Source organism: Petromyzon marinus, chromosome 23 (genome assembly GCF_048934315.1).
Source record: "Petromyzon marinus isolate PM22_M1 ecotype Great Lakes invasive population chromosome 23, UKy_Petmar_22M1.pri1.0, whole genome shotgun sequence".
Lineage (NCBI taxonomy): Eukaryota > Metazoa > Chordata > Hyperoartia > Petromyzontiformes > Petromyzontidae > Petromyzon > Petromyzon marinus.
The window spans coordinates 9,113,721-9,402,078 of record NC_133689.1 but is presented as its reverse complement, the minus strand read 5'-3'; positions in this window follow the sequence as shown (position 1 = coordinate 9,402,078).

The window sequence follows — 288,358 nt, the reverse complement described above, 5'->3', positions numbered from 1 at the left end:
GTCGCGAGGGGGGGAGAGTCGGAGAACGGGGGGTCACAGGACAATGGGGAGGCGGGGGGCAGTCTCCCCAACACACGTATGGGTCTTGAGCCATGACGGGCAAGTCAGGAGATGGTCTGGCAAAAGTAAGAGAAGTGGCACACACTGACAAATTCACGCACTGCAGTAAACACTGTCAGGCTCCAGCAATCGAAGACATTGCCTCACAACCTTGAGGTCGTTTTAGATCGGGCAGTGAAGGTGGTCATTTCCGTCAAAGCATGAAGACTTAATTCGCAATCGTTTTCTGTTGCAACGGAATTGGGAGCGACCGTGAAAGGTGTCTGTATACTGACGTGAGATGGCTTTCTCGTGGAACTTTTTTCATAGTGACTTTTAATTTGAGTTTCATGACGTTTCATGGATGTCTTCATGAACTGAATGATAGTCTACAAGGCCTGAAAACAAACCCTTTTAACGTTTATGACAGCAAAAATACAATTTATCTGCTGCTGGTGGTTGAGATATAATTTTAAATTAATGATATGCAATCTCTCAGAGGAAAGGTGATAGCGTGGGGAAGCCGTAAACAAGCTCTAGCTAGATTGTTGCATGCAAAACACACACAAAAAACAGCCTGAGGACTCCGAGGCTTTTCTTGGAAAGCCATCACAATCATCACCAATAGTAGCAGCAACAGAAGCAACATCATCATTAGCAGAAAACAGTGATAGTAGCAACAATATGATGGTCTTCATCGTCATCATGAAAATCATCATCAACCGGGCGGTGACATGACATAGAGGAAGTGCGTTCATCCACTTGTTGCAAAGGTTCACGGTTTGAATCCAGCGGCTGCGTTAATTATTATCACTGCGGTTGTAATAATTATTATTAATAATAATTAATATTACGATTATAATCGTAGCATATGTGGCGTATTTTTCGTATGTATGTTGAACTTCTTCCACACTGCACTGTTGATGCTAAAGATGCCGTGGTATCATTCAGAAGAGGACGCCATTTTTGCTGGTGTCATGGTCCAAACATGCTGAATTAGAGAAGTATCCACAAGTTGTGAATTGTACATATCAATCATTGCCCTCTTCTTCAGTTCAGTTCAATTTATTTTGAAGTACCCTGTGAGCTAAGAAGCTCTTGAATCGGGTTTAACCAACAAAAGCATCAGTTCCCTGGCAGACATAACGTGCATAACAGGTCACAAGAAAACATAGAAATAAAAATGAATACATAATAAAGAAAAAATGGCAACAAATTACATAATGTAGTGTATATTAAACAATTATCTTTTAAATATTTCACTAAAGAGAGGATCATGATTAAATAACATATTGCAAATAAGGCATAAAAACGGCAATGGTAAGTTTCCCTGAGAAACACCACATTTCAAGTTACAGTAATAATTACAAAAATCACGATATTGTACTGAGGAAAATAATAAAGAGGAATATCACAGGCCACTCTTGCATATGAGACTTAATCATAGCCTCCTGAGTTCTCACCTGGTTAAAACAAAGTAATCGTACGACTTCACAATCTTCATCACCTATTTATCTTTGTATGTTCCTTGCCCTGTTTTAAACGATAAAGGTGCTCTGAATTGGGTGCAAATGTTACACGAAATATATGTGGATCGTAGGTGGCAAACACGCACTTAGAGTGGAATGAGCCACCACGCCTCGTCACCTCTCCCCACACAAGCCATACGCCTGAAGTGTAATTGGTGCGATTCCTCCCTGACCTCGCAACTGCTGAATGAGAAGTGGCAGAATAGGTATTTTAACACAAAAGCAACCCCTCCACAAACGAAACATGGTGCAAAGTTTAATATCGCCCAAAATGGGGTTGAAATAATGTCCAAAAGAGGTATATCGAATTCAAAAGCAACGCAGCCTATCATCCCCCCTCCCCAGGGTTGATGAAGAGTGTACTGCGTCACTGTATTGGAAGCAAATAATGATCCTTGTCTGTAGAGCTTGGTTATGCAGTTGTCATTGCTTTAAAAGACCATGCAGCACACTGCTTAACTGTTAATATTCCGTTAATTTAAATGTGTTCAAGCTTACCGCGATTAAACAAATACTACAAGGTGCATTGACCCATGAATGCACATTATTAGGTAGGTAGATTACAGGGTATATGTCTTCAGGAATGAAACAGGTCCCTTGCCAGTGGTGATTTTCATTACATCCGTCCGATTTGCCATTTTAAATACACGGTGTTGTCACTGCAAAAAGCACTCACTCAGTTTCATTGCTGATTGTCATCATTTCTACTTCATACATCATGGGGGATTTTCAATACGTGGTACTTGGCGAAATCTGGTCTGAGCTCATGGGTGCCGTGGTGGCGAGATGTTATATCCCTCGCCTCGTATGTAAGGACTTGTATGGGTTCAATCCCGACCTTGACGCCTGTATATTTGGAGTTCGCGTGTTCTCTCCCCATGGTGGCCACATGTATTTATCTCTGAGTCCTCCGGTTTTTCTCTCTACATTTAAAAACATGCTTTTAAATTATTTGACTGCAACTATACATTCACACGTCTGATGACATAAGCCACATCCATCAGCTATCACGTGTAGCCAAGTCACCTCTAAAACATAGTCAAAAGCTTAGAGGGATTTACTTGCTTTAATTAATAATAAAGCTTCAAATAGTTCATGGGCGAGAGCAGAAATTGGTACCAACAAAGGAAGCAGAACTGAAGTAGCACCGATATATATTGCTAGTAAGATGTATGTTGAACTTTTTTTGCACCATATACGTAGCCAACCGTGCTCATCGGAGATAACCCACACATTTAACATGGTTATCACGCATGTATGCTGATATTTTTTCGCACCGTACGTAACCAACCGCGTTACATAAAGACGTTGGAAACCTGACATCGGGCGGTGCAGACAAGCGAGACATCTGTTCTGGACCAATGGACTTGATGTCCTCTCTTACAGAATCTCACAGCCTGGCTTCAGGTCTTGCCTCCTGGCCGCTGGCGTCTGGGGGCCACTCCAACGGTTGCCCCCTCGGGGGCCCTGCCCCCCTTCGTCAGTCCTCACACGTGCCCCACCGATCGCAACTGCCCTTTCCTGATCGCAAAACGACGGCACTTTCTTTCCACGTTTTAACTTAAATGTACAAGTTTATTATCCCATCCTGCCATTGCATGCCTCGTATCCTGTGTGCGCGTCTATATTCAAAGACCAGCAATAGCATTTTAGCACTATATAGTGTACGTTTTATAGTATTGTAGCGGAGGGAGTGGTGGTGTGGTAGTTACCCAGTAAATATGACCCGTTGGGATAACGTTGGACCAACTTTGGTCCAGGGGTCCCAGCCACATGCCAAATATTAGGCCGATGGTGCACATGTACGAGGTAGCACACCTCACACTGAAGCTCGTGATCTGAGTTTGATAGCCGGCCATGGTTAACATGAAGTGGCAAGCGATATTTAAACTGGGCCTAGGCACTATATTCACCAACCCTCCGATTAGCACGGTTGGCTACGTAGACTGCGAAAGAAGTTCAACATACATACATCCCACGCTAACCACCTTGGTGAATTATGGTCAAACAACTCCCATGACCGACATAACACAAAGGCCTTCATTCAGCAGTGGACTGACAAATAGGCTTTACATATAAAATGATAAATATTGCAGCCTCCACAGTCATGGCTTTACAATCAAGTACTTTGTGAGAGTTTTATGCTTTTGTAATGTTCCCTAAGAAAGTGAGAGGGATTTTTTGTTTCTTTGAAACAAAGTTTTTGCGATTCATTTATAACACTTTGCCAAGAATTACCACTGAGATGCAACATTTTACTTTAAAATGAATTTCTTGTTGTGGCAGTCACAATTTGCACATTGGGATTGATAGCACACATGAAATTCACATTACTGAAAGTTAGGTGTAGATATGTTTTCAACTCTTTATAGATCAGCAACAAAGAAACCTTTACCTTGCATATATTCTAGTAAAATTATATTATGACTGCTATGTAATTGCGAGAAATCTTGCAAATATGAGTTATGACGGTGGGGGCATTACATCCCACTTTCATCAATGCTGTCCACAGGGTCTTCAACACTCACGTCACAGTAGATGCCTTTCTTTTGCTAATGTTCTGCAACGTAACTGGAGAAATGCAGCATTGAAAATGAAGAGGCATTACAATTTGTCGACATTCATTGCGCTCACATCTATGGGCGGTGGTGGCACACGCCTACAATCCCGCACTGTCGAGGCACCGAGGGGTTGGTGGACCGCGCACAGTTGTTGTGAAGCTACCTTCCAGTGGACGTCGAGCTACTATTACACCCTGGCTTTCCAGGACCCAATACAGCACGAGGCCGACTCCACCTGTTGTGTCTGCATGGGACAGTGGGTTTTTATTCTCTCACATGCTAGGGGGTTTTCTCTAGGTGGACGCTCACTAGCCAATGGCGCCTTACTAGTAGACCGCAAAGCTTGGACATTTTTTTAGCGCCGGCTCATCGCGTGCCTCTGAGGTGTTCTGTCTCTTAGAGAGTAAGGGAATACTCTGCCCATTACAAGTTAAAATGTTATATCCAATATATACTGTATAGTTTGTATGTGTTCGCAAAATGTGGGATATATACGTATACCGTACAGAGCAACGGCCTGAATTGTAATTCAGTAAAGATATGACATATGATTAATTATTAGGTATGTAATTAGGCACACATTATCTAGCCACAATCAATTATTACATTCAGGATACCTGCATGAAATCGTGCACATCAGAAATTATCTCTCTAAACTTTTAAAATGTTACCAGGTAAGGCCCACTGACCTATATAGCCTTTTTCAAAAGCGATCTGGCCACAAATTATAGCTCAACGAAGTGACTTATCACGTATAAACTTATAGCAGCCAAATACTATACAGGCGTCAAAATCAGAGTCGAACCCACGACCTCCTGCATACCAGGCGAGGTAGTTAACATCTCGCCACCGCAGCTCCCATCTAATTTGTATTAAGTGTGTTGTCCTTCCCCCTGCACCTCCCATTAGCACGGTTGGCTATGTATGGTGCAAAATAATTTCAACATACATACGGAGTGGCTTATCATGTGGACATGTATAGCAGTCAAATCATCGAAAAGCTGCAACTGCACAAACTTTCCAGAATAAATAAACAATAAATGGTGTAGCTCTCTCCTGTGTTTTCCAGTTGTCTATCGTGCTCCTGAAGAAGCTCCCAGCATATGGAGTGAACCGTCAGAAAAAAATTACATACAACACGCAGTACAGCCTATAGAGCCTGAAAACACATTGACGAGATATACCATCAGGATTTGAAGCTTTTGTGACTGCAGGAATCCATACTCTCTGGTTCTTTCGGTAAAGTCACGTAGTTAGAAATAAAATAAAACAAATCACGACGTTTCGATTGCAACACAAGCGACCTTCATCAGGTGGCACCGATACAGCAGGACAACCGCTGACATAGGGGTTGACCTGCTGTATCGGTGCCACCTGATGAAGGTCGCTTGTGTTGCAATCGAAACGTCGTGATTTGTTTTATTTTATTTCTAACTACGTGACTTTACCGAAAGAACGAAAGAGTAGAGATATACCATGCAGTATAACCGGGAATATGTACACATTAGTATTACCGAAAGAACGAAAGAGTAGAGATATACCATGCAGTATAACCGGGAATATGTACACATTAGTATAAACAGTACAAACGAGATGGCAAATATGAGACAAAAAATAACACTGTTCTACAATTTATTTAGACGTCGTCTGCTTCACAGATTAAATGTGCTGTTTATTATGGATTTTGATGTGCTGAACTCAAATATAACAATTAAAACAACTGATTGGCTACTGTTCCCAAGATATTTAAGTTTTTACATTTTACGTCTATGTATATTGTGTATATAGTAGAGTTTTACTTATAATTTTTTAAACCTAGGACCTTTCATGTGTTTATAGTTGATTTACATGATAACATGTCACCTGTCCTGTCCATGTAACACTTATATAAATACATTTAATTATGAAACAAAAAGCAAAAAACGATTATCTATATATAAGTACATAGTTTAGTCCTGATTTAGTGTCTACTTAGCACTTTTTGGCTTGTCTCTTGTATTCATTAAATGGAGCATCTCTTGTCACTGTCCAGCAATAGCCTGAAAGCATCGATGGGCTCCATTTGCCCTGATAGCGTTTTTCCATTGTTGCAATGTCCTGATGAAATCGCTTGCCGTGCTTGTCGCTCACTGCTCCGCAGTTCGGTGGGAAAAATTTAGATGAGAGTGGAAAAAAAGTATCTTTAGTGACATCTTGCAACCAAGACTTTTGTATTCCTTGAGGAGTTTTTCCATCAACTCCCTGTAGTTGTCTGCCTTATTGTTTCCGATGAAATTTGTTGCCACTAACTGGAAGACGTTCCATGCCGTCTTTTCCTTGCCACGCACTGCACTGTCAAATGCATCATCTAGAAGAAGTTCACGAATCTGAGGATCAACAGGACACCTTCCTTCATCTTAGCTTCCCTTAACCTTGGAAATTTTTCAGGGAGGTACTTGAAAGCTCCTTGTGTTTTTCCATGGCATTGAAAACGTTCTTCATCAGACCCAGCTTGATGTGGAAGGGTGGTAACAAAATCTTCCTTCATTCAACAAGTGGTGGATGCTGAACACTTGATGTAGTGGGAATTTCTTGCACGACTATCCCATTCGCAGAGAAAACAGCAGTACTTTGTGTATCCAGTCTGCAGACCAAGCAAGAGAGCAACAACCTTAAAATCGCCACAAAGCTACCACTGATGTTGGTCATAGTTTATGCACCTCCAAAGTTGTTTCATGTTGTCATAGGTTTCCTTCATTTGAACTGCATGAACAACTGGAATTGATGGCAAAAAATTGCCATTATGCAGCTGAACAGTTTTAAGACTCATCTTCGATTAATAAATTAACAGGCTCCACTCTTTCTGATTGAGAGGGGGTCAAATGCTTATTTCCCTCATTAAAATGCAAATAAATTTATAACATTTTTGACATGCGTTTTTCTGGATTTTGTTGTTGTTATTCTGTCTCTCACTGTTCAAATAAACCTACCATTAAAATTATAGACTGATAATTTCTTTGTCAGTGGGCAAACGTACAACATCAGCAGGGGATCAAATACTTTTTTCCCTCACTGTAACTCACTTATCCTAAGCCATTCCCAAGTCAAGGGTCGTATATACTACCCAGTAGCATATCTTGAAAACTAGAGCCAATCAACAATTTTCAGCATCATTTTGATTCTCAGTGACCCAGAAGTAGTAAAGTTGGACTACATTTATTTCGGAAGCATTTTGGCTGTAGATCAGTGTAATCAATTACAGTCGACCTCCAGTGATCCGTGGTTCAGTTATCCGAACATTCGGTTATTTGGTATTGGCTGAGCACGGATCATTCTTCCAGTTAACCGGAAAGAGAACTTCAGTTATCTGAGTTTATCTGGGGCCGAACCCCGGATATCTACCATGGATAATTGGATACGTAATGGCCCCCATAATACCCTCAACAACCCGAGTGCTACTATGTTGCATTGAATCGTTACACGCCTATGATCAAATTATCCCGAACGGATGCGATATCATCATATTGTGAAATCTCAGTCGATTTGAGCCTGTTTAATACTCGGATGAACGACTGCGAGAATTTTCCAGGTGTTGGAGATGTAGGGCTAGAGATGGCAGTGCTGAATGCCACCATGTGCGCGTTATGTGCGTTTTCCTCCGGGCTCTCTGGGTTTCTTCCCATACAAAGCCAATCATTCATGGGGTACGGACAAATAAAGTGATGCAGAACCCTCGTAAAAGATTCTAGAGACTCAGTGAGACTTTTCTTCGTCAGTAACTGGTATTATTGTTGATGCAATCATAATACATTTCAGATATTTATCACAGGTGCTGACAGGTCATGCTGCGGTTACAGCACTTTCTCAAGCAAGATATAGCGAGGTCATATTATATAATTTTCTGGAGTCTACAAAATATGAAATTAGTACAATACCAAGTTGTGAAAATGTTAAAATGTTTGTCTGAGAAACCGTTTTCCACCGTAAGAATGTGAAATGTCCATCATCAGTTTAGGGTCAACAATAAAGGAACACTATTCCATGCTGATTTGAAAATGGAGACCGAGTTTTGACTTAAAATCAAACCTCGATTGCAACCCAGTGTGATTTAAATGGGATTGCAATGTGATTGCAGTGTGATTGCAGTATGATTGCAGTGTGATTGCAGAGTCATTGTGACACATTCATGAAGCCATGTCTGAAAAAACCCCCAGCATTATTCACAAATAAAATTGAGATATGCATAGTATTTGAACGTAAAATATAACGTGATGTTTTACTAACGATACCATGTGCCATGGAATATATTACATTTATTTACATACTTTACATGAGCTATTACCATAACTACAATTTAGCTAATTAGGCTATGAATGTCTACTTTTTTATATTTTTAAGTCAGCATTCATAAGTATTAAATGTGCATGCCTGTAACTTTTTTTTAAAAGATGTAAACTATAAGTTTGCATAATTGTACATAAAATCGGATGCATTAACGCTGCATGTGAATTAGGCAATAAAGCTCCGCACATTTCTCGTGTGCTGATTGAAATATGCATTCGTTTCACCACAAAGTGTTTGCTATGTCATAATAAGGCACGTTACATTGGTATTCTAATACCAATTACCATGTAAGGTGTCAAGGTGGATAACGTGATTATGTTTGCAATGACAGAGTGCCGAGGCAGCCCCGCCGCGATGTTCAAACCAACAACTCATGATTTCATTTGAGATAAAACTAGTCTGCAATAATACAAATAATAAAAACTCGTAAATAACATCGGCGCCTTCATTTTACGTCATGCAATGGAATGGTACACAAATCTCCGCCATGGTGGTGAGATGTTAACCACCTCGCCTGATATACAGGAGGTCGTAGATCCGATCCCGACCCTGACGCCTGCCGTATATTTGGAGTTTGCATGTTCTGCCCCATTGTCGCGTGGATTTTTCTTGGGGTCCTTTGGTTTATCCCTCGACATTTAGAAACATGCGTATAGAGTATTTGAGTGATATAAATATCCATGTGATAAGACACTTCGTTGAGATATAATTTGTTGCTTCTGAAAAAAAGCTATATAGCTCAGTGGGACTTGCCTAGTAAAATAAAAAAAATAGTTTGAAAGTTTAGTTTATCTGTAATGGTTCGATAGAATCGCAGACACTCTCGTAGAGAGGCAGCACTATTTATTAACACAATTGTTAACACACTACACATAAGGTGGTGACCACCAACCTAACCACACTAACACTCGACACTCTGGTAAAAACTGTCGTGGCCAAGCCAGGAGGACTACTGCTTGGCCACGACGACTTGAGGCTTCTCTTCACTTCTTTATGAGGCGTCTTCATCCCGGACCCGAGCAGCCCCGCAACGTGGTGTGGGGCCCCCTTATATGCGCCTCAGCATGGCCAGTCTCTTAATGTTCGACGGCTTGTGCACCAGATCTTATTTATTCACGATGTACTTACAAAAAATTCCGCAGACTACCTACTGGATCTCCTCTCTGTTTCAAAGAACAAATTTGACCTCAGGTCTTCGCTCATTTACCAGCTTCACATTCCCTATTGCCGTACAAAAACTGGAGGAAGAGCTTTTGCTATTGATGCCCCCAGGGTCTGGAATGCTATTGGCAATAAACTGCAACTTGAATCACTACCTATGAGATCTTCACTCAAAACTGCTCTAGAGGAGTTGTACAACCCTAGCTACCACTGCTATTCAATGGCCTAAATTATGGCCCTAGATTTTGGTGTTATAATTTATTTACATAGTTTATTGTAAAAAATTCGGTCACAGTGCCTATGATCACTGTTACATTGCATTTATGGCTTTTATTTTGGTGATTTCGAAAAGTTTTTTTGTTTTGGCCATGTTTTTGTTTATTGTAGTACGGAGTTAGACTGATGGCCTTAATCTTAGTTGTCTTGTGGTTGTTGTTGTTGTTTGACTTGCATCCCACTGGGATTTTTGCACACAGCGTTGGTGTACGGTGCTATTTCAGGAATATTTTGATATTTTTTTTCCTGTATTTTCTGTTTGCACAGTCACAAAATCACTTTAAGATGTTTTCTTGTTCATGTTTTTTGTTGTTGCGGTTGCACCCGATTCAAGAGCCAAATGGCTCACAGGGCTATACCAAATAAATGAACTATGAACTATCAATATGGTGGCTCAGGAGGGTCGTGCGACCAAGATCAAATTTACCCCGGCTGAAAACATCCCCAAATTCAACTATCAATGCACGTAACACGGACCTCTGAGCGCCAGACAGGTCCCAATTCTCAGAGCAAAGTGCATCCGCCCACCCGTCATCGTCCGTATGCGCGTACCCCGCGTTATGCGAAACTTCAACGCCCCTATCACATCACCCTGAACCGCCGCAACCAATGTGTGAGCGAGCACTGTGCCCGCCTGAATGATCGACGCGTCGGGCCCCACATTTAACATCTGAATAAAGGGCTGCCGATCCCTTGACAATAGCGTCTGCGCTCCCACAAGTGCCATTCCCCGGGCCGCTTTGTTAGACGGTGCAAATATGATCCCCCCCGTGGTGGCCTCACGATCGAGCGGCTTACGCAACTGCAGGTGGACGAGCATCTGCTCACCTGGGGGAATCGTGACCATGTCGGTAAAAAGCACCTGTACAGACGCACCGACCTTGTTCAATTTAGCGGGTGATGATAAAAACACAATCCGCCTGCCAGAGGGTAATTCAAAACACCCTCGGTCTGTGAAGATTTTGAGGGACATCTTCCCAAAAAAGCCAATCCACCACAAACACGGCACCACTAAAAACTCCGAAACCAAAATGGGCCCTTCTAATCTAATGTTCCCAATGGACACCTCCGCCACCATTCCCAGTGCACCCCCGTTAGCAGCGAAGTAGGGGACGGAAATGGGATGCAAGGAATGGCAATGCACTGGCAAGATATTGAATATTAACTCAGAAATCATGGTGGCGGAAGCGCCAGTGTAAATAAGGATTCGCACATCTATGCCCTGTATGGTGCCGATGACCGGCGCAGCACCCGACACTCCAAGGCGACGTGTCCTGTTTGCCCGCAATTGTAGCAGACGACGTGACTGGAGCCCGGATGAGGGAAGTTTCTATGAGTCCGGTAGCGTCTTCTTTTCCACTCCACAGTGCATCCCCGTCCTTCGCCATCGTCAACGGCAGCAGAAATTGGGGTGGGCTCGTCCTCCTCTGACCCCTAGCGTGCATCTACAGGTGCAGCACATGCCACAAGCTCCATGCGTCTCTTCAAGCCGAGGTGAGACTGTATACAGCTTGCGAACATGAGGGATGTCGGATCATCCTGCTCCGAGGCAGTTGGAGCGACATTCAATTATTTCGCCAGCCCCAACAGTCTGTCCAACACTAAAGAATCGATGCCCGCCGCCTCCATCTTCGGGAACACCGCCTGAGCCAGGGACAAAAGAGCGCTTCTGAAGGCGAGGGGCATCTCGGTTTCCCCCCGCCGTCATTCCACGAACCTGTTTCGAACACTGGACGGCGGGTCGTAAACAGCGGCCATCTCCTTGAACGCCAGTGACAGCGTGGACTGCCGCGCTGGCGGGATGGCATAAAAAGCCGCCAAAGCATCGTCATCAAGAGCGGTGGGGAGTGCCTTCAGAGTCTCTTACTCCGTCCACCCCGCCAAAGTACAGCTCGCGGAGAAGCGGCGTTTAAATGCCTCCAAATCCCCCCCAGCCGCCATGAATTTGCGCACAAACGGGAGCCGGCGATGCAGCGCAGGGACGTCCTGCAGCACGGCTGGTGGGTGGGGGGAAATGGCGGCCTCCCCGCTGCGGGTTCCCGCAAAAATGGTTGCCGCTCGATTAGGCGGTGTGGCGGGAGATTCGCGTGCTCGGACGGCGGCAGCAACAACGCCGTCGCCACGTGACTCCGGCCCAATCTCATCCATCGACGACTCCCTTACGTCGAGCTTGGCGACCATCTCTGCCGCGGCGCCCAGCAACTCGGCAAGGCGAATGCTGACGGCTCGACGATCCACGGACAGCACTGCTCCGCTGGCGGCGAAGCCTCGGCGAAAGACCCAAAGAGTATGAATTCCTGCAGTCACGAAAGCTTTAAGTCAAGAATAAGTTAATTATTTAATTTTGATTTGAAGCTCTCGTGACTGCAGGAATCCATACTCTTTGCTTATTTCGGTAAAGCCACGTAGGTAGAAAAATGAAACAAAATAAAAAAAAAATATTTCACGATGTTTCTATTGCAACACAAGCGGTCGTCCTCAGGTGGAAAAAAATATCCAGCAGTGGAACTGCTGAACCAGCGAGAGAGCTGTTACAACAAGTTTATATATGTAGCAATGCGCAAGTAAGTGGGGTCTGAGCTGGAAAGGAATTATATCCATAGACGCAAGCACATCAGTTGTGTTAATGGGGGAGATTAGGGAGAGATTAGGGAGGGAGATTAGCATGAAAGAGCTTCCATCACCGCATAAGAGTATTATCGCAGCATATGCGCACAACAGCAGTGTTAATGAGAGATCACCATGAGAGTGCAATCCAAAGTACATGTGAGCATGAGAGTGCAACACAAAGGGCATGTGAGCATGAGAGTGCAATCCAAAGGACATGTTAGCATGAGAGTGCAATCCAAATGACATGTGAGAGATCTAAGAGAGAGGCACAGAGAGAGAGACACAGAGAGTCAGAAATAACAGCTGACATAGACAGGTAGGATGGAAACATTACAGTCAGTGAATACTTTACCTGGTTAATAACGTCCTTCTAATCATTGCTCAGTTTGTACCCATCTTCTCGGTTGAAGGTTTGTCTGTGTTTATATATCTGGATGGCTTCATTAGCAAATCTCTGAAGGTAGCCGGTGGGTTTGCAGAGTACCTTCTTCTTGGGAAAATCAATTTCGTGTGAGCCCACAGCATTAAAACAATGATCAGCAATGGCAGAGGTATTGGTCCTGCCGTATTTCAGATCTGCCTTGTTTTAACCCACGCGGTCCGAGACATGTCGTTTCGTTTCCCCAATGTAACTGCTGCCACAACCACAACTCAGTTTTTAGACACCAGGGTATTGCAGGTCAGGAATCACATCCTTTACAGATGGGATCAAATCACGGATTTTGTGTACTGTGTTGAAACTAAACTGGATCTTGTGTTTGTATCCCCCTGTTCTGCATGCATTTCCTCTGGGTTCTTCAGTTACCTCCCATAGCTAAACAACAGCAGCAAATCCATACAATGTAAACTGGTATATATTGGACAGACATCGCAATGCAGATAAATTACCTGCAAATTCCTCAATTACAATTGCACGTGGCAACACTGCCTCCCCCCTGACTGTGAACACTTTGCTTGAAAAGAGTCTTGAGACTCAGTGAGGCTTTCTTGGGTAAACAAGCATCGTCATATTATATTCTTAGTTCTTTCGGTAAAGTCACGTTGAAGGGAAACAACAACGTGACTTTACCGAAAGAACTAAGAATATGAATTACTGCAGTCACGAAAGCTTTAAATCAAAATTTCATCGTCATATTGTTGTTAATTATAGTTATTCATCCCAGAAGCAACTGATGGTTTAGACATTCGTTTAAGTAGGGTCTTGTGTCAAAGCGTTTTTCCCAAAAATTGTTATCGTTTATCTGCATGTGCAAGAAAACCAGACAGACTTGAGACAACCCATGCACGTGGCACATGGTAAGGCAATAAAGCTGCACGGTGATGAATTCACAACATTTTGCTGGACTGCAAATTTCGGTTGTCTCCTTGCAATCCAGGGGATGTGGAAGTTTCACTCGTGTGTGTGTGTGATTAACGAATCCTTCCCTCGAAAGCACTGGGTTAAAGTTGTGCATCGCCAAACCTTGCTCCCTTCAGCTGGTGTTTTATGATACTGTCTCTTTCGTGCTTCATGGTTCAATGTTGCTTTCTAACCAATATTATTTGTGAATTAGCATTAATAAAAGTTACGTATTTTGCTTTCAAGCTCCCATTTGCTTTTTGTGAAATCTTCAATCACTTGTGTTTTGTGGAGTGATTTATATATATTTTTTACAAATGGTTTGTAAAGTTGAGTAATATATCTTTTGCTTGACATCTTAATCCTTTTTCGTCTAACTCCTTTTCTTCATCGTGTTTTTTTGGCGTTTCTTCTTAAGGCTTGCTTTCTGTCAATTTTGTTCTGCCCCAAACTTTCAGTGCACTTCCCATTCGAATGTGGTTGTATCATTATTCACGGTGGTGACATTCACTTCATCATTTTACTTTTCTATGGATTACAGTCAGGCAAGAATCAATCTACATTCGCCTCCCACCTCCTCAAATACATTTTTAAATTAGGAAAATGTTTATATCGATGTATAATCAACACATTCGTCAACACCTTAAAAGGAAACATAATAGGTAACGTTTTGGGCAATGACCCTTCTTCATAGCACATAATTTATTGGCCATATGAACACGCAAATGGAATCTCGCACCAGCCTGTCATCGTTTCCCGTGTTGAATTTCCCAATAGAGACATTTCTGACATTGTGGGGTTTCTCCGATATTTCAAATAAACTTCAAATTACCTCATTTTGTGCTCCTCCCCTTATCATTTTAAACACTCGTTATTTTTTTAAAAATAGTTGTCCACCAGGTCGCGTCAAGCTGCAAAGTCTCATAAACATTATCATAAATTCCTCACTCCAATGCCTAATTTAACCATTACTGGTAATTCCCTAATTTTGCATTTAGTCACCCATTATGTCAAAGTGAGTTTTTCCCCAGTTTAAAATTGGTAAATTTATTTAGTTAACATTTTCTCTGCTTCCTCCTCGTGGGTGTATATTTGAATAACTTTTAGCTTATAGTGCATTGAGAGCTTTAATGCTTGCTCGAAAACTCGAATCTAATGCACTCTTGAACCGTGAAATTGCATGGTTGAATCCCACTCCAAGGTCCATGATTATCGGTCATTGGATCTGTTTGGCCATACTTAAAGCAAAGTTGCAAAACCTGTTCATTAAATGGTTTACATAAAAATGAAACCCTGTCCCTCAATTGCTGAATTATGATTGAATGTGTTTTTACAGGAATTACTTGGGGAGGCTATTCTAACTCGCCCTAGCCAGGGTGCGAGTTCCGACCACTGGCCCACTGGACCCGGCCCTTACAAGGACGTCGGGCCAGGGGTTCCCAGGGTCTCACCACTGAGCCGCACAGGGTCCCGGCCCTGATAAGGACAGCGGGCTTAGGGGTCTCAGGGTCCTATCGAGCTGGTCTTCGGCTTCTGTCTTCGACTGGTCCCCAGCCTGTAGAGATGTCCGCCTTTATCCACCTCCCGACCGAGGGGCGAGGTCCCGGGGGATCCTAGGACACCCCGCAGCCCCCACCCGTTGGAAGGGGCCCCGGGGAATCCCAGGACACCCCACAGCCCCCTCCCCCCGGGAAGGGCCTCGGGGGATCCCAGGGCACTCCACAGCCCATTTACGCCCCTACACATTGGTAAGGAAATCATTGGGGACATATCAGAAACTATATAGGCTCATCAACTACATGCGCCAGCCAGATATTAAGAAATATCTATCAATCAGACACTGTAAAAGACCAATGGATGCAATTACCATCATGCTTAGCATGTGTAGACAATGAAACTGACTGACTCAGTTGCAATTGATGTGGTAATTTTCATGATGACTCGATTGGATATATATAAAGCCACAATTAAATGGAGACATCTTTAACAGCATATTTGCTGATGACATAATCACGTTAGCAACCAATGAGAACGAACTCCAGAAGGCGAATGAAGAACTTAGCAAACAGTTAAAAGGTTGGGCTCAAGGTAGATAGAGTATGAGCAAAGCAAAAGTCACGCGCAACAACTTTGTTCGACAAAATGGATGGATGCAACTGGGAAACAACTCGCCATGTATATTGAGAATCCGTGTGATGAAAGCAGTGAACAAGATCATGATTGAGAGATTTAGAAAAACTGAATTTTAAAATGAAAAGTAACGTAATCATGTGCCAAATTAAGGAAGTGTATCATCAGTTTATGTCTCCCGCTTTGACATATGAGTCAGAAAAAAACAGACCTTGACGAACACAGTTTAACAGAAACTGAAAAGTCTCCAATTAAGTGTGGAACGATGCATGCCTGAAATGACACCGAGTCACATTGAACAGGTCCACATTACAGACATCATCCCAGTCAACATTGAACGTTAGGCCAATGTTTGTCCAATAATTCCAACCACAAAGGATGGATGTTTATTGGGTTATTGATGGTTAAGAAAAGTAAGTGGCGTTTGGTAGAACACATTTTGGAATGAATTATGGCCGATGGACAAGATTGCTGATTGTGTGTCAGCCAAAGGAGATAATTTATTTGAGAGGAAAACCATCACTAAGAGAGAGTGAGGTGTTCATGTGCAGGAATGTGATGAATTATTGCATGGATGGACTATCATGGATGTGACAGCATAGGGAGGGCTTCATCCAGCAGTGGATAGACACTGGCTGAGAATGATTAATTGATACGCAGTGAACCAATATCTACAGAGCATGGAAGACGAGAGTCTAGTGTCGAAAAAATGATACCTGTTTCAGTGAAGCAAGAGTTTGTCTTGTCATTTAATTTTTCAGGACTATTCCCTGACAATATTTGATTAATTGTCAACCAATGGAAGAGTTATTGAACAGTGCGTATTTGCATTGTAGTATGGCTTATGTGATGGCAACATTGTTGCATAAGTGGTTAATAAAAACAAATGCAAACGTCATATCCATGCACCTTAGATTGTGAATACAGTCAATGTGAACGTTCCATTTATTTCCATTTATTTAGTATAGCCCTGTGAGCCATTCGGCTCTTGAATCGGGTGCAACCGCAACAAACAAAATACAAAAACATGAACAAGAAAACATCTTAAAGTGATTATGTGACTGTGCAAACAGAAAATCCAGGAAAAAAACATCAAAATATTCCTGAAATAGCACCGTACACCAATGCTGTGTGCAAAAATCCCGGTGGGATGCAAGTCAAACAACAACAAAAACAACCACAAGACAACTAAGATTTAGGCCATCATTCTAACTCCGTACTACAATAAACAAAAACATGGCCAAACCAAAAAAAGTTTTCGAAATCACCAAAATAAAAGCCATAAATTCAATGTAACAGTGATCATAAGGACTGTGACCGAATTATTAACAATGAACTACGTAAATAAATTATAACACCAAACCCTAGAGCCATATTTTAGGCCACTGAATAGCAGTGGCAGCTAGGGGTGTACAACTCCTCTAGAGCAGTTTTGAGTGAAGATCTCATAGGTAGTGATTCAAGTTGCAGTTTATTGGCAATAGCATTCCAGACCCTGGGGGCATCAATAGCAAAGGCCCTTCCTCCGGTTTTTGTATGGCAATAAGGAATGTGAAGCTGGTAAATGAGCGAGACCTGAGGTCAAATTTGTTCTTTGAAACAGAGAGGAGATCCAGTAGGTAGTCTGCGGATTTTTTTTGTAAGCACATCGTGAATAAATAAGATCTGGTGCACAAGCCGTCGAACATTAAGAGATGTTAAGTTTGACCCAATGTAGAGATCACAGTGGTGAGTCCTATATGGGCAGTTCAATGCAAATCTTAAGGCCGAGTGATAGATGGAATCAAGCTTCTTCAGTACAGTACTTGGGGCTGATTTATACACGATGTCACAGTAGTCAAGTAGAGGCAGTATGGTAGCTTTTATCAATTCCAAACGGAACATTGGGGGGAAGCAGTGCTTCTGTCGATAGAGAAAACCAATTTTTATTTTAGTCTTTTTACCAATATATAAAAAAAATCAGTTTTGAATCCAGGATGACCCCAAGATACTTATAGATCTTGACTTGCTCTATTTGATTATTCAAGGAATGTAATTGGGGAAAATCACTTCCTGCTTTAGTCCCGGTGAGAAGCATAGCACCTTGGTTTTGGAGGTATTCAGGACTAGTTTAAGAGCAACTAGCTGATGTTGTAGTTTGTTGAAATCACCTTGGAGCTTAGCAATCACGTCATCCGGAGAGCGGCCAGCAGTAATCAGTATCGTGTCATCTGCAAAAAGATTTACCCCGGAATGATCCAGGTCAGTGCCCAAGTCATTGACATACAGAGAGAACGTGTAGGCCCTGAAACAACTGTTTTATATATAGCCAACAAAAAGAAAACCCATGTAGAATTAAAAAGAAAGAAGAGCAAATGAGTGCGGTGACCATGGTTGTCCATATTTGCAATTGTAGATTTATCCATTGCAGCGAAAATCCAAACAGGTAGTTCATCCCCTGATTTCAAATGTCACTGCTCAAAAGCACCAACCCTGAAGCATCTCTTTGCCACGTAATAGTGGTGCTACAACCGCAGAGCAACTCCGCAAGCGCCGCGACTCCCTCTCCGGCCCCTGCACTGAACACACACCCACATGCAGCACACACACACATAGTGTCCTGGTGGGGGATTGCCTGGCACATCGGATTTTAATCCGAAGGGCCCCTGGAGGGGAAGTCCCATGGTTTCCCGGTGCCAGGAGATTGATTGACCCTCACAGGACAGGTTACATTGTGGTGCACCTAAAATTGGCTTAAAATTGTATGGGCGCAGCCAGAAAAGATTCACGGCCAACCGCCATGAGTTACTTACATTGGGGGGGGGGGCTGTGGGTGGAATATTAAGCAAGAAGAGCGTAAGGTCAGGAGAATCACCACACCACTGCCCCCCCCCCATCTCGGCCCCCATACTGAATACACACTCACGGGTTGTGTGTCCGCCAGCCGGGCGCCCTTCCAGACAATGGGCAACGAGGGACAATGGGTGGCCGGCGCCGCTGCCGCGGCACTCAAGCAAAGACGCGGTAACAAGGGGGTGGTAACCACAGGTAGAACACAATTGGTCGCGCGGGACAAACGCCATCCCCGCCCTTTGAAATGAGGGGATTAGGCCACGGTAGAGAAGAAAAAGGCACAAGGGCACAGTTTAGCGCACCCTGGGCCTTTGAAGTTTAAGGAATAAAAAGAGTGGCCCAGGGCGATTTTCGGTCTCTTTGTCTTCAACCTCTGGGCCGTCAAGACCCTGCCGTCCTGCCTCCTCGAGCCGCTTACAGCATCCGTGCGATGCCAGCGAGTGCTGCTATGGGGCAGTGATAGGTAAAGGTCTCTCTCGTCCTTTTCCCTCTGACTCTCACAGCGTCCGTACGACGCCGTGGGCACAGCTTCGAGGTACGTGGTAGGACGTTTGAGTGACTGGGTTCGTAGGTAGAGTTAGGCTAGGCTCTTCTCGCAGAACATTTCCTCCGGGCAGTGCAGGGTTTTGCGCCGTGAATAAACGTTAGCACAGAGTATTGGGTGCAGTGTGATTTGCGTGTGTGTGGAGCAGCTGCGTGGTCGGACAAACAGCGAGGGCAGAGCTGCAGCACGAGCGCTCCTTAAATTAATCGCCTGCAGGTGCGCGCGTGGTTGCTCCCGCTGCTGTCGTGTTGGTCATAGTGCGTGCGCGGGTCAGGAAATAAACCGCCCGGCAGAAGCGTGCGTGTTCACGCAGCCGTTTTAGAGCGCTTCTTATTGCGGGTGCGGGGCAGCGCACAACCACCTGCCAGCACGCGCATGTTTACGCAGTCGCTGCAGTGTTAGCTGTGGAGGCTTGCGTGTGTTGCAGTAAAATTGCCAGTAGAGGCGCACGCGTTCGCGCAGCTGCTGTAGCATTAGCGTTGGTGTGTGTGCATGTGTGGAATAACCCCGCGCGGTGGTGAGCCTGCGATCTAGCGAACGCGGGGGGCGATCACTTGTTCGACGGGGGCCTGGGTGGGGGGGGGGCGATCGACGCAGTGGAGTAGGGAGTGGAGGAGGGAGTGGAGGGGGCGGACGTCGCATCCCACCTGCCTGGCGAGAGCGGTGGGGGGGGGGGGTTGTCGGCCCTTACATAATCAATGACCGATGATGATAGGATGCACGAGGCATTTAATGAGAGGTCATGGAAGGGCAAAACTAACAGAAGGGAGTTATTAATAATTAAATATTCGGTAAAAAAATAACGACAATCAAAACACATCTCCACTGCTATAATTAGTAACCTTTTCTCGTCTAACTTGTTAAGCCGCTCAAAGGCCATAAGCCAGCCGTGTAACAAAGGGTATCATGTGTTATGTATGTCGGTATCCTACGTACATAGTGGAGCATCATTATCAATTAATAACTGTTCATCTTTAATCCTTAATGAGTGATTAAAATATACTGCATAGTGTGTAGTATATACATCTTAGAGGAATACAATATTTCGTCATCTTTTTTATATACAGTATGTAATATTCACTTATATCTTTGTTTATAGAGCACAAACATTGACAAGGCATGAAAGACCCAGTGCAGAAAATCTCTGAATTGAATCTTCCACAAAGCTCATGGTCCACCTTAAACCGCATCGCACAAACCATGGCAGATGCGGATAGTCCCTTTTGCACAAATGTAAAATTCTCCAGTGTGCGATTGTTGTCACCCAGAACAGACCGTGAAACATATGACGCAATGCCTGATCCACAAATATGAAGGAGACATAACAGCAATGATACATTCCGCTGCTCTTGACGCGGTTAGCTGGCTTGACCACCTGTAAGTGAAATTTTAGTCATTGCTCTGGATCTACATTAGCCATATGAGTGGGGTGGGACGCAGTGGTGGAGGCCAAGTGGAAAACAGGGCTTTGAATACTGAGATTGGTAGCCTTCAGGCCAGTGGTGGAAATTCCACATTCTTATTCTGTCGCTGAGTTCATTATCTCTAGAAGAGAACCATCGCTCTCTTACATTACAGTTGTGCTCATTTTATTAACCGCAAAGCAATGATAGGCCGAGTCAAACTCTGACTAAAGATGTGAACCACAGTGCCACTTAAGACAAATAACAAAGTCATAATAACCTCCGTTCACTACTAAGCAGTGATGTCTCGGCCTCGCTCTGTGCTGCATTAAACCTCTATCCAAGTAGTTAACCTCGCATTCAATAAATCTTCAGAGCCAGGGTGAACATCCAACTCCAACGTATTTAATGAATAGAATGAGTTAAAACTGATGGAAAAACACAGCACAGAATAAAGCATATGCTAATACTTGCACTATAAATACAATTAATGAACACCGCAGCATCATAACATTGTATTAGATAACATGAAACTCAACAATAGGTTCTGGACGGACCAGGCAACTATATTAACACTGAATAGCTATACAAGAGAATAAGCTATGTTGAATAAGGTCACTTTGTGTAATCACCATACTACTGCCTAAATGTACAGCGCTGCACATAACACTGAACTGTGGATGAGATACTTCTTCATCCTTGCTCTCAAGATCACATTAAAGTTACATGGGCACAAGTCTGGCTCTACTTATCCAACTACAAATAGCATTCACGATAATTCAAGTGGCAGGCTTTGTTGTTAACTAAGCTTCATATTTATCATAACAATTTAACAGCTTTATAATGGCATTTACAGCATTTTAACGGCAATCATAACATTATGACAGCATTCCCAGCATTATAATAACATAAACGAACTTACAGACAATGCTTCTTAAAGTCTCACAATAAACAGATGCACCCGTCTTCACTGAGACGCTAATTGTGCCTCCATTGTGTATTCTTTGTAATGGCTGACACACCTGCCTTGCCTCGTGGCCTCAAGACCCTTATCTTGTAACTTCCTGGTCACGTGACCAAACTCAACACCATCATATCAGGAAGTTACTGTGTAAACACACCCCCATATCTGCTGTGGGGCAGAACAGGCAATAACATCACCACGACATTTGTGCCAGGCTCGGTGCACTTTGAGGACATGCAAACTGTCAAATTCTCGCTGACAAAATGTCACAGATCAGATACAGGTGCTATAGGTTGACTCACTCAGATAATTGGCAGATGCCCAAAGACAATTATCCCCTGTATATCCTGAACACACTGTTGTGGTATTAAAGTACTATTAGCGAGCACTGATGAAGGCAGATGCACCAATATATTAACACATACACTTATAGAGATGTAATTGAAATTCACAGCATACGCTTCTGCTGTTGGATGATACTATTATGAGAGTAATTATATAAAACATCTACTGAAAAAAAGAATACAAAGTTAGAAATTTGAATACTTTTTCAATCCACTGCTTAATGAAGGCCTCCACATGCCATGCCAGTCATGGCGGTTGTTTTGCCATATTTCACCATGCTGGTTTGTGGGGGTTGGTATAAAGGGGGACTAAACACCAAATTCAGAATCAGAATCTTCATTTATCCTGGAGAAATCCGATGAGCGATTAATCTCTTTTTCACATGTTCAGTACAATAGTAAGTTCAGTAATCACTCACCGCTGATTTTTGTCGTGACTGGGCATTAAACTCAAATCGCCAGGTTCATAGCAGACTGCGCTGACCACTGCACCACTGTTCCACCCCTATATTTATATAGCAGTGGTTCTTAACCTGGGGTGCACGGCTCCCTGGGATTATGAGACACCCCAGATTTTTTTCGAAGGTAAATCATAAAAAAACGCAAATTTAGCATGTGAACGTAAGCACAACTACTTTGTTTCAAGAAACCTATTAATGTATTAAAAAATATTTAAGAACCACTGCTCTATAGCATCAATATATATCCGTATACTAAACTTGTTGGAACGTCTTCTCTCGCATTGATGTGTATTGAGTAACGACTGTAAATCAAAGATTAGGTTGTGAATCCAGTGTGTACCATTCGTGCGACGTGCTCCGCTGTTTGTTGTGGTGTACCGCAGTCGCATTTGTGGCCATTATTTTATTTTCACAATGGTGGAGAAGGCATATGGACGTTGAACTTCTTTCGCACCGCACGTAACCAACCGTGCTCATCAGAGGTGCGGATTGCACCTGCTGTGGCTGGTGCGGACACGATGGATGTAAGGCAGCCCAATGCTTGCAGTGCTTTCGGCCTCCTGATGGCTGGGTGGCAGTGGAGAGATCCTCAACGAGGAGCTTATTTGCAATGATATTTTGTGTCCTGCTAGTTGTTCCACCGCCAGTCTACGATGCTGCCTGGCATGCGGTTGCGTTTCTGCCACGTTCTGGAAAGGCTTTCTCGAAAACCAGGCACTTTGTTAGACGGTTGTTGAGGTCTGCGTGGCGTTGGTAGCTAACGCATTCCAATGTTCTTGCTGCTTGATGGCTTAGGCGTGCTGGTATGATATGGGAGAGTGCAACTAACCATGACTGTGGAGTTGATTTTAGCGCCAGTTACAATTCCCCATAGCTGCATTCAGCGAGACTAACTGGGGAGCAGTGCTCAGCTATGGAGTACACCGATTATCACGGCTGGCTACGTAATAATATAATAACTAGTGGTAAGTACCCGGAGTTGCCCGGGCGAAAAAGGCAGACACAAATGGACTTACACGCAGACATCGACCCACAGACGTAGAAACACATGCACTTACATGCACACACACACATACAGTGAGGGGAAAAAGTATTTGATCCCCTGCTGATTTTGTATGTTTGCCCACAGACAAAAAAATGGTGAGTCTATAATTTTAATGGTAGGGTTATTTGAACAGTGAGAGACAGAATAACAACAACAAAATCCAGAAAAACGCATGTCAAAATTTTTATAAATTTATTTGCATTTTAATGAGGGAAATAAGTATTTGACCCCTCTGCAAAACATGACTTAGTACTTAGTGGCAAAACCCTTGTTGGCAATCACAGAGGTCAGACGTTTCTTGTAGTTGGCCACCAGGTTTGCACACATCTCAGGAGGGATTTTGTCCCACTGCTCTTTGCAGATCTTCTCCAAGTCATTAAGGTTTCGAGGCTGACGTTTGGCAACTCGAACCTTCAGCTCCCTCCACATATTTTCTATGGGATAAAGGTCTGGAGACTGGCTAGGCCACTCCAGGACATTATTGTGCTTCTTCTTGAGCCACTCCTATGTTGCCTTGGCCGTGTGTTTTGGGTCATTGTCATGCTGGAATACCCATCCACGACCCATTTTCAATGCCCTGGCTGAGGGAAGGAGGTTCTCACCAAAGATTTGACGGTACATGGCCCCGTCCATTGTCCCTTTGATGCGGTGAAGTTGTCCTGTCCCCTTATCAGAAAAACACCCCCAAAGCATAATGTTTCCACCTCCATGTTTGACGGTGGGGATGATGTTCTTGGGGTCATAGGCAGCATTCCTCCTCCTCCAAACACGGCGAGTTGAGTTGATGCCAAACAGCTCCATTTTGGCCTCATCTGACCACAACACTTTCACCCAGTTGTCCTCTGAATCATTCAGATGTTCATTGGCAAACTTCAGACGGGCATGTATATGTGCTTTCTTGAGCAGGGGGACTTTGCGGGCGCTGCAGGATTTCAGTCCTTCACGGCGTAGTGTGTTACCAATGGTTTTCTTGGTGACTATGGTCCCAGCTGCCTTGAGATTATTGACAACATCCTCACGTGTAGTTCTGGGCTGATTCCTCACCGTTCTCATGATCATTGCAACTCCACGAGGTGATATCTTGCATCGAGCCCCAGGCCGAGGGAGATTGACAGTTCTTTTATGTTTCTTCCATTTGCGAATAATCGCAGCAACTGTTGTCACCTTCTCACCAAGCTGCTTGTCAATGGTCTTGTAGCCCATTCCAGTCTTGTGTAGGTCTACAATCTTGTCCCTGACATCCTTGGAGAGCTCTTTGGTCTTGGCCATGGTGGAGAGTTTGGAATCTGATTGATTGATTGCTTCTGTGGACAGGTGTCTTTTATACAGGTAACAAGCTGAGATTAGGAGCACTCCCTTTAAGAGTGTGCTCCTAATCTCAGCTTGTTACCTATATAAAAGACACCTGGGAGCCAGAAATCTTTCTGATTGAGAGGGGGTCAAATACTTATTTCCCTCATTAAAATGTAAATCAATTTATAACATTTTTGACATGCGTTTTCTGGATTTTTTTCGTTGTTATTCTCTCTCACTGTTAAAATAAACCTACTATAAAAATTATAGACTGATCATTTATTTGTCAGTGGGCAAACGTACAAAATCAGCAAGGAGTCAAATACTTTTTTTTCCCTCACTGTATTTGATTTGCTTTACTCATTTCAATGAAGCTCCGTTAAAATTGTTAGTAATTAATCAATTTTGGATTGAATTGTTATTGGGTTGTAGTGCAATAACCCTGAAGTGAAAGGTTTTAGTTAAGCCAACGAAGAACCTGGTTATTCTCCAGAGATTCAGAGACAATGTTAACAATTCTAATTGTGTCGCTAATTAAACGACGGAGCATCATTTTGTTTGGTTGTACATTTGGATGATGTATCATACATAATCAATGCATTGCAGTCACACCTCTCTGATTACACCATGTGCTAGTGTTTTCCATTAGGAGCGCACGCATGTGTGTGTGCATCAGGCTCAGTGAGAAACTGATTTACCATCACTTTTAAGTTAATGCAGTGGAACTTTCCCAGAACGGGCATGAATGACCCATATTGTTGTGCGATGTTAGCAATGGTTGACTTGGAAAATGAAACATTACATGAAACGTTTATATTAATTGCATTGAAATATGCTGCTTTTCAGAATGACTTGAAAAGACAAAAGATATCTGCCTAAATAAGCAACAGGTATAGGGTGTCACTTATAACTAATATATTGATGGCCCTGAGTCAGGAGTGAAAATTTCACATTCGAATGGCTGAGGCCAGTCTATCTTTAGGATGCTGACTTTTATGGTTCTAATTTTATCGACCCTGAAGGGGTGATGCGCTGAGCTGAGCTCTAACCATGATTGAGATATGCAACCTAATGGGTGTAAGTTGAGTTTCCTAACTATAGTGCATCTCAATTGTCTCTCAGCTGATGTTATATCTATACAGGTGTAGTGACATAGAATGAGTCACTGGAACGCGTACTGCTGGGGACCGGTAGAGAGTGGGATTATGGGTAGCAGCCGGGTCTGCTAGTGGGACATGTGGGAAAAGCCTGGAGCATTCTGGGAGAATCTAAAAGGGGGTGTGACCAAGGGCGGAGCCTGGCCACGCTGCGAAGGATCAAAGGCGAGCTCCGACTCACAGTTGGGGCTGCTGTGGTCTGGAGTGGAACTCGTCGTGTTGCCGTCGTCATGGTCTTCACCTCTTTGAGCTGTGGGTCAGGAAGCATGTTGGCTGTCCTGACCCGGTGTGTATTTATCTCCTATGCCTGTGAAGGCGGGAATAAGTGAGAGAGAGTGCCTCCTACTAGTGTCTCTGAATTAGCACACTGCATTTGGTGTCAGGAGTGTTAACAATTTTTTTATATATGTAGTGTTCGATTTCACTCAAACAACTTCTGTCTTTCTCCGAACACCGCTTTATTTACAACTCTCAGCATGTCCTCCACATTCCACAGTATCCTGGTCACCACGGCTCGCTCGCCGTGCTTCACTCGACTCGCTCGCCACCTTTGTCTCTCCACTCCCCACGATTACTTCGCTTACTCCACTGCTAACTTCTTCGTCTCCGCTCTCTGCTATCACCGTCACTGTGTTCTCTCCACTGCTAACTACTTCGTCTTTGTTCACCGCTATCACCGTCACTATGCTCACTCCACTGCTAACTGCTTCATCTCTGTTCACCGCTATCACCGTCACTATGCTCACTCCACTGCTAACTGCTTCATCTCTGTTCACCGCTATCACTATGCTCACTCCACTGCTGGCTATTCTCGTCTTCAGCTCTGCTATCGCTACGCTCTCTCCATTGCGGGCTATTCTCGTCTTCAGCTCCGCTATCGCTACGCTCTCTCCAAGCTCTCCACTCTTCAATTCCCCGCTGTTGACTCCAACTTCAATTCCCCTGCTGTTCACTCCAAGCTCCCCAACTTCAACCACCTCCGTCTCCAAGCTCTTCAAACTCCAACTCTCCCGCTCCAATTGCTGACCCACCAATTTATCCCCGCTCTCATTACGCCCCAAAGAATTAGTCCGCGCCCCAACGGCACTCCGCGTGACCTACACCTGTTTATCCTCCAGACCTTTAGGCGCCACTCTAGCCTTGGCAACAGCTCCAACCAATCACAGCCATCCACGGCTCTCCCAGCTTAATTGCCCTAACATAACCTGCACTGTATTCGCGTTCACTACAGGCTGACTCAAGATAACCCGTACTGTCTGTGTGATCATGTAATCACGCTGTTTGTACAACGCACCTTCCCACTCCACTACATATATAGCGTAGAGTTGATTGGAATTTTCTTTTTTTTCTCTCTTTTCAAATCCTTGTGTGGGGGAAATAGGCTATGTCGAAATCCGCGAAGAGGAAGGCTCCTACCGTCATGTTCTCGGGCGAAGAGGGCGACGGCGATGAGTGTTCCTGGGCAGCTCTGGCAGCCGTGACCCCGGTGGAAGGTCCCAAGAGGCAATCCTGGCGGGACTGCGTACAGGGGATGACGACCCCACACTGCCGCCAGCCGAAGAAAGGGCTGCGGGCACGCAGTGCATGCCTCGCGGAGCTGCTCTCCATTATGGCAGCGCTGGTGAGGAAGCTGGGGATGGATGAACCAGGGGAAGAGGCTGCAGCTCTGAGGCAGCGAGCGGGTGGCTCTGCTGTCACCGCCGACCAAGGGCGGGAAGCGGCTAAGCTCCAGCTCGCGCAAGAGACCGCCATTTCACCGGCTGGGTGCGGCGTGCCACGCTCGGCCACCATTTTTTTTCTATTGGGTGGGAATCAGGTCCTGCCAAATTCAACCTGCCACTGACAACTCATCCGGGGGCACCTTCCCTCGTGCAGAGGCTACCATTTATCAAGGGGTTTTCGGCTGCGGGGGGTGATTGGACGGCCTTCCGGCGGCATTTCGCTGCCACTTGCGAGCTCGCGGGGTGGTCTGACAGAAAGGTGCTGCATGCTCTTCCCACCACGCTAGACGACGATGCCTTGGTGGCATTTTTTTCCATTCCCCCAGCAGATAGGGCAACACTTCAACAAGCATATGCCCAGATGGCGCCAATTTTTGACCCGCGGTCCAACGCACGGCGGAAGTTCGTGATAAGGAGTCCGGGGGAGACCGAGACACCCCTTGCCTTCTGATGGCTCAGGCTGCGTACTCAAAGATGGAGCAGGCGGAAATGGATTCTCTAGTGCTGGATAAATTGTTGGCGCTGGTACAGGAGATGAACTTTTTTTGCCGGCCATGGAGGAAGACGACCTATCTTCGATTCAGGTAGCCCAATGCATCGAGGCCCACTGTAACCTGCGACGGTGTGCCGGTGTGGCGGCCTGGGCTGGCTTCCCGGGAGAAGAGGGTGACCAGGAGCCCTGAGTGCCTTCTCGTGCCTGTGCATCGAGTAGTTGGAGCCTGCGCGGGAGATTCGGCGTGGGACGACAATGGGAACAGCGGGGGGGGGGGGGGGGGGGGGAGGGGGTAGAGATCTTCCCTCCACCATGGTGGGGCCCCATTACTTGCTTCAAATGTGGCCTACCGGGCCACATCTCCAGGCCCATATTAGGGGCCGGCGACGATGACCCATTCTACGATGGTTTGGTTCAGATGATCGCCCCTACTTGTTGTTCAGTTGCTGTATATTTTGGGGGCTGGGTTGTTGGCATGCGTTGCGGATGTTGTTTTACGTGGGTATTGTTGTGTTCATTGTCCCGCTACGCGACATATGGAGTTCACCAGGGGTGGGGGGTGTCCATTTGGAGGACGTCACCTGCTCATGAATTTTAATGAGGGGGGCTGGTCGATGTGGAGTGACCAGCGTTAAGGACAGACATTCCAGAGTGATTATAGTAGGTATGGGAACATTTAAACTTCACACAGAATGGCACCCGAGTCAGAAATCGATCCCGGGCCCTGCTTGCTTTGAGGCGCGAGCATTATCACCTTGGCCACCTTGCCACCCTTTGCACAGTTCGGATACACAACACCGTGACTCCATAATTCCAAAGGTCAAACGATTCTGTTAAGGGAGTGGTATTCCTTTATAGGAATCACGAGAAAATGTTGGGCTAGGCGTTGTGTGAACCACTCATGTAATAATAATGATTGATATGCTTTTTCTAATCATATTACATGGCATGCGCTCAATCTGGTTAGATCTCAGAAGCTCATCAGACTTGAGCCTGAATAGTGCTTGGATGGGTGACCACCTTGCTCAAACAAAGGGCTGGGTTTTTTTTCCTTCTGCGGTCGTGTGCCTTTCCTCCCCTTCTAGTCCAGCACACACTGACCAGCCTCGTAAAGTATGTTCAAAGAACCCCCATCATGTAAGAACAATTTGCCACGGTGCGGGAAGGCCCACTTTCGGCTTTGTATTGACAAAATTGCAGTACGTGCAGAAATTCACCTCGGTTACGAGCAACATATAAACAGAGCGACCATCGCGTCTGGATTTTGAATCCTCAAAGTGCCTTCGTTCCAGCTTACAATAACTATTAAAGGCCTTCTCTATTTTAATGTATTCATTATTCTTATTTATGTATCATGCATTTGCAGCAATCCATATGGGAAGCATCTGCCAAGCACTGTTCATCGCTAAGCTAGTGCTTTTAAGCATAAGACCCGTAGGGATTTGTAAAGAATATATGCATTCAATTGCATGTGCTCAATTGAGATTAATAATACATGACCTCATTAGGTGAAAGAAATACAAGTAGATGGCATATGAGGATGCGCAATGCTGTATTGGTTTTCTCGTATCAGTTGACAGTTATGAAATGTTGAGAGCATGCTAAAAATCAATAGGCAGCTAGAGCGCTGTTAAGTTCAGTTCCTGGTTGGTAGTTAACAGCCTATTGCCCCTCAGAGGGTTGATGGAACTAGAACCATTGTAGTGGATTTCAAAAGGAGTTTTGATCTGGAGAATCTGGCCAAGGCATAGCATTGTGGGATTTTTTTTTCCTTTGGCTCACTTGAATATGGTGACACTTTGCCTTATAGACGCTTAGATCAGCAAAAATGCAGATTATAGTTGCTCAAATTTCACCTTATGCAATATACCGTACGTTAAACAATAGTTTTTATATTACGGCTCAATCAAATAATTAAAACTTTTCAAAATAATAACAGTGGTTAAACTTTACCTTTTTGGAAACTGAATACACCTATTCAGACAGTTGCAATACTTGTTTTTAAAGGCCAGGATAACAATGCACCCAGAAGGCTAATAATTTGCATCATTTTGGAGAATATAAGTGACATATACTCAGTAGACAATGTGCCTCCATTCTCTATCTGTCTCTCCACATGAAAGTAAAAAGGTTTTTCTTCACATCATAGTTTAATGTATTATTTAAATAACTAGGTTGTTGGGGGGCGCCTATGTTGGGGGGTGCCTGCTGCGGCCCGCAACGGACTGGTCAAGTAAATCCTTACGATCCACTCGCACAGCCTGTGGTGGGCCTTCATTCAGCAGTGGATTTAAGCACCAAAAAAACTACAGTTATGATGTAATGAGAACTGTGTGTATATGTCCGTACGTAATAGATGTGTGTGTAGTGCACGTGTGTTTTACCGTCAAAAGTATTATTGAAAAGTATTATTGTAGAGTACTGTAAAAAGAACACGAACGGCTTTGCTTTATTTATAGATTTGAAGCTTTCGTGACTGCAAGGGTCCATACTCTTTGGTTCTATTCGGTAAAGTCACGTAGGTAAAAAATAAAACAACAAAAATCACGACGTTTCGGCCACAACACAAGTGGCCTTCATCAGGTGAAGGGGACCGTACTGTCACGAGGACAGCGTTGGAGTGAAGACAGTCCAGCCCAGGTCGCGTCCTTTTAAGCTGTGTGGGAGGAAACAAAATGCTTTGACAAAGGAATTAGCATAAAATTACCGAAAAGCACAAGAGGACCGGCACGGAGGGGGGGAGGGGGTGTGAAGTGGAACGTAGAGGACCGGCACGGGGGGTGGGGGGGGGGGGAGTTTACAAATGTAGGTGTGAAGTGAAATAAGCTTCTATGTGATATAGCAAACTTTCATAAATGTAGGTGTGAAGTGAAATAAGCTTCTATGTAATATACCAAACTTTCATAGAAGCTTATTTCACTTTACACCTACATTTGTAAACTCCCCCCCCCCCCCCCCCGTGCCGGTTCTCTACGTTCCACTTCACACCCCCTCCCCCCCCTCCGTGCCGGTTCTCTTGTGCTTTTCGGTCATTTTATGCTAATTCCTTTGTCAAAGCGTTTTGTTTCCTCCCACACAGCTTAAAAGGACGCGACCTGGGCTGGACTGTCTTCACTCCAACGCTGTCCTCGTGACAGTACGGTCCCCTTCACCTGATGAAGGCCACTTGTGTTGTGGCCGAAACGTCGTGATTTTTGTTGTTTTATTTTTTACCTACGTGACTTTACCGAATAGAACCAAAGAGTATGGCTTTGCTTTACTTGAGGACTTTCAATAAGTCCAATAAGAGCGGCTTTACGCGGCTTTAACTTAAAACTTTCACTCTACATACCTTTTTTGACGATCCCACGATGTAACTTTAATGTGAATGAATGAAAATGTATTTAAACTTTAGTTGTGATATTTACATTCACTTCTAAGAGCTATGACTTATTAATCACTGAAAGAACTGTGAGGATTATTTGCAAGGACTTGTCTAAAGGGGTCTTAGGAAATGGTGGGGGGTCTCCCTCCCCCTCAGTCCCCACCCCTGTCGGCCCCTGAGCGTGTTGGCAGATCCGCTGCCCACAGCACCTTATTATGGTGCAATATCACCTGGGGGGCGTACATGTTTGTGAGGGGCGCGCCTCTGATTGGCTGCTTGCTCGCGGTCACATGACATGTGAGGGACGCTGACCCCCGGCTCCTCACTCGTGTGAGAGCCGCTGCTCCCTTCTTCCTCGTCCGGGCGAGGGCTGCTGCTCCCCGACTCCTCTCCTCGCGCCATGGCCCATGGAATCCGTGACCCCACCCCCTCCATATCCTCCCTGTGAGGCATAACACGGGGCTGGCACTCGGCCACCTGAAATTAATCCCTCGCCTCCACCCGTCCCCTCCCCGTGCACACGCAGTCACTCAAATCCAGCGTCGACGCTCTCACGGTGCCGCGCACCAATCGTACGCACGGAACGGGGGGGTCAGGAGTCAAAGGGCAGTGACGTCACTCGCACGCGCGTTGCCATCCAAAGTGCGTAATGGAGGTGATTTTAAGGGTGGTGGGGCGGGTATTCGGGATTGGTTTTAAAACGAGTATTGCTGTAAACTGGAGAATTAAAGAAATGCTTTAATCGTCCTCCGGCTCCTCTGCGTAATGACGAATACTGGCGAAATGATTCGCGTGCAAACTCAGCACAACGACGAAGGAACGTCGGCGAGATTTGGGCGTAGTAGGCAGAATTCGTGCGCAATAACTGGCGACGGGATTCACGCACCAAACTCGGCACAATGGCGGATGAATGTCAGCCGGATTCGCACGCAAAACCCGGGTACAACGATGGAGGAACGTCAGCCAGATTCGCACACGAAACCCGGGTACAACGACGGAGGAGCGTTGGCCGGATTCGCACACAATGGTTGCCCCAATATAGTTATTTGCGCTCCAATCTCCGTGTTACGACGAGCGGACTCACGCCACCATGCGTTCTCCCCACACTCGCAGAAACCACATGAGACTGTTATTGATCACTAACGGTTTATTCTCGGTGAGTCTGAGGCTAAATATTACGTAGCCCGGAGCCAATATTAGTAGGATAACTAACCTATTTCCGGCGGTCTAAAACCCAATCCGCCCCGCCTATTTTGAATTACTCTCTCAAGGAATTCTCACACTGGTCTCTATCTCTCTCTCCTGTACTCACGGTTCGACTCGTATGGAGCTCCTGGGGCGAATCCTGGCTGTACTGCGACTCGACTCATGGACGTTCGAGTGGCTGGAAAGTCGACGACCCCGATTGCTGGCTTAAGGAGAACACGAACTGAACATCATGCCCTCCTCTCCCATTTTATCCTCCTCTACATCAAAGAACCCCTTGGCTAATCCGGCGGCATTCACGGCCAATCAGATCAATGCACCCGCACCGGTGCTCTCAGCGACGTCCATTTCTCCCTTTACACATCAAAGGGGCCGCCGCTGGGCTGCTGCATTGGCAGATCTTTATCCAATTCAGGTGCCTACCCGGCTGATTCTGCCTCCTGTGTGCTCTAGCCCATCGTTCGTGGCCCCGTCCCCACCTACCTGCCGTGCTGTGTGTTTCTTAACCGCGGTGACTGAGTAGCCTCGTCGTGACCATGTAATTTCATGTCAATTCACGGTGCCACAGTGCCATTTAACCTAGGGGAAGCCTCGGCCAATTCCCTGGCCCCAGGAAACCGTGGAGAATGTTTCCACGAGGAGGGCTCCTGGGTGAAAACCTGGAGGCCAGGTGACTTCCCCCTGAGGTCCTACGTGGGTGTGTGTGTGTGTGTGTTCATGTAGGGGTGGTAGTCCGGCAAAACAACCCCCTACCTCCTCGTGGTGCTGGGCAGGCAACTCTGTCGTGGACAGTGCTGTGGGGGGAGGTCCAAATTCGATTGGCTCCTCCCCTCATGGCATCTGTGTCCACCACTGGGGCTAAACAGGGGCTCTGGGCGGGTGCGAGGGGCTGGTAACCCCTCCACCTTCAATGTATTACCACTAAACCGCGAATTAAGTATATAACTAATAAGCTTGTGCCGGAGGCCCCGGGGGGCCAGGCGTCTATGTCGTCTCCTGGCCAAACCCCAATTGGCGGAGCCAGGAGATTGAATATCTACCATCGGGGCTCCTCCAGAAACAACGAAAAACCACTACGGGTGGCCACGTGGAATGTTCGAACGCTCACTGCAGAGGAGAGGCTGCCACTCCTCTGTCGGGAGCTGGACCGGTACCGCCTGGATCTATGTGGCATTCAGGAGGTCCAGTGGACCGCTTCTGGCTCCTACCACCATGAGGGGTGGACAGTTCTCTACTCGGGGCAGCAGACTGCCAAACAACAGGGTGTGGCTCTTCTTTTGAACAAAAGAATAAAGGGGGCGTGGGAGCGTGGCGGTGAGGTGTGGGAAGCTGTAACCCCCAGGCTACTTTGGGTTCGCATTCCCATCAACTGGAGGCGAGGAATGGTGGTGGTGGTGGTTACTTATGCCCCCACCGAAGATGAACATCCGTGGAGGGATGCAGGCAAAGCCGATGAGTCAGATGCCTTCTATGACCTCGTGTCACAGGTGCTGGCTAAAGCGGCCCCTCGGGATAGAGTCATCATGTTGGGTGACTTCAATGCCCGAGTTGGTCATGAGGCTGGCACCTGGTCTGGAGTGATTGGAGGGCATGGGCCAGATCAGCTCAATAACAACGGTAGGAGGCTGCTAGATTTTGTGCAGCCCATGGGCTTGTAATTACCAACACGCTGTTCCGGCATCGGCGCATCCACACAACATCATGGATGCATGCCGGGTCCAAGCAAGAACATCTGCTAGACTACATAGTGACGGACCAGCGGATGCGAGCCCATGTCCTTGACACCAGGACCTACCGTGGAGCTGATCTGCCCTCTGACCATCGACTAGTCATCTGTAAGATGCGCCTGCCATTCTTCCACTCCGGTGGTGGGTGTACACCCAGGACCCCATTCAAACCTAAAGTGGCCTGGTCTCAGTTATCTGATGAAAGTTGCCAGCGAGAATTTCATCATCGCTTGCGGCTGGGATTGGCAGCGTCCTCGACTCCTCCTGATGTCGAGGGTAAATGGGCGAGGTTTAGGACTGTGACTCATGCAGCTGCAATGGCTGCTTTGGGTACGTGGTCCAGACCTTCCCAGAGACCCTGGCTGACAGAGGAGGTGTTCAGGATGGTTGAGAAAAAGCATAATCAAAAAAGTAATCTGCAGGGCCACACCTATTACCATCATTAGGGGAAAAACGGTGATCCAATCTCCAACCCCCAGGAACAGGTTTGCAGATTTGCTGAGCATTTCTGTGAGGTCCTGGGGGAGGGAAAATCCCTCAGCCAGGAAAACATCGTGGCACAAAGTGAGGATGACCCTGCTGAGGCTGCGGTGCCTCAAATATTGGAAGAAGTCACCCCCTGTGAGTGGCTGGCTGAGGTGCCATCTGTTGAGGAAGTACTGAAGGCGATCCGGAGTCTGAGACCAGGAAAGGCAGCAGGCAGAGATGAGCTCCCAAGCGAAATGCTGAGGGAGGGTGGCGTTTGTGTACAGACTGCCCTATATGACATCATAACAACAGTCTGGACCACTGGACCGGTTCCGCAGGATTGGAAGGATGCCCTGGTGGTCCCCCTTTTTAAGAAGGGGGACCGTACAGACTGTAACAACTACAGGGGCATCTCACTTCTCAGTGTGCTGGGAAAGGTCCTGGCAAGAATTATTCAACATTGCCTTGCCAGGCACGCTGAGGAGAGGCTTGCGGAGGCCCAATGCAGTTTCAGAAAAAGGGCGGTCCTGCACAGATGCCATATTTTCTGTCCGTCTGCTACAGCAGAGGTGTAGGGAATTCCAACAAGACCTACATCTCTGCTTTATTGACCTAGTAAAGGCCTATGATACCATCAGTAGGCCTGGGCTCTGGGTTGTTCTCCGTGCTTTTGGAGTACCTGACCCTCTGCTCATGATCATTAAGGACCTTCATGATGGTGAGCGGGCCAGGGTAAAACTACGTGGCTGGGAGTCAGAGCCATTCCCTGTACACCTTGGGGTGCGACAGGGATGTCCTCTGGCTCCCACATTATTTAACATCTATTTTGACCACGTAGTTCGTGACGCCTTCAATAGCTGTACCGGGGGAATCTCCATATGGTACAGATATAATGGGAGGCTGATCGATGCCCGGGTGCGGTCAAGGGATGGCTCCCTATTGCTCAACCACGTTATGTATGCTGATGATTTGGTAATAGTTGCTCATTCAGAGGAGGAGTTGGAGACGCTGCTGCTGAGACTGGAGCGTGCCACTAAGAGGTGGGACCTTACCATCAGCCCCACCAAAACTAAGCACCTGCCTGGGTATTTTGTACCATCGCACACTCCACCCCCACAACTCCCAATCGGTGATGGGTCAGTTGTGGAGAGAGTGGAGAGTTTTCCATACCTGGGCAGTGTGCTTATGACCGGCTCCAGTTTAACAGCAGAGGTCTCACTCCGAATCAGTCGAGCGGCAATATCTTATCATCGGTTGCGTAACGCTGTGTGGAAGCTACCTGGTCTGTCGCTCCGCACTAAGCTTCAGGTCTTCTTGGCCACGGTCATTCCCTCCCATCTCTACGCTTGCAAAACGTGGACCCCCCTAATGAAACATCTTTGCCGGTTAGAAACATTTAGGCTGGCCTGCCTACGATCCATCCTGGGTTTAACCAGACTGGATTGTGTGAGGAGCTCACAAATCCTTGAAAGATCTTGGCAAGGTCCCATCGGTGAGCTCCTCCGGTGGGCAAGGCTGCGATGGCTGGGTCATGTAGCCCGCATGCCAGCCACCGCATGCCGAAACAGCTTTTGTGATGTGGTACAGGAGGACGTGGAGCTGAGTGGACTTGCCGATGACTGGTACCAGCAGTGTCAAGATCGGCCTCTGTGGTGGAGGCTCATGAAGGACGCTACTGGGCAGTTGGAGGTAGTCGCCCTCCAACAACAACTGAGGGCGGAGGAGCGACGCTCACAACAACGAGCGGAGCGCCAGGTGGCTGAAGCACAGCGGGTTGGCACAGTAGGGGGCACAGGTGGTGCATCAGCCAGTCATCTCTGTCAGTCGACCCGTGGCACCTGGGTTTGCCCCGTGACCTCCTGCTAGCCGGCGTTCGACACTTCACGTGGCTTCAGGGTGCACATAGCCTGGCACAAGCGTCGTGGTGACGTCACCGCCACTTAGTGGCGAATAGCGGTTGTTGTTGTTGTAGGGGTGGTGATGGAAAAGCAGCATCGGTCAGCCTGCTTTGTTGTGGTGGCATCACAGGCGCTGCACCGATAGAGCGGCTTCGCCGCTGTGGCATCACAGACGCACTTCAACCAATCCGTGCCGCGTTAATCACACAATGACAGAGTCACAGAGTCACAGAATGACAAAATGACAGACCTGGGTGTTTATATATCTATTTATGTCCTTGTTTGGCAGTGCTGAAGCAAGCCTGGAATCTAAGATTATCCAGGTGAGGGTCGGCAGATATATACACCTCCACGTTTTCGGATGTTGCAACATTGTACGATGCAGTTGGATAAATGAAACTGCAATATACAAACTCAATATAACTATTATTCATAATAGTTAAGGATGATTTTTATTAATTTTTTCATGATTTTTTTCAAAGTGAATTGGCCTCCTAATAAGTGTGTAACACAGCATCCGAACCTGAAAATACAAACATTCACCTCAACAACACAAGCCATTGGAATGTCTCTTTGTTTGTTTTATAGGGTTACTTAAAGAATGCAAATTAGTAGCCAATAGTTTAATCCATAGCACATCAGTGAACTCGGTAATTACAGTACACTATTGAACTTGTATCTGGCAAAGAGAAGGTTTACACATGTCATGTAAAAAAATAAATCTCTTTCAAGATACATGAGTTTACTTTCAGAGACCTTAAACTCTACTGGAATAAATTGCAGTGTTCTGCTATGGCATTTGGACGTATTTGCAGATAGGGGAATTCAATCGTTGTATTTGACCAGCCATTTCATGTATGCTGACCGTGGTATTAAATAAGTGGGTGTGACATTCAAACTAAATACAATGGCTGGCCAATTAAGATGAACGAATTATACATAGATCATGTTCTTGAGATGTGCATGTATTGAACACTTTTAGCAGAACATATATATTTACAGTCCTTTGCCAATCTACTGCTGGATGAAAGCTGTAAAGGTTTGTGTGACTTACTGGTCATACTAACACGGTTGGCTATGTATGGTGTGAACAAAGTTCAACATAGTCCAGGAATCCGTTGCCACTGACATTAGCCATGGTCAGGAATCAAATTCGTCTTACCAGGTTCTCAACACAGTGCTCTTCCCACACTACTGCTTTTCTATGCAAATACTTAAACATAGATAAACGTAGTGTCAAGTCCGAAAAGCCAAATCCTCAACAACCCACTTATATTTGCACTCATTCAATTACATCAATTTTCAAATATGTCTTTTAGGTTTAAAAACCAGACCAAAGCTTGGCCGATGCATGTGAAATTGCAAGATCTGTATTATTTCATTCTTGACTTTAAAGACACTTTTCGGTAATAGCATAGAAATGTAGAGATGAATAGTGAATGAATTTCAGAATGTTTATGCTAGAATACAATAAGATGAGCTTTGTGCAGCTATACTCTTTGGTTCTATTCGTTAAAGTCACGTAGGTAAAAAATAAAATAACAAAAATCACGACTGTCATGAGGACAGCGTTGGAGTGAAAACAGCCAAGCCCACGGAAGGGACCGTGCTGTCCTCATGACAGCACGGTCCCTTCACCTGACGAAGGCCACTTGTGTTGTGGCCGAAACGTCGTGATTTTTGTTATTTTATTTTTTACCTACGTGACTTTACCGAATAGAACCAAAGAGTATGGATCCTTGCAGTCACGAAAGCTTCAAATCTAGAATTTGTGCAGCTAGTTAATATATTTTGTATCAAATTTAACACGGAAAGGTTTGTCCCAACAAAACCAAGATCTGGGGTGGTGCTTATCTGTGTCAGTGGCCCTGTGGCATTAGGAGATTCAACATTATTCCACATTACCAGGACTTTTAACAAAGCAGTGCTTATTTAATTGACCCCAGAGTGATAGAGTGAGTTATTTTTGACACACACGTGTGGTTTTAACTCTAGATCTTTCGATTGTGGGCCGAATTCTCAACTGCAGGATCACCCCTGTCCAGGGCCACACACGAGGCCTCAAAGATCTGGAGATGTGGATTGTATCTGGGTTGTCAGACCAAGGGTTTGATCTACAGACGACTGAGCTTCTGCCCATGTTCTCCCCGTACTCTGGAGTTCTCTCCTACGAGATTTCAGAATCTTCGCGTGTGTGGGCATCTTTTTAAAGATTGTCTTCAAAGTGTCTTTGCACTTGTGCTTTTTTTGTTTACTTTAAGCTGATTTGGTAAATGGGTTTTATCCATAATAGAGGTTTTTTGGGTTAGATCGCGTAAATATATACATGTGTCGTTAAAACCCGCCACCACCCGACACAGCCAACTAGTAAGGGTTGTCACGTAAACAGAACATGCCAATTCGTCACTAGTACAGCACACCGGTATGTTGGAGAGCCAAGCCACAACATTTATAAACTGAGTACGACGTTTTGCCAGTAATTACAACTAGCTTCATCAGGCGACAGCCAGATTTGTGGAGAAATCCTCTTGTTTAATTTCTTAAATAGAGGGGTAGATGTGATTACATCACTTGTGAGCCTTTATTAAGTGAAGTAGGGGGGGAGGAGGGGGAATTAATTAATGCATATAAATGACAATGGGTATTCATTTCCGTTTTGGTTATCAATTCTACATTGTGCATGCGAATTATTGAAGCCCATTTTTCGTGTACCTCCTGCCGATGGTATGCATTGAAACAGCAGCAACTATTGTTGTCTGTTCAACGGTAATCCCCATTGTAAGTATGGTGACCTGTATAGGCATGCATTTAAACAATGTATTAGTTGGCTTAGTGCTGCTTGGAAGCGAATCTATTTACGTGACAAACTTTACCAATTGGCTGTGTCGGGTGGTGGCGGGTTTAGCGACACATTTATATATTTACGCGATCTAACCCAAAAAACATGTATTATGGATGATATTGGTCGCGAAAGTCTACGTGTTAAACTGACTACAATTATAATATTTTTTTCTTATTCAACGAATTAATCTACACAATTACTTTCGTATATCCCACGAGCTGAGTGTATACCATCTACCAATAAACTAACGCATACCATGCAGTATAACCTACACCATACATTGTGGATTAACAGGCTCACTGCAAAGAGCAGGATGGGATCATAACTTAGCGGCCCATAACGAACTGCAATTGTGTATAAGCATCGCAATGCATTCAATATATTAATGCTCAGCGTGGAGTTCATTTTCCAGTGACCTCATGGGCAAGTCTCATATGTTTTTATATGCTGCTGATATAAAAGTTTTGTTTAACTACTAAGGCATTTTAATTGAAAGGGAAATATTTGGTTAGTATGCGTCCATCCACCAAGTAATTCTCGCCCATGTTGGTGCAATGCTACCTTTGAATTATAAACACAGTCATTGTATTCTATTGAAGCATCACATGTGAGCATTTGTTTTCTAAGCAACATTGGATATGTCTGATGGAGCTATGAATATGAGCGGAAACAGTCAAGAGAGATGGAAGGGAATACTATTGTGTAGCCTTTTGCATCATGCCGCTTAGCATGCAGCAAGCACATGATTTATATTGAAATGAAATGGCACGGTATGAAATTTAAACATCAGCACCTGGTGACTGATATCGAGGACTGTATTTCCAAGTCTATGTACACAGTAAATAGTTATGTACATGCTGAAAAGGTGAAATGGGTGCATAACAATGATTCATGGTTTGACTTCAATTAATGGAATGATAAAGCAAGAGTGAGCCATGATATGTATCAGCTTATTTAATACGTGTTTTGGTGACGCTTCATTGGCCGTGGTGCACAATCACAAATAAAAAAAACTCAACACATTTGTCAATGACACTGCCTTGAAAGGAAAAATATATGAGGGGACGTTTAAGGTAATGGCTTTTCTCCCTTTGCCATGAAGAAGGGGCATTGCCTAAAACGTCACCTGCATTACCAAATAATGTGAAGAATAAACAATATTTGACTTCAAAAGTTTATATTCATAACCCACTTTATAAATACATAGAAATAATTTATGTCGCTTTATATGCTTTGCCTAAGTCTCAAAGGCTAACATCTCATGTTTGCTTGTTTGTTTGTTTGTATATTTAAAGGCATTGCTTTAAATTAACAAGAACACATAAAAATAAAGGGGGATATTATACTGCGTTATTATTCTGAGGCGAATATAAAGTGCCACCCATAACTTTAATGATTTTATATTTGTTTGTATTTTGCCAATGTTATTAAAAACGTAGTATAAATATAATTGCAGTCGTAACCTGGTGTGAGTGTAGTGACGTTACAAAAATGGGATTTTCAAGGGAAAGCTTTAATTAATGAATGGGTAAATTACAAAAATAAACTTACGTGGTTAGAAAATGAACACAAAATAAGTGACTTTGTGCAACTAAAAATATACATCGCGAATGAAATAACCATGAGAAGTAGTGAGAGAGAATCTGGAACAGATGGCAATTTACATCGAGAGAGAGAGAGATAAAGAAAAAAAAACAATCACTGCAAATAAAATGCAATTATTCAATGTAACGTTTGAAACAACCAAACCCAAAGTCAGTGTGTCTCTCTGCATTGGGTCGGTCCTTATGTCTGATGGCAGCCCCAAACCACTGGTGAATTCATTCATGTATATTGAATAAGCACTGGAGACTTCCCACAAAGTGGTATTTATTTCATTGACCTTGGAAGGATGATGGGCTGAATTTATCTACCACGAGGATTTGAGTTTGTGACCATTTAGTTTTGAGTAAACCAATGGCACCCAAACTCTCTGCTTTTTTGGTACGAGTGTTAAAATATACATGTCTGACTTAACGTTTGCAGGAAACCTCGACGAAAATTGCATCTACAACACCTCACAACGATGAATGTGACATATTTGTGATGGTCTTTGCTGTACACACGGCTTAATATCATTCCGGTAACAGGATTGTGCAGGAATGATTCCCCGATTCCTTTGGGGCAAAACGTTGTAATGATTTCCCTCCTGTAGAGTGGCCACATTTGACACCAGAGACAATTGTGACTGACTGAAATGTAGTCATACTACACGCCTCACAGAAGACAAACACTTCATTTTCAACAAGATGCGAAGCTGTAGAGACTAAACGTCTCTTATTGTATATATTTTTTACCAAGGGGAACCTGGGTTAAAAAGGGGGTAAAAACGAGATACAATTACACAATAAAGTGAATGTGTAAAAGTCAAAAGCATATGTAAATAAATAAGCATATCTATAGAAAAATATTCAAAAAGTAAATCATGATTAAAAACAATGAGGCAGATACTGTTATAAATAACATTTGCATTAAATCTTGATTTGAAGCTTTCGTGACTGCAGGAATTCATACTCTTTGGTTATTTCGGTAAAGTCAAGTAAATAGAAAAATAAATAATAGATTACGACGTTTCGATCGCAACACAAGCAATCGTCTTTAGGTGAAAAAATACAGCAGGCGGACTGCTGAGGCAGGAAGAAATGTAGCGAGAGAGCTACTATAGCCAAAGGTTGTATAGGTTTGAGGTGGGTACAACCCAAGGGTAAGTGGGCGGGGCTAGAGATGGAATTTGCATGTAAATGTAAGATCGCAGAGCTAGGCATACCTCGGCTATTCCGAGGGGGGGAAGGAGGGGAGGGGGAGGGGGCTGCCGTAACGGGCGAGAGGGTGGGGGTGATATTCAAAGAGGGAACAGGGTTAGAGAGAGAAAAAGAAAAAAAGGTCAAACTTAGCAAACTTAGAAATGTAATGCAACTTGGAGAGTCGGCCAACACAACAGTTAACGCTTTACCTGGTTGATAAACATCCTTCGAAAGGTTGCTAAATGTGCATCCATCTTCTCGGTTGAAGTCATGTCTGAGTTGTGTGTAAAACCTCCCCGTAAAGGCGGTTCAATCTTGATTTAAAGCTTTCATGACTGCAGGAATTCATACTCTTTGGTTCTTTCGGTGAAGTCACGTAGATACAAAAATAATAACTAATAACTTCAACCGAGCAGATGGATGAAAATTTAGCAATCTTTTGCTGCAGTAGCTCTATCGCTACATTTCTTCCTGCCTCAGCAATACGCCTGCTGTATTTTTTCACCTGAAGACGATTTCTCGTGTTGCGATCGAAAAGTCGTGATCTATTAGTTATTTTTCTATCAACGTGCTTTACCGAAAGAACCAAAGAGTATTTGCATTACACATTTCTGGACAATGTGTCCAGTTACAGATGCAGTTCTCTAGATGCAAACTCAAGAATGTAAGGATGAGTCCCAACTAGGATGGTGACTCAGCCTTTCAACCCCCCCCCCCCCTTCCCAAGGTAAATTTAATAAGCAGTTGGATAAAGTGAACAGTGGTTGTCCTGTGGATTGATTCGGCCCTGTCATAGGAATTTGGAATTTTATCAATGGGCTCAGGGGTATAAACAAAGGTGAGCAAACGGTAAATATATTTTTCACCAGGGAAGTATTTTAAAAAAATACATTTTGAAGGAACATTCATATAAAAACGTGTAAAAATCAGAGATACATTTTATCAAATCGGCAACTTATCACTGCTGCTCTCGATGCATTGATTTATTATTTAAGGCATATTTATGATTGCTGTATCCACCAGAGGCGAATTCCTTCCATATGTCCAAATCCCACGTGACAATATTTATGAATAAGCTGTGTATGGAGAATTTTTGGCCAGGGAGTTGCAGGGAATTCGTTAACCTCAACAGCTGTCCAGTGAAGCCTTATTCCTGGGTTACTGCAACTCATTTCCAACTGGAGTGCAGTATTCTAGCAGGTTAATGATCTGTGCTGATACATCTTCCCCTAGTTTCCCGTTCAGTGAAATTCCCTTACCCATTCTATGGAAGGTAAAAGGTTTCCCTGCGTATGTTTGTGTGCATTTCACCCCGTGCGATTATGCATTTTTTTTATAACCGAGTCTTTAGACACTTTATTAAAGAGAATCCTGCATGTAATATTTCCCCGTTTCATTTAGCTGTAGTTATAATAGTACACTTGGTTATCTGGCACCACTGAGGTCCTGGATCCAGGCAGCTGCCTGTTATTAAACTAGGTCCTCAAGTGTAGTGAGCTGATGCTCTAAGCCCAGTCACCAATGACTGCACCGAAAAAATTCCCATAACATAAAATTTGGTTGTGCACTTAATTTGGTTCAATTCCAGCTCTGAGAATTAAAATATCGGGTTGACTGTTATGTCATGCGCCAAACTCCAATTTTATATGCAGATATTGTGGAATAGTGCTGCCCTTTATTACGTGTAGACTAAAGGTCACTTGTGAAGGTATTTCAGGTGTAGCTCTGTGATATCCACTTCCTTAGGCCATTCTCCAAAATGAGGGGGTGCACAGCTGTGCGCGAGATTTGAATGGATTCTTTGTATCTATATGTGAAGCTAATAGCACGATCGGGATAAGATTCCATGGAAATTATATGATAATGTAACATATAAACTTCACTCCATGTGTGCTTCAATACAGTTGTACAATATTCAGTATTTCCAGTCAATCACAGTATATGTATTTAAATATTAAACAGTTCTATACAAGTGTAGTGTCAGCAGCGCTGGAGACAAGGTTTTTCAGGAGCACCTTCTTTATTAACGCCTTCACAAGTTCACATGTTCGCCCTCTGACTCTCCCTAGTCATCTAGCCTAGCCTAAACACAACACCAATGGCGCCTAAACACAACACCAATGGTGCCTAAACACAACACCAATGGCGCCTAAACACAACACCAATGGCGCCTAAACACAACACCAATGGCGCCTAAACACAACACCAATGGCGCCTAAACACAACACCAATGGCGCCTAAACACAACACCAATGGCGCCTAAACACAACACCAATGGCGCCTAAACACAACACCAATGGCGCCTAAACACAACACCAATGGCGCCGACCGAGATGGCCAACAACTATCCAGCCGCGCAATATCTAGCGAAGATGGCAGCGACGAAGGCGGTGAAGACGACAGTGACGACGAGACGAGTCCACTCCCAGAACCGGCAGCCCCGAGCTCCTGATCTCAGCTGCTTTTATGCTATCCAGCGCGGCCTGGCTCTGCCCTGGCCGCGCCTCCCTCCTTGAACCCACGTGCAGGTTCCAGGGGCTTCCAGATGCGGTCTTCCATTACCCTTGCCCCAGTTCCTCCGTCCTGCCGACACACCCATGTATATGCTAGCCGGCGTGTGTACTGTTCGTCCACCGCAGTTGCCGTTGCTTGCTATTACACAACACAGGTTAGGATACCCTGAGAGCTAATTGCCCATCTGAATTTTTCTAGACCAGGGGTTGGCAACCGAAATAACAAGAAGAGCATTTTTTTCGAATTCTGTAAAAAAAAAAAACATCTATAGTTTCAAGAGCCGCAATGCAATGTGAATATGAGAAGGTCCTTAATAAATAACGTCACGGAGCAGTCCTTAAAGACGTGCATGCGTTTCTGAAGCCGCCGGTTGCCGATCCCTGGTCTAGACGGTCCAGTCCAAATATGCTCGCATACACTCAGCAATGAATCTATGGTCACAATTGTGGTACAGCTCAAGTTATCATATGGAAAAAAAATATTTAAATGTATGCGTTCTAAAAAAAAAAACTTTAACCATTTAATGTGTCTGAAGGTAATAATGACACTCCATTCGTTATTTGATAAATATCAGTGCATCATCCACTTTTGTGTTAAACGTCTGCAACCATCCGTATAAAAGATTGGCATCAATTTCCCGTTTGACCTCTCTTGCCTCCGTCTCTCAGTTGCCCTGTTGCCTCCCTTACTTTCTACAGGCCTCTCATCCTTTAACTTCTTTTTGACCTATTTGTGCTACTCACCTCTCTGCAAATATTATTTCCTTGCTGACCTTGTGCACAATGCAAATTGCCTCCCCAACCGTACTGCTAAATGCCTGCACTCATTAGCCGCCTGTGTCTTACACCTGGTCACGACCTGCGGTCCTTTAACTTTACCCTCATTCGCTTTCCACTTTTGGTTCTGAGTTGATGATGGTGATTAGGTCAATAATGGGTCGAGACACTTCATTAGCAGCATTCTGTAAAACAAAACAAGAATGTATCCGAATATTTCAGTAAAATAATATATACAGTGTATGCAACATGTACTGTTTTCTATATTTGATGTATGGAGTATACAGTACATAGTAGTCGTATATTGATACGCAATTACAAATATGAGGGGAATGTTCCCGTGCTGCAATGTATCTTCAAAATTGCTTTACCTACACTTACCCAGGCACTAGATGTGTTTCTGGAGACAGCTTTTGCCAGGAACCATATAGATGTGGCTATTTCCAAACAGGAGTTCCATAAAAAAAGGCCAAAGAGTTATCTGAAGGGGAAAAACATCACTTCACATCAAAGCTGTAATATAACAGTCACTGTAGCATTTCCTAGGCAGCTATAAGCCACATAGCACCAAAGTGGAATTGGAAGCGTTTTAGAAAAATACAAATAAATCTGTTTGCATACATGAAGCTCCGAATGGAAGTTTTTGGCCACGTGCAACGTGAATGATCGACTAATAAAGTTTACACAATGCAAATATTTTAAACATATTCACATAAATGTGATTTTCTCGCTCGTGGAATTCGAGTGTTCTGGGGAAATTTCAGGAAACAATTTTCCTCTTATTTCACCTGCCAGTTTTTGTTGCCGCTAATCACAGCCAGTTGAACACAGGTTTTCGCGACCAATTTCATCCATAATGTTTAACACGTAGGCTTTCGCGACCAATATTATTCATAAAAAAAAGGTTTTTGGCTTAGATCGCGTTATTTATAAATGTGTCGTAACCCTCCACCACCCGACACGGCCAATACAGTTTTTTTGGGCTTAGATTGCAGCCAGCGCCACCATTCCACAAAACATTTTGCAGCCAATCAGTCACTGGGGAATTTGCAAGAAGAATCCGAGCCGTGATGTAAGCACATTCGCCCCACCGACAGACCAAGCGGACCAATCAGGTTCCGTCCATCTCACTTTGTGTAAATGGCGGGTAGTAGATGTATTGCCACATCGACCCCCACTGAGCTGTGTTCAATTCCTGATAAGGATGCAACAAACCAGTGGATGTGGTCTGCGTTTCCCCTAGGCTGGTGACAAGGTGTTAACTGGTGCCACGGTCGCGAGATGTTAACTACCTCGCCTAGTATGCAGGAAGTCGTGAGTTCAATCCCGACACTATCACCTGTATATATGGAGTTTGCATCTCTTCCCGTAGTTGCGTTGATTTTTATCCGGGTGTTTCCTTCCACATTTAGAAACATGCGTTTAGAGTATTTGGCTGCTCTAGATTTCCACATGATAAGTGACTTTTGTTGACCTCACATTTGTGGTCAGATCGCTTTTGAAAAAGAGCGATATAACTCAGTGGGCCTTACCTAGTAAATTAAAATAGTTTTCTCTCTTTCGTGGTATGTCAGCAAGAGTAGTGAGGAGATACATTTCTGACTCTTGTAGTAGTCACCAGATAATTAATTTAGTTGAGTATATAGTTGTTCGGGGTATGGTTGTTTTTTTTCTTTTTTATAGCCGAGAAGCAAACTGATTGACTTTTTTTTTCCACAACTGCAATTACCAAAGTGTGTTGCTTGCTGTAAAGTGAATGTTAAATGCCTGACACTTCGATTGAAATAACTGGATTTTGTATCAGTATCAAAGTCCAACGCTTGAAATTACATGAAAATAATGACAAATACAAACTATTTACATAACTGCAAATATCCGAGCGTTGGTTGAATAAGTGATACTGATATTGATTTGAAGCTTTCGTGACTGCAGGAATCCATACTCTTTGGTGCTTTCGGTAAAGTCACGTAGGTGAAAATATTTTATACCTACGTGACTTTACCGAAAGAACCAAAGAGTAAGGTTATCAATGGTGGCTCATAAGGTTATTTAAAGCATATTACATTGAATTGCTTGAAAATATTATTCTCGCTGACCTGATTGACATCTCAGGCGTTTTTGAGCCTCTTTCTGGCAGGTGATTTAACGCAAGAACACCAAAACGTCCCACACACTTCAGTTTCTGAAGTCAGACAAACATTGCTGCCACCCCGAATTGCTCACTCACCAGTTAAAATCCACATATAATTGCGTGCGGTGAAAAATATTTGTCTGGTAAAAAAATAAACTTAAGAGAGACACATGTTGTATATGTCTAAGCCTACTCTTAAGAGACTCAACAATGCCTGATGTATGACTATCACATATCAAATAATGAGGGAATACCACGGACACCCACCTATGAAATGCGTGCACAGTAATTGGCGACATTCTGCAGTCGGTGCAACTGACTCAAGTTCAATGGATTATGCAGTCTGCAATGTGCTGACATTTTTTTATGCTATTAGGAGAAGGTCCGTAAGTAGTGTGCACACTTGTCTGTCAATGACAATTGACTGTACTGCTTGTGTGGCATATAGAGCTTTGCATTTGGACATTTGCATTGACTTAAGTTGTTTAACATTCCACTCTCCACTCCGGCACTGGCATTTCCATAGCAGAGGGCCTTTGGGAGTGGGTTTCCTCCAGATTTAAATTGTGTTGCTGAAATGGTAGCATAATTACTAAACAAAAGTCATTTGTGTTTTCTGCACGTAGAGGAATTAAATTCATCTGCATGCAATACTTAAGGAAGATGGCTTTTACATTTTACTTGTTTTTTTTTTGCCCATCCAAGGACGGGTGTATATTGCAGTAAATCTGAACTATTCAATATAAAAATTGTTCAGCTCATTCATGATTATTAATGAGGGGGCTTGCCCCATGTGGCGTGATGTCACCCGCTAATGGTGATTGGTTAGGGGTGCGGCATGTGAAGTGGCGTCACCCCCTCATGGTTATTGTGGAGGGGTGCGGCATGTGGAGTGACGTCACCCGCTCATGATTATTAATGACAGGAAGGGTGCGGCATGTGAAGTGCGCGAACTTGTGCGTTAGTATAAATTTCCACGCGGGCATGAATATTAATGAAGGGGGGGGGGGCTCTTTTGCAGTGACGTCACGCACGGATGTAGCACTGTGCTGCGTAGATTTTTTTTTTACCGTCTGTAAAGAAACGTCATATTTGAAGCGAATTTGCGTAATACATTATTTAATTCGGCTCGACCTTCCATCCACCCACTCATGAATATTAATGAGGGGGTGGGCCTCATGTGGAGTGACGTCACGCGGGGGGTGGGCCTCATGTGGAGTGACGTCACGCGCGGGACGGACAGACATTTCTGGGTGATTATAGTAGGTAATGTTTCCTTTATACTGAGTGGCATTCATATGTGGAGATTGTTCCGATTATAGAAACGTTAGTCTACGTCCATATGTGCTACGTATGTGAAGCACGCTGTTCACTTGTGCTTCTTAATTCCTTTGGCACGTAGGGGACTTGTTTTAAATGTGTGTGAGACACGATGTCAAGTAATGAACGATGAAGAAACGTTGAATATTCACCAATGGCACAAGAACTAGTGGCAGAAATGAGTGCCACCCCAGTTGCTCATTTGAAAATTGAGATACTTGAGAGTCGTTTTCCTACGCTATTTTTTTTGGTATTTTCATACAATTAAAATTGCGCTGTTAGAATCATGCCATGAGACACATTATAAAATGGGACTTTCACAACGAATAGTGGAATTCATTGTGTCGGAGGATGGCCCTGGAAGATTACATCACGTAGCTAATGCTAAAGTTTCTTCAATACCGGTTTATATTCACACGAGGGACACATCTTATATTTGCCCAGAAAAGCGTTTGTCACAAGAGAACCAAACCAAACACTTTATTTTTCATTCTTGGAATCTTGAGGGGTAATGATGCAAGTTCAATATGATATTTTTTGCAGCGATTGGTAGCTGGATTTAGACCATCGACTTGCTAAACTTGAAAACCTTGTTTTATTATGGATAATGGCCTTGAATTTAAAGGAAAATTTTAGAGACGAGGAGGTCAATTCTCTGACGAAACATCAAACCAATGTGCCACGTGGCCACCTCATTGGTAATGTTCAACATGACTCTGCCCTTACAACCCCCTCATTCTGAATGCACCCAGTAACGTCAGACCTCGGAGGTTCAGCAGGATTTTTGGACTGCACATTACACAGCACACAGCATAGATGACGCACGTTGTGTCTGTTGGTCTGTGCAATAAAACTCACACATACATGAAACACACTGCTGTAATTCCTTTACAGTCTTACATATACGTATAATTACGCAGCATACAGGATCTGCCATAGTGTACTTGTGGGACAAGGTGTTGAGTATGGGGCTGAGATAATCCCCCTCCCCCATTAAAAAGTTACATCAGGGTATGATCAGTTGCATTCCTCGGTAAGTTTACTTGGTCAGGACTTAAGCATTTGACTTGCAAAGGCATTGCAATGATGAGCCCCCCCCCACACGTAAGCGCAATCCGTTTCCCCGCACCTGTGCTGGAGTGAAGTCATCGGTGTCAGAGCGGGAGGCCGCGCATTTGCTGTGACACATGGGCCGGGAGCTGAGCTTGACATTCTACTTGAAGTGCAGATTTTGAATTGGAGAATTAAAGGGGACCTACCCTGGAGAAGTCTTCACGTTCATCGTTGTGTGCATGTCACCACCCCGCCCCTCCCCCCCGAGCTCACTTAGAACCTCATTCTAAAAAAATGAATGTGCAGCCACCGAACTGAACAAATATTATCTGCGAGTTCGAAAGTGCTACAAATTGGTTATCACACCGGACTTGCAATCCAGGGGTAGATGGTTCAATTACAACCTCCGGTGTGGCAGATGTGTCAGCGCCTCTATCCTTCCAGTTGGCACGCCTGATCAATGTGAAAGAGTAGACCAAATCCTCTGGTGGAGGCCCTTCCGCCAGCATTGATGTGAGCAAACGATTGCAGAGATGCGCCTTTGCCTTCTGTACAATACACAGGGTTAGTTGTTGTTGCGAGGACTCCATGCTGTTAGTTTGCCGTACGGCATGTTTTGCCCTATCCCAATGCAGGGCCCTCTTGAAAAAGTTTGAGTAGTCGATGAGGCTCTCCTGGATAAACGAAGGCAATTATATTTTTTTACAATTTTTGCATTCATTGCATTGTCATCGGCATGTTCAGTTATACTATTTTCCAGTGCATTATTGGAATGTGTGGCTTCAATTAAGTTATACTGGAGAGCATGAAAGCAAATTCAATAAACCTGTATTTGCTGGTCGCCATGCTTGCCATCAAGACCGCTATTAATATAATTCTTTGTCGTGTTCATTTTTCTCAAATGCTCGAATTCATTGCCTACAGGCGTTTTGATATTGAGGTACCTTTTAGCCCCATATATAATATGATTTTGATGTGCTCAGTTATATATTTAACTATACACTTTAATTCATTATTATATCATGTTAAATCATACATGCCCATCGGTTGTAATATATCGCACCGGCTGCAGAGGTTTGTGCTTAGAATGCTCAACTGGAAATTGGAATGTTGTAAATTCAAATCCTGGCTGAGGGTCAACTCAAGCTATAATAATGTCTCTAAGGTCTATAAAAGAAGTACCACTCTGTGGCAAGGCAGTAGTGATTGTCCTATAGAGAGACTGATCTGCATTGTGGAAATGTGGAATTGTCATCACTTGTTCAGGACTGTGAACAGTACTGCCGTATGGTCACATGAGCATAGGCCAGCACTCCGTACGTAACCAACCGTTGTAATCGGAGGTGGTGATGGTGTCTGTGAAATATGTGACTCCGGACATACAGTACTCTGGCGTCTACAAACTAAGTTGCCTCTGTGGTAGTAGTTACAATGGAGAAACCAAACGACATGTCTCGAACCGCATTCGTGAACACAAACCAGACCTAAAACACGGCAGGATCAACACCTCGGCCGTGGCAGATCACTGTAATAATTCAGTAGGCTCACATGACATTGACTTCTCCAAGACAGAGGTTCTTTGCAAGCCATCTGGCTACCATGAGAGATTCGTTCATGAGGCTATCCACATATACAAACACAGAGACAATTTCAACCGAGAAGATGGATTCTGGCTTAGCAATCATTGGAAGGATTTGATAAACCATTTCGGGTCTTAATTGATTGTTCACGCTTACAGTGGCTTTCAGACCGCATCCATTATTTTCGTCTCCCCCCTCCTCTTTTCCGAAAATAGGTGGACTCGTCCATCTGAATAACTGCCAAATCGCTCTCCGTGGTGCTAACGTTAAAAAAAACGCCACTTTTTTCAAATTTTCTTGCTGTGGTTTTCACACCTGATGATGATTGCTTGTGTTGCAGTCGAAACGTCGTGAGAATTTTATTGTTTTATATTTTTATTATTTCATTGTTTCCCTTCTACGTGACTTTACCGAAAGAACCAAGAATATGAATCCCTGCAGTCACGAAAGCTTTAAATCAATATTTAGTACTTCCTTTATTGACCACAGTGGGATGACAAGCTGATCCGACCTCTAATTAGTATATGGTCTCAGAACTTTCCGTTCCTTAAGTCAAGAGCTCGCACCCACAGTGACAATAATATTTGTTCCATAATGCATGTATACATCCCTTTTGTAAATCCACTGCTGGATGAAGGCTTCGCAACACCGTAATCATGGTGGTGTCTGAGCATTGTTACCCATGATGGTCAGTGCAGGTTTAGCATTTGAATGCTAATATAGGACATCACAGTTACTGGTATGTGAAAAAGAGCACTGCTGTGGTAAGAGCCTTAATTGTTGCGTTTACATATCGGTGAGTAACCGACCTATTCCATAATTTCTCTGAGGTGACTAAAATAAGTACCTCTTTGTTGGAAGACAAACGTGTTCTTGTGCATTGACTGACCACAACCATCGGAATGTGGAATTTCCACCAGTTCAGAATTAGAATATTTATGTAGACTAGAGGAATCCGATGAGCTATGAAGCTCTTTTTCAGAGATGCCCTTTATGTGCGGATCAGTAAGTTACTATCCAATTTTGAGCAGGAATACACATTTATTTTATTTTTCATTATGAGTACCACATATATAAATATATATTCCTGTACTTATCCGTTATCCCTGCATCCATATCACTGACAGTGGTCAGATGAATATTGTTGTATTGACATTCCGTATACACAAATTATTTTTTATGGTTGGCTCATTGAATTGCCATCAAGATTAACTTCGAATTTGTAAATAATATCATCATAGGAGGGATTTCAATGTGTAATCTCCATTGAAGAATACTGTACATGTTCCTGTTTTCTGTCTCCCATAGACACAATGTTTCAACTCATTATGTGCCTAATTGGGCCGGGTTCCTTGAAAACATATCTATATGTTTTATTTTTTCTCCCAATTGCTTTTGTGTAACATTTTAATGACCTCCTTTGAAACAAGTCGTTTAAAAGACGTTGGTATTTACTCGACCTACAGAGCAGGACTTTTAAAAAGTGTATGCAAATAAACGGTCTGGGACTCAGTGAGGAATGTTATAAGAGGATGCACACCCTTTAACTTCAGGAAATGTAACAATCTTCATAAATCTCCCGTTGTTCTCATGCTGAGTTCGGCTGCATTCTTGAAGGCAACAGTAATGACAATTTATAACAGGGTGGTCCACCACCGGGGACCACTGTTGGCACCAGAGCAGAAGAAAAACAAACGTCTCAGGCGCAATGTTTCATTGCACGAACCCGTCCCGCGGTCTGCCCTCGGCGGATTGGAGGCAATAACAAAATGAACAACGATGTCACGGCATGCCAAAAGCCAGCGGCAAAATCGCCCGGAACGTGTCCTATCTCATCAGATCTCAGAGGCTAAGCTGGTTTGAGCCTGGATAAGTGCTTGGATAGGTAACCACCGTGGATAAACAGGTGTTGTAGGCGTTCAGACATGCATGGTCATTGGACTGCAGTGCAATAAATCCAGATTTATTGTGCTATGGAGAGAATGGTCTGCTCGGCTGCCTTAAATGATTTTTTACTTACCCCTTAGTGCTTTCTTTATATACATTTGTATGTGCTTTGAAGTATTTGCATAAATTGGTTTCACAGAAAACTACCAAGACAGTATTTACTGTAATTGTTGTGTACAATTTTACTGAATTATTACTCCAATGATAACTATGTAAAACCCCCTTAGGAGGTAAAACACCCTGTCTGCTGTATGAGGGCACAGCTTCCCTGAGCGAAACTAAACTATACAAGTTTTTATTTTTGTTATTTTACCAGGTCAGGCCCACTGTGAAATTTCGCTCTGTTTCAGAAGCGACCAGAGTACCCAGAGAAAAATGTACTTGACCACGGGGAGAATATGCAAACTGCAAGTATACATGCGTCAGGATCAAGATCGAACCCACAACTTCCTATATACCAGGTAAGGTAAAATTTTGATTTAAAGCTTTCGTGACTTCAGTGATTCAAATTCTTGGTTCTTTCGGTAAAGTCACGTTGAAGGGTAACAATAAAATATATATAAAACAATACAATTTTCACGACGTTTCGACTGCAACACAAGCAGTCATCATCAGGTGTGAAACGTCGTGAGAATTTTATTTTTTATGCATATTTTATTATTTTATTGTTTCCCTTCAACGTGACTTTACCGAAAGAACCAAGAAAATGTACCAGGTAAGGTAGTTAACATCTCGCCACCGCGGCACCCAAACTGTACGGCAGATGCCATGGGGTCCTAGATCGTGTGTGAATGCCTGTTGCTTATAATTCTAGGAAAACCAGCAACATCTGTTGATGAGACTCAGACAGCTCAAAGCCATTGGCAGGGTGTACCTTATTTGAAGAAATAAGACTGGAATCAGTCTAGAAAGCATCTCCAGTGGTCCCGAGACTGAAATGTTATTGACTGATTATCAGTGATGATACAGATGCTTCCCTCTTCGTTTATTACCATGTTTTCTGCATTATAAGATGCACTTTTCTTCCTGTACAGGCGTTCCTCGGATAATGCGCTACACGCATTCCTGAAAAACAGCGCGTAAGTCCAATGGCGCTATATGAAGCCTATTTTCCCATAGACATACATGTTATCAGTGGGTTGTGTTACCACAGAAAAGTAAAGAATAATTGAATATTATTATTTTAGCCCTGGATTTACAAAATAGTATAAATTGAGTGGTTATAATATCATATAAGTAACATTACAAACTTATTTAATAAGGAGTTTAATTACAAATAATCATAATTAAGATTCAAAAGATTGCTACTTATAAAGATGACTCAATAAGGAGTAACTTCCGGGCTTCTTGATCGCTTCTGCTCAGATCTACAACGGACCAGGCCGTGACGCTGGCCACTGCCACGGCACAGTGACGCTTTCAGATCGAGATTTTAGTTTAGGCATACCATTTTTTACCGTTTGCATTTTTTTAAAACATGTCATTAAAAAAAATGTCCTTGAGCACATAACTGTGAAACTGCATAGCCTAGGTGTGAAGTGTGTCCACTAAAAGCCGAATTGTGTAGCTAAGAACTTGCGCTATGGGAGGGCATGTGTTTCGCGAAGGATGCCTGTATCATAATGCAAAACTTTTGGGTGGGCCTTATCGCCCCGGGAGGTGCCTCTGTGTGTGCGTGACCATCTCTATAAGATTTATTGACACCTTGCACATATTTGGATAATGGATAATGGCTGCCACAGCTTACTTCCTCTTCGGAAAGTTTTCGGTATCTGTACGTACGACACCCGATTATTCTTCGCATGATTGAATACGTTGCCTTATACGAAGTCTGCTATGTCATTGTTCACTTCACCCTTTTTACCGTAATTCTAACGTGCATTGAAACTTCTGTCTGCAATGTTTTATTCATCATTCAGTATCTTCTTTATGTTAATTCCTACTGACATTTATTCGTGAACTGCTGTGTGTGGGATCTTTGAGGAATGCTTTTTTAAGTCCATATATGCCATTTAAAAAAGAAAAAAATTCCCTCAAACCACATTTTTTTGTGCAAAGCCAATGAAAGAAATCATTAAATTTTGATTTAAAGCTTTCGTGACTGCAGTAATTCATATTCTTAGCTCTTTCGGTAAAGTAACGTTGAAGGGAAAAAATAAAATAATGAAATATTTATAAAACAATACAAATTCTCACGACGTTTCGACCATAACACAAACGGTCATTATCAGGTGTGAAAAAACCAACGGCAAGAAACATTTGAAAAAAGTGGCGGTTTGCATTTACTTATTTATTTTTAAATGGTGTGTTTCTTTATAAAAAAAAAACGTTAGCACCACGGGCAGCGATTTGGTAGTTTATTTAGAAGGACGAGTCCATCTATGTTCTGAAAAGAGGAGGGGGGAGACGAAAAATTAATGTATGCTGTCTAAGCGTTAACAATCAATTAAGACCTGAAATGGTTTATCAAATCCTTCCAATGATTGCTAAGCCAGAATCCATCTTCTCGGTTGAAATTGTCTCTGTGCTTGAATATGTTGATAGCCTCATGAACGAATCTCTCATGGTAGCAAGATGGCTTACAAAGAACCTCTGTCTTGGAGAAGTCAATGTCATGTGAGCCTACTGAATTATAACAATGATCTGCCACGGCCGAGGTGTTGGTCCTACCGTGTTTAAGGTCTACTTTGTGTTCACGAATGCGGTCCGAGACATGGCGTTTGGTTTCTCCAATGTAACTACTACCACAGAGGCAACTTAGTTTGTAGACACCAGGGTACTGTATATCTGGAATCACATCTTTTACAGATGGAACCAGATCACTGATTTTATGTAATGTGTTGAAACGGACCTGGATATTGTGTTTATTCAAGATTTTGGAGATCTTTTCTGTGATCCCCGCAATGTAGGGTAAATTGATGGTTTTGAAAGGCTCCTCAAGAGGGTCCTTCTTCATGGTTTGAGTGATAGCTTTGCGGATTGTATAGTCGGAGTAACCATTAGCCTTAAGATTGTGGTGTACGTGCTTGAGTTCACTGCCTATGTGTTCCTGGTCGGATATGCATTCGGCTCTATGGTACAGAGTCTTGATGAGAGAATTCTTCTGTGATGGATGGTGGTGGGAATCCGGTTTCAGATAAGCATCCGTATGGGTAGCTTTCCTGTAGACAGAGTGGCTCATTGAACCATCAGGTCTCTTTTTTATTAGGACATCCAAAAAAGGTAGCTTGCCATCTTTTTTGACTTCCATTGTAAATCTGATGGCTGGGTGTATGGAATTGATGTGGTTGAAGAATTGGTCTAGAGCAGGCCGGCCATGTGGCCAGATGACAAAAGTGTCATCCACGTACCTCTTCCATGAGGTTGGGCGCAGAGTGGCAGTCTGGATGGCGTCAGTCTCAACTTTCTCCATGAAAATGTTAGCTATAACCGGAGATAGGGGGGAGCCCATTGGGGTGCCCTCAGTTTGTTTGTAGAAAGTTCCATTCCAAGGAAGTATGTATTGGTTAAACAGTGTCTCACCAGGGGGGTACCTCAGTGTTTAGTCCTTGATGAACCAAGTCTTCAATGATTACGATGGTGTCAGGTACAGGAACTTTGGTGAATAAGGAAACTACATCAAAACTGACAAGCAAGTCGTCTGGGGACAGGGAAATACCCTTGATTGTCGATACCAGGTGAGTAAAATTTTGTACCGCAGAGGTGGTTTTTCCAGTGAAAGGGCGCAGGATTTCAGACAAAAAACGAGCCAGTTTGTAGGTGGGGGAGTTGATAGTAGAGACGAAGGGGTGTATCTACTTTATGTATTTTTGGTAAGCCGTATAATCTTGGTCGCCTGGCAGCAGAAGGTTTCAACGAAAACTGTTTAGATTGATCAATTAATGCGGTTGAATCAGAATTTGGATTGTGTGACGAGGCTGTTGGTGGGATCTCTTTTTATTTTTGTATAGCTACCATCGTCGAGTAATTCTTTAATTTTGTTGTTATATTCTATTTTATCTATGAGGACCCTTTAAAACCATCACTTTACCCTACATTGCGGGGTTCACGAAAAAAATCTCCAAAATCTTGAATAAACACAAGATCCAGGTCCGGTTAAACACATTACATAAATTCCGTGATCTGGTTCCGTCTGTAAAAGATGTGATTCCGGACATACAGTACCCTGGTGTCTACAAACTAAGTTGCCTCCGTGGTAGTAGTTACATTGGAGAAACCAAACGCCGTGTCTCGGACCGCATTCGTAAACACAAAGCAGACCTTATACACGGTAGGACCAACACCTCGGCCGTAGCAGATCATTGTTATAATTCAGTAGGCTCACATGACATTGACTTTTCCAAGACAGAGATTCTTTGTAAGCCATCTGGCTACCATGAGAGATTCGTTCATGAGGCTATCCACATATACAAGCACAGAGACAATTTCAACCGAGAAGATGGATTCTGGCTTAGCAGTCATTGGAAGGATTTGATAAACCATTTCAGGTCTTAATTTATTGTTTACGCTTACGGTGGCTTTCAGACAGCATACATTAATTTTTCGTCTCCCCCCTCTTCTTTTCAGAACATAGATGGACTCGTCCTTCTAAATAAACTGCCACATCGCTGCCCGTGGTGCTAACGTTTTTTTTTTATAAATAAATACACCGTTTAAAAATAAATAAATGCAAACCGCCACTTCTTTCAAATGTTTCTTGCCGTTGGTTTTTTTCACACCTGATGATGACCGTTTGTGTTATGGTCGAAACCTCATGAGAATTTTTATTGTTTTATATATATTTTATTATTTTATTGTTTCCCTTCAACGTGACTTTACCGAAAGAGCTAAGAAAGAGAAATAATTACGTACTCTATTGAACAAGTCTTCGTCTCCAGTACATGGCGTAGAGGAGGAGCAATGGTGCCATGGTTATCGTGCTGTGCCATGTATTCCGGCCACCTGAGTTTGATACCATGGCTATGGATAACATCAGTAGTGTAAGATATCTAAATCTGTCACGTGGCCCCTTCCTCACCAAGCTGCACTGATCTGTGTGCTGATGAATGGTCAAAATTAACCCCACAGCCAAAAACGCTATTGGGGGTCCATCGAGCAGTATATTGACAAAAGGGCAGTACAAGTGATTTTTGTTGTTGTTCATTAATGCAATTACACTACACCAACATATAATGGTCATATATTGTGAATAATGGAACACCATCTTGAAAGTTCGCTATGCCTCTGAAAGTATGCTCTTGAAATCAACATTCACCGTTATCCACAGTGATATGGGTGACCAGTATCATGGATCCTATTATCCGTGGGGTTATCCACAACTTTACTCGTGGGGTAAAGAAAAAATCACAGAGGACCCAGCGAATACCAAGATACATTTTCTCCACGACTCCTATTAACCCTAAAAATAATTGCTGATAATAGGATTCCATTCCACAAAGACTTGCGGGGAACATTGCGGATAATCGTCGATAGCAGGAAATTAGGGCCAGTGGATAATAGGGGTTTTGGCGGATAATAGGGGTGTTTGCAGACCCTATGTCTGCTCCGGATAATCGGAGTTCTAGAGAATAGGGCCGCGTACGAGAGGAGTTCTCTTTACATATGCTTTTGTGTTTAGTTTGTTGTCCTTCCCCCGCACCTCCGATTAGCATGGTTGGCTTTTTCCGTGTGAAAGGAGTTCAATATACACACATAGATATTATGAAGTGTATACACGTTGTAAGGCAAACTAGTCATTGTTTTCATAATAAAGGTTTTTGGGTTAGATCGCGTTATTTATAAATGTGTCGAAACCCTCCACCACCCGACACGGCCAATCAGCAAAATAAAGTGTCACGTTGACAAAGGACAATTAGTTCACTACTTTAGCCCTGCGGTGTGTTGAAGAGTGAATCCACAACATTTACAGTTTGAATACGACGTTTCGCTGGTAATTACATCCAGCATCATCGGGAAATTCGCCAGAATGGTAATGCCCTCACTTGCTCTCGGTCTTAAATAGAGCAGCAGGGTGACGTCATCATTTAACTTATTTCAGGTGCAGTGAATTGAGGCGGAGGGGGGGTATTGTTATTATATAATCGATTGGCAATCAGTCAATGGTTATGATTAGTAATGAGTTGTAGAATGGTAATTAGTTGTAAGGTGTGTTATTGTGATTATATGCTACATTAGTAATCCGTTAATTAATGTGTTCCCCTATAAGGAATTGTAATATGTATTAGTAAATAATACGCTTCCAAGCCGCACTAAGCCTATAGCTATCAGAACGATTAAAGTTATTTCTGTTTCTCTCAATTTCAATGGATTCTCTAATTAGTCTTTGCCAGTAATGATTAGCTTTACACAACACTTCAACGTTATCAAAATCAATTGAGTGTCCTTGTTGACAAGCATGTTCTGCCACTGCCGACAGCTGTGTTTGAGATAATTTAATATTTCTTTGGTGTTCTTTTAGTCTTATGCTGATGTTACGTCCCGTCTGTCCAATATAGAATCTGCCACATAAACAATTAATCCGATATACACCTTCTGTTGATAATTTAGGTAATTCATATTTCGTGCAAGATAATAGTTTTTGAATTTTGTGTACTGTACCAAATCTTACTGTAATGTTTTGCTTTTGCAAAAACACGGGCTAATTTGTCAGTTACTCCTGAGATATATGGATTTTTTTTTATTGTTTTAAGAATCTGATCACTTTCAGCAGTGTTGCTGTGCGATCGTGATTTGGCATTCAGTGCTCTGTTAATTTGAGTATTATTGTAGCCATTCTGTCATAATGCTTCTTTAACGTGTTTGATCTCTCTCACTAGACTTTCACCATCTGACACTGTTTTAGCCCGATGTATGAGCGTCTTGATAATAGAGGATTTCTGAGCTGGATGATGATGCGAATTTGCATTCAGATAGGCATCAGTGTGCGTTTGCTTTCTGTAAACGCTGTGTGTTATTTTACCGTTTATGCCGTGCCCAAGCAACATATCTAGGAACGGGAGTGTGTTATTCACCTCCATTTCCATGGTGAACTGGATGGCCGGGTTTTGTGTATTGAGATGATTTAGAAAATCATTAAGTGTATCTTTACCATGTCGCCAGACATCCAGCATCATCGGGCGAATTGCCCGATGATACTGGATGTAATTACCAGAGAAACGTCGTATTCAAACTGTAAATGTTGTGGATTCACTCTTCAACACACCGGTGGGCTAAAGTAGTGAACTAATTGTCTTTTGTCAACGTGACACTTTATTTTTCTGATTGGCCGTGTCGGGTGGTGGATGGTTTCGACACATTTATAAATAACGCGATCTAACCCAAAAACCTTTATTATGAAAACAATGACTAGTTTGCCTTACAACGTGTATCCACTTCATAATATCTATGTGTGTATGTTGAACTCCTTTCACACGGAAAAAAGCCCACCATGCTAATCGGAGGTGTGGGGGAAGGACAACAAACTAAACACAAAAGCATATGTAAAGAAAACTCCTCTCATACGCGGCCCTATTTTCTAGAACTCCAATTATCCGGAGCAGACATAGGGTCTGCAAACACCCCTATTATCCGCCAAAACCCCTATTGTCCACTGGTCGTGAAAGCCTACGTGTTAAACTAGTCATTGTTTAATTATGTGGTGACCTACATTCTACAGAACTACTAAATTGACACTAAATTGACATAGTGCACTCTACTACTGCGTTTGTTCATCATCACAAACTATGATGGCAATAAATATCATGAATATAGGAGGTCGTGACACCATATATAGTCCATTGGTTCACAGTCCACACAGTCATACAACTATTATGACGCATTATATGGTTTCAATTTGATCCTTATTGAGCCCTACAAGCATGTCACTGTGGCACCTTTGGGTCCTCTTGCACCTGGATTTAGCACGTCCTCGCTTGCCAGAAAGGATAAGCGAAAATGTTGCCACTGTGTTAAGAGGATTTGGTGTGGCTGCTTTTGTGCTGCTGTGCGACTTTCACATTTTCTCCAAAAAACATACATTTGGTAGCATGTGAAGAGATACACAGTTGCTGCATTGGCCGTGGAGCACAAGCACAATTACCACACACAAAAAACTCACACTTATGAACAACATTGCCTTGAAAATATATATAAAGAACATGTGCTATGAAGAAGGGTCATGGCTCAAAACGTTGCTGATCATATGAATGTTTTCGTGAAATAGACCGTAAGACATGCAGTTATTGTGGTAAGGTGCTTAATCTATCCCACCCTGGTCAATAAAAGATGGACTACTTCGTGGGAAGTCAATAATATGTTGATCTCTGGAGACTGAAAACAAGCCTCTTCACAGGACATCATAGGGAATGCGGAAATAGCACCACTGTCTCTGAACAACCAAATTAGTTTAGTGTCACCCAATAACTTTTCTTTTAGTAGCCCTGGTCACTGTCATGGAAAATTCCACAGTTTCATGGCAGAGTTTAGTTTCTTCATAGGACAAATGTTCGCTCGTAAATTGCATGTGGAAAGTTGAAAAAAAATCCACACATCATCCTGTTAGGAATACCTTTACGTGATATCTACAGTTGTTATTTTCAATTCATTCTGAAAATATAAGCACGTACGGTATTTCTAAAAGCCAGCAGGAAGTTGCTACTGCGATAACAAGGCAATAGAAAATGAGAGCCTTCACGTTATTTCAACTGCTTCTGCTGCATGCCAAGGCTCTTAATGCCACAGGGTCACCTCGCTGACGTTATTTCTCACCTCTGGGGTGTAATTCCTTTCCTCGGACTCAATTTGAAATACGCCTCTTGGAACAATCACTCAGTGAAAAAAGAAATGTCTAAGCCATCAGTGCACAGCCCACAGCGCACTTCATCAGTCTCTGTGTTTCTTCTTCTAAAATATAGATTTATATTACACGCTTTAAAGCCACGAAGGAGCCATTGTAAGTATTTGGAAGAGTTCACTCAATTTCTGTGCTCTCTTCGCGATGAGGCCCCAACAGCTTTTTTGAGCAAAACGTGGTTGTTGTACATAATTTTTTTTCAAGTCATGAAAAGGCCTTAGGCCATCGTGAAAAGCTTTATCGGTCAAAAATTGGTCAATACATTGCACTTGTAAATAGATCTTTGTAAACTTAACAATCTTTGCAAGGTGTTGGAGCTTTAATGACAAGTGGCATAACAACTACATAATGATCGAACAAAAACACGAATATGTTTGTATTGGCTGTGAACAACTATGCAAGTTATCTAGAGAACTGTGGATATGCTGTGTGTAATTGTATTCTGTCTCAGTTATGTGGTTAGAACAGTTGAGTCAAAGTTGTAACGTTGACATTTCAAATCCTGGCTAAAGGGGTTGACGCAGGTTATACTTATTTTGCTAATGATATAATGTGTAACACACTGTGTCAAATTACGTGGTTGTCCTTATGGGGAGACCGGCCTCTGCCATAAAATGTGTCATTGCTGCTGCTGCCACGGAAGCAAAATGATAAATTACAATTATTAGCTGCTAAAGCATAACACTTATGATAATCACATTATGTACGCCCATTGGAATGTTGCTTTTCATTACTTGGTTAAGTTTCCCAAAAGCACCTCGTGAGCATCTAAGTGCAAAACTAAGGGGCAGAAGGGGAAGCTTACCACCAAACATAGAATTCCTTCACTACCTCTCCTCCAGTGTGCATTGATTCTTAAGAGCATTCATGAGGACATTTAGGCACCCCCTTCCCCTCCCTCATCTTTCTTCTTCTACAGGGGTATCGGAGCTTAGGACGACACCAGGGTTGTAGAGTTTATTGAAACAGGTTTCTATTGCACTGAAATCTGTATTATGGTTGTGCTGGTGTCAACCCCCTTTGATGTAATCTGTGTCGTACCTAAATCGTCTTGTTACTAAAATACAAGTGAATTAAAATAACTTTTTTCCAAAATCGCACGGTCTGTTCTTGTTTTCCTCTCCTTACATCATTTTGATCCCTGGCCCACCGTCAATAACCGCCGCACTTATAATGCTTCTATAAAAATCAGTCGTCAGTTGTTTCGCGAACTTGTACATCATGTTATTTTTCTCCTATTTTCTTCATACCCAAATGTACAGCCTTCTTCATGAATTTATTCTGCAATTCATTTCTAGAATCATAATGAGAATCTTTGTTTCGACTCGAGGAATCCCTTGGTTGTTGTGATGACGACGCTGGTAGTAAATTATAGATGTTACCGCAGTTTGTTTCTTTGATAAAGTAATTTATTTGTAAAGGAATGTGTACATTTTGGAGGTACTGTTGTGTGAGCAAATCGATTTGTATGTTTTCATTGTGTTCCTTAGTAGTGTATTAACATTCAAATATGTTATTATTCTTATATAATCCATGAATAGTTTTAATATTTAATAGCTATACAAAAAAATTAAAATTCTGCATACATGTTCATCCATTTGCAATTGTCTCCTTGACAAATAACTGGACATTTAACTGGTTAAATAGAGACCAATAGCCATCTATATATATACATGCAAGTGAGACATACATGTATAGTAGACGGTTTTTATTCACGTTTTTTACCATTACCATTAATGACAAGCAACAAAAATCAATTAACAAAAAAAATCCCACACTTACCGAAACGCAACATTTTATTTTCTTTCACATTGACACAGCCTCGTCCGTGCCAAATCTAGCCACATCTCCATGTGTTTTTGCGCAGTTTTTTTCTGATTATTTTTGGGGGGAATTATTTTATATGATTTTCAACTGAAATGCATCCATCTTCCCCTTGGGAAACTGTTTTGTGGCCGTGACTGTGCTTGCCTACTTGTGCGCTACAATAGGAATATTTCCTGACCCTGACCCCATTGCAAAATACTGTAAAATGTTCTTTGTGCCTGTCACAATGAGCGTGTTACCGTGATTCATATTGGGTCATATTCAGACACAGCAAAAGATTCAGGGTGATCTGAAAAGCCAATTCCCACTTTTATAATGCCAGATTTTCACTGTAGCGGCAATTTCAGCGACAAGTATATAGCATCCATCATAACTTAACTGGACATTCTCAGGTCTGCCTTTTATATTCCACGAGCAGTCTATATTTTTATGACTGATAATGATTGTTAAACTTTTCCTCATGTATTTACGTATGTGTTCAAGAGGACATTTTGCATCAAGCATACAAGATTTGTGAATTCACGTTGTTACTGTACGAATCAATAAAAAGTGCTTCACTAGCAAAGGCGTAATTTGTTCCATGATATATTTGAAAAAATAAGATCAAAGTCACGCAAATTTATTAAATATTTATATTATGCAGGTTTTATACTGTTTCATTAATTTAGCATTTATTTTTTTTACCGGTAGCAAATGAACTTCGCCGATGTGAAATTCGATTAGGCCATAAATAAGAACATTCTTAGTTAAACGGATGTGTCCCCCCCCCTCCCACAATGTGCAATGAAGTCATCATAATTAAAAACATTTTGTACAGTTAAAAAGTTCACACCATTGCATATGTAGTGTGCCACGAAAGTCATTTCTGCCACGGCCAAGCTTAAATAAAAATTATGTACTTTAACCTTTGATGTTCATATTCTTTGGTTATTTCGCTAAAGTCACATAGATAGAAAAAATAATAATGAAAGTGAATATCCCGGCGTCTACAAACTAAGCTGTATCTGCGGCAGCAGTCACGTTGGGGTAACTAGCGACATGTCTCGAACCGTGTTCATGAGCATAAGGCATATTTAAAACATGGTAGGACCAACACTTCTGCCGTGACTGATCATTATTTTAATGCGGCTGGCATTAACAAAGATTCGTTCATGAAGCCATCCATATATACAGACACAGACGCAATTTCAACCGAGAGGATGGGTACAAACGCAGCAATCATTGTTAAGACGTCATCAATCACTTTAAGTCATAATTTGTTGTATGTTTTCTTGTCACCTTCCGTTCCTATCTTGTCACCTTCTTGTCACCTTCTGTGACAAGAAAGGAACGGAAGTGGGCGGGGTACAATTTCAACCGAGAGGATGGGTTCAGAAGGAAGTGGGCGGGGCACATATGCCCCGCCCACTTCCTTCTGACAACAGGACGCTTTTGCGGCAGTTGTATGTTCTCTTGTCACCTTCCGTGCTTCACCTTGGTACTCTCTGACCTCAGGGCACATATGCCCCGCCCACATCGTTCTGGTTGGTCGTACACATGACACTGCCTGAGTGAGGCCTAGCTGATTATGCACCTGGCGCAGCCTGAGTGAGGCCTAGCTAGAGCGTGCACCTGGTGCAGCCTGATTGAGGCCTAGCTAATAGTGCACCTGGAGCAGTGCGAGTGAGGCCTAGTTAATCATCCACCTGGTGCAGCCTGAGTGAGGCCTAGCTAGATCGTGCGCCTGGCGCAGCCTGAGTGAGGCCTAGCTAATAGTGCACCTGGAGCAGCGTGAGGCCTAGTTAATCGTGCACCTGGCGCAGCCTGAGTGAGGCCTAGGTAATACTGCACATGACACAGCCTGAGTGAGGCCGAGTAAATCGTGCACCTGGCGCAGCCTGAGTGAGGCCTAGTTAATCATGCACCTGGCACAGCCAGAGTGAGGCCTAGCTAGTTCGTGCGCCTGGCACAGCCTGAGTGAAGCCTAGCTAATAGTTCACCTGGAGCAGCATGAGGCCTAGTTAATCATGCACCTGGCGCAGCCTGAGTGAGGCCTAGGTAGTACTGCAAATGACACAGCCTGAGTGAGGCCGAGTAAATCGTGCACCTGGTGCAGCCTGAGTGAGGCCTAGTTAACAGTGCACCTGGCGCAGCCTGAGTGAGGCCTAGTTAATCGTGCACGTGGCATGGCCTGAGTGAGCCCTAGGTAGTACTGCACATGACACAGCCTGAGTGAGGCCGAGTAAATCGTGCACCTGGCGCAGCCTGAGTGAGGCGTGGCTGATCGTGCACCTTCCGCAGCCTGAGCTTGACCGAGGATCTAAAGGAGGTGGAATTGCCATCTATGTTTGTAATACTATTGCATGTCCACTAGCTCACTCCTTGTTTAAAAAATGTTGCAATGAAGGTCTGGCTCTCAGAATAACTCTCCCAAATAATCAACAGATATTGGCAGTGTGCTGCTATCGACTGCCTAGTGGGAAGGATGTTGAAGCTGCATCTGCACTGAGAGAGCTTTTTGGGGGCCTCCCTAAAGGTGAAATAGTTTTAGTGTGTGATCTAAATTGGAATTGGCTAAACCCGCCGGCCGTGGCCACAAATTTTGCAGATTAATTTAACCTGTTTCAATTAATAAATGTCCCCACAAGACCCAACCTAAAAAATCCGGGACAGTCATCTCTGCTTGACGTCCTATTGACAAATGCCCCTCACAATTTCAGACTGACTGGTGATCTGGGTAATAACTTTAGTGATCACTCCTTCATTTTTGGGATGAGATCATCAACCAGACCCAAAGCCCCCCCTAAATTGTTTGAGAAGTACTCTATTAGACACTTCAGCACTCAGGCATTTACTAATGATGTGCTTCACTCGGATATTAACAAGGCCTGTGATATCCCCGAACTGACTACGGCTTGGAAGACCTTCAGGTACACGTTTCTCCAAATTGTTAACACACATGTTCCGTTGGTTAGATTTAAAACTAAAGGCAACTGCCCACCATGGTTTGATCCTTTGATTACAAAGCTCATGAAAACTAGGGACAAGGCTTGGGCATGTGCTCAGAAAAGTTATTTGGTCAATGACTGGCTAGAATACACGATTTTAAGGAATAGATGCATTAAAAAAATATGGCATGCAAAAAATGCCTACTTTTCCTCCACTCTCCTGGAATCACATGGAAATGCCAGGATTTTCTTGAAAACAATCAAATGTATTGAAAAGACATCCAAAACAGACACTCTGCCCGTTGAGCTTAACCGAAATGGGGAATATTTTTCAGATCCCAAAAAAATAGTTGACAATTTTAACCTTAATTTTTCTGAAGCTGGTAATCTTTTTGTTAATGTATTGGGAGTCACCCCTGCTCATGCAATTTCCTACACCCCTGTCCAAACATTAAACGCATTTAGTTTCCAGCCAATCCACGAAAGTAATGTTCTGAAACAACTGTCCTACCTCAAAGGGTCCTCCTCTACCGGAGCAGATAGTATCCCCGTCTTTGCTCTAATAACTGTTGATCATCTAATAAACAAACCTATAGCCCATATTTTCAACCTGTCCATCAATGAAGCATCAGTTCCTCTAGAATTTAAACATTCCTATATCCGTCCACTTCACAAAGGGGGCCCTAAAGATGATCCAAATAACTACCGACCTATCTCAATTTTGTCCCCGTTGATGAAAATTTTGAAAAATTATTGAACAACCAAATTATCAGTTTCCTGTCCACCAACAATCCACTACATCTTAATCTGGGTTCCGAAAAAAATACAGCACCACATCTGCTGCATTACACTGTCTGAATCACATTTACAGTAGCCTTGATAATAAGCAGTACTGTGCCTGTCTTTTTCTAGACCTGTCCAAAGCTTTTGATACAGTAGACCACAACACCCTGCTTAGTAAACTAAGTTGCCTCGGTTTTTCCGAAAACGCAGTAAAATGGTTACAAAATTAACTCTTTTCTCGCACCCAAGCTGTATTCACAGATGGTTGGAGGTCAAACAGTGTTAAGATAACAGGGTTCCATCCTTGGCCCCCTTTTGTTCTCTCTTTATGTCAATGACTTGGGCACTGACCTGGATCATTCCAGGGTAAATCTTTTTTCAGATGACACGATACTGATTACTGCTGGCCGCTCTTCGGATGACGTGATTGCTAAGTTACAGGGTGATTTCAACAAACTACAACATCAGCTAGTTGCTCTTAAACTAGTCCTGAATACCTCCAAAACCAAGGTGCTATGCTTCTCACCAGGACTAAAGCAGGAAGTTATTTTTACACAATTACATTCCTTAAAAATTTATCAAATAGAGCATGTCAAGATCTATAAGTATTTTGGGGTCATCCTGGATTCAAAACTGAATCTTGAAGATCACATTGATTATATTGGTAAAAAGACAAAAAAAATGGTATCGACACAAGCACTGCTTCCCCCCAATGTTCCGTTTGGAATTGATAAAAGCTACCATACTGCCTCTACTTGACTATTGTGACATCGTGTATAAATCAGCCCCAAGTACTGTACTGAAGAAGCTTGATTCCATCTCTCACTTGGCCTTAAGATTTGCATTGAACTGCCCATATAGGGCTCACCACTGTGATCTCTACATTGGGTCAAGCTTAACATCTCTTAATGTTCGACGGCTTATGCACCAGATATTATTTATTCACGATGTACTTACAAAAATATCCGCAGACTACCTGCTGGATCTCCTCTCTGTTTCAAATAACAAATTTGACCTCAGGTCTTCGCTCATTTTCCAGCTTTACATTCCCTATTGCCGTACAAAAACTGGAGGAATGGCCTTTGCTATTGATTCCCCCAGGGTCTGGGATGATATTACCAATAAACTGCAACTTGAATCGCTACCAATGAGATCTTCTCTCAAAACTGCTCTAGAGGAGTTGTACACCCCTAGCTGCCACTGCTATTCATTGGCATAAAATCAAATGAAAAGTTTCGCTCCGGATTACGCTGCAAAGTATTATCTGTATTTTGATTTAGCGTGCTGATCTTAAAGGTGCATTGAAAAATGTAATACTCCGACTGATGCTTTTGTTGTGGAGTAACTCATGCAGCCAACTATGGCTTTAGGATTTGGTGTTACATGTTATTTATGTAGTTTATTGTAAAAATTCGGTCACAGTCCCTATGATCACTGTTACGTTGCAATTATGACTTTATTTTTGGTGATTTCGAAAACGTTTTTTGGTTTGGACATGTTTGTTTCGTTGTTGTACGGAGTTACACTGATGGCCTTAATCTAAGTTTTATTGTGCTTGTTGTTGTTGCTTGACTTGCATCCAACTGGGATTTTTTGCACACAGCATTGGTGTACGGTGCTTTTTTCATGAATATTTTGCTGTTTTTTTCATGGATTTTCTGTTTGCACAGTCACATAGTCACTTTAAGATGTTTTCTTGTTCGTGTTTTATTTGTTGTGGTTGCACCCGATGCAAGAGCCGAATGGCTCACAGGGCTATACCAAAGGAAATTAACTGAACTGACACCAGAATGCTTGTACCACGCTCATTTTTGAAATCTTTATAAACAGTTGCCTTCAGTGACCTTCCCCCTTTTTCCTCCTGAAGATAATCGCTTGTGTTGTGATCGAAACGTCGTAGTTCTTCTTTTATTTACTTTTATTGTATATTTTTCTATCGACGTGACTTGACCGAAATAACAAAGAATATGAATTCCTGCAGTCACGAAAGTTTTAAGTCAAAATTTGATGTTATAGAAATTGTATTTCACTGAGACAATGATTCACCTCGACTGCCGCGCACGAAATAAGACCCAATGCAGAGTATTCCCCCTGTGCCCTTTATTTAATTGTCAAGTTCAAGGCTTTCGACAACGTCTTCCTTTAATCAGTACCATGCCTGCTTCAGTCATTGCATAACAACAGCAGTTATGCAATTCTGGTTTCCTTTGCAGATACATGTGGCATGGGAGCTTTGAAGGTCGCCAACCATCTGTTCAGTGCATGAAAAAAAGAGGTAGGTGAGTGTGGGTGCGTGGGTTTTTGTTAGGGAGGCACTCAAGGCTTAACGACATGTAGATGGATGGGTGCGTGAGTGAGTTCGGAGGCACGCAGGCTTATTGGCCAATTGATCATTGACGGAGACGTAAACTTTATTTTTCAGCACTATTGCCATGTCATATGGCACTGAGCCTAATCCAGACCACCAGCTCAAAAGAACTGAACATGTGGCCACTTTGTCATTTAGAACCAGATAAAATGTAGCCATCCCAAATGGCAGCAGTGAAATAGACAGTAGTATAGTACAGTAATCAATCCTGCCATATGGAGCTTCACCAATTCTGTATGAAAAAAACTTTCTTCATGCATTCGGCGTTAGCTGGACATTCCATCCAAGAGTGGAAGCAGAGTCTATGTAAATCTGACGTTAGAAATCTGAGCAATGGTTAATGTTCATCTCCTTTGGCAGCTCTGAGCAAGCAGCGAAATCAATTGAATCAGCCAGCATGAGTCGGATATTTTACACGAGCATGAACAGTTAAAAGTGATCCAATGATATGTTTTACATTACTTATATCAAACGTAGAGAGAAGAGTTGAAAGTCTTGAATTCAATTGAGAATGTTTGATTACATATAAATGACCACAAATACATGATTTAAGATTTTTAGATATGATGGAAAGGTGCAAAATTAAGAAGCAACTTGTACATATTTTACGGAATGAGAGGCAGACGCAGTATAATTATGTCATTTTAATATCACCATGCTTTTTCACGTATTGTTTTTTTGTTCAGTTCCAAACATTAAAAGTGACAGGAAATCAAAGTTTTATGTTATCCCATACGGCAATATAATGAGTAATGTTACAATAACAAAACACAAAGCACCTTTTAAAAAGTCTTCAGAACAATCCGCGTTGTGCTTTTAAATGATTTATATTCAGTGCCGTCAAGTTACCGACATTTTTTTTAAGTGCAGGCGCGTCACGTTCATCGAGCGAGATACCTTCCACGAAAATTCGTTAAACAAACGCAATTTTCCCATTGAGTCACATGTTAAAAGTTAAGATACGTTTCAGCCCCAAAATATCGCAATCTTTAACAACTTTTGTAACGTGAAAAATACATATTGTAATAAAAAATAAAGTAATAAACATCACATGTAACACCATACACGAAGAACCATAACACTTGCAGGTATCTGGCATTCATTTTGTTTGAAGGGTAAATGTTAGCAGGTGGAGGCAGCAGCGGGGGCCATGCAGGACCGCTGATTCATATATCTGATGTGATACGTACAGTGAGGGAAAAAAGTATTTGATCCCCTGCTGATTTTGTACGTTTGCCCACTGACAAAGAAATGATCAGTCTATAATTGCAATTGTAGGTTTATTTAAACAGTGAGAGACAGAATAACAACAACAAAATCCAGAAAAACGCATGTCAAAAATGTTATAAATTTATTTGCATTTTAATGAGGGAAAAAAGTATTTGACCCCTCTGCAAAACATGACTTAGTACTTGGTGGCAAAACCCTTGTTGGCAATCACAGAGGTCAGACGTTTCTTGGAGTTGGCCACCAGGTTTGCACACATCTCAGGAGGATTTTTTTCCCACTCCTCTTTGCAGATCTTCTCCAAGTCATTAAGGTTTCGAGGCTGACGTTTGGCAACTCGAACCTTCAGCTCCCTCCACAGATTTTCTATGGGATTAAGGTCTGGAGACTGGCTAGGCCACTCCATGACCTTAATGTGCTTCTTCTTGAGCCACTCCTTTGTTGCCATGGCCGTGTGTTTTGGGTCATTGTCATGCTGGAATACCCATCCACGACCCATTTTCAATGCCCTGGCTGAGGGAAGGAGGTTCTTACCCAAGATTTGACGGTACATGGCCCCGTCCATCGTCCCTTTGATGCGGTGAAGTTGTCCTGTCCCTTTAGCAGAAAAACACCCCCAAAGCATAATGTTTCCACCTCCATGTTTGACGGTGGGGATGGTGTTCTTGGGGTCATAGGCAGCATTCCTCCTCCTCCTCCAAACACGGCGAGTTGAGTTGATGCCAAAGAGCTCCATTTTGGTCTCATTTGACCACAACACTTTCACCCACTTGTCCTCTGAATCATTCAGATGTTCATTGGCAAACTTCAGATGGGCATGTATATGTGCTTTCTTGAGCAGGGGGACCTTGCGGGGCGCTGCAGGATTTCAGTCCTTCACGTCGTAGTGTGTTACCAATTGTTTTCTTGGTAACTATGGTCCCAGCTGCCTTGAGATCATTGACAAGATCCTCCCGTGTAGTTCTGCGCTGATTCCTCACCGATCTCATGATCATTGCAACTCCACGAGGTGAGATCTTGCATGGAGCCCCAGGCCGAGGGAGATTGATAGTTCTTTTGTGTTTCTTCCATTTGCAAATAATCGCACCAAATGTTGTCACCTTCTCACCAAGCTGCTTGGCAATGGTCTTGTAGCCCATTCCAGCCTTGTGTAGGTCTACAATCTTGTCCCTGACATCCTTGGGGAGCTCTTTGGTCTTGGCCATGGTGGAGAGTTTGGAATCTGATTGATTGATTGCTTCTGTGGACAGATGTCTTTTATACAGGTAGCAAGCTGAGACTAGGAGCACTCCCTTTAAGAGTGTGCTCCTAATCTCAGCTCGTTACCTGTATAAAAGACAACTGGGAGCCAGAAATCTTTCTGATTGAAAGGGGGTCAAATACTTATTTCCCTCATTAAAATGCCAATCAATTTATAACATGTTTGACATGCGTTTTTCTACCATTTAAATTATAGACTGATCATTTCTTTGTCAGTGGGCAAACGTACAAAATCAGCAGAGGATCAAATACTTTTTTTCCCTCACTGTATGTATGCTGAACTATTATCGCACAATTTATAGCCAACCGTGCTCGGAATCGAACCACGGATGCTGGGTTCATTGCCATGATGCGGGGATGCGAGATGGAGCGCAACTTATTAATTAATTAGCGCCACCCCCCCATCCACCCACCCCTCCCCTCCCCTCACCGACCCCTCCCCTCACCCACCCATGATCGTGGCACCACGAGGCACCCTCCACCATACGATGAAACACGAGGGCACAGCAGAGCTGCTAAACAAACGGCTGCGGGCCACCTTGCGCCCCTTGCCGCCACGGGACGCATCTTTATCTATTCGGTCTATGCACGAAAAAGGGAGCATTTCGCTCATTTTGAGAACAAATGGGTCTGAATTCAAATTGCTCGTTATAGTGAATTATCGTAAAGAGAATGCTCGTTAAGTTAGACACGCCTTTACTGTGTGGTTATCACTGTGCATTCATAGCCACCCCGGGGTCTTTGAGACAACAGGCTAAGCCATCTGCCATTTACCACCATGGCGAAAACTTTGAAAACACAGGGCATACTGTAGACTTTGGTGGTTTGGTGTGATAACAAGTGCCTCCATTTACATGCATGTTGTTGTGAGCTGGGGCGGTCTGCTGTTTATCTATACTTGGAAAGTGTGGGTCAACATTTGTGTATCCTGATGGACAATTACCACCAAATTAAACACCTGTGCCTGGCTGAAATCCACTAAAACCGTGTACTCAGCGTAGCAAAACGGCAATTCCAACTAATATCTAAAGCAGCATTCTTAGCAAACAAAATGTGAAATGCCCTGAGGTGGGACAGACAAGAGAGGCTATGGTTTTTGACACACTAAAGAGAAGACGATTCAAGGCTCCACATCGAGTGAGACATCAACCTCTCAGAATAATATTGTGGTGTTTGGCCAATACCAGTTCTATTGTATGTGTTTTAAGCCATGAGAGGAAGCCAGAGAACCTGGATAAAACCCATACTGAACAGGGGGACAACATACACACTTCATGCAGAAATAGCCCACAGTGTGCAATCAGACCCAGGCCCTTCATGTTGTGAGTAACAAGAGTTAAAACTGCGCCACCCTACTGCCTCGGGCTCTAACCTGCTTAAAAAGGACATTGTAATTAATCGACTGAAGAGACTGTCAAATTATGGAGGATGTCTCTTTGAAGTGGCATGTTTGCTTTGCCCACGGCTGATCGATGCATTTTACATGATATTGGCAAGTGAGTAACAGTGTCGTGCGTCAGAGACCTTGCTGCCTATATACTCTAGAGGGAATTTACTCAGCGACTATGAATCAATTAGGATATTTTAACCCGTGTGTCTGCAGTTGGCAGTTTTGGACATGTATTTAAAAGGCAAGTTGTCTCCCAACTCCGGCGAGAATTGGGGCTCTGCTCATCTCGTTTGGTGCCTATGAGCCAGCGATGGAAATTCCACTTTCCTGTGGCGGGGGCCAGTCTCTCTTTAAGATGGCCACTGTTGAACTTCCCACGAAGTCCGTGGGTGAGAATTGACGGTGTGAAACTCTGGCCAGGATTTGTAATAATTGGGCATTAAGTTAATAAAGGCATTGCGCCTGCATTCATTTGGGCCATAATTTGTTTTCATTTTAGCCATGATCTTGGTCTTTTCGATGACAACCTGCAGAATAGTAAGACAGTCTTATTCGTTGGATTTAATTTAGGCATTATTTTAGTTTAGTTCACTAAAGCAGTTAATCGCTTAATCCATGTTTAGTCATAACATTTTGGTTAAGTCACAAGTCTCAGTGATTGGCGGAAGATTGTCAACTTTTAGCCATTACCAAGTGTAGTGTTACCATTACAGAGTTAATGATTAAGTTAGTTTCTACATCATTTCTCCCTGTATAAAGTTTAATTGTGAACTTTACTTTTAATAATTGCTTGCAAACTCTATTATTCAGATTAAAGGAATCCCCCACTATAAGTATACGTTCCTTTTATTGCAATGTTTCGCATTTGGTCTATTTTCACAAGCTGGTGAAAACAGACCAAGTTGCTGTACGCCTGTAGTGTGTACCACCGACTTTTAGTAAAATTTGAATGTTCCCAGACTTGAGTTCTGATGTACGGTAACTTTCTAACCACAGTTTCACAGCTGATAGAACACTGAACAGAGACATTTGATATATAGATCATCATCTCATATGAGCATTGCAATTATCATGAAGAAGTTTAACAAGTAAGCTTTCATTTTAATTTAAAGCTTTCGTGACTGCAGTAATTCATATTCTTAGCTCTTACCAAAAATACATGAAGTAGATACACCCCTTCGTCCCATCGTCTCTACTATCAACTCCCCCACCTACAAACTGGCTCGTTTTTTGTCTGAAATCCTGCGTCCTTTCACTGGAAAAACCACCTCTGTGGTACAAAATTCTACTCACCTGGTATCGACAATCAAGGGTATTTCCCTGTCCCCAGACGACCTGCTTGTCAGTTTTGATGTAGTTTCCTTATTCACCAAGGTTCCTGTACCTGACACCATCGCAATCATTGAAGACTTGGTTCATCAAGGACTAAATACTGAGGTACCCCCCCTCGTGAGACACTGTTTAACCAATACATACATCACTTGGAATGGAACTTTCTACAAACAAACTGAGGGCACCCCAAATGGACTCCCCCCTATCTCCGGGTATAGCTAACATTTTCATGGATAAATTTGAGACTAACGCCATCCAGACTGCCACTCTGCGCCCAACCTTATGGAAGAGGTACGTGGATGACACTTTTGTCATCTGGCCACATGGCCGGCCTGCTTTAAACCAATTCTTCGACCACATCAATTCCATACACCCAGCCATCAGATTTACCATGGAAGTCGAAAAAGATGGCAAGCTACCTTTTGTGGATGTCCTAATTAAAAAGAGACCTAATGGTTCAATGAGCCACTCTGTCTACAGGAAAGCTACCCATACGGATGCTGATCTGAAACCGGATTCCCACCACCATCCATCACAGAAGAATTCTCTCATCAAGACTCTGTATCATAGAGCCCAATGCATATCCGACCAGGAACACATAGGCAGTGAACTCAAGCACGTACACCAAGCTCTTAAGGCTAATGGTTACTCCGACTATACAATCCGCAAAGCTATCACTCAAACCATGAAGAAGGACCCTCTTGAGGAGCCTTTCAAAACCATCAATTTACCCTACATTGCAGGGATCACAAAAAATATCTCCAAAATCTTGAATAAACACAAGATCCAGGTCCGTTTCAACACATTACATAAAATCCGTGATCTGGTTCCATCTGTAAAAGATGTGATTCCGGACATACAGTACCCTGGTGTCGACAAACTAAGTTGCCTCTGTGGTAGTAGTTACATTGGAGAAACCAAACGCCATGTCTCGGACCGCATTCGTGAACACAAAGCAGACCTTAAACACGGTAGGACCAACACCTCGGCCATGGCAGATCATTGTTATAATTCAGTAGGTTCACATGACATTGACTTTTCCAAGACAGAGGTTCTTTGTAAGCCATCTGGCTACCATGAGAGATTCGTTCATGAGGCTATCCACATATACAAGCACAGAGACAATTTCAACCGAGAAGATGGATTCTGGCTTAGCAATCATTGGAAAGGTTTGATAAATCATTTCAGGTCTTAATTAATTGTTCACGCTTACAGTGGCTTTTAGACAGCATACATTAATTTTTCGTCTCCCCCCTCCTCTTTTCAGAACATAGATGGACTAGTCCTTCTAAATAAACTGCCAAATCGCTGCGCGTGGCGCTGACGTTTTTTTTATAAATAAATACACTGTTAAAAATAAATAAATTAATGCAAACCGACACACCTGATGACGACCGTTTGTGTTATGGTCGAAACGTCGTGAGAATTTTTTATTGTTTTATATATATATTTTATTATTTTATTGTTTCCCTTCAACGTGACTTTACCGAAAGAGCTAAGAATAAGTAAGCTTTCGCGAACATTATCATCCATAATTGTATATCATCCATAATTGGGCATTTACGCGATCTAACCCAAAAACCTCTATTATGCATCATGAAGAAGAGCCCAACATACAAATGTGTAAGACATCCAAACGAGGCAAAGCACAGTCAACTGCTTCCCTCTGAGAACCTTCACTGCAGGAACAGCCTCGATTCTCAGCTACCGGTTCTGAGAACCTTCACTGCAGGAACATCCTTGAGTTTCAGGCAATAGTTCTGAGAACCTTCACTGCAGAAACAGCCTCGATTCTCAGTCAACGGTTCTGAGCCATTCACTCCAGGAACAGCCTCGATTCTCAGTCACCAGATCTGAGAACCTTTACTGTAGGAACAGCATTGAGTCTCAGTTACCTTATCTGAGAACTTTTACTCCAGGAACAGCCTTGAGTCTCAGTCACTAGAAACCCTAGAGTGGATGTCAACCATGGACATCAACCTTTAATGTTTCTTTTCAACTTGCCATGTGACTGAAAAAAATATATTGTGTGCATGTGTTAAGTGTGTGAGGGGCTGTCAATGATGGGGCAGTGGTGAGCGCGCAGTGTTCAAATCTTGGCTATGCAAAACATTTTGTAGGAAAATGGCATCAGAACCAGCCCACGGCCTGCCAATTACTCATTGTTTTTTTCGGTAAAGTCACGTGTGTAGGAATACCATAAAATTATATTTAAAAAAACAATCACGACGTTTCGACCGCAACGCAAGCGATCTTCATCAGGTGTAAAAAAAAAACAAATCACGGAAGTAAATACAACAAGAAGATGAGAGACGAGAATTCAACAAAACCCAAGAAAAAATATGTGATGCACAACCAGTCAGGTTATCAACACAATTAGACACTTACCTGACGGACCACGAATTTCAGAAGAGTGTTAAATTTCGTGTTCAACCTCTCGATTGAACTTACCAGCATAGACAAAGTGAACAAATACGAGGTACAAGTCAGAAATACATATGCAGAGACACCAAGAGGCAAGGACGGACAGAGAAGAGAGGAAAAAGGAGTTGGATGAACAGAAGCCTTAAAAAAGAAGTGAAGGTGGGGGGAGGGGCCAGAGAGAAAGGGCACAGCAGCAGAAACGGGGGGAGGAGCAGGAGGAAGCACGGGCTGCTATGCAGCAGAGGCGGGGGGGAGGAGGCAGGAGCAAGTAATGGGCACACCACGTTTAGGACAGAATTTCAAAGTTCACTTCCCCGTAGAAGTGTGTTAATAAAGAATTAAAGCTTTCATGACTGCATAAATTACTCATTGTTTTTTTCGGTAAAGTCACATATGTAGGAATACCATAAAATTATATTAAAACAAATCAATTACGACGTTTCGACCGCAACGCAAGCGATCTTCATCAGGTGTAAAAAAAACAAATCACGGAGGTAAATACAACAAGAAGATGAGAGACGAGAATTCAACAAACCCAAGAAAAAATAACATGTGATGCACAACCAGTCAGGTCAACAACACAGTTAGACACTTACCTGGCGGACCACGAATTTCAGAAGAGTGTTAAATTTCGTGTTCAACCTCTCGATTGAACTTACTTAGATCGCGTAAATGTTTTAATATAATTTTATGGTATTCCTACATACGTGACTTTACCGAAAAAACCAATGAGTAATTTATGCAGTCACGAAAGCTTTAATTCTTTGGCGTGCCATTTACTCAATGCTAAATTAGTATCTAACAGCCAAAGTGTCTGAAATCATCACTGGGGAAAATGCAGGTCACACCACTTCGTCTGGATTGATTACAATTTAAGTACAGAATTGGTATTCGATGGGTTGCAATTGCGGCTTTTTTTTCTTTAAAAGTTTTCTACACAATTCCTTTACAAATTATCTGGCTGGATGGTAGTGTTATGAGATAACTTTACTCAAATCCTGGCTGGGGCGCTCAGCTCAGACTATAATTCCATAGGTGTCAATAAAATCAGTACCGCTCTTTGGGAAGTCTACAGCTTGTTGTATATGCCGGCTATGAAAATTTTGATGAAAATAATAAAAATAAAATGAAATTTAGACAAATGCGTAATTAACGAAATTATGTTAATTTATGTAATTATGTGCACAAATCATGCTAATTAGAGAGATAATCGTATTAATTCATGCGAATGAATGCGATTATGCTAATGTAGACAGTTATGATCATTAGGCTTAGCTTCGTTGCCCAGGGTCGTATCATCAAGCGGGATCATACAATGAATTGTATGAAGTTATGCAGGTGTGCTGTAAGTATGCCAGATTAAGCTCGGCTTCGTTGTCTAGGTTCGTATTATCGATCGGTATAATACAATTATTCTCACTTTAACATTCACTGATTATGTATGAGTGTGTTATGTCAGGTCTCCAAATTCAAATCTCACCACAGGATACAGTTCTTATAATGAAGATTATAACGGCATTAACTTAGGAAAGAAGCACTCAAACACTTCTGTGTTAAGCAATTTTAATTTCTTACCAAAACCTTAACACTCTAATATGCGAATTCTTATGCTTGAAATTGTCAACACAGTAGTCCAGGAGATGTTCCCCTCATTGATCCATACATTTAACCCTCAATGGTCACGTTTGTTAACTGGGTAACACATGTATTTAATCCAGAAAGTCAAGTTGTCGTCAGTCGGCGCCAGAGTCATGGGATTCGCTGTCCTCTTCGATCATCTCAACCGCGCCGTCGAAGAAGGCGGGAATGTTTCTCTTAATGAAGACGAGCTTCTCCACTGACTTCATGCTCAGGGTGTTCCTCAGCTTGGAGTGAATGAAGGTCATGGTGGAGAAGTTCCTCTCGGATGAGGCACTGGACGTGGCAATGCTGAATAGCTTGACAGTGATCTTTTGCAGCTCAGGCCACTCACTGCCATTGGGCAGCCAATACCCCATCGGCGTCTTGCGACCTTTGACCATCATCTTGTAGCGTAATGTGTTGTTTGTCTTTTCTTTGGTGGGGGCTATAATTATAGGGATTAACAGGCAATCTGAGATGATCTGTTTTTTTATTAAAACTATGAAAAACCCGATGGTAAAAAAACCCAACGCTACCAGCCTTGGTACCCTGCCTGCTAGGGACGGATTTTCTAGGAAAGATGCCGCTAAAGATCCTTGTGGATCAGGGCTACTTAGAGTTGCCGTTGGGTCACCGAATGGCATTATTATCATCACACACTCTATTCCGCACAGCGAACATATTGGTCCTAGCGATGGCCAACCAAACGGTTCATATTCCCCCCGGTGCGCAGATGCTCATTCTATTATGGCTGAAGAAATATCTCGGCCGTGATTCGATCATGTAGGGGATGCTATTAGCCCCCTCTACCAAGGCGGTTCGTGACCAACATTTGGTGTATGCACAGACGTTGGTGGCAGACGAGCAACAACCATTCATCCAGGTCTTGAATGTCGGTTCGGAGACGTCCGTGAAACAAGAAGGCACCGTTTTCGCTCACGCATCGTCCGCGTGTTATCTACGGGGGAATGAAGGGACTTTGGGTGTTGCTGCATCTGTGGGTCAGGGTGAAAATGCGGGCCAGATTGAGGACTGTGATGAGTCGTGGTTGGACACGCTCTGCGGTGAGAGCAATGATTTATCGGTGGCACAGAGGCTCGAGTTACGCGCACTTTTGAAGGAGTTTTCTGAAGTTTTAGAAAAACTAAATTCGATATTGGCTGCACGCCTTTATTACACCACCACCATTTGGCAAAACCCATATCGATTAAGTCCCAAGGAGAAGGACCATGTGCGCCACATGGTGGACAATATATATTCCGCTGACATAATGTCTCCGCCCAACAATCCGTGGGGGGCACCCATTGTGCTTGTTAAAAAAACAGGACGGAAGTTTGAGGTTTTGCGTTGATTTCTGCAAACTCGACAAAGTCTCTATGGCTAATGCGTACCCGCTCCCACGGATGGACGTCTCGTTGGATGCTTTGTCAGGGGCGCGGTTCTTCTCCACACTTGATTTGTTGTCGAGGTTTTGGCAGTTGCCTTTGGATGACAGCTCTAGATCAAAATCTGCGTTCCGCACACCCCAAGAGCTCTTTGAGTTTAACCAGCTTCCGATGCTAATGGAACTGGTATTGGCAGGCCTACAATAGGGCCCATGCTTAATTTACCTTGATGACGTTATTTTCTTCGGACGTACATTCGAGGAGCACCTGCAGAGGTTGCGGGCAGTTTTCCTCAAAATGCGGGCTGCTAGACTTAAGTTCAAACCACAGAAATGTCATCTGTTGCAAAGGTCGGTCCGGTACCTAGTCCACATCGTCAGCGAATCCTGGATATCAATTGACACGGAACAAACTGTGTACATGCGCACGTGACCAACCCCCGAGTCGGTGGGTGAGGTGCGTAGTTTTGTCAGGTTCGCCTCTTTTTACTGACGTTTTATCCCTGGGATCACCACTATTGCTAAGCCTCTCCATGTCCTCACAGCTAAGGGACATACATTTATGTGGGGGGCAGAGGAGGAGGCTGCATTTGCCATGCTGCGAGACGGCCTGGGCAACGAGCCTCCCCTTCGGTACCACGATTTTTGTTTACCCTTCATCCTTGACACAGATGCCAGCAACACGGGTATTGGCGCCGTATTGTCACAGGTTGTGGACGGATTGGAGCGTGTGGTTGTGTACGGGAGTAGGGTGCTGTCTCCGGCAGAGCAGCCCTACTGCGTTACACACTGGGAGTTTCTGGCGATAGTTTACTTTGTCCAGCAATACCGTCCATACCTTTATGGAAGGAAGGTGCGCTCGGATCACGCGGTTCTGTAGTACACACTGGGTGTCGAACAGCTGTTGGGTCAACTTTATCATTGGCTTGAAGTCCTTCAGGACTACGCGTTCGTAGTCTCCTATAGAAAGGGCAGGATCACATGCTCGGTCTCACCAACACCGAGTGGGGGCGCCTCCAGGCGGAGGACGCATCTTTATTAAAAATTAGATGCCATGTTAAGGATTCCGAGGATGGCGGGGACTGACGAGCTTTTTCAATGGTGATCTTTCAAGGGGGCCTACTGATGAAAAAGGACAGGGAGCTCCATAAGTACAATGACTTTTTTGGACTTTTTACGTGGCCTTTTCACTCCAGCGCTGTCCTACCAGACAGTCTCGTCCCTTCACCTGATGAAGGCAGCTTGTGTTGTGGCTGAAACGTCGTGATAATATTATTGTGTTATTTTATTCTATCAATTTATTATTTTATTCTCATTCTACGTGACTTTACCGAAAGAACCAAAGAAGAAGGAGTAACAATGACGTCATTCCCACCATCTTGCGGGGCAAATTGATCCGGGCGACACATGCACGTCTGATGCATCTGGGTATTCCAAAAGACCTTGTCCACTCTCCGCCTCAACTTTTTCTGGCCCGTCATGGCGGGAGATGTGCAGAATATGTTGAGAGGATGCACGGAATGCGCCCGTCGAAAACCTCTGCCAAAAATAGCTTGTCCCCCTCTGCAATCGATTAGCGTGTCGCGTGTGAATGAGCTCGTCACGCTCGACATGCTCGGTCCCTTTCCCACCACCCCGCGGGGAAATAAATATTTGTTGATGGATGTGGAGTATCTTTCCCGGTGGCCAATGGCCTGGCTGGTGCCGGAGCAGTCGGCTGCGACGATCACAGACGCTTTCCTTCACGGGTACGTCTTAGATAAGGGAGCCCCGGAACGCCTTCTTACGGATCAGGGCAAAATAAATGTTGTCTAAACTGCTCAAGGAGGTATGTGACCTGTTGAAAATTAATGAAGCGGGGGGGGGGGGGCGTATCTTTTGCAGTGACGTCATGCACGGATGTAGCACTGTGCTGCGTAGATTTACTTTTTTACCGTCATATTTGAAGCGACTTTGCGTAATAAATTACTTAATTCACCTCGACCTTCCTCTGCATTAGTGTAAAAATCCACCCACTCATGAATATTAATGAGGGGGGTGGGCCTCATGTGGAGTGACATCACGCGGGGGGGTGGGCCTCATGTGGAGTGACGTCACGCGCGGGACAGACAGACATTTATGGGTGATTGTAGTAGGTACAGTAATTGTCGGGTGGTGGCAGGTTTAACGACACATTTATATTTACGCCATGTAACCCAATATAACTATATTATGGATACATTTTCCCAGTTTTTTCTACATCATCTTTAAATGGAATTACATTTAGATGCAATATATATCCACGTAACATTATATTATGCATCGGCAAACTATTGCCTTCCAGCAGTTTGGTTTTAAAGTGGATATTAGACACCTGGTTATCCCGTCAGCCAACCGGACAGGCTAAAACCTTCGTATTTTTTTAAAAAAAATTCACATGAAATAGCTCTCACCCTGGGGTGATGTCTGAGAAGCTTAGCCATGGGTTAATGTACAATAATCAGCTGCTATCAAATGAAAATGGTAATTACTGCCAAATATGACAGATTGAGTAGGAAGGAATTGCTTCAGGAACTAACGCACTCTTGCCTTCTGCTTAACATTATGCTACCTTTTCAGACATTTACACAAAAACGAAAGAAGCGTAAACAACACATTTTAACTGGAGGTTCCCAAGTGAGTGGATTAAAAGGACAGCGTAACTTTTTGCTGTTCATGTTGTTAAGCACTTTGATATGGAAATGTTGCATGTTGCGCTAATTTAATGAACTCACTTAAAACACTGACCATTAAAACCGGAATGTAATTAAAACACGAATGGCATTCATCAATCGTGCTGCCACTGGCATGTTGTGTAAACAAGAGTTTTATTCTGTGGGCGTTTGCCAAAATATGAGCATACTACGTGGAACGGGATATTCAGCAGCAGGTTGCTCATCGGTTCATTCATGTACTGTATAGACACCTGTAACAATTACAGACTGCAGTTGTGCATATGTCCACCACTCGAGATTCTGCAGGAGAAATACAATTAATATCGATGTTTGATAATTTTTTCAGTAGTAGATTTTTGGTGGAGCAGCGGGCACAGAAGGTTATCTCATCGAGAGGTATGAACCCAGTGACTGTATCCTACAACGATTTGCACAGACCAGCGTGGTGGAGCATGGTCAATCAACCCCCGTGGCTAACATGGTTTGGGGGGCCTTCATCCAGCAGTGGATCTACAATGGGCTGTACATTATTTTCATGGTATTTTCACTTACAATCAATATACACCTGCAATGCAGTATTTGCAAATTACATTAGTGGATTGCACAGAAGCCATCTTGTGACGTAATGGCCATGAGGTGGCCTGTACAGGACAGTACAGAAAGTAGGTTTGTGATACCTCTTTAGATTTATTCAGCGTTATCTACTCTTGTGTGCAGTAACTTTGGTTTCATCCCATATGTAAAAGAGATCAGTTCGGAATTAACCATCACTGATATATTACGGTCTGGGAAAAAGTGTTCAAACTCAGTCAGTCTTTTCTTGTATAAATAATACTTTTATTCTAATTTATATTGATTTTTCAACGTTATATTTTTATACTACTAGATGTTTTGCTCAATATGAGTAAACGTGTGTTAAATGCCAAAGCATTTATTTAATACGTATATGCATTCACAAACCAGACAACAAGTAAAAAATGAAACGCACATTTTCATGTTATCTACAGTGATTTTGGGGATGAACATCGCAGATCGTATTATCATTGTTTTTTTTTGTTGCAAATTTCCTCCCATTTATTGTGGATAATAGGACAATTGTTCTGATGAACTCCACTTATCTGTGAAAAAAATGCAGATACCAGGAGTAATTAATTACATGTTTTTTTCCCAGTGTGTGTTGGGAAAGAGGACCGGCAAAAATCAGCAGATTACCCCAAAATAATAGGATACGTTACGTTTTACTTATGTTTATTTTGTTTAGCCAGGCGAGATCTCAATAGACGAAGATGAATACAATTTACAAGAGTGACCTGGATCACCAAAATGACAAAAACAAAATAAAATTAAGTACAGTATTGAAGAAAATACTAATTAAAACCAAAACAACCATGTCACGTGAAATATAGAAAATATTGCACAATCATAAATCCACGTAAAATGATAATTTCCTTGTCGCAGAAGTCGGCTCAGGCAGATTATTTTGAGGCTGATCATAGTTTAATTACAAAATTAAGTTACAGAAAGAGGGTTACGATTGTACTGGAATATTAAGATACAATGATATACAGGTCACATGTAATTGCAAGGGAAATTATAATGAAGCTTCTAAACTTTAACATCAAATTATTATTCAAATAGGAGAGTAACCAAGGGTATGGTTGAAGCAGTGGAGTTCCAATCGTTTGGGACATGAACAGATAATGAGGAAGAATCACATGATGTTTTATTTATTTTCTTGATTAATTTTCCAATGGATTTCACTAATTTGCCATTATTTCAAGAGTAAGTGGAAGAGCGGTTTTGTGGGCAGTGAAAATCCGCATTACTATAGTGACTTGTTGCAGTGGTGGTGGCGGCATTTAAATCACAATCAGAATCTCTATTTTATACTGGAGCAATCCGATGAACCATGAATCTTCTTTCACAGATGTCCAGTAGGGGCGGGTCAGAAAGTTACAACAAGAAACAGTACAAAACGAGGATAGGAGTGCAAAGTATAGGAAAGGTTATCAAGTCACTAAAAACAAATATATATATAAAAATATATATATATTAATACAAAGTGTTAACGTATACATTCCTGCCAATTATTTTTCATCTAAATTCAACCTTGAGCAAGGAATGAAAAACAACAACTACAGTCTCAGAACACACCAAGACAACACACACAGTGTCTTAATAAAATTGCGTATGTAAAATGGAACTCTCGATACGCGGGTAAATGGGTCGGTTGCGTAGGCAGTGGACTTTCTCATTTGCTGTGCTAATATGGCGATCCATTGCAGCCTGCGAGCCCACGGGTGAAATCAGGCACTCCACCCCTCACGTATTGTTGACACGACCGCTCCGTGCTGTGCTACTCAATGCATACAATACTCGCAGTACATGTCCAGCAGTCAGGGTCACGTCCTCAGCCCTGCCTCCAGTGCAAGAGCATTCCCGGCAATGAGGAATGTTCCGCAGTTCTTTTTTCCTCCCCCAGTACACTGGATATGCGCGATGTGTGCGGCGTGCGTGATTTGCACCACTGTGCGTGGAACCCTTCCTCTGAACACGAGGCATGTGCTTGCATATGCAAATGGTATGCAGGGTTAGGCAAAAGGTTGGGAAGACGTGATCAGTGCGGATGCTGTCAGTGGACGACGGGGTGGGATTCAAATCACCACCCTCCTTCTCCCGACGAATGCACGGATGAGTGCGTTAATGAATGGATGGACGCATTAAAGAAATTGATGCTGATGTTGAGGATGTGATGTGGATGATGAATTGGAGTAATTCACGTGGCTCCGTTCTCGCGGCTCGAGCTTTGGGAGCTGAGTGAGTGCTCTCAGGAGTTCCCGGTGCTCTCAGCAGCGCACAAAGAGCGGGAGGCAGGGATGGTGGGTCAGTAGTGTGCAACGGACGTGTGATTGCGACTTAAGGAGATTTGTCCGGTTTGAGCCACCAGCCATCTTGTGGCACGTGCGGGTTTGTAGTGTGAATGTGAATCTGACAGCACGGGGGTGTAATGATGATGATGATGATTTCAATGTTTTCTGTTACGTCATGTAGAGTAATACCCCGATTTGTCTCCCACCTTTTACGTTGTTTGTAACACCGATTTGCGTCACCGCGACCCCACACTCACGTCACTGACACAGCATCGTCTGTCCTGTCTCGTGAATCGTTGCCTTTCAACCTTCGCCTCCACCAACTACCCCTGCAATACGCTTTGATTAACGTAATTTTAATATTCGTCATCGCACCTTTCAGGAGCGCATCCCAGACATAAACCGGTGTATATTGTACGTAGAGGATGGGGTCTAGGGGAGGCGTAGTGGCTTGTGCATTGCGTTATGAACCTGGTGGCCTGAGTTCAATACCAAGCCATGGTTCACATCAGTGGCGAGTTATATACACTCCTGAAAGTGTCCATCTGTATACAATACATTACATCAAAGTCCGCAGAATTGCACTGACATCAGTAATCATAATGTTGGCGTTTGTACCGTGCGTGTTGTTCGCCATAGATGCCCAATGCTGTGAGAAAGTATTTACTCCAAAATATATGTATTACACAACCAATGCCTTGCATTGGATGATTCATTCGCTCTTGAAAGGGCATTTCAATGGGTACTGCTTTACCCATGGAATGAAGCAGCTGGGTCTTATATATGTATGTTGAACTTATTTTGCACCGTACGTAGCCTAACCGTGTAAATTATAGTTGGGGCGGAAGGACAACAAACTAAACACAAACATTAGTATTAATGAAATGAGTGTCCAATCTAGATTTAAAAGTGCATCGCTCAAGTAGCTTCATAATAATGGAAAGAAGAGCGTTCCAGAAAGCAGCAGAAGTGCATCTGATAACGAGCAATACAGTCACCATCATTGGTCGATGGTTAGCTAAAAGCTGCTGTGAGGATGACCAGAGTTTGTGTGAAGGTTTATGCTCCTTGAAGACATCAGCAAGGTGTTGTGGTTCATTTGTGGCAAGCACTTTGTGTGTGAGAATAGGTTTTCCCTTTATTCTGGCAACAAAACAGGTGTTAAGATATTATTGGTTCTTTCGGTAAAGTCACGTAGAAGGGAAACAATAAACTAACAACAAATATTATTATTGTTTCCCTTCTACGTGACTTTACCGAAAGAACCAAGAATATGAATCCCTGCAGTCACAAAAGCTTTTAATCAGGTGTTAAGATGTTAGAACACCAAACTGAAACCTTTTACAAGGAATCATGTCTGCATTAACCACAATACTTGTGGTCAGAATGCAAACAAAAAACATGATAATATATGCATTGTCTTTGAAACTGATTGGTCCACACCAGAGACAGCTTTCTTTTGAGCCTCGTCTCAAAACGGTGTTAGACCAGAGGATGCCAAAAGGCGTACAGCACAAAGACAACCATTATCAGAGTAATGAGAGCTCGGGATGAGCAGCTACATCATGGGACCTCCTTTGCCAGTACCCAAAAAAAGGGAAAAAAAGGGAAAACCTATTCTCATATTTTGGTACTGGCAAAGGAGGTTTCACTTTGTGTGTGTGGTGTAATAATGCCATCTGCTGACGGGGAAGTGGTACTGACAGCAGGAGGCAGTACACATGTCAGCAGAGAGAGATGCAGGGGAGGAGATCTAAGGGGATGCACAGGAAGGGGTCGATCTGGAAGCCAGAGAACCTGAGAGTGGGTTCGAGAAAGAGGGCGTGGCAAGGGCAGAGTGAGGCCCCAGGGGTTATTCCAATTTAACTGTCTCCCCATGGGGCTGCAATCGGCTCCAGCAACGTTTCAGCGGCTAATGGAGTTGGTCTTGGCTGATCTCCAATGGGACTCGTGCCTCATTTACCTGAATGATGTCCTTGTGTTCGGATGTACGTTTGAGGAACATCTGCATCGATTACGGTCGTTTTTTGTTAGAATGCAGACGGCCAATATTAAATTCAAACTGCAAAAAGGTCACCTTTTACAAACATCAGTGTGGTAGCTGGGCCACATTGTGAGTGTATCTGGGATAGCAATAGATCCCGACAAAACTGAGTGTGTGCGCACGTGACCAACCCCAAAGTCAGTGGGTGAAGTCCGCAGTTTCGTTGGGGTTGCGTCCTACTATCCCAGGGTTCGCTACGATCGACAAACCATTCCATGTTGACTGCTAATGGCCAGAGATTTCGGTGGGGGAAGGAGGAGGAGGCCGCGTTTGCCATGCTATGTGAGGGCTTCGCCAACGCGCCCCCTCTCGGTTATCCCAATTTATCTCTGCCCTTTAATTTGGACACGGATGCCAGAGATACGGGGACAGGCGCTGTTCTATCACAGGTCATAAACAGTGAAGAGAGGGTTGTAGCCTATGGTATTCTGGTGTTATCCCCCACAAAGCAGCGTTACTGCATAACGCACAGGGGTCTGTTGGCCAGGTACAAGACGTCTCCTTGATGAAATTGTGGCGCTGCATGGGAAAGAAGGTTTGTAGAGCCGTTCCGGCTGGGCTCTCCCTTGTAGTCCTTCGCGAAGGGCTCTTGATGCAATGGGATGAGGAGCTGCAGCGCTATTGTATGGTGGTTCCGACCACCTTGCGGTGTAATCTCACACGGGTGGTACATGAGAAGCTAATGCACCTATGAGGCCATAAAACGCTGTTGACACCGAAGCGGGACTTCTATTGGCTGGGTATGATGGGTGATATACACCAACTGGTTAAGGGGTGCTCTGACTGTGCAGGCCGCAAACCACCATTGAGGCAGGCCCAGCCTCCGTTACAGTCTATTACAGTGTCACGAATTAACGAGCTAATTGCACTGGATATTTTGGGTCCCTTCCTGGTTACCAAGAAAGGAAATAAATTCCTACTGGTCGGGGTGAAATATCTTTCCTGATGGCTGATGGCATGGTCTCTGCCTGACCAGTCGGCCGCATCCGTCTCTGACGCATTTCTGCACAGCTACAGCATGGATAAGGGAGCCCCTGAACAACTTCTCAGACCAAGGTCAACATTTTTCCTCCTAATTGTTACGAGAGATGTGTGACTCCCTCAGTACAAAGACAATTCGGACCTCGCCCTACCATGGGATGGTTGAGCGCTTGCACAGGACTCTGATCTCAATGCTATGCCAAGGGGTCAATGAGGCGCAGTCGGATTGGAATCTGCACATCCCCGGAGTCCTTGCGGTGTATAGGATGGCCCCTCGTGCCTCGATGGGATTTTATACATGTGTAGTGCCGTGAATTCACTCGGACGACAACCGTCTTTCTTCCACCGTCACTTTTATTCCATCGTTCCGTACCACACGGTGATTCTCCTCTTCGCTCTCCGCCAACTCGGACACTCCGATTCACCTCAGCATCGTCTGTGCATCCTCTCCCACACACAGTGGTTCTTCCTCTATCTCCTCACACACAGTGTCGCCGCTATCTCTTCACATGCAGTGACTTCCTCTATCTCCGCACACACAGTGACCTGTCTGTCTATTCACACACAGTGACTCTATCTATCTATTCACACACAGTGTCGCCGCTATCTCTTCACACGCAGTGACTTCCTCTATCTCCGCACACACAGTGACCTGTCTGTCTATTCACACACAGTGACTCTATCTATCTCCGCACACACAGTGACTCTATCTATCTCCGCATACACAGTGACTTGCCTGTATATTCACACACAGTGACTCTAGCTATCTTCGCTAACGCTAACTCTCCCTATCGCTATTTACTGTCTTTTGGGTTCGGCTCTCTATCTATTCTTCCCTAACATTGCCAGCTGTCCTCCTCATATCTCTCCACCTCTCGCCAACAACTGCCCAGCAACAACTTCCCCTCCGTTCAAATCACCTAGCGTTTTATCCCCTTTCCAATTAACCTCAATTAATTGCCACGTGGCTCACTGGCATTTTCCCGCCAGCTCGCACCTGTCCCCTCGGTCAGACTTCGAGACGCCGCCACTTAACGCTAACAGCCTCTCCACCAATCACAGCCCTCGTGCCACGACTCCGTTAATTACTTCGGGTTGTTTATGCCACCCGTGACTCGACCACCTGTTCGACCTCATGTGACCCACTCTCCTTGTATGTCTGTATGTACTGTATGTGGCCAATTCCTATGCGTATCGTTTACTCCACTACACATGTTTGTACGGGAGGGAGAGGGACCCCCCCATGGAAGCTCAATTGGGCATGGCCTCGTGTAAAAAGAGGACCGCTATGCCCACGCCCATACACATCACACTTGGGCGATTTACGGAGGTGCAGGAAGCAGCTAAGGGGAATTCGATTTTGGCCAATTCCATTATTATACGAAGAGTTCGCCTTTCGTATAACTCCCCAAGATCTTTACTTTACATGTCACAGAAATCTTGCTGTCTTGACGACGTCCTGCAAGGGAACTGAACCATCGATTGATTGTATTCAGTGGCAAGCACGCCAACCACGAGGCTATCCACCAACCCCATTTGCATGTGGATATCATCACAATATGCACCACATGACACGCCTCTCTCTCTCCGCTTCCAGAATTCTGATTGGCTGGAGGCCCATGTGGCGCTCAGCACGCACTGGGGGAGGGAGGGGAGGGACTGACCGGGTGGGGATGCAGGGGTTGGGGGCGGTCATTTGTGGTAGGGAAAGGTGCATGAGGTGGGGGGCAGCGGATGGGGGGACAAGTGGGGGTAGTTGTGACGCGCGAGTAGATGCACCCGGGGGTGGGGATGGTATGGAGGAGGCTCGTGACGGACGCTACTGGGCAGTTGGAGGCAGTCGCCCTTCAGCAACAATGGAAGGCCGAGCAGCTCCGGGAGGTTAAAATTCAGCAAGTTGGCACAATAGGGGGGCACAGGTTGTGTATCTGCCAGTCATCTCAGTCAGTCAACCCATGGCACCTCGGTCTGTCCCCTGACCTCCTGTCAGTGAGCCTTTACGTGGCCTCTGGAGTGCACATAGCCTGGAACAAGCATTTGGCGGCTTTTGTTGTTGCAGGTGTGGCATCGTTAACGACAGATATGGCACGTCCGTTAGAATGTGTGTACAGTAAATATTATTGTGCACGTGCTTTGTCGGCACTCACTCATTCATCATTAGCGCACTTTTCACGTGGGTAAATATCAGTTGTATTATTACTATAATGAGCCAAGAATATTTGTTTGTGTCCTGCGCGTGACGTCACTCAACATGCCCCCCCCATCATTAATATTCATGAGCGTGTGGATTTTTACACTCACGCAGAAGGTCGAGTGGAAATATTTTTTTTTCGCAAATTCGCTTTAATTTTGACGTTTCTTTATCGAAAGTTAATCTAATAAGTAATTATACGCAGCAACAAAGATGGATTTGGTGTCTTTATTTATTTCTTGAGCACTTGAGACAGAAGGTAAGTCTGATTTATGCTTCTACATTATGGTAAAATAGACATTTCTCGGTAATTTTCCAGATCTATCGATTTACAATTTATTTAAACCCCAGCGACCGAAAGCAGAAGATAATAAAGTATCAGAGCAGTAAATTTGAACAAATTGAAGGTCAGTTATATACAGTGCTAGAGTGACATGAAGTGAGGTGTTTTATGATGTAGTTTTGTGCCAGATTCACTGGCATTAATACAGTGCTACAGTGAAATGCAAGTGAAGTGTTTTATGACGTACTTTTGCACAGGATTCACCGCCATTGAATTTACACAGGATACAATTGTACTCTGCTCAATTTTTTCGTAAACATTACAGCTTCCGTCCTAGGACGGGCAAACAAGCTAGTCAATAAATATAATCGTAAAGAAATGTGTCTCTTGCTTCAGTAAAAGCTGCACAGCCCGAGCACCCGGGCTGCCCAATCAGCCAGGGTCGAGTGGTGGCAATAACCACGCGAATTCTATCATTGTATTACTCTGTAATCAAGTGATGGGATAGCCGCTTGATACTAATGAAACCTGCCGAACTGTATAATCAGACAGATGTTTGGAATCTCACGGACGACGAAAAACAAACCGGGGGGGGGGGGGGTGTTAATCCAACCTCTTAAAACAAACACAGACTTTACAAGATGAAATGCGTTTATTATAAAAAAAAATTAAAGCATACGGACAGAGGGAGATACTTAAGACTAAATGTTGTTTAATGGCAACAAAAACCCCTCAAAACTGTTTTCAATAACACTGCCCTAAAATTAAAAGTATACAATTTCAGGCAATTGCCCTTCACAGCACGTAGAGAGAGGACTGTGAAATATACTACGTTGGCAGGGGGTGCTTGCGTCTCCGCGCAAATTCGCTATCAACAAATAATTTGTATTGATGCACCTCCATTCTACATGTTTCCAGTGATGGGGGTCACGACAGGTCTACGTCCAAAGTGTTTCCCAGCTTAAACGAACTGGGGGCGCTGCTTATCTTGGTGGTCCCGAGTCAGCGGTGAAATGTTCTTTGTCCAATGATGGAACCAGTCTCTCTGTGTGGGGATAACCACTCCTGACTCGACTCCCAGCAGCACTACTCATTTTATCTGTAAAGGTGGATACCCCAAATAACCCAACACCATGTCCACTACTAAGTGCTTCTGACTATGAGACACCAAGTCATTATTTTCTCAGGTCTTCCCAGGAGCATCCAGCAAGGTGGCCGTATGATTAGAGCATTTCATTCGCAGAAAGTCGTCTTTTTTAAATCAAAGTCGGAGGGAGCCTTACATAATTCCAGGGTCGATAAAATGACTACCACTTTGTTTTGCCCTATGGGTGGATTGGCCCTTGCCGTTCTAATGTGGAATTTCCACCACTGACGCAGGGCTCCCAATGTAGATTGGTGCCACCCAACATGTATTTAAGGAGGCACATTACAATGTATTTAGTTTGCACAGTTCTAAATATGGTTGTATTGTTTTTATTTTAAGTGTACAAACTAAACAAATGTGCCCTGGCCTTTTCAAAATTCACGATAAAGCACGTGAAACAATCATTTTTTAATTACACACTCGTTTATAGGACATTTAATGTAGAAATATCACAAAACAAATATTTTGTATTCTCAAAAAAGTGCAGTTGTCACTTGTGTTATTTCGTGGCCTCGGTGTGATGTCTGGAAATATACGAAGAACAGTTTGTTATCCTTCATATTTTTTATTGGCCATTTTTGCATGATGTTTGGCGCGCACAAAGAGTAGCACATACATAGTGGGTGCATGAGTGAGGTGGGACTGGTAGTGAACCGGGTTAGAGCCTATGGGTGCAACAGTTCCCCTTCTATGATGAGGATCTAACAAGGGGAGAATGGGGGGGGGGTGGACGCATACTGAACTGTTAAATATTTTTTTATAGAAACCGTTATACCTGCAATTGTTGCAACCAAACGAAAAATGCAAATGCACCTCGAGCACACAGTCCCCCTGCGACTGCAGGCAATGTGGCTAATTCATGGGAAAAATGGAACCGCGGTGAGACAACGTTTGCAGCTCATTCTGTTACGTTGAGGTTTTTTTTTGTCCCAAGCCACTACTGCCCCCGAGCTACAATGCATGCGACTTGACATCGAAAGGAGAATTTCCCTGCACGGCTGTAAATGAAGTGCCTTGCGAAATTGGCTAAAATCATTTTCCACGCGCGCCTTTCAAAAAATAAAATACCGAAAGTAAAAGAGTTAATGGACACTGTTCCAAAGTGCATTTATGAACCCTTTGCAGATAAAGGCAACATTCCCCCCCACCCCCCTGTAGACTTCAATCAAGTGTTCCCTAACAGCACTTTTCGCAATTGCCCATTGCGTTACAATGAGCTATAAAATATGTGATGACCCTAGGCAGATCTTTAATGGTACGTCACTCTACAATGGTATTGCTCTTTTGGGGGGGGGGGGGGGGGGAGAAGCACGCAGCATTAATAAAGGCTTTTCGTAAACATTGCATGAATGTCTGAATGTGTGGACGGAATGTATTTAGAACATGCCTTCCTGGTGTGACAGCCTATTAGGCGTTATTGGAAAAAAATGTCTGAGAAAATGGAATATACCGGCTCTATTGATGCGACTTACGATGTTTCATTTCCGTTTGTGTGCGACTCCTGCCCATGCATGTTGTTGTTATCTCCTATGTATCTATCTGAACACAAACCGCGTAATTAAATTAAACAGCAGGATACCCAGGTACCACACAAGTGATAACATATCCAACTGTATTCAAGTATGTAACTGGTTCCCAGTTCAAATCTGGTTCCAGTGCAATCTAGTTTTCAGTTAAAATCAGGCGTTGATCCAGAGCTCTCATCCTTCTGGGGTCAATACTATGAGCACCGTTTTCTAATAAGTCATCAGGGGATGTTATTAGGATACAATGCCTTCTGCCATAGGAATGTACAATCGTACCACCACTGGCTTCGGTCTCTAAAATGGAGATGACCACTGTCAAATTACACATTTAATTTTACATTTGGAAATTTCCCATAGTTATTCCAGTTGATTTTCGTTTACTTACGTCCGTTGTGAAACATACATAGAGATTGTAAATTGTAAATCTTAAATAAAAACACACTTTTCTAAACAATAAACCACCAGAATGGATGCACAAGCATCGCTGTTTATTTGTTTATTCATTATATTGCCTTTGGTGACTTCCAAATAGCGAGTCTACAGGGATCGGCACAACATCAGTGTCAATACATGTCCATGCTCGTTAGTCCATTGGCTAATTAAAACACAAGCAGATGCTTGTATATGCTAATTGGTATAGAGCAGGTGGTCAGCCAATTTTCACTCCTACCTCTTAATATTATCTTTATTATTTCACACTTTCTTTACAGTTATTTTTTTCACACTTCTTCCCATTGTTTTTATTTCACTGCCTGTGTTTCCGATCCTCAATGCTCAATAAATTCCTCTCCAGGTCTCTTGCACAGAGATATATACATCACAGGAAGGAATGTCACCTGGTCACATAAAGATCATATATCGAGCATCACCAGTTATCGAGCTATTCCTGTCTCTCTCTGCCTGGTTCTACATTCCATTGGAGACAAATCTACTACATCGTCTTGACTTGAATACTAGGTCATTTTAGAGGTGGCTGGTTGGCCCTGGGGTTTAATGCTACATGAGAACTGTCTCTCCATGATTAAACTGCCTTCAAATTGTCGTGAATTGATGGTCTCATTTGAAACACCAATGCCTGTACAAAAAGAAAACCCGCGTCATATAAGATTTGGTTTGTCAATTAATTTGACGTATTTAAATTCTTGGGATTAATCATTTGAGTTTGATTGCTATGTGACTAACATACTATGCACAATGTATGAAATGGTGGATTACTTAGCATAAAGATGAAGCTACATAAGGAACTTTATCAAACGACGGTCACACTATAAAAGTGCCAGTTATTTGGTGCTACTTCGTTGACAGTGGTACACAAGCGCTATAAAAAAATCATTATTAACATTTCCTTAAACGGAATATGTATTTAAAAGGTGACATTTTATGTAATGACAATATAAAAGGGCCTAGTCAATTAGCCAACTATCAGAGTTAGCATTGTCAGAGCAACCACGTACATGTAACAAGATTGTAAAGCCAACATTACCTCCTTTGAGTCCAGTATAAAAACCAAGCAAACTGCATGTATGACTAAATTAACTCATGAGCTTGGAATGCCAAGGCTGTTTTAATGCAATCACTTTTATTAATTGGCAGTATTCCAGGGAACACCTCCCATCAGAAACACACTGTAGTTCGAAACATTGACCTCCTGCTGTTGTCAGTGGCAGGCGACTATCCTTGAGAGTTGCTTTGCCGTTTCTCGTGTGTATGTTGAACTTCTCTCGCACCGTACATGGCCAACCACGCTATTCAGAGGTTATAGGTAGGATAGCCGCAGTATGGCGGTGCAACAATATATTGTACAATAGAATATCCACAATAACTCTATCGTTTGTTTTGGACTTTTTTCCATATTCCAAACAATATGTTCATGAAATAGCAAAGTCGAAAGTTACCATTGTAAATTGTAATTAAATAGATATTATCCACTAAATCGATACTTTGCTAAATGTATTTGGTAATTGGTGATCATATGAGGTCATAATTGTCATAGATCATTTGATTATTTAATCATGCTTAGTGTGATTGAATAATCAACTGACGGGATGTGCGTCATAAGCGTTGTAGATTGTGAAATATGTATGGTGGGCTTAAGTTCAGTGAACTATAATAAAATTACTTTTAAGTGATCTTTATTACTACTGGAAGCACAGTGATGTAACTACAAATTCACGGGCAACTGATGTTACAATCTAACAAATTATTTGGTGATGATGTATTGGCAGTGGTGCACAAGCACAAATAACAACAAAAACTCAATACATTCGTTAATAATGCTGTCTTAAACAGAAAACAAAAAATTATAAGCAACGTTTCTATTAATTACCCTCCTTCACAGCACATAGGTCAGAGAAGTAGAGTATTGCAATAATCACATTTTATATCATATCCTATCATGAAAAATAATATTGTGGTAACCCTAGTTATGAGCCACGTGTCAAGTCAAAGTGTCTCACTGCTCCAAAGAACAAACATTGGGGCACCATTCATCCATGTTTGGTGGCGAAGAAAAAATGCCCATGGCCCAGCAGTCAATGTTGACTTCCCACAACATGGTTCTCGTGTTCATGGCCCTGGGCACTTGATTACATGTGTCCAGATTACTCAGTCAATCCCTGGGCAGGATTTGAACTCGCATCCATTGTATTGTAATTCTTGTGCTGAGCTTTGCCACAGCGCCACATTCTATAACTGGCAGGTGTAAACAATATTTGGTACTAGTAGCATTCGCACTGTATTCTAATTTCCCTTTTCATTGGTTGTATTCAGGTGGAAATGAAATTGTCCATTACATCTAAGGTGAACGGCAATTGCCCAGTCATACAATTCATGAGCCAAGACCAGATTTTTCACTTGTCGGTACTACCTGAGGGGGTATGAGTTTCATCGTACCAATTTCTTAAAATGTGGCTAACAATAGTGAATTCTGTGATAGCCATTTGAAATGAGTAGATTGTCAAAAAATTTACTATTTTTTGCCAAGAAAGTGTTACGTCTTAAGTTTTGCCCTTTTTTTCCTTTTTTTCAACTTGACAAGAGCCTGATAAAAGCACAAGCCGTAACAAGGGGAAGGGGAGTATAAAAAAAATTGCATTGACAAAAGGCCAAGCTAAGTGCTGCTGGCTTTAAGGAAGGGGAGGAAATTGGGCTCACTGCCCCACTCACGTAAGGACTGCGAGTGGAAGCGTAGGTTTGTATGTGGGGAGGGGAAGATAAGGCAAGAGGAATACATGTAAGGGGATAAAAGGGGTGACAAGGGGGGGGGGGGGGAGAGAGCTTTGCTCTTTTACGTGGTAGCAATTTCTGATCTGGTCGATCGACTAATTTATTTGAGTCACTGCCTTGATGGAGGGAAGCAGCTTGAGAGCCTTCAAAAGCCTGGGGGATTACGTGTGCAGGGTAGGGGCACCCATATAGGTCAGATACTCAGTGAGAGACAAGACAAAGTGTGCTTCTTCTGTAACCAACCCGCACTGATAACGGTGAAGTGTGGTTAAACAAACACCCATAACTGTCATATATAAACCACAACTCCCAAAGTTAAGCGTTGCCATCTGGCATTTGCGCTCAGGTGGCAGGAATTGATTTGAACCAAGATCTGGCATTATTGTGTTGAACCTTTATTTGCAGGATTACTGTACAGGTTCCATGGAGCTAAGCTGACTGAAAAATAATTGTGAGTTTCGTCTGTGGAAAAGGTTGCAACCATGTCCTAAATGTAATTAATATAATCGGAGTAAGGACCAGGTATGGTGTCTTTGCCCAGACCCACAGGCGGCCCTAGACGAGCTGCCAGCAACTGGCGCCTTAGGACGAACCATTCGATCGGCGCCCCCACCTCCAAACCACCAAGGGTTGATCTAGGCTGAGGTTTTTGGTAAACTGGGCAACATTTCGCTCGTTTTTTTTCCGTTTAATTTTTTTAAGCGTATTAAAAAAAAAACAGAGGCACAATTCTTGAATTTGTTCGTCCATCCGTCTGTCCAACCGATACATTATCAGAAATGTTGAGAAATTAATTACAATTCATATTCCCTCTTTACGTGCACGGGAATTGGAATAATTACATCTTCATGTTTATTTTTATTTTTTCCCTCGAACTAGGGCGGTCGCCACACCAATGCACCACGAGGATGCATGAAGGAGCTACATTTTAAACCAAGGCTGTACACGTCATAGTTGTTCTCATGTATATGCTGGGCTCTAGCCAAGGCCATATATCTACCTGTGCGTATGCTTGACTTTAGCCATATATATTGTTTTATTAAACTATTTCACGTGGTTAATCCCTTGACATGGAGTATCACGTTTGAAAGGGTGTCCGGGTGTCACGTTACACATTAATAGCAAACACGCCATGGACTTTTACAGTATACATTCAAACAATGTCCAGTCCATAATATAGAGGGTCAAGAACGGGAACAAGGCAACCAGAGCAGCGCGCATGAAGATCACACCGCAGTAAAACACGTAAATAAGTGGTGCACACTGATAGATGATATAGAATGTCCTCTCACCTAGCATATAATGATAGAACATATAAAGGTGGAACATACTGCACAGTGTTCGCTCACTCTCATGGAGCGTTAACGACTCAGAGATGCGAGGAACCACAGACATGTGGCAGCCCCATGGGCAGCAGTCAGTACCAACAATGGTCCAAGTTCTGCAGTGCCATATACATTGCGATGTTTTCAACCAAATAATGCGCGTTTACATGTGGGAGTAAACTGGAGTACCCGGAGAAAACCCACACACTCCATCCCATACAGATGGAACAGATAGAGCTCGGATACGTACTGTATGGCTCATACAAGTAGTTGATGTGTGTATAGCCGAGGCTGCTGCTCCCATCCTTGCTGGCTGGTAAAATTGTGTCAGAGTGTTACATTAAAATACACGTGTTTGCAATTAGAAAACATCAAAACATTGTCTTGCATTGGCTGAACAAGCTAGCTTGCACCACCATTGTTGTAACTACACAATCATACAAGGATGCTATGAAAAAATAAAATGTATAATGTGGCGTGTTTAAATAATTACATGTACACAATGACAATACTTTCTTAAAACTGTCATAAATTAGCGCGGTTGACTACGTGTGGTGGGAAAGAAGTTCATCATAGTGACATGGAATGGGCCACTATGACACGTAGCGCTGGTTGCTGGCAGAGAAGGTGATCTGCTGTTGTAGCAGCCCTGTCTGCCAGCGGGTCATGTGATAAGCCGGAGAGAGGGAAGTGGGACAAAGGTGACAGAGGGGGCACGTGGGGTAGAGCCGAGAACCTTTGGGTAGGTCCTGGAAGGGGGGCGTGGCTGAGGGCGGAACGAGGCCACACTGGGTGGATAAAAGGGGGACCCCGAGCAAGGTTCACGACTGTTGTTTGGAGTGGAACTCGTCATGCTACAGGAGTCTTCGTCACCGTGTTCACCTCCTCAGCGTCGTTGGTCAGGCACCCTGTTAACTGTCCTTACCAGAATGTAGTTATTCCCTGTGCCAGTGAAGGCTATAATAAATACAGTGCCTCCTTCTATTAGTGACTCACTACATTTGGAGTCAGATGTTTTAAAGAAATGTATCTTCATATATAGGATTTTTTAAAATAAATGAAATGTCGAAGTCAGATAGGAAGAAGGCTCCTACCGTTGTGTCCTTGGGCGAAGAAGGACGATGGCGAAGTGTTTCTCCTGAGAGCCCTGGAATCCAGGACCCCGGAGACTGGTCCTGAAGAAGCAATCCTGGCGGAGCAGAGCGCTGGGGATGGTGACTTCTTGCTGCCGCCGTACGGGGGAGGACGGAGTGCGCGCAACGCGCACCTCGTGGATTCACTTTCCGCGGTGGCAGCGCTGTTTGCACAGCTTGAGGTGGAGGAGCCGGAGGAAGACGCGTGCAGCTCCACTGTCACCGTCATCCACATGCGGGAAACGGCGGAACCCCAGCCCACGCAAGCGCCTGCCATTGTACCGACCCGGAGCAGCACGTCAAATTCAGCCGCCATTTTGTTGATTGGGCAGGAATCACTTCCCGCCAAATTTGACCTGCCATCGGTGTCCCACCCAGACATGCCTTCTCTCAAGAAGCAGCTGCGGGGGGCAACTGGACTGCCTTCCAGCGCCGGCTCGCCACTACTTGTGCCCTCGCGTGATTGTCCGACACGGAGGCGCTGCTGGTTCTTCCCACCAGCCTGGACGACGATGCCTTGGCGGCGTTCGATGCCATCCCCGCAGCGGACAGGGCGATGCTCCCTCAAGCGTACGCCCAAATGGCGGCGATTTTCGACCCGCCGTCAAATGCGCATCGGAAGTTTGTCGTGCGAAGACGGGGGGAGACGCCCATCGCCTTTCAAAGTGCGCTGCTGTCGCTGGCCCTTGCCGCATATCCAAAACTAGAGCAGGCGGCGCTGGACTCCCTGGTTCTGGAGAGACTGCTGTCGCTGGCCCAGGAGCTGAGCGTTTTTCGGTCTGCAATGGAGGGAGAGGACCTGACTTCGCTCAAGGTAGCCCGATGCATCCAGGCTCATTTCAACCTGCAATGGCAAGCCGGGGTGGCTGTCTGCACGGGATTTTCGGAGTGCCAGGAGCCGGCTCAGCCTGCACTTCGCTCGCCTGGAGTCTGCGCGGGAGAGGCGGCGTGGGAAGGCGGCGGGAGCGGGAGCAATGGAGCAGAACACCCCCTCCATCGTCGAGGTCCCCCGTCACTTGCTTTAAGTGCAGCCTGCGGGGCCACATCTCCAAAGGATGCTGCACTGATCCTGGACCGTTCTTCCCGCCCTCGCCGTCTTTTGCCCTGCCGACCTCTGCTTCTCCAGGCCCAAAGGCAAGTCGCGATGCATCACACACCTGGCCGACACAGTCACTTCACTCATCTCCATCTCAGGCTGTGTTGAGTACACACACCATCGTCCCTCATCGTGTCGCGGCAAGCGAAAATCAGACTTCGGTGTGTGATGGATGGCCGCAGGGGCCTGGGCAGTGGACCACATTGGCGCATTGTATCTTGGCGGCTGTGGCATCATCCGTGGTTATTTTAATTGTGCAGGGTGTCGATTTGCAGGTGCTCATTCGCACGGGAGCATCCACTATTATTTCAGAATTTATTCATGAATCTTTACTGCCGAAATTGTGTTGTCTCAGTCCGGTGAATAGACCATGTGTCGCCGCTAATGGTAAGAGTTTGGGTATTGTTGGCCAGATATCGGCAACAGTATGTATCGGGGATATTGAAATAACAGGCCCAGTCTTAGTCTCAAAGATGTTGGCCGTGCCTTGTCTGTTGGGGACTGATTTCCTAGGAAGAATGCCCCTTAGGATTCTGGTGGATGAAGGATGCATTGAGCTGCCATCGGGGCGTCAATTGGCGTTTTTAACATCCCCAACTCGTGAAGGAGACCATCACGGTCCCTTCTGGTGCTCAGATGCTGGTGCCCTTGCGGCTGCTGAAGCAGCTTAACCGCGATGATTCAGCGGGAGGGGTTCTTTTAACCCCTTCAAACAGAGCGGTTCGAGGTCTCGCGCTGGTGGGGGCCCAGACAATCTTAAGGGGGAACCAGGAACCCTTCCTACAGGTGTTGAACGTCAGCCTGGGTGCCGCGGTTATCCAGACGGGTACGGTTCTGGCCCACGCAATGGCTGCGTATTGCGGGGAGGCTGGTGATGTGACCACAGAGGTTGTTGCCTTGGTGGAGCAGGGAGGCGAGTCTGACGAGTCTTGGATGAATGCGCTGTGCTCCAAAAATTCTGATTTATCCGGTGAGCAGCAGGGCAAGTTGCATGCACTGCTCCGGGAATTTTCGGACATTTTTGTCAGAGTAAATATGACGTTGGCCGCATGTCCCTGTTGCAGCACCACATTGATACGGGTAACGCTGCTCCCATACGCCAGAATTCATATAGAGTCAGTCCCAAGGAGAAAGATCATATTCGCCAGGCGGTCGATGAGATGTTGGCTGCCGATATCATCTCCCCTTTCACCAGCCCGTAGGGAGCTCCCATTGTTCTTGTTAAGAAACACAATGGGAGTCTGCGGTTTTGCGTAGATTTCCGTAAGTTGAATAAAGTTTCCGTGGTAGATGCATACCCACTCCCACGGATGGATGATTCATTAGACGCCCTTGCAGGTGCACGGTTTTTCTCCATCCTCAATTTGTTGTCAGGGTTTTTGGCAGTTGCATCTGGATGAGAGCTCCAAACCAAAAACTGTGACCCGAACACCTCAGGGTCTGTTCCAGTTTAATTTTCTCCTGATGGGACTACACTCAGCTCCGGTCAGATTCTAGTAACTTATGGAGCTCGTTTTAGCAGGCCTCCAATGGGACTCATGCGTTATTTATTTGGACGACGTGATCGTCTTCAGACGCACGTTCTAGGAGCACTTGCATCAGTTGCGATCGGTGTTTGTCAAAGTGTGGGCAGCAAATCTTAAGTTCAAACCGCAGAAGTGTCACCTCCTAGCAGACATCGGTTTGCTACTTGGGTCACATTGTATTAAAGGAGGTGTCCGACTCCCTGGGCACTAAAAAGATCCGGATGTCGCCTTACCATCCCCAGATTGACGGGATGGTAGAGTGCTTGCACAGGACTCTCACGGCCATGCTGTGCCAACAGGTCAACGAGGCGCAGTCCAATTGGGATTTGCACGTTCCGGGTGTTCTCGCCGCGTACAGAATGGCCCCTCACACCTCAACTGGGTTCTCCTCCTTTTCCCTCGTGTACAGGAGGGAATGTGATCCCCCCCATGGAGGCTCAGTTAAACATGGATCCGGGCAAAAAGAGGGCCGTTGTGCCCACGCCCATGCTCCTTACCCTCAAGCGATGGGCGGAAGCACGGGAGGCATCTTGGGGTTATTCGGCCAAACGGCAAGCCGCCAATAAGGGGCCGTTCATAAATGATGTCACGCGATTTTTGACGATTTTTGACCCCCCCCATCGTCACACAGCGTCACAAAAATTCAGACCCCCCCTCAAATATGATGTCACAAAGCTCTGCCCCCCCCCCCAAAAAAAAAGTTAAACATGCTTCAAATAACTTTAAACTATTGTCATTGTAGTGCGTATTTAATGTGCCGCTGCACTCTGATGTTTTAGGAGAAAAGATGTATTAAAAAGTATATTTAATTAAGTAGAACGTGTTGTCTATATTTATTTAAAGTTGCACATTTTTACGTGACATCCCATTTCTCAAACCCACCCTCCTTTTCACACATCGTGACAAATGTCTGACCCCCCCCCCCCCAGGTGCATGACGTCATTTATGGACGACCCCTAAGAAGCGTATCCGGAAACCCATTGAACCCTGGGGACAAGGCGTGGCTGCATTGCCCCCAGGTGCCCCTGGGCACATCCCCTAAATGGCACCAGCCATGGCAGGGCCCGGTTGAGGTGATTGATGTGAGGAGGCCGCAGTGCGTACGTATCCAGGTCGGTCTCCGGCGCTGGTTTGTGCACCCGTCATGGCTTAAACCCTATTTTCCACCTTGTGAGCCGCTTCATCCCCACTACCTGACGGCCAGGTGTTTGATGTGTCCGACGAGCCCGGACGTATGGTTACGGAGGGTACGCCTCAGCGGGATTCCGTTCTTTTGTCTACAGGATCCCAGCGCCTGACACCCGCGGTACCATCGGCAGAACCATCCGCAGGCGAGCCAGGGGGGACGGAATGACCGCCATCCCCCTCTTCTTCCCCTTCATCTTCTTCCCGGGAGGGGCCGTGCCCATTAGGGCCTTTACAATTCGTGTTGCTGGGGGCCGGGTTTATTGCCGTGTGTTCGCGATTGTTATCTATTCTGGTTATTTATTTATTTTCTTCTTGGTTCTTTCGGTAAATTTACGTAGAATGGAAATAAAATAATAAAAATAAAACGTAATAAGATACAATTCTCACGACGTTTCAGCCACAACACAAGTAGCCTTCTTCAGGTGAAGGAACAGAACTTTCGGGACGACAGCGCTTCAATGAACGCTGCTAAGCTTGGCAGCGTCTTTTAAGCTGGGTGGGAGGAGCAGAGCGTCTTGACAAAGTAGTTTACATATCAACAGAATAATTTAGCATTGAAGTAGCTGTGTTAATGTGTGGGATTAGCAGGGTGTTAAAGGCAGAAAATAGCATGTAACTGGGAGATTAGCATGATGTTATTGTGAGGGATTAGCATGTAACTGGTCACGGAAGTAGCTATGTTAAGGTCAGAGTTTAGATATCAACAGAGGCATATAGTATATTGACGCTAAAGAACTGCAACTACCCAACTATCATACAAATAAGCCGATGTGAAAGAACTAAGTATACACTACATCAATATAATCAATGTACTCAATATATTCTCCAATAAGCTGAGCTATTAACATAAAGTAACTGGGTATACACTACACTATATAATGAATACCATATAGTAAACTGATAAAAAAATAAAATATAAACTACATCAATGTTATCAATACACTCAATATACTCTCCAATCAGCTGAGATACTAACAATAAGTCGTTATATATTACAATTCTACGTAGAAAAAAGTGGCGGTTTCTTTTTTCTTTTCAACGTTAGCACCACGGAAAGTGACGAGCTTTGTTCAGATGGACGAGTCCATCTATGCTCGGAATGGTGGCGTTTCCCTTCACACCGACATTTGTACATTTCTAAACTCCCCTCTCCCTCCCCCCCGTGCCGGTACTCTATGAGCATTTTATGCTAATTCCTTTGTCAAAGCGTTTCCCTTCACACCAACATTTGTACATTTCTAAACTCCCCTCTCCCTCCCCCCATGCTGGTACTCTATGAGCATTTTATGCTAATTCCTTTGTCAAAGCGTTTTGTTTCCTCCCTCACAGCTTAAAGGACGCGACCTGGGCTTGACTGTCTTCATTCCAACGCTGTCCTCGTGACAGTACGGTCCCTTCACCTGATGAAGGCCACTTGTGTTGTGGCCGAAACGTCGTGATTTTTGTTTTATTTTTTTACCTATGTGACTTCACCGAATAGAACCAAAGAGTATCATGCTAATCTCCCAGTTACTGCTAATCCAACACATTAACACAGCTACTTCAATGCTAAATTCTTCTGTTGATATGTAAAGTCCTTTGTCAAGGCGATCTGCTTCTCCCACCCAGCTTAAAAGACGCTGCCAAGCTTAGCAGCGTTCATTGAAGCACTGTCGTCCCGACAGTTCTGTTCCTTCACCTGAAGAAGGCTACTTGTGTTGTGCCCGAAACGTCGTGAGAATTTTATTTTATTATGTTTGATTTGTATTATTTTAATTCCGTTCTATGTGACTTTACCAAAAGAACCAAGAAGATGAATCTCTGCAGTCACGAAAGCTTTAAATCGAAATGGTTATTTATTGTTCTTGTTAATTTGATTCGCGGGCGGTATAATTATTGTTGTTGTTGTGTTGTTGTCCCGCTACACAGGGTATGGAGGTCAGCTGGGATGGCTATTTTTTTCACATGGGGGGGGTGATGTAGTGACATGGAATTGGTCGCTTTAACACGTAGCGCTGGTTGCTGGCAGAGAAGGGGATCTGCTGTTGTAGCAGCCCTGTCTGCCAACGGGTCATGTGATAAGCCGGAGAGAGAGAAGTGGGACAAAGGTGACAGAGGGGGCACGTGGGGTAGAGTCATCGGGTAGGTCCTGGAAGGGGGGCGTGGCCGAAGGTAGAGCGAGGCCACACTGGGTGGATAAAAGGGGGATCCCGAGCAAGGTTCGCGGCTGTTGTTTGGATTGGAACTCGTCATGTTACAGGAGTCTTCGTCAATGTCTTCACCTCCTCGGCGCCGTTGGTCAGGCAGCCTGTTAACCGTCCTGACCAGAGTGTAGTTATTCCCTGTGCCAGTGAAGGCTATAATAAATAGAGTGCCTCCTACTATTAGGGTCTCTGAGTGACTCACTACACGTACATAGATGAACAAAACATATATGTATGGATATGCGGAGAGACAAAATGAAATTCTGCTTATATTTGTTTTACCTATGATGCCTCATGGCAATGCAAAATGAGTTTGTGTACAATATTTTTTTTTCTCTGCGCTGAATGGGGCGCGATTATTTATATCCAGCACTCTTGCCAATATCATCTGTTGACCCAGCAGCATTAGCTACAAGCCTGATTCTGGTGAAGAGACCAAGCATGTCAAAACCGTTCCAGAATTCGCTTGCTTAATCAAATGCTGCTTGATATGTATATCAGACTGGAAAGCTAATCATCTAATGAACTACAAGTAAAGTCAATTTATTTTTGGCTGAGACGTGGCACCCTGCTGGCACAAATCTGGTACCCAAAGCACCATCACATCATTACATGCATATTGGCATATTATTATCCTTAAGCGAAGAGACAGAATGTGGTTCTGCTGATCTCTGTAACACCACAATCTGAAAGTTGTGTGACGAAATACTGCTGTTGTGTATCTTTAACCAATCATTGCTGGTATTGATAGAATGCATTACACTCCATGTGAAATCAATAGCGCTCATCCTATGGTGAAACTGCTCCCCTGCCACAGGAATGTGTAATTTCCCAAGTGCCACTATTGGTGCATGGTCACCAACAGAGATGATAACTCAAAGCGCATTTAAGAAGGGAGATACTTACACGTTTGACTTTACCATTGACCGCTACAATAAAAAAGTTGGTTACTTTCCACGACTGACTGGAGACAAGCACCACTCTCTATTTGAGCGTGGAGATGCGTGGGCCTTTTTGTCTAACATATAGATTCATATAGTAACCTGCAGCCCCCACACGCCGTGTTAGTCATTGGTGGGGAGTGGGGGATTGTTTGTCCATCTTTCGCCACGATGTTCAATACGGGTTGGCATAGGCGTGAGTGACGTGTGCCTGGGACCAGTTCAGATATCACTCGCCAATGTCGTTAGCCAGTGCGCGCACACGGTACTCATATGTGCGCATGCACGCACGCACGCATGGGTACAAACTCGAGGCGTTGCTGAAATGTTTGCATTGAGCAATGTTAACCTCGTCGCTGCTTGCTGTAATTGTGCTTCATATTGCAACCAGGAGCTGTGCAGAACAACAAGGTTGGCTTCCGCTTCAATCGAAGAGTCTTCTGTGACAATATCTGAACACTAAAGGGTTATGCCCCCCCCCCCCCACCCCGGTGCTTCACCCGAGTCTCCCGCTCACGACAAATTTGTGTTCCCCACTTGTGCTGAATGATTAATGGTGGTAATATCTGCTGCGGCCCTCCAGAGAGGGAGAGAGCCCTGGTCTCCATAGCCTTTCATCATTTTGTTCTGAGTACACACATCCAATCACTGCCACATGGCCATTTGCTTCTTCAAAGTCACGTCTCCCAAAAGGCCAGTGAAGATTAGTTGTGCAATCCCAACACAGCAGGGGGGCTGGCCTTATCTGTTTTCCAGTTTTCGCCGCAAGTAAATGCATCCAATTGGATTTGCGGGAGCGGAGCCCTATGCTGCTCACTCTAAAGGAGTTCCCGCGTTTCTGCAGGAAAATCGTGCCGGCGAAACTGTCGGCAAAAGGCATTGCGCCCCTTCTTCGCGTGTGCGTGGGAATTCATCATCATATAGCCCACGTGTTCGGCAGGTGTTTGAACGACACGTGCAGCGCGGGTTGTTTGCTTTGCATTGTTTCGCTTGCAATGCTGTGGACATATTACACGATTTCCAATAAAATAACAATAGTAATTATATTCACTCGTGAATAAATGAGGGCCTCCCCATGTTGGTGAAGTGGGGGTTGTTAGGTTATACTTCTCACGCTGGTTGGCACAGGTTGGTGCAGGGGGAGGGGAAGGACCCAGCATCAGTTCAGATATCACTTGTCACGGCTGTTAAACGTGGCCAGGAATTGAACTCAGTTCTCTGGGCCCATAGCACAGAGCGTTAAACATGATGCCACATCTTCACCCTCGGCTCACTTTCACAAATGGAGATGAAGAATACACTCTCAGTTTACATGAATCCCCAAACAGAATTTTAATTGGTAAAATAACTATTGTTATTTTACGTGCCCGAGATATCAGTCCAAGTGAAATGTGAAATTTCAGTTTTTGTTTTAAACAACACTTTTTTACTGTTATAAAAGTGTAATTTTTCAGGAAATATTGAGGTTTAAAGAGCTAGAGAGAGTCTTAAGTAGGCTTGTGAAGTGATGGACTGGATTAGTGTGCAATGACTCATCAGCTTTTTTTTTTACAAAATGTATAGGGGCCGTCCATAAATGACGTCACGCACCTGGGGGGGGGGGGGGTGTCAGACATTTGTGACGATGTGTGACGAGGGGGGGGGGTGAGAAATGTGACGTCACATCAAAATGCGCAACTTTAAATAAATATAGACAACACGTTCTACTTAATTAAATAGACTTTTTAATAAATGTTTTCTCCAACATCAAGAGTGCAGCCGCACATTAAATACGCACTACAATGACAATAGTTTAAAGCGATTTGAAGCATGTTTTATATATATTTTTGGGGGGGGCAGAGCTATGTGATGTCATATTTGACGGGGGGTCTGACTTTTTGTGACGCCGTGTGACGAGGTGGGGGGGGGTCAAAAATCGTTCAAAATCGCGTGACGTCATTTATGGACGACCCCATATGCATTCCAGCGGTTAATATGCAGATTTACTGACTGAATGAGCTTTACCAATCCGTGAAAAAGCCGTGTTGGGGGTTGAACTCGACAGTGGAATGACGAGGCCTTAGTCTGAATCGGCCTTTTAAAAACAAACTTAAGAAAAGGCCTGCACGGTACGCGTGCTTAATGCTTATTCGAGTGAATGGGGCTATGTGGAATGCTAACTGCTGTTTTAAATATACAATGCCAAATGTGTAGGCATAACTATGCTTGTCACAGGGAAACCAGATAACTGGAAGAGCTGGGATGAAAAAGTATACAAAGAAGCATGTAGCGATTCATTCCGTGAATTGTTATAAAATACAGCAATAAGAACACGTGGTTTGAAGACCAAATGCATCATATTGACCCATCACGAGAAGGGATGATGACTAATGGTTGAGAATGATGATGGGCGAGGGGGGTGGGCCCACAGTCGGGGGTAAGAGGATCATGTGATGGGGATCCAGATTCCCCACGAGGGTGCTGGAAGGCCAAGGGCGGAGCCGGCCACGCCTGGGGAGTTATAAGCGGGGTCCCGAGAGGGATCGCGGCGTTGAACTCTGGGAATGAAGTCGCCATCCTCGTTCCTCGGTCTCCGGTCTTCAAGCGTGGACCAGGGCAGCCAGTTAGCTGCCCTGGTCCGACTATAGAATTATCTCTCCGAGTGTTAAAGTTAGCCGTGGTGGTCCCCACCCTATGCTGCTATCCTGTCAGAGTTACCCGTTGTGTTAAATAAGCGTGTTGCCTCCCAAGTACAAGCGTGCGCCTAAGTTAACACACACTGCATAAGCATTAAGAAGTGGCACTCCGAAATGATCTGCAAAAGCAGCAGCAGCAGGCCAATTAGTCGAGCGTCTATTGGACAGTTCTGGAGGTAAGAGTAAATATTATGAGCCGAGGTGTTTTTATTTCAAATTTTAAGGAGGCATTTATCATCTGCGGTCAAATCACTCCGCCGTCCCTTTGGAGTTGATAAAATTTAGTACTGCTTTGCATAAAGTTGAGAGTGCATGTTCTGGAGAGCATGATCCTCGTCATTACGAATGTGGAATTTATTTTAAATGGGTTAACATTGCCAGTCACTGGTGGTGAAACATGCCTTATACTCGTTTAAGCTCGAACATACTTTCACGTGGATTTTTAAGTGTTTGCTTTAAGTCTTGAATCATGTGTTACAGGTATAGTATGTCCATACAGTCTGTGCTCCTATAACGCGGTAGTTGCGTTCCTGATGAACACCGCGTTATGGAAAAATCGCGTTACAATAAATAATATGTAATACAGAGTAAATCGCAGTCCGCGATAACACGTGAGATGCCGTATGCAGCCTGAACAATGACTGAGGCGTGTGGGTAGCATCTAGAAGCATCTAGCAGCATCCCACCTTGTGCAATGATTATGATGATGATGATGCTACGCCGAGGCAGCCACACAACCGCGTATTCCTACTCACCCGACGCAGTTCTGTTCGCTCGATCGCGTTATATCCAATTTGCGTTGTGAAAACGCGTTATAGCAGAACTGGCTGTACGTCCATACTTGTGTACAAAACATTCCATTTGAATCATTGCTTATTAAGGGACGTGCTGATGAGGCATGTTCAGGACATAACTGGATCTATGTCTAGGAATGCCGTCTTGGATGTGACACTGGCAGCAGGTGTGGCAGAAGAGAGACCTCGGATGCAGAATGTATTTATTGCAGCATTTTAACCCTACTGGTGGGAGTGTATGACACAGTGGTAAGCACACTTCATGATGAAAATCGACGTACTTGAGATGTCTAACATCAGTCGTAATTGATATATAAACCGATCATGGGCTACGACCCCCTTCACCAACCCACATTGACCAGGGTGGTGAATTATGGTCAAACATCTTTATCAGCAAAAAAGGGTGTGAAGGTTTTTTTCCTCGCAGTGGATTGACAAATGGCAGTAAATTATTACTATTTTCATTTAAAACTCATGCAAACTGATCTCACATTGCTTCCTATAATGTCTCACAATTTCAGTTCCTGAAGCTCTCAGTATGTACAGCAAAACGTAAGATAGTATGCCAAGCAATACGTGGTATGTATTCAAGTTGTATGTATGTTAAAACCTATTTCGCACCGTATGTAGCCAACAATGCTAATCGGAGGTGCGGGGGGAAGGACAACGAACTAAACACACAAAGCAGTTCTAAATAAATTAGTTTTAAATCTAGATTTAAAATTGTATAGCCCCAGTGGCTTCCTAATAACGGAAGGAAGAGGGCCCCAGATGGCTGCAGAAGCGCATCTGAAGGCGCGTGATGGAGTGATCGTCTTTGTTCGATGGCCAGCAAAAAGCCACTGCGAGGATGAATGGAGTTCACGTGATGGTTGATGCTCCTTGACGAGGTCAACAAGATATTGTGGTTCTTTGTGGCAAGCGCTTCGTGTGCAAAGAGTGCGATCTTGTAATGTAAAACCCAAACTCACATCGGAAAGCCACACAGCACATTCACGAGAACCAACGAATGTCGTGTATGGGGGTCAGTTGCTAATTCAGAAATTGAACACACGCACACACATACACACGCGCGTGTGTTTCACATTGTTGTTCCAATTGTAAAGGGCAGAGCAAACGGTCAAGCCTCGTTTTAGAATTTGCACGATGATGATGGTGCCCATATTTCTAATTAGTCTTATAATTGATGCCAGAAAGGCAGTCATCCCCTACAGAGCCATTATGACTTCATTTCATGCTGTGCCAATCACCTTCTGCTAGTAATTGCAGCTTCATTCATCGGGAGTGACATTATGAAAGTTTATCCGTCTGATATCGCACCGTGCAATATCAGGCAGATTAGAAGAAGCAATTTTAATGTAAGTAATTCGATATTAATATCTGCATTTAAGATCATTTTATGGGAACATTTTTACACATGATGGCGTGTTATATTTCCCTACAGACACGTTTGCTTTTCTCCAATGATTTTATTACATCCAATGTCAGCATATGTTATTTAGAGTTAGGCCACTCTTGTGAGGGAGTTATCCAAGGGTTGGTAAGAGATGTGGGTGTATTGCACCATCCCCTCCATGAAAACATTGAAAAATGCAAACATTTGAATTAATTATAATACACTGTTAACGTAAATTAAGTCATTGTTAAGGTTGGTGCCGTGGCAGAGTTTGAATCACAGTAAGATTAACTTCATTGCTAGCAGAATCCACTAGATTGTTAATATGAATTCAAGTCTGGAGTAAACTCAGCCAATCATCCCCACTAGGTCTACAGTGAGGGAAAAAGTATTTGATCCCCTGCTGATTTTGTACGTTTGCCCACTGACAAAGAAATGATCAGTCTATAATTTTAATGGTAGGTTTATTTGAACAGTAAGAGACAGAATAACAACAACAAAATCCAGAAAAAACGCATGTCAAAAATGCTATGAATTTATTTGCATTTTAATGAGGGAAAAAAGTATTTGACCCCTCTGCAAAACAAGACTTAGTACTTGGTGGCAAAACCCTTGTTGGCAATCACAGAGGTCAGACGTTTCTTGGAGTTGGCCACCAGGTTTGCACACATCTCAGGAGGGATTTTGTCCCACTCCTCTTTGCAGATCTTCTCCAAGTCATTTAGGTTTCGAGGCTGACGTGTGGCAACTCGAACCTTCAGCTCCCTCCACAGATTTACTATGAGATTAAGGTCTGGAGACTGGCTAGGCCACTCCAGGACCTTAATGTGCTTCTTATTGAGCCACTCCTTTGTTGACTTGGCCGTGTGTTTTGGGTCATTGTCATGCTGAAATACCCATCCACGACCCATTTTAAATTCCCTGGCTGAGGGAAGGAGGTTCTCACCCAATATTTGACGGTACATGGCCCCGTCCATCGTCCCTTTGATGCGGTAAAATTGTCCTGTCCCATTAGCATAAAAACACCCCCAAAGCATATTGTGTCCACCTCCATGTTTGACGGTAGGGATGGTGTTCTTGGGGTCATAGGCAGCATTCCTCCTCCTCCAAACACGGCGAGTTGAGTTGATGCCAAAGAGCTCCATTTTGGTCTCATTTGACCACAACACTTTCACCCAGTTGTCCTCTGAATCGTTCAGATGTTCATTGGCAAACTTCAGACAGGCATGTATATGCGCTTTCTTGAGCAGGGGGACCTTGCGGGCGCTGCAGGATTTCAGTCCTTCACGGCATAGTGTGTTACCAATTGTTTTCTTGGTGACTATGGTCCCAGCTGCCTTGAGATCATTGACAAGATTCTCCCGTGTAGTTCTGGGCTGATTCCTCACCGTTCTCATGATCATTGCAACTCCACGAGGTGAGATCTTGCATGGAGCCCCAGGCCGAGGGAGATTGACAATTCTTTTGTGTTTCTTCCATTTGCGAATAATCGCACCAACTGTTGTCACCTTCTCACCAAGCTGCTTGGCAATGGTCTTGTAGCCCATTCCAGCCTTGTGTAGGTCTACAATCTTGTCCCTGACATCCTTGGAGAGATCTTTGGTCTTGGCCATGGTGGAGAGTTTGGAATCTGATTTATTGATTGCTTCTGTGGACAGGTGTCTTTTATACAGACAAAAAGCTGAGATTAGGAGCACTCCCTTTAAGAGTGTGCTCCTAATCTCAGCTCGTTACCTGTATAAAAGACACCTGGGAACCAGAAATATTTCTGATTGAGAGGGGGTCAAATACTTATTTCCCTCATTAAAATGCAAATCAATTTGTAACATTTTTGACATGCGTTTTTCTGGATTTTTTTGTTGTTATTCTGTCCCTCACTGTTCAAATAAATCTACCATTAAAATTATAGACTGATCATTTCTTTGTCAGTGGGCAAACGTACAAAATCATCAGGGGATCAAATACTTTTTTTCCCTCACTGTATATAATAGTTACCAATGTGTCGGATGCAATACTGGGCATCCTTAGGGGAGACTAGTCCTCACCATGATAATGTGGACATTTCAGCACTTTCTCAGTGGATAGTTTAGGAACTAAGGTATAAATATTGAGGTGAATTGTAATATATGATTTAAAAAAAAACATCCTTGGGAAACGTACGTTAGTCTTAATCACAAGGTACAGGAAACTCACACCACCTCTCACAAATGATGGTTCTCATCGGTCACCCGTTCACTGCAGATTACATATCTGCTGGTAGTGAAAATAAGTGTAAATTGTCCGTATGATAATACAATTTTAGCACACTATTCAGGGAATTACAGCTAAAAAAGTTAAACATCAGCTTATTAGACTACCTATTTAGGCACGGCTGGTCTCTTGACACTGACTTTCCTTGGGCATGACAGGATTGTTAATTCAAGGAAACTTAATTCCCAGTGGGATTCGGGCACTACCCTGAATTTAAATTTGTGGCGTGCTCTCCCCGTGACGGTATGGACGGTGTAAGCAATCCGAAATAAACTTTAGGCACAAATTTACAATGTCAGATGTACTGTACATGAAAGTGACGTTAGGGATTTATTTCCAACTTCAGAAATTAAAATATCAAATGAGATGAGAAATTACACTTACAGCTGTGAATGCAAATTGAAGCGGGGATTCTCAGTATAGGGCTAAAAAAGAATAACCCCCTTAAGGTAATAACTCTGAATTAAAAATGATTAACGTAATTACTCGATGATAGATTTAATTACCAATGTCCCTAAAAGGATAAGATATATTGACGGGATTATGTATGTACTGTATACAGTATATAGAAGAAAATCATTGTTCAGTCTCAAAGGAAACAGGACATTACTATTATTTAAATTAACGAATTTCCTGGCTCTTTTTGATGAGTTACATATATTTGATTCCACAAACAATTGATATTTCCGCAATATACTGTAAAGCTCTGATTTGTTAATTGTACAGTTAATTGTGTATGAATTTCACTAAAATATATACACAATGACACGGACAATTATACACATATTTTGTGAGTAAGTATATTAAACAATACGTGTTCATTATCAAGTATCGGAGCAATATATTCAGGAGATAAATGCCAATAACTCGTTCTGCTAGCCACGTAAGGGCTTCAGGAGAGAATTCGCGTAGTTTTGCTGTTATTCCGTTGAAGGAGCACAGACGACAGTGGTTTACTGTATGGTCCTAAGGTTAGGTTGCATGGCCACAATTGCACTGTGGCTCCTATTTAATGTTCCATTCATAAAGGTGATGTGCGCATCAGCCTGTTGATATTCTCATGTGGTTGATGGTTACACCAGTTTCTTTGAGCAATGTCAAACCTAGGAGGTGTGATGTCTGGGTCTCGAATGAGGGGCAGCCCTTATGCAACCAGTTGCAAAAATGTATACCCTTCCATAGCAAATGGCATCTCTTCATGGGACAACTGACTTTCCACAAAGTGGTTCCTTATTTTTTTAACCCCAGAGGGTTGATGGGGTGAGTTAATTCCCAGTTTGGTTTCAAATCCCAGAGCTTTACAATCATGAGTCGACAGCTCTTATTCACATTTACAAACATTAAACTGTTGTCCAGACATGCATGCATACAACATGCACACACACATATACGCATATATGCATGTGATATATCGATTTAATGCACCATGTCCAATATAACGAGTAATAAAAGGGTGTTTGCATTTGTAAATGCCACAAAAGTATTGCACGGTTAAACCGCCGACAGGAATATGAGTGATTGGTAATCCTACTGATATACTGCGCCGTCATTCTGATTGTTTTATGGCTTTCACCTTGTGCATCATAGTGGTGATAAAATTAAATGTGGGGTTTATTTATATATTTTATTTTCATATTTTTTTTTCCCCCTCTAAATATTTTTTCAAAAGATGTTGCTGGGCGACCCTCTGAACCAGCGACTTCGGTCCCCTGATAATATTCTGTGCCGGTAACATTATCATGAAACATGCATCCCATCTGCTAATGTGTCCAGGTTAATGATCTCATGACAACAGTAGGCCTTTGCATAACTCATTTAATGTCCAACTTTGAAAAAATTGCCCTGAATTAGTAAGCGGCCAGTTTGTCCCTTCCTGAATGATGATTGCAATGGTTCTTGCGGGTGGTATGTGGTGGTAGGTTATATGGTGGTGTTATCTGCTTAGAAGTAGTGGTCGGTGGTGTAAACACATAATGGTTGGTGGTGGTTGTAGGTGGTTGACGTTGATTGGTGAATGGACAATTTGTTTTTCTTACATTTGTATAATTTATTTTAACAAAAATTCCAAAACACGTGCCATGCGTGATAAAATAGACAGTGAATACTGTCACATAATTCGTAAAAAATTACGATTTGTGCCACTGTTATAGAATTCTCATTTTCAAAATTGTATAATAATGCTGTAAATTGCAAAATAATAATAATATTCCCGTACTCCCCTTTGGAATCCATTTTTAAAGCGATATAATGCGTAACATACAATAAATCCAGCAGGACACCGAGATTATTATTTAGAAAAAGAGGAGAGTTTTTTTTTTTACTGAAAAATCAGCACTTTCGCCAATAACAATGTGGCTTAAAATTGAAATGTATAATAGGCGACGTTTTAGGGACAATTTCCCTTCTTCACAGCACATAACAATGTACAAAAATTGGTTTTACCCTTTCTGGCAATAAAACAGTTGTGTTAAGATGTTAAAACACCAAACAGAAACCTTTTGCAAGGAATCATGTCTGCGTTAACCACACAGTACTTGTGATGAACGTGCAAACAAAACATGCTTAACCAGAGCATTGTCTTTGTGCTGTTCGCCTTTTGGCGTTCTCTGGTCTAACATTGTTTGAGACTCGGCTCTAAAGAAAGCTGTCTCTGTTGTGGACCAATCAGTTTCAAAGACAATGCGTATATTACCAGAGCATTTTTTTGTTTGCATATTCACCACAAGTCAGTGTGGCTAATGCAGAGATGATTCCTTACAAAAGGTTTCTGTTTGGTGTTTTATTGCCAGAGAGGATAAAACCAATTCTTATATTTTGATACTGCCAAGAAGGGTCCCATGATAACATAACAATGTCTTTGCAAATTGTTGTTAATTGTTGCGTAATTGTTTATTGGGCAACACTGCCAACACAGCAGCATCACCAAATATATATCTACTGTATAAATAAAGTGCAACAAACCCTTTTAAATGAAAGGTTTTATTCCACATCCTCCCTCACATCATACATTGCAACATCCTGATGTTCTGGGTGGCATTACCAGGAACATTAACGATATCAGGCACACCGGACTCATCACAGTAAGCTGGAGAGGGGGGGGTTCTTTGGGGAAGGGGGGGGGGTGCAGATCATTGCCATTCTGGGCTCAAGTATTTAAGGATGTTCTAAGGGTTAGAAATGGACCCCATGCACGTGTTGTATTCTTCCTTATCTCTAAGCTCATAGCTCAGATGCTCCAATGCCGAGATTGGGCCTAATGAATACAACCATTGAATATGGAAGGGGTGTTAATGATTCTTCCACGTACTTAATATGGTTTTCCTGTCTGCTGTATTGAAAGTGCTTAACACAATGTTCTATTCTCGAGTTAGCCCCACTTATCTGAAGCCCGACAGGGTAGTTTTTACACTTATTTTTGTACAAATGTATTCTAAATCTTATTGAATACCCCCATTATATGTTCATAGAACTCAGCAATAGTCGGGCATGACCAGAAAGCATGTTCGTATTCGTCTATTACATCCGGGGTCACATTGGAGTCTGGAGATAAGGGTGAACCAAACTTGGCCCTCCTCTGATTGGTCATGTAGGCCCTGTGTAGAAATGTGAATTGGATAGTTCTCAGGGGGGGATCTGGCCCCTCGGGGAGTGGAATTCCAAATCTGGTTCCCAGTGCAATAAACCCTTAATATATGCAGGAGCACATTCCAAGATGACGGCGCGAATATTAACATCCGCAAACTCAAAGCTTACGGGGAAAATAGGGGGCATAAACTCGTAGTGTGTTCATACGTAAACATATAAACTGTACGTTCAGTATATATTAATGGGTTACATATCGAGTACTGTACGTAGTATTTATTGTAATGTACCTTATCTTTACAATTATGAACGAAAACACGTGCAGTGGGTTCACATGAGAGACACCCTTGAATTTGGCGGCAACACATTTATTCTATGACCACAACGGGATAACTATATAGTTCATAGTTCACTTATTTGGTATAGCCCTGTGAGCCATTCGGCTCTTGAATCGGGTGCAACCGCAAAAAACAAAAAAAAACATGAACAAGAAAACATCTTAAAGTGATTTTGTGACTGTGCAAACAGAAAATACAGGAAAAAAATATCAAAATAGTGGTAACCACCATGGGGTAACTACATAACCAAGTCAGGTTAAATTTTGATTTAAAGCTTTCGTGACTTGCAGTAATTCATATTCTTAGCTCTTTCGGTAAAGTCACGTGGAAGGGAAACAATAAAATTATAAAATACAAGCACAGAGACAATTTCAACCGAGAAGATGGATTCTGGCTTAGCAATCATTGGAAGGATTTGATAAACCATTTCAGGTCTTAATTCATTGTTCACGCTTACGGTGGCTTTCAGACAGCATACATTAATTTTTCGTCTCCCCCCCCCCCTCCTCTTTTCAGAACATAGATGGACTCGTCCTTCTAAATAAACTGCCAAATCGCTGCGCGTGGTGCTAAAGTTTTTTTTATAAATAAATAATTGCACCGTTTAGAAATAAATAATTAAATGTGGACCGACACTTCTTGTTTCTTGCAGTTGGTTTTTTCACACCTGAAGACGACCGTTTGTGTTATGGTCGAAACGTCGTGAGAATTTTTATTGTTTTATATATATTTTATTATTTTATTGTTTCCCTTCAACGCGACTTTACCGAAAAAGCTAAGAATACAAGTCAGGTTAGTTAGCGCACTACCTGATCTACGATGCCGAGCGTGAAGAGCGAAGAGTGAAGACCGAAGAGACATAGCACGGCGGGTTCAATTCCAGTAGAGAACCCCGATCGGACCTCGGGACCTTCTTCGTGAACTCCCTCAGCATAGCCCAGCTCCACATCAGCCACGCCCCCTTCTAGAACTCCCTAGAAGACTCTGGGCCTTACATCACATATCCCTTCTGTCACCTTTGGCCCACATTCTTACCCTGTCCTGTCATGTGCTTTTGCCTGCCAATCGGGCTGGCTGCTACATCCTCACATGCTCTCTCTCTCTGCCCGCCGCGAGAACCTTGCTCCTTCGGGACCATTTACCATGGCATAGCACACCCTGCTGGCAAAGACGGCTACTTACACTCCAGTTTTCCTCTCAGTAACTGGCGCTGTGCGCCGTAGTGACCCAATATACGTCACTACACATGTAAAAGTACAAATATCAAGAAAAATGTAGCAGACACTCTTGACCAACACTCGGAGACAGGCAAACGTTTTCAGTTCGGCCACAGCTAAGCAAAACCGGCATTTACAAGACCTGCGAATATTAATGGTTGGTTATGTTTTGATAGATACACTAGACCAAGTCCACAAAATTGTCTTCGACCAAATCACCCAATTTTGACAATTATTAGAATTGAAGCAATCTCAGCACGTGGTTCGGAGACTGTATTGGGAAGACCAGAAATTGTAGCCTTGGGCTGCGAGGTGGCCAGGAAGCTTTGAGTATTTTTGAACATACCCCAGTTTCTATGCCACGTGTGGCAAACATTAATTGAATTGGCCATATAATGCAATGTACAACCCTCCTGAAAACAGTTTTAAGACTTAAGATATCCAAAGAAGATACAGGGAATGATGACCTGCACCTTCGATTCGCACGGTTGGCTCTGTACAGTGCAAATGAAGTTCAACATACATAAATGATGATGATTTTTGTTTCAACATGTACACCTGGCTTGTTTTATTGAGCTCGCAGTGTTTTGACTTCCACATCAGCAGCGTGCTGCATAGCATTTGATAAATGTGGCACGTGCATTACTCGATCACATGGCTTGTTGCATTTGTCCATGACAGCAATTCCATTAGCACCATTATTTGTTCACATGCTATTTAACAAAAGAGGACCCATGGTATATTGGCTAATGTAATTGACGTGCAATTCAAAGTCTACATATTCAACTCTCAACAAAGGTGGTGGAAATGCTGGATGCGTTATGGTGTCTAAGATGTGATATGAAGCAGAAATTTGAAAATTAGTGGCGTGAAGTGTGAATACATCAAATTTTCCCAACATGTGGGTAATGTACATAAAAAAGAATACGCAAGAGAAAGAATATTTTCAATGAGAGTCAAGTCAAAGTGTCTATTGTTAGCTCTGAGCCATAGGTGGAAATTCCACTTTCCTATGCCAAGGCCAGTCGTTCTATAGGACATCAAATTCTGACATCCCACAAATGTCACTCGATTAATTGGAAAGTTATTTTCAGAGCACAATGAAACCTACAATTTACTTCATATATGCAAAGGAATTCACAGATTTGCTGAATAGATACAAAATTAATTATTATGCCATTTGATTTCATAAAAAAACTGTCGACACTTTATCCATCTATTCTCTGGCTTTTATGTTGAAAATGTTAATGCAACTATATGAGATGATAACATTTTAACATTTCTAAGTGGTGGTAATGTATCATTTTAGCATGTAATGACAGTTGTATACTTTTGCACTTAGCAATCATTAAGGGCACAAATAATTATAATCATTAATTGCTTGAACAAATAACTGTTTGCTTTATAGATGTTTAGAACTGCAGAAAAAAAATATGTTTTACTGTATAATTTTGCGTCTTGGTGACGTTAACATGATTTACTAACCGTAAACATTATTTACGATTTGTTTGGTCATTTTATTGGAGTATTGCTATAAGCATTGGGCCAAAAAGTCATATTATAACACAACATTCGCTCACTCCGGAAGAGAGAGGACAACTCAGAGGCACAAGGAAGAACCACAGACAAGCAGTCAGCTGGCGCAAAATTCCCCCCAATCTTTGCAGTCCTCGCCATTTTGAGGTGTTACAAGTCAATTCGTGAGTGTTTACATTCTGCAGGAAACCAGAGCGCCAGGAGAAAAAGTCACGCATGAGAGGGGGGAAACTCTATATCCCACACCAATGGAACATGTGGGGGTCCACATATTCCATACTGTCTTCTGGCAAGCCAAGGTATGGCACCTCAACACCGAGAGGAAGGGAGTTTCGCCAAAATTTGTGCGCTATTCCAATGCTCGCCTCCACAATGCTGGATTACAGGCAACGTGCATAGCCACCGCCATCCGGCTTTAGACACATGTTTAATCCGACAATAAAAGCTGCAACTTATAAAGACAGAGAAGGAGGTTTAAAAATATATATATATTTTATATTTTGAATAATGATGATACACAGCCCTTTGTCAATCCAAAGCTTAATAAAGGCCTCTCTATATTTTGTCACTCTTGGGTGGTTCTTGACTAAAACTTCACTATACTGTGCAGTGCAGGCTGGTGATAGAGGGCCCAGTTCATATTTCAATCATCACCGATGTCGCCAAGGCCAAGAAGTGAACTAACGTTGCTGATTTGATAGTGCACCACAGCTCCCCTAATTTATATAGACATAATTATAATATTCCCCTTTTTCCTTATGGCGGTACCCTGGGGTACCAAATAATACAAAATGGCCGAGGCAATCAAAGATTTTATATCTGGGACACTATTTTTTCCAGGGATGTACTTAACTCCGCGACTGGGGTACCAATCAATCCGAAATCAGTGCTATTCCGCGATGTTAAAACGCCAAACATTAGCATAAAACACCCGTAATCGAAAATTTTAACTTTTAATAGTGCATCGTGTACAGCTCGTCGAGATGAGTCGATCGCCAACCATCAACAGACTAAAAATGACTGCATCACGGACATTATGCGACAGCCGGGGTATTATGGTACCCCGGGGTACTGCCATAAGGATCATATTTGCATTGCTTGGAAAATATTTAATATTTTTTCCACACAAAATACGGTATTCCATTTTGTAACAATTAAATAAAAATACGTACAATGCATTTTAAATGTTCAATTCAAGTAATTATTAAAATTGTTAATCTTTCTATCATTATTTGAATATGCTTGACCACATATGCACACATTTTACTGTATACATTCTTGAGTAACTTGCATGCATCATTTTTCTCCATTATCTTTGTCATCCCTGCTCTATGTGATTAATATACACGCACGTGTTGTAAAATACTTTATAGTTTCACGTATGAATCACAATACCTTGATAATCTTGCCAAGGAGAATAACCATCATGCAAGCTCCGGTCAGCCTCGCAGCAGCAGCTTTTGGCTAGCCATCGAACAAAGATGGTCACTGCATCACGCACTTTCATATGTGCTTCTGCGGCCGTCTGGAACAGTTTTCCTTCCGATATAGGAAGCCACTGTGGAATGCATTTTTAAATCGAGATTGAAAACTGATTTATTAAGAAATTGTTTTTGTGTTTAGTTTTCTGTCCTTTCCCTGCACCTCCAATTAGCAATGTTGGCTATGTGCGGTGCGAAAGAAGTTCAACATACATCCATACTTATACGGTAAGGTAAATTGTGCAGCCTTGTAACTTCTTGCTCACACAACTACTTGTGGAACGCCTTTTTCTCGAGATGTCTTGCCAGACGTCTTGGAAGAGGTAGTAGTAACCCACACTTTACCTCACCACACGTGGCATTCTGATCAACTAACTTTAGTGTACCCCATATACTGAATACTTAAGATAATAAACGTTTTTGGGTCAGATCGCGCGATATAACCCAAAAAAGTGCTTTATGAATGCTGAATACTGTTGGGTGGACAACAGGCGAGGTGTGATTTGAGATATGCAGCAGGTTGCAGTGCGGTGAGAAGGCTTGACTCACAACCACAAGGTTTAAAGTTCAAATCCCGGCTGCAGTTTAATTGAGCCACTAAAACTCTCCAAGATCAATAGGATGGCGAGGTACTGTATACATTGTGAGAAATCGATGTAGGATGTCCTATGCGCTATGTATAGACTGTCCCCATGCCAAGGGAATGTGTAATTTTCATCACTTCTCTAGAGTGTCGCTTCGTACGATCACCGCCTAACACTCGTTCGAGGAACGGGATCAATGTTTTTAGCGACTGTACTGAGCATAAGAATACAGAAATCACCAAACGAACTTAGAAGGACCAAACACCACTTTCAAACAGCCGAGATAATGTCGTAATTATTTTGCGCTGAAGTATGCTTCAGTGCATACATTTATTTACGTTTAATATCACTGTTCTTTTTCCTGTATTATTAATCGTTATTCTGAAATTGCTATTTCACTGAGATTGAAAAGAACAATAAAAGGATTACTTTGAAGTGAGCAATAATATTGGCTTTGGAATTAAACGTAAAACGTAAATGCAATAAGATGTTTAAGATGCCTCAATAACGAACCTAAAGCTATTAAGGAACACTGCATACAGTGTGTCAGCACAAAATAGTGGCAGAAATATTGGCTTGGTTTATACAAGGCTAGGACTTTATTCACCTCAAATGGTAAATATTTGCCTAGCACTTTCCAAAAGCCTACAATGCTTACGTTAATATTGACCCATGACGGGTTTAATGTAAACTAACTGACCTCACACAATAAATTTAGTTGTCACATCGGATGAATGATTTTGAGCAGGTGACTCGACATTCAGTGTAAATGTTGACCGGGTTCATATAAATATACACATTGAGTTGAACTTCATGTCGTCAGCAACGTCACCATCGTCAGACATGGTCTATCCACTGCTGGATAGACCACACAGTCCCACGACGCTAAAACCACATTGGATACTCTTACAAACGACATTTTCCATCGCAAGCCATTATACAGGTGAATATTTTTCGTAAATACTAAAACTAAGTAAAATTGTATTTGCTCATCGATCCATATTCTCGGAGGCAATCATCTCAGACCTATTCTCTCCTTTTGTTGACAATCTGTCACCATGCACTATATGTTTGCTCAGCAAAACGTGCACTCAATAATTGATTCAAAACATCTTCATATTTAGATGACTGCAGAGATTGGCTAATTGTTTACGCCAGCTGACTGCCTGGCTGCCTTCTAGCTCGCCTACGGTTCATCAGCAATTGATCGATGCAATTTGCGTGAACAAGGATGCAAAACAAACTAAAAGATAATTACTAATAGAGGCAAAGAACTGGAAAACACACCAGATTGGCGTATACAATTGGGAAAGTTAGCCAGGATCAACACGATGAAATAAAGAGGGATAAGAGCCGGTTAGTGTGCTTTTGAAAGGATGAACTTGACAATAAATGCATGGAGAATTGTGGAGCGGTGCATGTTATTCATTAGACTGAGAGAAAGTATTACATTTTGATTTAAAGCTTTCGTCACTGCAGGGATTCATATTCTTGGTTCTCTCGGGAAAGTCACGTTTCCCTTCTACGTGATTTTCTCGAAAGAAAGTATTATGTATGTATGTTGAACTTTTTTTGCACTGTACGTAGCCAACCCTGCTAATCGGAGGTGCGGGGAAAGTACACACGGATTATAGAATACACACAATCTAGAAACGTAATATTGCTCTCAATAATAGTATGTGCGCTTGGGAAGGATGCGTCACTATAAGGGATGATGGTTGGTGGTTAACACTGATAATGAAGAAGCAGCAAAGGATGAACATTTGCCAAAGAGTGCATCTACTGCAGAGATGGAATGAAGAAATCAGCCTGTGGGCAAGAGCTGGTTTGGTTGTTGCATCGTGGAACCACGAGAGGAGGTGACATTTTAGGGAGGGTGACCTTCGTCCATCAATGCAAATGGGTTTCCGGAAGACTGAATTATGAGTTATGAATTTATTATAACGGTATTAACATTTTGCAGCAAAGTGCCACTGAGATACATTTTTAAGTAAAGTCACGTAGGTAAACTAAATGAAAACAACTAAATTTATTTTACCTACGTGACTTTACCGAAAAAAAACAAAGAGTATGAATCCTTGCAGTCACGAAAGCTTCTAATCTAGAATACATTTTTAAGTAAAGTAAAAAGCCAGCATCATCTTGACCTTGTAACTTTCTGTGCAGGATAGGCTGCATCAAACCACATGGCACGAGGGAAATTGTGGATTTTATAGGCTGAAGTATCACGTTGAGAGCACGTAAAGACACAAGTCTTATGTATCAAGCCAGCTGCCTTCTGTACACACACTGTTCAGTTGCCGCCTAAATGTTTTATGTATTTTTTCACGATTATTACTTCGTTGTTACTTGTTACTAAGTGAAAGGAAATGTATGTATGCATGTTGAACTTCGTTCACACCATATGTAGCCAACCAATCAATAGGGCAAACAAGGGCGGTCTCTCTACAGGATGACAACTCATGGCTTCCTACAGGGAGGTATTTGTTTTAAGGAATGTGTAGTGAGTCCAACTGAGTCGCAGACGTTATTACTTTTAGAGGCAACACCTTTATTTGTAACACCGTAACACAAAGGGGTAACTGCCCTTTTACCAGATACAACCTAGGGTGGTGACCACCCAGCCAACTGCACTACACAGGGGAATTACTGCTACGAAGCGTCGGACCCTCACTCGTGTCTCCGACCACGTGGTCTCTCGTAGGACGAAGTGCTTCCAGCTTGAGACTCAGAGCTTCCAGCTTGTAGAACAAAGAGACCCCGGTCCCTCTCAAGGACCCGCCTTATATTCCTCTACGGTCGGGGCCACTCCGCCCTCGGCCCTGCCTGCCTTCTTGAACCTTCTCGTTCCCTCCCAATCCCTCTCAAGAGCTCTCCCCGGACACGTGATCACCCACTAGTCCCCCCACCTGGGGCCCCCTGTGTGGACATTCCCGATCTCGTGTCTACGGGGTCAACCAGAGTGCCACGGCCCGGGGAAACCCTGCCCCTGGGGTGACACTCACCCCCTCCCCCTCGGGGAAGCCCCCTCCACACGATGTGCGTGGTGCCCGCACTATCCCAGTGCTCGCCAAGCCCCGCTAGGGTTGGTATTACGCGCAGCCACCCACACGGTGCTGTCCACGATGTAGGAACATCGAACGGCACGACCCTTCCGGCCGGCACCATACAGTGACATCCCTGATGTCACTACAAATATATATAATATAGGTGCCATTACTCTGTTTTAAAATCTTCAACCTAAAACATCCCCCTTCACATGGAATCTCTCACTTGCAAGGTTGTCTAGGATGTGGATTTTTGCATGCATAGCAAACACGCAGTGACAAATGCATATACATTTGAAATCTAAATGGGATTCTGACAACTATTTTTTAGTCCTGAGTTTGCAGTTCTCACAGCACCACCAGGCCCGTTTAATAAAATTGTAATATATTTTGCCAATGGCCTTTCTTTAGAGAAGTGGGAGGAGAGAGATGGTTAAAGGCTTAGCTTCATGTTTGAACACACATTTTTTAAATTCGTTTAAAGTGTCCTGAAAACATAGTGTACAGAAATTGAGTTTGAAAATATGCTTGGTTCTTTTGGTAAAGTCACGTAAATAGAAAAAAAAATTCAAAGCAAAAAACCCACGACGTTTCGATCACAACACAAGCGGTCTTCTTCAGGTGGAGAGAAAAGAGGGAGCAAGCTTCCAAATGCAGCTGCTTTATAAGGGCTCTAGAGTGAGTGGGCGGGGGAAAGGGCTGCGAGAGAAACAGGGGGAGAGAGAGGGGGTGGGGCAGAGATAGGGGGGAGGAGAGAGGGGTAGAGATGGGAGGAGCAAGGAATTGCACCTCGGGACACCCATCAGAAAATGGGGGGGAAAGAATGGGGCAGAGACAGGGGGAAAGAGAGGGGGTAGGGCAGAGAGAGGAATGGGGATAACAGAGCTGAAAGGAATGGTGATACACATTCCAGAGTGAGTGGGCGAGCAGACAATGGGGGGGGGGAGTGGAAGAAATGGAGCTAAAAGAGCTGCGAGAGAGACAGGGAGAGAGAGCGGGGGTGGAGCAGAGATAGGGAGGGGGGGGGTAGAAATGGGAGGGGGGGAATTGCACCTCGCTACGCCCATCCACACTGCTGACGGTAGAGGTTGACAAGGAAACACAAATTCAAATCATGACCCAAAGTGGTTGATGACAGCTTTCCAATGATTGCTGAGTTTAAAACCGTCATCTCGGTTGAAATTGTGTCTGTGTCTGTATATATGAATGGCTTTGTGAACGAATCTTTGTTGATAGCCAGTCGGCTTGCAAAGTACCATCGTTTTAGAGAAATACATTTCATGTGAGCCAGCCGCATCAAAGTAATGGTCAGCTACGGCAGAAGTATTGGTCCTGCCGTGTTTCAGATCTGCCTTGTGTTCACGAACACGGTCCGAGACATGTCGTTTGGTTTCCCCAATGTAACTACTGCCGCAAGCACAGCTTAGTTTGTAGACGCCGGGATATTGCATGTCAGGGATCTTGTCCTTCACAGATGGGATCAGGTTACGAATTTTGTATAATGTGTTAAATCGGACCCGGATCTTGTGTTTGTTCAAGCTTTTGGAAATCTTTTTGGTTATCCTTGCTATGTAAGGTAAGGTGACAGTTTTGATTGGATCTTCAGATCGTTCCTTCTGGCACTGCCTGCATCCTGGGCTTGAATCCAGGCTGCTGCTCGTGATTAATCCGGGCTCTCAAATGTAGCGAGTTGATGGTCCCATCCTAGTCAGAATGATTGCATCATATTAGATTTTGTTTTGCACTTAATTTGACTACACTTCAGCTCTGAGCACAAATAAACAAATATCAGTTTGATTGTAATTCATGAAAGGTTATTTCCATACTGAAGGGCAGATTGCAAAACGTTGCTCGCTCGTGTAAGATGAGAGGTCGTCCAAAGAGGTTTCAAAAGTAGTTTGAAAACTCTCATTTTTTTCGGGGGCGATGCACGGCTGTGAAATAGATCCAAATGAATCCTACTGTTCATGACAGGATGCCGATTGCAAGACAAAAGAACACGTAATAAAACAAGTATGCAATTAAAAAAAACAGTCATTGACAGTTGTTACCTATACTAATATAGATTTTTTTTTATCCCGTACAATTTTTTTCGACTGCATTACATAAAACACATTGGCATATATTAAGATGTTTTCAGTCAATGAATGAGAGGCTAGACACGTGGAATGAAACTGGAGCACCCAGAGGAAACCCACGCATACAAGGTGGGCGACATGCTATCCCATACAGATGGAGGGAGATGAGTCAATACTTTGCTGTACTGCATTCGCTTGGCATGCCAGGGTATGGCACCTCAGCACATGTTGTGACGGATCTGATCATGTCCGTTCCGTGCTTGCTGAACGAATACATTATAAGGTCGCACTCATTGCACACAAAGTGTTCTCCACAAATGAACCGCAATACCTTGCTGATCTCGTGAAGGAGCATAAACCATCACGTGAACTCCGTTCATCCACGCAGCCGCTTTTGGATAGCCATCGAACAAAGACGGTCACTGCATCGTGCGCTCTCAGATGCACTTCTGCAGCTGTCTGGAACGCTCTTCATTTTGATATTGTGAAACTATGCACTTTTAAATCATCTAGATTGACAAACATTTAGAACTACTTTTTGTGTTTAGTTTCTTGTCCTCCCCGCACCTCCGATGAGCATGGTTGGCTATGTACGGTGTCAAATAATTTATACATACATACATGCAGGAAGAGAGTTTCACAACATGTGTGTGATCCACATCCCTTGCCTCCAGAATGCTAGATTAGAGGTGGCTAACAATAATTATTGTGGTAAAGCATTTCCCTCACCACGTAGATGTCCCTTTACCTTGCTCACAACAAGAGGCCATTTAAACATTCAACAGCGTGTTCACAAATAAACTAACGTGGGAATAATCACTGCTCATTATTTATTTAAACAAGTTCCAGTAATGTAATGTGCCAAAGCCATGTTGAATTGGCAAAGCAATTGTTGCGTTACTTAAGAAACTTTGATAAAGGATCTAATTTAAATGGAAATTTATCCATCTTTTCTGGAGAGTATTTGTTCTTTGATCCTTGAAAAAATTGCACCACTAAAGTTTATTTTGCTATACTCTTTGGTTCTATTCGGTAAAGTCACGTAGTATGGATCCTTGCAGTCACGAAAGCTTTAAATCTAGAATTTATTTTTCTAATACAGATAATTGCAATATGCTAAATGGTGAGTCAAGTTGCCTGCAAATTACCAGATAAATAATTCAGGGATTGTAAGTTGAATGTGTTTAAAACTGGTTTGTATGGAATTTTTATGTACTGCTTTGTCGTGAGTACTGACAATATAGATAATTTTCCTGAATGTCAAGAATCCTCCTGTTTGAATGTCGGCAATCATTATCCATTATGGCAATTAACTCGGAAAATTGTGAAAATGTTCAGTAAGCTTTTAATAAGCGTGCCATTTTACAATATTATCTGAAGATGAATGAATTGTGAAGGAAAAAAACTGAGCGAATAATGTAAATGTATCGTTATGGCTTGATAAATGTTATTCAATTCTCATAGTGCGTTCATGCTCTCATGAGAATTGGGCAATACTCTACTCTCATAGTGCCCCTTATCTCGTGCAGGTTATCACACGAGTCAACCTCTCCATTAGACTACCACCGTTCACTGACGACTAAGTAGTCTCAATTGTATCACCTTTGAAGGGTTGATGGGCTGAATTAACGCATAATAATGCAATGTATAACGTGCACAACATTTCACATGTATAAATGACCGTGGCTAAGGCACAGAGGCAAGCTCAGCATCGCTCGAAAGCCAGGAGATGGTTGGGGCCTTTCAGAAGGAGATGGTGCCTTCGTATAGCGTCCCTTAAGAGTCAGCGTAAATTGAACGCTGCTGCGAAAGTGCAGCTGGATGACGACCGCGTTCCACATGTCAGGAAGCTGCCACAGAGAAACGACCATGGTCCCTGGTCGTTTGTGTAGAGAAGTGGAGGTTGTGAGTCGTGCTGCTGCTGTAGCCCAGAGTTCTACCATGAGCTCTAGTGAAGAGTGATGGGAGCGGCCAGAGATGTAGTTGGACGATCGAGACTGTCCAGACTGTTGGGGCAAGTGCTGTTAGCGAGCACCTACGAGGGTCGACACTGGTACACGAGGGGTGGGTGGCCAGCACCATGCCCGGCCGCCTTTGTCTCCCTCGTGGTGATGTTTTACACATCGCAGCAGGTACTCATTTGCGGCTGAGCCGACTTAGGGAAGCCGTAGCACCGATGCAGATAATCATCACCGGTGTTGGCCGTGAGCGGGAAATCAAACTCGGGTCGCCGGGTTCGTAGCGCAGCGCGCTAACCACTACACCGCCGCTCTGAGACTAGAGGCACAGTGGCACAGGTAGCAGACGATCCTGCAGCTGATCCCGCTGGCGATGGGAAGCCAGTGGATGGAGGAGAGGCAGGTGAGGAGGAATTCTAGCCGAGGATGGTGGACGCCGAAGATGACATGAGCGAGATATGGTTTTGCAACCGTTGGGAGTTGTTTGAGGTTACTCGATGACAGGGTGGAGTTGCACTTGTTGAGGCAAGGACATTTGCTAACAGTGGTGGTGATGAGTGGACATAAATGACGGAGGGCACAGAGGTAGTAGTTGCAAGATCTGATCGTGTGCTTGGTGTGGCTGCTGAAGGATGAGGTCCATTATTTTGACCTCCTAATTGTTCGTCACATATTTTGCCACGGTGCTGCCCAGCCAGGGCGACAGTGAACTATAAGCAACGGAAGTTGCAAACCAAAATGAGTGCGAACGGATAACTCCTTTCTCATTAATAAAGTGCATTGACGGTGTGGCCTTCACTGTTCAATGTGTGCCTTTGAAGCTTGGCAATGAGAAAATAAAGACTATCGACTCGCAATCCGCCATATGCTAGTGTCGTGACGTTATATGGATCACTACGGCGCTTGGCGCCATGTGTGTCGTGGAGATAGCTAGCAGGGTACAGTACCATGCACGTGGCGTACCGGGATGAGGTATAGAGGCACGTGAGGACAAGTCGCCCCGGCTGGGGTCAAGCACGTGACAGGCCAGGGTGACTGGAATTGGCGGGAAGAGTCCGAGGGGAGGGGCGACCGAAGCGCGAGGAGACAGGATATAAGGCGAGCCTCGAGCGAGCCTCGAGGCTCTCCGTTGGTGGAAGAATCCTGCTCGTCGTCTGGGTCTGCGCTCTTCGACATCGTGGGTCAACAGTACGTGGCTGTTCTGACGAGATCAATAGTTATCTTGTGCAGAGAAGATAGGTGTAGGTAGCCCCGTCCGAAGTGAGTTAGGTGTTATAGTCCCCTGTGTAACGTTGTAGCATCATGTGAATACAAGTTGTTGCCTTCTAACAGTGTGTCTGCAAATTATAACACTACACTAGTGTGGGTGTCACGGAAAGATCGCTTCTGTTCGCTGTGATACTTCACTGCAGGTGATGTCGTTAAGAGGGCTATAGGCACCCCTAACCATTATTCTTCCTCATTAATGCTCTTATATATTCATGAAACTGTTGTTTGTGTCCATTGGTATTTTTGACGCGCAATGCATTTTAATCCAAGGTTATAATCCTTGGCCAGGACTCCGCACCTTGCTCCTTGAGCAACTAGTTTACACTACATCGATTCACGTCACTAGAAATGTGTTTTCCACAACACAAGAGAGTATTTACCTGAAATAATATAGAAGTCACTACATTAGGCGTATTTGTTAGGATTTACTTGAGCACACACAAAACCCATTACAGCAGTAAATGCTCAATTTTGATGGGAACCTGGTGACACCAAAGGGACCTGGTGACACCATAGGGACCTGGTGGCACTATATGAACCAGGTTACATCATAGGGACCTGGTGGCACCATAAGACCAGGTTACATCATAGGGACCTCGTTGCACTATACGAACCAGGTTACACTATAGGGACCTGGTGGCACCATACGGACCAGGTTACACCATAGGGACCTGGTGGCACCATAAAAACATGGTGACACCATAGGAAACTGGTTTCAGCAAAAACACACATGAACAAAACAATCCGAAAACAAAATGTGCATGCACTGTAAGCCATCTGATTGAGAATGGGGTTTCTGCCAATTTCCCAGGATGTCTTAGATTTGTATCCTGCTTGTTGGATATGCTTCAGATCTATTCGATACACAAACGTTAGTGTATGACACTTGTAAACGTGAATTTATAAATAAGATCAAATAAAGTGATAACCTTCCAAAAGTTATTGCACTTGTGGTTTAACATTCACTCTTCAAGTAGCACCATTCTGTTCCACATGGTCGTTTCGTTTGCCAATCATAATATGTTGATTATGCACTGTGTAACAATTGTATTGTTTGTTCATGGGTAGTAAGTGTTATTTCCTAATTGATTATGCGTCAAAAGTACAGTAAATGGATATTATTCCCCAGAAACTTTGCTTTTGTGACCAGGACATTGATATCCAGAACATTCCAGATAGATTCAGTGCTGAGTAAACTTTAAATAACTTCTAGAACATTCTAGAACTTTCCAGTAAAATACATAGTAGTATAACTACAGGGGCCTTAAGCCCACCAGTTCAGTTTAGTTCCAGTTGCTTAATTGGATACATATCTGCATTTTTATGAGATGGCATCAAGAGGCTGCAAGCATCCAGCAGACGCATTTTGCTATGTTTGTGGCCAATTTATCAAGACAAAAGCAAAAAAAGTACTCTGTGGAAGCATCTGCTAAGATGTGTGAGGCCTACAAGGCATATTTCGGCATACCTGTCGAGGATCAAGACAAACCCTGGGCACCTCATTTCACCTGCGAACAATGAAAAAAAACTCTGCAAGGTAAGATGGACAATTGTTGCTCGGAATTTTATCTCGTAAAATTTGTAAAATTGTGAAAGTTTTAAATTTTAAAATGTTTTACAATTTTCAATGTTATTTTTTCAATGTTATTGAAAATATATATATCATATGTGATAATGTTGCAAGAATCTCTTACACATTAGTCATGGGTGAAATAGATGTATTTCTGTAGGATGGTACAGAGGGGAAAATAGAGCCATGAAATTCGCAATTCCAAGACTTTGGCGGGAACCCACTGACCACTTAACCAACTGCTACTTCTGCATGGTGGACCCTTCCAAACTTCGGACTGGTAAGAATGCACCTGCTATCACATATCCGGACCTTACTTCATCCATCGCCCCGGTGCCACACTGTCATGAGCTCCCCCTACCCACTCCTCTGGAGAGAGAGCGGCCGTCTTTAGAAGAGAGCAGCAAGTCAGAGAGCGAGGAAGACGTAGATCTAGATGCCAATTTCAGAGGTGGAGCTGAGGAGAGAACCCCATACTACCCCAACCAAAAATACTTCAACGACTTGATCAGAGATCTTGGTCTCACCAAGTTCAATGCCGAGCTTTTGACGTTTAGGCTCAAGCAGTGGAACTTGTTGGATGAAGTGTGCAAGTCGCAGATCAGAGGAAGCGTCACCAACCTTGTTGCAGCTTCTTCACCCGTCAAGATGTGCTGTGGTTCTGCCACAATGTGACCAGTCTGTTTGAGGCAATCAGAATCGCCTGTAATCAGAATGAGTGGTGCCTCATCATTGACAGCTCATCCAGGAGTCTCAAAGCCATGCTGCTCCATAACGGTAACAAGTGCCCGTCTCTTCCCCTGGCTCACTCGGTGCACCTCAAAGAGGATTACAACAGCATCAAGACTTTGCTGGACAGTTTGAAGTATGATGAGTACGGCTGGGAGGTCATCGAAGGCTTCAAAATGGTAGCATTCCTGATGGGTCTCCAAGGCGGTTTTACCAAGTTTTCCTGCTATCTTGGCCTTTGGGAGAGCAGGGACACCAAGGCACACTACCAGTTTCCAGTTTTCCAGGTTTTTATTTTTATTTTGGTATAGCCCTGTGTGCCATTCAGCTCTTGAATCGGGTGCAACCACAACAAACAAAAAAACAAAAACACGAACAAGAAAACATATTAAAGTGACTATGTAACTGTGCAAACAGAAAATCCATGAAAGAAAAACAGCAAAATATTCCTGAAAAAGCATCGTACACCAACGCTGTGTGCAAAAAATCCCAGTGGGATGCAAGTCAAACAACAACAACAACAACCACAAGAAAACTTAGATTGAGGCCATCAGTCTAACTCCGTACAGTAACAAAACAAACATGTCCAAACCAAAAAACTTTTCGAAATCACCAAAAAATAAATCCATGATTGCAACATAACAGTGATCATAGGGACCGTGACCCAATTTTTACAATAAACTACATAAATAACATGTAACACCAAATCCTAGAGCCATAGCTGGCTGCATGAGTTACTCAACAACAACAGAAGCATCAGTCGGAGTATCAAACTTTTCAATGCACCTATAAGATCAGCACGCTAAATCAAAATACAGATAATACTTTGCAGCGTCATCCAGAGCGAAATATTTTATATTATTTTACGCCAATGAATTGCAGTGGCAGCTAGGGGTTTACAACTCCTCTAGAGCAGTTTTGAGAGAAGATCTCATTGATAGCGATTCAAATTGCAGTTTATTGGCAATAGCATTCCAGACCCTGGGGGTATCAATAGCAAAGGCCCTTCCTCCAGTTTTTGTACGGCAATAGGGAATGTGAAGCTGGTAAATGAGTGACGACCTGAGGTCAAATTTGTTCTTTGAAATAGGGAGGAGATCCAGCAGGTAGTGTGCGGATTTTTTGTAAGTACATCGTGAATAAATAAGATCTGGTGCACAAGCCGTCGAATATTAAGAGATGTTAAGTTTGACCCAATGTAAAGATCACAGTGGTGAGTCCTATATGGGCAGTTCAATGTAAATCTTAAGGCCGAGTGATAGATGGAATCAAGCTTCTTCAGTACAGTACTTTGGGCTGATTTATACACGATGTCACAGTAGTCAAGTAGAGGCAGTATGGTAGCTTTTATCAATTCCAAACGGAACATTGGGGGGAAGCAGTGCTTGTGTCAATACAGAAAACCAATTTTTATTTTTGTCTTTTTACCAATATAATCAATGTGATCTTGAAAATTCAGTTTTGAATCCAGGATGACCCCAAGATACTTATAGATTTTGACTTGCTCTATTTGATAATTATTTAAGGAATGTAATTGTGGAAAGATAACTTCCTGCTTTAGTCCTGGTGAGAAGCATAGTACCTTGATTTTGGAGGTATTCAGGACTAGTTTAAGATAAACTTGCTGATGTTGTAGTTTGTTGAAGTCACGCTGTAGCTTAGCAATCACGTCATCTGGAGAGCAGTCAGTAGTAATCAGTATCGTGTCATCTGCAAAAAGATTTACCCTGGAATGATCCAGGTCAGTGCCCAAGTCATTGACATGAATAGAAAACAAAAGGGGGGCGAGGATGGAACCCTGTGGAACCCCTTTTGTTATCTTAACACAGTTTGACCTCCAACCATCTGTGAATACAGTTTGGGTGCGAGAAAAGAGGTAATTTTGCAACCATTTTACTGCGTTTTCGGAAAAACCGAGGCAACTTAGTTTACTAAACAGGGTGTTGTGGTCTACTGTATCAAAATCTTTGGACAGGTCTACAAAAAGACAGGCACAGTACTGCTTATTATCAAGGCTACTATAAATGTGATTTAGAGAGTCTAATGCAGCAGATGTGGTGCTGTATTTTTTTCAGAACCCAGATTGTTTTAGATGTAGTAGATTGTTGGTGGACAGGAAACTGCTAATTTGGTAGGTCAATAATTTTTCAAAATTTTTCATCAACGGGGACAACATTGAGATAGGTCGGTAGTTATTTGGATCATCTTTAGGGCCCCCTTTATGTAGTGGACGGACATAGGAATGTTTCTATTCTAGAGGAACTGATGCTTCCTTGATGGACAGGTTGAAAATATGGGCTATAGGTTTGTATATTAGGTGACCAACAGTTAGTAGAGCAAAGACGGGAATACTATCTGCTCCGGTAGAGGAGGACCCTTTTGAGGTAGGACAGTTGTTTCAGAACATTACTTTCGTGGATTGGCTGGAAACTAAATTTGTTTAATGTTTGGACAGGGGTGTAGGAATTTGCATGATCAGGGGTGACTCCCAATACATTATTAAAAAGATTACCAGCTTCAGAAAAATGAAGGTTAAAATTGTGAACTATTTGTTGGGGATTTGAAAAATATTCCCCATTTCGGTTAAGCTCAACGGGCAGATTGTCTGTTTTGGGTGCCTTTTCGATACATTTGATTGTTTTACGGAAAATCCTGGCATTTCCATGTGATTCCAGGAGAGTGGAGGAAAAGTAGGCATTTTTTGCATGCTGTATTTTTTTGACGCATCTATTACTTATAATCCTGTATTCTAGCCAGTCATTGACCAAATTACTTTCTGAGCACATGCCCAAGCCTTGTCCCTAGTTTTCATCAGCTTTGTAATCAAAGGATCAAACCATGGTGGGCGGTTGCCTTTAGTTTTAAATCTAACCAACGGAGCATGTTTGTTAAGAATTTGGAGAAACATGTACCTGAAGGTCTCTCAAGCCATAGTCAGGTTGGGGATATCACAGACCTTGTCAATATCCGAGTGAAGCACATCATTAGTAAATGCCTGAGTGCTGAAGTGTCTAATAGAGTGCTTCTCAACCAATTTAGGGGGGGCTTTGGGTCTGGATGATGATCTCACCCCAAAAATTAACGAGTGATCACTCAGGTCATTACCCAGAACACCAGTCAGTGTGAAATTGTGAGGGGCATTTGTCAATAGGACGTCAAGCAGAGATGACTGTCCCGGATTTTTTAGGTTGGGTCTTGTGGGGACATTTATCAATTTAAACAGATTAAATTCATCTGCAAAATTTGTGGCCACGGCCGGCGGGTTTAGCCAATTCCAATTTAAATCACCCACTAAAACTATTTCACCTTTATGGAGGCTCCCAAAAAGTTATCTCAGTGCAGATGCCGCACACTACCAATATCTGTTGATTATTTGGGAGAGTTATTCTGAGAGCCAGACCTTCAAAGCAACATTTTTTAAACAAGGAGTGAGCTAGTGAACATGCAATAGTATTACGAACATAGATGGCAATTCCACCTCCTTTAGATCCTCGGTCAAGCCGAAAAAGTTGTAGTTGCCAATCGCAATCGGCAGGAGTGAGAAATGTTTCTGCTAGGCAAAAAATGTCCGGGTCAAGATTTTCCACTTCTAGTTTTAGTTGACTTAATTTAATCACAAGCCCTCTGATGTTGACATGTAGAACACCAACATCTTTCCTGCCAGAAAAAAAATACAGACTTATACGAGTTATTTTCATTTGGGCCAGGATGAAGCTCAATACCACCCAGAAATAAGAAAGTGTCTATGAGCTGTTTCATTAGCAGGTGTAGTGGTAAATCGAGCAACAAGTATGGACGCAAAGTAACGAGGGTAGCTGTTTGTAGAGTTGAGTGTGGCACTAGATATGGCCGGGAGGGACAGCAATAGGATACACAGCAGGATAATTGCCATCTCTAAAATATCCGGGGTAAACACAGATTAACACACAAGCGGAAAAGAAAAAAATATATACTTGTAGGCCGAGCGCAAGAAAACGTCTTGCTGCACACGTCACACATGCACGGCTTCTCGCCCATGTGCTAGGGTTGAACAGGCCCACCCCCCCCCCCCCCAGACAGGGACAGCAGATTCTTGGCTGTTGTGGGCTAGGCTGAACCGCTTGCACCACCTCCTTTCCCTGCCGCAGGATGGTGCTCGAGCTAGCGGACCGAGTTTTCTGTGGGGAGGAACAACGTAAAGTGGGAACCACTGGTGGACCCTCAGAAGGTGCTGATGCCACCACTGCACATCAAATTGGGCATTATAAAACAATTTATCAGAGCTGAGAAGATGGGTACAAACTGAGCAATCATTGAAAGGATGTTATTAACCATAACTTGCTGTGATGTTGCCATCCTTCCTGCCGTTGTTTAGCAGTTATTTCCGACTCTCTGAATTCTCACTGGCACGGCGTTGATACGCTGGCCTCTCACTGTGCAGCAGCCAATGCCGCAGCTTGTGTTGCCCACGAGGTGGCGCTATGCCCGGTCCTCTGACACAGACATGCTATCTTCACTAAAATCGCCATCGCTGCCCCCTTTTGTCTCGATGTAATGGTAGCTCTCGCTATTCAATATGCTGCATTTCTCCCCCATTAACGCAGCTGATGTACATGCGTGCGGCGACGGTGCTCATTTCCCATTGTGCTCGTTTGCATTAACATGCCAATCCTTTAGTGCAGCTGCTGTGCGTGCTTGCGGCGACGTTGTTCTTGTGTGCCGATGGGGCTCATTTCCCATTATATTCATTTGCATTAGCATGCCAATCCTCCGTTTGCGCAGCTGTTGTGCGTGCATACGGCGACGGGACTCATTTCCATCTCTGACCCCCAACAGCCCTTCCTTGTTCAGCATTTAAACTGCTGTATCTTTCTACCTGATGACGATTGCTTATGTTGCCATCGAAACGTCGTGATTTTTTTTCTACCTACTTAACTTTACCGAAAGAACCAAAGAGTGTAGATAAGGAGTCGGCAGCCTTCAAGTACCTTCAAAACTTCTTCCCTAAGCTGTCTGAGGCAAAGCCGGTGTCTTCGTTGGACCACAGATAAAGAAGATCCTGGAGTGCAATTAATTCCCCAAGAAGCTCACTAGTAAGGAGAAAGCGGCTTGGGACAGCTTTGTCACAGTGGTTCGTGGCTTCCTGGGCAATCACAAGGTCGAAAACTACGTGGAGCTGGTTGACACTGGTGAAGAACTATGGCACAATGGGCTGTAGGATGTCCCTCAAAGTCCATATCCTTGATGCTCATCTTGATAAATTCAAGGAGAACATGGGAGCGTACTCGGAGGAGCAAGGCGAGCGCTTCCACCAGGATATACTGGACTTTGAATGCCGCTACCAAGGACAGTATAACGAGAGCATGATGGGAGACTCCATTTAGGGGCTGATTCGTGAAAGTGATTTACAGTATAATCGTCAATCTCGAAAAACTACTCACTTCTGAATATTTAAAAGTAACTTTTGTATTTTTATTACTTTGTATTACTTTAGTATAAATAGATGTTAATTTTGATTCATATGTTTTTTTCTGAATTTATCTGAACGAAAAGACACAAATTTCCCCGTTTTCTCATTGAAAATAGGTACATTTCAAATATCACTGTCCTGGTCACAAAAGCAAAGTTTGTGGGGAATAATAGCCATTTTCTATACGTTTTAGGCATAAGCAATTGCAAAATAACACTTTACCCAGGAACAAAAATTGTGTTACATCATGTGATGTAAATCAAGTGATGATGATCATCATCACTTGTCCCCATATGGGGTCACATGCTATAATGTCCTTGGTGACCAATGTATTTTCTTCAAAGATACGCAAGTTTTAACTTTCATCAAAGCTTTGTCACTGGATTACCCTAAATGTGGGTCCCAACATGACCTTGCAGTGCCTTCCATCTGTCTCCCCTCAGATAACATCAACACGAGATTCACTCAAAGTAACCCCACCCTTGCACCACGCCATCTGGCTTGCTTTACTACATCACCTTACAGGGGTTGGTTGTTACCATCACGATCATTGTCATTTATGCTGCAGATTAAAGTGCTGTTTTTCATTATCGTCCGTTACGGATGGCTGTATTCATATGTATGTATTACACTTCAATGTAAATAGCAATACAAAGCAATGATTGCAGTTTGAAATAAAATGTGTGCAAAAGGGATGTGCTCATGAATTGTATATTCATCTTAAAAATCCGTAAAATATGCTGACATACACCATTTTAGATGCCTAGACATAAAAAAAAACAAATTGGATTATTCTGAATAGAGAATTGTCATCACTAATATGACATCACTTCCCTAGTTTTCTGTCAATCACGATGCTACATGTCATCAATTGACGTCCGTTTTGTGAGCCCGAAGAGACGTAAACATGTAACGTGATGTAAACTACCGACATTTCTGTTGAAAATCAGAAATGTTTAGATGCGAAGCTCATCCCTGATATTTCATACCGTATATGTCAAGTCAAATGTTACACAAACTAGAAATGGGTTCGTAAACTCAGTCAGTAGTAATATATCCACATTCCTGTTGAATGAATTAAGTGAAACCTCGTAATTACTTTCTCATTTGTTTGGTGTTTTTGTGGGTATGCCTCCAACGAATACAATCACTCGCTGAAAAAAAAACAAATATCCTGGATAATAAAACGACGATGTTGTTCATTTGGCGGTCGGTGGGTTAATCTATCGGTGAAGCATGTTAGCCCATTCGGGTGGGAGCGGGGGGCAGGAGGGGCATGGAGAGGTCACGGAAGGGGTGGGGAGGGGCTACAAGATGCATACCTACTATAATCACCCAGGAATGTCTGTCCTTAACGCTCATGGCGTCACTCCACATCGACCAGCCCCCCTCATTAATATTCATGAGCAGGTGACGTCCTCCTAATGGACCCCCCCCCCCATTATTACCGACTATAATGAGCCAATAATGTCTGTGTGCAACGCTCTACGTCAACCAGCCCTCCTCATTAATAATCATGAACAGGTTACGTCCTCCACATGGACCCTGCCCTCATTAATAATCATAAGCAGGTGACGTCACTCCACATCGAACAGCCCCCACTCATTAATAATCATCAACAGGTGACGTCCTCCAAATTGACACCCCGCCTACATTCATAATAATTAGCGGCTGACGTCACTCCACATGGGAGGCTGAGGCGCCTCCTCCCCCCTCCTCGGCGTCAACTTACAACCCCCACTACAAAGGCAGAACCCGCACGTCACGTGATCTCCGTAACGCTATTGAGACATCAAAGTAAAAAGGACGTCATGATGAACAAGGGATTATAACCTTGAAATGAAATAGGTCTGTGTCACCGCGCCCTTACAAATTGCAGACGCATTAATGCAATGAACATCACGTCGCGGTCTGCTTTTCGCTTGCAAGTTTCAGATTTACTGCAATACACCCGTCCTTGGACAGGCAAAAGGCTAGTTTATATTATTTAAGTATTTAAAGTGCAGTCCGTGCTATAACGCGGTAGTTGCGTTCCGTAAGAACGCCGCATTATGGAAAAATCGCGTTATAATAAATAGTACATAACATGGGGTAAAGCACAGTTCATTATAACACGAGAGATGTGTATGCAGGCTGAACAAAGCATCCAGCAGCATCCCAGCGCCTTGTGTGATGCTACGTCGAGGCAGCTGTACAACTGCATATTACTATTCGTGCCGACATAGCGCCGTTTACTCGATCACGTTATATCCAATTCGCATCCGCATTACTAAATAATGCATTCCCTAATACATTCATCGCGTTGTATCCAATCCGCGTTATGAAAACAAAACGCGTTACAGGAAAACAGACTGCACTGTTTAGCGACTGACAAATACATGCGCAGCAAGGCAAGGGGCCTAAACTGATCTGTCCAGTCACTACTGTTCGGAATAAAATACGAATGAGGTTGACGCATCAACGTCCATATCTGCTGTATGAATGTGGATCACGGTGTCACCGCTTCACAACTGTTGGTAGGGGCCAGCTCTCTGGTGGCAAATCTTGCACAATTCCGCTCACCGGTGGCTAATGCACCAGCTTGTTTACTTCTTAAATTTCCAGTTAAAATCAGCCACCGTTGTGGAATTGTAATTCAGTGTGAACATTAACATAATATGTCGTTTACACCTTTTACAATTTTACAGGCAAATATTTGATCATTTTTCTTCTTCTCAAGTGGGACCAGATCCCACCAGGACACTAATGGCCAGCTACCGCTGGTAATGGTAATGACAATGAAGCCTTCATTCATTTCAATTACACATTTTGCAAATATAATTTTCAAAGATTGTTCTATATTCTTACGTAAAAAAATATTCCTTCACATTAGGGTGTACAAAAAAGGGGGTCACGTGCAGCACTTGCCCCAATGGTCTAAGAGGAAAAACAGGAGGATAATTTTACTTCACGTATAAAAAAAATATTATTTGTCCTTTTTGGAACTACATATATTTACTTGATATTGTGTTCATTAATTTCCACTGTAAATTTTGCAAATCTTTATTCCACAGGATTTATTTATATTTGGAATACAATAGTCTGTTCATGTTGGTGTGTATACGTGTGCAAATTGGTACTGGCTCACAACGCTTTCTCCAAGTAGTCTAAATTGCACAACTAAATTGTCTCGGAGACTAATTCTCGTTGTTTATCTTTTTTTCCCCAAACGTACTTCATACATATTCCAGATTGTTTTAGATAATGCGATATGAACCGTATAATAAAATTCATACATGCCTGCACTTACCAGTTTACAATGTTATGCATGCAGTATCTATAACACAGTTGGTGGATGATGTTACACACCAATGTGCTTGCAAAGCACTCAATACCAACATTTAAATATTTTTATTGGCAGACACAGTTATACTGCATTGCTGCTGAATCTTAATTGAGCGGATAGCCGATGTTGTGACCGTGGTGATGTCGCTGGTAGCATTGGCAATATGAACTTGGACGCACCCTTCTCTCCGTGTTCATATACAACCCGGTTCCTGGAAAATGCAAGGGTGTGCTGTGCCCGTACAAGATTCTGTTTTCTATGACATTTAAAAATCGGCTCGCACTCTTTAAGCCCAACGAGACGAAAAATAATCTGCCGACACTCCGACGCCATCTCGATATTAAATTCAGAGCAAATTCTTTCGACCAAGAGCCTGAATTTGTTTTATTTCTGCAATGATTTGTGCTTGCCGCCACATTTAACACTACTAATGTTAATCCACTGTTAGGCCTCGGCACACACCATGTCAGTTGTTTGGAAGTTGTTGGACTATATATTACCAAGCTTGTCAGTTAGGGTTGGTAAAAGAGGGGCCCAGGATTTATTCAGCCATCACTTGCCACCGATGATAGCCCCTGGGAGTGTAACTCAGGATGTTGGATTAATAGTACAGTTCGCTAATCACCCCATTTACCTCGTACACTATGTATTTTAAAGGACATCGATTACTATTTTTCTCTACGAGGGTTGTTTGTCATTTCCGCCCCCTAACACCACTACCTACTCCTGCAAGTACACCCCCCACCCTTTTCACAACCCCCACCAGTAACCCAAACCAGCCCAACCCCAGACGGAGGGGGCGGGGTCTTAAGAGAAATTGGCAGGGAATAAATATGAAGGGGTGGGGCCTAAATAGGAATGGGTGGGGCCTACAAAGGAGGTTAAGCTTCACTGTTAATTAATTGTAAAATATAAGCGTCGACTATACATGGCAGCGGGCAGCATACCTGGTGGTGGCACAGATGCGGCTACAGGCCAACAAGTTGTGTATGAAAAGTGAAATAATAATGCGATGATGACATTGGCGATGATGTTAATGATGATGAAATTTCTGAGAAAAAAATAAAGACTGTGATTTGAAAAACGTGAAGATACACTCCAGCATAATCCACATCTTAGACAGTCCGAACGAACCAGACACACTTCCTCTTTTTATCCTTAAAGGCTCAACCTAAATTGTAGCCACTGGCCATCATCCTGCACACTGAGCTGCCTCTGTCTCTAATGTTTATATTGGCACATTGTTGCCAGGCGTAATATTAATCCTGAGTCATCCTTGGGGGAGGCAAATGTCAATTTCAAATATTATTTGACACTGGTGTTGACCGTAGCTGGATATTGAACTCAGGCACCTGAGTACAGAAAATGTTAACTTTTGTCGTACGTTTAAAATGCCGAGATTGCAGTGCGATCTTAAATATTGGGCATAAGTGAAAACGGAACGAAAATCAAAGTGAATACTGGTGTCCACGTGAGATAGCAATGCTATGGGCATGGCAGTGGTGGCTAGGGATTGCATCATCACTTCTACTGCACCAGCCAATCAGCTGCCAGGAAGATAACCACATGCAATATGGCTGGCATGCTGTCATCTCCAGATCACATCTCGCTCAACATCATTACATTATTTTTGGAGACATTATTTTCGCTTAACGCGTTTTCACTTAACGTGGCATTTTTCAGGAACGCATATACCACATTAAACGAGGACTTACTGTACAGTAAAACACTATATATAAAAGGGAAATTTGTGAATGTGTGTCTGTTCGAAATCTTTAGCATACTTCTCGACATGCAACAAACTTGAAATTTGGGGGGGGGGGGGGGGGGGGCGCAATTATGGATATATTTTGCACGGCAAGTGAGCGGTGACGTCACATCTGTGATGTCACTCGAATGCGGCAGCATCACGCAGTGTGCCTGGTGACGTCACGCACCCCCCCCCCCCTCACCCTCCGCGTAGGTCGTGTATAAATCCAAGACAAGAATGCAAGTCTCGGCTGAAGCCGGGTAGTAAAGCTAGTACTGTATAATATACACTAAGTTAAATATCTCATATGTCAACATGTGTGAATTATTATATATTCAATCTTGATTTTAAGCTTTCGTGCCTGCAGGAATCCATACTCTGGTTATTTCGGTAAGGTCACGGAGGTAGAAAAAATAATAAAAAGAACACCGCGTTTCGGTCGCAAACACAAGCGTCCTCACCTAATGACGGATGCTTGTGTTGCGACCGAAACGTCGTGTTCTTTTTATTATTATTTTTTCTACGTACGTGACTTATTATATATTATATGAACTCACTTATTTGAAACCTTCATATGTACGTTTTCAGTATAATCTATTGGATTGTTCCGTGAAATAATTTAAAAGGAATTGTATTATGATCTGCACATCTGCATCACAGCCAGATGGTTAATGTTTAATTTTAGGGTATTTAAATTAAGAAACAAAAACCTGAGCTGAACAAATTTCAGGAAAAAAATGACATAGCCTAGAAATGAAGTGCAGCCCTTTTTGTCAATCGACTGCTGCATTTATTTATTTATTTGCACGCATTGTTGGTTGTGGAAGTTGTTTGACCATACCTCAGCATGCTGGTCAGTGTGGGTTATTTCAGATATCACTCACCTTGGCAAATAATAATCAAACTCAATTTTATGGGTTTTGTAGCACGGTGTTATCCATTGTGCCATTGTTCCACCCATTGATAAAAAAACCGTTACAGTCATATGCTGCCAGATTGGTTTGGAGTAGGGATTATTGCCATACGGCCCTTCAACTAGAGTACAGGACAAGCTATGCCTATCCATAATGATACTATATAATTGTATCCTATGATCCTATCATCAGGTTTATACAAAATAATGCGAAATGAATATGGGGTGCCAATATCTTTCTGAGCACAGCATTTAAGACTGGCTGCAATTAAGTACTCACGTGTCTTCATATTGTGCCATATTAATTGCTGAGTTATTTATTGCCAAAAACATTGATCATGGGACCTCCTTTGCCAGTACCAAAATATGATAATAGGTGTTTCCCCTTTTTTTCTGGCAACAAAACAGGTGTTAAGATGTTAAAACACCAAACTGAAACCGTTTACAAGGAATCATGTCCATGTCAGTTCAGTTCCATTTATTTGGTATAGCCCTGTGAGCCATTCGGCTCTTGAATCGGGTGCAACCGCAACAAACAAAAAACAAAAACATGAAAAAGAAAACATTTTAAAGTGACTATGTGACTGCTCAAACAGAAAATCCAGGAAAAAACATCAAAATATTCCTGAAAAAGCAACGTACACCAACGCTGTGTGCAAAAATCCCAGTGGGATGCAAGTCAAACAACAACAACAACCACAAAACAACTTAGATTAAGGCCATCAGTCTAACTACGTACTACAACAAACAAAAACATGGCCAAACCAAAAAACTTTTTGTATACGCAACAACAAGGACTGTTATGACGCAGTGGGCTCGCACGATATTGTTTTTTCCGAGACCAAGGTACTCTGCAAACCTTCGGGCTACCATCAAAGATTTGTCCATGAAGCCATCCAGAAATATAAACACAGAGACAATTTAAACCGAGAAGATGGGTATAAACTGAGCAATCATTGGAAGGACGTTATTAACCAAGCAAAGTCGTAACTTGCCGTGGTGCTTCCATTCTTCCCTGCCGTTTGGCTGTTATCTCCGACTCTCTGAGTTGCATTGCCCTGTTAGGTGCCTCTGCATCCACGGGCTGGGGTCTCACTAACATGGCCACCTCTACTCCCTTAGCCTCGATGTATTGATGGTTCCAGCTGTGTGATGAGCTGTGTGTCTATCTGGTGCGACCATCGTTGTGGTGGTTCTCTTGTGTGGATGCGCTTGCCTCTCACAGCGCAGTTGGCAGCGCCGCAGCTTGTGTTACACATAGACATGACATTAACTTATAATTCCCCCTAATCTCTCTGCCTAATCTCTCCCATCAACATAGTGCTAATGTCCTATTAATACTGCTGTTGTGCGCATATGTGGGGACGATACTCTTATGCGGCGACAGAAGCTCATTTCATGCTAATCTCTCTCCCTAATCTCTCTTTCCTTAATCTCCCCCATTAACACACCTGACGTGCTTGGGATGGAATTCCTTTCCAGCTCAGACCCCGCCTACTTGCCCTTCGCCACGTATATAACCTCTTATTGTAACAGCTCTATCGCTGGTTCAGCAGTTCCACTGCTGGATTTTTTTCTGCCTGAGGACGACCACTTGTGTTCCGATCGAAACGTCGTGATATATATTTTTCTACCTACGTGATTTTACCGACAGAAGCAAAGAGTGTGACTATAAGTAGCTGCATCATCAAAGGTCTCTGGTAGTTTCTTGTGTATTACCCTCAGGACTTGATGTGTTACCCTTGTACATGTACGGTCTATGTCACAACAACAACAACCGCCATTCGCCACTAAGTGGCGTTGACGTCACCACGATGCTTGTGCCAGGCTATGTGCACCTTGAGGCCACGTGAAGTTTCGAACGCCCACTCGCAGGAGGTCACGGGGCAGACCCAGGTGCCACGGGTCGACTGACTGAGATGACTGGTTGATGCACCGTGCCCGCTACTGTGCCAACTAGCTGCGCTTTAGGCACCCAGTTCTCCGCTCGTTGTTGTGAGCGTCGATCCTCCACCATCCGTTGTTGTTGGAGGGCGACTGCCTCCTAAAGGCCCAGCAGCGTCTTTCACGAGCCTCTTCCACAGAGGCCGATCTTGACACCAGTCATCGGCAAGTTCACTCAGCTCCACATCCTCCTGTACCACATCACTCCATCTCTTCCCTAGCCCGTGCCGCGCCCATTTAGCCCCCTCTATCCGGCCAAACAAAAGCTGTTTAGGCATTCGGTGACCGGGCATGCGGGCTACATGACCCAGCCAACGCAGCCTTGCCTGCCGGAGTAGCTCACCGATGGGACTTTGCCCAGATCTTTCAAAGATTTGTGAGCTCCTCACACAATCCAGCCTGGTTAAACCCAGGATGGATCGTAGGCAGGCCAACCTAAATGTTTCCAATTGGCGAAGATACTCCATTAGGGGGGTCCACTTTTGCAAGCATAGAGAAGGGAGGTAGCTTCCACACTGTGTTACGCAACCAATGAAAAGATAATGCCGCTCGAATGATTCTGAGTGAGGCCTCTGCTGTCACATCGTATCACATCATCACATGTCGTGTCCACACGAATATTAACAAAATAAATTTCTTACTGATCAGTAAAAGAAAAGTTCATTAAAATTTAAATAATCGGGCATTAGTCAAATAAGTCACTGGAACTTTAATTTAATTTTGCATCATAGTATTTTCGTAGAGTGACGAAGTAAAAAAAGGATTTGTTTGGATCCAAATTTAGCACTATATACCCTTTATTTTTAGTCCAACCCTTTCATATCCGGTGCAATGTGTTTATACATAGGTTTAATGAATGATTAATTGTATACTTCATAACACACGTAAAGTTGTTCAAAATGTCACATTGATGCCATCACCATTGATTTCTTCCCTAACTCTTGCAGCTTTTTCACACGGATATACTGTAACACCCTGCAAAAGGCATTCTCATAAACAGCAGGAAGGCGTGACTCCCATCATGCCTTGCAGGCATGTTCGTGTGACCACCACATTGCATTTAGTACAATACTCTACGCTTTGAAGTGTATAATACTCTAAGCTCCATTTGTTTGTTTTCCAGCCTGCACGAATGTTCCTGCTTGGATTAATTTCCTGATAATGTACAAAGTGTGTTGGATATGGGCTTATCTACAGTTGACATATACGACTTTATATCCGACCATGTCTGTCCGGTGCTCACTGAGCAGCATTGGCTTTGGTTTCCGAACGAACACATTATGATGTTGCATTCATTAAACACAACAATATGCTTGCCACAAATTAACCACAATACCTTGCTGATCTCATCCTTGCAGCGGCTTTTGGCTAGCCATCTAACAAAGATGGTCACTGTATCACGCGCTTTCAGATACGTTTCTGCGCTCATCTGGAATGCTCTTTCTTCCGATATTAGGAAGCCACTGGAGCTATGCACTCTTAAATCTATAATGGAACCTAATTTCTTTAGAATACCTTTTTGTGTTTTTTTTTGTCCTTCCCCCGCACCTCCAATTAGCAAGGTTGGCTACGTACGGTAGGAAAGAAGTTCAACATACATGCATTTAGTTCGTCCTCTTTGTCACCCCACTAATTTGTCTCTCTTAGTAACTCGTTCTCCTGCATCATGTACCAGTTGCCCACTCATCGCTCCCTCCTCTTCCCGTATATGTCCACACAGCTTTCGTGTTAGGTTGTATTCTGAGAGTTCAAGCTGCTTGCCCTCTCCTAGCATGTAAGATCTTTGAGTGCACCTATGCTCAAAGGCTAGGAGCTTCCTTTCTAGTTGTTCAATATCAAAGGCAGTGCTCCTGCCACAAACATCGCATTGCATTATGTTGTATATATTGTCCGAATGTATTGAGTTTCATAGCAATAAACAAAGAAAATATCACGTTCCGTATTTAATACAATTTGTGGCCATGTAGCCGCATTTTCAATGCCTAAATTTCCTCTCCAGTGAGTTGGAGACGTCTCGTCTCATTAGGCTAAGGCTTTGAAATAAGTAATTTAATTTGTTCGGTCAACTGAGATTCACCATTAACCTTCCCTAAGGACCTTGATCTCCACATCGTCACTGCTACATTACCTTGCGTCACGAACTTGCTTTTGGTGTTGGGCCAGATAAACTTAACCTGCCTTACACTATCATTTTGGCTTTGATTGACAGTTCATCTTCACTTTTTCCCTCTCAACGATACGCTAAATACAACGTAAGTGGACTATTTGTACATATTTGCAGAATTCAACACATTTGTCGGTAGCACTGCCTTAAGTGATAACGTATATAATTTGCAATGTTTTGGGAAAAGGCCCTTCACCATAGCACAGAGATAGAGATGCCTCAGACAGCATTACATTTATAAAAGCTTCTATAAACCAATTGAAATTATAATTGGGCCCAGAGATGCATCACTAAGTGGATGAATTAATTAGAATAATTAAATTATAAGATCATGTATTGACCCGACTACAACAGTTCTAGCCATAATGCAATGTGCCAGCAACATTTTAGAATTTCCTAAAACATTTATTTTTAAATATAGTCATACATGTTTGATCAAACTTACTATAATCACCCAGGAATGTCTGTCCTTAATGCTCGTGACGTCACACGACCAGCCCCCCTCATTAATATTCATGAGCAGGTGACATCCTCCAAATGGACACCCCCCCACCCCGCCTTAATAATCATGAGTGGGTGACGTCACTCAATATGGAGTACTCCCCCCCCCCCCTCACTAATGATCAAGCGCAAGGTGTGGAGGGCGAGGTCCCAGACTTCTCTTGAATCTCTTCACTGCTTCATCTCCAACCAACTCAACCCAACTGCCTCACACGTTCCCCTTTTATACCCCTCCTCATTAAGTGCCCTCAGATGGCCCTCATTAAGCCCGCATCTTCCCAACGCCTCTTGCACGTGTTCTCCCCCTTATCACCACTATCTCTCACCTCCATGGTGCCTACTCTACGTTTGCATTTGCAGCCAACCAATCACTGCCTCTTTCCGTAATTGCTGGCGTCTCTCTGTCTGCTGTCACCCAGGCCACCCGCTTGCACCTGATTATCCTTAGCTGACCTCACTGTCTGCAACCCTGTACATAAAAGAAACTGCTGTTTGCAAACCCTGCGCGTGTTATGCCTATACATCACCCCCGTGATGAAAAATCCAGCCATCCCGGCTGACCTTATATACAAACCAAGTAACGCGCAAATCTGTTACAACAACAAGAACACAACAATGACACAATACATATGTGGGGGTGCAAAGTGCAGTCTGTCCCGTTGATAATGGATCGCTCCCCGATTCCTCAATGAAAAGTCGTCCTCCGAGAGCAGGTTCCTGCCCCCGGTCCATCACCGCGAACCGGGTCCCGCACAACCGGAGGAAGAGATGGCCCAGAGCTCGATGATGAGCGACGCCTCTTCCCCAACGAACCGTGAACCCACCGTGGGTCCCATTTGAATGTACGAACGGTAATTGTTGGCTTGAAAGAAACCCTCCGGGAGCGGGTAGCTGCCGCTGGGCCATCCATGTGTGCCTGCCCCTTCAATGACGAGCAACGTGCTCGTGGTGGGTTTCTTGGCTCGGACCCCAACGGCAGGCGGAATGGCTTGTCCCGAGCCATCAGTTGTCATGATCCTGTGTTCGTTGGGATGAGGAGGAGCTGGTGCTGGAGATAGAAGGGGCCCTGGGCAGAGCACTGAAGCGCAGCCAGCAATTCTTGGCAAAGTGGCCAATCCGATCGCAGGTGAAGCACACCCGCGAAGAGGATCCTGTCGGCGGCCCGCTCCTTGATGTCCACACGACCGGTGACCGACCTTCTCGCATCTCTTCACGTTTTCGAACTGGAGACCAGGATGCGCATGCCACACTGAAGTTGCTGGACTATGAGTCCATTTTCTCTGCCATGCATGCCATCGCAGATGGCCATCCTCTGAGGCTCAGCTGCGCTTGAATGTTCCTCGCAACTTGGAGGGACGTGAGATCGTCGTCATCGGCGATGGAGAGGACGATTACCAGTTCCCTCGCCAGCGCCAAGAGCTGCTCCAGGGCGAGTGAGTCGAGAGCTGCCTGGTCCATGGAGGCATAGGCCGCCTGGCCAAGAGCAAAGAGAGTGCTACGAAACACCAGGGCTGACTCGGTGTCCCTCCGTTTTTTTAGCTGATACCTTCTATGTATGGATGACAGTGGGTTGAAGATCGCTTCCATCGCAGTGTAGGCACCGGCGAGCGATGATCAATTGGCCTCGGGAATGGAGTAGAAGGCAGCCAGCGAGTCATCGTCAAGGGCAGTCAGCAAGGCCGGCAGCGCCTCGTCTTACAACCAGTCAACTGAGAGATACGTCGCTGGAGTCGGCGTCTGTCCTGTCACTGTTAGCATGTTGATGAGGTAAGTTACTGCTGCCAGTGTCTTCTCCAGGTGTGCAGCGACATCCCGCCAACCCGTCGTCATCGTGTGGATTGGGCTCATCCACGCTCCTCCACCTGCGACTGAGGCAGCAGATCCGCCGGTTCTGCTGGTTCCGCCGGTTCCACCGGCTGAGCCACCGCTTCGGGGGCTGTGGTGGAGATGATGTGATCATTATTCTCGTTGTCGGAAGAGTCGACAGGTAAGTGTTTTCACTTTGCCGCTTTTTTCGACATGACAGCCCAGTTCTTGACCACTTGGACACCAAATATAGTGTTTATTCATGGGGACACTTCGTATTTTCGCCTGTGTCACTTTATTCACAGAATCCCACACGGATGCTTCTCTTGTTCAACACCAGGCACTCCTGTCGCGAACTCTTCCACTGCTAGCCTGCTACTTCGAGCTTACTCTCTCTTGCTCTGCTAGCCTGTTACTTCCCGCTCTCCTAGCCTGTCACGGACTCTCTCTGTGTATATTTTGCTAGCTTCTCACCCCGCTAGCCTATCACACTCAGACTAAGATTCCGCTAGCCTCTCCACTGATAGCCTGTCTACACCCTGTTGTATATGTGGTGTGTGAAAATTTTATGAAAATAATGAAAATTTAATTAAATTTGAAATCTGCATCATTTATCAGAAATTATGTTAATTTGTGTAATTATGCATATAAATTATGCCTTTTGGCGTCATCTGGTCCAACACCAGTGGAGACTAGGCTCTAAGAAAATCAGTCTCGGGTGTGGACCAATCAAATTCAAGGACAGTACATATCATTATCAGAGCTGTCTTTTTTGTTTGCATTTTGATTTCTTGTGTTTGTGGTTATTGCAAACATGATTCCTTGTATAAAGGTATCAGTTTTTGTGCCAGATAAAAGGGTAAAAACCTATTACTACTGAGAGAGTCGTTAAAACATGCATGCAAGCTATTCTAGACAAAAACCTTAACATTCTATTATGAATTATTATATTTGAAATCGGCCACACAGTACTCCCGGATGCTCATTCATTGATCCATAGGCAATCCTTATCACGTTGTTAACAGGGCAATTAATTCTTATGCAGCATAACACGAACGTATGGAAAATATGAATAAAGTCCTTAATATTATGCGACGGTATTCATACGAAAAGACAATAAAAAATTATTATTCTCAAAGGCACAAATAATGGATTCGTTGTCAAGATTATGCCATTGAAAAGAAAATACAAAAACGTACGACTGAGTTGCTTCGTAACTCAATGGCAGCAGTGTTTTTCACGAATCAGTTGCTATTTAATGTACCACCTTGGAATGGCAACTCTTCTTGAAACCAAAGATCATGTTAGAACAACCTTATTGTCGATTCGGGTTCGGCTGACGCAGCTCACAAGTAGACACGGTGCTGCAGTTGCGGAGCTCGGTCGGTAGATGGCGCCCACAGCTCGCTCGCAGCGTGCACGGTGGTCTTGTCGTCCGGCCCCGTCGCTAAACAGTGACCCTCGCCACTCCGGCGGGCGGCAGAGACCTCCTCCGCGTCGGCGGCGGTTTATCTCCTGCAGGAATGCGTTGAGCTGCCAAGCGGGTCTTGCCCGCTTGCTGATGAGCAGTCGGCAAGCTGATGAGCCGAGCTGAGCTGAGCTCAGCTGAGCTGAACCGAGCTCCGATGAGCCGGCCGAACTGTTGAGCTGTTGGTGAGCTGAGCTCCGATGAGCTGAGCCCTGATGGGCCGGCTCCGATGAGCCGACCGATCTCAGCTAAGTTCCGGACGAACTGTTGAGGTGATGAGCTCCTTGCTGGTGAGCTGAGGAGCTGAGGCGCTCCGTTGAAGAGCTCCGTTGATGAGTTCCCCCGAACTGAGTTTTCAATGCTGTAGTGTTCTCTTTATGCCGAAATCCTCCCTGTCGGCTCCTCCCCACAAGGTGGGGCTTCTTTTGATTTAGCGGTGTGTCATGGTCTGGAGCGCGTGTCCATATGCGCGTCCGTATGTGTGTCCATCCGTATGTGTGTCCTCCTCTTTCCATAAACCACCAAAAGTAAAACAAACAGATGTTACAAACCGTCTCGAAGGCGTCTCTCTGTCTGCCGGTGCGAGAGGGAGAGGCAAGTTTCCCTCCTTGCATGTCATGTTCCCGACACACAAAGGAATGGTTAAGGTTTTTTTTAAAGTTAACTCTTATCCCTCACAGTTTGGGATCGCACCACCCGCAGCCATGATTCTGTATGTAACCCAAGGTCTGTGTCAGCTTTTCATTGTGGTGTTTGACTCATGTCAAGGGAAGGTGTTTTCCCAAGTGTATGCACACTCCTACCCCGCGCTGCGGGGAGACAAAGACGTCCGGGATCTCTTTCTCTCTTTGACCCTGGGTTTAACATCACTTAAGTCATGTAGTTTATGTTTAAGAAAGTTGTGTAAGCTGAGTATAGTTTACTGTGAATAGCGTTGACATTACTGTTATGTATGAAATTATGTATTGTGATTTTTTTAAAACTCAACTTTGCCTGGTGTCTTGCTGACACGCTGGCATTCCAAGCATCTCTTCCCACCACCCTTATTTCTGTTCTGCTCGCGCGCCGTGGGGAGGAATGTTGACCTTGAGGTGTCAGCTCTGGTTTCTGTCTGCTCTACCGCGCCACGAGAAGACAAAGGCGGCCGAGGTCTCTTTCTCTCTGTGACTCTTGAGAGAGGGAAAACACACTCTATCACTGTTTGCTGTGCTCAGCACTTGGTCTGTGACCTCTGACCCTGGGAGTTATTATTTATTTAATTCGATGGCCCGTCCATGACCTGCACATGCTGTTGCTGAGGAACTTGGGGTTGTTTTCATTCATTATTTCGAGGAGTAAAAAAAACATATTTGTGTATCGGCGAATTTCTTGTTAATATCAAAGATGAAAAAAAAGGGGCATATATACAACAACCCACACCTCCAACCTCGACCATTCCCCCAGCGGGGGTTCAGCCAACACCGCAAGGGAGGATGAGGTCTGGATGGCAAGGTCCCGGACTTCTCTTGAATCTCTTCACTGCTTAATCTGCAACCAACTCAACCCAACTGCCTCACACGTTCCCCTTTTATCCCCCTCTTCATTAAATGCCCTCAGATGGCCCTCATTAAGCCGGCGTCTTCCCGACCATAAGGCAGATCTGAAACACGGTAGGACCAATACCTCAGCCATGGCTGATCATTGTTTTAATGCTGTGGGCACAGACAAAATGTATTTTTCCAAGACGAAGGTATTCTGCAAACCCACTGTCTATCAACAAAGATTCGTTCATGACGCCATCCAGATATATACAGTAAACACAGACACAATTTCAACAGAGAAGATGGGTACAAACTGAGCAATCATTGGAAGGACGTTATTAACCAGTTTAAGTCATAACTGGCTGTGATGTTTCCATCCTACCTGCCGATGTTAGCAGTTATTTCCGACTCTCTGAGTTACATACCCGCTAAATGTCTCACTAACACAGCCACCGTTGCTCCTTGTCCAAGAGTTGGCTGTGTCCCTCGTTTTTTTAACGAGCTGGATGTCTCACTAGCACAGCCACCGTTGCGGTGGTTCGCTCACATTGACACGCTAATCTCTCACAATACAATGGCCACCTCCACAGCTGCGTCATCGTGGAGGTATATCAGCTCTCCGATCTTACATTTAGATGAAAATTCCATCTCTAGCCCCACCCACTTACCCTTGAGCTAAACCCATCTCAAACCTATCTAACATCCTGCTTCAGCAGCTCTCCCGCTATATTTTTTCACCTGATGACGATTGCCTGTGTTGCGATATATTTTATTTTTATTTTTCTATCTACGTGGCTTTACCAGAAGACCCAAATAATTATGCAGTACTGTTATTTTAGTAATAACATACTGCCTAGCCATGGATTGAAATGTAATACACTTAAACTATTGTGCCTGTCACCTTTGCTGATTGTCTCTTGATTGAAGAGGAATGTACCAGTTGAACTTAGTGTGTGTCTCTATGTAAGCGTGCATTTGTGTGTGTGGAGAGCGGTAGTGCAGCAGTTAGTGTGCTGCGAAACGAACCCAGTGACCCAAGTTCGATTCCCGCTCACGGCCAACACCAGTAACGATTATCTAAACCGGTGATGGGCTTCCCCTAGGTCGACTCAGACTTCAATGAGTACATGATGTGGTGTGTAAACATCACCACTGGGGAAACAAAGGCGGCCGGCCATGGTGTTGGCCACTCACCCCATTGTGTGCCTTGCCAGCGGACTTCATTGGTGCTCGTGAACAGCTTTTGCCCCAACAGCCTGTTCAGGCTATACGGGAGATCTTTGTCTTTGTGTGTGTGTAGGAGCAGTGATGCAGCACATCGTAGTATTATCCTGGTGACACTGGTCAATTTAATGTAATGCACACCCTTGACAACTGGTATCGCAATCTGGCCTATGTCAACTCGGCCATGAACGAGCACCCCATTTATACACCACTTCATCGTGTGCCATGCCAGTCTCGATAAGTGCTTGGTAGCTTTCCTTGTACCAACAGTCTATATTGGCTAACTCTGTCTTTGTTTGTGTTTGGGATAGGTGATATTGGCGAGCGCACTGAGCCAGGTAAACCTCATTTACCTGGGTTAATTTCCCTTCTATGTACATTTTGCCCCAATGGTGTCTATGAAAAATTTGAAGAAAAATTCTTGCCGTGGTTTTTACACCTGATGATGATTGCTCGTGTTGCAGTCGAAACGTCGTGATAATTTTATTTTTTTATATTTTTGTTATTTTATTGTTTCCTTTCTACGTGACATTACCGAAAGAACCAAGAATATGAATCCCTGCAGTCACGAAAGCTTTAAATCAAAATTGGTATCTTTGTCTATAATTTCCCCCTCTTTGAAGGTCAACTCGACCTTAAAGTAATGGCCACAAAACAGACCTTAAACACGGTAGGACCAACACCTCGGCCGTGGCAGATCACTGTTATAATTCAGTAGGCTCACATGACATTGACTTCTCCAAGACAGAAGTTCTTTGCAAGCCATCTGGCTACCATGAGAGAATCGTTCATGAGGCTATCCACATATACAAACGCAGAGACAATTTCAACCGAGAAGATGGATTTTGACTTAGCAATCATTGGAAGGATTTGATCAACCATTTCGGGTCTTAATTAATTGTTCACGCTTACGGTGGCTTTCAGACAGCATACATTAATTTTTCGTCTCCCCCTTCTTCTTTTCCGAACATAGATGGACTCGTCCATCTAAACAAACTTTCAAATCGCTCTCCGTGGTGCTAACGTTTAAAAATAAATCAATACAAACCGCCACTTCTTTCAAATGTTCTTGCGGTTGGTTTTCACACCTGATGATGACTGCTTGTGTTGCAGTCGAAACTTCGTGAGAATTTTATTGTTATATATAGTTTATTATTTTATTATTTCCCTTCAACGTGACTTTACCAAAATAACCAATAATATGAATCACTGCAGTCACGAAAGCTTTAAATCAAAATTTAATGGCCACCTATTGGTGATGTAACAGAACTAGTGTTGCAGCAACCGACTGAAGAGCAATGCTTATTATATGTGTATAGAGATGTGTGTGTGTGTGCGTCGCAGTAGTGGGGAGCGGTAGTGTAACAGTTAGCACGCTGTGCTTCGATCCTGGCATACCAAGTTTGATTCCCGCCCACGGCCAACACCGGTGACAATTATCTGAACCAGTCCTGGACCTTTCCTAGGTCGACTAAGCCTCTAATGAGTACCCAGTGTTATGTGTAAGCATTGCCACTAGGGAGACAAAGGTGGTGCAGGCCACCCACCCCCTCGTGTGCCATTCCGGCCTGCATAGGTGCTTGCTAACAGCGTTTACCCCAACAGTGTGTTACTAGCTATACAGGGGATATTTGTCTTTGTATGTTACAGTGGTTCGCACACTGCAATACTAACCAATACACGCTTGAGTGTGATTCCTGGCAATGGCATACGTTAGTAGTACGTGGTGTCTAAGCCTGGCCTTGGCCTCCCCTAGGTCGACTCAGTCTTACATGAGTACTTGGTGGTGGGTACAACATCAGGACTGCGGGTACAAAGCTCACTGGCCATGATTTTAGTCATACCACCACCTTGTATACAATGGCAGCCTTTTTAGGCACTGCATGGTCATTCATGTCTATTTTGCATACACCTGTGACTGTATTCACTTACATACATACGGATGAGAGTTAAAGCTCCAGTCATCTGTCGAATCAACCAATCATCTCTAATAATTATTAATGGGAATTAAAGATCTGTATATGGACCTATAGTTTACTGACCCCAACACTGCAATATAGCATTTCCACCTTTTGATTAGGCCTGCATTGCCCCATGTTCATTTCATTGTGGAGACACATTTATAGTAAATTATAGTAAATTATGTTTGAGTGTACACCACTGCTAGAAAAGAGCCTCTCCACGCTGTGTGGATCGTGGGACGATACTTCACCATGCAGGTCCGTGTGGGTCCGCGGAGGTGGGAGGGAATATATATATTGGAGCATCGTACAATGCAACACTGAATTTAGCTCCAATAACTTTTTCTGACATTGGCTACATGAGTAATAGGTATATTAAATGCCTTATACATTAATAACAATATATAATTTGCAACACATAGGCTTTTACGACCAATATTATGCACCATAATTGATTTTTGTGTCAGATCGCGTGAGTAAAATGCGTGTCATTCACCTCTGCCACTGAACAGAGACAATTAATAAAGCTGCCACGTGAAACAAACGTGCCAATGTATTACTGCTTCAGCATCACCAGTGCGTATTGGAGAGCAATCCACGCTACATTTAACAATTTGGGAGCGGTGTTTCTCGCTGGTAGTTGCATACAGCATCATCAGGTAATAGTAATTTTGCACATTTGCTTACATTAACAACATTATCCATTGGCCGTGTCGGGTGGAGGAGGGTGTACAACACACATTTTACTGATGGGATCTGAGCCCAAAATAAGTATCAGTTATTAGTTTAATGTTCGGTTCCAATGCTGCTGAATTGCCTGATATTATCGGTAAGGGCAATCCAGGAACATTGCGGGGCCCATTCAGCAGTGGTGCAATATTGTACAAAATGTACGATGCACTGTTGTGGTAGATCCTGAATGTTAAGGCAATAAAATGATACACACAGATGTTGGATTATTTCGAAATTAATGTAATTACATTTTAATATTTCTCAGGTATGAGCCTTTGGGAAATATTTTCTCCGGTAACATTTGAGCAGGCAAATTGTCTGGGTTTCACCTTTATTCATGTCATCAGCATAGAGCATCCTGTTAAACACCTGCTGCCAGGTTTCTTGATTTACAAGACACAACAGATCCTTGTCAATACAGCTATTATTTTATCACCCACAATCTTCCATAACAAAGAAATATTGTATTTTAATATTTGCCAAGGTTGCTTATTTCTGAGTTGTAATCTCAATATCATATAGAGTAGTTAAGGGTAGGGGAAATTTTACCACAGCGCAGGTTGTCTAAATACACCTATTATACCTTGGAAATGGCTTTGAAATGACTGAATAGCTTTGTATTTACTTATTTCAACTTCATTTAAATTGATGGGGTTTCTTTGCCACAAAGTTTGAACCTAAAGTTAAATATTGATGCAGCTTGGTGTGCCTTCATTTTAGCTAAGGTCTCAAATATATTGGCTTACAAGATTGATATTTGAGATTAGGCCAGTGTGAACAATATGAGTTTACACGTCGCAGCCAAAAAGTAATTTATTTATGATGAAATTGAACGACCAATAACAGTGGATTGTGTGCGTGCATGTGCCAAAACCAACAGCAGCACTTGCCCCAACAGTCTGGAAAAGGCTATATGGGTGATCTTTTTCTTTGTTTGCCAAACCAGGAGTGGCAGATGGAACATAGAGCCAACGGAATTATTGTGATAACAATGCCAGAGAACCATAATCAAAAACAATTTCACTCTAGATTAATTGCAAAGAAATACTATTTATTTTTACTTTCGGTTTCGGCCAAAGGTAATTTTTTTAACTTTCGGTCTGGTTTAGTTTTCGGCCGAAACCATAAATTAAGTTTCGGTCGGCCTCTATCACAAGCACAAATGCCGGCAATTGCAGAACATTCTTGCCAACAAAGACACTCATTTGATCGTACTGAAATTGTAAATGTATTGTGGATTTACTCTCCAACACACCGGTGGGCTGAAGTAGTAAATAATTGGCGCCTTATTTACGTGTCAAATCTTACCGGCTGTGTCAGGTGGTGTAGGGTTACGTCACATTTATATTTACGCGATCTAATCCAAAAAGCTTTATTATGGACAAATACATTCCTCAGTAGGATACATAGAGAAGATAGGCAACTGTTTCATGACTGAAATAAATAACATTTAAGTCCACCGTACAATCGGCCTTTAAAATCCATGTTTTCCAAATACGTGTGTTTAATCACGGCCAGCCCATGCAACCAGTGTGTGCTTCACTGAGTCGCAAATAAAGGGCGTGGCTCATTATATGAATGCCATCTGAGTGTCGCTTATAACTGAATATTGTTAAATGTAAGTGACTTCAAACCAATGTGTCCGTGGATATTTCTTGCCAGTTGATCATGTTGTTTATATTGGCCGTGAAACTAGTGACCTATTAAATTAATTCATTAACAGGCAAGAGTTAATGTAATATTGTCAATACGATTAGTGTTGGCTTGTCCTTATTGCAGCACCGGCCTGTGCTGTGTGCTTCACGATTCGTCATATCAGCATGTGATATAAAAAAAAACATTTGGTGTTTCGAGCGGTTATCTCATACAGCTTCACATATTGTTATGGTCTGTGCAATAATTTCCATGGTGCCGTATGTCACCATGGGATAACTTTATGTATTAACACGCTCTCTTCAATCAAAGGGGTGTGGTGGTTTGTCTGTCTCGCATAGATTCATAGATTGGCACATCCCATTCAATCACTACAGTGGCGATGTCCACTTCTCTTGGACTAAGGCTGATTATCCAGTGTCCCGTGTTTGCAATCACCGAGGCAGTAATTATCTTAACCAGTGGTGGTGCGTTCCTTAAATGCGGCGCTTTGGAGTCTGAGCCGATTGCACGGAGCTCACCGATGTTGATGAAACATCGACGTGCAGAGCAATGAGGTGACGTGCCAAAAGCAGTACGGCAAATAAACTGCGCGCATTCAGGTTTCGGCTTACTTGTGCGATTTCAAATGTTACCCAGAGAAGGAGAACAATGGACTTCAACTCCTCACTAACAAAAAAAATCCCGATGGAAAGTGAAGTAGAATTCAATGTAACTGAATTTTGAAGGTAAATGTATATCATTATTATTTTCACGTACGTGTATGTTGTTATAGATTACTGGCATTTCAAAGAGAATTGTTAATAAGGAAGGGATTCGAGCTGTGTCCTTTGCACATTAAATTAACCTATCCCCTTGTGTCCCATCCCTTGAGCCTCAGTGGCGCCATGAACAAGACAATGATTTGTGCTCCTACTTAACATCTGCAACATCCCTGGCTCCCATTCCAACCAAATTGTATACCCTTGACCCCAAGTGTGACATCATTTTCACCTCTCCCCATTTAAAATGGTTGACAGACCGTGGTTTCAACTATTGAACGATTGAACCTTCTTTTGACCAAGTAAGGCCCGCTGAGCCATATAACTCTGTTTCAGAAGCGACCTGGCTACAAATGATAGCCCAGTGAAGTGTCGTATCATGTGGAAATGTATAGCAGCCAAATACTATAAACGCATGTTTCCAAACGTGGAGGAAAAAACCAGAGGACTCGGAAAGAAAACCCACGTGACCACCGGAAGAGAGAAACGCAGACCTCAAATATACAGCAGGTGTCAGGGTTGGGATTGAACCCACGACCTTCTGTATACCAGGCGAGGCAGTTAACATCTCGCCACCGTTTAAAGTGGTGTACGTCAGCTGGTGGTACACGGGCCTGGGTGCGACCCATAAAGACTCTCGGATGGCTTGCCAAGCTATGGCCCATTGCGAGGACAAAAATAGCCCAATGTGTAATCAGATGATGTTGGAGAGAAGTATGCAAGAGACAGAGATTGCGTGAGATGACAGAAAAGTTGGGAAAAACAAGAGAAACAGGTGTATAAAGATAATAAAGTTGTTGACAAGAGCTCAAGATGCAGTGAGATAAGAGAAAATAAATCGCAAGAGATCGAGATGTTGTTGAGATTAAAGAATCCTATCCCCTCTCATTCCATGTGGCAAAGTCATTAACCCCACCCCCCTGACCCACTTGATAAATGGTGGGGGTTTTAAGTGTCTTCATTGAACTTTATACATTTTTGCAGTGGAATTTAAGCATCAAATAGCCTAGCACTCATTCCATTATAACAAAAAATACATTATCATGTCCTAAATGCATCTATTTAATCAATTTGTTAATATGTACACGGTTAAAATACTTGTCACAATAATGCAACTTCATTATTTTATAACTTTCACCTTTAATACACTTTAAAAGGAGGGAAGGAATTGCTGCTCTTATAATGTGCCGTTGAGCAAGGGCACCGCCACCTTCGATCGTGTGATGCTTCTGCCATCTGGTGGTAAATCTGATGAACAACAAATAAACATTGCACGAGTTCCATGGTCATATGCTCTCAATCACTGCATTTTATATATTTTTAAAAATCGCACCAACATAAGTTGTATAATTATGAAGCATATATTTTATTATTGAAAGACCCTCATTTAATTAATGATTATTTAGGAATAGTTAGAAATGCATAAGATATTGCCATCAAGTAGCATTACCAATAGGTTTCACATCAGTTCCTGGTTCTTAAGGCAAGGTAATACAAACTAAAATTAAAAAGTGGATTAAGAAAGAGCAAGGTATTTCAAACCAGAATAAGTTTTACCCTTTGTGGCAATAAAACACGTGTTAAAATATTTAAACACCAAATATAATCCTTTTGCAAGGAATCAAGTTCGCATTAACCTGCGTACTTGTGGTGAACATGCATACAAACATGCTCTGATAATATATGCAGTTTCTTTGAAACTGATTGGCCTACACCAGAGACAACCTTCGTTAGGGCCTAATCTCATCAGTGTCAGACCAGAGAACACTGGTTAGACTAGGCCTTATTCTTATTTTTACATACTTTGATACTGTCAAAAAGGTTCCATTTTGTAGCAAGGTATTTAACAGTTACGTCAAAAAAACTTCCCCAACAAAACTTTCCCTTATTAAGCAATTTTATAAAAAAAATTTGTGTTAAGACTAAATTTTCCAGCAGAACATGCATGCGGCGCATATATGCTCACAAAGTTTATACACCATTAAATTCGACAGTTTAAAATGCACAACTGCCATTTTATTGAAGGGAGGTAAGATTTACACTGCAGCACTGTTCTTATGAAGTTTTACTGTACACATACCCATATCCACAGCCATTTAGTTTGATAAAAACTGTCATTACCAGGGCAATAAAAAAGGTTCAGCATATTACTTTGTTAGAATCATTACATAACAGGTTTGTCAGAGGTGGCAATTGCTTGGGCAAACCATATTCATGTCAATAACACTGTGGCCTTAAAAGGAAAAAATATGTTTAAAGGCAACGTTTCACACAATAGCCCTTCTTTATAGCACATAAAGTAACGGATAAGCCCATTGCCTTAAATTTCACCTATACAAAACAATCTGCAAAGGTAGCAAGTGATTCGTTTTTTTACGTAGATTGCCCATTGGCTCTTTAAGTGAGTAAAGCTGCAACCAACATTTGTGAGCTTTGGACAAATTTCGTGTGGTCGAGCACAATGACTGTGCAGATGGGGTGGATAGGTGATCGAGGGGTGCCACGGTGGCAAAATGTTAACTACGTCGCCTGGAGGCCGTGGATTCGATCCTGCCCATGGCACCTGTATATATGGAGTTTGTATGTTCTCGCTGTGGTCGTGTTTATTTTTATCCGAGTCTTGCGGTTTTTCCTTTCACATTTAGAAACATGCGTTTAGTGTATTTGACTGCTATACATTTCCACGTGATGCGCACTTCATTGGTCTATCATCTTTGGCCAGGTTGCTCCTGTAAATGATCTATATAGCTCAGTGGGCCTTACCTGAAAAATAAACAAAAAGCAGATTAGTGAAATCAGTGTATTGCATTTTTGGCTTCTGGGTTCAAGGAATACAGGTGCAATATCATTCTTAGCAAAATAATGAAATAGATCAATACATAACGCAACGTTTGTTTATCCATATTTACTGCTATATTTTCCCAAAAATGTCAGTGTATGACGCACGTGACGTCACTCCACGTCGACCAACCCCCCTCATTAATAATCATGAACAGGTTACGTCCACCACATGGACCCGCCCCTCATTAATAATCATGAGCGGGTGACGTCACTCAGCATGGAGAACCCCCCCTATAATTTACTATTATAATGAGCCAAGAATGTCTGTGTGTACCGCGCGTGACGTCATTCCACGTCGGCCAGCCCCCCTGATTAATAATCATGAACAGGTGACGTCCTCCACATGGACCCCCCCTCATTAATAATCATGAGCGGGTGACGCCACTCCACATGTAGCACCCCCCTCATTAAATAAGCAGGTGACGTCACTCCACAGAGGCGCCTCCCCCCTTCCTCAGCATCAACTTACAACCCTCACTACAAAGGCAGAACCTTCATGTCACGCGATCTCCGTAGCGCCATTGAGACATAGAAGTAAAAAAAATTACGGCATGATGAACAAGGGATTATAACCTTTAAATGAAATAAGTCTGTCACCGCGGCCTTACAAATTGCCCACGAATTGATGCAATGAATATCACTTCGCAGTCTGCTTTTCGTTTGAAAGTTTCAGATTTACTGAAATACACCCGTCCTTGGATGGGCAAAAGGCAAATATTTATATATTCGCCAATATATTGTCCAGTATTATCCAGAAGGTTCTGTTTTAACTCTTGAGCAGTTTGGACCAACGGGGTATAATTAGCCGAGATACGCTTATGTAAATAAATGGAGGTATATTTATTTATGTTTGCATGTATTATTTTATATACGTATGTATTTATGTATGTATTTATCAATAGTGCTCAACAAAATCAACAAATATTGAGGCAGACGTGCCATATCATTTGCCAAATTATGTATCCATCCAAGGAAAAAGGATGATAGTGTTAAAAAAATGGCCAATTTGTAATGGTGAGAATGACTTCCATGTTAAATATTTATATGTTTCTCTATGGGTTGGGAAGGATTGATGAATTGAAATGTAGAAAGCCAATGGATTATACTTTATACAATTCATATAAATGATGCTTAGGTCAATAGAAAAAAAACATTTTTTACCATTAGCATACAGCCAGCTCTCATTGTGGTGAAGGTTTACACTCACAATCAGAAGATTGTCATTTAAAATCCGAGTTGGGGGCCAGCCCATAGGCCCTCCAGGGCGAATAACAAGAGTGCTACTTTTGTGTGCAGTTAACACTGGTCCCTGCCATGAAAATGTGAAATTTCCACCACTGGGTCAAGACGTCCAATGGTTATGTAGCTGGAAAACACTGACTTTGATTTGACTTCCATTATTAGACAGCAGTGTATTGTGATATCAATGAACACATACGTATAATCAGTTCCAATGTTGGCCGGTGGCCTGTTTAAAATATACATTTGCGTAACAGCTTAAGTGACACATGTTTAGTATGCCAAAGTGTATTATTTGCATATGTATGGCTAAATACTGGTTTACACGTTGTTTCTTTATGCATTCTCAGTGTAGATACATATTTTTACATTATATTCTTATACATTTTTTATACATTCTCAGTGTAGCTGCATCTTTTTTATTTATTTTTATTTACATGTATTAAGACCTTTGTTTGTGAGAGCATCGTTGGCTGCATCCGTTTCCATTGAATCAATTGTATTTGCATAATGTACACAATCTAAGCATGATGTTAATTCAAAGTCATGTGTCTTTATAAAGATCTGTTTCATACAATTTAGATGGTAAGTGGTCATTCATATAAATATAAATCCAGCTGCTCGTGTGGTTGGTTGGCCTCTAAATTGCATTTTTTTCAGTTCCCTATGATCTGGTTGAACAATTGATATACGTATGATAATTTCATGGGACAAAAAAGTACCAAAATCTAAGAATTGGTTTTACCCTTTCTGGCAATAAACTCTTTGAGACTAGGCTCTAAAGAAAGCTATCACTGTTGTGGACCAATCAATTTGAAAGACAATGCATATATTATCATAGCATGTTTGGTTTGCATGTTCGCCACAAGTACGTGTGGTTAATGCAGACGTGATTCCTTGGAAATGGTTTTAATTCTTATAGCTCTGTATTTATTCAAATTATTTTCCGTTGCCCGTTTCGAAAGTAAGACTGATTCAGGAATCATTCTCACGATTCTGTTATATTTCTGTGTAACATTTTGATTTAAAAAAAAATGTCCACTAATTTTGTTTAAATACCTGGTCCTGTTTTAACGACGATGTCCACAGTCCATCTTGTCCAAACACTATCGATTTTCTATATTTCAATGGGCAGTGGGTCATGCTTCAAGTGTGACATCTAAGAACCCTGTTCATTTGAAAAATTACATATCTTTTATTTGAGATGTGTTTTTCTTCTGCAATACAGATGCATGAAAATATTGTCTAAGGGCCATCAAAAGTGATTTGACAATCACCAACGTCCTATTTCTGCTTACATGCCTCCCAATGTTTATCATGAAGTCTACAATCATGTGTTTGTTGTGTCCTCTCATTTCTATTCTCTCGGTTTTTTTTTCCCAATGGCTTTCCAGAGTTATCTGCATTCAATCTGCTGTTTGGCATTTTCATCGTTTCTCATATTTTTATCTTCAGCGTGATTGTTGGGGTTTCAAAAAGCCTATTCTCACCATGCTGTGTGAACTTGTCATTGGCCCCCGACACAATCTGGAATTGGGGCTTGAATCGCCACAAGGTTCAGTACTCGTACACCAACGCTCTTCAATTTCTATACGAGCGACATAACGCCAACCGCTTCACGCAAATTTGTATATGCGGATGACCTTGCCCTGTACTGCAATACGGTGTATCACTGGAACCCTCAAGTTTGACCCCAACATCCTGGCTGCCCATGCTGTCACACATCTCTCCCCCACCCATCCGTCGAAATGCTACAACCACCCAGGAAGTCCTGCGAATTGAGGAAAACAGTCGCATCCCCATTCATCACGACCTCAATAACGTTCCTCATCATTGCTTGAAGTCACGCAAGCCCTTTAAACTCATGTTCTTCATCATTCAAATGCGAATTCAACCCTGATGAAGCTTGGAGAGCTGAATAGAGTTTAAAATAACTCACAAACAAACACCTTGTGAACGACCCAACACAGAAGATCCCTGGATTTGATATTCCATGAAGCTCGTGGTTCACCCTAAAACGCATCCGCACAAACCATGGCAGATGCGTATACCTGATCCACAAATGGAAACTTAATAACTCTCCTGTCTGCAACTGTGTCAATCTAGAACATACCATACAGCATATAACGATACAATGCCTGATCCACTTATACGAAGGAGACATCACAGCGGTGATACACTCCGCTGCTTCTGACACAGTTGTCTGGCTTGACCACCTGAATGTGAAATTGTAGTTGTTGCTCTGTATCTACATTAGCAGCCATACGAAAGAATAAGAAGACCAACGCAAATGCAATGGACACACTGTGTTCAACTGAGTCGCAGATGTAGACTTTGGAGGAACCACATTTACTCAGGTCCAACACATGGGGAAACTTCCCCTTAACAACAACAACCCACTGGTACCTGGGGACAGTGCAGCCAGGCTCTGTCACCTGGAGCACACTCATGTCCGGAAAGACGGAGACCCCTCAGCCGCTCATTTGCCAATTGGTGTGAATTATAATTTTCCCTGGAAGCCTCGCGCGCTTCCGAAAGCTGCTGAAGGGTAAGTCGCATGGGCTCCAAAATTTTAGATATAGCCCTGCTTGGCTCGGCTTGTAATTGGACATCAATTGGGGGGTCGTGTTCTCTCCCATACCTAAAAAATATGATGAGTAGCCGGTGGTTGCTTGAGGGGGTGGTAGGGTGACGTAGTACTTTCTTTGTTCCCAACAAATCACACACCTCTTGCAGCAATTTAGAATATATTTTTTTACCCTGATCGATCAGAAGGCGCTCAGGGGCACCCTTTTCCATAACGTAGCCATCGAGGAATGCCTCAGTGATGGCCACCACCCACTGCTTTCGGAAGTGGCCAGGCCATCGGCCACCGTGAAAAATATTTGACGTCCACCAGTAAATACTTATTCCCGCGAGGGGTGGTAGGAAATGGACCGAGGACATCAAGAGCGACCAGCTCATTTTTGCGGGAAACACGATTGGATTGCAACAGTGGACAACAGGGTTTAGATGGGGGTTTCCACCGAGCACACTGCACACACCCCTTCAATACGTTAGCGACATCTTCTGCCATACCGGGCCAGAAGAAGCCGAGCTTAAGTGTGGCAAGCGTCTTATGCACACCCAGGTGCAGCAATCGCTCGTGCACCGCCCAGATTATTTTACCCCGCAGGGCAGTGGGCATGACAATGTTTTAACGGCGCAACCCTCCGTCCCAATGCATAGCAACCCGCCTCTGAGGATGACAGAGGCTACTCCCCGTCGATCCCCACCCCCGTCCACCCCCTTGATACGGCGTCGTAACTTTAACAGGTAAGCGTCCTCAATCTGGAGGCATCCCCACTCCGCATGGTCCAAGCCAATAACGGCATCACGTGCCTCAGGACCGTCGGCTTCTTCAGGGGTGTCAACCTCGACTGACGCCACAAGTGGAGGGGGTGAGACCTTGGCAGCCATCTTACAGTGCCCCGAGAAACACACACACACACACCTGTCGCTCATCGGCAATCATGAAAGGGCATCCGCGTTCATGTGTCACCCGTATCGATGTGGTGACTCAAAATGGTAGTGTGGACCATGTCAAATTTGCCTTTGCTAAACACGTCGGAGAATTCACACAAAAGCGCCCTCAACTCCCTCCTCTGAGACTAGGACAATTCAGAATTTTCAGAACAAAGCATATCCATCCACTTTTCTTCGGAAACCTGTTGCGTCTCTATATTTGATGCGACCCCCACCCTGCCAATGATGTTTTCCTCGCGAGCGCGGGTGACGCGTGGGCTAGCACGGTGCCCTGCTGTATGACAGACGTGTCCAACCCTGCATTAAGGACCTGAATGAACGGTTCCTGGTCATTAGACACCAGAGTCTGGGACCCCACCAACGTCAACCCATGAATGGCTTTGTTTGAGGGTCCAAGAAGGATTTTTCCCGCAGTCTCCTCCTGGTCAAACGGCTTCCGCAATTGTAAATGAACCAACATTTGCATGCCGGGAGGAATCTTTAGGGTCCTACATGCAAGTGCTTGTAAAGTGGCATTGGCCATGCACAATCGAGTCGGAGAAGTTAAAAAGGCCATGTGGTGGCCAGATGGCAACTCGAGACAACCTTGGTCAATTAAAATTTTCAGGGCCATCTTCCCCAGGAAGTCAGTCCCGAGCAAGCAAGGAACAGCAAGGGACGTTGACACAAGAATTGGTTTCGTCAATTTGATATCGCCAATACACACCTCTGCCGTTATTTGTCCAATGATGCCCAATGAGCCGCCATTTGCGGCAAAGCACGGAACCCTGGCGGGACATAGGGTACAACACTTAAGGGGCAGAATGTAAAAAATCTACTCGGAAATTATAGTCTCAGACACACCGGTATCGACAAGCATTCTAATTTCAAATCCCTCTATCATTCCGATAATAGCGGATTAACTTGCAACCACTCTATGGGCCAACTCTGACCACTGACCCGGTCAGAGAGGCCAGTCAGCCCAAGCAAAATCCGAACCTTCATGCCCCGACACACGATGGAAATGAAAAACATCCAAACGCAATGAGTGAGGTGGATTCAGGGGCCGAGTGTGTGGTGATTCGCGACTCACCTTGGGATATAGTGGAGGACTGTTGTGCGAATTACGACAGTGGTCCTGAGAGGCGTCATCGCGGCATGCGGCAACCCGATGAGACATGTCTAGGCAGGCCGCAGTTGTAGCACATGACGAGCTGGTTTCCAGGATGAGGAGAGGTCTTCCGCCGTTGAAGTTGTTCATCCCATGGTACAATGCCGTCCCCCCGCCAGCCTCCGCTTCAGGCCGAAGCGCAGGCTTGGACGGGCTCCACGTCTTCGGGTGTATTCATCTCACGAGGCGTGGTACACGCCATCAACCCCTTATGTCGTTGCAAAAGCTGGTGCGCCTGGATGCATCTTGCAACTTTGAGAGAAGACAAATTGTCTTTGTCGACGGCTGGCAGTACAATGTTGAGGACCTTCGCCAGTGTCAGAAATATTTAGAGGACCAGCGAGTCGACTCCATCATGGTCCATCTTCAGAAAGGCAGCCTTCGCTAGTGCCAACAGTGCGCTGCGGAAGCTGAGGGGCATCTCGACCTCCCGCCTCCTCCGTGCAGCGAACTATGGCAAACATTTAATGGTGGTTCGTAAATTGCCGCCATCTGGGTGAAGGCTTTCTGAAGCTTGGCCCTCTCCGACGGCGAGATGGTACAAATCGCCACCAAGGTATCGTTGTCAAGCGCAAGTGGATAGTGCTCTCAGCACCTCCACCTCTGCCCATCCCGCCAAATCACAGTTTGTCTAGAACCGGCGACTGAAGGCCATCCAGTCACCTCCCGCGGCTTAAAATTATTTAAAAAAAGGGATGGATACTCTTTGGTTCTATTCGGTAAAGTCACGTAGGTAAAAAAATAAAACAACAAAAATCACGACGTTTCGGCCACAACACAAGTGGCCTTCATCAGGTGAAGGGACCAGACCGTCTCGAGGACAGCACTTAAAGGTCGCGGTCTGAGCTTGGCTGTGTTCACTCCAGCGCTGTCCTCGAGACAGTCTGGTCCCTTCACCTGATGAAGGCCACTTGTGTTGTGGCCGAAACGTCGTGATTTTTGTTGTTTTATTTTTTACCTACGTAACTTTACCGAATAGAACCAAAGAGTATGGATCCTTGCAGTCACGAAAGCTTCAAATCTAGAAAAGGGATGGAATTTCGACAGGCGAACTCGGCATACTTTCAGACTTGGCGGGTTATCCATCCCGCTCCGCGAACAAAATAGCTGCACCACGGAGCTTTCCTGCTGGCGGAAAACAGTGATGGGAGGTTCGACCCCGCTCAGCTCTGGTGCTGTCTCCTCCACCACTGGCTCGTCATGGTCGAGCTCAGCAACCGTCGCGGCCATGGCCTCGAGAAGTTCAGTCAGGCGGGTGCGGAACATGCGGCGTTCTTTCCCTGACGGCGGTGAGCTGTCACTGATATGGTCGTCGCGATGCTTTGCTAGCGGCGCCTCACTCCCTTTTTCCGGGGCTGCCATCCCCGGGGCTGTTTGGGGAATAACGCCTTTGTAGTCCTCGTCGTCCAACAACGTCCTGGTATGTAGTCTGCGTTGTGTAAGCATAACCTAACTCAGCCTATCTTACTGACAAAAAAACGTTTGGCCACTTCTGACGCCAGTTGTAATGGGTTCAACTGAGTCGCAGATGTAGACTTTGGAGGAAACACATTTATTCGGTTTAACACATGGGGTAACTTTCCCTTAACAGAATAACAACCTAAGGTGGTGACCACCCGGCTAACTACACTAGTTACTACGTAACTGCTACTTTGGACTGGGACCAAGGACTTCGGCCCGGGTCCACGTGTTGGAGACTCATTGAACGGAGAACGTAGACGAAGGGTTTCTTCCAGGATGAACAACAACAATCCCGGTCCCTCTCGGGACCCGGCATATATTTTCTGTTACGTGACCGGCTCCACCCTTGGTCACGTCCACCTTCCAGAATCCTCAGGAAGGATCTGGGTCCCAATCACGTGACCCCCCTAACCCCCTCTTGGGGCCCCTCTGTCAACTTAACCGGTCACGTATCCTCCCGGGTCAAACAGAGTGCCATGGCCTCACACAACCCTATCTTCTGGTCAGCACAAACACACACCCTGTCCTGTAGGGTCGACACTGCACTTAAAGCGTGGTGCCATCCTGCGCTGTTATTCAGCGCACACCCTGCTCCTCTAGTGCCGGTACTACATCCACAACATTGTGGTATCCGGCGATTTCGCTACACCGCACGCCTTGCCCCTCTAGGGCCGGTACTGCACCCACTGCATGGTGACATCCAGCGATGTCACTACACATGTATAGCAGAATTCTGCAAATCACTGTAATTCGCGGATTACCCGGCGGGGGGGGGGGGACATCTAAATATCCACATTTTTGCCAGGGATTTTTGGATCTCTTCAGGGAGCGGCTAATTTCTCCCCAAAATCTGCGGTACACCGAAACTGCGGATTATATTATTACACACGCTTGCAGAAAGGTTGCCGGATTCTCCGTGCAGAGCATCACTGACTCAAATTGTTAAGTGCGGTGAGTTATCAAGAAACCACCATGCAAAAAAAATAAACCACTGAAGCAGGAAAACAAGTTTCCCCTTCACGGAGCTTGCTTTCCTGCCCACAGTTGTCAATGCAAACACGCATCTCTCGCCTCTAACAGAGTGCCTTTTTTGCGAGAGAGACGAGGCTGTGGAGAGATTAACAGAGCTGCAAAGAGACTATATAAATAAGCAGACAAAAACGTCGGCTAAATATATCTGTCTCTCCACGTAAAAATAAAGTTTTTCTTTTTTACACAGTTCGATGCGAGCAAGTCTGGACCGCTTTTGAAATTCAGTGGTGAAAATTGTACATAACCATGGCAGGGACAATCTGTCCTTAGGACACTCATTGTTGACCCCCCCTCCTTCGCCCCGCCCACCCAAACAAAGTGTTACCAATTTTATTGACCATGCAGGAATGTGGGCTGAATTGATCCCTGATATGTGCACCCCAATCACATAATCCCATCTTGGCTTGCAACATTTGGTGAGATTGCAATGATTGCAATGACATTGCAGCCATTTATCAATACAGTACACATTTTTCATGTGAAGTGGTACACTCGGTGTAATGGGACAACGCTTTCAGTGCCTTCTTGTTATTGTAAAAATTCGGTCACTGTTACGTTGCAATTATGGCTTTATTTTTTGGTGATTTCGAAAACGTTTTTTGGTTTGGACGTGTGTTTTATTGTAGTACGGAGTTAGACTGATGGCCTTAATCTAAGTTTTCTTGTGGTTGTTGTTGTTTGACTTGCATCCCACTGGGATTTTTTGCACACAGCGTTGGTGTACGGTGCTTTTTTTTCAGGAATATTTTTGCTGTTTTTTCATGTATTTTCGGTTTGCACAGCCACATAGTCACTTTAAGATGTTTCCTTGTTCGTGTTTTTGTTTTTTTGTTTGTTGTGGTTTCACCCGATTCAAGAGCTGAATGGCTCACAGAGCTATACAAATATAAAGAAACTGAAACTGAAAGGCCATCGTGGTGTGCACAGGTGTGGGGGCTGTCATTATGTGACGAACACATTGTACACGCCTGTTTTAGTCACATGCCCCTTTACATCTGGCCCCCTGTTGTTAAGATTAAAATCAATTGGCATGCATCATGAAAGGAACATTCTGGGGCCACTAAAGACGAGAGCATAAATAGCACGAACAAACTTTAAAGGAGACAGGTGTCCGTGTGTACACGGTTTCATATATCCCTCTCGTGAGTAAATTATTTAAAGCAATACCATTTTCAGATTTTATATGATTTTACGAATCAAAGGAAGCCCTCAAAATGTGATTATTTTCATTAGCTTCATAGCAGTCACATATACATAATCGTTATTCTCGAACCAAAATAATAGGAGTCACGGAGGGGATACATTGCACGTGTGCACAACATACTCAGCCCCATAGCAGTCATATATATACAGTACTAGCTGTACTACCCAGCTTCGCCCGGGACTTGGATCCACCACGCCCGGCCGCCTTTGTCTCCCCAGTGGCGATGTTCACACACCACAGCAGTTACTCGTTAGAGGCTGAGTCGACCTAGGGGAGGCCCAGGACCGGTTAAAATAATCGTCACCGGTGGTGGCCGTGAGCAGGAATCGAACTCGGGTCGCAGGGTTCGTAGCGCAGCGTAGCGCTAACCACTACACTACAATGCGTTACGCTTCCACATGCGCGGGTCACATGACAGATTTGACATCACAGCTCACTTGCTGTGCAAACAATACATGCATCATTGAGATCCCCCCCCCAATTTTTTTTTTATTTTTAAAATTTTTGCATGGTGTACAATCTGGAAAATACCCACATGGCAAATTTCAAGTTTGTTGCATGTCGGGAAGTACGCTTAACAGTTTGAACAGACAAACATAATCACAACTTTGCCTTTATATATGGAGATTTCACAGCAGTCCAACAGAGTGGACATGTTGCACGAGAGGGATATACAAAGGTGCGATCACTCTTGGAAGCTTTCCATAGTTGGAAAGGGCGGTCAAAACCTGCGCTTAGTTTGGATCATTTTAAAACTAATCCTTGCACGTTAAAGTACCCATTTCTGGCAACAGTTAATTGGTTAACCATTCATGCAATTGCACTCAGGCACAATTGAGCCAAGGCACAGAGGGTTGCTCCGGAACAGTGCCCACACGTTTTAAATATGTCAAATAGGTTACAGTATATAGGCCACCAGGGCACCACCATCAATAAGCTTGTGCGAGTCACTACAATTAGTAGTACGAGATGGCATAGAAGCTTGATTACTCTCAGACGGGTCTGTGAATGGATCTTTGACCGATAGCTGCATATTAAATCGAAGCTAGCATGAGCAGGTTAGGAGACTTTGCCCTTGAAATGGCCCTAAGCTCTGAAGTAACAGTTCGTGATACCGTGGTTCAAGTCCTCGGTTGAGACATTGGGGGAAGATAAAACGTGGGTTCCCCATTACTTATCTATATAGTAGTTAAATGTTTGGCAAAATGATTTTACAAATTGTAGTCAGTGCCACTTTTTGGGTTGAATTCAAGAAAGGTGCATTACCCTGTCACCAAAGAACTGTCTGACCCTTCCCACAGAAGTGTGGAATTGCCACGACTGTCTCAGCGCCACAGTGGGAGATGGCTTATTTGAATTACTGAACGTCACCTAGCTACGCACAACGTTTTCAGTAGTGATGTGTGAACATCATTCAAGTTGCTGCTTTGCATGAGCCATGCGGTTGACTGACTCCTAAGCTTGCTGTGGACCATTAACTTCTAGACATTAGCTAAGCTCCATGATGTCACGGAAACAGCTGAGACTTGCTCGCTACATTGAGTATGCTCACTTGGCCGTGCCGCCAATATGAAGTGCGTTTTTCCTTCTTCATTTAGTCACTTCTCGTATTTATTCTCCCTGCGGGGCATGACAGCTGGTCGGAAGCATGTCTTCGATATTTTACCTTGATGTCAGCGTCCATTTTGATATTAATTCGGGAAACATCAATGGGCCATTCACACAGAGAGAACAAGTAGGTATTGTGTATTACACCCAACTGGGTGTTGCTGTTGCTGTGGCAGAGGGCCCTACACATCGGAATGTTAGCAATTATAATCTACGGTCAGGGCTTCACTCAGCTGTCCATCATCCGTCCACCATTCATGAAATGCGTACAATTTTTGGAGGGAAGTAAACTCTGGTCGTGCTTTGGAGAAGAATGCCCCTCTGCCATGGCAATGGGGAATTTCTGGCATTGAAATTGGACCGCCGATGGAAATGAACACCAGCCAATTCTTATCCATGACTGGACGGCCACTGACCGTACCGCCCAACTGAAACGTCCGTCCTGAGGGGACCGCACGTGCTGACCTAGGATGCTGCCACAGCCTTGGTAGAGTGAGTTTTTCTTGACATAGGACGAAGAGAAAAAAAACAAAAGTTAACGTGCAACAAGCTCAGCACAGTGCGCGTGACTTTACTGAAAGAACCAAAGAGTATCGAACGAGGGCGTTGGAGTTCGCTGGTAGGGGTAACGATCAAGAGCAGTGTATTTGTATGTATGTGGCCAGGTAAGGAACTTTTTTTGGCACACAATGTGAGCCGCTGAAACGGCGGCTCTCACTGCATTCGGCACCAAGTGTAGACCCCACGGGGCAACCATTTCACGAGTCTAGGAGACGCTGCAAGTGCATGGATCACTTGATGAGTCACCACCACCCGTTTGCCCTCTGCCTCATCATGAAATGCTCCGATTGCCTCAGCTCTTACCTTGAGCGCAGATGTCGAGGGCCCTTTCTGGAATTCATCCACCATGCAATGGGCTATCCAGTCAAGGCTGCAGAGCTGCCACCACCATACTCAGAAGTTTGGTAACAACTCTCGGCGATGCGGAAAGCCCGTATGATAGAGAACCTTGAAATTACAATGGTTCCCCAATACATCGAATTTATGGAACCTGTGGTCCTTGACATGCACTTCGACATGCAGGTGTGCATATTCGAGGTCGATGAAAGTGAGCCAATTATCGTGGCCTGTCGCCAGAGCGATGGATGCCACCGACTCCATCCTGAACAAATGATTCTTCAAGAATGTGTTGAAGCTTCGTAAGTCCGTTATATCCCTGAAGTCCCCTGAAGAGAGGGTGTATAACACACATTTTTACATGACCTAACCTAAAATAAATCATCTGTGAATTATATATGTCGTAAAAAGGCCAAGGTTTAAAAATGATGGTGGTGAAAAGCTTCAACGGAGTGAGGAAGGGGGGCAGAAACCGTGTTTCTTGTCCCACTCTGCCCCAAGTCTGCCAGTTGGGGATGCAGTCGCTGCCCTCCACCCACTGCCCATGCACGATGCTGCTGGACTAATATTATAAAAGAGGCTACACTATATGTACAAAAACATCCTCTTTTAATAGATTTTCTAAAGTTGCAGCCCTTCACACAAATTGAACTGCACTGTTGTGAAATTTTTACCACCCGCTAGCAATGAAATGTGCACTTCCTTTTATTATAAATTTTTCATATTTCAAAGCAGTGGGAGGTCTGCTTTGTTCTCTATAATCAGACGGCTCTGTTTTCCAATGCTCACATTTCAAGTCCCCATACTTGTGTAGTGTTTTAAAAAATTACTCACACCGACACGTTGTAACAGGTCACCTGATTACACTTTATTCACCTATTCTTGCACCAGTTGTAGGCACTCCTATACTCCCTACTCTTATCTACCTCTCGTCTCCCTTATCCTGCACTCAGCAGCTCTGCTCTCAGCAACTTCGCCCACATTGTCTCCGCACACAGCGTCATCGCACACAGCGTCTCCGCACACAGCGTATTCGCACACAGCAACTCTACCTCCCCACCGCTGCCCTCACCTACGCTATCTCAGACCCACTCACTCGTCTGTCCGGGGCGGTGGGATCAGCCAACACCCGCCCAGTGACGGCGTGAGGGTTGAGGTCCCGTTGACGGCTGGAGCAGCAGCGGCAAGATGTCTTCACACTTGGTCCCCGGCAGCAATTCCCCGCTCTGCTCACGCACACGCCCTTATATCCCCCTGCCAATTATCCGAGACCTCTCGTGCTTCTCTTTAAGCTCTCACCAGGCTGGCGCCTGTTGGCCCATCAATCAACCCGTATCTCCCATCTCCCTGGCAAAACCCCCAAACTTTAGCGTGCACAACCAGTCGACCCCGTTTGCACTTGCTTCACCCCTTACAACTGGCGGTTTGTCAGTGAAAACTTCAAACGCACCTGATCGCCCTCAGTTGCCCTCGGTTAACTGTGCGCACCGCGTATTTCACTACTGTACATCATCCCACCCCCACGAATAAAATCGCAGCCGTCCCAGCTGTAAATATATGCTAACGTGCTGTGACCGACCCATGAACTAGTGTAATCATAAGCAGTGACCGTGGAAGAGCAGAGAACAACAACAATAAACATTAGCAAAGGAAATGTGATGGTATGAACAAACTGTCCTAATTAACGAAAAGTGACGCGTGGCGAGCGAGTGTCTGTGGCAGGACCATCCCCACGGATAGAGACAGTTTTGCTCGGGCGTGAAGAATGGTCCGCTGCAGGAGTCCTCATCGCTCTGTCCATGGCCATTAGGCTCTCCTGTTCTGTAGGTAGCACAGAACAATCCTCCTCACGTTCCTTTTCTTCAGGCATGGCGGTTAGCACGCTGGACACATCTGGGACGTGGAGATGAATCGATAGGACCGGGTGAGACGTATCTTTTTAACTGCAATGGATGCAAAAACCAGCACCGCTGGCCCAACCGAATATGCACACACTGTGGGCGCCGGACCTCAATAACCTCGACTGGTCCTTGCCAAGGACGGTACAGTTTAGGGGACATGCCTACGGGCACTTGAAGTCAATGCAACCACGCCATGTCCTCCTCTTTCCAAGGCACTCCCGGCCCTCCCTATGCCCACAGCCACTCATTCCTGGCCTGCCTACGGGCTAAGTTGCACCTAGCAGCCTCGCGGGCCAACCACAGCTGATCAAGTGTTTGCGACATGGGGTTCTGCATGACCGACGCCTTCTGAAGAGGACGCAATCCCAACTGAACTGCACTGGGGGTTCGGGCTCCCTCCCATAGATCAAATAGAACGGTGAGAATCCTGTCGACGCATGAGGAGCTAGTCTGTAAGCAGCGAGGACCCCTGGAATGTGAAGATCCCAGTCCGACTCGCCCATAGTCACTTGCTGGCATAGCATGGCAGTGAGGGTCCTGTGCAACCGCTCGACCATCCCATCCATTTGCAGATGATACAGTGAGGTGAGTATCTTCCGCGTGCTCCGAAAATCTCACATCTGGAGGAGCAACTTCGAGGAGAAATTCCTGCCCTGATCTGTGAGGAGTTGCTCAGGGGCCCCTTATCAAGAACATAGCCATATAAAAAGGCATCGGCTATAGACGCAGCCAATTGGTCAAACAGAGACCAGGCCATGGGCCAACGGGTTAGATATTCAACCCCAAGGAGGAGGTACTTGTGCCCTCTCTGGGAGATTGGCAAGGTCCCCAAAATGTCAAGGGCCATCAATTAATTAACCGGTAACACAACGATGGACTGTAACGGGATTTTTGGTCGCAGGACAGGAGATTTCTGACGCCACAATCGGCACAACCTTCAATCAGGAGGAGTACATTGGCTTCCATACCGGGCCAATAAAAGTATTTTTTCAGCATCATCAACGTTTTATGAACACCCAGATGCATCAATTTCTCGGGTATGGCTTTCGTAAGTTTACCCCTAAGGACTGTAGGTATGACCAAATAATAACGCTGGGACTTCCTTTGCCAATGCATGAGGAGCCCCCCTTGCAGCACAATGGATGGGCGACCCGCGGGACCCGGCCCATGAGAAGCACAACGGCGCAACGTCAAGAGTGAGGCATCATCAACCTGTAGCTTAGCCCACGCATCATGGTCAAGATTCAAGACAGAATCACGTGGCGACTCAGCGCCTTCATCGCACATTGTCCTGGCCGCCGCCAGCATCGCGAGCACACCCTTTTGCGAGGGCTTACGTCTCGACACCCCCGAGGCACACGTGCACATGACATGGGGCGGCAAGCGGGACAAGGCGTCATAGTTGACGTGCCAAGTGCCTTTCCTGTGCACCTCTGTGATTTCGAGCCATAGGACAACTGCCCAGACAGCTGGTCGATGCGCAAGGAGTACTGGAGGGCTGCATGGTCCACGTAGACAACAAAGTCCCGTCCATACAAATATGGACGATGGAGCTGGATGAAATGGACCATGGCCAGTAACTCCTAGCGCGTGACGCAATAGCGCTGTTCAGCAGGAGACAGGACACAAGTGCCGTAAGCCACTACCCTTTTTAAGCCCTCGACAAGCTGGGAAATGACTAACCTGATGCCCGTATCGCTGGCATCTGTGTCCAATATGAAGGGCCTCGCAAAATCGGGATACGCGAGCGGGGGGGGGCATCGGCAAGGGTGGCGCGGAGGGTGTGTAGTGGTTTAGCAATGGTGGCAAAATCCCTAACAATACGCTGGTAGTAAGAAGTGAAGCCGATCAAACTGCGGACATCAGCCATGTGCGCAGGCACACGGTTTTCTCCGGGTCTGTGGCAACACCGGCTGCGCTAACTATATGGCCCAAGTATTTAACCGATGTCTGAGGCTTGAATTTCAACTTAGCCGCACGTGCTTTCTCAAAGACTGTAAATGTTTGTCAAAGGTAATGCCAAAAACAATGACATCGTCCAAATAAAATAGGCAGAATCCCATTGCAACCCTGCGAGGACCAATTCCATTAATCTCTGAAAGATGGCTGGCACCCAATTGAAGTAGTAGAGCCCTTGTGGCATGCGAAAAGCGTTTTTTTTTTCATTTGGATTCGTCATCGAGCAGCAATTGCCAAAATCCGGACAGTAAATCGGGTGTCGAAAAAAAACTGTGCGCCCGACAATGCAATTAGCGAGTCGTCCATAGGAGGGAGGAGATACGCATCCGCCACCGATATCTTATTTAACTTGCGGAAATCAACATAATATCTTCAGTTCCCAAGACGTTTTTTGTCTAGGACTATGGGCGCCCCCCACGGGCTATTGGATGGGAAAAAATATCAACTGCCAGCATCTCATCAACAGCCTGGCGTACCTGTTCCTTCTCCGTGGAGCTAAGTCTGTGTGAATTAATCCAAATTGTGGGCGAATCGACCATATTGATATGATGGTGGAGGAGAGGAGTGCATCCAATATCAAATTTGCCCGCACTAAAGACATCGGAAAAATCGTATAAGAGCCGGCACAGCTGAGCTCGCTGAACTTCTGCCAGCGCAAGGTTCTCAGAGCACAGAGATTCTAACCATGCGGAATCCGGCTCATCAGGTCTACCAACACTTCCCGCGAACTCAGGAGCTGGCTCTGCATTATCAAAACACTGGGCCGCCGAGGCGTGCGCCAGGACAGTGCCCACCTGAATCACAACCGTTGCATGTCCCGTATTAAGAACTGTAGGAACGGCATCTGTTCGGTGGATACAATAATCATAGCCCCCGCGAGGGAAGGAGATTGCGACACGGCATAAGAAGGGGTTAGCAGGATCCTCTCCTCCGGGCCCGGTGAAGGCAACTCTTCGCGCAATTGCAACGGCACGAGCATTTGAGAACTCAAAGGCACTATAATGGATTGGCTCGCCATCGCACGAATGACAGCGTTCTGCAATGGCTGTCGACCAGGGGCGTTCAGAAACAGCAACCACTGTCCCGATGGTAATTCAATACACCACTGGTCGATGAGAATTATCAAGGGCATCCTGTCCAGAAAATCGGTGCCCAGCAAACAGGGCACGGCCAATGTCCTTGAAACAAATATCTGGCCTTCCAAATCAATTTCCCCAATTTGCACAGAGGCCAACATCTGACCCATTATACCCAGACTCCCCCCGTTAGCTGCTACACAAGTGCTCTCCAAGGGGGCAAGAGGATCGGACGACGAAGGCAGTGTACGAAACACAGCCTCAGAGACCATAGTCACAACGGCCCCTGTGTCTATCAACAGACAAACCTGGATCCCCTGAATCAACCCCATAATAGTCGAAGAACCGGCCGCAGCACCCACTAGGCAATGAGCCAGTGTGTTCCACTGCTCGATGCCGCATGGCCAACACACTAACGACCCCGCACCCTGTTTCCGAGTCATGATGGGTTGAGATTCAACAGGATGAGTTGCGTGCGACCTATGCTAGATGGATGATGGGACAAAAACGGCCTTGTGTCTGATGCGTCCAGGCTTGCCTGTGGATTGCGTGAGGAGGAGGAGGTGTTGAAGCTGGAGGATGGATGCGGCTGGAAGCCTCCGGTCCCACGACGGCAGTTGATGGCGATGTGGCCCGTGCAGCCGCACCTGTAGCAGGTATGGTATGGACGCCCAGGCGGCTGGCTCAGCCTGGGGCGCCATTCCCATGCTGATGGGCGCCGGCCAACGCTCCTTCCCTCCATTCCCCGGGCGAAGGAGGCCCATGCCTGCTCATCCACGGCCGGCTCCGTTGCACTGGCCACCTCTTCTTCAAGGAAATTGAGTTTTCAGGTCGATACAGCTTACAGCCGTTTCAATTCGGGCAAACAATGTTTTCGTCTATTTGTTTGTGTTACTCCCTTGTGATGTGACTTTGTAGGATGAAAGTAGATATTTATAAGAGCACAGGGTGACCAATAAGGTTTGAATTGGTCTGTAATAAGATAGACACTGATAAGGGGTTGACAGGTATGAGTCCTTGACATTTCACGGAGATGTTTTGTCAACGTCCGAGGAATGAGAAATGCGTTTACAACCACCCATGTTTAAAAAACATTCGTGAACAAATCTGTCTACATCTTGCTGCAGCAAACTCCAGGACCGAAATAATATATAATGACAGGAGTGTTCATTATGGGTTTTCATCATCTGTAATTGAGTATATTCGTTGGTTATTTAACTTTAATTAGGGTAACATATTAATATGAATGGAAGTCGAATGATAATACGCAGCTTTGTATATTTGTTAAATATAGTCTGTAACTACCTTCTATAACATTGTAAAGCGTACAAGTTTATTGATACCAGCATCACTGCATATTCACATTCGTGTCTATACAAGCATATATTAAATACAATTATCATATTCATCTTATTGGTCAAGAGGCAAGAGACACGTTTGCTAAACAATTATATTGCACATACACAACATAAGTGACACGTTAAATTTTTATAAATGTTAATGGAGATTTAATTCATTCCTGCCAAACAAAATCTCAATCCATCTTGGTCCCATGAATGATTTTAACATGTCAAGAATATGGATTTCAAGAACGTTTTAAATCATTTTTGCAGGGATATTTGATGTTAACCTTCAATTGTATGGTGTCTGGAAATGTTTTCTCGCAACTGCAATTTTTGTATGTCTGGGACTTATGGGAACAATGCAATACAATTGCTTTGGTATGCTGGTGTTTTAAATGTGTTTGGAATATTCTGAGACATTGCTATAGAAACCATTTTCAATGTTTGTATGTATATATGTTGAACTTCTTTCACAGTGTACGTAGCCAACCGTGCTAATCAGAGGTGTGAAATGTATGCACACAATGTATTTGTTACAGATGCTATGCAACAGCAGGTTTTTAAAGGGATAACAAGACTACATCCCGTCAAAGGTAGTGACATCGCGGGATGTCACTGTGCTGTGTCAGCCCTAGAGAGGCACGGCGTGTTATGTAACGACGTCGCGGACACCACTATGATGTGGGTGTAGTACCGGCCCTAGAGGGGTTCGGTGAGCGCTGGTTAGATAGCGCTCGGTGCCACCACGATTGGCGTGCAGTGTCAGCCCTACAGGACAGGGTGTGGGTGTGCCGGGATTACTAAAGGTCATGATACTCTGGTTGACCCGAGAGGACACGTCACCGGTTAAGTCTACAAAGGGGTCCCAAGTGGGGGCTATGGGTGGTCAGATCCTGCTCAGGGATTCTGGAAGGTGGTCGTGGCCAAGGGCAGAGCCAGCCATGCCGCAGAGAATATATTCCCCCGGACGGACCGGTATTGTTGTTCATCTTGAAGAAGCCTTCGTATACGTCCTACGTTCTACCGAGTCTCCAACATGTGGACCGGGACACGAGCTGCGGTCTGGTCCGTTGTAGCAAGTTACGTTGTCATTAGTGTAGTTATCCTGGTGGTCACCACCATAGGTTGTTGTTCTGTTAAGGGGCAGTTACCCCGTGTATTGGTGTTAAATAAATGTGTTGCCTCCAAGAGTATGTCTGCATTTCGGTTGAACTCACTACACAAATATCCTGGTTAATAATATTATAAATACGAGTGAATGAGATTGTGTGCCTGAGAAAAACTCTATGCCATTCTTGAGAGATATTTTGATGATGTGTATGTAAACACATTTAGTTACACTCTTTGCGTTTTATGTTTTCATCTGCTCTGTGACTGGCATTTTGTCGGAACAGTCAACTGAAATCTGCACAGGGATTGATGCAGGCCTACATGCCTGCATATATACCTACCCACTTACCCACCCATTCACCCACTTACCTGTCTAATTACCCCACTTACCTGCATGTATACGCACTATCCACGCATCGACCTGCTTATTGCTTGCCTACCTATCTACCCACTTAACCACCCAGCCTCGCTAATGAATAATGTAACATACACCGGCAACATTTATAGCTAACGATATCATGTGCTGCCATTCCATCCAGAACATTGCAATATAGTTTCCAGTCCAGCGGCTGCTCTTTTGATTATTTTCTGGTGACAATGAGTTCTGAGGTTTACCACTCAATCCAGCAGAGCACAAATGGAGAGGTGGCCTATTTGCTCCCGAGAATGTTTCCCACCCTTGCTGTGAGTGATGAATGGAACACTCACGTGTGGTCAATAAGTGCTGATGAAATATTAGTCACATGTGAGATTGCTCGTGGATTGGTGTTCCTGCAATTCTAAATCAATGTTCTAAAAAAACTCAATAGAAAAGGGCTCTGTATTTGACACCTGTGAGAGTAAGGGACAGCTGAGCATGAGATGTAAGGGTAAAACGGGGTGGATTTGTTAAACGTTATGTTTACATACTTCAATATATAATATGTATACATGATTTACATATATGAAGCATGGCCAAAACAATGAAGCATGGTCAAAACAATTGCGAGAATAAGGGGCAGCTGAACATAAGATGTAAGGGTAAAACGGGGTGAATGTGTTATACTTTATGTTTACATACTTAAATATATAATATGTATATATGATTTAGATATATGATGCATGGCCAGAACAATTTGAGTCTACATTTAAAAGCCAGTCACAGATTTACATCTCTTTCATTTTCCAATACATGAAAGTAAAAAAAAGTGTATTTAAAAAATGCATGCTCCAGTAAGCACTGGATGGTACGCATTTACTTTTCCAGCTCTTTGGTGTAAATTCACATTTCTATGGCAAGGAACAGCCTCAGTTGATTGTAAGAATTATCAAAACGTTGCATTCATCTTTTTACCACGTAGTGAAAACAGGCTGCGATGAAGAAGCCTCTTCTCGGATATGAGTTCAGGTTATACCGTGTATCGTCCAGAAAGGTGTGTGATGTATCAATGTCGCTTGCGGGTCGTTTCTCCAGGAACTGAATATTCAGCCATTCTGCAATTGGGGTAAGGGAAGTGCTGGAGAGGGTGCACTGTTGTGCGGTGTCAGCCATGCATAAATTACAGTGTAGAATATTTCCAAGACATTGTACTATGTTGAACTTCTTTCACACTGTACGTAACTAACTGTGCTAAACGGAGATGCAGGTAGGGCAACATAGTAAACACAAAAAGCAGTTATGAAGAAATTCGTTTTGAATCTAGATTTAAAAGTACATATCTCCAGTGGCTTCCGAATATCGGAAGGAATAGTGTTCCAGACGGCCGCAGAAGCGCATCTGAAAGCGTGCAATGCGGTAACCGTCTTTGTTAAATGTTTAGCCAAAATCTGCTGCCAGGATGACCGGAGTTTGCGTGATGGCTTATGCTCCTTGAGATCAGCAACGTATTGTGGTTCATTTGTGGCAAGCACTTTGTATGTAATGAGGCCTGTAATCCCACCAAAATCTGTCAGATTTGTGACTAAAACAGCTACATAAATCTAGAGCAAATACTCAAATAAACCTAAAATTTGAATAATTGTTAGTACTAAATAATAAGATATAACATAATACTCCCGCTCATATTTGCATAATCGTATAATTTCAAGCAAATCTAATGGGAAATAATTACATTTTCATCATATTTTAAATACCTTTGATAATCTGATACATAATTGGTGTAGAAAGATGCTTTCTTCAAACATGCCAATCTATTGACAGCAAACAAGCCTTAATTAGTCTTGTGAGTTTATTTGCGTAAATAAGCCACATTAAAAGACATCCAAATTAATACTTTCATCTGCAAGTGAATGCTGCTGTAATGCAAGTAATTTAGCCGAACGAATGGACGTATACAAAATTGATGCGCTCATCCAAGTTACAAAAAAAACACAATGAAGAATTGAAAAATCACGACGGACGTGCTATGTAAGCCCCCCCACCCCACCCCCGAATCGTTGAACGGTGTGAGCGATGGTGCGAGGGCCTTACCACCCTGGGAAGGAATGGACGCAGGGAGAATGCGACTGAATAACGGGCTGGGGCAAGTGCTGTTTCTGGGCAGAAGTTGTGGGAGAGAATCTACGTTGCATGTATATATCTATGTTGAACTTCTTTCGCACGGTACGTAGCCAACCGTGCCAATTGGAGGTGCGATTAGCACGGTTGGGAAAGGGTGCACTCGAAAAATGAAAACACGGGTGCTAAATGGGCAATGCTACCCCACACGGGACAGGTGCGGTCCACATTTGCTGTACTGGCTTCTGGCGAGCAACAGTTTAGGACCTCTGCACCCATGGAAAAGAAGTTTCACAATATTTGTGCGCGATCCACCAACCCTGGCTGCTGCCTCCACAGTGCTGGATTGCAGGCACTGGACGACCACCGTCTGGCTGATAAGGCTATAAAGTTAACTGTGTAGTCAGACCATCGGAGACTGTCGTTGGCACAGATGTTAATTGCGCTCAAGTGTCGAGGTTATAGTTGCAGCTAGTGCTGTATATATATTTCTGACGTTTTCAACATTAGTTTGTGTCGTGCTGTACATAGACTGCGATGATCTTGTTCTCTTAGTTATTCGTTTTTGGCCGCATTGTAACTAAAGTGCTTCCCCACTTTCACAACCTTCTGAGGCAGTCAACCTTTGGCAGCGGTCGTCAACCTAAACAAACAAGAAGAGCATTTTTTTCGAAAACGACATTTCAAGAGCCACAATGCACTGTGTGGTGAATACAAGATGGTGGTCCTTAGCAGTCCTTGATGAGCCGCATGCGGCTCCAGAGCTGCAAATTGCCGACCTATGCCCATGGTAAACTAGACTTCCATGGTGAACTGGACTTCCATGGTGAACTGAATTCCCATGGTAAACTGGACTTCCATGATCAGAGGTCGGCAATCAACATAACAAGAAGAGACATTTACCTCCAATTTCAAGAGCCGCACTACAGTCCTGAAAGAGCCGCACTTGGCTCCGGTTCTGCTGGTTGCCGACCCCTGACCTAGAAGAAGAAAGAGAAGGCACCACTGAAGTTCCCTGAACACTGTTGCAAAAGAGCATCTTAGATCAATGGGCCTGAATCGAAAATAACCTGGCTGGAATGGCTGCCCTCAATGAGATTTTACAATCGAAATAATGTAAAAGTAAATGTTTAAATCTTTGCCATTCCCCATCTTCCTCCAACCTGTTCTGAGCTCTAATATGGCGACTCAGTCTTACATGGTGCCAGGTGCCCTCTGTGGACAATTTACAGTGCCTTAAACCATAACGTTCGAGGGCAGGAGTTGATGGATCACAAATATATTTATTAAAATCCCAACCTGCTGGGGTGTGAGATTGCCAGAAGAAACTATACGAACAGTGTGTTATTTATTTAATCTGTGCAGAGTTTTTAATTATTACCTTCTCCCTATGGGGGCTTTCTCTGGTTATTTTGTTTCTTCCTGATGTAAAAAAAAAACATGCCATGAGGCTTTCCCGTGAACACTGCCTCTTTTGCATCACATTCATTGTTATCTTGGCAATAATCGTTTAGCAGAATCGGCATCAGTAGCAATAGCTAAAGCAATAACGAGATCATCATGATTTTACACATCAGTATCATCAATTATGATCTTCATCAGTAGTGAAATAAATATTTTAAATGTGGCAGGTTGCTATAACCGTGAAGGTGGTCATAGTAATCTCAAACGCATTGCATGTTTAACAATCGAAGGAGTTGAATCACTTAACCCCAACAATATCCAAGGAGTAAAAGCAATCGACGAACATTTTACGCGTTGGATTTCATGATCAATAAAATTATTCATAATCAGTTTATTTTGTGTTAGAGTACTGTGTATGTATAATGCCGATTTTTAACCCGCACCCTTTACCACCAGACAGAGCCCATCAAATAAAGTTGTCACAATACACAAGAGTTTTGCTTGCTTTTAAAAATTCCTGCGGTTTGCTTAAAAAACAAATAAATTGATGCGTTTTCCTACGTGACAACTGGTTTTGATAGGCTCCATCACGTGGTGGTGAATTATCATGAAAATATAACATTATATAAATGTAGTGACATCGCTGGATGTCACCATGCTGTGGGTGCAGTACCGGCCCTAGAGGGGCACGGTGTGCGCTGGATAATAGCGCTGGATGGCACCAGGCTGGAAGTGCAGTGCCAATACTACAGGACAGGGTGTGTGGGTGCCGACCGAAGGATAAGGTTGTTTGATGCTATGGCACTCTGGTTACCCGGGAGGACATGTGACTAGTTAAGTTGACAGAGGGGCCCCAAGAGGGGGCTAGGGGGGTCAGGTGATTGGGACCCAGATCCTTCCCGAAGATTCCGGAAGGTGGACGTGGCCAAGGGCGGAGGCGGCCACGCCACAGATAATATAAGCCGGGTCCCGAGAGAGACCATGGTGGTTCATCCCGGGAAAGAAACCCTTCATCTACGATCTCCGTTCAACAAGTCTTCTAGCACGTGGACAAAGGCAGATGTTGTAGTCCCAGGTCAGTAGTCTCAGTTACGTGGTAACTAGTGTAGTTAGCCAAGTGGTCACCACCTTAGGTTGTTATTCTTTTAAGGGGAAGTTACCCCGTGTGTTGGAACTGAATAAATATGTTGCCTCCAAAGTCTGCGTCTGGAACTCAGTTGAACCCATTATATATAGCTTAACACGAATATTATCCATAAGGGAAGTTCTTTTTTAGGTTAGATTGCATAAATATATAAATGTGTTGTTAAACCCACCACCACCCAACACAACCAATTAGTAAGGTTTGTTATGTAAACAAAACATATTGCAATGCATTACTAGTTCAGTAGACCGGTGTGCAGGAAAGTAAATCAACAACATTTACAATTCGAGTACGAAGTTTGCCTGGTAATTACAACCAGCTTCATCAGGCGAGAGTCAGAGTTGTGGAGAAATCCTTCTGGTATTAAAACTTTCGTGACTACAGGTATTCATATTCTTGTTTCTTTTGGTAAAGTCACGTAGATATAAAATAAAAAATAATACAATGAAATTTTTAAATGAAAATAATAACGAATTGAAAATCATTGAAGCAAAAAACTCACGACCTTATAAGCAGTTACATTTGGAGGCTTGCCCCCTCTTTTCTCTCCGCCTGATGAAGACCGCTTGTTACTTTACCGAAAAAACCAAGAATGTTAATTCCTACAGTCACAAAAGTTTGAAGTCGAAATTTTATCACCTCTACGGGGAGGGTTTCCACATAACCGTAAAATATTTTAACAAACTCCGAGAAAAGAAAGCTCATCTGATCGAGTCGCTCACATTTTTGAAGAGATGCCGCGACTCTAAGGTAATACTGACCTCATTCACACTGACCTCTGATGCTGTCACATCTTCCAATGCCAAACAAATTTTGTTCAGAGGTAGCTTGGCCCTTATCTCTGAGAGAATTAGACTGATCCGTACTGAACTGGATCGTGTAGACAAGACACTCTTGAAATCACACTTAACATTGACAGAAAAAATGTCTACATCTGATTGGGAACATACAGATAACATGACGGCTTCGTCAGCTGCTACAATATCAGCTAAATGTAAAGATAATCTGCTTTCCAAATTCAACTTTCTTTCCAAGAAGAAACCAGATCAACACACGTTAAAAAGTTAGACGTTGACAAGGTTGTTATTAGTTTGAGTAATAGACTAATTTCCGATGGTCTAAAGTCGGTTTTGGCTAAAGGATTGAACTTCGCAGTCACCCACAAACACATTATTGCTCAGGTCGATGTAGCTCTTAAGGGTTTGGGACACATCGCTGCAGACGTGACAAGATCTGAAATTGCTGCAACTTTCAAAAGCGCTAAGATACCAGTCAGCAACATCAGTAAGGAAGGAGCACTCTGAATTATCTCAATTAAAAAGAGGAAAGATATCGTCATCCTCTCAGCCGACAAGAGCAATGCCACGGTCATCATGGACAAAAACGAGTACAATAACAAAATTCAGGATCTACTTAATGATGGTAACTACACAAAAAATAAAAGAGATCCCCCCAACTTCCTCGTTACAAAAACGAACAGTATCATCACTGATTCAGCTTCATTAATTGAACAGACCAAACGGTTTTCCTTAAAACCTTCTGCTGCTCGACCACCTAGGCTATATTAATAAAGAAGGTACACCCCTTTGTCCCATCGTCTCCACCATTGGCTCACCCACCTAGAAACTGGCCTGATATCTGTCTGAGACCTTGCAGCCATTCACTGGTAAGACCACCTCTTTTGTTCTTAACTCAGCTCACCTGGTATCGTCAATTAAAGACATCTCACTGTCCCGAGGTGATTTGCTCTTAAGTTTCGATGTAGTTTCTTTGTTCACCAAAGTTTCTGTGCCCGATACCATTACAATAATTGAATATTTGGTCCAACAAGGACTGAATGCTGATGTACTAGCCCTGGTGAGACACTGCCTAACCAATACATACTTTACCTGGAATGGAACTTTCTACAAACAAACTGAAGGCACCCCAATGGGCTCTCCCTTATCTCCGGTTTTGGCCAACATTTTCATGGAAAAATATGAGATGAACGCCATCCAGGCATCCACTCTATGCCCGTCCTTATTGAAGAGATACGTGGATGACACATTTGTCATCTGGCCACATGGCCGAGCAGCTCTGAAACAATTCCTCAACCACATAAATTCCATACACCCAGCAAAATGGAGGTAGAAAAGGATGGCATGCTACCTTTCTTGGGTATCTTAATAAAAAGAGACCGGATGGCTCATTGAGCCACTCTGTCTACAGGAAAGTAACCCATACTGACGCCTACCTAAAACCTGATTCCCACCACCATCCATCCCAGAAAAATTCCCTCATCAAAACGCTACACCATAGAGCTCAATGTATCACCGACCATGAACACCTGACCAGTGAACTCAAACACGGACATCAGGCTCTCAAGGCGAATGGATATTCTAACTACACAATCCGCAAAGCCATCACCCAAACTGAGGAAGGAGCCATCTGAAGATCCAATAAATACCATCACATTGCCTTACATAGTAGGGATAACCAAAAATATTTCCAAAATCTTGAACAAACACAAGATTCAGGTCCGATTTAACAGCCCCCTCCCGTTGTGAGGGGCCGCGGGGGATCCGAGAACACCCTGCAGCCCCCTCCCTCCCGGGCTGGCGATCGTAACGACCTCCCCGCCGGCTCGGGGTACCTCCCCTGATGGGCACTGTCCGCCATTGCGTGTAAGTGCAGCCCATCTACGGTTGGATATTCCTTCTCTGCAACACAGCTACAGCTTCCATCACCCAGACACAATGCAAGGTACAGATTTCGAAACCCGTATTTTACATTGGAAAGTAACCAACTTCCTATCTTTAATTCGGATCGCTCAATAACAATTTATCAACCATAAAGTTCTGCCCAGCAACGTACATGTGTAGTAACATAGCGACATCTACCGGTTGGAAAAGGAAAGCACGGGCACAGGCACCACAATAAACATCATCCAATCACAAAGGGAGAGGTATCTGGGCCAAAGGTAAAGGGTGGGGCTGGCCGAGATACTAGAAGGTTCCAAGAGAGGGCGTGGCTGGAGGCGGAGCTTAGCCGCGCCTGCGGCAATATAAGTGGGGGCGGAGGAGGACTTGTGGTCGGTGTGGGGGAGCCTTGGGTCCGGACTGCGTCGCTGCTCGCCGTCATCTCTCTCCGTCGTTCGGCCACGTGCCCGATAGGGATGCTAATATCCACATGTGTACTCAGAGAAGGAAGAGGATAAGGTTGGCCTGTGGTGTGCCCGAATGTGAATAAAGAAGAGAGTACCCTCTACACGACATGTCGCAGAAGTCGCTCATTACACATTTATCAAGTAAAAAAAATACTTTTTTAGTCAGGTGTAAAATTTTAGGCACGTTTCCTCACACTCTTTGCTCTCTTCATCATCGTCATTGTCATTATTTTCTCCATGCAACATTTTCTTCATGTTCATGGGTGCCTCTGCCACTTCATGGCCCATTTCGAGCAAAAAAAATGCTCTTCAATATTGTGTGGACGATATTCGGCAAAACTGCCACAGAACGACGGGAACAAACACGGGTATGAACGAGGTTAAAATGGGCCGGCACCTCCTCTCTCCCCACTCTGGGCAATCAAACAGTTTTTGAAAGGTAAATGACAGAATGAACTCTATAAAGTGCAAAATTACCCCGTCTTAAATCGTGTGATGCCAATTTTACAGCCCAAAAAGCATTAAATCTGAACTCTCACAGACCAAGTCGTGAACCTTATCTGTTAAGAGAATGGCATAATAAAGCAGATACTAGAACACAGCAGCTGAGATGTCTCTCAGTGACCTTTAATCCACATACTAGGGGGGCCCATCCCCCCACATGCAACTGCTACAGAGCTTCATGGGACATCGGATTCCTCCAGTTTAAATAAAGATTCTGATGTTGATACAGATAAATGGTTGTACCACGGCAGTTTAAGCAATGTATATGTGTATATATCTTAGCGTCTTCACTGAGTTCTGTTCAGCTCTGCCCCCCCCCACTCCCATTGTTCAGTTCCCAAAGCACACAAACAGAAATGCAATCACATCACGGGCGATTATTCGTGATGAGCTGACACTGACTGCCAGTCCAGCGGAGGAATGATTACAAGCTGTGTGTGCTCCGTACACAGGCATTTTAACCCACCGGAAACATCCTCTATCTGTCTGTGATGCGCTCGCATGGCGGCCGCATCTGCCCGTGCCGATCGTCATCAATTCGGATTGGCAGCAGACTGTGACTTCCCCACGCGCCAGGACATCGACATCACGGCTCCCGCAGTCTTGCGTTGTGTCTGGCCAAAGCTAAGGAAAACTCACTGCCGGTCAACGGTGCACGACTTGTGAACTCTCAACCGGTCGTGCTGTAGACTCGAGATGGAAATGTTCCGTGAAAATTTACAGAGCGTAATCACAGTGCACTTGTGCTGAAAGAATGTTGAAAATACCGAATGTGTTACTTATTTATTCGTGTATTCTCTCAGGTTGCAGATGCAGGTAGAATGTATCAAAGAGTGAAGCTATAATATGGTCATGACCATGAATCATAGCGATTTGTTTTTTACAAGCGGGTGGAGTGGCTGCAATCAGGACATGAGGTTGTTTGTGATGACGACAGAAGTTGTGGTGAGCAAGTTGATGCATCGTCTGCAAAAAAATGTTTGCACACGTTGAGAGGTTGAGTGTGGATAGTCGAGGAGAAATAAAATGCCCTATCAGAGATTGCAGGGATAAGTGAGGGAGAGTCCGTAACATGATGATGAAGCAAATAGGAGCCAGATATCTACAAGGACGTCCACGTCCATGTCAATGCAATCGTTCCACCCGTTTGCAAATATTGCCATGGTCCATACAGTTTACACACCCTAAGAAAAAATACATGTAACAGTATGACGCTCTTCTTGTTTGCAGTTGAGCAAAGGTATCACCACTCTTGTGACACATATACTATATACTATATTCTGGTCAGGTTCAATTCACTTACCGGTGAGATTAGAAGTCTGTAATTGAAATGCCTTTCACGTACAACTCTATAGCATCACTCCGTGTTATTGCTGAAATGTATGTTTACATATATACAAACTAAAACACATTCGTGGATATTACTGCCTTAAAAGTACAAACATATATAATTGGTATCGTGTTTGGCAATGGCTCTTTTTCACAACACATAGAGAGGCCACACTACGTTTCTGACCTTTCTATGGGCCAACAGAGCGAACCGATCCACGGAGGATGTCGTGGCCACAGCACTGCATGCTGCACTGTCACACCTGGAGCAGCAGGGGAGCTATGTGCGGATGCTCTTCGTGGATTACAGTTCTGCGTTCAACACCATCCTCCCACACAAACTGGTGGTAAAACTGGGCGACCTGGGGCTTCCACATTCCACCTGCATGTGGATACATAGCTTCCTCTCGGGCCGCAGACAGAGGGTCAGAGTGGGCCGTCATACATCCACAGCCCTGAGCCTCAGTAGTGGTTCCCCCCAGGGCTGTGTACTGAGCCCCCTGCTCCACTCCCTCTACACACATGACTGTGCCCCCGTCCACCATAGCAACACCATTGTGACGTTTGCTGATGACACCACCGTGGTGGGGCTCATCTCTGGGGGGGATGAGTTTGTCTACAGGGACGAGGTGGAGCGGCTGACAGCATGGTGCAGGGGCAACAACCTATAGGAGAAAGAAAACCTACAGGAGAGGGTGGCAGACTTCCGCTTCCTGGGAGTCCACATTGGGGAGGGCCTGACCTGGAGCGCCAACACCACTGAGCTACTGAAAAAGGCCCAGCAGAGACTTTGCTTCTTGAGAATACTTAGGAAGAATAACATCACACAGAAACTGCTGGTGTCCTTCTACCAAGCTTCCATCGAGAGCATTCTTACATACTGCATCTGTGTATGGTACACCAGCTGCACAGCGGCTCAGAGGAAAGCGCTGCAGAGGGTCATCAACATGGCCCAAAAAAATCGCCGGATGCCCTCTCCCCACACTGGAAGAACTACACAGCGACCGTTGCATTAAAAAAGCGCAGAACATTATAAAGGACTCTTCTCACCCTGGACACTCTCTGTTTGAGCTGTTGCCATCAGGCAGGCGATTCAGATCAGTCAAAACAAGGACAGATTCAAACACAGCTTTTATCCTACAGCAATACCCACATTCAATACTGCTAATTAATTATTAAGTAATACTGTTTACAATTGACTGTAAAATAGGGATGTGCAATGACAAAATGTACCTTTATGTGGGTATGTGGGTATACTTGGGCAGTTTTTATATATACAATTAATTGATTATCTTTCAATTTAATTTATTTTTATTTCTTGTTTTAATTATTTAAATTTATGAATGATGCACTGACTGGTGAGCATTTTAAATTTCGTTGTACTGGTGACAATGACAATAAAGGATCTATCTATCTATCACTAATGCGTACAGACCAGTGTCGCAGTGGGCCATAGCTTGGCAAGCCATCCGAGAGTCTTTGTTGGTCACACCCAGGCCCGTGTACCACCAGCTGATGTACACCACTTTTAACGGTGGCGAAGATGTTAACTAGCTCGCCTAGTATATAGGAGGTCGTGGGTTCAATCCAAACCCAAATTGCCTGAAAATTTGGAGTTTGCATGTCTCTCTCCCTGTAGTCGCATGGATTTTTCTCCGGGTCCTCCAGTTTTCCCCTCTACATTTAGAAACGTGTGCTTTAGAGTGATTGGCTGCTAACCATTTCCGCTTGATGAGCCACTTCGTTGAGCTATCGTTTGTGGCCAGGTTGCTTCTGAAAAAGTGCTGCACAAATGGTCAAACAAACAACCCTCATGACCAACAAGTTGTGGGGACCCCTTCGATCAGCAGTGGATTGACAAAGAGCCATTCATTTATTGTGTAATTAATAGTACGTTTAAAATGCAAAAAAAACCTCATTGTTTATTGTCCACCAATTTCAAAGTATTATCCTCGTGAATAAGTAAATTGTACTTTGTGAGACTTTCTATTGATACAAACATACATTTTGAAATAAAATAGTTTCCCATCATACCAAAAAAATCTCTGCTCTTGTGACAGGTTTACATAGGGAGAATACATGGATTAAATTTAAAGTCATAAGAAGCTTGTACATTTAAAAACATTGAAATATTTACTATGCCATTGTGCGATAACACACATGGATTCTAGAAACCCCCAAAAAATGCCAGTGACACAGTTAGTCTATGTTTAGGAAAAATATGCAATATTTTAATAAGGCATTTAATATGAACACAATTATAATGTTAACAGCTTAGTTAATTGTGTTCAATTAGTACACGTGTTGTTAAAGCATGCGATTACATGTGATTTATCGCTCAATTGATGTGAAACTAATCTGTTAACAGCCATAAGCCAGATTAGTGGCGAAAATTCCACCTTCCTGTGGTCAGGGGCGAGCCTATCACGAGCACAAGTGCATTTGACTTCCCCGCAAAATAATACTTATTTTATCAACCTCTAACTGGGATTATGAACTGGCAACCTTCACATTGGGATCCACTTGACCTACCCCTGAGACAAATGTACACACACACACAGTAGCACCTGGTGGGGTTAAGTAGCCCATCTTTATGATTCATAATTGAGTTGTGTGATAGGTCATGGAATGATCGACTGGATTTCCAACCAGCATTTGAACATACTGAGGTCCCAGTAATGTTCAGGTTGTTTACTCAATTTTCGAAATCCTGGTGTTATTGCCATTCTGCAAATTATGGCATGAATATTGGAGGAATGGGCACTTTTTTCCGGAATCGATCGTATGTAAATTTATAATTGCTAAATTGTGCATTTTTTTTCTGCAAAACAAAATCTCCAATAGTGCAAACAAATGGTGATATTACCGATATAGTTACTTGGCTACATACAGTGCGAAAGAAGTTCGACACATATACAGACATGAATCAATCCCATAATCGTTTGACAGTGAGATGAGCGCTCTGAACGCAGCACCACCCAGCTGGATAAAATGCATGTACACAGTAACATGCAGTGCTTAAACACATACAAGGGAACTATTAGAAGTTTTGCCAACAATCTAGCAAGCTGAACATTCTGTTTAGGGCACCACGTGCTCGGCCATTCGTGGGCAAGTGTGCGTTTGACTGCGGTGTTTTGGGCAGTGAGGGTTACGGGCACAGTTGGACACTCGTGAGCAATGTTGCATCCTGCAGGGGGAAGGCACCTGTTATCAGTCACCTGGCCACGCCACTTGTGACGTAAGCGGACGATTGCTCGACAGTGGGAGCACTGCACTGTTGTGTACGATTCGTTCAAACTGTTATCCTGTATTTCACGTCGCCACCGTTTGAAAGAAAACGTGCGTTTCAGTTCGTACCCGAATGACTGTTGGCCAGCGTTCACCTCCAGTAGCTAACCCTAAAAATTCCACTCCAGGCGCTCACTCACAATCAGTTTCCTCCTTATAGCTCTTTTATCGCTACTGCCATGATTACTGTTCCCGTGAATTTCACTCATTTGATTCCTCCACTCACATCGAGGATTATGTCTGCCGAGGCTGTTTTGCCCCATTCACAGTGCGTTCAACCACCACACTGCAGGTCCCAACGCTTAGGTAGAGATATTAGCGAAAGAGGGCCATTCGGTCATTGCAGCTCGTTCACTTTTACAGTCGCAGATTGATTATAGAATCTCATCAAGGCATTTCTTCAAGAGTCCCGGTGAATCAGCTTCCGCAATGCAAGATTCCATTTTTGCTTCTGCCTTCTGACTGCTCATTTCTATAAGTTTCTCCCATCGTCTCTTTTCCAAAGTTCTCACAACCTCACTCCAAGAAACGTTTCAACTTGCCTTCATTACACCTTCAGCAGTGCTGTTTGTTGCTGGGCTGGCTGCCTGGTCTTTCGGGCGTTTGGCCTGTGCTCAGCAACCATTATGTATGTTTGTTGAACATCTTTCACACCGTACGTAGCCAACTGTGCAAGGTCTCGGGGCAACGAATGTAGGCTTTCTACAAAGCAGTACTTTGTGTAATTAACTAATTAATAGACCAGTAGATAATTACAATTCTGTACATGTGTAGTGACATTGAATGAGTCACTATAGCGCATGACGCTGGGAGATTGGTAGAAAATGGAATTAGGGTTAGCAACCCGCTCTACCAGTTGGACCCGTGGGCCAAGCCCGGAGCCTTCTTGGGAATCCAGAAGGGTCCGTAGCCGAGGGTGGAGCCTGGCCACGCTGGGGAGAATAAAAGGTGAGCTCCGACTCACAGTCGGGGCTGCTGCCATCGGGAATAAAACTCGTCATGCTGCTGGCATCGTGGTCTTTGCCTCTTCAAGCTGTAGCTCTGGAAGCATGTTGGCTGTCCCGCCCCGGTATGGAGTTATCCCCTATGGCTATGAGAGGGATAATGCCTCCTACTAGATTCTCTGAATGAGTACACTACACATGCCAGATGCCTATGAAACTTAACCACGTACATGTAAGCATTTAAATAGATGTCAGCAGACTTTGAGTTTCACTTCCTTTGTATAGCAGACAGCTTGCATATATTTTACACCTATATAATAGTATCATCATAATCATCATTGAGAAGTGTGCATTCTTAATGAAAACAATGTCATGGTTAACAGCCATGGTCTTTCAACTGCTGCATGACGGCCTCCCGAAGCATCAGCATCTCCCGAATTCTCACGATGTACAGTAACACGTGGCTGGGCGTCTGCACACACTGTCTCTGGTCATCCTCTTTGACGCGTTTCTTTCAATTGGGGTGCAACTCTGAAAATTTTAACCATCGGCCGTGGTTAACATCCAGCGACGTCTTTTCTAAGCCTGCTTACTTTTATAAAACAGTCTACAAATATGCGTTTCGTTTTACTCCAGGTATCTCATCGTTTGCTAGGCGGTGGTGGTGATGTACGCCTGTAATCCGGCAGTGGAGGCGAGGGTTGGTGGATCACACAGACGTTGTGAAACTCCTTTCCTTTGAGTGTCGAGGTACCAATGTGAACTCCACCTCTTCAATCTGCATGTGATAGTGTTGCCTCCTCCCACGCGTGAATTTTCTCTGGGTACTCCGATTTCCCCCCACATAGTAAACACTCATTCATTGGCTGATAACAACTTACACTATAGAGGGCTGCAGAGCACGGGCAATTGTTGGCGCCGGCTCATTGCGTGGCTGCTGTCCCGCGTGCCTGTGGTTCCTCGCGCCTTGTTCTCTCTCTCCAAGAACGATCGAACACTGTGTGGCGTATTTCTATTTAAAGCTTTCGTGACTGCAAGGATTCATCTTCTTTGGTTCTTTCGGTAAAGTCACGTAGAATGAGAATACAATAATAAATTGATAAAATAAAATAACACAATAAAATTCTCACGACGTTTCGGCCACAACACAAGCGGCCTTCATCAGGTGAAGGGATGAGACTGTCTGGAGGACAGCATCGTGAGAATTTTATTGTGCTCTTTTATTTTATCAATTTATTATTTTATTCTCATTCTACGTGACTTTACCGAAAGAACCAAAGAAGGCTGTGTGGCGTGTTGCAAGTTGAGACAATTATGTTGCATCTCATTGTGATTACAGGTACACGACAACCTTGCCGATCACGGGGGCTTACAGGCTTACCTCGCCTGGAATGTAGGAAGTTGTGGGTTTTATCCCAAATCTGGATATGCAGGGAACACTAAGGTGAGGTAATAAATAATACCATATTATGTAGCAGTGAACTTAAGAGCACTATTGGGATGTACCGTTAGAAGGTGTGTTTTAATTCATGAACAATTTAGCCACGGTGGCGAGATGTTAACTGCTTCGTCTGGTATACAGGAGACCCTGGGTTCGATTCTGACCTTGACGATTGCTGTATATTTGGAGTTTGCACGTTCTCCCCGTGATCGCGTGGAATTTTTTTATCCGGATGCTCCGTTTTTTCTCTCCACATTTAGAAACAGGCATTTAGAGTATTTGGCTGATATACATTTCCACCTGTTAAGCCAATTCGTTGAGCTATCATTTGTGGCCAGGTTCGTTATGAAAAATAGCTGCATAGCTCAGTGGGTCTTTCCTGGTAAAATCTATATGGAACACTCATTTCATGAAAACTGCCTATTGTATTTAGTTTGTTGTCCGATTAGCTCGGTTGGCTATATACGGTGTGAAAGTATTTCAAAATACGGACATACATACATAAAAAAAACAGTTTAAAATGTTAGTTTCGTTTCATGAGCTCAGCTCCACCCTCAGCCCAGGCAGGGTTCACAGGGACACGGCACACGGTGGCACAATCGCGATGACTTTAGTCAGTCGAGTGCACTAAGCTGAAGCCTCTTGTTTTTGTTGCGTTTTGTTTACTCGTGTTGTTTTACGTAATCTGCTACCGTTGTGTAATGCTGCCGGCGTGCAATGGTTATAGCACGCTCCGACAATCCCCAGGCTACTCTGCTCCACCCTGCAACACAAGCGGGGGGGGGGGGATAACACCACAGTTAGTCGATCGGCAGGTTGTACGCGGTAGGATAAGGTTATGGGTACTCCCAACCCCTTCCAACACGTCTGGCCATCGTGGAAAAGTAGGCCAAATTAAATCTTTCGGGGGGCAGTCTTGAGCTGCCTCCAGTTGGAGGTGCTCCCATCAGCAGTGGAGTGAGCAAGACATTGCAGGTCTGCTCGTTTACTTTGAATTGATGTATATATTCATTGTTTCACTCCGCTATGTTATCAATTTTTTGTAAAATATATATTTGCACACACTACTAGAATAGCTTAATGCTTATTCTTGGTTCTTTCGGTAAAGTCACGTAGAAGGGAAACAATAAAACAATACAAATATAAAACATTAAAATTCTCACGACGTTTCAACTGCAACACAAGCAATCATCATCAGGTGTGAAAACCACAGCAAAAATGTTTTTCTTGCTACGTGACTTTACCGAAAAAAACAAGAATATTAATCCCTGCAGTCACGAAAGCTTTAAATCAAAATTTAGCTGAATGCTTTTTGAAAATAGTGCCTACTTATTTTTATTTTTCCAATAACCTTGTTATCCAATGCCTTTCAACTAAATCAATACAAATGAAAGCTAAATTCTACATATAGCTTGAGGCTTGGAAAAATGTTTGCCCATAGGTTCGCTTGTACGTTACTCAATATTTTTTCATTGACAAGACGATTGATATTTAAATTACTTGGAGTCTGGCTCTAATATTGCATGCGCTTTATATATATAACATATTGAAAGGCTTCTGATATGTAATGACATATCGCACAACATTCCATAATGCAGTTATACGATCAACATGGATGAATGATTAAATAACTGCTTATGCTTACAAGTGCCCTTTACGCTCGTTCTATATATATTGGTGTCTTATACGATTATTGGTGGCCCTCGGCCAAGTTTACATTTCTATTTTATCTGCCAGGCACGAGCCTCTTCATAGCACAATCACTGTTCTTTCCAAAAAGTGGTACAGGAGGCGAATTGACGATTTACTGTAATTTGAACTTGCAACCTTCTGATTGTGGGGGTAGTGCTCTAACCACAGTTACACAAGGGAGTATATATATGGTCATGGTTCTCGCGGTAACAGTTTTAATCACAATCCCCTTAATTTACTTATCCGATTTTAATGAGCGGTGGCTAATTCAAAAGGTCTGGGTCAGCTGATTGCAATGGAGTCACGTATCCTGACTATTTGGATTTGGTCGAGAGTTGCAGTATATCCCCAAAAATCCATTTGTGTTGAAAAATATTACAAATCTGCACCGCACGTTCAGCTGGTTAGACATTGCTTGGAACGGAATGGGAACCCTTCCGTGAGAAGGGCGTAGGGCTCATTCAGCCGTCAGCACTCACTCGGTTCCCTTTGGAAAATAATTTGGAATGGTTGCATTTGTGATGAGGCAGTGCCATCTCATGGAAAAGCACTACAATAACAATTCATTTCACAATATCTCACGCGACGATTATACTGGTATGCTTCAACTTTATCATGTGTACATTATAGGATATATTTTAAAATATACATGATAATTGTCCTAAAGTCAAATAACCATGGCACTGTACATTGATGGCATTAAGACCCGCCTTTTCTGGGCATCTGTGAAAGAGAGCTTCATCGCTCATCGGATTCCTCCAGAAATGCATATTCTGTTTCCGAAGACAGTGGTGTAAATTTATGATTTTTATGTCAGTGGTTACTCTCTCGGGTGACATTTTTTGTTTGGTCTGATTGCTTAATTTACTTAATTGCTGACCTTTGTTTTTGTTAATTGTGTGACCCAAGTGAATGCTTGCAAATGGGACTCTATTCTGGTCTTTTAAGTTCTCACCCGGTTAAACAACTTGAACCTGAAACCATATGGAGGACAATCACTGTTGATTTCTGCACACCGGCATACATTATCCCCTTCACCTTGGAGGGATGATGGTGCCGAGTTTAACCCCAACCGAGATGTCTTGCGTTCGAGCCACAGCACCACGAGGACAAATAACAGCACTGGATTAGCAATACAGAATTCATACTTTAGACTTAGGGTTGTGATAGTGGCATGCACACACAATGTTCTCTTTAAAATAACATTGTGTTATTTTTCTGGCACACATTATAATTTAGTCAAGCCTTAAGGGATTATTAGGCATTAATTGAAGTGTGGATTATAAAAAACTGGCCCAGTGGTGGTTAGAAACGATTGTACTAACAATGGGCTTTAATTGCTATTGATATTGCAGTATGACAGTAATTGCAATAAAATGTATTCCATGTTAATATGTTTTCTGTATTTCGACTTGCAGGTTCTTAGCACTCATCAACTTAGCTCACTTATTGACTATCTTCCTAAGCTAAACAATCACAATTTGTCTTTTAGATAGATCGTCGATAAGTTTTTAATTGACCCAAAAATGAGGTATGTTGTGCAAAAGTACGAGACGTGTGGCAAGAACAATGAAACAGGACTCCTTCTGCCACATGATCCTGGTGGCTGAAAGCAGGAAGGTGATTATGAAGGATGTCCTTGCCCACCCACTGGGCCCACTGCCATGGGCACTGGCAAACGCTGATGGCTCCCTACAAAAAACAAACAAGGCTGCACTTGCCAGAGAGCTTGAAAAGACTGACTCCTGCAGAAGACATCCCAACCCCATCTACTTCCATCATTGATGGGATGAGCCTGGTCCAAAATATGAATGGCAACAACATAACCTTTGCACAGGTGGCAGAGTCAGCCTTGACCCAGGTCCTCCACGAAGGGGCACAGAGTGAGAGGATTGATGTTGTTTTTGATGTCTACCAACAGACTTCGATCAAAGATGCTGAACGACTGAACCGGGGTGCAGACACCACTCTCCAGTATAAGATCCTTGCAGGGGACCACCACGTCCAGCAGTGGAGAAAATTCCTGTGCAGTCCCTCCAACAAGACCAGTCTCATCAAGTTTATGGTGGAAGAGAGGAAATTCGCACGATACAGAGAGATGCTGCATGGCAAGGTGTTGTAAATGACCTGTGAGGAAATTTGCTACAAGTTGACAGAAGATGAGTGTGAGGAACTAGCAGAGCTGCACTCCATGCATGATGAAGCGGACATCTGTCTGCTTATACATGCATTGCATGCAGAAAATGTGGGATCAAAGGCAGTTATCATCACAGCTGAGGACACTAAGGTCATGGTGCTTTGTCTTGGCTTCCAGAAGGACATCACCTGTCCCATCTACCAGAAGTGTGGGAAACAACCGCAAACGGTTTGTCGATATCAGCAAACTGGCAAGGTCACTTGGAGACAGCATCTGTTTCAGTTTCAGTATATTTATTTTGGTATAGCCCTGTGAGCCATTCGGCTCTTGAATCGGGTGCAACCACAATAAACAAATAAAACAAAAACACGAACAAGAAAACATCTTAAAGTGACTATGACTGTGCAAACAGAAAATCCATTAAAAAAACAGCAAAATATTCCTGAAAAAAGCACTGTACACCAACGCTGTGTGCAAAAAATCCCAGTGGGATGCAAGTCAAACAACAACAACAACAACCACAAGAAAACTTAGATTAAGGCCGTCAGTCTAACTCCGTACTACAACAAAACAAACATGTCCAAACCAAAAAACTTTTCGAAATCACCAAAAAATAAAGCCATAATTGCAACGTAACAGTGATCATAGGGACTGTGGCCGAATTTTTACAATTAACTACATAAATAACATGTAACACCAAATCCTAGAGCCATAGCTGGCTGCATGAGTTACTCTACAACAACAGAAGCATCAGTCGGAGTCATACTCTTTGGTTCTATTCGATAAAGTCACGTGACTTTACCGAATAAGTCACGTGACTTTACCGAATAGAACCAAAGAGTATGGATCCTTGCAGTCACGAAAGCTTTAAATCTAGAATCAGTCGGAGTATCAAATTGTTCAATGCACCTTTAAGATCAGCACGCTAAATCAAAATACAGATAATACTTTGCAGTGTCATCCGGAGCGAAACATGTTTTAAATATTTTACGCCAATGAATAGCAGTGGCAGCTAGGGGTGTACAACTCCTCTAGAGCAGTTTTGAGAGAAGATCTCATTGGTAGCGATTCAAGTTGCAGTTCATTGGCAATAGCATTCCAGACCCTGGGGGCATCAATAGCAAAGGCCCTTCCTTAAGTTTTTGTACGGCAATAGGGAATGTGACGCTGGTAAATGAGCGAAGACCTGAGGTCAAATTTGTTCTTTGAAACAGAGAGGAGATCCAGCAGGTAGTCTGCGGATTTTTTTGTAAGTACATCGTGAATAAATAAGATCTGGTGCACAAGCCGTCGAACATTAAGAGATGTTAAGTTTGACCCAATGTAGAGATCACAGTGGTGAGTCCTATATGGGCAGTTCAATGTAAATCTTAAGGCAGAGTGATAGATGGAATCAAACTTCTTCAGTACTGTACTTGGGGCTGAGTTATACACGATGTCACAGTAGTCAAGTAGAGGCAGTATGGTAGCTTTTATAAATTTCAAACGGAACATTGGGGGGGAAGCAGTGATTGTGTCGATACAGAAAACCAATTTTATTTTTTGTCTTTTTACCAATATAATCAATTTGATCTTCAAAATTCAGTTTTGAATCCAGGATGACCCCAAGATACTTATAGATCTTGACTTGCTCTATTTGATAAGTATTTAAGGAATTTAATTGGGGAAAAATAACTTCCTGCTTTAGACCTGGTGAGAAGCATAGCACCTTGGTTTTGGAGGTATTCAGGACTAGTTTAAGAGCAACTAGCTGATGTTGTAGTTTGTTGAAATCACCCTGTAGCTTAGCAATCACGTCATCCGGAGAGCGGCCAGCAGTAATCAGTATCGTGTCATCTGCAAAAAAGATTTACCCTGGAATGATCCAGTTCAGTGCCCAAGTCATTGACATAAAGAGAGAACAAAAGGGGGCTGAGGATGGAACCATGTGGAACCCCTTTTGTTATCTTAACACTGTTTGACCTCCAACCATCTGTGAATACAGTTTGGGTTCGAGAAAATAAGTACTTTTGTAACCATTTTACTGCGTTTTCAGAAAAACCGAGGCAACTTAGTTTACTAAGCAGGGTGTTGTGGTCTACTGTATCAAAAGCTTTGGACAGGTCCAGAAAAAGACAGGCACAGTACTGCTTATTATCAAGGCTACTGTAAATGTGATTCAGAGAGTCTAATGCAGCAGCCCATCTCCGTTCCTGTGACAGACGAATTGGCTTACACGCCTTCACAGGCTGTGACACTGTCAGTGTATTCGCTGGTCGAGGGAAGCCGAATGCCCTGAAGATGGTGAGAAAGGACACTTCCTGCCAAGCGACTGGGGCAGTCATGGAGTGTGAGTGATGAGCTGTTCCAGAAAATTGAGCAGATCACCTGTCACATGTGTAGTGAGCAACTTCTGACACACGTCTAGTAGAAGGCTACCTATTTATTAAGAGCGCACAGGGGGATACACTTTGTAATGCGGCTATACCTAGGCTGTCCAAACACGCAGCCCATCTCCGTTCCTGCATTACGCTGGCAGGTTGACGAGCGTAACGGCGGCGACAGAGCTGGTCTTGCAGAAGAATAGCCACGTGGTCGAAGGCGCACACTCTTAAAAGGCGTGCTCCTAATCTCAGCTTGTTACCTGTGTAGAGGAGTAAAATGGGGACGTGACGTCACGTGTGCCGTCCAGTGCGATGACGTCACGGAACGTGGCGTCATGCGCGCTGGGCGACTCCATGACGTCATGTCTCCTCTAGTATTTAAGGGGGACCCCGTGATGAAAGCGGGGTCACTGTGGGAACGGGTAGAGTGAGAAGGGTGGAGAGGGAACCAGGGGTAGAGAGGGATCGAGTGGAGAGTCAGGAGGGAAGCCGGTGGTAGCCGTAGGACAGGGGTCGGGAACCTTTTTGACTAAGAGAGCCATGAAAGCAAAAAATTTGGAAATTTATTTCAGTGAGAGCCATATAATATATTTTAAAAGTGAATTCAACTAAATGTCAGTATAATAAGCCTCTGAATTTATTATTTTAAATAATGTTGTTATAACACTCACCATTAATGCGACTTCTGGTGCTGCATGGATTTGCTGATGTCTTTGTAGTCGGGTTGGTACTTGGTGAGGTTAAGCTTCATGCAAGCGTTGAGGCAGGGGTCGGGAACCTATGGCTCGCGAGCCAGATGTGGCTCTTTTGATGATTGCATATGGCTCGCAGATAAAACAAAATATTCTCACTTGTTTTAATCCAACCATCGATTTTTCACTGCGCATGTCCTGTTCAGGGCTGCAGGAGCAATTGTCCATTATTTTAATTGGATGATACTGGCCTACGTTTGCCGTTGCTGGGTAAAACAGGTAAACGCCCCCTTTTGAATCAGTCTGAGACTGCGTCTGCTCGGTCATTAGCTCAAAGCTAACCCTTCGACGAAGAAGATGGCGAAAAGAAAAAAAGACAACGAGTATCGTACATTTCAGGACGAATGGACCGAAGAATTCGCCTTTGTGGAGAGAGCGGGTTCTGCGGTGTGTCTAATTTGCAATGACAAAATTACATCGTTGAAACGGTCGAATGTAAAGCGGCACTTCGACACGCGCCACGCTACCTTTGCATCAAAATACCCTGCGGGAGACAGCAGAAAGAAAGCGTGCCAAGAGCTTCTGAGCAGGGTGCAAGCTAGCCAGCAGCAACTCCGCGTATGGACCCGGCAAGGTGACTATAATTCGGCTAGCTTTGCTGGTTCTTTAGCAATAGTGAGGAACGGAAAACCATTTACAGATGGCGAGTATGCTAAAACGTTCATGCTGGATGTAGCCAATGAACTTTTTGATGATCTTCCGAACAAAGACAAGATAATCAAACGGATACAAGACATGCCTCTGTCGGCAAGAACTGTTCATGATCGTACCATCGTGATGGCAAACAAAGTGGAGGAAACGCAAGTGAAGGACATAAATGCAGCGCCGTTCTTTTCTCTGGCTTTGGATGAGTCAACAGACGTGAGCCATTTGTCGCAGTTCAGCGTGATTGCAAGATATGCTGTTGGTGACACACTGCGCGAAGAAAGTCTTGCTGTTCTGCCATTAAAAGGGTCCACAAGAGGTGAGGATTTATTCAAGTCTTTCATGGAGTTTGCTCAAGAAAAAAGTCTACCTATGGATAAACTTCTCTCAGTGTGTACTGATGGTGCTCCGTGTATGGTGGGGAAAAACAAAGGATTTGTGGCGCTTCTCCGTGAACATGAAAATAGACCCATCCTAAGTTTCCATTGCATTATACACCAGGAGGCACTTTGTGCTCAGATGTGTGACAGGCAGTTTGGCGAAGTGATGTCGCTGGTCATTCGTGTGATCAACTTTATTGTTGCCCGAGCCTTAAATGATCGCCAGTTTAAAACACTGCTGGATGAAGTTGTAAATAACTATCCTGGTCTGCTTTTGCACAGCAATGTGCGTTGGTTGTCAAGAGGGAAGGTGCTTAGCCGTTTTGCGGCTTGCCTGAACGAAATCCGGACTTTCCTTGAAATGAAAGGCGTCGGGCATCCTGAGCTAGCCGACACCGAGTGGCTCCTCAAGTTTTACTATCTCGTAGATCTGACTGAACATCTGAACCAGCTCAACGTGAAAATGCAAGGCATTGGAAATAGTGTTATCCCTTCAACAAGCTATATTTGCTTTTGAAAACAAGCTGGAGCTTTTCATCACGGATCTTGAAACAGGTCGTTTACTACATTTTGAAAAACTGAGCCAATTTAAAGATGCATGCACAGCAAGTGAGCCCATTCAAAACCTTGATCTCCACCAGCTAGCTGGCTGCACATCCAGTCTCCTACAGTCCTTCAAAGCACGCTTTGGAGAATTTCGTGAGCACACTCGTCTTTTTAAGTTCATCACCCATCCAAACGAGTGTTCACTGAACACAGCCGACCTGAATTACATCACTGGTGTCTCCGTCAGAGATTTTGAAGCAGAAGTGGCTGACCTGAAGGCCTCAGACATGTGGGTGAATAAGTTCAAGTCACTGAATGAAGATTTGGAAAGAATCACACGACAGAAAGCGGAGTTGGCGAGCAAGTACATGTGGACAGAAATGAAAAAACTCCAACCCGAAGACCAGCTGATTCTCAAAACTTGGAACGCGCTTCCTGTCACATACCACACACTGCAGCGTGTGAGTATTGCTGTATTGACCATGTTTGGATCTACGTATGCATGTGAGCAGTCATTCTCACATCTTAAAAACATCAAGTCCAACCTACGATCACGTTTAACGGATGAAAGCCTCAACGCAGGGGTCGGGAACCTTTTTGACTAAGAGAGCCATGAAAGCAAAAAATTTGGAAATTTATTTCAGTGAGAGCCATATAATATATTTTAAAAGTGAATTCAACTAAATGTCAGTATAATAAGCCTCTGAATTTATTCTTTTAAATAATGTTGTTATAACACTCACCATTAATGCGACTTCTGGTGCTGCATGGATTTGCTGATGTCTTTGTAGTCGGGTTGGTACTTGGTGAGGTTAAGCTTCATGCAAGCGTTGAGGCAGGGGTCGGGAACCTATGGCTCGCGAGCCAGATGTGGCTCTTTTGATGATTGCATATGGCTCGCAGATAAAACAAAATATTCTCACTTGTTTTAATCCATCCATCGATTTTTCACTGCGCATGTCCTGTTCAGGGCTGCAGGAGCAATTGTCCATTATTTTAATTGGATGATACTGGCCTACGTTTGCCGTTGCTGGGTAAAACAGGTAAACGCCCCCTTTTGAATCAGTCTGAGACTGCGTCTGCTCGGTCATTAGCTCAAAGCTAACCCTTCGACGAAGAAGATGGCGAAAAGAAAAAAAGACAACGAGTATCGTACATTTCAGGACGAATGGACCGAAGAATTCGCCTTTGTGGAGAGAGCGGGTTCTGCGGTGTGTCTAATTTGCAATGACAAAATTACATCGTTGAAACGGTCGAATGTAAAGCGGCACTTCGACACGCGCCACGCTACCTTTGCATCAAAATACCCTGCGGGAGACAGCAGAAAGAAAGCGTGCCAAGAGCTTCTGAGCAGGGTGCAAGCTAGCCAGCAGCAACTCCGCGTATGGACCCGGCAAGGTGACTATAATTCGGCTAGCTTTGCTGGTTCTTTAGCAATAGTGAGGAACGGAAAACCATTCACAGATGGCGAGTATGCTAAAACGTTCATGCTGGATGTAGCCAATGAACTTTTTGATGATCTTCCGAACAAAGACAAGATAATCAAACGGATACAAGACATGCCTCTGTCGGCAAGAACTGTTCATGATCGTACCATCGTGATGGCAAACAAAGTGGAGGAAACGCAAGTGAAGGACATAAATGCAGCGCCGTTCTTTTCTCTGGCTTTGGATGAGTCAACAGACGTGAGCCATTTGTCGCAGTTCAGCGTGATTGCAAGATATGCTGTTGGTGACACACTGCGCGAAGAAAGTCTTGCTGTTCTGCCATTAAAAGGGTCCACAAGAGGTGAGGATTTATTCAAGTCTTTCATGGAGTTTGCTCAAGAAAAAAGTCTACCTATGGATAAACTTCTCTCAGTGTGTACTGATGGTGCTCCGTGTATGGTGGGGAAAAACAAAGGATTTGTGGCGCTTCTCCGTGAACATGAAAATAGACCCATCCTAAGTTTCCATTGCATTATACACCAGGAGGCACTTTGTGCTCAGATGTGTGACAGGCAGTTTGGCGAAGTGATGTCGCTGGTCATTCGTGTGATCAACTTTATTGTTGCCCGAGCCTTAAATGATCGCCAGTTTAAAACACTGCTGGATGAAGTTGTAAATAACTATCCTGGTCTGCTTTTGCACAGCAATGTGCGTTGGTTGTCAAGAGGGAAGGTGCTTAGCCGTTTTGCGGCTTGCCTGAACGAAATCCGGACTTTCCTTGAAATGAAAGGCGTCGGGCATCCTGAGCTAGCCGACACCGAGTGGCTCCTCAAGTTTTACTATCTCGTAGATCTGACTGAACATCTGAACCAGCTCAACGTGAAAATGCAAGGCATTGGAAATACAGTGTTATCCCTTCAACAAGCTATATTTGCTTTTGAAAACAAGCTGGAGCTTTTCATCACGGATCTTGAAACAGGTCGTTTACTACATTTTGAAAAACTGAGCCAATTTAAAGATGCATGCACAGCAAGTGAGCCCATTCAAAACCTTGATCTCCACCAGCTAGCTGGCTGCACATCCAGTCTCCTACAGTCCTTCAAAGCACGCTTTGGAGAATTTCGTGAGCACACTCGTCTTTTTAAGTTCATCACCCATCCAAACGAGTGTTCACTGAACACAGCCGACCTGAATTACATCCCTGGTGTCTCCGTCAGAGATTTTGAAGCAGAAGTGGCTGACCTGAAGGCCTCAGACATGTGGGTGAATAAGTTCAAGTCACTGAATGAAGATTTGGAAAGAATCACACGACAGAAAGCGGAGTTGGCGAGCAAGCACATGTGGACAGAAATGAAAAAACTCCAACCCGAAGACCAGCTGATTCTCAAAACTTGGAACGCGCTTCCTGTCACATACCACACACTGCAGCGTGTGAGTATTGCTGTATTGACCATGTTTGGATCTACGTATGCATGTGAGCAGTCATTCTCACATCTTAAAAACATCAAGTCCAACCTACGATCACGTTTAACGGATGAAAGCCTCAACGCTTGCATGAAGCTTAACCTCACCAAGTACCAACCCGACTACAAAGACATCAGCAAATCCATGCAGCACCAGAAGTCGCATTAATGGTGAGTGTTATAACAACATTATTTAAAAGAATAAATTCAGAGGCTTATTATACTGACATTTAGTTGAATTCACTTTTAAAATATATTATATGGCTCTCACTGAAATAAATTTCCAAATTTTTTGCTTTCATGGCTCTCTTAGTCAAAAAGGTTCCCGACCCCTGCGTTGAGGCTTTCATCCGTTAAACGTGATCGTAGGTTGGACTTGATGTTTTTAAGATGTGAGAATGACTGCTCACATGCATACGTAGATCCAAACATGGTCAATACAGCAATACTCACACGCTGCAGTGTGTGGTATGTGACAGGAAGCGCGTTCCAAGTTTTGAGAATCAGCTGGTCTTCGGGTTGGAGTTTTTTCATTTCTGTCCACATGTACTTGCTCGCCAACTCCGCTTTCTGTCGTGTGATTCTTTCCAAATCTTCATTCAGTGACTTGAACTTATTCACCCACATGTCTGAGGCCTTCAGGTCAGCCACTTCTGCTTCAAAATCTCTGACGGAGACACCAGGGATGTAATTCAGGTCGGCTGTGTTCAGTGAACACTCGTTTGGATGGGTGATGAACTTAAAAAGACGAGTGTGCTCACGAAATTCTCCAAAGCGTGCTTTGAAGGACTGTAGGAGACTGGATGTGCAGCCAGCTAGCTGGTGGAGATCAAGGTTTTGAATGGGCTCACTTGCTGTGCATGCATCTTTAAATTGGCTCAGTTTTTCAAAATGTAGTAAACGACCTGTTTCAAGATCCGTGATGAAAAGCTCCAGCTTGTTTTCAAAAGCAAATACAGCTTGTTGAAGGGATAACACTGTATTTCCAATGCCTTGCATTTTCACGTTGAGCTGGTTCAGATGTTCAGTCAGATCTACGAGATAGTAAAACTTGAGGAGCCACTCGGTGTCGGCTAGCTCAGGATGCCCGACGCCTTTCATTTCAAGGAAAGTCCGGATTTCGTTCAGGCAAGCCGCAAAACGGCTAAGCACCTTCCCTCTTGACAACCAACGCACATTGCTGTGCAAAAGCAGACCAGGATAGTTATTTACAACTTCATCCAGCAGTGTTTTAAACTGGCGATCATTTAAGGCTCGGGCAACAATAAAGTTGATCACACGAATGACCAGCGACATCACTTCGCCAAACTGCCTGTCACACATCTGAGCACAAAGTGCCTCCTGGTGTATAATGCAATGGAAACTTAGGATGGGTCTATTTTCATGTTCACGGAGAAGCGCCACAAATCCTTTGTTTTTCCCCACCATACACGGAGCACCATCAGTACACACTGAGAGAAGTTTATCCATAGGTAGACTTTTTTCTTGAGCAAACTCCATGAAAGACTTGAATAAATCCTCACCTCTTGTGGACCCTTTTAATGGCAGAACAGCAAGACTTTCTTCGCGCAGTGTGTCACCAACAGCATATCTTGCAATCACGCTGAACTGCGACAAATGGCTCACGTCTGTTGACTCATCCAAAGCCAGAGAAAAGAACGGCGCTGCATTTATGTCCTTCACTTGCGTTTCCTCCACTTTGTTTGCCATCACGATGGTACGATCATGAACAGTTCTTGCCGACAGAGGCATGTCTTGTATCCGTTTGATTATCTTGTCTTTGTTCGGAAGATCATCAAAAAGTTCATTGGCTACATCCAGCATGAACGTTTTAGCATACTCGCCATCTGTGAATGGTTTTCCGTTCCTCACTATTGCTAAAGAACCAGCAAAGCTAGCCGAATTATAGTCACCTGGCCGGGTCCATACGCGGAGTTGCTGCTGGCTAGCTTGCACCCTGCTCAGAAGCTCTTGGCACGCTTTCTTTCTGCTGTCTACCGCAGGGTATTTTGATGCAAAGGTAGCGTGGCGCGTCGAAGTGCCGCTTTACAATCGACCATTTCAACGATGTAATTTTGTCATTGCAAATTAGACACACCGCAGAACCCGCTCTCTCCACAAAGGTGAATTCTTCGGTCCATTCGTCCTGAAATGTACGATACTCGTCGTCTTTTTTTCTTTTCGCCATCTTCTTCGTCGAAGGGTTAGCTTTGAGCTAATGACCGAGCAGACGCAGTCTCAGACTGATTCAAAAGGGGGTGTTTACCTGTTTTACCCAGCAACGGCAAACGTAGGCCAGTATCATCCAATTAAAATAATGGACAATTGCTCCTGCAGCCCTGAACAGGACATGCGCAGTGAAAAATCGATGGATGGATTAAAACAAGTGAGAATATTTTGTTTTATCTGCGAGCCATATGCAATCATCAAAAGAGCCACATCTGGCTCGCGAGCCATAGATTCCCGACCCCTGCCGTAGGAGGTGCTGCTCTTCCCGGTCGGTGGGGTTGGCGAGTTCCCCCATCCGACTCGAGGGAGAGAGACCGGAGCTAGCCGGGCTGGACCAGGACTTAGTGTAGGACTCCTAACCCCTGGGAAGTTGTCACACCCTTTGTGTTATTGTAATATACTTAATAAACCTTTGGCGAAAGCCCTTACTTTCAAGCCGTCTCCGAGTCGTCGTCAGTTGCTCCTCAACACCTGTATAAAAGACACCTGTCCACAGAAGCAATCAATTAGATTCCAAACTCTCCACCATGGCCAAGACCAAAGAGCTCACCAAGCATGTCAGGGACAAGATTGTAGACCTACATAAGGCTGAATGGGCTACAAGATCATTGCCAAGAAGCTTGGTGAGAAGGTGACAACAGTTGGTGCGATTATTCGCAAATGGAAGAAACACAAAAGAACTGTCAATCTCCCTCGGCCTGGGGCTCCATGCAAGATCTCACCTCGTGGAGTTGCAATAATCATGAGAACGGTGAGGAATCAGCCCAGAACTACACGGGAGGATCTTATCAATGATCTCAAGGCAGCTGGGACCATATTCACCAAGAAAACAATTGGTAACACACTACGCCGTGAAGGACTGAAATCCTGCAGCACCCGCAAGGTTCCCCTGCTCAAGAAAGCACATATACATGCCCGACTGAAGTTTGCCAATGAACATCTGAATGATTCAGAGGACAACTGGGTGAAAATGTTGTGGTCAGATGAGACCAAAATGGAGCTATTTGGCATCAACTCAACTCGCCGTGTTTGGAGGAGGAGGAATGCTGCCTATGACCCCAAGAACACCATCCCCACCGTCAAACATGGAGGTGGAAACATTATGCTTTGGGGGTGTTTTGCTGCTAAGGGGACAGGACAACTTCACCGCATAAAAGGGACGATGGACGGGGCCATGTACCGTCAAATCTTGGGTGAGAACCTCCTTCCCTCAGCTAGGGCATTGAAAATGCGTCGTGGAAAGGTATTCCAGCATGACAATGACCCAAAACACACGGCCAAGGCAACAAAGGAGTGGCTGGAGTGGCCTAGCCAGTCTCCAGGCCTTAATCCCATAGAACATATGTGGAGGGAGCTGAAGGTTCGAGTTGCCAAACGTCAGCCTCGAAACCTTAATGACTTGGAGAAGCTCTGCAAAGAGGAGTGGGACAAAATCCCTCCTGAGATGTGTGCAAACCTGGTGGCCAACTACAAGAAACGTCTGACCTCTGTGATTGCCAACAAGGGTTTTGCCACCAAGTACTAAGTCATGTTTTGCAGAGGGGTCAAATACTTATTTCCCTCATTAAAATGCAAATCAAATTATAACATTTTTGACATGCGTTTTTCTGGATTTTTTTGTTGTTATTCTGTCTCTCACTGTTCAAATAAACCTACCATTAAAATTATAGACTGATCATTTCTTTGTCAGTGGGCAAACGTACAAAATCATCAGGGGATCAAAAACCTTTTTTCCCTCACTGTAGGGTACGACAAAACTCTGTTTTTTATTTGCATTTGAAGCAATGTGTTTTGTTCCTAGTACAGTAACTCATTTAGAAAACAATTACATTTTTGTGTTGTTTTTTTTATACATATATAACATAGGTACATTATTTTAGATTCTAGGCAGCTGGTTAGCCCAGTTTCCGCCATGCTTCCCACTGAGCCAGTTTGCCTGGGTCACCGGATTGATCTTTGCCGCTGCCCGGCAATTTTTTTGCCAGCGAATTACCAAAGTAGGCTGCTTGCAAAAAAAATGGTATTAAAGACCCTCTGTAACCTTTTGCAATAATGACCGTAGATTATGAACGTCATTCAAATCATGTCAAGTCACGATATTGAATTATATAATAATAATAGGTTTTTCCCCTTTTTTCTGGCAACAAAACTGAAACCTTTGACAAGGAATCATGTCTGCATTAACCACAATACTTGTGGTCAAAATGCAAGCAAAAAACGTACTCTGATAATATATGCATTGTCCTTGAAACGGATTGGTCCACACCAGAGACAGTTTTCCTTTGAGCCTCGTCTCAAACGGTGTTACACCAGAGGACTCCAAAAGGCTGTATGCTCAAAAGAAAGCTGTCTCTGGTGTGGACCAATCGGTGTCAAGGACAATGCATATATTATCAGTGTGTTTTTTGTTTGCATTCTGACCAAGTACTGTGGTTAATGCATAAATGATCCCTTGTAAAAAGGTTTCAGTTTTGTTGCCATAAAAAAGGGAAAAAAGCTATTCTTATATTTTGGTACTGGCAAAGGAGATCCCATGATGTAAATTGAATGATGTTTCAAACTCTACGTTCTGCAGAGTAAATGAGTGTGGTTGGTGATTGTGTCTCTTGGCAGCCTTGAGGCGGTGGTGAAAATTACACAAAGGCACGCTGGATTGGTGATGGACTCTCGGAGCGTACAACCTTTTTTTATCGCGAGCCCAGCACTCTAACCACAGCACCACCTGGCCACGTCAAAGCAATGAGCCTGCATCAATTAACTCCTGAATTGTTATTCAAAAGTTCTACTTCCTCATAATGAAAGCAGGTTTTGAAATTAAATCATGTTTACTTCATTGGGCCGAACCCAGCTTTGATGGTTAATGTTAATATATCATATTATATAACTTAGTGGAGTGGTGGCACAGCAGTCAGCACACTGCCCTCCTGCGCTATGAACCCGGCCAGCCTGAGTTTGAATCCTGGATACAGCTAGCATAAGTAAGTACCGAGGCATAGTTGAACTGGTTTTGGTCTCCCCTTCACCAAACCGCGCTTACCAGCATGGCGGAGTATGGTCAAACAATGCCCACGAGCAAAACAGCATGGCAAGACGTTAATCCAGACTCAGTGGGTAATTTAATTATTTGTATCCCATTACCTGAATCCAATAGAAGAAATGGGTTATAATTCGTATCGTAGTGATATATTTAAGAAAACAAAAAAACAATTAACACTTAATTATGCTTTGGTCTCACTTGCAAAAGGGTGAATCAATGTCATTGAAAAATGTAAAAGGTACATTCAATATATTTTCTATATATATCACTATTTTTTTGCAAAATAGATGTTTTCCTGTACAGATCTCTTCGATAATTTGCTGTTATTTTATCAAACAACTTACTGGCCTCTGTGCTAATGTCTTAAGTCAGTAGGGCCATCTGCTTCCCCACACATTTCCCAAAATCTCACAGCCCCACGGGCAAGGGAAAGCCACATTGCACCATGGCCAAAGCTGATGTGGAACATATTATACAGCTTCTCAGCGTACTACCAGTGGGACGATGCAGCTATAAGCAGCTTTAGTGAGATGGTAATGCACTTATGTGTCATTCCCATAGGTTTAAAGGATGCATTATTGCATGTCTAATATTTTTTTGTCCAAATGAAAACGTATTAAGTCAGCAATTTTTCAGCTAAACATTTGACCTCTAGGCTAATTCGCTTTGTATGAAAATCACAGAGCAAACATTCTATATGGCATCATGCTCATTAGGTCAAAGGTTATTATTTAGCGCATATTAGGCCAGTTAATTATACATTCATCATAATGTTTTTGAAAAACACTGTAAAACACGACTCACAAAAAATAACTGTGAAAAGTCACATTAGATAGGCAGCATACCCTGCGGTCGGACGTTTTTGTTTTCATTAAAAAATCACAAGTATAGCAAACTTGCACCTGTGGTCAACAGGGGTTGGCGTTAAGTAGCATATGGTGAGAGAGACTTGTTAACGAAAGATTATGTTTCTTTCACTGCTCCTGAAATTGTTTAATGATGACGCATTTGTTGTTATGATACCATCCTCGGTGGAATCACCTTAGGCTACATAATTAGCAAAGTTGCCAATGAGGAAAATTAGACAACACATCAGAAGTTAGATACACTTAAATAAGTTAAAGTGCCAGAACTTCCCACATGCAACCACACCATAGACACAATTTGCGCGCTGCCTTAGCAACCTGATATCGCGGCACGCTCACGCATGGTGTCTTCATTGCTCCACCATTGGCGGCTGAGCGCCGTGGAAGTTTAAGACGTCGTCTCCGTGCTGTCCCCCGCACCCCTGACATTGCAAAAATGCTCGGCCCTCCAACTTCACGGCTTCGTGTCTCGGGCACTGCCATCCAGCGCGCCGTCTCCGTGCTCCGGCGTTGAAGGCGAGCACGATGTCCACACACCCTTTGCCATCTCTGAGACACCACCCAACACGGTGAAATATATGGCCCGGAGGAAGGGGCAACAGGCTCCAGCTATCACCAGGAATGTGAGTGGTGGAGCATCAACTGGATCGGCCAGTGCAAGGTCTGCTAAGTCCGTCAGAGTGCTGTCGATGTTATAACTGCAGTCAGTTGGGGCACATGGTTGCGGGCAGCCCAATTGCAATATAAACCTCGCATTGTGGCATGTGAATGGGAGGAACATGGTTTCTCCATGAACCCTGAGCGGATACATAAGAACGGACATCCCCAAAACATGCTGGAAGTCAACATCGTGAATCAACACGTACCACCTGCGTTCCCATAAATCTTTATCAATGTCGACTGGGTATTCTCTTCATCGTATTAACTGATTGTCAGGCACTGTTGTGTTGTGTTTCGATGTAAATTGCCAAAGAATTGGCAAGTGACCAATGGCAGAATCTACTCGAAGAGTATACCATATCTGTCATTCTCCAGCAGATAATATTCAACAGGTGGATGTTCTGAGGCATGCTCCTGTTTACCAGGCCATAGAGGACACTGGAGACTTGTATTGGTGAAAGTATCAGTATGTCCTGCAGACTCTCAATATTGAGGATTAAGTTCTGACATATCAGCAAGATGATCCTGCACTGTGCCAGATAATCAACATTTTGAAAACACCAGAGAAAGAGAATGTATGAAGGAATACAGCCATGTGCAACGCTTCATGCTTAGGATCTCTTTCATGTTGTAGGACATGGCAACAGTGAGCCGATACCACATTACATTTTCCCACAATCAATGCATACGCGTGTCACTGTATGCTACCACGACCTGTTCTGTCATATCTCCATGGTTGCACAATGGTCACGATCCATGAGTTATGCTGGTTTATGGGAATGCCTCGTTAATGAAAGTAAGGCTGGTTTAACTATCAGAATGGGCCACGTGGAAAATGCTTGTGCATGACGTCAACAAAGGGTGTGGTTAAGTAAGCACGTGCCTTTGACAGTTGAAAGACCTAGCGAGATGGTGGTTGTAACTTGTTGATGAAGTGCTGCTTGGTCGTTGCTTCAAAGTTTGACTCTGGAAGACGTATTTACTGTTATGAAAGCACCGTGAGTGCAGTCACCTTGGACTACATAATCAGTGAGATGCCGAAGAAGGAAAATAAACAACATAAGAAATGTGTGCGCACAAACACGTGTGAAGATCTGGTCAGGTGGCTCAGCTCTAGAGCGAGCGACTCACACTCGTACAGTTACACATTTAAATCCTGGTCGGGGTTGGATATGCCCATCATCCTTCCAGTCGTTGTTAAAACGTACACTGCATACAACATTGTGGGAAAGTCAACATCGATTGTCCTATGAAGAGACTCACTCCTGCCAAGGCAATGTAGAATAGCCAGCAAACCAGCGCTCTGAGTTACTGCTTGCTCCCAGGTGGCGCTCGACCACGTGTGCGGGTGTCAACGCGACCGCCCACCTTTGGCAGCGACTGTCGGCTTCGGAACGTGCGAACCTGGATGTCTGTCCCCTTACCCGCTGTTGGACAACACATCTCACCTCGGCGGAGTCCATCCGCCCCTGCATCCATGCTTCTGTGACCCTGACCCACACCCGGCATAGAGTTAATGCCCACCGTGCATTCAGGGCGATTAACTGCATGAGCCATGTGGCTCTTGAAACCCCTTGGGCATGTTAGCTGAGCGCACCGGTAAGCTCTCTCTCTCTCTCGTGCATTCTTGAGAGGGATGAATCCACAAGGACCTCGGGACTGGAACTCGGTGGACTGGCATGACGCGTTGCCATACAGCTTGGACTTATATGGTTGGTGTGATGTGTGGGTGCATACGCCATCGGTGCAGATCAGTAACCCAGCTCTTTTTGGAGCGAAGGATTGACGTATCGCCGCAAAACGATCAGTGTGGGATTGTGAAGTGAGGGTAATTCGATCATTAGTTGTAGCAGCTGCATTTTCTACATGTTTTAAAATAATTTTCATAACCACCATAAGCATGATCATCTATCTCCAGTTGTAGCCAATGTATTCATGGAAAAATTTGAAACTGACGCCATCCAGACTGCCACTCTACGCCCGACCTTATGAAAGAGGTACGTGGATGACACTTTTGTCATCTGGCCACATGGCCAGCCTGCTCTAGACCAATTCCGCGACCACATCAATTCCATACACCCAGCCATCAGATTTACCATGGAGGTCGAAAAAGATGGCAAACTACCCTTTTTGGATGGCTTAATTAAAAGGAGACATGATGGTTCAATGAGCAACTCTGTCTACAGGAAAGCTACCCATACAGATGCTTACTTGAAACCGGATTCCCACCACCATCCATCCCAGAAGAACTCCCTCATCAAGACTCTATACCATAGAGCCCAATGCATTTCCGACCAGGAACACATTACCAGTGAACTCAAGCACGTACACCAGGCTCTCAGGGCTAATGGTTACTCCGACTACACAATCCGCAAAGGCATCACTCCAGTCATGAAGAAGGATCCTCTTGTGGAGCCACTCAAAACCATCACCTTACCCTACATTGCAGGGGTCACTAAAAAGATCTCCAAAATCCTGAATAAACATAAGATCCAGGTCCAATTCAACACAGTACATAAAATCCGTGATCTGGTTCCATCTGTAAAAGATGCTGTTCCAGACATACAGTACCCGGGCGTTTACAAAATAAAGTGCCTCTGTGGTAGTAGCTACATTGGAGAAACCAAACGACATATCTCGGACCGCATCCGCGAACATAAAGCAGACTTGAAACACGGTAGAACGAACTCCTCTGCCGTGGCAGATCACTGTTATATTTCAGTGGGCTCACATGACATTGACTTCTCCAAGACGGAGGTTCTTTGCAAACCAACCGGCTACCATGAGAGATTCGTTCATGAGGCCATTCACATATACAAGCACAGAGACAATTTCAACCGAGAAGATTGATTCTGGCTTAGTAACCATTGGAAAGATGTTTTAAACCATTTCGGTTCTTAATTAATTGTATTTTACGATGACCTTCAGACCACAGCTCTTTCACTGGCATTGACTCTTAATACCTCTCACACCACGGTTAATGGTATGGTTTACAACATGGAGTATAACAGCGCCTCGCAGCTGTCTCTCTCCCCCTCCTTCGTTCCGACCATGGATGGACCCGTCCGTCTGAACGGGGCTCGTAGCTATCCGTGGTGCTAAAGTTGAGGCTTAAAGGTCGCGGTCTGAGCTTGGCTGTGTTCGCTCCAGCGCTGTCCTCCAGACAGTCTCGTCCCTTCACCTGATGAAGGCCGCTTGTGTTGTGGTCGAAACGTCGTGAGAATTTTATTGCGTTATTTTATTTAATAAATGTATTATTTTATTCTCATTCTACGTGACTTTACCGAAAGAACCAAAGAAGATGAATACTTGCAGTCACGAACGCTTTAAATCGAAATCATTATCTTCATCATAAGATTCATCATTGTCATTGTTCTTTACTGCTAGGCTGCCGCGTTGGAAGGGCAATACCACGCTCAAACCCATATGAGAATGCGTGCGTTCAAGTGTGATACAGACGCATTCCTGTCAACCCATACGGTTTACCCGTATTCTTGTGCAGGGAAATTTGGTTTTCAGGTCCATACGGCGTACAGCCGTTCCAATACGGACAAAAAAAAGCATATGATTGTCTATTTGTTTGTGTTTCTCCCTCGTGATAGTAATTTGCAGGATGAACGTTGAGATGTATAAGGGCACGGGGTTGACCAATAAGGTCTGAATTGGTCTGGAATAAGGTAGGCACAGATAAGAAGTTGGCACGTATGCAGACGGAACCTCATTGATCGGTTCAGTCCGGGCAGGCGTGCTGATGGCAGGACACAGGGCGACCATTCTGAGCTGCTCATTGACTGTCAGGTATTTTGTTGTGCGGAATGCGACTCAAACCTATTCCACGTGACAAACTGCTCGAAAAACTGCTTCAAGAATTTGGCACGATCGCACCTTTGTAAAATGTCCAGCTGTGTGCTGGAATCTTAGAAAAGCATTAAACTACCTTCATCATGAATTGGGGCACATTGTCTGCTATTTGAGAGTTACAGTTTTAATCCAATTATTATACATTGTCCTTAAGCTGACACAGAGCGCAAGCAATAAGGAGGGAAGAGGGCCATAGAAATTCCGTGGGCAGATGCACTAACGCAGAGCTCACACGGGCTTGGGGGAAAGGGAGAGAAGTTGATACATTTCTTAATGGAGGTGAGTCAAGAACCAGACATCTGCTGAATTATGATCTCATTACATGGTTTGTAATCGCTGGAGCGTGTGGGATTTTGCAATGTACTGGACGCCAATAGGCGGGGGCGTCCGTGGCGAAGGGCCGTAATCCAGCACCGTGGAGGCGAGGGTTTTGGTTGGATCACACGAATTTTGTGAAACTCCCTCACCATGGGATTCGAGGTGGTGGCATACCCTGCCTTGCCAGAAGAAGGCAGTGCAGCAAATATGGACCCCATCAGTTCCATCTGTATGGGACATAATGTTGCACCCTACGGGTGCTCCGGTTTGCTCCAACATGCAAACGGTCATTATTTGGCCAAAAAACACCTTATTGTGTAGATAACAGTCGAGCTTGGGGGTGAATTTGATGCCGGCTCACTGTCTAGCTGCCCTTTCTACTTGTCAGTGGTTCCGAGTGCCTGGAATTAATTTATCTCCCTTCAGAGTGAGTGAATACTGTGTGTACGATTTTTATTATCATCATCATCATAATATGCAAACGAATTTGTATTTTATCCCCCAGGGTATCTTGAAAGCCATTTCCTACAATGTTCAAGTAATTTCGACTGAATCGCCACCCACATGTAGATGTATTTATAATCTCTGCCTGAGGCAGAATAATTCGTGCCAGTTTGCATTCATCCAGTCGAATAACATGGCCATACCACTTTGTTCTAGCATGTTCACCACTTGCATATATATATTTGACGTGTAGGGATCTCCTATGATTAAAATATTCAAAATATAAAACAATATATATTTTACCAGGTAAGGCCCCACTGTGCTATATAGCTTTTTTTCAGAAGCGACCTGGCCACAAATGACAACACAACAAAGTGGCTTATCATGTGGATATTTAGAGCAGCCAAATACTCTAAACGCATGTTTATAAATGTAGAGGGGAAAAACAGGAGGACAAATCCACACGACCACGTGGAGAACATACAATCTCCAAATATACAGCAATCGTCAAGGTCAGGATCGAACCCAGGGCCTCCTGTATACCAGACGAAGCAGTTAACATCTCGTCAAAGTGGCTAAATTGTTCACGAAGTAAAACATACCTTCTAACGGTACATCCCAATAATGCTCTTAATTTCACTGCTAAATTTAACATGGAATTATGTATTACCTTATCTTAGTGTTCCCTACATATCCAACACAACTGGTTATCGTACATACATGTATTATACACTGGGGTACTATTGCAAAGGAGTAGCCTATTTCAAGAATGTGTGGCTGACTCAGTGAACCTCAAAGAGGATTACAGCATCAAGACCTTGTTGGACGCCTTGAAGTATGATGAGTACGGCTGGGAGGTCATCGGAGACTTCAAAATGTTGGCATTCCTGATGGGTCTCCAAGGCGGTTTTACCAAGTTTCCCTGCTATCTTTGCCTTTAGGACAGCAGGGAAACCAAGGCGCACTACCATAGGCGGGACTGGCCACAGCGGACCGAGTTCTCTGTGGGGAGGGGCAACGTCAAGTACGAGCCACTGGTGGACCCCCGGAAGGTGCTGATGCCACCACTGTACTTCAAATTGGGCCTTATGAAAGAATTTGCCAGAGCTGTAGATAAGGAATTGGCGGCCTTCAAGTACCTTCAAGGTCAAAGCCGGTGTCTTCGTCGGACCATCGATAAAGAAGATCCTGGAGGGTAATTAATTCCCCAAGAAGCTCACTAGTGTAGTGACATACTAGACGTCACTGGAGGGCAGCCACAGTTCCCTGTGAAAGGAATGCTGTAGGGGAATGGCCCTGGCAATGGTGAGGAGAGAGAGAGAGAGCGCATGAGGATGTTCGGTGAACCCGGGAGGACACGTGACCAGACGCGGGAGGGAACAGGATCCTCAGATTGATGTTCAACTTAACACGGCATGGTCTAAGTCTAAAAGTAATATGTCTGACCCAATACGCCTTCACCCTCAGCGTGTGTTGGAAGCACGGGAAACTTCCAGAGAGAATTCGGCCTTACGATGATCGGCAAATGAGAGGTGTGCAGGGGATGAAGTGGACCCCGGGAGACAGTGCCTGGCTGCACTGTCTTCAGGTACCGGTGGGTACATCCCCAAAGTTATACAAACCATGGTGAGGCCCGGTCGATGTGATACAAGCTAACAGGCCACAATGTGTGCAGATTCAGTTCAGTCATCGGCATTGGTTCGTACACCCGTCATGCCTCAAACCATTTGTTGCACCTCACACAGTCCCTTCATCTCCACTTTTCAAGGGTCGAGTGTCTGGTGTGTCCGACGATCTGGGGTGGGCATCCGCTTAGGTTGTGCCTCAGGGAAGTTCTGTGATTCCACCCGCAGGATCAAAGTGCCTGATGCCCCTTGGCGTGGCCGGTTGCGCCGGCCGCGGACGGACCACAAAGGGGGAGCAACCATCAGCCACTCGCCCTCCTGCTGCCGTCATTGATTCTCGGGAGGGGCCGAGCCCCGAGCCTGTTAGGCCTTTCTTCACTTCCCCCCGGGTCCTCTAAGGAGCTCATGCCCACCTCACTTGGGGGCCCGGTGACGAGGACTCGCTCTTAGACTAACCGGTTCAAATTATTTTCCTCCAGCGTGTTGTTTCCCCTACGCCGCCTGCTTTTTGCCACACTCACGAGTCAGGGGATTCATTGGCTGAACCTGCTTCTTCGTGTGCTCGTGGATGTTGCCACACATGCGGGCGTAGGGTCATGCTGGAGGTTGGAGCGGGGGGGTGAACCGGTCCTTGTACATTGCTAACTTTCCCTTGTTGTTGTTGTTGTTGTTGTTCGGGATTTGCGATTATTGTATATACTGTGGTTATTTATTGTTGTTCGCTCGTCGATTGTTCTTTATTATTGTTGGGAGGCACACTCTTGTCTTTTGTATATAGTGACAGCCGGGACGGCTGTATTTTACGAAAGGGGGAGGGGGGGGGGGTGATGTAGTGACATGCTAGACGTCACTAGAGGGCAGCAACAGTACATAGTGATAGGGGGTGCTGTAGGGCCATGGCCCTGGCAACAGTAAGAGAGAGAACGCGTGAGGACGTGGCCTTTGGGTGAACCTGGGAGGACATGTAGCCGGACGAGGTGGAAGGGGCTACCCCCCCCAAGGGGGGCAAGAGGGACACGTGATGGGGAACCAGAGCTCTCGAGAAGAATCTGGAATGGGGCGTGGTCAGGGGTGGGCAACGTGTTAGCTGGCCCTGCTGATTATATAGTGTTTCCTTGAGTGTTATGTAGCTATCCAAGATGGTCACCACCCTTAGTCGTTATCCCATTAGGTGTAGACTTACCTGTGTTGTGTTAGTGAATAAAACGTGTTGCCTCCATACTCAAGAGTGCGTCTCAATAGAACCCATAACACTAGTAAGGAGAAAACGGCTTGGGACAGTTTTGTCGCAGTGGTTCGTGGCTTCCTGGGCAATCACAAGGTCGAAAACTAAGTAGACCGGGTTAAGACTCTGGTGAAGAACTATGGCACAATGGGCTGTAGGATGTCCCTCAAAGTCCATATCCTTGATGCTCATCTTGATAAATTCAAGGAGAACATGGGAGCGTACTCGGAGGAGCAAGGCGAGCGCTTCCACCAGGATATACTGGACATTTAATGCCGCTACCAATGACAGTATAACAAGAACATGATTGGAGACTACATTTGGGGGCTGATTCGTGAAAGTGATTTACAGTATAATCGTAAATCTCGAAAGACTACTCACTTCTACATATCTTGTAGCAATTTTTGTATCACTTTAGTATAAACACATGTAAATTTTGATTAATATGTTGTTTTTTTCTGACTTCATGTGAACGAAAAGACACATATTCGCCCGTTTCTCATTGAAAATAGGTAAGTTTCAAAATAGCACTGTCCTGGTCACAAAAGAAATATTTGTGGGGAATAATAGTAATTTTCTATACTTTATAGGCATAAGCAATTACGAAATAACACTTACTACCCAGGAACAAAAACTGTGTTACATAGTGTTATTTGAACCTGTGATGGGCATCTCATAGGTCGACTCAGAATCAAATGAGTACCTGGTAGGGTGTGTAAAGATCGCCACTAGGGAGACAAAGGTGGCCGGGTACGCTGCTGCCCACCCCCTCGTGTGCCATGCTGGCCTTCATATGAGTTCGCTAACAGAACTTGCCCCAAAAGTCTGTTCAGGCTATACAGGGGATATTTGTCTTTGTCTTGTGTGCACTCAAATGTGTTGCTTACTGTATGTGTGTGCACATAAAGCGCCTGTGCTGTAATTCATGTTGAAAACGATGGCTACAATCCGTCTAATGTAAATAAGATCTTGGACAGAGATTTGTTTTTGGACAACGTATTGAATTTGACCCAGTTTGGCATACAGCATCCTTTTGGACAATCACAATTGATGGCAAGGAAAGTGTAATCATATCAAAATGCACGTGGCTACTGTTAATGCGAATCATACATTCGCAAGGATTGGATATTTGGTTAAAGGCAATACGAGTTGTTTGTCTGAAGCACTTTGCGGATTAGCATCCACTTCGCTGCGCTGTTTTAATGTTTCTGGTTACACTGCTTAAAACAAATCATGAGGTTTTTTATTCTACGAAAAGTTGTGTTTGCATGAGCACCATTCAGGATACAACGCTTAGCTTTCTGCTACAATTACAGAATAAACAACGATGACAATATTTAAATACTTCCAGGCAAATGATACACAGTACATGAGAGGACATCTTATGGGTGGCCAGGTGAACCCCCCTATTCCTGAGAACATTGAAGGAAGTCCCAACGCTGTTCCCACGTTACAAATGGCACGCAATTTTCTATAAACTTGAGTTATTGTGGTCGAATACTTTATTTTTTTCCGCTGTATTTTCCTTTTCATTGCGACGCGTTCTTGGCAGTCGGTGTCCACGAGCAGGTCACTGCATTAAATGTCACATAAACCACATGGTGCAGCTGTTCCTCTGCTCTGCGGCCATGCCAATTGTTCGCTCATCACTCTTCAGAAGAAATACCCACCTATCAATATGGTGCGGGAAAGACACCTTCTTATTGGTGGCCCCATTCCAGAGATAGCAGTGCCATTAAAATAGAAAGAGTAACACGATAAGTCTGATTTTTAGGCAGTGTCAATATTTTCGCTTATTAATCACGACTGCCATATGGACATAATGCCACACCCCTCTCCGCCAATGTGGAGATGTCAATAAATATAGACCGTGTGCCAATGTTCTTGGGGAGAACACGTCGCGTTTATGGTGTAACATTAAAGGCTTTCGTGACCAATATTATCCATAAGAGGTTTTTTTTTTTGGGTTAGATCGTGTGAACATAAATGTGTCCTTAAACCCACCACCACCTGACACAGACAGTTAGTAAGGTTTGTCACGTTAAAAAAAAACATGACAATTAGTTACTAGTTCAGTGCACATTCATATTTACACACTCTAACCCTTACAAAAAAACCTCTTATGGAGCATTCAGGATCCCTTTGCTTACAATGCAGGTTTGCTCTTGCAAGAGGTGTGGTTTTGCATGGCCAACATGGCCATACCTTGGTTGCAGCAGCACAAGAACAATCAAACATGTGAGGCTGGAGGAGCCAGCCTATACTGTAACACTCGAGGACCAGATCCGTGTGTGCTATCCTGGTGATGAGCCTACCCTCCTTACAAAAGGCACACACGCACACTCTCATCAAAGGTGGCGATCGTTCAGTTTACAGCTCTGAGGCACATGTGGAAATTCCACATTCCTATAAGAAAGTTAAAGGTGCAGCAGTGCAATTGCTTGCTCACGTCTCTGCGAGCGAAAGGGCATCCACTTGAGGTAGCCCTGGATATCCCCTGTTGATGTTATTTGCCCTACTCTTCCACGCCGGCAAAAACATTCTTTGAAGAGGTTGTAATATGCACACATTTCCTCACCACATGCAATTCTTTGATTGAATAACTGTGGTGTGCCCATTTATACTGCTGGGTGGACAGAGGCAGGGATAGAGAAGATCTAAGAAACTTGTTCCATTGTTTAAATTTCTGCATTGAGGTCAAACGTGCAACCCTCTGGATTTAAAGTCTAGTGTGGGAACCATGGCATAATGTACATTGTTAAGGTGCGTTTATCTACTTCACAACCACTGTTTTATCATAAACACAAGGTGGTACTCATTTTATCACCCCCCCCCCGCCCCAGATGGATAAAGTGCGGACTCAACCCACAACTGTGATTATAAATTAAAACCTTCTGATTGTGAGCTCCACGCCTTGACCACTGCACCACTCAGCTGGATCACGCTGCTAGACAGGAGAATTGCCACTGCTCATCAGCTGAAGCTAGCCTGGTTGTAAATTTGACCATGATAAGGACGGACATACCGAGAGCATTTGTTGAAGAAGCACCGGGATCAAAATGATTAAATCAATAGAAGAGTGGAAGGTCGGAGTGGAAAATTTAGCCAACGGAAAGAAATGCAGTGCACCAATGTGCCTGAAGATACACGGGATCATTCAGCGTTTGCTACCCGCCATGATGTACCCACCAGCAACATCATGGACACTGGCAAATAGAATGGAACTAAAGCTGAAGTGATAGAAGCATGCTTATAATTACACTTGAGATATAAAGAGAACCGCGTGCATCAGACATCATTGGCAGGTTAGTGGTATGATATTGATGACGGTTATGAAATTTAAGCGAGATTGGGCAGCACACATTCCTAGCAGGGATGCTGGCCACTGGTCAAGAGCATCGACTGATGAAACTATTTTAAACGTTTTTTTTTTATTTTACCAGGTAAGGCCCCTTGAGCTATGTAGCTCTTTTACAAAAGCGACCTGACCCAAGTGGTTTGTCATGTGGACATTTTTAGCAGGCAAATTTATAAAATGCAAAAGAAAAAACCGCAAGACCTGAAGAAAACATCTCCGCAACCACGCAAACTCCAAATATGCAGGCGTCAGGGTAGGGATGGGGACGGAACCCACCACCTCCTGCATACCAGGCAAGGTAGTTAACATCTCGCCACCGCGGCACCCCTTTGGCTGATTGGCACCCAAAGATTGACACACGCTCGAAAGGGCGGTCGCCAGAGACGGTATCAATGAACTCGGTAGCTCTCGTGCAAGGTCTAAATTATATTTTGTGTCACGAGATGACGAGGGATGATGACAACTTGAGAAGTCCTTACTTCATGTAGCAGTGGATCTAGATCGCGGCTGGTAATGATGATCGCGACACAAACGCTTTGGGCATCCATAAAAAAAATGTATAACTCCTATATCAACTTCAAGGAGCATATGCTAGCTATCAGAGAATATTTTCGGTCATTGGTCGCAATGTGTTAACAACACCTGGGTTGTGCCGTTGCAGGCACTATTGACATTTTGATAAGTTTCAAGTTGACATGCTGTATAGGGGTCAATTCATAGCATCATCACTGGGGTGAACACAAGCGTTTCCTTGACAAACACGCAACAGGACAGCACTCGTCTCCGTTAGTGGCCCCAAGGCAGTGATGACAGTTAAACATTTTCATGGCAGGTTTTAGGCTATCCATGAGATGACCACTTGCTGACTCCCTGCAGAGCGTTGCTGATGTTAATAATCCCCGCAAGAGTGTAATGGGACTGGTTTGGCAAGTGTCTGCCTGTGAGTCATGTCCTCCAATAACGGCGGCATTCCTCTCCCTTTGCGGCCAGACACAAATTATGATGAGAGCATGATTTGACAACATTGAGAATGCAGTGCAAAACTAGGGACGCAACGTGGCCTGCAATATACATACTCTTTGGTTATTTCGGTAAAGTCACGTAGGTAGAAAAGTAATAGATCACGACGTTTCAATTGCAACACAAGCAATCGTCATTAGGTGGGACAACCACAGCAAAAAAAAACTGCTGAAGTAGGCGAGAGATCTGCTGTGGCACGAGGTTATATAGGCCTCGGCAATAGGGGGGGGGAGAGAAGTGGGGGAAGGAGGCAGGGCAGAAAGTGGACCCCGCAGCAGCATCCAGGTCACTGGAGTAAAGTGGACCACCGCAGAGCAGCACTGGAGAGATCGGCTGCAGGGGGGGAGAGAGAAGGGGGTGGGGGAGGCAGGGTAGAAAGTGGACCCCGCGGCAGCACCCAGGTCAGTGAAGTAGAGATCGGAGAGAGATGCACAGAAAGAGAGAGAAAGACACACAGAGAGCCTAAATGACAGCTGACATAGGCAGATAGGATGGAAACATCACAGTCAGTTAAGATTTTACCTGGTTAATAACGTCCTTCCAATGATTGCTCAGTTTGTACCCATATTCTCGGTTGAAGTTGTGTTTGTGTTTATATATCTGGATGGCTTCATGAACAAATTTCTGATAATAGCCGGTGGGTTTGCAGAGGTACACTCCAGGTACCCAGTGATGACGATATACGTTCATAAGATGTAAAACAAACATCTAAGAATCCGTGTTATCTTCCACAAGAGTACACATGCGAGTGCCATTATTGTGGTCAAAAGTATGAGTGCGTCAATTAACGTGATCCGTTATATCTACAGTCTGAGAGCACCTGTTGTGGTTGTAACTGTTGCTTGCTCGCATTCATTACTAGCGCAGAGTACTCTGTGGTTCTTACGGTAACGTAACATAGAAAATTTAATCAAAGCAAATATTAGAATACGATGCTTCGGTTGCAACACACGCAGCCATCATCAGGTAAGAATGAATGAAACAACATAGGCAGACACACATGCAGAGTGTCTCGCTTGGTGTGTCTCTGCATGTGTGTCTGCCTATGTTGTTTCCGTGTCTGTGCATTATCATTAATTCTTACCTGATGATGGCCGCTTGTGCTGCAACCGAAACGTCGTATTCTATTATTTGATTTTATTTTCTACGTGACTTTACCGAAAGAACCAAAGAGTAATCCCTGCAATCACGAAAGCTTCAAATCTAATGTAGAGAAATAGCGTCGACTGGTGAACAGCAGCGGCACATGTGGTGGACGGAGAGTACACACACCGGTGAGAGCATGCACGGGGTGTTGGCAGAGTTGAAGACCTGGGGTAAGGGTCATGGAGGACCCCATCTGGAGGCCCCTAGAACCTGCTCCTGCTAGCGGGTTCGAGAAGGGAGGCGCGGTCAGGATGGTGCCAGGCTGCGCTGGGAGCATAAAAGGAGCTGAGAGCGGGAGCTCAGGGCTGCCGGCTCTGGGAGTGGACTCGTCTCGTCATTGCTGTCGTCTCGTCGCCTTCGTTGCTGAGCATTCTTCGATAACGCTGTTTGTTTTTTTTTTATCCGTGCAATCACACTGTTATTGAGGAATGCGTTGGCTTTTGTTGTTGTTATTTGTGATTTTACACCACTGCCACCAGTACCACATATATCATTAGTTGTTTTATTACACGCTTTGTTAAATTGATTTTTTTTTATTTCACGCAATTGCTCAATACGTTTACAATACGAACTTTCTTCTTTTACTTTTATAAAACATAGAATGATGGTGATGACGAGTGTGTTTTTCTCACACATGCCGAATGTCTTTGTTTAATGGGATGCTCATCGCAAAGGATATGTTGGTCATACAAATTAATGTTTTTTTTTTGTTCTATGTTAGGGCCGTGCTTGAGCAGTCAAAGTATCTCTCACGTTATTGCAATGCCTAGCATGGGATTCTTTTCGCTTGGATTCATACGCAGCAGCTCGTAGTCATAATCCCTTGACTGATGTAATGCATTTCTTATCGTTTAGTTTTGCAAATGCAGTACATGCATCTCAATATGTCTGATGCAGCACTGCACAATGTAATTTATAATGAATAGACCTTGTACCAATTGCCTCTGACAATTATAAGCGGGGAATTTTCTTTGCAGTGGAATAGCACTGATGCGTGTTTTATTATTTATTTCTGTCAAATTTGCCTTCCCGCTGTACAAAAAGTATGCCACGTAAATTTAAGTTTACAGCATTAGCATTGTTCTTGCGTGCATGAATATCATATCCTTTAACCAATATATTGTTTTTCTAACTATTCGAGCGAGTGACAGAGAAATATGTGTCGCTACGTCTGTGCCTGGATTTGCATGCAGTGGTAATATTCATACAATTCCGATAATTACAAAAAAAATCCATATTTAACCAATTCAAAATCATTTATACATCTGATATATATTTATTTGTAAATAATAAATGTCATAGACATTGGTGCTCATTAGATCCATGGGGAAAATACTGCATCAGCACAATCACAATACATAGATTAAAAATATTTATAAATGATCACATTTTGCGGCACTTCGTCGATCCACTGCCACATTGACCATACTTCACCCAGTTGGTGAAGGAGGGCCCAGCAATGGTTCGGATATCATTCACCACCGTTGTCTCCTGTCATCCCCAACCCTAGGAATGAGGACATTTCCATAACTGGCTTAATAAAGTTGAATGGCACCCCAATACTCATTTTAGAAGCATAACACTTTGAATTGAATAACGAAATCTGCATATTACTGTCTGCCACAACAAAAAAACAGTTCTGGCAGTTGCATTAAGTTATTCATATTCACACCATAAGTGGAACAGAAATGCATGCTTTCTTTGCCACGTAATCTCTTCCAAGATTGATCCTGGTATCAGCAGGAAAGCTTTCATTGCACCTCCGTTTAAGCATTTTGGCAAATACGCCCACATTTAGGCAGCCCGAGTATGTATTTACATTACGTCGGTATTCATTCAGAACCACCTGGGAGATGGCACGAAGCCATTATGGTGCCACTCAAAAGGATGGCACAAATTAACTGAATTTGCCCCGTGTATTAAGGAAGTTCAAACAGCCAGGATTTAGCTAAGCATGTGGTCGCAGAAAAGTGGACTTTGGCGTGAGAAGGGGTTCAGTTGATATAGTTTTGTTAAAAACCCTGGATCAAAATAGTTTCTCTGACTTCTCCAGCTGAGTACAAAAACGAAAACACTTTGGACTATAGCTGCAAGTAAAATACAAATTCATCCAGAACAACCTCTGAAAAATAAGTCCACAGGAAAAGGGTCTCCCGACTCCAAAAAATGATGGTAGAGGTGGCTCATGCCAATTTGGTAGCTATGGGTCATTGGTTGTAATTGCTGTTGAATTTCAGCTGAGTCGATCACATTTAACAAGGGGTATGTTACGTCAACCCCAGACAGAATTTCAACGTGGAATTTTCTCAACGAGAGTCTGTTGCTTTAACCACGGCAATAACCAGCTGGATTAAAATAGGTTCACTAATTTGTCAACTACGTTGAGATTTTTTTGGCTGATAATGCATGTCTTTGAAAATTTAGTCACACTGTCTTAAGAATTAACCCATAAACAAAGCTCAATGACCTGTAGTACACAGCGCATGCCTTGCAGTTTGAAGAAAGGAGTACATATGAGTATATCTGCTGCCTTTTTATCCAGGAAAGTTTAATGTACGGACATACATCGGTTCACTTGAGCAGCAGATGCTGAACACTGGGTTTGATGGTAGCCAGTAGATCCGAAAAAGGAATTCGTAAATAATTATAAGTGATTGACATGTTTGATTTGCTTAAGATTACATCACAGACTCAACAAAGCAAAAGCCTCTCCCGGATCAAACACGTGATGGAGTTTTGCACTTGTCCAGTTTGAACGTTATATTATCAGACTGGCCAAGTACAAATTGTGCACCCTTCACAACAGCAATTAATAAATCGGAATGGACTTCACTGTTAGCAGCTTTAGTTACTTGACTAAGAGGATGACGACATAATGCAGAATAACATGTGACTAAAAGCCACAGATTTTAATTCACTCGGCTAAGACTGTGATGAAACAAATAAAAATGTACGACTAAATTAACACTGAATTAGCCATTGGTGACCCAAATCCAGTGGTGGCAGTTCAACATTCCCATGGTGAGGGAGAAGTCTCTTCAAAGAAGCAACAGCTGTTGGGTTTACATACGTTTCATTGTATCATCTCTGGAGGGATGATGGGCCGACTTGACCTCCCAACATTATTTAATGTGCTTGGACATCTGATGGCATATCCCAGCTTGATACTAATTAATACAAAATATATAAACAATCCGTAATAAAGGGGTGTTTGGGTTCGATCACGTAAATATCAGTGTGTCGATAAATTCGTCACCACCCGATGCAGCCAATTAGTAAGGCTTATTACATAACCAAAACGTGCCAGTTCGTTACAACTTCGGCGCACCGGTATGTTAGAGATTCGAGTATGATGTTTGGATGGTGATTACATCTAGCTTCATCAGGTTATAAACCAGAGTTTTGAAGAAGTCCTCCTGTTTAGGTCTCAAAAAGGGTAATAAAGGTGATGTCATCACTGTGGGCCTATTCGGTGTGAGGACCAGAAGGGGGTTAATGTAGTCATTAATGTAGTCATTACCCAAACCGCTATCACGACCTCAAATACCACCCTTAACATTGTAAAATTGTAGAAAAAACAATGGTTAACCATTATTAATGTATGTTTTTTATACATATTTACAAAATGTCGAAATATAAAGGGGTGGGCAGGGGGGGGGGGGTGTGGTGCAGTGGCAAACTGAGCTTGAATCCGGGCCATGAGCAGCGAGTGATATCTGAACCGGGCAGCAAATGCTATCTAATCCAATTCTAGATTCCCCTTTTACCAAAAGTGTGGTCAAAAATCCTCAAGGCCAGCAAAGCGTGAGGTTACCATCATGAACCAATACTTTGACAAACGGCTGTAAATGACTATTATTTTAAGTAAAAAAAAGTACCTAAACCAAATTTTGATTTAAAGCTTTCGTGACTGCAGTAATTCATATTCTTTCGGTAAAGTCACGTTGAAGGGAAACAATAAAATAATAATATATATAAAACAATAAAAATTCTCACGACGTTTCGACCATAACACAAACGGTCGTCATCAGGTGTGTCGGTTTGCATAAATGTATTTATTTTAAAACGGTGTATTTATTTATTTATAAAACCCGTCAGCGCCACGCAGCGATTTGGCAGTTTGTTTAGAAGGACGAGTCCATCTATGTGCCATATATTTAATTATTTTATTATTATTGTATTGTTTCCCTTCAACGTGACTTTACCGAAAGAGCTAAGAATACCTAAACCAATTTACACATTTCCTCAAAACCAAGCGAAGTTATAATACGCTGTACTCTTTGGTTTTTTCGGTAAAGTCACATAGGTAGAAAAAAATAATAATAATAGAGCACGACGTTTCGATCGCAACACAAGCGGTCGTCCGCTTGCGTTGCTTTTGCTGCGATCGAAACGTCGTGATCTATTATTAGTTTTTCTACCCACGTGACTTTACAGAAATAACTAAAGAGTATGGATTCCTGCAGTCACGAACGCTTCAAATCAAGATTATTATACGCTTCGAAGAAAACTCAATTATGTCTAAAATAGCGTGAATTAAACAAAAAATTACGCTTTGGAAACGCCAGTTGTTAATCTTTGCAGGGATTGGGAGGCGGGATAAAGTGCTGCACACATTAGCAGGAATGAATAATGCTTGGCATGCTGCCATATCCACTCGGCCAATATTGTTGAGCTTGAGCATTTATGAATAATACATTATCTCTTGAAATGTGGGCACGCATCCACGTAAGCAAATATGGTCATTGTTGTTATTGATGTTGATAAAGTTCCAAGAAGTAGCATATTGCGAACAGATGTACGAATATGCAATTCTGTGCCAGTGCATCATGTCATGTCAAATTGAAAATAAATATAAATACTATTATAATTTCTGCCAAGGGAAGCTGCCCTGGTCTAACAAGTAGCACACCGGACTTGCAATTCAGAAGTTTGCCAAATATATTTGATCTCTGAGTGGGGCAAGTTTGAAGTGTAAATGGGTACACCACTGTTAGTCCATTGGAAGGTCATATGTGGTGGGTAAAGTGTGGGTACTCCCACCTCTTCAAAGACATCTGGTCGGCGTGGGCGAGTTGGCAAAGATACTCGCCAGAGAGGCTCTCTAGAACTCCCGCTAGTGGAGTCCTTTTCCCCAGGAGTGGCGTAAATAATTACAGGGCTGCATCTGCGCCGTTTGCCATATCTACAAAGATAACTGCAAACAGGTGGATGGTTATATTATTCAACGATGTCAACGCCATCATCATTGTTATCGTTGCTGCCATGGTCATTATTATCATAATACGATATTTTATCGTATGTTCTCTTACTAACCTGCTTCCTTAAAACCCATCGCTTTGCCCAGCTACGACCAGGCCTACTCCAACTCCTATCACTACCCCAACCCCTATCTCTACCCCAAACCATAATACTTCCCCAAACCGTATCACTACCCCAAACCCTATCACTACCCCAACCAATATCACTACCCAACCTCTATCACCACCCCAACCCTATCACTACCCAAATCCCCATCAGTACCCCTATCACTACCCCTATCACTACCCCAACTCCTATCACTACCCCAACCCATATCACTACCCCAACTCCTATCACCACCCCAACCCCAATCACTACCCCTATCACTACCCCAACCCCTATCACAACCCCTATCACTACCGCAACCCCTATCACTACCCCAACCACTATCACTACCCCAACCCCTTCCACAATCCCTATTATTAACTCAACCCATATCACTAAGCCAACCCAACCACTACCCCTATCACTACCCCAACCCCTATCACTACCGCGACCCCTATCACTACCCCAACCCCCGTCACTTCCCCAACACCTTTCACTACCCCAACCCCTATCACTACCCCAACCCATATCACTACCCCAACCCCTATCACTAAGCCAATCCCTAGCACTACCCCTATCACTACCCTAACCCCTAGCACTACCCCAATCACTACCCCAACCCCTATCACTACCCCAATCACTACCCCTATCACTACCCCTATCACTACCCCTATCACTACCCCTATCACTATCCCAAACCCTATCACTACTCCAATCACTACCCCAACCCCTAACACTACCACAACCCCAATCACTATCCCAACCCCTATCACTACCACAACCCTTATTACTACCCCAACTCCTATCACTATCCCAACCCCTATCACTACCCAAACCCCTATCACTACCCCAACCCCTATCACTACCTCAACCCCTATCACTACCCCAACCCCAATCACTACCCCAACTCCAATCACTACCTTAACCCCTACCACTACCACAACCCCTATCACTACCCCAACCCCTATCACTACCCCAACCCCTATCACTACCACTATCACTACCCCTATCACTTACCCAACCCTTAGTTAACTTGCTTTCCTGTCACCATAACTTCACTACCACTTTTAATAACCCTCACTCTCTATTTGAACCACTATCCTCGAATCCACAATTTTACAGTTATTGTAAAGTACTGTCGACTAAGGAGCTATACAAATCTACATGAGATCCGATCATTTACCTTTTTTGCCTTGCCCTTCAACATATCCGCGAGATATTCACTCAAACAGAGTAGCAACAATGTAATGCATGCAATGGAAATTTTATAATAAACCCAGGGCATTTGTGAGGGCAACTTATTTGGCCGTCGCTGTGTTATACCCCAGGTGTAGCTGTGACATTGCCAGTATAAAGATAGCCAAGGGCAACATCACAGAACACTGGGAGTTGTTTGCGAAACATACATAAACAAAGAAGAAATTCAATGGCCTCAGTCAATGTCTGAGAGTACAACAGTTAAAAGTCAATGCAAAACTGATTCCCCAATCAAATGAGAGTGGAGGTGCCTCTCTCAAAGTGATACTAATTTTATTGACTCTGCAATGATGATAGGCAGTGGCTGACCCATGACATATAATCAAACCCAGAAACAACACAGTTTTAATAAAACACTTCACTCTATATATGTAAACTTCTTATTGATCCCGAATATATTTTTTCAAAAGCTAGATTCACTTAATAAATCCTTGATTTTTTTTAAATATATTTTTTATTGTCAAGGAAAGGGTTAACATCTGGCTGGCTGATTTTACCTTGCACTTTGATAAGCTGTTATGCACATATGAATATGTATGTTTGTGATATGAAAAGTGGCAACATTTAAAGATAATTATTCTGCACTGGCATCATAGCATTGCAGCTGGCCTCTTGTAAAAAATCACTTATCATTCAAAATGCATTTCAAATGTGGTCTCATCATCTCTGTCTTTGAGTACGTGTGACAATGTCATTGCATTTATCACTACAGTAGATGTATTCTAAAATAAAATAACACAATATTCTCACGACGTTTCGGCCACAACACAAGCGGCCTTCATCAGGTGAAGGAACGAAACTGTCTGAAGGACAGCGCTGGAGTGAAAAAGCCACGCTCAGATCGCGACCTTTGAGCTTTGTGAGAAGAAACAAAGCGCCTTGACAAAGGAATTAGCATTGAATTTAGCATTGAAATGGCTGAGTGATTAGCTTATGACTAGTCACAGAAATGGCTATGTTAAAGTTAAAGCATACACATCCCCAGAGGCACCCCTTGACAAAGGAATTAGCATAGAATTTAGCATTGAAATAGCTAAGTTAAAGCATACACATCCGCAGAGGCATCCCTTGACAAAGGTATTAGCATAGAATTTAGCATTGAAATAGCTGAGTGATTAGCTTGTAACTGGTCACAGAAATAGCTATGTTAAAGTCAGAGCATACACATTCACAGAGGCACCTAGTACAAATCAAACAGGAGAATTTAGCATTGAAATAACTAGGCGAATTTAGCATTGAAATAACTGAGTGATTAGCTTGTGACTGGTCACAGAAATGGCTATGTTGAAGTCAAGGCCTACACATCTGAGCTATTCACAGTAACTGGGTATACACTACAATATATAATGAATACTACATAGTGAACCAATAAAAAACAATAAAAAACTAAAATATAAATTACCTCAATGTTATCAATAAACTCTATATATTCTCCAATCAGCTAAGCTACCAACAATAAGTCGTTATATATCACAATGCTATATGGCGAAAAAATGGGTGAACTCTTACCCTCAACTTTTATTTTATTTTATCAATTTATTATTTTATTCTCATTCTACGTGACTTTACCGAAAGAACCAAAGAAGATGAATTCTTGCAGTCATGAAAGCTTTAAATCAAAATGTATTCTAAAGTCCATTGACATCTCTTCCGTGCCTTAGATAACAGCTCTATGTAAATAGGTGTTGTTTTACTTACATTATATATTTAACCTCTTAAAGTACTATTTTGTTAATAGATTTTTCTGAATATTTCAGTCTGCTACGTATTCCATTTAGAAAATACAATACTTAAGGGCAGTGAGCAAATACCTCTTAGAGTCTGAGTTCCAGTACATGCCCTCGCCCCTATGTTAAGTGAATTTAGTAAGTTTGATGGTCTAAATCTGATCACCAAAGACATACCTTTTTTTTTAACCATGCAATTCAGCAAAGCACAACTGCGAGGAACTACATTTTATAATATATTGGATGACTGGGATGAACCAAATATATTGAATGCATCAAGAGGCTGCTATGAGGTTACATGGAAGGAAGTGAATGTAATTCTTTGTTAGTTTGGCTCATCCTTCAATCACCATTATCTATAAAATACAGTACTGACTGACACTTTCCATCGTTCATGAATGATGATAATAATATGTTTATTTTTTTTGGCCACACTCATAAGTCAAAAAGTAATCACCATCTTTCTACACTAAATTAATGACCAACAGGAGCTTGGCAATAAAAAATGTATATTTATTAATTACAATCTCATAAATTCAATCAAAAACAAAGTATGGAACATCAGAAATCCAACGATGAATGCTGTGCATCATCATATTTAGCATCTAAAATAAAGTGTTTATACTGTATCCATTGTGTTCCTGTGTCTATTTTCCATACCAGGTTCAGACACCATATGCCAGTGATGGTTTTGGGGTTTGGAAACAAGCTCAGGTCGACCGGGTTCATCGTGCTGTATGCAAACGACTGCACTACTACTTCCCACAAAGACAATGCTGCCCCGTATAGTCTTAACAAAAACTACCCACAAACACGTAACTTTGCAATTGAAGACACCCATTATCCTCACAGTAGAACAAAATGAGTATCTGCTGTATGTATGTATGTATGTTGAACTTCTTTGGTACCGTACGTAGCCAACCGTGCGAATCTGAGGCTTGGGGGAAGGAAACCAACTAAACCCAAAATGCAGTTTTTAAGAAATTCAAATTCTTCTAGTTTTTGGTAAAGTCACGTAGATAGGTTCAAATAAAATAACAAAACAACTATGACGTTTCGATCGCCACAGTCATCATGGACAATAACATCAATTCCATACACCCAGCCATCAAATTCACCATGGAGGTGGAAAAGGATGTCAAGCTACCATTCTTGGATGTTTTAATCTAAAAGAGACCAGATGGCTCAATGGGCCATTCTGTCTACAGGAAAGGAACCTATACGGATGCCTACCTAAAACCTGACTCCCACCACCATCCATCCCAGAATAATTCCCTCATCAAAACTCTACACCATAGCGCTCGATGTATTTCCGACCATCATCACCTAGCCGGTGAACTGGAAAACACATACACCAAGCTCTCAAGACTAATGGATATTCAGACTACACAATCCGTAAAGCTATAACCCCAACCGTTGGGAAATAACCATCTGAAGACCCAATTAAAACCTTCACCTTGCCATACATAGCAGGGGTCACCAAAAAGCTTTCCAAAATCATGAGCAAACACAAGATCCAGGTTGGATTTAACACAGTACATAAATTAGTGATCTGATCCCATCAGTGAAGGATGTGATCCCTGACCTGCAATACCCTTTGATTGGTGGAGACCCACTGGCGGTGTCGTTGTTTTTCCCCTACATATACATTAGCTGCCCCGCCCATGCTACTGACCCACTTATGCTACGCCCATCTTTAAACCTTTATAAACAGTTTGCCTTTAGAGGCTAACCTCCTTTTCCTGATGATGACCGCTTGTGTTGCGATTGAAACGTCATAGTTTATTGTTATTTTCTTTGACCCTCTTTTTACCGAAAGACCCAAAGAATATGAATTCCTGCAGTCACGACAGCTTTAAGTCAATAATTCAGAAATCACTTTTCAGTTTAGATTTAAAAGTGCATAGCTCCAGTGGCTTCCTAACATCGGTAGGAAGAGCATTCCAGATGGCCACAGAAGTGCGCCTGAAACCTGCTGACTAATTATGGTTTAATTAAATCTGATTCATATGAAAAGCAGTGATCAGTGGTTAATGTTCAAAGTCTGCCTTTCTCCGGCTGGTTGGCATGGTTTGATTTATCGCAATCTGCGTAGCATGAGGGACGTGCATGAATGCCTTGTGATAGTATCGATGCAGCTTGTACAGCCATCAGCGTGATCAATTAAAAAGATAGGCATGACCTTTTGATGTGTCCTTTAATGCATATTGAAGCTCCTTGAAAACTAGTACAATCCTTTGGCAGATTCTAATTTGAGATGTTTAGTGCCGATTGAAAGTTTTCTAACGATTACTTAAGTCACCCTTTTCCTTAGTTGAAAACAAATTACTCAATAATGTATCACTATCACGGATCTAATAATAAATCACAATAAAGCCAATGGTGCCGCAGTTTGCATACAAAGTTAATTCAGGCTATCATATTTTCACAAGGTCTCTAAATCACTACCACTTTATAAAAATGTGAAGAGATGACTTTCTTCCATGGAAGGGTTGAATATCCACCACTTAGGTCAAGATCAATGACATAACAATGACAGAGATAATGCTGCCCAAGATTGCTTTGAATCACTTGCAGTTTATGAAGAGTTTTTCAGATTTCATAACAACATGATTTGCCATCTGTGTTTGTTTTTAACATGAAGGTAATTTACTCTATACTAAAAAGGAAAACATATTCTATATAAATATGGAGAATAATACATTTTTATATGCCTTGTATATGCGTATACAGTACAAGTGATGTATATTGAGTCACTATGGCATCTAACGCCAGCTATTGGAAGAAGAGTGATACTGTGCATGTTAGCGTCTCTCTCTGGCACCAGAGTGTGTATGGCATAGAAGCGGGCCCTAGGAGGCATGCTTCTGGTGACAGCCAGAGAGAGGGCACTTCAGGACATGACGGTCTGGGTGAACCCGAGAGGGCACGTGACCAGGAGAGGGTAGCGAGGGGGGGCAAGGGGTGGCGAGAGGGACACGTGAGGCGCAGAACCTTCAAGTAGGATCTAGAAGGGGGCGTGGCCTAGGGCGGGGCCAGGCCATGCTCAGGGGCATAAAAGGGAAGTCCCGAGCACCGATCCAGGCTGTCTTCTGGAATCAACCCACCGTGCTACGTCTCCTCGATCTTCAGTCTTCCATCGTCACGTTTGTCACCATGGGTCAGGCAGTACGTTACTGACCTGACCCGGTTATGTAGTTGCCCGTTGTGGTTTAGTCGCGAGTGGAAGTTAGCTACCACCTATGTCGTTATCCCGTACATTTATGTAGTTACCTGTCGGGGTGTTGTAATAAACGTGTTGTCTCCAAGTTCTAGTTTGTGTCTCCATGGATGGCACTACACAAGGCATAATCTTAATGTCTTGTTTGTAATAGTTTTTATTTTATTACCGTTACTTACATAGGGGATAACGATTTGAATTCATTTACCACTTTAATGCAAATGCTTCTCTAAGGCCTTTACAAAAGCTACAGAGACATGAGCAATGTAAACCTGGGACATGATGGGAGGAGAAGAGGCACACACTAAAACAGCTATGGAGGTGGGAAAAATGTGAGACCTAGCACAGGACGACCCCACAAGCAAAAACTACAAGGGCATCGGAGACACCGAGGCAAAAAAACACCCCTAACAAGTCCCCGGGAAGAATCACATAGAAAAGGACCACCCACGTATGTCCCAGTCCACCACCCTAAGCACAAAGACGGTACCACCCCAACCAAACAGAGTCGCGATCACACCTCCCATCCTACGCAAAGTTTTCCAGATCCGAAAAGGGTCCAAGAACCCATGATGGCACAGCCCCTAGTGGACCGTAAAATAAATATAGGTGCTGTATACCACCGAGGCACAGTCCTATCAAGTAACAATAAAGTAAGTAATAGCATCATCACAGGGGAGTGGAATGGTAGAACAGTGGTAAGCACACTGCACTATGAACCTGGCTATTCGAGTTTGATTCCTCGCCACGGCGATCATCAGTTGTGGGAGACAAAAACCCCTAGCATTTCCTTGGCACAACCAAGACAGGTCCAAGTGAAATTCCAGCACCACCACCATGGATCACAGAGTGGCAACAAGAAGAAAGATAAGGAGGGTGGCGAGGGGTTAGGGCAGAATGTTTGGCCCAGGTGAAGAGAAAATAAAAAAGTAGATTTTCTTACATAGTGCTTTGCAATGTTCATGCTGATAGATTGAAGCAGCATGCATTGAGATCAACTTTATTGGCTTAATAATATATAACTGATTTTTTTAAAGAAATACAGGAATAACAAGATTTTTTTCAAATTCATTTACTGACTTATTAGCAATGGATATGAACATTTACATGCATTTATTCCTTGAAGAAGAAAACATGCATAGAAATGAAAAATGTTTTACTGCATTGTATATGTGCTCAAGTTCTTATATTTCACATTTTGTCTATTCTTAATGCATTGGCTTTGTGAATGCAGATTTTCTTTTTTGAACACAGGGCTTTGTGATGTTGGTTATTATTATTATAACCAACATCACAAAGCCAAATAAACAAAAAACAACTGCCAGCATTCATTTCACTAAAGCTTAGTTCTGTGAATTGGGGTTCTAAATCTTATCACTAAAGCTTCTACCCTGCACGCTAATATCCCATTGCCTCACAGGGCGAAATAAACTTTTCGTTGCCTTTCACCAGCTACATTGACACTGAGTAACATTAAGCTCATTAGAATTGTAAAATGCATTATTTTTGTCACAGAGAATATCTTACATTGGATTTAAGCCGCAAACACACGTGGATGTAATTGACAGCTTACACGTGCATTTGTAAAAACAACAAACAAGCGACAATACATAAAAATGCATTCTCTGTTTTGCAACTGTTATGCATTTATGCATAGCACTGTGCAAATGTGCTGGCAAGGTTCATTTGGTTAAAATCCCTCTGCAACGCGGTGTTTTGTGGGCTATAGAAGCGCCCCATTGTATCGCAAAGTGAAGAGAATTCCAGGGGCCAAAGGGTAGTTTCTGCACCACCGTTTGGATCAAGTTTACATTACAGTTATTTATTATGTTAGTATATACAAAATAAATATATAATTCGGCCACATTGGTGGAATGTTGCACTAGTTTGGTCGTGTTTTTAACCACCAAATATAGTGTCACATGTATTTCTACCAACTCATAAATTAAATTTAATGTAACATTAAATTAAATTACTATTAAATCTTTAAAAACATACCATCCTTCTACTTTAAATCACTTTTGGACCTCAGATTTTCTTTCATGTGTACGTCCAATTGACCACTCTGCTTTGCATACTTTCAGTTATAAAAAAAAAATTCTAAATATATTTGATGCATTATGGTAGTATTGTTTTATTGTTTGCGTTGGTTATACCCTGTTGATCCACAACATGCTACTCGTAATGTCACCATGTACAGTTGTTTTTGGATTATTTTTGTTCACGTCCAAATAAAAAAAAATGTCATTCATTTGACCAATGGATTTTACCTGTGCCAAGATAAAACGAAAAAAAAAATCACCTCAAAAAACAATTGTGTTTCTTCACGTTCTGAATAAAATATGACTACAGAAGTGAAAAATGGTGTTTAAAAAATGTAATTTTTTCACGATTTTGTTTAGCACCGAGAGGAATTATCTCTAACCACAGCGCATATGTGCAATGCATTGGTATATAATTGCCCATATCTGTCCTTCTGTGACTGTGATTAACGTGACACGGATTGTTTGAAGTGCGTCACGTGACCGCGAGCTGCCCACTTCGGAGACGCAGCCACGGAAAGCTGACGGTCGATCCACTCACACACGGCTCACTCACTCACACAGCTCACAACAACAACAACAACCGCCATTCGCCACTAAGTGGCGGTGACGTCACCACGACGCTTGTGCCAGGCCATGTGCACCTTGAGGCCACGTGAAGTGGCGAACGCCCGCTGGCAGGAGGTCACGGGGCAGATCCAGGTGCCACGGGTCGACTGACTGAGATGACTGACATGGCTGGCTGATGCACCACTTGTGTCCCCTTACTGTGCCAACCTGCTGTGCTTTAGCCACCCGGCGCTCCGCTCGTTGTTGTGAGCGTCGCTCCTCCGCCCTCCGTTGTTGTTGGAGGGCGACTGCCTCCAACTGCCCAGTAGCAGCGTCCTTTATGAGCCTCCTCCACAGAGGCCGATCTTGACACCGCTGGTACCAGTCATCGGCAAGTCCACTTAGCTCCACGTCCTCCTGTACCACATCACTCTATCTCTTCTCTAGCCCGTGCCACGCCCGTTTAGCCCCCTCGATCCGGCCGAACAAAAGCTGTTTCGGCATGCGGTGGCTGGGCATGCGGGCTACATGACCCAGCCAACGCAGCCTTGCCTGCCGGAGGAGCTCGCCGATGGGACCTTTCCCAGATCTTTCAAGGATTTGTGAGCTCCTCACACAATCCAGTCTGGTTAAACCCAGGATGGACCGTAGGCAGGCTAGCCTAAATGTTTCTAACCGGCAAAGATGTTCCATTAAGGGGGTCCACGTTTTGCAAGGGTAGAGAAGGGAGGGAATGACCGTGGCCGAGAAGACCTGAAGCTTAGTGCGGAGCGACAGACCAGGTAGCTTCCACACAGCGTTACGCAACCGACACACAGCCCACTCACACTCACACACAATCGCATGCAGCTCAGAGGAAACGGGTAAGTGAGAGTGAGGCAGAGCCGTGCTCCGTCCACTGCTGCCCTGAGGGACCCCCGTGCTCTCCACTGCTGGCTTGAGGGAGCCAGACGCGCTCCGTCCACTGCTGCCCTGAGGCAGAGCCGTGCTCTGTCCATTACATTAGTACTCGAGTTTTTTTGGTGCTTAAATCCACTGCTGGATGAAGGCCCACCGCACGCTGTGCAAGTGGATCGTAAGGATTTACTTGACCAGTCTGTTGGGGGGTGCCGCCGCAGGCTGTGGTTGTTGGGGGGTGCCGCAGGCTGTGGTTGTTGGGGGGTGCCGCAGGCTGTGGTTGTTGGGGGGTGCCGCAGGCTGTGGTTGTTGGGGGTGTGCCGCAGGCTGTGGTTGTTGGGGGGTGCCGCAGGCTGTGGTTGTTGGGGGGTGCCGCAGGCTGTGGTTGTTGGGGGGTGCCGCAGGCTGTGGTTGTTGGGGGGTGCCGCAGGCTGTGGTTGTTGGGGGGTGCCGCAGGCTGTGGTTGTTGGGGGGTGCCGCAGGCTGTGGTTGTTGGGGGGTGCCGCAGGCTGTGGTTGTTGGGGGGTGCCGCAGGCTGTGGTTGTTGGGGGGTGCCGCAGGCTGTGGTTGTTGGGGGGTGCCGCAGGCTGTGGTTGTTGGGGGGTGCCGCAGGCTGTGGTTGTTGGGGGGTGCCACAGGCTGTGGTTGTTGGGGGGTGCCGCAGGCTGTGGTTGTTGGGGGGGTGCCGCAGGCTGTGGTTGTTGGGGGGTGCCGCAGGCTGTGGTTGTTGGGGGGTGCCGCAGGTTGTGGTTGTTGGGGGGTGCCGCACGCTGTGGTTGTTGGGGGGTGCTGCAGGCTGTGGTTGTTGGGGGGGCCGCCGCACGCTGTGGTTGTTGGGGGGTGCTGCAGGCTGTGGTTGTTCAGGGCCGCCGCACGCTGTGGTTGTTCGGGGGCACCATAGACACCCCAACAACCTAGTATTGGTATATACGTATAGATTGTTTACAAATCACATGAACAAGCCAGTGTCTTCCTGCTCCTCAAGCATGGTTTGTATGAATGCACATTTTCTTTGACAATTGCAATCCTGAGCTATTGGCGAAAATTCCACATTCTTATGGCAGGAGCCGTTCAGTCAATGGGATGATCACTGTTAATCGTGGAATTTATATACCAAATAAAGTATCACTGAGTCTAAAGCAAATGTATTAGGAGGGTGTTGCATCAAGATGTTTAGGCCATATCATCAATGAGTGTTTGGCATGCGGTAGTTTACTGGAGTAGACAGAAAAAATCCATGACAAGTATGAGGCATGACACTTAACCCTGCCATCGCCTGGCCACCTCACAGTCCCACGACTACAACATCTGACAAGTACTGGTGGTCACCAATCCAACTACTTGCCAAGACCAAACCCTGCTCAGCTTCACAGACCCAACGATGTCAGGGGCAATCAATTTAGTGATTTGTCGACTTTAGTAAAGTGATTACTCGTGTTCACGAATTCAATGGGGACGAAAGACTCAGCCAACCTCCGACCAATATTTCAGCTCGCAAAACTTTTTTATTTTTGATTCGGGACTCACCTAAGCAGCCACACTTAACCATTAAAAGCTTTAAAAAAAAAACACGCATGTTGGCTTCGAATGTCCTAGGGATGCAATATGGAGCAGTAATAAGAGGAGGGGATGACAAGCATCTGTCTTGCAGTGCTGCCAAATTCTCATCTCCCCTTCCCTCCTGCCACTTCTTGGCTACTACTGCTAATATTACTCCCGCACAATGGAAATTTTAGCTCTCTGGTTATTTTGTGCCCCAAAGGGAAATGTGTTTGTTATCGACATATTCTTATATCGGAATAAACACTCGAGTGTGTAAAGAACATCGCACAATCGTTTTGCCACCCTGCATGTAATGCTCAAAGCTTTTGAACACAGGAAAGGGGCAAATGTATGGCTATGTTGGTAAGGGGTGGTTTCTGAGCCACCACTGCTGGGATTTTGGGTTTGAATTCCAGTGCCGTACACAACATAAAATAAAGTTCAGAAACACAGCAAGATCGGTGGTCAAGTCACCAATGCTTGGTTTTAAATGCAATTTGGCAAAACACAGCCCTGAGCGGTTATTTGGCAGTGGCAAGAGATCGCAGTCGAGTGGTTTGTGAAAGATAAATGAGCAGGCAATGCACCTCCTTCCCATATGTCTCCACTAAGGAAAAATAACGGTATCTTTTTTTTTACGCTTTCCATCAGCCGCACGGCCTTCTGGGAGTGCATTCGTTCAGCAGGCGTCGGTTTGATCGCAATAAAACTCTGGACAAAGTTGCAACATTCAGTGCTTCATCGGCAGTCAGGAAGATATCTCACTGAAGGACACAATATGATGATGGCGTGTGGAGTTGCAGCATTTCAAACTCTCAAGAGACCCCGCAAAGTAACGTCCTCCAATAACGGAGAAAACTTATTTTATGAACACCCATAATGTTGTACAATGGTGCAATGTTGCAAAACTTTTGCGGTGACTTTCCGTCACAACTTCAAAATCCAGGTGTGCCCAACTCCACCTTCCGAGTGCTCTTTACGCCTCAATACAGCGCAACCTTACAACAACCACAAGTATATTCTCTCCAACTTTCTCTTTCCATCACAGAGTCCACCAGCTGCGTGGAGACAGTCTTCCTACCAGATCTCATCCCGACAATGAAAACGCTTTCCCTTTTGTCGTTAAACTTCCCCCCCGCCCTCCCACCACTTACCCTTCCTGGCCATCCTTTCTAAAGTAATTATTGCTGATGAATCATCTCCCCCTCAGTCACATTTTTACGAGATGTCAATTGTCCTTGTTCGCCCTCCTGTTTATCAGACTGATCACGAAGCCTTTTAAACAACCTTTTTTATGATGCACCGCAAATATCTGCTTCATGCAGAAGCAAATAGAAGAGATACTTGAATTGTCTGTACGTAAAATGTGTGCGTCATATACTACATTGACCAGCTCTCCATTCAGGTTCGTCAACAATCCTGAATAACCAGTTTGTTATCCCTGAAATATCAGTATAAGTAACTTAAGCCACGATTGTAATTTCGATAAAATGTCACATCTGGTTCATTGCACAATATTATACAACCTGTCCAGATTATAATTCTAGAATGAGGAAACATTTGCATTCTGGAAAGCCAAAGGCTAAAAGACTCAAACATATTTAAACTTTTATGAAAAATGACCGAATGTATTTTTTTTCTAATACTGTATTTGCCCTTACAGAAGGTATTGTCACGACTAGCAAAACTAAAAATATATTAGATGGTGTTGCGGTTCAAATATTTGACTCCCCATTGGAATGTTTCAAGTTAACATCCAGTCTGTAGTTGACACACCACATCTTCCCGCCATTGTGGCACAAGCACAGATGTATTCTGCAGCAGTTTTTTTTTCAGTAGAGGCCAAGTTACTACACGCAATCCCAATTGAATAAGTTTCAGGTAATAAAAATAGAATGAAAAATGGACCACGACACCGGCATACAATGGTCTACTCTTTTCAAATGTATTATTTTCATGTCCACTGTGAAGCAGACGTCATCTTAATGTATTATGAATATATCTGCAACGTTAACCAGGGTGGCCAACTGGATTCGAATCACAAGCCTCCACAACAAGCGGCAGAAAGCACTACCGCTTTAGGCCACGTCACCGCGGTTACATCTAATCCGATGGCAAGGTCGCTGTGATGTGTTTTATTCCTGATGGATAATGAGCTTTAATCTGTGCCCTGCAGCACATGCCAGATGGAAATCTGTGCATCCAATTTTTTTTTTATCACTGATGTGATATTAATAATGCAAGTCGTCTGCCAGCATGCCAGATTTGGATGCAACCTATGTTTATTCTCTTGGGATTTAAATATTGGACCTGACCATTTGCATGTACGAAGCTCTGACCAAAAGTGCTATGTCAAATAATAAGCACGTTGAGTGCATTAGCGTGCTTATCATCTCGCCACTGAGCACCGCGGTGGCGAGATGTTAACTACCTCGCCTGGTATACAGCAAGTTGTGGGTTCGTTTCCGACCCTGACGACTTATATTTGGAGTTTGATTTTCTCTCTCCCCATGGCAAATGTTTTACCATCACCGTTATTTCCATCGGCATCAAAATTACTAAGGGCTTCTTCTTTGGTTCTTTCGGTAAAGTCACGTAGAATGAGAATAAAATAATAAATTGATAAAATAAAATAACACAATAATATTCTCACGACGTTTCGGCCACAACACAAGCGGCCTTCATCAGGTGAAGGGAGCGACAGCGCTGTCCTACCAGACAGTCTCGCTCCCTTCACCTGATGAAGGCCGCTTGTGTTGTGGCCGAAACGTCGTGAGAATATTATTGTGTTATTTTATTTTATCAATTTATTATTTTATTCTCATTCTACGTGACTTTACTGAAAGAACCAAAGAAGATGAATCATTGCAGTCACGAAAGCTTTAAATCGAAATTACTAAGGGCTTCATCATGACTTCATATTCATAACATTCTCACCGTATTATCAAGATTGAGAAGGTTATCATTGTTACCATTATTGTCAAGGGTAAGAGGTCATCACGGCTAACGCTGTTGATGACACCGTACCTCACAATTCATTTGTTAAGACTGGGCAACTGATCTGAATGCAGATCAGATGCCCATGCTTTACCTACTCTGATGAATAAACCATTTCAACCAATGCCATTGGGTTGACATCATTTGTAATATTTAACACTTGAAATTATCCAAAGGCCAGAACTTAACCCTTTTTTTACAGATGGTGATAAACTTGGTCAATGGCTTTTAAAATGCTGTATGAACAGAAGTCACTGTGGGAGAACGAGAAACAAAACTTGGATTAGAGATCAACTGTAGGTTGGAGACATCACATTAATCTTTCGATTTAAAGCTTTCGTGACTGCAAGGGTTCATCTTCTTTGGTTCTTTCGGTAAAGTCACGTAGAATGAGAATAAAATAATAAATTAATAAAATAACACGATAAAATTCTCACGACGTTTCGGCCACAACTCAAGCGGCCTTCATCAGGTGAAGGGATGAGACTGTCTGGAGGACAGCGCTGGAGCAAACACAGCCAAGCTCAGACCCCGACCTTTAAGCTGTGTGAGAAGAAACAGAGCGCCTTGACAAAGGAATTAGCATAAAAAATTAGCATTCAATTGGCGGACTTAGCATGATGAACGGTGTAGAGGGGGTGAACATGTGCAGACAGGCGAGGGGGGGAGGGGGAGTTTACATATTGATGGTGTGAAAAGGGAATTTAAGCTGCTGCGAAAGTTTGGAATACCACTACTTGAAAAAATATACTGTACCAGGGAAAATAAGTTTAATGTTTGGTTCGGATAATTTAGCATTGAAATAGCTGCGTGATTAGCTTGTGACTGGTCACAGAAATGTCTATGTTAAAGTCAAAGCCTACACATCCACAGAGGCACCTAGTACAAATCAAACAGGAGAATTTAGCATTGAAAGAACCGAGTGATTAGCTTGTGACTGTTCATAGAAATAGCTATGTTAAAGTCAATCAAACAGGTACTAGGTACTAGGTGCCTCTGTGGATGTGTAGGCTTTGACTTTAACATAGCCATTTCTGTGACCAGTCACAAGCTAATCACGCAGCTATTTCAATGCTAAATTATCCGAACCAAACATTAAACTAATTTTCAATGGTACAGTATATTTTTTTCAAGTAGTGGTATCCCAAACTTTCGCAACAGCTTAAATTCCCTTTTCACACCATCAATATGTAAACTCCCCCTCCCCCCCCTCAACTATCTGCACATGTTCACCCCCTATACACCGTTCATCATGCTAAGTCCGCCAATTAAATGCTAATTTTTTATGCTAATTCCTTTGTCAAGGTGCTCTGTTTCTTCTCACACAGCTTAAAGGTCGCGGTCTGAACTTGGCTGTGTTCGCTCCAGCGCTGTCCTCCAGACAGTCTCATCCCTTCACCTGATGAAGGCCGCTTGTGTTGTGGCCGAAACGTCGTGAGAATTTTATTGTGTTATTTTATTAATTTATTATTTTATTCTCATTCTACGCGACTCCTTGTAGTCACGAAAGCTTTAAATCTAAATGTATCTGCCTCTACGGGGGGGGGGGGGGGGGGGGGGATTCCACACAACCTTAAGATCATTCAACAGACTCCGGGATAAGAAGGCTGAACTAATCAAGTCTCTCACCTTTCTGAAGAGATGCCGCGACTCTAAGGTAATACCAACCGCATTTTGACTAATCTCTGCTGCTGCAACTTCTCTCAATGCAAAAGGAATTCTAGCTAGAACTAGCTTTGCTCTTATCTCAGAAAAAATCAGACTTACACGCACCGAACTCGATCAGTTAGACAAGACACTCTACAAATCACACTTTACATTGACAGCAACAATGTCTACATCGGATTTGGAACATGTAGACAATAAGACTACCTCTTCGGCTGCCACTATGTCGACCAAATGTAGGGACAATTTGATTTCCAAATTCAATCACCTCTCCAACAAAAAATCGGATCCACACACCGAAAAGATAGACGTCAACAAAATCGTAATTAATCGCAGTAACAGTTCCATTTCTGACGGTCTCAAATCCGTTTTAGCTAAAGGTCTAAACTTTGCTGTCTCACCGAGACACATAGCGGTTAATGATATCATTACCCATGTCGACGTTGCACTGAAGGGCTTGAGTCACATCTCTGCAGACGTAGCAAGATCTGAAATCGCTGCAACCCTCAAAAACGTAAAGTTGCCACCTAGCAACATCAGCAAAGATGAACGCTTTGAATTATCTCAATTAAAAAGAGAGATGATATTGTCGTCCTCTCAGCCAACAAGGGCAATGCCACTGTCATCATGGATAAAACAGAATATAACAAAATTCAAGAACTACTCAACGATGGCAGCTATACAAAAATAAAAAAGAGATCCCACCAACAGCCTGGTAACCAAAACGAACAAAATCATCTCTGATTCAACAGCATCAATTGATCAGATCAAACAGTTCTCGTTGAAACCCTCTGCTGCCAGACCACCAAGATTATATGGCCTTCCAAAGATACACAAAGAAGATACACCCCTTCGTCCCATCGTCTCTACTATCAACTCCCCCACCTATAAACTGGCACATTTTCTTGCTGATATACTGCGGCCTTTCACTGGAAAAACCACCTCTGCGGTACTAAATTCTACTCACCTGGTATCGACAATCAAAGGCATTTCCCTGTCCCCAGACGACCTGCTTGTCAGTTTTGATGTGGTGTCCTTGTTCACCAAAGTCCCGGTACCTGACACCATCGCTATCATTGAAGACCTGGTTCATCAAGGACTGCATCCTGATGTACCCCCCCTGGTGAGACATTGCTTAACCAACACATACTTCACCTGAAATGGAACTTTCTACAAACAGAGGGCACACCAATGGGCTCCCCCCTATCTCCGGTTGTAGCCAACGTATTCATGGAAAAATTTGAAACTGACGCCATCCAGACTGCCACTCTACGCCCGACCTTATGGAAGAGGTACGTGGATGACACTTTTGTCATCCACTTTTGTCATGGAGGTCGAAAAAGATGGCAAACTACCCTTTTTGGATGTCTTAATTAAAAGGAGACATGATGGTTCAATGAGCCACTCTGTCTACAGGAAAGCTACCCATACAGATGCTTACTTGAAACCGAATTCCCACCACCATCCATCCCAGAAGAACTTCCTCATTAACACTCTATACCATACAGCCCAATGCATTTCCGACCAGGAACACATTACCAGTGAACTCAAGCACGTACACCAGGCTCTCAGGGCTAATGGTTACTCCGACTACACAATCCGCAAAGCCATCACTCCAGTCATGAAGAAGGATTCTCTTGTGGAGCCACTCAAAACCATCACCTTACCCTACATTGCAGGGGTCACTAAAAAGATCTCCAAAACCCTGAATAAACACAAGATCCAGGTCCGATTCAACACAGTACATCAAATCCGTGATCTGGTTCCATCTGTAAAAGATGCTGTTCCAGACATACAGTACCCGGACGTTTATAAACTAAAGTGCCTCTGTGGTAGTAGCTACATTGGAGAAACCAAAAGACATATCTCGGACCGCATCTGCGAACATAAAGCAGACTTGAAAGACGGTAGAACGAACTCCTCTGTCGTGGCAGATCACTGTTATAATTCAGTGGGCTCACATGACGTTGACTTCTCCAAGACGGAGGTTCTTTGCAAACCAACCGGCTACCATGAGAGATTCGTTCATGAGGCCATTCACATATACAAGCACAGAGACAATTTCAACCGAGAAGATGGATTCTGGCTTAGTAACCATTGGAAAGATGTTTTAAACCATTTCGGTTCTTAATTAATTGTATTATACGATGACCTTCCGACCACAGCTCTTTCGCTGGCATTGACTCTTAATACCTCTCACACCACAGTTAATGGTATGGTTTACAACATGGAGTATAACAGCGCCTCGCAGCTGTCTCTCTCCCCCTCCTCCGTTCCGACCATGGATGAACTCGTCCGTCTGAACGGGGCTCGTAGCTATCCGTGGTGCTAAATTTGAGGGTAAGAATCCACCCATTTTTTCGCCATATAGCATTGTGATATATAACGACTCATTGTTGGTAGCTTAGCTGATTGGAGAATATATAGAGTTTATTGATAACATTGAGGTAGTTTATATTTTAGTTATTTATTGGTTTACTATATGGTATTCATTATATAGTGTAGTGTATACCCAGTTACTGTTAATAGCTCAGCTTATTGAAGAATATATTGAGTACATTTATTATATTGATGTAATTTAGACTTGGGTTTTTTCACATCGGTTTACTATATGATAGTCGAGTGGTTGCAGCCCCTTTGGCGTCCATGTACTAGGTGCCTCAGTAGATGTGTAGGCTTTGACTTTAACATAGCTATTTCTATGACCAGTCACAAGCTAATCCCTCAGTTATTTCAATGCTAAATTCTCCTGTTTGATTTATACTAGGTGCCTCTGTGGATGTGTAGGCTTTGACTTTAACATAGCCATTTCTGCGACCAGTCACAAGCTAATCACTCAGCTATTTCAATGCTAAATTCTCCTGTTTGATGTGTACTAGGTGCCTCTGTGGATGTGTAGGCTTTGACTTTAACATAGCTATTTCTATGACCAGTCACAAGCTAATCACTCAGTTATTTCAATGCTAAATTATCCTGTTTGATTTGTACTCGGTGCCTCTGTGGATGTGTAGGCTTTGACTTTAACATAGCCATTTCTGTGACCAGTCACAAGCTAATCACGCAGCTATTTCAATGCTAAAGTATCCGAACCAAGCATTAAACTAATTTTCAATGGTACAGTATATTTTTTCAAGTAGTGGTATCCCAAACTTTCGCAGCAGCTTAAATTCCCTTTTCACACCATCAATATGTAAACTCCCCCTCCCCCCCTCGCCTGTCTGCACATGTTCACCCCCTCTACACCGTTCATCATACTAAGTCCGCCAATTAAATGCAAATTTTTAAAGCTAATTCCTTTGTCAAGGCGCTCTGTTTCTTCTCACACAGCTTAAAGGTCGCGGTCTGAGCTTGGCTGTGTTCGCTCCAGCGCTGTCCTCCAGACAGTCTCATCCCTTCACCTGATGAAGGCCGCTTGTGTTGTGGCCGAAACGTCGTGAGAATTTTATAGTGTTATTTTATTTTATTAATTTATTATTTTATTCTCATTCTACGTGACTTTACTGAAAGAACCAACGAAGATTACATTAATCGTTAAGAAAAGAGAATGGACTTTGGCACAATGCATTGTTTTTAAGGGACGATGGCCGATTGTCGAGACTGATGAAGAAGTGTCAGCCTATGGAGTGAGCCCGTCCAGGACTATATCCACCGTGGAGATTGATCGGCTCACGTGTAGGAGTTATACACGAGACCAACGCATGGATTGGGGAGGCCTTAATTCTATAGTGGATGATCATGACTGATGACGATGGTGATAATAGCGTGCTTGTATTCTGGTTTAATACTTTTAAAGTTTTTGATTCATTTGTGCTATGCATCAAATCCAATGTAGTGATAACTACTGCTGCTGACATGGTGTTATCTATGCTTGAAAATTTTTATTTCAGTCGATAATTATTCATTTATCTAATCATTAAATTGATTTTTTAATCAGTGGTAATACATAGCTTCCTTTCTGCAAACCGAGATAATTAACATTTATTAGTTAAATGTTATATTTTTAGAATGAGATATAGATATTGAAGATACATGAATTTTTCAGTGGAAATTTCGTGGTGTCATTACGATATTAGAAACGTCAGTTTGTGAAGCATTATTTTAGGCAAATCTGTCAACTGCTGGTCGGATTATTTGAACATCATTTAAAGTGCAGTACTCGATGTGTTAATCACGTTTAACGTTTTACCTACAAACGCATAGTGTAAGATGTTTGACTTTTTTTTAAGTAATCGGTCGATAGTCCTCTGAAGTGGTAAGCGGAAAGGTGAAGTCCTTGCTGTACTCTTTGACTCTTTTGGTAAAGTCACGTAGAAAGAAAATTAATTTAATAATAGAATACGACGTTTCGATTGCAACAAAAGCAGTCGCCATCAGGTAGAACTAAATTTGAGAGATAAACAAAACACAGACACGGAGACACACAGACAGACACACAAGCAGAGGGAGACACAACATGCTCTACTTTATTCACACCACTACTGGCAGAAGGACCTCCACTAGAGGGAGTTCTAAAGAGCCCCTCTTGAGGGTATTTTGGCCTAGTTCTTCCTCATAAAAAGGTTTGCGTTAGATCGAGTCAATGAAAATGTGTCGTAAACCCACCACCACCCGACAAAGCCAATTTGGCACGCATTGTCACTTGAACAATACGTGCCACTCATTTACTACTTCAGCACATCGGTGTGTTAGAGAGTAAACCCACAACATTTACAATTTTGAGAACGACATTTTGCTGGTGATTGCAACAACAAGTTTGGGACATTATTATCATCATTCTAGATTTGAAGTTTTCGTGACTGCAGGGATCCATACTCTTTTGTTCTTTCGGTAAAGTCACGTGGGTATAAAATAAAATAAATTAAGTGATTAAATTTATTTAATTTTATACCTACGTGATTTTACCGAAAGAACCAAAGAGTATTATCATCATCATCATCATTACCTCCGATTAGCATGGTTGGCTACGTATGGTGTGAAAGAAGTTCAACATACATACACAAGATCTCACAAACACCTTGTGAAAAACCCAACGCAGCAAATACCTGGATTTGATCTTCCAGGAGTAGGGGGAGGAGGAGACTTGATTGGTGCCCATCATGGCTCCATCCTTGTGTGACACGCCAACCATACCTAACCACCCGTGGTCCACAGATGGGCATTTCCACCGCTCCCACTGACGATGGGCCACACACGGTAGCTGTGGTCATGTATTCGGTAGCGATATCAACTTTACTTTTTACAACTCAAGTGAATTGCTAACGAACGTCATGAAATGCAATCAATAATGGATGATGTTTTCACGACAAATCCTCGTGGGTGTAAACCCATGTCAGGTACAAATTTGAATTTAAGATTCCGTCAGCATAACCGGTCCTTTTCTAGTTTGACTGGCGTATGAACACAGGCAGTGTGCGATTTATTGACATTTAGCATGCATCACCAGAAATTGAATTATCTGGCAGATGGGTCGTGAATGTTTTATCTTGTTGCTGTTGTTGTTCGGTGTTGCCATATACTCTAGCAGAGACTCAATAGATATTGAATTTAAGGTTCACCTCAAGGAGAGATGGTTGCAAAGCTTGTCTGGCATTTCGAAAAGCTGCTTAAATCATTATTTTTTTATTGAAGATGCATTGCCGTTTTTTTCTCTATCGCACACGTTTGTTTTCATCTAATTAAAGAATGCACTTGTGGTTTGTTTTTATGTCGTGATAATTAACAATTATTAAAAGTCATAAGGTGGATTTTTAGTTTTGATTTTGAATGCAAATGTGTGCCACGTGTTTGCTGGTGGCGATGTTTTGAAATGTGTAAACACAGCGAAGGTGCTGTTTGTCATAACACTGTTTAGACACCATGTTATTGTGTGCGCTCTTCTGAACCCCAGACTCGTGAGAAAATCGAATGGTGGGCAAAAATGCCCGTCAAGCCACGACAACTACCGTGCAACTTTACAATGTGGCCAGGGGCGGTTCGAGCACTCGGAGTCACATACGGCATGTTGCGAGTTACAATTTTAGTCTGTGGTCAACATAGAGCATCGTCTCTCCGTGGAGTAGATACAATTAGTAACAACTCTGTTGGAAGTCAACAGTGGTGTGATCCAATGGAAAGGCGAGTTCAGAGGGCAAGTGGGTATCAACTCTCTACATTTCACAGTGCAGTTTGTATAAACAGGGTGGTCCGAGAGTTATGACACACGTGATTATTATATTCATTTAAACGAATCACATAGGGTTACTTAGTTTATTTTAACAAATGTTTAAACTCACGTCCATTCAAATTAATGCATGCATAAATTATCTTTTGAAATAAATATAGGATTTTTTAAATGAATGATAGGTAATATTTGAACATCCGTCAATTATGTATGTCTCAATTCACTTGGGGTTGTCTCAATTCACTCGGGGTTCTTGGTCGAGTTTTGTAAACGACGGATTTGAGGTGACTTCCACAGGAAGAAGCAAAATAAAGATCAATGACGATTATATATTTATATATTTTTTAAAATATGCACTAAACAATTTCTATATTTTAATGCCAGTGTTTAACTAATTGAAGTAACCCTATGTTCACTGACCTTTGGGCATTTGAACATGTGTAGTGACATTTAATGAGTCACTGTAGCGCGTGCCGCTGGGAGATTGGACGACAATGCAATTAGGGGTAACAGCCCGTTTTACCAGTTGGACCTGTGGGCAAGGCACGGAGCCCTCGGAGGGATCCAGAGGGGTGCGGGGCCGAGGGCGGAGCCTGGCCACGCTGGGCAGGATAAAAGGCGAGCTCCGACTCACAGTCGGGGCTGCTGCGATCTGGAGTGGACCTTGCCGAGCCTCGTCATCGTGATCGGTTTTTTCACCCTTGCCCCGAGCAGGCACCCTGGCTGTCAGGCCGGCGGCGGCCTCGCTAATCCCCGGGAGCATAGATACCAAGCGCTCTGGCGAGGTGAGCCAAGGTGAACGGGCCGTTTTGACTGCTGCAGAGGTGGAGGGTGGTGAGATGCGGCGGCCTGGAGGATGGAGGCTGGCGAAGGAGAGTGACGAGACGCTGGCATCGACCTCGACAGGCAGGATGCGAGCTGAGGAGGACGCCTGGTGGCAGCAGGCGCGGAAGGGAGAGGAGCCAACGCGGAGGGTGGTGGCCTCCACCACCCCGAGTGGAGAGACTGAGGAGGGGGCGACCCCTGCAGGCCAGCAGGCACGTAACGCCCAGAAGGTGACTGAGGGGGAGAGCCTGGACCTGTGGGCACAGGACGGACTCAGGTACCTGCAGGGAGGTGGCGCGGTGGGACTGGTGTGAACTTCGCACCAGCCCATGCCAAGAAACACAATCGTGCCCGGATGGTTTTCAAAGACGACGTGCCAGATGACGTCACCATTGATCGACCGAGCTTTGTGAGAAGAGTGGTGGTCGGGGTGTTACAGGTGGACCCTGCAGACCTGTTCTGCCTGATTGCCCTTTCCTGATGGGCGAGCTTTTGATATTATTTTCAGGATAAGCAACCTGCTTCAAGGATTTGACAATATTTGACGAAAAGAATGGTGAAAGGCCACTGTCCTTGTTTAAGTTACGGTTTTCGGATTTGGATACTAAGATAATAATGGTGTTTCTCTACAATGAGGCGCTGCCGGCCCATAATGTGGAGGTTTGGCTGCGGCAGCATTGTTTACTGCTGATGGCTCCAGGACTCGCTGGGCATTTGGACGGGCGCCAGGCAGTGGCGGGTAAAACTACGGTCAGTGGAAGGATCGCGGAGACGCATCCAAAATGCCCTGAACATCAGGGGTTGCAGAGGCTACATTGTCTATGTGGGGCAGCCTAAGCTCTGCAGGAGGTGTGGATGCAGAGGATACCTGGCCGCAGCATGTGCAGCATGGGTGTGCTATCGTTGCAGGGTGCAGGATCATGTTGTGGAGGACTGTAATGCCCCGGCACGGTGTAACCTGTGTGGTAGCGGGGAACATTTGTATACAGATTGCCCTGAATCTTATGCTAATATGGTACAAGCACACAAGGATCGGGAAATGGAGGGGGGCGAGAGGAAGGAGGCTGAGGCTGAGCCACAACAGATGCCGTCCAGTAGGGTGACGGATGGCGATGGCGGAGGGACAGCCTGGGAGAGGACACCATTGCAAGATGAGAAGGAGGAGGGAGAAATTACAGCGGAAGAAGAATCACCCACGAATCAGCAGCTGGGGACCACGGAGAAGGAGGAGGCCGTTAGGCCAACCGTGGCCGACTGGGTTGTGGTGATGGAGAAGGGGGACGGGAAGGAGCAGCGGGAGATGGGGGAGGAGAGTGGAATCCTGGAGAGGGTGACAAAGAGAAAGAGGAGAGCACCAAGGCTCCCAAGGAGAGCTACCCACACATGTGGTCTGAAAACGGTTGACCTTTTGCTAGACATGGTGACGTCGGAGGAGGTGGTGGCGGCCAAAGTGGGCCAAGGGAGTAAGCCCCCCCCCCCCCCCTGAAGTTGGGGAACAAGGGGAAATTACTCGACTCAAAAGATAAGACCTGCTACCAGGAATTGGAGGAGGTATCGGAAGCAGACTAACCACCACATTGCATGGAACTCACAGTGGCTTCGGTAAATGTGAGAGGGTTCTGTGGCAGGGCTAGGCGGACTGTTATAATACATTACTTGCGAACTTTGAAAAAGGATATAATATTCCTACAAGAGTGCCACCTGCCCGGAGGTATTAATAGAGCAGTGGGACGGGCGTTATTTTTGGTCAGGGAGTAATACGAATACTCTTAGGCAGCCGAAGGGTGGAGGTGCTGGAGACCTAAGAGGTGGTCCCCGGTCGTCTCCACTATGTCAACGTTCCATATGGTGGCACGGAGCTCCGCCTGATCAATGTATATGCTCCTTCACGGTACAAGGAGAGGGAGGAACTATTGGACAATGTAGCTGTCCTGTTGGTGACACAGAGACACGTTATTCTGGGCAGATATTTTAACTGCCTGCTCTGCCTGGCGAACGTCAGTCAGCAATCCGGAAGCAGGAGACTACACCCCTCTACCAGGAAACTGAGCGGGCTGCTTCAGGATTTTAAGCTGGCTGACACCTTGCGACTAATTAACCCGATTTATGACTGGGTACACTTGGTCTAGCAGTACCGGAACGACGCAGTCGAGAATAGACTTCCTTTTCGTTTCCGTCAAAGTCAAGATGGAGGGTACAGAGATGGAGCCCTTTTCTTTTTTTGACCACAACATGGCGACTGCAAAGCTTCGAATCCTGGGTGGTCTGAGGCTGGGGAGGGCGATTTGGAATTTGGATATAAGCCTTCTGGAAGATGAAAAGGTAGTAGGGGATTTTGTCGCGAGGTACAGGGAGTGGCAGAGCATGCAGGGTTGCTTCGGCACCATGGCGGAATGGTGAGAGATGGTGTAAGATGGATCGGGGAGTTCTTTCAAGCTCAGAGCAGGAGGAGGAGTGTTCGGAAAGAATTGAAAGGGTGGAACGAAGCTGGGCTTCCTGGTTATGAGGGAGGTAGAAGAGTTAATGGAGACAATCGGATGAACGATTGAAAAACGAGCAGCTCAACTTGTTTTTGGGGCTCGGGTCAAGGTGGTGTAAGAGAGGGAAAAGTGCTCGAGGTTTTTTGTTTTTTTTCAAACAACGTGGGAAAACGGATAATGTAGTTAGGGAGTTGGTAAACCCAGACCGGGGAAAGGTGACTACAACAGAAACGATAGTGGAAGCAACGAGGGAATATTACAGGATCTATATGGGAGTAAAGTATCGGAAACTGGGGCAAGGGAATCCCTTTTCAGGGAGGTAAAACAAATGATCACGGACCCCCGGGGGAATATATGGGCTAATTCAGATGGGGGAGCTGGAAGAGGCCATGATGAGACCACGCAAGCAAAAAACGCTTGGACCAGATGGAATTCCTGCCTGGGGAGATGGTGCCCCATCTCCCTATTGAAGTCGGATTATAAATTATTGGCCAGGACTATTGCGGCTCGTTTAGGAAAAGTGGTGGAAGAGGTAGTGGGGGTTGATAAAACATGTGCAGTTCCAGGAAGGTGGTTCACAGATAACCTGGTCCTGATAAGGGAGGTGTTGGAAACTATGATAGAGAGGGGCGGACCTCTAGGGCTTCTCAACCTCGATCAGGAGAAGGCTTTCGACTGCCTGGATCAGAATTGGGCTGCGAAGGTGAGGGCGGTAGAGAGCAGGCTGGCCAAGTAGGCAGATAGATGCCTCACGATGGAGTGAAGGATTTTGATGTTGAAGGTGGATGTCATGCCGGCTTTGAATTACTTGGCCTATGTGTTCCCGCCAGATGAGCAGGTGGCGAAAAGGCTGGAAAAGGTATTTTTCAAGTTCATCATTTTTGTTCAGTTGAAGCGGCTGTGCCAAATGTGGCATGGGGGCTCTTCAAGTGGAAGGTGGGGGAGAACTGGGCTCAGACATGGGCTATTATTGGAGCAGTTAAGGAGGCCCTCTGGAGAGCGCACAACCGAGAGTTGAAGGGCGTCCATATGTTACCGATCGAGGTGTGCCGCTTAGCCAGATGGATAATTGGGCAAGTTGTGGAGGTGGAGCAGGTGAGGATGGGCTGTGAAAAAGTTAATGATAAATGGCGGTGGCCGTTTGCCCTATGTGTGGAACCATAGAGGGAGGGCTGAGCCTGATGACGCCCTCTGGCTCGGGAAGAAATGTGAGTTCTTGTGATGGCAGCCGCAGTCGTATCTGGATGCTGTTTTCCTGTGCTTTTTTAGACCAGAGTAGGGAATGCGCGAATTTGTGGTAGAATAGTTTGTGCTGGACTGGTAACGTGTTGAGAGCCCCTGTGTGAGCCAAATTGTTTTGTTTTTTTCCGCTCTTTCTGAACCCGGCAGTGGTCTGTACAATGTGAAAGTAATACATTTTAAATAATGCCGTCGTCATCGTAATTTTTGCCCTCAAGCTGTGGGTCTGGCAGCATGTTGGCTGTCCCGACCCGGTATGTAGTTATCCCCGAAGGCTGTGAAGGCCGGAATAAAAGAGAGAGAGAGAGTACCTCCTACTAGTGTCTTTGAGCTAGTACACTATATTTGGTGTCAGGAGTGTTATTGACGAGGAAGGCTCTCATTGGCACGTCCTCAGACAAAGAGGGTGATGTGGTGAGGATTCTCGGGCAGCCCCGGCAGTTGAGACCCCGGCGGGGGGTCCCGGAGTGACGGTCCTGGTGGGGCAGCGGGTAAAAGACGATGATCCCGTGCTGCCGCCGGCTGGAGCAGGGCTGCGGGCACTCGGCGCGCATGCATCGTGGAGCTGCTCTCCGCGGTGACAGCTGAGTAAGGAAGAGCCGGTGGAAGGGGCTGCGAATCGGGGGAAGCGAATGGGCGACTCTGCCGTCACTGCCGACAAAGGGCGGGTATTGAGTCCCGCCGAAAGTAACCTGACACTGATGGCTCGTCCACTGGCGCCTTCCCTTGTGCAGTGGCTGCCGTTTCTCAACAAATTATCGGCTGCGCGGGGTGATTGGATGGCCTTCCGGCGGCGATTTGCCGCCACTTGCGAGCTCGTGGAGTGGTCCGATGCGGAGGTGCCACGTATTCTTCCCACCATGCTGGACAACGCAGCCTTGGCGGTGTTCTTTCATTCCCGAGGCGGACAAAATGACGCTACTGCGTCAAGCGTACGCCCAGTTGGCGGCAATTTTTGACCCGCCATCCAACGTGCGGCGGAAATTTGTGATGCGGAGTTGGGGGGGAGACAGAGGCACCCCTCGCCTTCTGCAGTGTACTATTGTTGCTGGCCCAGGATGCATACCCAAGGATGGAGCGGGCAGGACTGGATTCTCTGGTGCTCAAGAAACTGTTGGCGCTGGCTCAGGAAATGAACGTTTTTTTGCCGGCTACAGAGGAGGATGAGCTGTTCTCGATTCAGGTAGTCCGATGCATCCAGGCCCACTGTAACCTGTGACGACATGCCGGGGTGGCAGCTGGGGCTAGATTTCCGGGAGAAGAGGGCATCCAGAAGTATTGAGTCTCCTTGGGTCTGCGCGTTGGGTGGTTGGAGCCCGCGGGGGAGAGTTGGAGCGGGACAACGATGGGACCAACGGCGGGGGGGGGGGGGGGGAACCTTGCCTCTGCCATGGTGGGGCCCCGTTACCTGCTTCAGGTGTGGCCTACCGGGCTACATCTCCAGGGGCTGCCGTGCTGATTGGAACAATTTTTCTAGGCTTCACCATCCTCCGCCCTGCCGGCCTCCACTCCCTCTGGGTCCAAAGGCAGGTCGCGATACATCACACACCTGGCCAACACAGCCTCCTCATGCATCCCCATTACATTTGGTGTTGGGTGCACACGCAATCGCCCTCTCATAGTGATACAGGGTACAAAGATGGTGCTTCGGGTGCATGATGGTTGGCCGAAGGCGTTCGGGAAATGGACCACATTGGCATACCGTGTCATGCCGGCGGGAGCAGGATCATCCACGGTATGTGGATTTGTGCAGGGTGTTGAGGTGCAGATGCTCATAGATACGAGGGCATCCACCACCATAGTTTCCGATTTTGTTTTAGGACTCTGCTGGCGACAGTGGGTTGCCTTAGTCTTGTAGATAGTCCGTGTGTTGCCGCTAATGGTGTGATTTTTTTTAATTGTGGGCCCGGTGTTGGTTTCATTGGTGGTGCCTTGTTTATTGGGGACAGATTTTTTTAAGAAGATGCCCCTCCGGATTTTAATTGACCAAGGTTGTGTGGAGTTACCGTCGGGGCATCGGTTGAGGTTTTTGGAGTCCCCTACGGCTTGGTGTATGGCTAATGCTGTGGTTCGGGCCCTGTGTGTGAAATTGTTAGGGTTACCCCAGGTGCACAGATGCTCATACCCTTGAGGCTGTGGAAGCAGCTTGACCAGAAAATCACTGGGGGTGGGATTCTTTTAACCCCGTCAAATAGAGCGCTTCGTGGGTTCACTTTGATAGGGGCTCAGATGATAGTGAGGGGGGATCAGGAGCCCTTCCTGCAAGTATTGAATGCTGGGCTAGATACCGCCTACATACAAATGGGTACGGTGTTGACCAACGCAACGGCTGCGTGTTGTGAAGAAACGGGTGATGTAACCACTCGGGTCGTGGTTGAACGGGAAGCAGTGTTGGATGACTCGTGGCTGGATCCGTTGTGCATGGGTAATCCGGATTTGTTGTGGGAGCAGAGGGGCGAGTTGCAGGCATTGCTTCGGGAATTCTCCGGTGTATTTAGTAAGGGTAAATTCTATGTGGGACGCACGTTCCTGTTGCGTCACCATATTAATACTTGTGGCGCCACTCTCATTCATCAGAACTCATTTCTGTTTAGTCCGAAGGAAAAGGACTACGTTTGTCAGGCAGTCGATGAGATGTTAGCCGCCGATAAAATCTCCCCTTCAACCAGTCTGTGGGGTGTTCCCATTGTCCTGGTTAACGGGCGTTTATGGTTCTGTGTGGACTTTCGGAAATTAAATAAAGTCTCCGTGGCAGGTGCATTTCTGCTCCCATGGATGGACAATTCGTTGGATGCCCTGTCAGGGGTGCGGTTTTTCTCCACCCTGGATCTTTTGTCAGGGTTTTGGCAGTTGCCTCTGGATGAAAGTTCAAACCCCAAAATATTGTTCCGGACACCGCAAGGGCTGTTTCAATTTAACGTGCTTCCAATGGGGCTTCACTCAGCTCTGGCTACGTCCAGTGACTTATGCAGTTAGTACTGTCGGGACTCCAATGGGAGTCATGTCCGATCGATTTGGATGATGTGATTATTTTTGGCTGCACGTTCCAGGAACATCTGCAACGGTTGTGTGCGGTATTTGTTCAAATGTGGGCGGCTAATTTAAAATTCAAGCCGCAGAAATGTTACCTCTTGCAAAAATCGTATTGATAGCTGGGGCACATTCATTGTTAGCGAATCCGGGATTACCATGGACCCTGACAAGACTGTGCATGCATAAGTGGCTGAGTCCCACGTCGGTGGGTGAGGTCCGCAGTGTTGTGGGGTTCAATTTGTATTACTGCTGCTTCATGCCCGGGATTGCAACAATCACGAAGCCGCTCCACGCTCTCACAGCAAAAGGCCAGAGGTTTCGGTGGGGGATGGAGGAGGAGGCCGCATTTGTTGCGCTGTGCGACGGCCTCGTGAACGCAACCCCCCCCCCACCCCCGCCTTGATACCCCAATTTCTCCTTGCCGTTTACATCGGATATGGATTCCAGTGATACCAGGTTCGGCGCCATGTTGTCACAGGTGGAGAATAGGGTGAAAGAGCGTGGTTGCTTACAGTAGCCGGGTGCTGTCCCCTGCAGAGCAGCGCTATTGTGTTATGCGCCGCGAGTTGTTGGCTATTGTGCACTTTTTACAACAGTACCACCCGTACCTCTGCGGAAGGCAGTTCATGGTTCGCACAAATCACACGGCTTTGCAATACATACTACGCATTGACCAGCTGTCCGCACAACTCTTGCGATGGTTGGAAATATTCATTTAAAGTCACCTATAGGAAAGGGTTGCGCCACTGCAATGCGGACGCTCTGTCATTGTTATCGCCGAAGAGCCAGTGCGCATGTTTGATGGGCGCCGACCGTTGTAAGCAGGTGAATGCGGGGAAGCCGGGTGCCGTGGTAGCATCGGTGGATGTTCCGCCACCCGTACCGGGGGTGGCTCGTGATAGTACTATTGGTCTCGCACACGAGTAATGGGGGTGCCTCCAGGCAGAGGACGCCTCCTTACTGAAAATACGGTGCCGCGTTAGTGCGCCAAGCGATAGGAAGGGTCCAGGAGGTATGTTCCCCATGGTCCTCCGAGATGGGCTACTAATGCGCTGGGATACGGAGGTACAGTGGTACTGTATCATGGTGCCAACTGCTCTGTGGGGTAGAATAACAAGAGCTGCCCATGTGCGATTTATGCACCTAGGGGTGCAGAAAACGTTGTCTACGTTGAAGCGGGACTTATTTTGGCCCAGGATGGCAGAGGACGTTCACAATGTGCTCAAGGGATGTGTAGAATGTGCCCGCCAGAAACCCCTGCTGAGACTGACCCGACCACCGCTGCAGTCCTTTGGGGTGTCCCGTGTAAATTAGCTCATTGCCCTCAACATCCTCGGGCCATTTTCTATCACTCTGAGGGGAAATAAATTAATGCTGGTAGAGGTAGAGTACCTGTCACGGTGGCTGATGGCATGGCCCCTCCCGGATCAGTTGGCGACGTCCATTATGGACGCGTTCCTGCATAGTTATGTATTGGATAAGTGGGCCCCGGAACATCTCCTTATGGACCAGGGCCGAAATTTTTCTTCAAAATTATTGCAAGAGGTATGTGATTTCTTGGGTACGAAGAAAATTCGAATCTCGCTCTACCATCCCCAGACTGATGGGATGGTAGAGCATTTACATAGGACACTTACATCCATGTTGTGCCAACAAGGCAACGAGGCACAGTCCAATTGGGACCTATACATTCCAGGAGTTCTTGCGGCCTTTAGGATGGCCCCTCATGCCTCTACTGGATTTTCCCGTTTTTTATTTATGTATGGGAGAGAATGCGACCCCCCCCCCATGGAAGCCTAGTTAAATATTGAGCCAAGCAAAAAAAGTTGCTGTGCCGAGACTGATAAGCCTCACCCTAAAGCGGTTGACGGAAGCACAAAAGGTGTCCTGGGGAAATTCAGCCAAACGGCAGGCTGCAAAATAAAAACTGGCTGGGCTTAAAGAATCGATGAAATCATGGAAACCTGGGTAGAGGGCATGGCTGCAGTTCCCCTAGGTGCCTGTGGTCACATCTCCTAAAATACATAGGCCATGGCAGGGCATGGTGGAGGTAATTGAGGTTAGGAGGCCGCAGTGTGTATGAATCAAGGTTGGTCGCAGGCGCTGATATGTGCACCCGTCACGACTGAAACCATATTTTCCACCTTATGAGGTAATTCATTTCCACCATCTTATGGCCGGGTGTGTGATGTGTCCGACGGGGACGGACGTACATTTACGGAGGTTGCGGCTCTGCGAGACTCCTCCATCCACAGGATCTCAGGGCATGACATCCATGGAACCGCCGGTGGTGCCACCCACAGGTGGACCGGGGTGGACGGTACGACCGCCACCCATTTCTTCCTCTCTTTCATCTTCATCCCAGGGGGGACCGTGCCCATTAGACCAGCTACGAGTCACCCCCAGGGTCCCTGGGAGACCCGTGCCGGGCCCATGTGAGGGGATGGCCACAAGATCCCGTTCCAAGACGGTTCGGTTCAGATGACCGCCCTTACTCGTTGTTCGGTTGCTGTTATTTAGGGGGCTGAATTGTTGCCATATATTGCGTGGATAAAACAGTCTGCCTCGGCAGCAGACTATGCTTTCTCACCTGATGGCAGACGCTTGTGTTGTGCCCGAAATGTCGTGATTTATTTTATTTTATACCTACGTGACTTTACCGAAATAACCAAAGAGTGTGGATTTCTGCAGTCACGCAAGCTTCAAATCAAGAGATTGTTGTGTTCATCATCTCGCTACGTGATGTATGGAGGTCAGCCGGGACGGCTGTTATTTTTTCACGGGGGGGGGGGGTGGATGGGGGATGTAGTGACATTGAGTCACTGTAGCGCGTGCCGCTGGGAGATTGGTAGACAATGAAATTAGGGGTAACAGCCCGTTCTACCAGTTGGACCTTTGGGCGAGGCACGGAGCCCTCTGGGGGATCCAGAGGGGTGCGGGGCCGAGGGTGGAGCCTGGCCACGCTGGGCAGGATAAAAGGCGATGCTTCGACTTGGTCGGGGCTGCTGCGATCTGGAATGGAACTCGTCGTGCCATCGTCGTCATGATGTTCGCCCTCTTCAAGCTGTGGGTCTGGCGACATGTTGGCTGTCCAACCTGGTATGTAGTTTTCCCCTAATGCTGTAAAGGCCAGAATAAAAGAGAGAGTACCTCCTTCTAGTGTCTGAATTGGTACACTAAACATGCAATGGCTTACTTTTGCACTGAACATATTTTACGAAATGGCACAATTAATTAAAGAACATTTACATTTAAAAAAATGCTCCAGCATACTATATATTTATTTGGAAAGACTAATGTGTATTGTACTTTTGCCCACACGAGTTATCACTGTCATGTATGATGTCCTTCATTTAGAGATGTAAGCCATATTTTGTAACCAGTCAGTACATATGTCATGGCGTAACGCGCGGGGTTCGCAAAGGGTGATGTGAGGTGGCGTGGCAGCAGTTAGGAGGCGAAGCAGGGATGGAGAGAGTGCAACTGAGGTCGTGCAGGTGTGAGCGATGGGGCACGGGGTAGGTGCCAGAGAGGCAGGAGATGGCGGGATAATTGGGGGATAGCACGTGCAGGAGACGCCGTGGAAGCGGTAGCTGAAATGGGGGGTAAGTGAGGACTCCAAATGATGGGGGATATATAAGGGAGTGTGTGGAGCAACACGGGGTTGGTGCTCAAGGGATGAAGAACACAAGAGTCGGAGAGCAGACGCCTGGGACATCGCGCTTCTCACCTCGTCCTCCCCAGTTGCGATGGCTGATCCCCTGCTGGGGGCAGGGACGAGAGCGGAGGCGTGAGGGAAGCAGGACAGGATAGCGGAGTATAGAGTGAGAGAGAGTGGGGAAGATAGGTTGGTTACCGCGCACAAAGTGCACAGAGGTGAGTAGGGGGAAGTCGGGGAGTTCGAAACAAGAGTGTGTGTGTTGGTGTAAGTAAGGAGCATCCACACTGGATGTAAGGTAAATAAAGTGACACGTGAAAAGTTAAGAGTGTCCGTGTGAGTATAACACTCCACATACGTTGCCAGGGGAGATCAGAATAAAAAAAAAATTGATGGGGATTTTTGGACAGCTGTAAATATTTTTTTTTCTCTAATCCATGTGTTCATATATTTCTTTCAATGTATTTTCAAGCATGCATCTCTCCATGCTTTCTTAGCCCTACTGAAAATTTTGAAATCATTCAAACTTTCACAAAAGTGAGTCGGCTTGGGTAGGACACGTTGCTCGAATGGATTATGGCTGATGGATGAGACTGATGACAATAGCAGTCAGGAAATGCCAAGTGTCCATCAAAGAGATGGGCCAATCATATAATCAGCAACATTATCACAACTGTCGATGGTGATGATGATGATGTTGAGTTTGTTCATGTTACAGTTCACATATGCATGAAATTCACATTTCCAATTTCGTTGAGCCACATGAATACAATGGACAACTTTGCAAATGCCGATGTCACAGAGGTCTTTCATTTCTACAATATAAGACAAGACACCTAGCAACTGCAGGAAATTAACCTGAAATGTCACGCTTGTTGTTGACTGGTTAAAGTATGTGAATAAAAATGGTGAATTCAACAAATAACATTAGTAATAGAATATTGATGTTAAACATGTACTGCATTTTATACTGCCATTTTTTTATGCTAAATGCTGAACACTCAACTCAAAGGTTGAGTTCAAATCCAAGGCCTGGGGTCCACTTGGGACATTTTTTTCTTGAAGTTGTTGAAACGAGTAGCCCTTTGCAAGAGGCCAAGAGTAATTGACCTCTTTGAGTGAACTGGGCCCAGCCATGTTTAACCCCTGGCTCACAGCTACCAATGGAAGATGAACAGCACACCGTTTGGTCAAATACGTTTGGAAAATACACATTCGCTAATGTTATGTCTATGTTAAGAAATCCTACCTGTTGTGAAACTGCTAATTACGCGGAAGAAGCTATATCTAATTTAAACTGAATTTGCTCTCGTTGGAAATCATAATGATCACTCGTGGATGCTCAACAAAATAGCAACTTAAATGTCCCCTCGAAGCGGTTATGAAGTAAAGTGAGGAGATTATTGAGATTTAATAGCATTTTGCAAGGGAGGATAAACATTGGTGGTTATTATGGAGGTTAATTTAAAACATTAATGATGTAATTGTATCCACATTTGCTTACGTGTAATTAACACTGCGTTAGAAATTGCAAAATCCATTACATACCCAGCTCAATATCAAATCAAGCAGCTATACCAATACTGAGCTGCATATGTGTGACCTGCATAAGTCCCAGTTTTCGAGAAGCCACTTCTAAAAATCGTAGCTTTGCCCTGGATTAAAGCTACGTGTGAACCACCTGGGCATTCATGTCCTCGCCAAAGTATCTGTGATGCTGAGCTATCCAAGAGAGAACAATTGTACATTGATGAAGGGTCTGAACGAGTAAGAGAATGTCTTTGTTATATTCATCTCAATAGTTTCTATCTGCTCGAAGGAGCAATGCAAAGTAATTAGCTTATGTCCACTTTCTTATAAGGTGGTTTCGAAGTGATTTTTTTACGTGAAAGGGGCTTAATGTAAAATAAAAATGTATTGATCGATTGCATGAGGCGTTGCTCATATAATTGTCGGTGGCGCTGAGCCAGTGGTTGGAATTCAACATTTCCACCTTGGAGGCGAATCTCCCCAAAGGTTGAGCAGTGCCACTGTTATTAATTTTCTACAAAGCGATGCTCGTTTCATTGACCTTGGTGATGATGGACTTGACACTTGATTTCAACTTGACACTTTCTTCATGTGAGTTGCGTGCCTTTCGACGACACCACCTGGCCATGGCGTACGTCTGATGTTATCGTACAAACATTTATCCTACTTCGGTCTAAATATGACGCTTTGAACAATAAGATGCTATTGAGATTGAAAAATAAAAAAAATAGTGAACTGAACCTTGCTTCAAAGTTACCTTGGTTAGTTCACCCTAAAATGTTAAATATACGTAAAAATGTGTGCACGTGGAGAAGTGGTGTAATGATTGGTGCTCTGGTCTATGAAACACTTGCAAACTGGGTTTGATTCCCAGCCAGGGCTAGAATCAAGTGAAATATGATGTATTAAACTGCTATTGGACCCTCCCATCACGAACCCGCATTGACCATTGTGGTAAAGTATGGCCAAATAACCCCATGGGGAGGCTTTAATAAAGCAGTGGATTGCAAATGGGCTGCAAATTGTGATTTATTGTTATGACTCAACATCGGTGTTTTTGAGACAAAGAAGGACGGAGAAAGCTATTGTGTAGCTAACACCCATCTCAACCCAACATTCATTAACTGCTCACAATAAACGCGTCTCAAGACAATATTTGATAGCCTAATTGTATAACAATTGCTAAAACAGTCACGATTCATTATTTTTTTTCTATTTGTGTTTATAATTAGGCAACATGTGGTGGGCATTGGACTAGCTTATTTATTAGCCAGTATAAATTATAAGACTTGTGCAGTAAAATATGACGAGCAAGAAGGGATGTGTATAATACTGATGCCGCATCCTTGTGGAACCATTAATATAATCCTCTAACAAGCACAAGTCTTAGACGTATTCTGATTTACACTCTAAAACTAAACAATGTTTAATTACCAGGTAAGGTCCACTGAGCTATACGGCTCTTTTTCAGAAGTGAGCTGTAAACAAATGATAGCTCAATTAAGCGGCTTATCAAGTGGACATTTGTAGCAGCCAGATACTCCACACGCATGTTTTTTTCCAGGTGGAGGGAAAAACGGAGAGGACCCGGAGAAAAATCCACGCGACCACAGGGAGAACATGCAAACCCCAAATATATAGGCGTCAGAGTCGGGATTGAACCCACGACTGCCTGCAAACCAGGCGAGGTAATTAACATTGCACCACTCTACCTCTATGACAATAATTTAACGTACATTAATTAACATTTATATTTGTCAGGTGTGCCATTTATCTTGAGTGGCCAATTAGCCTTATCGCGCCCATTGCAGCTTGCAACATGAACCCCCTACACTGGCGAGGGAACAGAAATCGGCATAAAGTAGGAGAAAACAAATAACATTAAATTAAACAATCATCCCCCAAAGGCCAACTAGAATGTTTTTATTCCATGAATAATATATAATAATAATATATACGCATAATAACATCATCACTCAGTGAGGCTGGCTTTACAAGCCCCATTGAACCCTCTGAGGCAAATGTCCACAACAAAGGAGGAACTTTAACTACATTTTGTTAATGCTGACAAATGCTCAACTCAATGCATAGTCGGTGCTCTCCAAACAGTGCCTCGTTACCACATCCACGATGCTTGTATGGAAAAGTTCCCTGGCGAGCACGTGCTATTGAGCATTAATGCGAAATATAAGGAGATGATATGCCCTTAAAGTTACATTTAGGCTTCCATATACTGTATGTACAAGTGGTCAACACTCTGTACAAATGAAACTTAAAATGTGATAGAGATTGTAAAAACAAAAAATAATTGATCATTAAATAATATTGAGTCCCCATGAACCATCACGCTGACTCCGGTCATCCTCTCAGCAGCGGATTTTGGCTCACCACCGAACAAAGATGGTCAACTGCATTGTGCATGTTCAGTTGCGCTTTCGCGGCCGTCTGGAGCGCCCTTACATCCAATATTAGGAAGTTACTGGGAGCTATGCACTTATAAGTCTAGATTGAAAACAAATTTCTTTAGAACTACTTTTTGTGGTTTGTTCGTCCTTCCGCCGCACCTCCGATTCGCACGTTTGGCGATGTACAGTGCGAAATAAGTTAAACATACGTAGACACTGTGGCCTCAATAAATGTATATAATGGGCGACGTTTCGGGCAGCACACAGGCCAGAGTGGCAAAGGAGAGTTTTTGCTGTTACTCTTGTAGTGGCATAGAATAGTAATGTAGCAGCATAGCGCTGGCTTCTGGCAGTGGAAGGGAATCTGTGGCTTATGGCAGCCCTGACGTCAGCAGGCCAGGTGATACACCAGAGGGAGATCTAGGGGAAAGGTCACAGAAGGGGCACACCAAGAACCCGCTGGTAGGTTCTAGAAAAGGGGCGTGGCCTGGGGCGGAGCCAGACCACGTTGACGGTTTAAGAAGGGCCCCTGTAGGGGACCTTGGGGCTGTTTATTTTTAGTGGGATCCCTGTCGTGCTGCTCAAATCCATCATCGTTGTCGTCACCATTCTTCTCTTAGTGGCTGCAGTCATCGTCACTTGATATTACGCTGTCATACAGTTGTTGGCTGTATCGATCAGCGCCATAGGTGTTAGACAGCTAGTGTGTGTATAGGCAAGGGTGTGTGTAGCCGAGACGAGTGTAGGGTGTGTGAAGGGAGATTGTGAGAAAATTAAAAAGTGCCTCCAAGAATTAGTACCTTCCAAGTTGAACCACTACAGATTTTCTAGTGTTGACAAGTCTACACGTGGAGAGTAATTAGTGAACCAGCAGGGTTCTGTTTGGGTTCTTTTGGTTTATCTATTTACAGCACAGTAGTCCCTCAGTTAACAGCGACATCGGTTAACGGTTTTTGATCGCCTCCCATAGTGACCCCATGGTTTGACTAACCTTACAATTTTGATTAACGGCGTGTTTACGTTATGCACACGGTCGCGCCAATTTTGGCCAATCCGAGCCATACCCTCAGCCATGTATGAGCTGTTAGATCCCGACTGACTTTGTTTACATATTGTTTTCTGTTTTTGCAGTGGAGACAGCTCTTTTCCAAACTTTTGCTTATTTTTTTTTTACTGAAAATTGAATTAGATTAACGGATTAAAAACGTTAACCGAGGGACTTTCCTCCTTACCATAAGTTTTTAGATTTCTGGCTCAGAGGTTGTACTGTACATACAATAAACAATTACAACTCATGGGGTATCGAATCAGTATGTTCACTCTGTTAAAAAAAAAGAAACTCTAATTGCTTCCTTTTAATCCCCATTAGTTTGCCGGTTTAGTTTCAAGCCACTAAATCTAAGGTCATGTTATAAGTATCAAATGCTCTTTTCTCTACCTCCGGGATGCATTATCAGTGCCCTGATTAAAGATGAACATTAAAAAACTGAGTTCATGTTCTCTTATTTTAATATACATGATGATTTTCTTTGGTTCTTTCGGTAAAGTCACGTAGGGGTGCCTCTGCGGATGTGTATGGGTGGCCTCTGCGTATGGGGTGCCTCTGCGGATGTGTATGCTTTAACTTTTAACATAGCTATTTCTGTGACCAGTCACAAGCTAATCACTCAGCCATTTCAATGCTAAATTATATGCTAATTCCTTTGTCAAGGCGCTTTGTTTTCTCTCACACAGCTTAAAGGTCGTGATCTGAACGTGGCTCTTTCACTCCAGCGCTGTCCTACCAGACAGTCTCGTCCCTTCACCTGATGAAGGCCGCTTGTGTTGTGGCCGAAACGTCGTGAGAATATTATTGTGTTATTTTATTTTATCAATTTATTATTTTAATCTCATTCTACATGACTTTACCGAAAGAACCAAAGAAGATGAATCATTGCAGTCACGAAAGCTTTAAATCGAAATTTAACCGCCTCTACGGGGAGGGATTCCACACATCCTTAAGATCATTCAACAGACTCCGGGATAAGAAGGCTCAACTAATCGAGTCTCTCACCTTTCTGAAGAGATGCCGCGACTCTAAGCTGTCTCTCTCCTCCTCCTCTGTTCCGACCATGGATGAACTCGTCCGTCTGAACGGGGCCCGTAGCTATCCGTGTTGCTAAAGTTGAGGGTAAGAATCCACACATGTTTTCGCCATATAGCATTGTGATATATAACGACTTATTGTTGGTAGCTTAGCTGATTGGAGAATATAGAGTTTATTGATAACATTAAGGTAATTTATATTTTAGTTTTTTATTGGTTCACTATATAGTACTGTGAATAGCTCAGATGTGTAGGCCTTGACTTCAACATAGCCATTTCTGTGACCAGTCACTAGCTAATCACTCAGTTATGTCAATGCTAAATTCGCCTAGTTATTTCAATGCTAAATTCTCCTGTTTGATTTGTACTAAGTGCCTCGGTGAATGTGTATGCTGTGACTTTAACATAGCTATTTCTGTGACCAGTTACAAGCTAATCACTCAGCTATTTCAATGCTAAATTCTATGCTAATTCCTTTGTCAAGGGGTGCCTCTGCGGATGTGTATGCTTTAACTTTTAACATAGCTATTTCTGTGACCAGTCACAAGCTAATCACTCAGCCATTTCAATGCTAAATTATATGCTAATTCCTTTGTCAAGGCGCTTTGTTTCCTCTCACACAGCTTAAAGGTCGTGATCTGAACGTGGCTCTTTCACTCCAGCGCTGTCCTACCAAACAGTCTCGTCCCTTCACCGGATGAAGGCCGCTTGTGTTGTGGCCGAAACCTCGTGAGAATATTATTGTGTTATTTTATTTTATCAATTTATTATTTTAATCTCATTCTACGTGACTTTACCGAAAGAACCAAAGAAGATGAATCCTTGCAGTCACGAAAGCTTTAAATCGAAATAGTAATGATATTGGTTTTTGTAGCTAGGCGGTTGGTGGGATCTCTGTAGATTTTGGTATAGCTGCCATCATTAAGAAGGTTTTGAATTTTGTTGTTGTAATTTTAATTTTGTTGTTGTAAGTGGTTTAATCCATACCTATATAACCTCGTGCCATGGCAGCTCTCTCGCCTACTTCAGCAGTTTTTTTCTTGCTGTAGTTGTCTCGCCTGATGACGATTGCTTGTGTTGCGATCGAAACGTCGTGATCTATTATTTTTCTACCTATGTGACTTCACGGAAAGAACCAAATAGTTTGGATTCCAATAATGTTTACAACGATCACTATTGAAGTGAGCATGTTGATTCACTTACCTTCGACAAGGGATATAAGGAGGGGAGACTGCAACTCACTGCATGTGAAGGGCTGGAGAGATTTTCTAATATGACAGATCCAAAGGACATCTGAGAGCCTCAACGCAAGTGTTCACTTAATTCCATGAAACAGACAGGTACCCAGTATTCCCTTGTTATTTGCGAACTTGCTAGCCGCGATTTTGGTTATCGGCGAATCCCATCTGGAACTCTCCACGACTGCATCGAGAGAGATAAAGTGATGAGATAAATGAGAAAGAATGTGATGCAAGAAAGTGATGAGATAATTTTCATGTATTTAATCGCTTAGTTACATATGTATTTCTGGTTATTAATTTGAAAACGTTTTAGAAGGCCATATTATCCTCGAAATTTTATATTCACGAGCATTTCCGGAAACGTATCCCCCACGAATAACCAGGGACTAGTGTATGCAATAGCTTTGTAATTACGAGTGCACACGTGAGCAGCATTGCCTGGTAACCCCTGCGTGGCATTATCCTTATGCAACCACTGCCACTACACGAGTTGTTTCACATGCCCCCGAGACATGTCACGCGTGCCCTCAGCTGGTACGTGTTCCACAGGTTGGCAAGCGCATATTCAGGGCGCTGTGCCACGAGCGTTATTTACCATAATGATTACAGCAAAACCATGCAAGCCCTCTCCTGGTGTGGTGTTATCTACCTCGCCTGGTATGCAGGTCGTGGGTTCAATCCCAACCCTGATGCCTGAATATTTAGTGTGTGCATGTTTTCCCCGTGCCTGTGTGCATTTTTTCTCTGTGTCCTGAAGTTTTTCCGTCCACATTTAGAACTATGCGTTTAGATTAGATCGTGTAGATTATTTAGATTATTTTTCGGCAAAAAATGTGCACGCGATAAGCCACTTCGTTGAGCTTTAATTTGTGACCAGGTCGCCTTAAAAAATAAGATAACAACTCAGTGGGCTTCACCTGGTAAGATAAAACATTGTTTAGTTTTATTTGCATATTTGTAAAAGTAATTTGCTTACCTTTCTTATACTCTGCACTCCTCTAGTGTGTGTGTGTTGTTTGTTGTTGTAACGTTCTGACCTGCCCATACCGGACATCTATGAAAAAAATATTTATAGCTCATCGGAATCCTCCAGTATGAATACATATTCTGATTCTGACCTCGTGGCGAGCTGTCATCGGCATTGACATTTAGCTCCTGAACATATTGCAGTATTTTGATTTAAAGCTTTCGTGACTGCAGGGATTCATATTCTTGGTTCTTTCGGTAAAGTCAAGTAGAATAAAATTCGAATTTTCTTGCTGTGGTTTTCACACCTGATGATTGCTTGTGTTGTAGTCGAAACGTCATGAGATTTTATTGTTTTATATTTTTATTATTTTATTGTATCCCTTCTACGTGACTTTACCGAAAGAACCAAGAATATATATTGCAGTATGTAAAAAATGAGGAAAATCAATCACAAGGCTTCTGCAAAAACAACACAAAAATCGTATTACATGCCACCAGCAGAGACTGATCAAGATAAATAATTACACTTTGTAAAATGGTAAATTACTAAATTATATAATAACTTGGATACCGAGTCGTGATATAAAGGGGCGGTTGAATGCCTCCATAGAGGAATGTGGTGCTGTTATGGATTTTCAATTCTCCTGCATAAGCTGGGTTCCCAAAGACTAATATGAAGCAGCTCCCATAAAGCACTGTGTGTTGTGACATATCCAGGGTCACCCGGGCTGCCACCTTGCAAATGGTGAAAGGACTACAGCGAAATGAAATGATTCAAGAGGGTCTGAAAATTCGTGTGGTTTTGACTTTCAATTTAAATTTTCCATGAATGAAGCATCAAGCTTATGTTGTTGGCCAACCCAAGCGATTGCAGCCAAAGTCAGCAGATAGAACGTGTATAAATGCAAGCTGTATTAGTTACACATTTAAAATGTTTGTGCATATATGTGTCGCTACGTGTTTGCTATGCACGCATCAATCGCCACCCTAGACACCTTTGGAAACGAGATATTCTAGTCGAGAGCATTTTCAAAATAAATATTACTCTATATCATCTGTGTGTCAAGTCATTCAGTAAAATAAATGTTCGGTGGTGCTCATATCCGTTGATGGCCCTGAACCAACGGTGGAAATTGCACCTTCCTATGGAGCGAGCTAGTCTGTTTTATACGACAGGCACTGCAAGCTTCTCGCAGCGTGAGACTCATGATATTTCATGCTGGGATAATACTCCGACTTAAGCCTTCGCCGGAATTTGAACTTGCATAGCACCATCTCGTCAAATATTTAAATCGTGACATTGTAGAGTAGGTAGTTGTTGAGTTAAGCCATGTTAACATAACTTACAGTATATAATATGAATACTAATTCACTTATTTGTCTTGGAAAGCCACACTGAGTCAATGACTTTTTCAGAAGGGCATTGCATTTGGTTTTTATTTAAAAGTTTCCAGCTAATATATTAATGTTTATTACTGTTCTGTTGTTGCAAATTTCAGGGGCACCATGTCAGAGCCGTGCCTTCTTTACGATAGCATTCTGGGTGTAGTTCCCAGACAAGCTAATTTAATAGCCAAATGCATCGGTGCATACCTCACTATGGATTGCTTAATTCCTTTCTTGCATGCCTGTGAGCCACGAGATTGAACTAAATTTGTCAACAAGTGAAGCCAACCGATTTTCAATATATATTTTTTTCGCGTGTTATTTCCATACATGCATTCTTAACTCACAAATTTGAAGTTGAGAGTTCAAATCCTGTTTAGGCATGAACTCATCCTATAATCCGTTTAAGGTTTATAAAAGTGAGTGCCAGATTTTTGGGAGATCAAAAGTGGTATTTATGAACATAAACCCGCATTTGCCATAGAAAAATGTAGAATGTTATAATTTCAACTTGACAGTCTTTGCTCACTCTCGAAAAAAGAGTGACTCGGTCGTGCGATGAGCCACAGACGAGCGAGAAAGGCAGCCAGGTTGTGAACAGGCACCACATCTCTTGCTCCCACAGCTCTTCCCAAGCCATTGTCCAATATTGAGTGTTTACATCTAGGAGGAATCCGGGGAGCGGTAGTGTAGCGGTTAACGTGCCACACAACGAACCCCGAGTTCAACTCCCTCTCATGGCCAACGCAAGTGAAGATTATCTGATCCGGTCCTGGGCCTGCCCTAGGTCAGGGGATCTTTGGAATCCGGAGCACCGGGTAAAAACCCCACGCATGTGAGGGAACAACACTCTATCCCATTCAAATGGAACAGACGAGGTTCAAAGATCCCCCGATAGCCAGAATAGACTTTTGGGGAAAGTGTTGTTTGTGAGCACCTATGAAGGTCGACACAACACACAAAGGGGTGGGTGGCCAGCACCACACCCAGCCGCCTTTGTCTCCCGAGTGGCAATGTTTACACACTGCACCAGGTACTCATTTGAGGCTGTCGACCTAAATGAGGCCCATAACCTAACCGGTTCAGATGTATGTGTGTTTAAGTTATTTTGCACCCTACGTAGCCAAACGTGCTCATCGGAAGTACAGAAAACTAAACACAAAAAAATTATCACTCGTGTTGGCTGTGAACAGGAATTTAACTTTGGTCGCCCTGTGCGATGTGTACATGTGAGATGGAAAAACCCTGATTGGTTGGCTCAACCCACAGATGGAGGGTGAGCATGCTGACATCGGCACGCACGCCCCTAATTGGCCTTGGCACTACGCCAGTTGATGATTTGCTGCAAGGTTTTCTGCAAATTTGGTTGCTTTTAGCAAAATATCCCACTAATACAGTACCAGCATCTTGCAAAAGCGTAAAACTCAACTCTACATGACTTGAATTTGACTTTAATTAGGTGTAGGTTTGGCAAGAAATCATTCAAATGCAAATTCATGAGCACACAAACATTTCAAGTGCAAATGTATTTAACTTTTAAGTACCCACTAGCAGCAAGAGCCTTATCTGCATAGATGAGACTGACTGCAGATCTTAAGTATTGAGCGCAAGAGATCAATACGTAATGTAGGGCTGAGATTGTCCTTTTAATTTCCGCTGAGTAAATGGGAGGGGACACTTTAAAACTGCAGAGAGGAATGTCACAAAATTGCATCTCTGCTGCACTGGGGAATTCCGCCAGCCTTCGAAAACTCCGACCACGATATAAATTTCACTGGCACCCAGAAGGCGCCGCTCAAGAATACTTATGATTGATTTATTTCTGAGCGCCTACGCAACAGACATTTAGTCTGGCACACGGAGAGAAGCCTCTTCCTAGTTTGACTCAGATTTAGTAATTAACATTTTTATCATTTTGTTGTGATAGCGGTGCTCTACCCATACAATGGTTACACTGCCACTGCTATCTACATGTCCTCGCTGATATCCACTTCGAGTTTAATTGACATCAGAGTTTATTTTTTTCTTCCAGAAACCGGTCTGTATGTATAAATTAAATGATACAATTATACCAACTATTTTCTTTTATTTTACCAGGTAAGGCCCACTGAGCTATATAACTCTTTTTCAGAAGCGACCTGGCCACAAATTATAGCTCAACCAAGTAGTTAATCACGTAGAAATGTATAGCAGACAAACACAATGCACGTTTCTAAATGTGGAGGGAAAAACCGGGCGAACTGGAGAAAAATCCATGCGACCACAGAAAGAGAGACACGCAAGCTCTAAATATACTACACGTGTCAGGGTCGCGATCGAACCCACGTCCTCCTTCATACCAGGCCAGGTAGTTAACACCTCGCCACCACAGCTCCTCGTGTCTGTCGGTTTTCTCTCCACACTCGTGTTTCCTGCAACGTTTAGAGTACCAAAAAATCACTCGTTCAGAGAATTGGGCCGAAAAACCACGACCCTCCTAAAAAAGGTCTTGAACACTCGGTGAAGCTTTCGTGGATTGCGGTCGAATACATTGCACTGTAGATTTAGAGCAGGAAAATATTTGCGTCTACGAATAAATGCATAGCCTGATGCACGGCAAGAATTTCTAAGTGCCTCATTGAATAAACATGATATCTCTGGCAACAGGTGATCAAAAAGTCCGTGATCTAATGTGCACAGCAATGAATAAACCCTGATGAAATACTGATGTTATTCCCACACAATCCCCTTGCAAATGCGATGCGATGTTCCCAGCCTTTAATCTTGCCCTTAAAAAAACGCTATGCCTTGTTGTTCACACGACTTGCACATCGTTGCATTGTCACTGTAAAAAAAAATCGCTTTTTTTCCTGCAAGTGATTTTTTTTCCTTTTTGTTCAGTAGTTTTGTGGAATTCATTGAGAGCCATGTCTGGGAAGTATGGGTGCCCGTATATTTCTGTGGAATACGTCTATTGTTTCCTATATGTAAAAAAATGAAAATAACATGTATTTTTTCCACTTTCCACAAGATGAGCTCAAACACGTGTAAACATTATAGACTTAATATCTTGCATGTAGATACGTTAGTTCATGTAAATAATCACCATTATTTGACCCCTCAAAGCTTACCTACACTATAGAAAGTGTTGCGTTATAGGCTACAGAAGGTACCGTTTAGATGTGTGCACTTCACTGTCCCTGGTGATGTTATTGTACTCTAATAGCATTGTCAAGGCTGAATCAGTTGCAAATTCTATTTCATGGTTGGGGGTGGCAATCGTAGGAGGGGCATTTTACGCAGCTGGGCCACAGTCATCAAACCTGCAGTACACAACAAACTTCTTCATCTTCTACCACAGGGAGCAAACCCAGAAGCTTGAACCCCGGATTTCAGAGGTGCTGATTCAGCATGCTGACAAACAGCCCAGCAAGCCACAATTTCATCTGCCGATGTTCAAATGCTGTTGTTTTAGGCCAAGTGCCATATCGCATGCCTCCATATCTCTCCATAACCCAGTGTTTTGTTTCGATTTAAAGCTTTCGTGACTGCAGGGATTCATCTTCTTGGTTCTTTCGGTAAAGTCACGTAGAAGGGAAATAATAAAAAAATAAAAACAAAACATAATACAATTCTCACGAAGTTTTGGCCACAACACAAGTAGCCTTCCTCAGGTGAAGAAACAGAACTGTCGGAAAGACAGCGCTCCAATGAACACTGCTAAGCTTGGCAGCGTATTTAAGCTGGGTGGGAGGAGCAGAGCTCCTTGACAAAGGAGTTTGCATATCAACAGAAAAACTTAGCATTGAAGTAGCTGTGTTAATTTGATAGATTAGCAGGATGTTAAAGTCAGAAATTAGCATGTAACTGGAAGATTAGCATGATGTGAGTGTGAGGGATTAGAATGTAATTGGTCAATATAATGCATAATGTTAGAGCTTACATTGGGCTGTGTATACGATATTATACAATGTAGTTTAGATTGAAAGGTATAATATTGTAATGTATAGTAGTCTAGTTTATAGCATAGTTGGAACGCAACACAGGACAGAGCAGCGCATGGTGGTTGTTTCTCTCTCTCTCCCCCCTCCTCCGTTCCGAGCATAGATGGACTCGTCCGTCTGAACAAAGCTCGTCGCTTTCCGTGGTGCTAACGTTGAAGAAAAAAGAAAAAAGAAACCGCCACTTTTTTCGACGTAGAATTGTAATGTATAATGACTTATTGTTAGTAGCTCAGCTGATTGGAGAGTATATTGAGTTTATTGACAATATTGATGTAGTTTATATTTTAGTTTTTATCAGTTTACTATCTGGTATTCATTATATAGTGTAGTGTATACCCAGTTACTGTACTTTATGTTAATGACTCAGCTTATTGGAGAATATATTGAGCACATTGATTATATGGATGTAGTTTATATTTAGTTATTTCAATCGGTTTATTGTATGATAGTTGGGTAGTTGCAGTTATTTAGCGTCAATATACTAAATGCCTCTATTGATATGTAAACTCTGACTTTAACATAGCTACTTCCGTGACCAGTTACATGCTAATCTCTCACGCTAACATCATGCTAATCTCCCAGTTACATGCTAATTTCTGACTTTAACATCCTGCTAATTTATCACATTAACACAGCTACTTCAATGCTAAATTCTTCTGTTGATATGTAAACTCCTTTGTCAAGGTGCTCTGCTCCTCCCACCCAGCTTAAAATACGCTGCCAAGCTTAGCAGTGTTCATTGGAGCGCTGTCTTTCCGACAGTTCTGTTTCTTCACCTGAGGAAGGCTACTTGTGTTGTGGCAGAAACGTCTTGAGAATTTTATTGTATAATGTTTTATTTTATTATTTTATTATTTCCCTTCTACGTAACTTTACCGAAAGAACCAAGAAGACAGTGTTTTGTTGTTGTATGGGATTTGGTGAATCACGACGAAGATCATTTTGTGTGTAGCAGTGTAATAGACCCACTACCAGGAGCGATGAGGTGTCGTGTCCGTGATGTAACAATTAATTTCCTAACTTATTTGCGTCCGTGTCCATTTTTTTGACGTCTTCTTTGCACCAGTCTTAGTTTCCTCCCGAATAGAGCGTACTCACACGGGGAGCGATTAAGCGTTCAGCCTGTACCCTCATGGAAATTCTCGAGACTGTTGGGGCTTTGCTGGGTAAACCAAAGTAGGACGAATAACCTTGCTATGACATCCAGCCGAGTGGCACTGTGAAAGGTCCTCTGACAAAAAAAATATATCACAATGTGAACTTCAAATGTATTATCCAGGGGTGAACTCAAAACCAACATTTCTCTGGAATTCAACAGTGGACCAACGCCTGCCATAGCAACTGGTTTGGGAACGCCAATTGAAGTCAGAACCACCTCTATGCGCTTTTGTGCTGTCACCTGATTAAGCTGGTTGTAATCACCAGCGAAACGTCGTACTGGAATTGTAAACGTTGTGGGTTTCCCCTCCAACGCACCGGTTTTCTGAATTAGTAACTAATTTGCACCTTTTGTTTACGTGACAAAATGTATTAATAGGTTATGTCGGGTGGTGGGGATTTTAACGACACATTTATATGCACGCGATCTAACAAAAAAAACCCCTTTTTTATGGGTATGCACACTTTTACTCGTGATTACGCGACACGATTTTCCTTCTTTCTGGAATGTATGTAAGGAAAGCATAAGCGAAGCTGATTTGAAAACAGCATAGAGGTGGCAGATATCACACGAATTACTAACGAAGGATGAGTGGGTCTTTTTTTATTTACATACCTTGATCTTAAAACACTCTCCAAACAGTCACAGGTTGTGATGTTCACCTCGAGACTAAGACAGTCACTCTAAGCGGCATCCAGCGTTATTACCCTGCAATAAATTAAGGATGTGACGAGCAAATGAGTCCAGAAATTAGTATATTGCACGCTTTTATATGCCATGAATTGCATTTAGAAACTGTGACAGTCGCATGAATAGTATGCTGTGCATGTCAGAAGAGTAACATCCTTTTTGCAACGTTTCCCACACACCCCCACACCAGCATCTAATTCCAAAGACAAAAGGGAAGATGTAAGCTGTCATGCTTATAAATTCAAAATGTCTAAAGCTGCTGAGAGCTTTCATGCGATATGCCCTGTCCCATGTTCCACGGCAATGTTTATTCTGCAATAGATGTCAAGTCTGCAGCTTCGCCACCGCATTTCCTATGTGCGCTGTACATTGTTGTAATATTAAGAGGGGAACTTAACCGAGACAAATGTGACATGTAATAGCAGACGCTCAGGACTCATTGTGTTGTTTATAAATAGAATGTTAGCTATGTGTGACGACAAAACAATACACATTGTGGTGACGCCTACAAAGGAACGCTATTTTATCACTAAATTTGGCTATATAATCAGTAAACTTATAGTGACCATTGTTAGCGCTCTGGGATTGCATTCCAGAGGTCTATTGTTGCATCTCCCATCACATAGGTTGCACCCAGCAGTATCAATGAGTGCATCGACGTTAGTCAATCTGGGATAGAATGCCTACTCCCGTTGCCTTTAAGAGTAGGTCGAAATCCCCATTTAGTGGGACTCTCTTGAACTGCATATGGTGGAGCCCCTTCCACACCAGCCGTGGAATGAGCAGGAAATTGTAGGTCTGCACCTTCACCTTGATAATTGGAGAATTGCCAAGGCTGCATTGCAAATATAAAATAGGCTCTGTTACAAGAATGCTGTGTATGTCGTCATGATGATAGTATATCATTTATATGTAATTTTGAGTAGAGTTCATGATGAAAACAAATATATAATTGTAATATGTATAATATGTATACCATGCAACATTCCCAATAATATATTACTATACTTTCTACAATTTATAATTAATTAACATAGTATGCGTTCTCCTATGAATTAAAATCCAGGTGAGGGGTTGAATCAGCCTATGATTTATCCAGGGTCAATAGAATGCAGACCACTTTGCAGAATTCAAAACTAGTCCTCCGAATGAGAGACTCACCCAGACATAGGAATGTGGAATGTTTTAACCACTGAGCTCTAAGTCACCAATAAACGTGTGCACTGCCCAACACTTTGGTTTTTAGTGTGAGATCACGTCTACTTATTCATAAGAGAAATAAATAACACAATTATAAATCTAAAAAAATAAAATGGAATGTGTCGCTCGTAGAATTGATTCCTGTATGCTAGGTGTGCGACAATGTAACAAAATAAAAGTGACTGTGCGAAAGCCCTCGAGTGCACTGAGATTAATGGTCTCAAGAAAAAATAAGTCGTCCAGCCATTACCTTCTCTAGATTTATTTTTTGAACTCAGCTTTGAAAGTGATTTAAGTGGCTACAAGTTCATGCCTGTACCGCCAAAGTAATGGTGCGCGCTGCACTAAAAGACGGTCTTTTCACGTGAACAATTAAGAGTCAAAATCGTATCTATATTTTTTTTATCAAATCCTGTTTTACCTCATAACAGACTCGACTAAGGAACAGCAGCCTGGTTCTGACGATCGTGGACGGCTCTCAACAGTGTCCCAACAACACGTAGGAGAAGGTGTGGACATGTCCGCCATAAATGGAAGAACAAGGACACACAATATAGAAGACTATGATATTATTTGTTTTCATTAACGTTACATGTAATTGCAAGAGAAAATAATTAAAAATATTAAACACCTGAAGCGGAAAAAAATGTTAAAATCCACTTGCCTAGGCATATTAAAAAGTTCAGGCATTGATCAACTCTGTGTACTCGATTGGTGGTATCATTTTTTCAAACCCATGGAAAGCTGCATTATAACCGATACACACTAAAGAGCAATGATATCCAGATTTGAAGCTTTCGTGACTGCAAGGATCCATACTCTTTGGTTCTATTCGGTAAAGTCACGTAGGTAAAAAATAAAACAACAAAAAATCAAGACGTTTCGGCCACAACACAAGTGGCCTTCATCAGGTTAAGGGGACCGTACTGTCACGAGGACAGCGTTGGAGTGAAGACAGTCCAGCCCAGGTCGCGTCCTTTTAAGCTGTGTGGGAGGAAACAAAACGCTTTGACAAAGGAATTAGCATAAAATGACCGAAAAGCACAAGAGGACCGGCACGGAGGGGGGAAGGGGGTGTGAAGTGGAACGTAGAGGACCGGCACGGGGGGGGGGGGGAGTTTACAAATGTAGGTGTGAAGTGAAATAAGCTTCTATGAAAGTTTGGTATATCACTACTTGGATAAATATACTGTACCATCGAAAATTAGTTTAATGTTTGGTATGATTTAGAACATCTTTCCAATGGTTGCTTAATTTGAAACCATCTTCTCGGTTTAAATTGTGTCTGTGTTTGTAAATCTGAATTGCCTCGTGGATAAATCTCTGATGAAAACCCGTGGGTTTACAAAGGACCTTGGTATCGGAGAAAACTATATCGTGATCACCAACAGTTACAACAGTTACAACGCTGTTGATATGTAACTCTGACTTTAACATAGCCACTTCCGTGACAAGTTACATGCTAATTCCTCACATTAACATCATGCTAATCTCCCAGTTACATGCTAATTTCTGACCTTAACATCTTGTTAATCTCTTAGTACCTTTCAGTGTAACGTTTAATACAATTTATTTGGTAATATATAGTATTGTAATTGTATAGTGAATATACAGCAGTGTGGTATACAGTAGGGTTGGTAAAATAAAATAATACATAGTGTAATATTACAAGTCTAATATTATTATAATCTAAAGTATAGGGTAGTGTATAGTAACGCTGTGTATAATTCAATATTGGGGTCTGTCTATGGCAGTTTATAATAAAAAGATTAGTTGGAGGCATATTATGATAATTTTTGCGACATAGAAGCGTAATGTATATTGATTTATTGTTAGTAGCGCAGCTTAGTGGAGAATATTTTGACTACATTGATTATATTGATGTAGTTCATATTTAGGTCCTTCACATAGGTTTATTGTATGATAGTTGGGTAGTTGCAGTTATTTAGCGTCAATATACTATATACCTCTGTTGATATGTAAACTCTCACTTTAACATAGCTGCTTCCGTGGCCAGTTACATGCTAAATCCTCACACTAACATCATCCTACTCATCTATCACATTAACTTAGCTACTTCAATGCTACATTTTTCTGTTGATATGTAAATTCCTTTATCAAGGCGCTCTGCTCCTCCCACCCAGCTTAAAATATGCTGCCAAGCTTAGCAGTGTTCATTGGAGCGCTGTCTTTCTGACAGTTCTGTTTCTTCACCTGAGGAAGGCTACTTGTGTTGTGGCCGAAACGTCGTGAGAATTTTATTTTAATATGTTTTATTTTTATTATTTTATTATTTCCCTTCTACGTGACTTTACCGAAAGAATCAAGTAGATGGTTTTGAACACTTGGGATTTTTTTTGTGCAAACGATTCTAATTTAGAATTAAAATGAAGTTCATAAGTGTGTACGGAGTTCATATATGTGCATGTGACACCATAGATTTGCAGGTTGTGTCAATTACCGTCGCATATTGACCCTGAAAATTGCACAATCGGTCGCACACCAAGTGCTTGATCGCTCACCCCAAAGCTGCGGCACTACCGCAGTGTGGCAGCGCAGTGGTTATGGTGCACTACTATGTGGGCGCCATGCTGGCGAGATGTTAACTACCTAACCTGGTAT